Below are 288358 nucleotides of genomic sequence, written 5' to 3'. Positions count from 1 at the left end.
AATTTTTATTTTTAATATTAGTTACAGTCTATTAAGTTTGTATCACAGCTGTATCCCACTCCCTCATTCCCTCCCATTCCCACCCTCCCTCATCTTCTCCCTATCCCTTTCCAAGTCCACTAATAGCGGAGGACCTCCTCCCCTTTCATCTGACTCTAGCTTATCAGATCTCACCAGGACTGGCTGCAATGTCCTCCTCTGTGGCCTAGCAGGGCTGCTCCTCCCTTAGGTGTGTTTGGGCGGAGGTCAAAGAGCCAGCCATTGAGTTCATGTTAGAAATAGTCCCTGTTCCCCCTACTAGGGTACCCACTTGGATACTGAGCTACCATGGGCTACATCGGAGCAGGAGTTCTAAGTTATATCCATACATGGTCCTTAGTTGGAGATAGTCTCACAAAAGACCCCTGTGCCCAGATATATTTGTTCCTTGTGGAGCTCCTGTCCTCTCCAGGTCATACTAACTTCCCCTTCTTTCATATGATTCCCTGTACTCTGCTGAAGGTTTGGTTATGAGTCTCAGTATCTGCTTTGATACACTACTAGGTAGAGACTTTCAGAGGCCCTCTGTGGTAGGCTTCTGTCCTATTACTTGTTTTCTCCCACATCCAATGTCCATCCCATTTGTCTTTCTAAATGAGGGTTGATCATCTTACCCCTGGAACTTTTTCTTGTTTATTTTCTTTAGGTGTATTGATTTCATTATGTTTATCCTATCTTATAAGTCTATCTAAGTGAGTATATACCATGTGTGTCTTTATCCTTCTGGGATACCTCGCTCAGAATTATCTTTTCTAGATCCCACCATTTGCCTACAAATTTCATGATTTCCTTGTTTTTAATTGCTGAGTACTATTCCATTGTGTAAAAGTACCACAATTTCTGTATCCATTCCTCTGTTCATGGACATCTGGGTTGTTTCTAGGTTCTGGCTAATACAAATAAAGCTACTACAAACATGGTTGAGCAAATGGATGTCTACATGCAGAAAAATGAAAACAGACCCATATTTATCACCCTGCACAAAACTAAAGTCCAAGTGGATCAAAGACCTCATCATAAAACCAGATACACTAAATCAGTTAGAAGAAAAAGTAGGGAAGAGCCTAGAACTCATTGGCACAGAAGACAATTTCCTGAACAGAACACCAACAGCACAGGCTCTAAGAGCAACAATCAATAAATGGGACCTCATGAAACTGAAAAACATCCGTAAAGCAAAAGACACTGTTGTCAGAACAAAACGACAGCCTACAGACTGGCAAAGTCTGTATCACCAACCCTATATCTGACAGAGGGCTGATATCCAGAGTATATAAAGAACTAAAGAGGTTAAAAAGCAATAAATCAAGCAATCCAATTAAAAAATGGGGTATGGAGCTAAATAGAGAATTCTCTGTAAAGGAATACAGAATGGCAGAGAAACATTTAAAGAGATGCTCAACATCCTTAGCCATCAGAGAGATGCAACTCAAAACAACCCTGAGATTTCACCTTACACCTATCAGAATGGCTGGTGGGAATGTAAACTTGTACAACCATTTTGGAAATCAGTCTGGTGCTTTCTCAGACAATTAAGAATAGCGCTTCCTTAAGATCCAGCTATACCCCTCCTAGGCATATATCCAAAAGATGCTCAAGTACCCTATCCTTACTTTTAAGAAAAAAAAAATTACTCATGATTTTCACTCCCATGAACAGTTAAGAATAAAGCTCCCAGAAGGTTAAAAAAAATGGCAGCTGTTGTTTCTTACCAGCAGGTGCTCATGTGCTTTCTCTTAATTCTCAAGTACATATATATATATATATATATATATATATATATATATATATATGTTGTTCAATTTATTCCTGGGCAAGTGACTTTGTGCTTTTGAATTTGTTCCCTGAATGTGTTCTGGTAGACTAGGATCGCTGAGGAAGTAGTTAATTTTCCTAATAACTTTTACCACATTTGTGAGGCTTCTTCTGTGGCACGTATTGTGACATCCCAGAATGCCTCTATGTCTTACCACTTTGTTTTATGTTTTCAGCCGTGCTGTAGAACTTATCCGGCATTTTGACTGTGTAAATTGCACTTTAATTTCAGTTACTTATCTTTGGGAGTGCATGTGTGGAGGTCAGATGACAACTGTGGTTCTCTCATCCAGCCCAGTGGCTCCCCAAGAACAATCTCGAGTCCTCAAGCTTAGCAGCAGGAACCTCTACCTGCTGGGTCATTTCCAGCCCCTCACTGAGCATTTTTGGCTGGATAGTTCCATGGTTTCAATCTGAAGTTTCCAGCAAAGGCTTCCTTTTGGAGGCACCGCCCCTACTGGTAGAGTAATAGGAGGTGGTGAGAATTTTAAGGACAGGGTCTAGGAAATCCTCAGATCATGGTGCTGTGTCCTCTGTGAGGACAACGGAACCCCAATCCATTCTGCTTCCTCTTTTGCCTCCCTACTTTGATGAGTGATGTTTTTTTTTTTGGTACAAAATCTCACTGTGATGCTACCCCTGCCCAAAGCAGTGCCAAACGATCACGGAGTGAAGAGCAAAACTGTGAACCTAATGAAGCTCTTTTCTTTAAAAGTTGATATTTTAAGAGAGAAGGAGAGAGAGAGAGCATATGTGTGTGTTGAATATTCATTTTATAGACATTAATATCTAGAATATATAGGTTCTTTAAATTTGGTAGCTCTTAACACTATCTGTAGTATGCTTCATTAACCAAACCTACTAATTTTAATATAACCAAATTCATCAATTCATCACCTTACACTTCGTACTTTCAAATTTTTATTCAATAAATGCTTGCCCATTCTTAGGTCCTGCATGTTTTTCAGTTAGCAATATAATTTACCCTTTACATCTAGATGAAATGCTGTGTTAGCTAGCAATTCAAATTATTTTGCTTCTGCATTTGGTAAAACAAATCAAATTCAATCAGTTAGATGTGTGTGTGTGTGTGTGTGTGTGTGTGTGTGTGTATGTATGTGGGAGAAAACAAAAGAGAGAAAAAATGAAAGAGAGAACGGATGAAAAAAGTTAACCCAAGTGGTCTTAGCCAACAGGTTGGAAATAATACTCTAATCTACCTCTATTCTCTCTTATCACCTCTATTCCCACGTGTAGACTGCCTCTATAGCTCCTTGCCATCGCCTAAATTCAGAAACTATGAAGCTCAGATTTAGATATTGCCAGAGCCTCCTGCCAGTTTCTTTCACATTCTAATTTGTAGCTACAAGCATGATTTTTTTCTCTCAAATGCTATCATACCTTTTGCTTAGCATTAAAACACCCTTACCAAGATATAGAAACAAATGAACATCTAGAGGAAAAGCTTATGTCAGTAAATTTAAGTACATTCCAACTGTATATAGCAATATATACTATATTATATATACATCCCATTAGATTTAAATATATTTACATATACCTGTGTGTGTACGTAGACTTAAAGAACAATAAAATTGGCATGAAAAAGCAATGGGGCTAGTCAAATATTAAAGTATTTATTAAGGCAAAAATTATTACTGGTTTAAAATATATTATGTAATAATGATGTTCATTTGTTTCTATATCTTGGTCTTTTCCTGTGACATAATTTCTTTTTATAACTTTCATTACACTATTATAATGATAAAGTATTCTGAAAGTTTGCCTTTTTTGTTTAAAATACTATCTGATACTAATTTTGAAATATGTTTTTTTCTCTTAATAGAAAGTTGAACTTGTTTTCTTTCAGTACTATTAGGAATGATCCTAAGTATTGTGCTTATACTTATTTGTTTTGCAAATTTAGCAATTAGTCTAATATTTGCTGCTTTGAAGCTAACTTTTTCTATGTAAAGTTATAAATATTTTCTTTGTCATTTATTTGAAGCAACTTTAATATTATATATTTGAGAAGACCAAATGACATCTGCTCTAAAATTAATGTCTACTGTCAATGCAAAACTAGTGTAAATGGAATAAATTATATGAGTGACCATGGCCACAAGTATTTGAGTAACATGACCATGTATATGAGTGAATACAGATTTAGGTTACTAGATATTTTATTTTCCAGTGTAAAGAATTTTAATAGTAGTGTAATAAAGAATATGATAAATCAAAAAAAAAAAAACACCCTTACATGAAGAGCTTAAACTCCTGGCTATTTTCAGTTCCACCCCCTCAAATACAATATAGTGCATAATTATTTTGAAATGTTAAAGTCTTTTCCGTAGGTACTCCATCTTTTAATTTTGTGTATTGTTCTCTTGCACGAATGCATGTTGTTGAGTTTGTTGGTAATTGGACCCAGAACTTGATTTTCATATCCATCTGTCCACTATAGTATTTGCCAATTCTGACCTACTACTCATGTTTTATCCACCACTTTCCCAGGACAGACACGGAGGCCACTGACTAATCCCACTGCCACAAATGCACTATGCCGCATGATAGTTTCTTAGTATATATTTCATATGTGCTGTTACTATCAGTAGGTCATTGAAATAGATGTAATCATATTTGGAAAAATGACTGTCCAGACTGTCCGTTCTACTCCAGGTTCATCAGCAGGTGTAGCATTCCAATTCCCCTGCCCATATCCAGAACCACCCAGCTTTGAACATTTGCCAACATGATGATACCAGCTCTGTTGTTTTAGTTTGGAAGTTTAATGGTTATCAGTTAACTGATCATTTTATAATATGCTCAGGGGCTTTCAGAGTTTTCATTTGCTTATTGGCATCTCTATGTTCTATATTGCCTATTACATTCTTTGTCTATTTTGCTACTGTGATTGCTGATTTCCTTGTTAATCAAGGGGTATTTTTCATGTAGCTTGAATAGTCACTTTTTTCAGTTTTTCAAGACAGGGTTTCTCTGTGTAGCCTTGGCTGTTTTAGAACTCACTCTGTATACAGTGCTGGCCTTAAACTCAAAAGTCCACCTGCCTCTGCCTCCCAAATACTGGGCTCAAAGGCCAGCACTGCCCAGATGATAGTCACTGTTTTATACATTAATATCAAGAACATATATATTTTGATAGCTCTATCATTCTGATAGCTCTTATCATTGTCTACAATATCCTTCATTAGTTGAAACCTAATAGTATTAATTTAGTGTAAGTAGATTTATCAATATCCACCTTCAGTTTGTTCTTTTTAAATTGCATCTACTAACCATTCCCTAAACATAGGTGTAACACATTTTTCTATTCTATTAACATACATGTAATATAGGATAATCCTACTACAATCTGAACACCTAAAGAAACTAATCTAGAGGGAGGACTCTGGCTAAAATGCTCAAACCCCATTGTGAAAGGCAAATAGGATGGACATCTGAAGAAGAAGAAAACAGGAAACAAGTTAGGAGCCTCCCACAGAGGGCCTCTGAAAGGCTCTGCCCTTCAGACTATCAAAGCATATGCTGAGACTTATGGCCAAACTTTGAGCAGAATGCAGGGAATCTTATGAAAGAAATGGGAAATAGTAAGATCTGGAGAGGACAGGAGGTCCACAAGGAGAGCAACAGAACAAAAAAAAAATTTGAACACAGAGGTCTTTTCTGAGACTCATACTCCAACCAAATACCATGCATGGAGATAACCTAGAACCCCTGCACAGATGTAGCCCATGGCAGTTCAGTGCCCAAGTGGGTTCCATAGTAATGGGAACAGGGACTGCTTCTGACATGAACTGATTGGCCTGCTCTTTGATCACCTCCCCCTGAGGGGGGAGCAGCCTTACCAGGCCACAGAGGAAGACAATACAGCCACTCCTGATGAGACCTAACAGACTAGGATCAGAAGGAAGAAAAAGAAACACTCCCCTACCAGTGGACTTGGAGAGGGGCATGCGTGGAGAAGGGGGAGGAAGGGAAGGATTGGGAGGGGAGGTGGGAGGGAACTAGAGGGGGGGATACAAAGTAAAATAAAATATAATTAAAAATAAAATAAAAGAAAAAGAAAAAAAAAGCAATACAGTTTTCTCTTTACCACTAGATAAAATGCTGTGTCAGTTAGCAACTCAACTTATTGTTCTATGGTTGACAAACCAAATTTCCCAGCATCTTCAAAATAACCCACCTTTCCCCTTGACTCATGTTGTCTTTATTATAATTTATTGTCTATACACATCACACAAGGCTATTTCTGACCTTTCCATTCTGTTGATCAGTTTGTCTGTTCTGAAGCTAAAACTCAACGGCTAACACAAAAGCAAAGCTTATCCCCATATCGACTATTAAGCTGAAAAAACAATTGTCACTTTTGATTGAGATTCTATTTTGCTTACAGACTAATTCAAGAAGTATGGTGTTTTTACTCTGTTATGTCATCTTACAAAAAAAAAAAAATAGGAAATGCCTCCCTAATTAAGAAGATCATCATTTGTATCCTTTACCCCAGGCTTAATTTTTTTCCACATAAAATTGTGGTGTGTTCTTGATTAAGTTAATTTTAGATGTCTTGAGAGCCCTAGTGCTACTTTGAGTTACATTTTCTAGTTGACGGAAAGAATTCTATTTTTCCCTGACAACTCATTCGGAATTCTTAGGAAATAGACACAAGCGTGTATCACCTTCAGGTTAGAATACAGCAGAATATTGCCCAGAAGGAGTAGTTGAGGCTGGAAAAGATAGCAGGCTAGCAGATCAAAACTTGATGCGGGGGTTCTAGGTTGTCTCCAAGAATGGTCCTTCGTTGGAGTATCAGGCTCAGAAAAGACCCCTGGGTCCAGATATTTTGGTTCTGTTGTTCTTTGTGGAGCTCCTGTTGAACCCCTGCACAGATGTAGCCCATGGCAGCTCAGTCTCCAAGTGGGTTCCCTAGTAAGGGGAACAGGGACTGTCTCTGACATGAACTCAATGGCTGGCTCTTTGATCATCTCCCCCTGAAGGGTTGGGGCAGCCTTACTAGGCCACAGAGGAAGACAATGCAGCTAGTCCTGATGAGACCTGATAGGCTAGGGTCAGAGGGAAAGGGAAGAGGACCTCCCCTATCAGTGGATTGGGGAAGGGACATGGGAGAAGAAGAGGGAGGGAAGGTGTGATTGGGAGGGGCTGAGGGAGGGAGCTACATCTGGGATACAAAGTGAATAAATTGTAATAAGTAAAAAAATAATTTAAAAAGAGAAAGAAAAAGAAAAGAAAAACAATAACAACAAAAAAAGACTAATGAACTTGATGGTTACCTCTAGTGCTTTTTTGCCCTTAAACTAAACGCAAACATTTCCTCAGTATCAACAGTAGGGCAGTGTTTATTCTTTTTACTTCCTAAGGCCAATGTACAGCAGAGGAAACTGAGTGTCTTAGTACATTCAGGCTACTATAACAAAACTGAATAAACTGGGTAGTTTAGAACAAATTGAAATGCATTTCTTTCAGCTCTAGAATCTGGGAAGCCTAAGATCAAGGCATCTGCAAATTTGGTGTCTAATGAGGTCCCCCACTTCTTCCCATCGGTGGCTCCCTTTTGCTGTGTCCTTATATGATGGAAGGGTCAAGTGAGCTTTCTTGAACCTGCATTGTAGGCCACTAACACCAGAATGGTTACCACTATGAGATTAGTCACCACCACCATAAAAACTGCCATCACCTTGGGAATTAGGACTTCAACATTTGAACGTGAGAGACACAGAGTCAGACAATAACAAAGACCATTTTGAGTTCAGATTTTTAAAACAAAAAAGATGTGGGCACACATATACCTTAAGGGGAGGTAGTCTTTGGAAGAACAGAGCATAAAGAGGTATCAAGGTGGCTCACTGGAGTTTAAAAAGAAGAGAGGGGAAAAAAAAGAAGTGAAGTCGGTTCCTGGAAGCAGGAGAGTGGGTGCTGTCTCAAAGATCATTCTAAGCTGTTCCCCAAAGGTCCACCCCACACCAACCCTGCATGCCTCAACAAAGAGGCAGGGACTAAGAAGGTGTCCAGGAGTGTGTCCTGGAGCTGGAAAGAGAAGCAAAAACAACCACTGGAGAATAGATGTAAGGAGATACAATGGCAAAAACTGACAGCAGACAGCATCCTCTGTGAAAACAAGGATAAAGAGAAGGGGGTAATACAAGGATAGTGTGAGGGCAGAGGAAACGGCCATGTAAAGGGAGTATGGGTCCCAGCCTTCCACATCTCAAAAGCTGAGCAGCAAGCACGTCTGTTGGTGAAAGTGAAGGGCACTGGCTTGAAATATTACCATAAGACAAGAAGACAAACTGTAATTCCAACTCCAATGACAAAATATGGACAAGTTCTCACTGTCAGGAGCAGCAGAAGAATGAGTGTAACTATAGGTTACACTGGTTCAAACTGTCTGTGAAGCTTCTCAAATACAGTTTCCACAAAATCCTTACCAGAGCTAGCTGCATCTGTGTCCATGGCAGGAGCTACATTTTAGCAAATTATTTAGCAAACTGACAGTGTGTAATCTCAGCACTCCAAGAGGTAGAGGCAGATAGAGCTCTATGAGTTTGAGGCCACCCTGGTCTACATAGAGAGTTTCAGGCCCAGAACTACTCTGTGAGGCTGTGTCTCAAAGGAAAAGGAAAAGGGAAAAAAAAAAAAAAACTGTTCACCAAATTACACCACACCCTAGTTCAAGGAGCATGGATACAGTTGAAGTTAATCCTAGCTATGTGGATAGTTTCCCAATCAAGATTCACTATCAAATTTTATAATAATGTAATTGCTCACAAATTTAAATTTTCCTTGAATCTATAGACCCCTATCATTATAAGGTTTATACCCTCCCTCCTTCAACCCAACATATTTTTAATCATTGTATCTGCTACTTGTTCTCTATAAATTGTTGCAAACTAGAAGAAATAAAAACAAATAATAGAATGGCTTGAAGTGTCCAAAGTATTTTTCACAGTTCAAGAAAAAAAAATGCCTGCTTTATAATGATTAGAAAATATGTTTCAAGGATGAGCAGTGTTGAATTGCTCATTGTATTATACTGTATCAATAGAGGTTTTTTCCTAGTAGCCACCCTGGTTCCCAAATAACTGACACAGAGACCTATTAGATTTATTCAACAGGCTTTATGTGCTATAACTGAGTGTATACATTAATTCTAACTCAACTATGCTAGTCTGGCCACCTCCAAGCCACACGCCCTTTTATGTGGCATCTCAGTCTTGCCTTGGCTTTCTGCTGTCACTCTCTGTCCTCATGGTCCTCCTCACGGCAACTTCTTCTACCCTCTCCTTATCCTTACTTCTCTTTTTTCTTTTCTTTGCTTATGGACTTTATTTATTTATAATAAACTACATACAGTAAGAACAGTTATGAAACAATCAGGAAAGCCATATGTAAAAGTTACTTCAAAATGTTTAGCTCATTTATAGTTGGCCACCTTAAAAAAAATACTGTCTGTCCTATCTAGGTGAGTCTAAAGTTTTGTACCTAAATCATTCTCTGTCATATCTTCTATTTACCAACTTAAAAAACATCTTTCTTGACCTTAAAACAATTTCTTAAATCTTAAACAACTTAAGCCTAACTAAAACTATATAGTCTTCAACCTCATCAGAGACTTGTGAAGGAATAAAATTATTACTTATGTAGGAAGTGCAGGCAAGCATCTTTCAAAACTAAGAGATGACAGAGACAGTTTGGTGCCTGGTCAGTCGCCCATTCTCTATAATGCTAAAGACCTCCGTGAAGCCACTGGGAACGGAAGTCCCGCCTGCTCTTTTCTGCCCAGTCATTGGCTCATAGCCTTCTTTATTAACCAATCAGAGATAACTGGGGAACATTTTTACACAACATTGAGACCAGGTATTCTTCATAGAAATGACAATGTCCACATCCAGACTGCAACCTGATCTCGAGGGACGGAAATCAGCATCTGAATACACAGTGCACAAGACCATCTTCCAAAAAGCAGCGACTGATGCTGTGAAATGATGTAGTGGTTTAAGTGATGGCTAAATGCAGGATTACCAGGTTCTGGTTCTATGCACGACTCTCCCAATGTTTTCCTTTAAGTGAAATCAGGGGAATGTAAGCGTCTTAAATGTGGGTTTTCCTGAAAACCAGTGAGTATGGGAAGCACCGGTCAGAAAAGGCCAGCCAGCCGTCCATACCTATAGCTGCTGGCTGTCAGAAGTGTCAAATGCCAGACCAAACTGGCTAACATGACAATCCGTAGGGACCAGAACTGCTCTGACTGATACCCACTTCTTCCCAAAAGAATATCTGTCATAAGAAAGTAAAGAATCTCATATATAAGTACAAATATGTAAATATGTACTCCTAATGAAATACAAATTTTAGGGCGTTTTCAACTATGTCCAAAAAAGGACAATTTAGGTTGGATAAATTTACTAAAGTTTGCAGATGTGTTTATTCATTAAAATTCAATGTATCTCCTTTTCTTTGTTCTTTCACACTAAACTTTAATGACAATAGCTTCTTTAGAATACACTACCTGTTCAAAGCATATCATCATTAATTTTAAAACAATTATTTTTTGCTCTCCTTGTGGAGTGGGTACAGAGATCTTTTCTGAGACTGATACTCCAACCAAGGACCATTCATGAAGATAACCTAAAAGCCCTGCACAGGTGTAGCCCATAGCAGCTCAGTGTCCAAGTGGGTGTCCTAGTAAGAGGAACAGGGACTGTCTCTGACATGAACTTAGTGGCCTTCTCTTTGATCACCCTCGCCCTGAGGGGGGTGCATCCTCACCAGGCCACAGAGGAGGCCAATGCAGCCAGTCCTGATGAGACCTGACAGGCTAGGGTCAGATGGAAGGGGAGGAGGACCTCCTCTATCAGTGGACTGGGGGAGGGGCATGGGTAGAGAAGAGGAAGGGAGGGTGGGATTGGGAGGAGATGAAGGTGGGGGCTACAGTTAGGATACAAAGTAAATAAACTGTAATTGATAAAAAAATAAATTTTAAAAAAATTCACAATTTTTAGAATAAATGCTTTAACTTTTACCATTAGGACTTAATAAAGAGCATTTCTATAGATCAGGACAACAGAAGAAATGTTTTTTTAATATTATGTTGAGGAATATATTTTATGTGGTGAGCATATTTGTTTAATGTCCTAGAAATATAGTAGACTCTGACTTCCCCACCCACAGTTATACTTATTTCCTAAAACACTTACAACCATTTCAAAGTGGAGATGCTTAAGCATCCAAAATAAAATTTTAATCCTGAAGGTTCACAGGAGAAAGACCAGAGACGCAAGGAATTTTAACTCTTAAGTCAAGTCTCCATAGATTAGCATTTCATACATAAAAGATGTGTATAACAGATTCAAACATTTCTATGCATTCTCCCCAATAATGTCAGCTACTCTTCTACACTTGTCTATTCTTTTGCGCTACACCATCAGTCAAACATCGATGAAAATCCTCAGTAACTGTGCAATTAGTACTCACAGCCTGGACCCATGCCTTACATGGGCCGGGCATCGCAGCAGGAGCGGCTTCACGGAGGTCTGTGAGCCTGTGCCTCTGCCTCTGCCTCCTCGGGTCTAAGCTTGCTTCCCACTTTGCTTGGCTTCAAAATCAGCATCTTCACTCTGGCCTTCGAGCTTTCCCTCATTATCCTCGTTCCTGATAATCTCACACAGCAGCCTCCCACGTTTGTCCCACATGCCAATCATAATCTGCCTTAGGGTTTTTAAAGTTGCTGTTACCCCTGGTCAGAAATGTGCAGTAACCTCGTGGGCCGTTGCCTGTCATCCTCTGGGACTCCATTCCTACGTCATCTCGTCAGGAGTGCGTTCCCTATCAGCCATCTCTAAAAACCCCATAACTCCACCCATTCCCTCTCACTCCCTGGGCTGTTTACCTTTTCTCCTTGGCATTTCTTATTGAAATATATTTTTTCCCATTTATTTTCTATCACGTAACTAGAAAATAATTTCCAGAAGAGTAGAGAATTTTGTCTGCCATGCTCATTACCATTGCCTTAAACAGTACGTAGTATACAGTAGGAGCTCAGTAAATATGTTTTGAGTTACTGAAAGATGAAATTTATCTTCCTTAATTACAAAGAAAGGACAGGCTCATGCAATCACGAAGAACCAAAACTACAAAGCATTAAACATTAGCAGTAGCATAGACAGTAACAACACAAATAACAGCATGATCCGGAGTATTCTTCAGCAATTACTCCTTGCCAAAATGTAAATGCAAGAGTATCTCTCTCACGTCCGTCCTGACTCGCATCTGTGCAATTTGTTAATACTGGACCAATCTGCAACATCTGCTTTGTAACAGTGCTAGGTTTCGGCTTCGTTCTTTCACATTTTAGCATCCAGTCACTGGCAATTTTGATTTGAGTGTTCAGCTTTGAATAAATCTTGACTGGGATTATTTCTTGGCATTACAACGAATTTGGAAGGCACAAGAACTATATAAGCATGAGCCCAAACCGGCTATCACCAAGTGGCCTCACTGCTATGGCATCTAGAACATGCACTGGCTTAGGGTATTAATTTTCCTCAAAAAAGAGCACGAGTGTAGAATGCAGGCTGATGGCAATTAGCTCTCCATGACACTGAGATCTTCTGATTCCCATCACCCCCCTCCCCCAACCCCCAACCCACTGTGTTCTGCCGAACTTCCAGTTTGCCAGTGCTGGCTCCACTTACCTTCACAGCCACCTGTTCAGGCCCAGCTGTTTCCTGTGCCTAGTGACTACCACAGTAAGAGAACACTGATTACTAGCTTGCCAACGGTGGTGGAAAATTCAGTGCTACCAGGAGTAGACTCTTCATAAACCCACATTAACTTCTCTTTAAAGAGCATCCAGGCTGGTACGCTGCCAGCATTGTCTCAGTGATGTCTCAGCCTGGCTCCATGGAAAGTTCATGGACTTGAAGATTAGGCAGCCCTGGGTTCAAATTCCATTTGGAAGGTTTAAAAAAAATAGCTCATGTTTAATGAAGAACTCTTAGCATTACAGACTCTGATGTCTTTTCACACTCTTAATGGGATGACCCAAGTTCTATTATTCCCATTTTTACAGATGAGAACTGAAGCTCTAATCATGCCCTAAGCCACATGGCAAAGCAGGGACTTGACTGTGCTTTTTCAATTCCATAATCCTAGTCACTATTTTCTATTTTCTACGTGCATTTGAAAAGAATGTTCATTTTATTGACTCCTAAGGCATAAATGGAATATTATGCTCTGCTAACATAATGATGGCTCAATAAATGTGAGAGCCTGCCTCCTAACTTTGATGATATAGAATGATTGGGCCTGATTGTGATTCCAGCGAATTATTTTACCTACTGAAAAGACTCTTAACTTTTACACAGAAACATGCAGATGTTTACAGATAAAATTCTAGTAGTATTCCTTCCTTGAATTAAAAATAATCCAGTGGTATAGAGATTAAAGGTCAATGTGATGACTGCTGCAGTCATAAAGGCTCTGGCTGTTAACATGAGTCAGCTAGTTTTATTTTATTTTAAAATTAATAAGAAGGTTTTAACAAATCCCTCAAAATAACTTAAAGAAGAGGCGGTTCTAAAATTGGAGGGTCTTGTTTTTAAGGAAGACTTTCCACCACCTTGAAATAACTCTTTCCTATGAATGAATCTCTTTAGAGAGCAGTTTCTTCAAGTGAAAAGTTGTTACTGTGTGAGGAAATGGTTGATCTTGAGCCACAGGAAAAAGGAAAAAGTCACGCAGCCATGAGCTGCATTGAGATGGCCTCAACCCCACCACTTTGCCTTCCAGAATGCATCCCTGGATTTACATGGCGACTAAACAGAGGAATTAGGTGGGGTTTGCTTTGCACACAGAGCCTTAAAACTCGATCACCTGCAGTAAACAGAAGGCTTGACTTTCCTAGCCAATAAATTTTTAAATGTTTAAAACACACATAGTATTCTCCCTCTGGAAGGATACTGGATTCTAAAATTATCAAGAAAGTGTCAAGTAAATATTACAAGTGAATGATTAACACTTCCTATTTTTTTACTGCAATTTTAACAATATGAGTTTTTTAATTATCGGCCTTTTTTTTTCGAAATAATGAAGTAATAAAAACAATTAAGTCATAGAGAGCAGGAAGGCTCATTTAATGAATTCACTGGGGATGCACCCACTGCCTTCAATTCTACTATGCAAATATAGGCGCTAATTTGGATGGACTGAAAACACCTATTCTGACTAAAATGAAAGAGATTATCAGCTTTATGCATCGCAGTGGACACCAGGCTGAGTTTCAAGCTCCATCGGGCCACCACATTCTTCATGTGTTAAGAAAACATTTACGAACCTCTGCTGTATTCACCAGGAAGTATTCAAAATTTCTCCCATGTTCAAAGACCAGCTTGTGGCCCTAAGAGAAATAACCAACACTGACAATGCAAAGAAATGGGTTGTATACAATTAAGCGAATGTTTAGTGGTCTTTGAGTACAGGTTCATGGAGTTATAATCTAAACCATGGCCTCAGGCAGAGAGGGAGACATCTATTATATTCTCTTCAGTAATTTTCTGAATTATGGCTAGAGAGAATGATTTATCTTCTGTTCAACTAACTTACCAGATAGACAACACGTTCTTAAAAAGACACTTAGAGCTACAGAAAAATGAAAACCAATATCAAGTTACAATTAAACATAATAACATATAGGAGAAGCTGCAACCTTGAATGCAAACTATTGATTGTTTTCTCTCCCTCCATTGCAAAAATAAAGGGCAATGTGATCAGGAAAAGGCAACCACAGTACCCCAGAAAGAATCTTAAACTTTCAGATCAAAGCTGGGATTTTTGAGCCCAGTTTTGTTCCAGTCCTTAAGCCACTTCAAACTTATTTATCTACAAGTTGATGCTGATGACACGAATGTCACAGCTGACAACATTGGCTAGAAATGTAACTGAAAAGTATCTGTCTAGCACATGAAAGGCCCTGGGTTGCCTAGCATTGGAAAACAAAAAACTAAAAGAAAAATTTCTGAACAAAAAATATTGGGATTATTGAGAATTTTTACTAGGAATAGTTAGATTAAACTGCACATAGTTAAAAACCTTTAATGAAAAACAAACTGTACTTATTATTTATTCTTTATAGACAAAAAATTAATTTCAATGGAATACTAACATGTGAGCCAATGACAGGGGGATTGCCCATGTTCTAGTCATCGACTGGAATCACCTGCTCCCTCTGAAAGAAACACAGGAAAAATATCCTATGACACAAATGATGCTCCAATAGAGACAGTCACAAATAGAAATTTTGCTTCATTACACTGAACAAAATTCCACTTCTTGTTAGTACCACTTAGTGCTGTATGCTCAAATTTTTGCATGTCTATCAGATCAAACTATTTTCATTTGAGGATGTTCAAATCTCTTTCACTTTTCTTGCTCACAAAGGGTAAACAGCACCCATATCTTCATTATTTGATTTGTACATATACACCCTTAAGAATTAAACTTATTTTCTGACTCTGGCTTTTGTTTTAACAATAACTTCCTCAATTTCAGATAAGAGTTAAGTTCATGCTTTTTTCCTCCAACATATTCTTTTCTTATTATCAGTAATATAGCCTCAGAAAAAATAATTGGGACCAGAAAGTTTTCTAATAGATAAATAAATATATATATATATATATATATATATATATATATAACTTGGGAATAAAATATAGAAGAATAAAAATAGCAAAAAGAATTATTTTAAATTTATACTTGAGCTAAAATTGTGGGGTTTTTTTTAAGACTTTATTTGCCTATTGATTATTCTACAGAAGCCTGAACTTTTATTTAGAATTTAAGAACCCATGAGAATAAAATGGAAATATTTTACACAAAATTCCCTTGTAAGTAAGAGAGTTGAAAGCTTGTGCCTGATAGTGTTTTAGTGGCTTTTATTTTTTAATTCTTACAATGTATATCATATTTCACTTTGCCACTTTCTACAGAGGCATACCGTATAAAGTACTGACAGAAGAAGGTGAATTTTCATACAAATGCTCAGTCTTTGATGACATATTCCCACAACGCATTTACATCACCTTTCTGTCTGCCTGTTCGTGTGACAGAATGAGACTGGATCCTGGCAGTAAAGGAAAAGAAAGAGAGAAAAAGAAAGAAAGAGAGAGAGAGAGAGAGAGAGAAAGACAACTACAGAGCAGCCTACCACTGATATCTTCATTCAGTAAGCCCCCTCCCTCAGAAAGATGCTTTCTGGGACGCCTTGGCCAACTCAGGATTGTTCTCATGGCTCCCGACGCGTCAGAAGCATGACTTCTCTGAGGAAACACTAGATCTTGTAACAGAAATATCTTTAAATCTTTCAGATAGCCAGTCCACAGGGAAAGGTTTAAGAAAGGATCAAAGCTTGTCCTTTCAGCTTGAATTATTCCATTACAGCTGAATGTGACATAATCACAAAGGATGCTGCGTGGGGAATCTCATCAGGATTAGCCAACACTCATCTTTGTTGGCGAAGTCTCCCCAGCTGTTGCTCTGATCGCCCAAATGTGACCGGAGTACAGAGTCCAAAAGTCCTTGTAAGTGACCACTACGAGGGCAAGCTTACCATCCTTAGGCCATTTTGGGACTTTCTACAATTATCAATAGTATTAAAAAAAAAAAAAAAAAAAAAAAAAAAAACAAAAAAAACACCATTTTCATCTAAAGCAGTTTGAGAAGACTTTTTTCTTTTAAGCTGCAGCTAGGGGCTTATCTTTTGGCACATTTGTGTCCAATTCAGCCAAACTTATTTAGCTATAAACATTTCAATCAGAAATGATCATTTGTGTTCCTATGCAGGCCAGCCTCGTTCTTATTTGTTTATACAACCTCATCTTCATTTAGTGCGCTTCACTCTTGATGCCTGTTAATGGCTTTACGGGTAGAAATCCATGTTATGGGGAATGACTCAGAAAGAGCGTTTATGACCCTGAAAATGAAATAAGCTGAATAAATATTTAATTCCCTACTATGTTTAACAAGTTCTGCCCATCCGTAATGACGTTTAAAATTCTAAAAGGTGTTGTGTTTTGTTTTGTTTTTTTCAGACCATTTGCCAAAGTTTCTCTCGCCATGGAAGTTTAATTGTAAAATATAACATCAAACATAAAATGTTGAGTAATTACTCATTCCAAAGGATTTGAGGAAAGCAAAAGAAAAAAAAATACTTTTCTTTCCTTCCTTGCCGTGGATTACATTTTCTTCATACATTATTAATGAGGTTAAACTACTAGTGACATGCCAAATGTGCTGCACGGGAGATTTGTCTAATCCAGCACAAAACAGGCCCAGTCACATAATGATAGAAAGAAGAACAAATGTCAACAGTTTCACACTGGGACTAGATTAAGCAGATCGTACTTACTGATTCCTTACACAGGGATTAGCTCACTTTTAGTGCGATGAGAAGGAAGGCCACACTTCTCTTATATTAACACAAAACTGCACCTGAGGAAAAAAAAAAAAAAAAAAGATGGAGAAAAAGGCCCCAGCCCCACTCCCACCCGATCCCACGCCATGGAAACTTGATTTATTAAATACCACAGACTTAAACCATTGTTTGGATAATGGGCTACATAAAAATGTCTAATACTGATATAAACATATTAATACCTTGGAGATCAAATATAATATCGCTATTCATTGAACTTGATTAGATCCTGCTTAAAATAACTGGTGTTTACTGTTTACCCTTCTGCTTGCTAGGTTTGAAAAGCTCCGAGGCTTAGGTCATGGCTGGATTCCTCACAGGCAATATTAATGTTGAAAGACTTTAAGGATTTTTTTCCCTTTTAATCTCAGGCGGCTAAGGCCTGCAAGCCTTACGTAAGCGAGCTCCCTTGACTTCAGTGAAGACTTACCACTTGCATGAAACACTGAAGAAGCTGGCCGCATCCCTGTCATTAGCGTCTGCCACAGGGAGGGTGCTCATGGCTTTCAGAACTGCAGTTACCCGGGCACATCTCTTCTTCGTGTCTCAATTAAGTACCATGATGTATAAAATAACAACCTACTGGTTTGTTCATCTATCATTGATGCACACTTCAGAATACATTAATGTGACCTCAGAAACTACAAGCACTGACATCCATTCCCAAAGTTACATCTGTGAGAGCGGCATCTTCCCTGTCTCTTCACAGAAAGAGAAACCCTAAGACACTGTGTTAAAGATCTCCAGTGTGTCTGACACAATATAAATGAAAGAAAGAAAAAAAAACGTTTTCTTAAATTTTATATTTTATTTATTTACTTTACCTCCTGAGGGTGTCCTCCTCCCTACCCTCCCCCCTCCCCGTGTCCTTCACTTTTTCTCCTTCCCCTTCCCCTCTCCCTTTCCCCCCATATTAACCCTCCCCAGGACAACAATTCATATCAGAATGAGCAGAACTTCATCCCCTGAGGCCAGGCAAGGTAGCACTGCCAAGAGGAAGTGATCCAAAAGCAGGTAACAGGGTCCATGTTAGAAACAGGCTCCCCTCCCCCAAATTGTCAGGCACCCCATATGAAGACCAAGCAGTTCTTTGGATACATCTGTTTAGTGAGCCTAGATCCAGATCATGCATGCTCCTTAGCTGATGTCTCAGTCTCTGAGCCCCCCAGGGACTGGGTTAGTTGTGTCTGTTGGTCTTTTTTTACATTCCCTGTCCCTTCCAGATCCTTCCATCTTTCTCCCAACACTTCCACTACCCACCCTCCAGAGTTCTGCCCCACACTTGGCTGCAAGTCCCAGCATCTATCTGGATCTGCTGTTGGCTGGAGCCTCCCAGACTACAGTCAAGTTAGGCTCCTGTCTGAAAGCATAGCAGAGTATCATTATTAGTATCAAGGGCTGGCTCTCTACCATGCGGTGGGTCTCAGGTTGGACCAATTATTGCTTGGACTTTCCCTCAATCTTTGTTCCCTCATTATCCCTGTGGGCAGGGCAATTTTTGAATCACAGGTTTTGTCTGTTGTTGTTCCCCTCCTTCTACCAGTCCTGCCTGGTTAGAAGGTGGTCACCTCAGTCTTCCACTTCAGTCTTCATGCTCTCTCCAACCCTCCCCACCATTAGCAGTCTCAGCCAGAGTCACACCCATATCCTCCCAGGAGCTTACCCTGTTGCAGGCCTCCAGATTAACAAAGAGATTCACACACACACACACACACACACACACACACACACACACACCAGTCTCCCTCTCTCTCACCTCCTACCCCCTTCTCCCCACGTCTGATTCCCACCCTTGTTTTCCTCCCCATTCCATCTCCTGCTCAGTTCCTTCTCTTCATCCACTTCTGCTGTCTATTCTATTTCCCCTTCTGAGTAACATTCTAGCACCCTCCCTTGGGCCCTCCTCCTTAGCTTCTTTGGGTCTGTGGATTGTACTATGGTTGTCCTGGACTATAGGACTATAGGTCTAGTATCTCCTTATAAGTGAGTATATTCTGTGTATTTCTTTCTGCTTCTGGGATACCTCACTTGGGATGATCTTTTCTAGTTCCATCCATTTGCCTGCAAATTTCATGATTTCTTTATTTTTAATTGCTGGGTAGTATTCCATTGTGTAAATGTACCACAATTTCTGTACCCATTCTTTGGTTGATGGACATCTTAGTTGCTTCCAGTTTCTGGCTATTATGAATAAAGCCACTATGAGCATAGTTGAGCAAATGTCCATGTTGTATGGTACAGCATCTTTTGGCTATATCTCCAGAAGTGGTATAGCTGGGTCTTGAGGTAGAACTATTGCCAATTTTCTGAGAAAGTGCCAGATTGATTTCCAGAGAGGATGTACAAGTTTGCACTCCCTCTAGCAATGGAGGAGTGTTTCCCTTTCTTCACATCCTCTTCAGCGTGGGTTGTCACTTGAGTTTTTGATCTAAGCCATTCTGACTGGTGTAAAACGGAATCTTAGTTGCTTTGAATTGCCTCTCTCCATTGGTTGAGGATGTGGAACATTCCTTTAAGTGCTTCTCAGCCATTCGAGATTCTTCTGTTGTAAACTCTCCATTTAGCGCTGTACCCAATTTTTAATTAGAATATTTGATTTGACTGTGTTTAATTTCTTAAGTTCTTTGTATGGTTTAGATATTAGCCCTTTGTCTAATGTAAGGCTGGTGAAGATCTTTTCCCAAACTGTCAGTTGCTGTTTTGTTCTATTGATAGCATCTCAGTTTCATGAGGTCCCATTTACTAATTGTTGATCTCAGAGACTGTGCTGTTGGTGTTCTGTTCAGAAAGTTGTCTCCTATGCCAATGAGTTCTAGACTTTTCCCCAATTTGTCTTCTAATAGGTTTAGAGTCTCTGGTTTTTATGTCAATGTCTTCGATCCACTTGGACTTGAGCTTTGTGCATGGTGATAAGTACAGGTCTATTTGCATTTTTCTACATACAGACATCCTGTAAGACCAGCACCATTTTGTTGAAGATGCTTTATTTTTTCCATTGTATGGTTATGGCTTCTCTGTCCAAAATCAAGTGCCTGTAGCAGTGTGGGTTTATTTCTGGGTCTTCAATTCAGTTCCATTGATCCACCTGTTTCTATGCCAATACCATACAGTTTTTGTTACTATTGCTTTGTAGTATAGCTGGCTATCAGGAATGTTGATACCACCAGAAATTCTTTTATTGTACAGATTTGTTTTGGCTATCTTGGGTCTCTTTTTTCCATATGAAGTTAATGGTTGCTCTTTCTAGGTCTGTAAAGAATTGTGTTGGAATTTTGGTGGGAACTGCAGTGAATCTGTAGACGGCTTTTGGCAGGATGACCATTTTTATTATGTTAATACTACCAATCCACGAGCATAGGAGATCTTTCCATCTTCTAAAATCTTCCTTAAAATGTCCTTAAATAAGCATAAACTTGATACTGAAAAAAATTTTTTCAAGAAATTTTAATGACAAGGAATTTTGTCTTCAGACTCACTTCCACGTGTCTCCTAAACTGCATGACAGTTTACCGTAGCTGAGACAGCTTAGGATATTGACTCAGAAACCTGTCACTCACTTAATCAATAAGTGAAAGGTTTAATCAGTTCAGGATTTTTTATTTTAAGATACCAGCCTGGGTTCATTATACCACACATATAAAAATATAAAATGACTCCTTAAAAACTTTCAACAATAACAATAAAAACCTGGGTATACATCCACATAGGCCCATGTGTTGAAGGCTTGGTCCTCACTATTGGGAGAGAGTGAAATCTTTAAGAGGTGGGTCCAAGGGGAAGTTAAGTCCCCAAGGGTATGCTATTGATGAGACAGTGGGACATGCTCTCTGTCTCCCTCTCTGTCTCTGTCTCTCTGCCTGCCTCTTTCTCTACACACACACACACACACACACACACACACACACACACACGTGTCCTGTTACCTGGCTGATCAACTTCCTCTATTACTGGATCCTGTCATGGTGTGCTAACTCACCACTGACTCCAAAGCAATGGAACCTCCCATCCAAACACCGAAACTCCTTAGCCAAAATAAACCTTACATTGATTTACTTTAGGCATTTGTTACAGCAGCAGGAAGCTGACTAATACAGCCTTTATTCACACAAACACAAAAGCCACACAAATCTTATAATAAGAGCAAACTTTTTTAATGCTTTTGGCCTCCTGATGCAGACTCAAAGACCCCCCCCTAGTTACTTCCCTCAGCCCTGCTCAGTCTCTCCTTCTAGCTTGTCTCCATTCCTTTGATGACTAAACCCTACAGAATCACTGTCTAGCAGGGACCCACAGCCACCTCGATAGGCTTGAACTTGATCAGAGTATCATTCAAACCTCATCAGAAAACCTTCTTAACTCGGACAACCCACCGCTGGACAATATGCACAAACTAAGTGACTTTGAATGGCTCAGTCCTCAACGGGAGGTCTTCATCAAACCCCTCTCCTCGGGGCTCAGGGGTCCATGCAGAAGAGGCAGCAGAGAGATTGTAAGAGGCAGAGGAGGCAGATGACTCTAAGGAAACCATGCCATCCAGACACAGGACTGGTACACATATAAAATGACAGAGACTGTGACAACACACACAAGACCTGCACAGGTTCCAACCAGACAAAATCCCAGCACCGAGGAGCGGAAGTGGACACCAAAGCCCACCCCTAACCAAGAAACTATTTGCATTTTATATCTGCTGGCAAAGGGAAAAATCAGGTGTGTGTGTGTGTGTGTGTGTGTGTGTGTGTGTGTCACTGGGTATAGCATGTTCGCTCTAGGATAGGCCCCATGCTGAGGTACTAGTAGCTGGCCAACACAAAATAGACTCCATAGCTTTTTTTTTTTTTTTTTGTAAGCTTTTTGTTGTTGTTGTTTTATTTTGTTTGGGCTTCTTTTTTTTTTTTTTTTTTTTGTCTTTTTAGGTTTTTTTGGGGGGGGTTGTTTTGTTTTACGGCTTTGTTTTAATTTTTTTCTTTTGGATTTTTTTTTTTCTTTTGGAGAACAAGAGAACATGAAGTTAGGCAGGTATGTTGTTAGAGATAATCTGAAAGAAGGTGGGGGAAGGAAAAATATGGTCAAAATACAATGTGTGAAAAAACTTTAAGAAAAAAAATGATTCATTAGAATTGTTTAAATCATGAGGCAATGGTACCCACTGAACCCGTCATAAAAAGGGACATGTGTAGATGTATGTATTCAGAGTCATATCAGACACTTTTAAAATATAGCCATAATTTATCTTATATTTGACAGCATAATTGAGTGGCCAGCATTAATCCTTTCTGCCAACGAGGACTTTCTGTAGAAAATGAAAAAGCTTAAATTCCTATCTCCTAACTATAGCTTTAATTTTCTCTTTAAATCAAGAGAAGTCCTACGCTCGTATTTAACCTCAAGATAACAAAGTGACGTTTTCAACGGCAGATATACATTTTTCTGAACATGCACACCCATTCAGTGATGTTTGTTGAAATGACTTCAAACTGTGTTGTAAAGGAATTAAAAGTACTTGACACAACTGTGGACAGCAGCCAACAAAAATTTCCATTTCAATTGTTTGGTGCTCATTTTTACAAACTCCACATAGGAAGAAATCCAGTTTTCTCCCATAGTCACACTGAAGATCTCATTCCAAAATTATTAAATTTTTTTAAACAATAACATCCTAAAATATTAATATTACAAATGGCATAAGACTACGGAAAATGCAATGATGAAATGACAGTGACTAGGGTTGGAAAACACCAATTTATTGTGGCTGTTTTGTGGCCTGGGAAGATGAAATAAGGAGAAAAAGATCATAAGTGTTTGCTTTCGCCACCTCTGTTCAGGAGAGTTTTCACATATGTGATGGTAGAAACAAGCAGTGCTCTTAGAACAGAAAATCTAAAAGCTCAGGTTTCTAAGGATAAAAAAGGAAGAGGAAAGGGGAAATTAGGTCCAAAGTAAGCAGAAAAGGAGAAATAATGAAAATTAGGGTGGTAGAGTGGAATTCGATAAATCTAAAAACAAAAAAAAATAATAGAAAAATTTAATAAAATTAAAAGGCAGTTCTTTGAAATGATCAATAGCTCAGTCTCTAAGTGGGTTTCTTAGTATGGGGAACAGGGACTGTCTCTGACATGAACTGATTGGCCTGCTCTTTAATCACCTCTTCCTCATAGGGGAGCAGCCTTATCAGGCTACAGAGGGAGACAATGCAGCCACCCCTGATGAGACCTGATAGGCTAAGATCAGAAGGAAGGAGAAGACCTCCTCTATCAGTGGACTGGGAGAGGGGCATGGGAGGTAATGAGGGAGAGTGGGAGTGATTGGAAGGGAATGAGGGAGAGATTGGAAGGGGAAGAGAGAGGGGGCTACAGCTGGGATACAAAGTGAATAAACTGTAATAAATTTAAAAAGAAAATTTAAAAAGTTTAAAAAATTAATAAACATTTGCCAAGTTAAAAAAATATAAAGAGACTGAGCTGTGGTGGTGCACACTTGTAATCCCAGCACTCAGGAGGGCAGAGGCAGGTAGATCTCTCGGAGTTAAAGGACAATGGCCTACAGAGTGATTTCCAGGACAATCAAGGCTACACAAAGAAATCCTGTCTCAAAAAAACAAAATAATAATAATAATAAAGAGGGAAGACACAAATAACTAATATCAAAATGGAAGCAAAGATGTCACCACAGGCATCACAGACATGTGAAGACAATAAGCACTATAATATCATGCACAATGCTTGATCTGTAAGTTTGATGAACTTAGTTGGGAAACACAATCCTTGCAGATTTACACAAAGAGAAATTAGAGATCTGAATATGTCCATATCCATTTCAACAAGTTATAAATGACTTTCCAAAACAAAGTACTAGGCTCAGGTAGTCTTTCTGGTAAATATTACCAAATATTTATCCCTTACAATACAAAGAAAAGAGGCCACATTATCACTCCCTCTATGAAGCCAACACTAACTAACAAACATAGACAAAGACAATCCAATAAGGAAATTTAGAGACCAGTAACTCTCAAACATAGACATAAAAATTGCCAACAAACTATTTAACTTCTTAGTCTAACAACGTGTTAAAATAAATGTACACGATGAACATGTGGGATTTATTCTAGGTAGTGTAAGGTTGGTTCGACATTCAAAAATCAGTGTAACTCATAACATCAACAGAATAGGAAAAATCTCATAATAACAATAAATGCGGTAAAAAAAAAATGAGGAGCTGAATGGATGGCTCAGTGGTTAAAAGCACGGGCTGCTCTTCCAGAGGATCCAGGTTCTGTTCCCAGCACCCACATGGCAGCTCACAACCATCTGTAACTCTAGTTCCAGAGGACCTGATGCTCTCTTTTGGCCTCTATAGGCTCCGAGCATACACATGATGCACCAACATACATGCAAACAAAACCATACACATAAAAATTTAAAAAATACTTCAGGTAAAAGTGCTTTCTCTGTGAGCCTGGTGACTGAACTTGATTCCTGGAAACCACAATGAAAGGAAACAACAGATTACCAAAAGTTGTCCTCTGACACATGTGTGCCATGCTTCATGTGTGCATACTTGCACAAGCACGCACATGCACATGAATATTATTAGTAAGTAAAAGTTTTAAAATTTTAATGCTGAGGTAGGCACTGTGGCACACAACTTTAATCTCAGCACTTTGGAGGCACAGACAGATCTCTGTGCATTTGGGCCAGCCTGACCTGCATAATGAGTCCTAGGACAGCCAAGACTTACCAGCCCTCAACCTCTGCCAGCACTGTGGTCACAGACGCCTAGGTTCACACCCAGCTTTTACATGGGTGCTGGGTGTCTGAAGGCAGATCCTCATGCAAGCACAGCAGGCATGTTACTCACTGGTCAGTCTCTCCAACACCCCTACTACAAATTTTATCAAAATGCTAGCTAACGAAATAAGTCAATAGAAAGGAATAAAATATGTGCAGGTTGGAATGAGATAAATTAATATTGCCCACTATTACTTCTTGGTCTCTTTTCTGTCTAGTCAAGAGTTTACGCTTCCCTGTCTACTTAATATCAGTGAACGATGAAGCATCTCAATTCCAGGGAAAAGACTTGAAAACTGGCAGAGATTCCTTGTAATTTCTCCTCTCCTCCTCCTGAGGAAACTGAAAAAGCATGTGTGGAGATGGAGGTGTCAAAAGACAATCTGGAAAACAGAACTCCCATGAGGCACAGCAAGGACGTCTGGATTTTGTGAGTTTGTGTTGATGGCCACAGCATAACACGCCCTCGCTGGGCCAGTGCATGTTGGATTCCTGTAACTAACATAATAGAGCAGCTTTAGCTGTTCGGATAATTTATTAGATGACAGGAACAAGAAAAGAAAAATGTTTACTGGCTGGAGAATGGAAAAACATCCTCAAAAAATGGCTTTTATAAAGGATGGGCGAGGAGTTGGAAGACGGAACGGGATTGGGCGATACGATAGAAGATATCAGGCAAGTAAACGGCAAAGGGTGAAATAAAGGGAGTTGGCAGGCAGGAAAAGGAGAATGAGAACGGGAGCCCGTGGTGGAAGCTAACACTGGAGACATGTTGTGGTTTCGTTGGAGAAAGTGATAGATACAAACCCAGAATCCCAAATTGATCCTGAGCTCTTCACATGGAAGATACCCTGATTAAGGCAAAACTGTGAGCAAGCCAATGTCAAAAGTTCCACTGAAAGCAGAAGAACTTGGAGGGTCTGCGCTCTTCTACTTGGAAAGAAACAAGTATAGACCAGCAAGGTGGTTCATTGTGTAAAGGCACCTGCATGGAGTCTGATGACCTGAGATCAAGCTACAGAACCCATGAGGAAAAACCAAAGAACCAACTCCACATATTGTCCTCTAAACTCACAACATGTACCGTAGCAGAACACACACGTACATGCACACTGACACATGGAAGGAAGGAAGGAAGGAAGGAAGGAAGGAAGGAAGGAAGGAAGGAAGGAAGGAAGGAAGGAAGAGAAGGAAGGAGGGAGGAGGGAGGGAGGGAGGGAGAGAGGGAGGGAGGGAGGGAGGAAAAAGAAAGACAAAAAAATACAGAGCTAAAGCCAGGCAGTATATAGCAGGTAGTAGAAATGAGCTCAGGAACCTGAGAAACATTTGTGTGATATAATCAAGAACGTGAAAGTGACTGGTTAAACCTGGGGCGGGGGAGGAGGCAATGAGGTTGGGGAGACAGCTGCCTTGAATTGGATCCTGCTGCAGCTGAGCTTCCCCATGCCTACACCAGCAGCAAAAAAGCAAGGTTTCTTGCCCCTGAATTAAGGGGAAATGAGCAAGTCTACCAGTGGCATACATTATAGTATAAACTGTTCTAAGCTTCAAGATGATATAGTAGGATATGTCACTAAATTGATGTAACCTTAAAAAAACTAATGAACATGTAGCTTCAAACAACTGCGTTTTTATCAACTGAGCAAGTATCATCTTCTTATATCCAAGCATTCGATGACCCCAGGTCTGAAAACTCAACATGCAACGCATGGATCTCTTATGAGTTATTTGCACACTGGATAAAAAAAAAATAAGTATTTAAGGAGAGCACATTTCTTTCAGATCAAAAATGGTGAATAAGCTTAAAACATTATCCTCTCCCATCTTTCTTAGGACAAGATAACTTCATGTGGTTTTCGGAACAGGCATGAATGTGGAGTGCCTGGAACAGAGACTCAGTCTTGAAGTGAAGCTGTTCAAAAACGAGAAACAATGATGCTAGATGCTAAGCCAAATGACTCTGACCTTTCTGATGCCTGGACATTTAATCCGAACATCCTCCACAAAACAATTGCAAAAGAAAGGCAGGTAGGTGAGGATTCCACTTCCTCACCAGCAAAACAGCATTTCCTTCTATCCTGGGTTCATCCTCCCAAATGCCTCACCCAAACCGTTCCAAGAGTCTTCCTCTGGCTTGAAGTTATATCCCCTTCCTTTAGACAGTACAAACAGCTAAAGCACTGGCATTTGCTTCCAGGGGGATTTGCCGTAGAGTGGGATCTTGGGAGTCCAGAGGAAGACAGATCCTCTCTATTCTCCTTTGCTGAATCAACTGTCAGCGCCATGAAACGCACCAGACTTACTTTCCCCTCATATTTTGTCTTGATTAGCTATGACGGTGCATTGCCTGCAGAGCTGGTCAGTCATAAGAACTGAAGAGACAGTCGTTAACTTTAGGATAAAAGGAGGCACAGGCTGAGATGTTGCCTCTTGTTCCTTGAATCGTGCTGAATGGTACTGCCATAGGATGAATGTTGTGTCTCCCGAAGTTTTAACCCATTGGGACCTAACCTTATTTGTGATGGTGTTACACTTTATTCCCAACTGAACACTCCCTTCATGATGGGAGGCTAGAGAGACTCAAAAAGCAGCATACCTCATGAGTCTGAACCTTGAAAGATCTGTGAGGGCCCCTCTCCCCATGGCTAGAGAAGCAGAAACGAACCACTGAAGGAGAAAAGTCTGACCAGAGTTTCTGCTGAGAGATTCTTAGGCTTGTAACGCTGCCTACACGTTGTAGAGTGAGCTCCAGCATTGCAGCTTTCGTGAGTCAGTGCCCATACCAAAGTGGGCATTTTGTTGATGCTTTGAATCATCCCTGCTCCTATAAGTAAGTGCTCCACACTCCCATCACTTCCCACAGAAGTGCCCATTGGGTCAAGAAGTTAGGCTCTGGTGCAACTCTTTCTTTATCTGTTGTCGGTTTTCTTCCTGGGGTTAGTGTGTGTGTGTGTGTATGTGTGAGCGCGCCTATGTGTCTGTGTGTGTGCATTTTGTGTGTGTGAATGTGTGTGTATTGTGTCAGTGTGCCTGTGTGTGCATGTACGTGTGTGTGTCTGTCTGTGTCTGTGTGTGAAGTCTCTCACAAGCAGATGGCATCTAGAAACTGAGCTTTGGGAAGGCCAGAGCCTCCATGAATGAGATTATTGCCCTTACAAAAACAAATTATAGAAACCTCTTCCACAACGTACAGACACTGCGGCTACCCATGAACAAGGAAGTAGTCCTGGCCCCACACCACACATGGAATCCGAGCAGCTTCGCTTTGGACTTCTCAACAACAACAACAAAAAATGTTCGGCATTAGAGTCACTCAGGTACGATATTCCAGTATACATCCAGGACTGAGAGACACATATCTTACCAAAAGACCAGCCTAAAATATAAAGAGAGAACCCCTGGGACTTTAAACAAACTCTGGATGCTGGTCAACAGAGTTAAATGCTGTGAGAAGCTGGAAAAGAAACTCAAAAAAATAAATAAATAAATAAATTGTGGAAAACAGGTAAACCAAAGTGTCTTTAAGGAGGAAAAAAAAGAGGAACTAAAAAATACCAGAAAGAGGGAGGGAAGAAAAGAATTGTTCCTTCCTTAGTTTAAAAGGAGAAAAACATTCTACAGCTGTGGCTCACACACTTTAGAAACTGCCCTTTGATTACTGTGCATTTATTCTGTTCCTTGAGCTTGCAGACAGGCACACTTCATGGACAGCTGTACACTCGGATCTGACCCTGAATGATGACTACACCTGTGGCCTCAACAACCTACTGCTTTGGCAATGCAAACCCTAACCTTCTCACTTAACAGTCTCCTGCTCCAGTGAAGTGTCTGTGGCAAACAATAGCAAGAGTCTCCTATTACAGCACACATAAAAGTCCAGCTGTTAGTTAGTTCTATTCCGTAATGATATTGCGGCAATGTTTAGAAATTAAATGTGCCCCTCTGGGGTACTTGAACCTCCTCCACTTACAACTGGCCTTTACTGTGCTCTGAAAGTAGTTTCATTATGGTCCTGGCACAGGTGGAATTAGCATAGCTTCAGTGACACTTATAGAGTGACCATGTTCTCAGCCACAGTGTCACTCCGTCTGGCTGTGTCTGGTAATAGTACCAAGATGACTTAGCCCAGCTTCATGGGATTTTCCTACAACCGACTGCCAGTTAGAAAGAGTCAAACATACAGAAAGAAAAATTCTGCTCCATGATTGTTCTCTGGAATCTTCCCTTTGAAATCTTCAATAGACAAAGCTGAATGGCAAATTAGTCCTAACAACTTCCCTTAGAAAGCAGTTTTCCAGTGAGGGTTTTCATGAGTGTTGGCTCTGGTGACCTTGGCTGACTGTATCATTGTGCTAATGAGGTCAAGTTGACCTTCAATTCATGCAGCTCAATCAAGTTTGATCTATTCTGTTACCAACAAATTGAATTTCCTGAGTATCAAAAAGGTATAGTTCATTAGGCAATAATAGACCATTAGCTATGCGTAAAGCAACCTTAAAATCAACTTTAAGATTTTGTTTTTATGTAACAATTTATATATTTATATATTAATGTATGGGATAAAATGACTGTCGTATATGAAATTAAGGTCCATCTGTACATGAGTTGCATATCATAAACTCCAACATTTGTAAAGACTGAAGATAAACAGTCTCCGGGAAGAATAACATACAAAAAGGATTCATGCTAAATAGGGCTGAGCAGCCCTTTCCAGAAATGGGTATTCATAACTGTAAAATTGAAAACATTATGTATTGGCAAAATAATTATAAAAAGACAGAGACAACTTGGTAAACCACATCCCTTTTTTATTGATAGGTGTGTTTTTATCTTTTCTAGCATACAAGTCAAGATCTTAATTGAAAAACCAGCTATATGCTTCCAATAACATTTTTAACATCTTTAACTGCTTCAGGCTCAGGAAATAGAAATTTCTTTTAATCTTAGCTTGAAGAACTACAGACAACTAAGGAATGCTGAGACGGAGAGAACTCATCATCCCCTGGGAAGAGCACACTAACTGACTGGCTATCCCGTACCAAATGGTCAGCCCTGGAGACACACATACAAAAACATTACACAGACTGAGCGGTTTGTATTATGTAATTACAAGTGTGTGTGTGTCTGTGTGTCTGTGTGTCTGTGTGTGTGTGTGTGTGTAAAATAGTGACAGTCTCAGAAATGTAAGGTGTTTTTTTTTCAGCTACATTGATCCCCATAGTGACTTAGTAAATCAAAGCCTTTTTTTTTTTATTTTACTTCTTCATGTTGTGAATTTTGTAGTTAGTTGTGTTGTTAACTCATGTCTGGTTATAGAGAGATTCTATTCTCTACAGATAGTCATATAAAAGGCTTTACCAGGCCACAAATGGGAAGCTTTGTAAGCAGCATCAGTTCTTACTAAAAATGATGTCACACCCCAAATGTAAGACAAGAGTTCTTATTGAAAGCAAACATATCTGAAAGTCTTTTTAATTCAAGGATAACATCTACTCCTTCAGCTGCTTTTTCAAATTTCTGCTAGAAAGTGGCAAGGTATGTGTCAAAGAACACAGGCATTGTCTGGAAGAAACATATCCACCTCTCTCTCTTTCCCTCTCTCTCTCTCTCTCTCTCTCTCTGGTTTTGGTTTTTGGAGACAGGGTTTCTCTGTGTAGCTTTGGCTGGGCTGGACTTACTTTGTAGACCAGGCTGGCCTTGAATGCACTGAGATCCACCTGTGTCTGCCTCCCGACTGCTAGGATTACAGGCATGTGCCAACACTGGGCTTCTGCGTATCTTCTTGTCATTGTCATTTGGATTGTTGCTTCTTTGCTACTATGTGACACTGGCTTTGAGGCAGCAACCAAACCTTCTAATGTTTCAGGGATAATATTCTCCTCTCTAGAAACTGTTTACCAGATGCTGTTCAAAAATGTCTAAAATTTAGTTCTAGTTTTCAAACGTTCTTTAATTTCATCAATGAACATCAATTCTGTGTTATTGATCACATGATCAATCTGAAGCCACTTGAAAATGAACAATATTGTCTGCCATCTTACTAACCTAAAAGAACTAGAATACCAGGTACTTTTGGATTAATTGTGGAGCTTAGTGTTTGGGGGAATCTGGACCTTGGCATGGTAGAAATGTGTGTGTACATTTTAGAAATATGAGTGAGATACAAAATGGTTCTAAGCTTCATGGACTTCTCCTGATGTAGTGGAAAAAATACTAAAATTATAAAGATTATTATATTTTAGGGTCTGTGTGATATTTCATAAGTCACTTAATTCAACTGATGATTAATTTTTTAATCTTTAAGAAAAGTATACTACCCATTTTATGCATTAAAAGTGATGACAAATAAAAATTAATTCTTATAGATTTTTTTTCTTCAAGAACTACCCAACATGAAAATGAGATAACTTCGTATGGAATAACAAGAAACCCAGAAACAATCCTCTACAATAAAAGATCTTCTGGAGGTATCTCCATCTGTGATCTCAAGCTGTACTATAGAGCAACAGTAGTAAAAACTGCATGGTACTGGCATAGAATCAGAATGGTGGATCAATGGAATCGAATAAAAGACCCAAAAATAAACCCACACAATTATGGACACCTGATTTTGGACAAAGATGTCAAAACCATAAAATGGAAAAAAGATAGCATCTTCAACAACTGGGGCTGGTCTAACTGGATATCTACATGTAGAAAAATGCAAATAGATCCATACTTATCACCCTGCACAAAAATAAAGTCCAAGTGGATCAAAGACCTCGATATAAAACCAGACACACTAAACCTATTAGAAGAAAAAGTGGGGAAGAACCTTGAACTCATTGGCATAGGAGACAACTTCCTGAACAGAACACAAACAGCACAGGCTCTATGATCAATAATCAATAAATGGGACCTCATGAAACTGAAAAGCTTCTATAAAGCAAAGGTACTATCATCAGAACAAAATGACAGCCTACAGACTGGCAAAGAATCTTCACCAATCCTATATCTGACAGAGGGTTACAATCCAGAATATATAAAGAATTCAAGAAATTAAACAGCAAAAACAAATTAAAAATTAAGTAATCCAATTTAAAATGGGGTACAGAGAATTCTCAATAGAGTAATATTGAATGGCAAAGAAGCACTTAAAGAATGTTCAACATCCTTAGCTATCAGGGAAATGTAAATCAAAAGGACCCTGAGATTTTATCTTACAACCAAGAGAATGGCTAAGATCAAAACCTCAAGTAACAATACACGCTAGAGAGGAAGTGAAGAAAGGGGAACCCTCCTCCATTGCTGGTGGGAATATAAACTTGTACAACCACTTTGGAAATAAATCTGGTGCTTTCTCAGACAATTAGGGATAATACTACCTCAAGATCCAGCTATATCACTCCTAGGCATATATCCAAAAGATGCTCAAGTACACAACAAGGACATTTGCTCAACCATGTAAGCAGTAGTTTTATTTGTAATAGCCAGAAGCTGGAAACAACTGAGATGTCCCTCAGTTGAGGAATGGATACAGAAAGTGTGGTACATTTGCACAATGGAATACTACTCAGCAATAAAAAACAAGGGAATCATGAAATTTGCAGGCAAAGGGTGAGAACTAGAGAAGATCATCCTGAGTGAGGTATCCCAGAAGCAGAACAACACACATGGTATATACTCACTTATAAGTGTATATTAGCCATATAATATAGGATAATCATACTAAAATCTGTACACCTAAAGAAGCTAAGCAAGAAGGAGAACCCTGGGTAAGATGATCAATACTCATTCAGAAAGGCAAACAGGATGGACATCAGAAAAGGGGGAAAACAAGGAAAAGGACAGAAGCCTACCACAGAGGGCCTCTGAAAGACTCTACCCTGCAGAGTATCAAAGCAGAGGATAAGACTCAAAGCCAAACTTTGGGCAGAATGCAGGGAATCTTATGAAAGAAAGGGGAGATAAAAAAGACCTGGAGGGGACAGGAGCTCCAAAAGGAGAGACAAAAAAAACCTGGGCACAAGAGTCTTTTCTGAGACTGATACTCCAAGGACCATTCATGGAGATAACCTAGAACCCCTGCACAGATGTAGCCCATGGCAGCTCAGTCTCCAAGTGGGGGTCCTAGTAAGGGGAACAGGGACTGTCTCTTACATGAACTCAGTGACCTGCTCTTTGATCACCTCCCCCTGAGGGGGGTGCAGCCTTACCAGGCCACAGAGGAAGACAATGCAGCCACTCCTGATGAAACCTGATATGCTAGGATCTGATGAAAGGGGAGGAGGACCTTCCCTATCAGTGGACTGGGGGAGGGGCATGGATGGAGAAGAGGGAGGGATGGTGGGATTGGGAGGCAACAAGAGAAGGGGGCTACAGGGGCGATACAAAGTGAATAAATAAATAGATTTAAATATTTATATAGAAAGAATAAAATATTTGGATCTGAAAAAAAAGAACTGCACAATAAAAAAAAAGAATTGCATAATACAAATCATTTTAGGGTCAGGAGAGATGGCTCAGTGGTTAAGAACACTTACTACTTTTGCAGAAGACCCAGTTTCTATCCCAGCATCTACAGGGTGGTTCACAGTCATGCATAATTCCAGGTCCAGGGGATCCAACACACTCCTCCAACCTCCACTAGCAGCAAGCACACACATGATGAACATACATACATGCAGGCAAAACACTCGTGCACATAAAATAAATCTGAAAGGCAAAATTAAAGACTGTAGTTTAACTTTTTAATTCCATAGAAAGATGAAGCTTTGTTCTTACTACCAGTTTTAGAAATGGCCAGTAATGTTTCATGAGAAACTCTGAGCTGTACACCCTCTTCAGCCAGTGGAAACTCATGAACAGGCAACCTCGGTGGATCAGGCCATCTGCTTACTGTAGACCAGGCTGGAGATCACTGCATGGCACTAGGTCTACCCCATAAAAGAAATAACCTGCTTGGATGAAATGAGAATAACGAAAGACATGGTATAACTGAGCACTGACCTGGTTCTTTCATTTCTTTGGAGCTAGTCTTATTTTTGGCTTTGTCACTTACTGACTGTGGTCTCTGTTATCTCACCTTACTGAGCCTCAGCCTCCATACACATCAGGTGTCCTCCCCCTCAAAAATCTATATTTGCTACTCTGGTATTATTATTCTCTAAGTGTAGAGAGTTGCAGGCACACTTTCCCAAAGAAAGGGACTTATGCATTCCATTGTAAATAAATCAAGTCTTTCCATTTGCTCTGGCCTGTAGACATTACTGTTTAAGAATCTGTTTTACTAAGGATTACAGAAACCCAAAATATACAGCCTTAAAAGTTGAAATTTATTTTTATGATGTCAAAAGGTTAGTAGACAGTAGCATATGGCTCATGAGATCAGTCAGTTCCACACAGTCCTCCATGACCAGTTCCCTCTGTCTCTGTATTCTTCTGTGTTTGGCTCTATCATCACAGTCATGTTGCGACTCAAAAAAGCTGCTGCGGGTCCAGCTATTGTAGCCACATTCTGACCAGCAGGAAAGAGAAGAGTATAACAAAGAAGCTAGAGTCTGTGCATCATCTGCTGTGTAAAAATGTTCTCAAGTTAAGATGAAGCTGTCTCTTGGATGAAAATGTATCCACTTACCACACTTTGCCAACAAAGAGGGCTGTGACATGTGATCTTTGCATAGCCACAAAGATGAGAAGGAATTATTCAAGAGGGATATACAGCAATACAGTATAATAACAGCAATTATAGAAGCTCTTTATATCATGCCCAGAATATTAGGACAAACAGAAAGATAGAGGGAAAGAGAGAAAGGGGAGGGGAGATACATACTTAGATTAAGATGAGTTTGACAAATATCAGGCTACTTCTTGTCATTATAATTACCTATGACACTAAAGCCTTCATTGTGCTCTTGCGTTTTGGGTCTATCAGTTATAAAGAGAAAAACAATTCTCTAGGTACTTCTCTGAACCAAGAAGTACATATACCTAGTTATTAGGTCTACTTTGGCTCTGTGCAGTGTGCATTATCTTCACAACACACATTAATTGAATTCTGGAAGAGTATTTTTTTAGTTTTGATTTTGGTGTTTTATTATTGGAGAGTCTTTTTAAAAAGAGGGAGCAGGGGACCAAGGGTGTCAATCAATACAGCCCCAGAATCCGCAGGGCAACATGATCCCCCGACAGCCCAGGAGAAGTCATCCCAGAATGAGATCTGCCTCACCACAGCTGAGTGGCACCCTTCATCAACCACACAGACATCTAGCCAGAAAGACAATTCCCCGTGCTGGGGAATTACAACAAAGGCTAATACGCTTTTGAAGTGTGAAATGTCAGAAGAGTAAATCCTGAATGAAGAGGCTAGGTTGCAGTTTCAAAATGTGTGAATACGCAGTAGAAATAGTCAAGTCATCGTGAGTACTTTGTAGTGTTTTCTGTTTAAACATCAACGCATTTTCTCATTAACAGTCTTGTAGGTGAGAAATAAAATATCTAGCTAAGTGGAACCCTTGTCTGCAGGTCAGTGTTGCCTGCTGCTACAGGAGACAAGGAGAAGCTAATAGCCAGTGGTAGTCAGAGTGTGTTCCTTTTTTATACCTTTCAATCCCCGCAATTTTGCTCTTCCTTTTTATTCCTGAGAGTAACTTATTTTAGAGACTATTCTGGATATTTTGTGTTCTTGTGGTTTCCTTTAGATCTGCTTCAATTTGTAGTTCACAATATTATTCATACTGAATTTACTTGTTCTTGAAGCAAAAATTTGTAATTCTGTTTCTCCCTAACAAAATTATTTCACTACTTCCTCTAATGAAAGTATGAACAATCAAAGAGCTTAAATTTGTCCTCCCTGGGTGTGTGTGTGCGCGCGCGTGCGCGTGTGTGTATGTTTGACCCTTTTTTTTTTTTTTGAGATGCCTTTTCTACTCAAGAAATTGTGGTACCTGACAGTTCATTTCAACAGTTGCATACTGAAAGACTGCTTGATTGCATGCTATGGAAGATGAAAATATAAAGCTAATTGGAGCATCATTGTTGAACTTGAGAAATTCAGCATCTACTCATTTCAGTTGCCTTTAGAAATGTAAAACAGAATACCCCTCATTCTGAGAGACACAAATGACTGGTTCAAGATAAGAAACGAGTGACTCCATCATCGTGGGAAGCTCTGTGAACATGGGATTTTGCTTTAAGCACCTCCCTGTTTTTATATGGAACTTCCATGTGAAAATGCATGTCTGGTGACAGAGACCCTAAATATGCCCTAAAGACTGCTTTGTCTTTATAACTTGGAACCTGTGAAAATGTAGTCATATTTTCTCTCCCTAAAATCCTTTCCATTTCTCAGCATTTTGCCTATAAGAACAGTGTTAAAATAGAGGCATTATTCAAATCTCCTGACTTGAGCAAGGAGGCATTTTCAGACAGTTAAAAAGTAGTCAATGATCAAGGAGAGATCCTCAATTGATCCTGTATTCTTCAATTGCTATGACTCTATTAGGTCCCAAGATACAGTACAGTATTTCATTTGGATTATACAGAATATAAAATGCATAGTATATGAGGAAAAAGAAGCATAAACCTTAAGTATATCACACAGTTTAAATGAAATAAAATAATCAAATAGTGTTGATATAGTTCTTTGGTAGATTTGTAATGTAAATATGAACTTCTTATGCTACTGCAATGTAAGTTTGGGAAACTTCATGATAGAATGTGAGTTGTTAAAGGCAATTTGAAAGGAAATTTCATACCAAAATTAAAATCCCTGGCTAGCCTAGGAACTGAAGCAATAACCGTCCTGGCAAGATATGCCCCCTGGTGCAACCATGGTACACATACCATGGGAGTAGCCAGTGACTTTCCAACAGGATTTGAGGCATGCTCCATGAGATGGGACCCCCTACCTGTCACTGGTAAAGGGGCCAAGAACCTGTGGCTAGATAGGTCACAGACTGTAGGGGAGAACACACCATTGTTCTGCTAAATGGACATAGTGAATCCTGATAACAGCTAAGGCCCAGGCTTCAGTCCCAACTCAGGCTCCCAGAGGTGCTCAGGCCCCTGTGAAGGCCCCACAGGAAAGGCTTCTACCAATGCTAAGACACATAGACTGGTGTGACACACCTACCTACACACTATTTATAGATGACCAGTGTCCTATGCTGTTCTTACAAGTAAATGCGAGGCAAGATCTGTTAAAATATACATATGTGTGTGTAAATATATGTAAAATATTAAGCAAAGTCACACAAATCTCAGCAAAAAAGCTCCATATGCAGAACATAGCCAATAATATATGCATGTATGTAAACAAATACATATGTGGGTACATATAACATAGAAAAGAGACAATGAAAAGATAAAAATATTAGGGGATAAGGAAGGGCTGAATGCAGGCAGTGAATGTGAGTTATGAAAGAGGACATAAAGTTAATTTTTTTTATTTCTAACTCTGTCATGGAGTTTTAGCTTTTGGCGGTAGGTAAGTGCTTAAGAATGCCTGCAATACTGACAGTGTGACATCCATGGCATGCTTCCTATTCTGAGTATTCGGGTTTGTGGGTTGATTGGTTTCTGGTCTGAGAAACAAACCTGCTTCTGAATAAATGGCAATGAATAGCTTGATTCCTGTTAGTAGTTTGGGCCTATAAGTTCTTGCAGAATGGAACTATATCCCTGATTGTTCCTTCATGGCTCCGGAGATTTAAAAACACAAGAATAATCATCTCATAACCTGCACCCCACCACCCAGGTGATCATCTATAAATCCTTCAGTTATTCAGTGGTAGACTGTGAACTATGTGTCTAAGAAGACACCACCTTATTAGTTATTTTTTTATAAAACTGTGTTTCTCCGTTTCTCTCTTAACCCAGTTACCATATTAATAATTGAGACTATATACTATTTGTTTAATAACAAGCTTCACAGCCCAAGAACTGAGCAGTTGTTACTTTATTCTTAACCCTCTGGGGCAAATGCCAGCATGCATCCCACGGACACTTTTATTTTGTAGCTTTCCTCCTCCAGCTCCTCTCTGTCCACCTCTCTTGGGCATCGTCCCTGGCTGAATGCCCTACCTCCTTTCTTCCTTCTTACTTATTCCTCCTCCTCTGGCTGGTGGAAAGTCCAACCCTATTCTCTCCCCTTTTCAGGGATTAGCTATAAGCTGCTTTGTTGACATACCAAGGGACCGTTGGGAAGCAGAGTTTTTACAACATTAAGACTGGAGATTCTCAGAACACGGCTTGCAACCAGATATGGGAGATGTAGAAATCAGCATTTGAATTACACAATAACTTTGCTCCTGCACAACCTACTGATTCACCCTTCAGTAAACAAGGGCTTCACTTTCCAGCCTGTTTCACACTAATGCTCAAACTCGTTGCCATTTGGATTAAGCAAGTGCTTCGTGTTCTCATTAGTTGCTCGGTGAAGTGAAGTGGTATACTATGATTATGAATGTTTTCTTAAACAATATGCTTTCCCTTAGAACAAACATTTATGCAATGAAAAATGCGTTTTGCCTAGTCTATTCAGTTCTCTGTATACTTTCTGGGAGCTCTTTCCAAACGCAGAGACGTGTCAGTAAATGATGAGCACAGTTCTCTCTTCGCTTTTCATCAGCTCTTCTAAAACTCAGTGTTGACTCCTGTGGCCTGTTCCCGTCTTTCATTTTCATTCCTAACCCTTAAAACGTTCATTTACAGCTGGTGTTATTGTTATTATGAGTCACAGCATACACGTATAAGTCAAAAGACAACGTTGTGGACTCAGTTCTCTCTTCCACCTTTATGTGGGTTCCAGAGACTGAAATTCAGGTCACTAAGGGTGTGGCAAGCATTTTTACCCTGAACAGTCATGATGGTCCCAAAGTTAAAGGCTTTTGAGCCCCTCTTGGGTGAGAATGAACATGTGGCTGGACTGACCATATCCATTCCATGATTTTCACAGAGGACATTGTTGGCTAGTATTGATCTTGTCACCAGCTATAATCGCTTAAGCTTCTACATGCAAACTACTTATAAGTAAAGCGTTTTTTCATCATGTATTTCTGTGGAAGAAATACAAGACGTACTAAGGTCCTGTTAGGCATTAGAAACTGGACATTGCTTCAGTTTGGCAAATCATGTGTTAGCTGCTGCCTTGATGTCCCCAGTCCTCTAGCTCAGGTCGCCATCAAGATGCAGGGTTCCCCTCTGTTCTCCTTCCTGCAGGATCTCAGGACCAATCTCTCCTTCTTTATTTCCCATTGTTTAACCAGGTCCTGGTAGGAATTTTACCTTTCCTAAAGGAAATAAGGAGTTATTTCGCCAAACCAAAAATAGTTTAGAAATGACCAGTGGACAAAGATGCTTGCCACTAGGTCTGACAACCTGAATTGCATCTCTGGAACCCACATGATGGAAGGAGAGAATCAACCCCTACGAGTGGTCCTCTTACTTCTCCTGGGGCACCCCAGCACATGCATGCTGTGACCCCAAAAACATATATTCTAAAGAATGAAGGAAAGAAATGAAGTAAACAGAGAGTGAAGGAGAGAGAGTGAGAAAGAGAGAGAAGGAAGAAAGGAAGGAAAGAAGGAAGGAAGGAAGGAAGGAAGGAAGGAAGGAAGGAAGGAAGGAAGGAAGGAAGGAAGGAACAATAATAAAAACGTTTTAAAAAAAAGAAACTGTTAGGAAGTTTAGGATTAGAACTGAAAAGCAGCGGTTCTGATGTTTGCTCTAAGGCAGAAGCTAAAATGGCCCCAGGTCCTGGTGCGGTTTCTTATCATTCTTCACCTAAACAAATACGGACCTGAACCTGTACATAAGGACGTGGCTGAAACTCAGAGGAACCTGGACCCAGGATGGGGCCACCTTAGCTGACCAGCTCTGAGCCTCTGTCCATGAAAGTTTTGTTGACGCTCAATGGGGACCATCCATGATACTCCATTTTCCGGATCCTGCCTGCACCATACAGGAACTCTGCCTTCTCTCTCGGTAAAACTCCTTTCTCAACTCACCTTCTCTTGGTGAGTTTGCTACCCTTGGAATTCCTGAGATAAGACTGGAGCCACTGACTCAGAGGAAGCTCGGTGGTGAAACTGCGCATGTGTAGCTCTGGGCTAGGAAGCCTCGGCGTTACTCAGAGATCCCCTGGTACCATACCAGGATGATGGTGCACAGCCTATTAGTTCAAGATGTCTGGCCAGATTCAGAAAGACCTTGTCTCAAAAACGAAGAGAGTGATGGAGAAAGACCCTGACATCTATCACTGAACTTGAGCCTTCACATGCATGGACACACCTGAATGTGCACTTGACACACACAAGCACTTGCAAGAACATACATACACAAAGAAGTTAAGCCAGGAAGGGTGGCAGAAATTAAGCAAGAATTCAGGGTGGGAGACATGAGGTTAACGGGTCATTTCTCCTCAAGAAGACAAAGCGAGCAGCATCTTTTTGTACAGAGGCGAAGAGGGCTGCCGTACTTGTCTGCAGGCACAGTCCTAACATCATCAACCCCGCCCTCCTATCATAATAAAAGGAAAGAGGGCAGTGTTTAAAGTGACAGAAGAGAAGAAGAGAGTAGGGCACTAAGAAAAACTGCACTTACCAGCCTTTGACAAGATTAGCTCTTTTTCCGTAAAAAAAAAAAAAAAAAAAAAAAAGAGCAGCGGCAGGTTATTTATAGAGCAGCCAGTGAGGGCTCTCTGGCGACTGTCATTTTTCTCGGTGATCTATGAGATGGAGTCTTGAGCTGAGAACAGGGTAGGAAAGAGAGGGAAGAGTAATGTGAGCTTCAAGGAGCAAGCAGACAGGGCAAACGTCACCCAAAGAATAGAAAAATAAACTCAGCTGGGTAGCAACGGTGACAAGTTTTGATGTGTATTAATGTGATACTCTTTTCCACTTCGATGGATGTGATCTTCTTTCTAACTTGGAGGTATCCTTCTATAGAGGGGTTAGAGCAGAAATGTTAAAGAAGAGTGAGGGTTGGGAGGATGGGTACTGGGACCAGTACAGCAGTAACAGGAAGACCCGTCACGTGCAGCTGAGGCATGGCAATAACACAAATTTAGAAATGGGGTTTGTAAAACAAGAAAAACCGAAGGATTTTCTAAATTCCATAAGCTAAAAATCAATGTATCAAAAGCCAGTCTGAGGCAGATAAAATACTGTAATCTCAGCACTCAGGTAGTTGAGGCAGGAGGATCACAGGAGTTTGAGTCCAGTCTGGGTTATATAGTAAGTTCCAAACCATGCCTCTTCTATGCAGCGAGACTGTCCCAGAAAAGGAAGGGAAAAAAAAGTCAAGTTTGATTTATCAAGTTTATTGCTAAAAAAGAAATCTCAGGATACCGGACAGATTCTGTTTGGGAATGGAAGGATCACGGTACATGAACAATTACACAATTGCATCCCTAAAATGGAAGCTATTTTTGCAAAATTTTTATAATTGGGATTCCAGTTTTTTCAGAAACTAGTCAACAAGGTAATTCTGTCACTAGAAGTAGAAATACAACTTGGAGTCACTAAATCAGCCTTTCAGCAAAACTAATGGCAGAAATATATTCATAATAATTCAAGCTAAAAAGCTAATAATAACATTTGATTTTGAGGCATGTAGGCAGCTGAGGAGGGTGGCATCTTTTTAATTTTGTGTAAATGGATGACCACAACACTGAGGACAACAGCTGCTATGACCTTCTCGATTATGCTAAGCCACCAAAGTGCTCCAAAATGATTTGAATTTGAATGCTTTTGGGCACTGCAAGCCACTCTGAAGTTCCCACACTATTCACTCCTTTTTTTTTTTTTTTCCACTTAGTAACTCTAGCCCCTACCCATAAATCATCTCTAATATTTCACCATTTGTCACACACATTGTTTTCTGGTCTTGTAGGGTCTGTTTAAGTTATATTGTTCTTATTTCAATCTTTTTTAATTTGCCAAAGCAATTTTAGATTTTTAAATCCAAGTTTCTCTTTTTCATTTTAAAAAATGACTATGTTTTAATTTCTTCTAGCAGCTATTTGACCCGAATTCCTTGAGTAAACACTTTATTGTCAAAGAGTTGAAAGACAAGGTAATTCTGCAGTGCCTGCCAATTTCAACCACAAAGAAATTAACCCAGTTTCACTAACATTTGAATATATATATATATATATATTTCTTAGGTTCAGATTCCTTGGGGCATCATTCAAACTTCACATGAGGCTCAGAGTGTAATAATTAGCAGTAGGCTGCTTACATTCGCCAATGTATTTGTACAAACATATGTTGGCACTCAGTTCTATATCAGCTACACATCAAAGGAGGACGCTGAGGAGGAAGTATTCCACCCCAGGGCTGGATTAGTGTCCCTGCCTCAAACAGGCCTCATTGAAGGGTAGAGTTTGGGGAAAATTAAAGAACTTGTCTGACCTGGGTATTGGAGGGAATCCATTAACAAAAAGCCATGCTGAATACCTCTGCCTTGCCACTGTGGTCCTGCAGTCAGCTGTAAGCTCTTTTATCTGCCAAATAGGAACCTTGCGGTTCTTCCCCCTACCACCTTATGGGATCTGCATGCTGGGGTTTCTTTCTACCAACATTCATTTTCCAGTGCGCACAAACCATATTGCCCAGATCTGCACTGCCTCTCCGCTGCATAGAAAATGAAACCCAGAGTCTCCGCTATAGCCTGGCCAAAGGCCAAAGATTAAGAGACAGGTCCTGAATCTCACCTCCATGGGAAGCTAGCTCTTCCTTTGTTGCTGTAGCCACAGCGCTACCAAAATGAGCCTAGTTATCGTACACAGAAACCACACGATTTTAATAGCACAGCTGATATACACACACTTCTGCCCCTGCTTTACCTCACTCAGCCTCCACAACTTCTTAAGATAAATACAGTTATTCCTATTTTTCACATAAGGTAGCAGGATTTTATTTACATAAGGCCATACTGGCAAGTAATACATCAGAAATGCCAAATTCTTACCCAACTCTGACCTGAAAGCCAGGCAATTTAATTTCTCTGCTCATTCAGGCACTGAGGTAGAATTATCACACACTGATCAAGACATTGCTTTCAGAGATCCACTGTTCTGAAATGGTCTATGGTTAAGTTTTCAGAAACTTCGTAACAGGCATTATTAACACCAAATTACATAGATGCACAGTTGCATAAATTATACTAAGAATAAAGACAGGAAACCTTGAAAATACTTGTATAGTAGGCAGATGAGGGAATAAAATAAAATAAAAAGGACTACTTATGGTCTCTTTAAAGTTATACAACCAACAGGAATAACGATCCTTTTTGAGACGAGACCTTGCATGGGCCATGCTGGCCTGAAACTTTCAGTCCTCCTGCCTCATATCCTGGGTGCTGGAGAAAGTAGCACGTACTAGCACACTCACTAGAATAAAGATTTTTATAAGCTGTTTCAATTCTCCCTTGCTACAGAACAGACTGCTTCAAAATGCTGTAAATAAATCACTATTTTTTTTTCTAGCTCATTGGTTCTGAGGAGGGAATGTCTGCAGGGCTGGTCTGCACCACAAGTGTGCTCTCCATATTGCCTATCTGGAGCATGCAGGATAGCTAAACTCACACATCTGGTGCCTCCTCAGACATGGCTCGAAAGGTGAGCGTTAACACAACGAAAAAAAAAAAAAAAAAAAAAACAGCATGTGTCTCTCCACTGCTGTATTCAGGCACTTAGAGGGACAGAAACCCATGTCTTCTAGAATATTCAAAAAAAACCCAGAAAGTTCTAAGGAGGCCTGGGACCCAAAGCAGAATAGCATAACTTCTGCCATGTTGAAGACACAAGCCTGCCCAGATCAAGAGAGAGTGCACATCTCTTGACAGTAGAGGTTAAATAATATTTGCCACATGTTATCTATAACCAGCCAAATAATTCAGTTTATGACATGTTTAACCTAGTTGTGTATTAGAAGTTCAAGAAAGGATAAAGAAAATACAAAAGTACACTTCTCCAAAAACTAGTCCGATCAAAAAGATCTTTGGAGAAGTACCAGATTCTAATGCTGCAGCAGGGCCACCTGACTGGAAGGAGTCAAAATGGGCCTGGAGCTTCCTGAAGGGGCAGAACAACAAGAAAGTACTCAGCACAGCGATAGGAGTATTTCAAGGGGACATGAGAGATAACAACGGTCAAAGCAAAGGCCAAAACCAAAGGAGCAAATGATAACAATAATAACAATTAATAATGATAATAATATAACAGTGTTGATTTACAGCCTGAAGTCGAAAGGTAGCTCCAAGGAATTCACACTTAGAGAAGCAAACAAGCTCCCCGTGTAAAACTCTGAAGGATTGATGTGGTGTGGAGTTGGATATAATTCTCCCGTTCTGAAAGTGAGACATTTACCATGATTTCTGCACAGCGAGTACAGTGTGAGACAGAGAGGAAATGAGCAACTTTGCAGTTTAGAAAGTGCTGTTCTAATCAGGTGAGCAAGGTTGATAACCTCAGCAGTGATGTCGTACAGGAAAAACTTGTGTGCTTCAACAGAACATAACAGGAATTTGCAAAGAAAAAAATTAAATGTATTCTCTTACATTTCCGGAGGTCCCAGAGCAAGGTTTTTGAAGATTCAGTGTCTACTGGAGACTGGCTTTCTGCTGCAAACACAGTGCCTCCTGGTTGCGAATTCATGTGGCAGGAAAAGCCAACCAGAACTCCTCCTTTTTTTTAATTTTTTAATATTAGTTACAGTTTATTAACTCTGTATCCCAGCTGTATCCACTCGCTCATTCCTTCCCAATCCCTCCATCCCTCCCTCATCTCCTCCTTGCCCCTTTCCCAGTCCACTGATTGGGGAGGACCTCCTCCCCTTTCATCTGACCCTGTTTTATCGGATATCTTCAGGACTGGCTGCAAAGTCCCCCTCTGTGGCCTAGCAGGGCTGCTCCTCCCTTGGGGGGTGGGGCGGTCAAAGAGCTTGCCATTGAGTTCCTGTCAGAAATAGTCCCTCTTCCCCTTCCTAGGGTACCCACTTGGATACTGAGCTACCAAGGGATACATCCAAACAGGGGTTCTAGGTTATATCTATACATGGTCCTTGGTTGAAGAAAAAGTCTCATAAAAGACCCCCGTGCCCAGATATATTTGATCCTTGTGGAGCTGCTGTCCTCTCCAGGTCATGCTAACTCCCCCTTCTTTCATGATTCCCTGTGCCCTGCCGAAGACACACATGGTACATACTTACTTATACAGACCTATAAGATATGATAAACATACTGAAATCTATACACCTAAAGAAGATAAGCAAGAAAGAGGACCTGGGGTAAGATGATCAATCCTCATTTAGAAAGACAAATGAGATAGACATTGGATGTAGGAGAAAACAACTAATAGAACAGGAGCCTACCACAGAGGGCCTCTGAAAGACTCTACCTAGCAGTGTACCAAAGCAGATACCGAGAATCATAACCAATCCTATGCCTCCTTTTGCCAACACCAATCTTCTTGTGAGGGCTCTGCCCTCAGGACATAGTCTTTCACCCATATGTGAAACATTAGATTCTAACTTAAGATTTAAAATATATATATATATGTATGTATATGAATATTCAAATTATGCTATGCAAAAACTAGGAGAATATTAATAAAAGTAAATTTTTGTATCAATTCCATTTTGTTATTGTAACAAATTTACCACATTGTCAATAGATGTGATGTTAACAAAGGTGATGATAGTAGGATTACATGGGGACTCTTCATACTATGTTTATAACATTTTATAAGCCCAAAGCTGTGTTAATATTAAAGTTATATTTAATGACAAGCTGGTCCTGCAGACTCAACAGAAATCTGACAAGCATTGAAGAGCTTCCCCAGTTCTTCCAGAAGACACTAGGACTCAGCTGTAGAGGCCTACACTGAGCTCACTCTAGGCTACTGATGAATGCAAATGGATGAATGAGATAAAATCACATCAGAAGAGACACAGCTTCGTTGCATATCCCACACACTCCCTGTATGTATGCATTTCTGCCCTGCGGCCTAGAGAAAAACAGAGGCAGAGATGGTCTGGTACCAGCCAAAGAATACACAGGAGGCACAAAGAAATCCATCCATTTTCCACGATGTCACAAGGTCAGGAAGTTTTATAGACTCTGGGAGAATCTGTATCAACATGCGTCTTGGCATCTTGAAAAGAAATCATTCCTTTATAAGCATAATGATTCATTTTGAAGAGACTTCTAACAATGCCACAGATCCTCTCAAATAGGTGCACACAGGCATCTGTTCTGTTCCAGGGGAAAATGTTCTAAAGCTGGGGTAGTCCTCCTTTCAGTAACATTTCGGCATGCTGGCACAATGACATTCTTGTTTCTCAGCCTTGCCGTCATGGGTGAGACACACTAGGCAATCCAGGCATGCTCCCTCCTCGGGGTAGCTTGAGGAGCATCTTCAGGAGTCAATGCTGATGCCCCAGTTCCAGTCTTTGGACAAAGTAAACCCAGTCCAGGCAGTGAAATTATTGTTGACCACCACAGAGAAGAGACTCCCCATCTCTGAGCTTTCGAACTCCAGAACATTCTGCATCTAACTCTCAGTTTATTCTTCAATAACCATAACCTGGGGTTATTCTAACCATCTGCATAACCTATTGGTGTGTGACAGTTATGTTAGCTCCTTAAGAATACTGATACCCCAACCAAGGACTATGCGTAGAGATAACCTAGAACCCCTGCACAGATGTAGTCCATGGCAGCTCAGTCTCCAAGTGGGTTCCCTAGTAAGGGGAACAGGGACTGTCTCTGGCATGAACTCAGTGGCTGGCTCTTTGATCACCTCCCTATGGGAAGGGGAGCAGCCTTGTCAGGCCACAGAGGAAGACAATGCAGCCAGTCCTGATGAGACCTGATAGACTAGGATCAGATGGAAGGGGAGGAAGACCTCCCCTATCAGTGAACTGGGGGAGGGGCATGGGAGGAGATGAGGGAGGGAGGGTGGGATTGGGAGGGGATGGGGTAGGGGGGTTACAGCTGGGATACAAAGTGAATAAACTGTAATTTATAAAAATAATAAATAACCCTGCAGGGTATCAAGGCAGATGCTAAGACTTATGGCCAACCTTTGGGCAAAGTGCAGGGAACCTTATGAAAGAAGGAGAAATAGTAAGACCTGGAGAGGACAGGAGCTCCACAAGGAGAGCAACAGAACCAAAGAATCTGGGCACAGGGGTCTTTTCTCAGACTGATATTTCAACCAAGGACCATTCATGGAGATAACCGAGAACCTCTGCACAAATGGAGCCCATGGCAGTTCAGTGTCCAAGTGGATTCCACAGTAATGGGAACAGAGACTGTCTCTGACATGAACTGACTGGCCTACTCTTTGATCACCTCCCACTGAAGGGGGAGCAGCCTTAGCAGGCCACAGAGGAAGACAATGCAGCCACTCCTGATGAGACCTGACAGACTAAGATCAGAAGGAAGACCTCCCCTATCAGTGGACTGGGGGAGGAGCATGGGTAGAGAAGGGGGAGAGAGGATAGGATTGGGAGGGGAGGAGGGAGGGAGCTACATGGGGGATACAAAGTGAATAAATTGTAGTTAATAAAAATTAAAATTTTAAAAATTTTAAAAGTACATTTTCAGCACAAACTCAAAAAAATAATAAATAAATAAAATTTTAAAAAGAAAAAAAGTATCCTACTCCCAGTAACACTCCTCTACTGTGGAAGAAAACTGAGGCTCACCCATTGGTCCACCAGCACAGAGGCTTATAAAGTCACCAGACATGGAGGCCAGATTCTACCATCAACATTATACCATGGCATCAGTTAAGCTGTACAACCCCTCCTTAAACCGTATACTTTCACTTGGCTGGAGATGATAAACTCCCATTGACACAATAAACAAAAAAACATAATTAGGGTCAAGTGTGTAAAATTAAGTTAAAATTAAACTCGTTATAGAATGTATTTTCATTATCCATAGCAATGCAATAATGTAGTGGCATGTTGTAATGTTTTATCTGTAAGATTCTACAGATTTTGTGATGTGAGCATAATTGTGATAATCTTTTTTAACTTATATTTCTCTTTACAGTTTCATGTTGGAGTTGGTGCCATATATTCTGATGCTACTCACTCACCCCCAAGATCTGGTTGCTGCCCAGACTAGCACATTCTCATGTATGCCTGTCCTTGTTGAGTGAACCTTGCCTAAGCAATTATTCCAGTTTGACCAATAAAAAGACTATACCTGGGCAGGGATGAAGGAAAGTAGTCATGGCAAAGATTCACTGACTTTAGGGACAGAAGGATCATGGGGAAGCAGAGAGGTACCAGAGGAGGAAGGAAGCAGGGAGCCATGATGGGTTAGCATGGAAAGAAGCAGCCCAGATGGAAAACATAAACAAATATTTTGGGATGGATGGATGGGAGATAGCCCAGACAGAAATTAGAGCAGCTGGTGTGGGATGGGGGCTTGGGAGATAAAGATAGTTTAGAAGGGAATGTCAGCCATTCCCAAGTGAAATAAGGCTATTCTAAAATCTATCAGGTGTTTGTATCTTTTACTAATTGTGATAGCAGGTTAAGTAATACTGCCGTAATAATCATAGGGATAATAATAACATTGTCCTTGCATATTGTCCACTCCCTCTCCTCCATATCATTTTTATCCTCCCTCCCCACTTCCCACAAATCTCTTTCAAGTTCATATCTATTCATTTTGTTTTATGACTCACCAAGATTAGCCAGGGCCATCTGTAGAACTGTGGGTTGAGAGCTATTTGTTGAAGACTGTGAGCTCAGCAGAGGACACACAACTAAAGTCAGTGTGCCCCCCCCTTTCAGAACTATTAGCAATAGCCAATAGTTCAGGGTGAAGTGTAGGGCCCATGACCTGCTCCTCATTCCTTCACTAGTTGTTGATAGGACTGGTCTTATGTGAGCTCCGTGCAGGTAGATACAGCCAATGAGGGTAAATGGTTACAGTAGCTGTACCAAGTGTCTAGTCATCCTTCAACCTGTCTTCTGTCTCTTACATAGTTCCTTCCCTTACATCCATCTCAGCCCCTCTTTTGCAACATTTCCTGAGCCTTCAAGGATATAGTCTAAGTGACTTCTTTATGCTGGACACACATCCATTGCTTATTTTCTGTGTCTGAGGCAGGCATTCACCGCTGTTTATTACAGAGAGCTTTCTATGACTAATGCTGGGAGCTGCCTTGAGCATAAGCACGGGTATTTAGGAAGGAGTTTTCTGCTATGTCTAATTTACCATGTGATAGCTAATCTAGTCAAGTTGGTTGGATTTAATATCACCATGGGAACAAATTTCTGAGCATGCCCGTGAGGGACTTCCTATATTGGCTTAACTGAGGTGGGAAGACCCACTCTAAATGGAGACTATAAGCCCAAATTGTTCCTTCCTTAAATTCTTAAATTGCTTCTGTCGGGTATTCTCTAGTGCACACCTTTAATCCCAGCGTTCGGGAAGCAGAAGCAATCAGATCTCTGGACAGGCTGGTCTGCAGAGTTCCAAGACAACCAGGGCTACACGGGGAAACCCTGTCTTGAAATACCAAAATAAATAAATAGATAGGTGATAGGTAGGTAGGTATGTAGATAGATAGATTGATAGATAGATAGATAGATAGATAGATAGATAGATAGATAAAGAATTTCATATTCAAGTATTGTGATAACTAATCTTGTTTGTCATCTTAACACACCTGGGAAGGGGAAACTTCAACTGAAGAATTGCCTCCATCAGATTGCCCTCTGGGCATGTGTATGGAGCAATTACTTGATTGTGAATTGATGTAGGAGGACTCAGTCCACTATGGGCAGTATCAATCCTAGGCAATGAATCTGGGCTATGTAAGGAAGGTAGCTGACTAGGAGCTTGTGAGCAAACCAGTAAGAAGCATTCTACCACAGTTTCTGTTTCAAGTTCCTGACCTACTGAAGTTCTCACCTTGCTTGAATTATGTTTTTAATTTTAAATATAGTTTTAGGGAGGAGGGGGTATTTGGCTTGCATGGCCCAATCATAGTCCGTCATGAAGGGAAGTCAGACCTGCTTGAATTCTTGCTTTGATTTTCCTCGACAATGGACTACAAGCAGTAATATGAACTAACCTCTTTCCAATAATATGAACTAACCCTCCTCCCTGTCGAGCTTTGCAGTTGGTCATGTTGCCAATCATGGCACCAGAAAGCAAAATAGGAAAAGTATTAACAAACAGTACAGAAACAATCAAAGAATGTTAGGTTGACTGAAAGATAAGAATCTGAGGCAGACATCTAAACATGCTTTCAGCTGTGTTTAGAGACATTGGTAGAGTTAAGCCCAACTGATTCTAACTCATCAAAAAATAGCCAAGCAGTCAGGGGATGGGTAAATCCACCATTTAAAAAAAATCCATAAATTTCAAACCATTTAGGTGGTTTTATCACCTAAATTCAACTACTGTACTTTGGGTAGCATCAACAGTTTTATGGGTGAGATCTGCAGACTTCAAAAACCTCAGAGAGTAGTCCAGTAACCAAAGAAACTCTTATTACCAAATTGCACTTAATTGGGAGGCCCCAGGAAACACTCGAGAATATATTGTCCCAGGAGCCACTCACTGAGGCAGATGTGAAGTGAAATCTAAAGAATCGTCTCCCAAAGACATGATGTAACAAGAACCAGAATGAAAGCTGGCGGGCACAGGTACAGAGACTGTCAGTAGGCGCGTCTTCCATTTACCACTGTGATGGAATCTTAATTAGGCTTTACTAAAGAGCAGATCGACAGTACATTATATAGAGATATATCTAATTGACATTTTTAAAGTATTTGTTTTAGAATAACACAGAAAGGACCCATCTATCTGCCAGTTGAATCAGTAAAAGAAACTTTACTAACTCAAAATGAATGACTTTTTTTAAATGTAAACTTTCACGGGGGTGATAATTAATTTTTAACTGATCTCTCAGAACTGTTTGTGCGTTTGTTATTTTTTTTTTAATGAAAACCTTTAGAAACCTTTCAGGAATGCTTACTGAGAAAAAAAAAATTGTGTCCTGTCTTGGTCACAGCAAGGACATCAATTATTTGGAGCTAGTGGCTTTGTGGGGAATTATAACTGCCTCTGCTTCTCAGCATTTCATTTAGATAGTTCACAACCTAAAGGCAGCCAAAGACAGATAAAGGAAATAAAATTCATGTTAATACTTTTGTCTTAAAATATTTATACCATCCAACTTCTCTAAAAACTATCCCCCCCTTTTTTTTTTACTTAAATTAACCCATTTATTTCAGTCTAGGCAAGTCTCGAATGGTAGCGCTTCTACTCTCTTTCTAGTTCCTTGTGTCTTCTGATGTCAGATTTTACTGTGACAGCAGAAGTGGTATTGTAGTTCCAGGCCCCACCAGCCACTGTTTTCATGCAGGATCCACAGTGCCAGATGCCAACGGCTCGTCTCTTCATCTTGGTCTTGCCACAGAAGGAACAAGTGTACTTGGCATGCTGGCTGATTTCAATCTTCTTCACCATCTTCCACGGGGAGGCACCATAGCGGTTCCCGTATTTCCCAATAATTCCAGCCTTCTTGGTGCTTTTAGCCATGTCCATGTTGCTGGAAGCAATGCCCAAGCCTGAAGAGCCCAAAGTGCTTTTTTAAACCAGTGGCTGGGCAGAGGGACTTTCAATCTGTCCCTGTTATGTTCCCGTTGCATGGCACCTACTGCTAAGAAGCACTGAACCTGGCGCCTCCTATGGGCTTGACAGGTGCTCTGCCACTGAACTGTGCCCCCAGTCCATGCTTAGGATATTTTAAATAATGTCCTAATTGTTAGCTTTCTATGATTATGAATTCTACTTCTCGGTGCAAAATTCACCTCCTCTGTCAACAGACATGCTATGATGTTTCGTGATGGTGCGCCTTCTCCTGTTCTACATCTGGAAGCTAGAAATAATAAGATGATAATCTCATCTTCAAAAACTAAATAACCATATGCAAGTCAAACCCTAGGCTTAGATGCTAAGGCTACTAGATACATACTAGGACAGACCACATTCTCGAAATCCTTTCCTCCATAAGAAGTCAAATGTAAATCTTTGTGCCAGTGACTGGGACATGATGTCACTAGGGAGGTATAAAATCAAGGAATGATAGAACAGGTCAAGGGGTTACACATTCAAAACTTCAGGGTAGGATATGAGAAAGGATCTTGGAAGAAGCCTCTCTCTGCTTGATGCTTTTGCATAGCTCCAGGCTGTCTTCAAATACTTATCCAGCAATGCCAAGAAGTAGGAACTCCTCTTCTACCTTCTCTACTTCCCTAAGTCATACGTATAGTTCCTTCCCTTTGTTGTCATTATACAAATCATCACTCTCTCATCACTTTTCCATGCACTACCTGAGACTCTGATCGGTCTATGAAATGTTAGGCAGAAACCCAAGCCATACAGATTGGAGAAAGGCTTCTCCGAGACCCTGACTGTTCAGCCATGACACTTACCTTGTAGAAAGTGTTAGTGCCGTGTGATTGTAATTAACAGTAAACAGTCTGAGAATCTGATTATCCAAAGATCTGAATAGTGACAAGTATGCTTTTTGTCTGTTTCTATTACAAAATAACTGTCATATATTTTCAACTAAAGAAAAATCACATTGAAGCCAAGAGGTGGTGGCACACATTTTTGATCCCAGAAGTTGAGAGGCAGAGAGAATCAGATCTCTGAGTTGAAGGCCAACCTAGTCTACACAGTGAATTCCAGGACAGACCCTATCTCAAAAAAGAAAGAGAAAGAGATAGAGAAAGAAAAAATACATAAAGACAAAGTGGGGAGAGGGAGAGAGAAAAGGGAAAAAAAGAGAAAGAAAAAAGAAAGATGGAAAGAAAGAAACAGAAAGAAATGAGAAAAATACACATTTGATGTCAACATTTGTGCCTTAGTTTCTGTAGAGAGCAATTTGGAATAACAGGTAAGTTACAAAATCATCAAATACCAATTCACTGAAAGTCTATATGTCCCAGATAGTCAAGAATTTGAAAAAAAAATAACACCACTAAGTAAATGAAAGAAACTACCTTCTTATATTCTAGTTAGAGAAAACAGATTTTTTTAAAAAAGCAAGTGCAATGAAAATTAATGACATGCTACAATGGAAGATGATGATTTCTATAGGTAAGCATAATAAAACATAATAATAAAGCAGGAAGTAGAAGAGAAATTATGATGAAGATAGACAGTTTGCCACAGCAAATCTGGAAGGATAAAAATAAAGAAATCCATCATACTGTTATATTGTTGGGCAGTTACTATATTTGTAAAAACTTCCACTTATTCTTTTTGTATATTTTTTAATTGTGTTTGGTTGCTTGTTGTTTGTGGGAATATATACATGCCACAGAATGCCTGTTGAAGTCAGAGAAAACTTTCAAGAGTCAGCTCTCTCCTTCTACCACATAAATCCCAGGGATTGAATTCAAATCATCAGGCTTGGCAGCAAGCACCTTTACCCATTGAGCCATTCTTCTGTTCTCATTGTACTTGGTGCAAAAATCAAATATTTAGTTTTGCATCTCCATAAATAGATCTTGTGAACAAAGAGGAAAGCAGCTGAGCAGGGAATGAGATTTACCATACATGTATGGTGTCAAAGCCCTGGGAGTCTGAAAGGAATATCGTCACCTTGTCCGGAAGTCAGCAGTAGATAGATGAAGCCCTGTAAGTCATCTTTGTTTGGTAACTGAAAGCTACAATGTGCCACTAGCATGAATGTGCACAAGGGTCCATGAGAAGCTTTCCAAGCCCTGTTTAAACTCCTCACTCTTGCAAAGACTCTCTGACTATGTCTGATGAATCTCAAGCAAGCAAAATGTTTTTTTTCTTTCTTTTTTTTTTTTATGAAATGTAGTCCATAGAATCCAAGCTGACCATGAACTCCAAGTGATCCTCCTGCCTCAGCCACACATGTTTTTTTATTATATCATGAGCCTTCATTCTTGGATTCCTTTTTTGCTTTGTTACCAAAAAGGTAAAATAATTTAATGCAAAAAAAAAAATGAAAAGTGGCCATTGATTGTGTAGCTATTTATAACACTCCCTTCACCTGACATTTACCAAATGGCGTGTCTAATTATGAGATAAGGACAAGCTAAAACTCCCTCTGTCAGAACAAGTCTTCTATAAACGTGTTGATTTCCTCTGGTCACTGTGGGAAATGATTACAGTGAGAAAGCAAACGATATTTATTCTCTTGCAGTGGCACCTGAACCAGTTCTCCCCACCCTGGGATGTAGCTGGTTGTCAGCAGAGTTCACCCCATCCCTAAAGACCTCCTGGGACTCTATGACCTGCCTCTTCTGCATTCATTCTTCTGGAGAGTTGTGTTTCTCCAATGCATACCTAAGTCTTTTTTCCCCTATGTTTTTTAAATTGAGGTTCTTTTTTCCTCTTTTATTAAAAATAGATTCTTTTCTCATACAGTATATCCTGACTGCAGTTTTCCCTTCTTCTGCTTCTCTCAGTTCCTCCCACCTCCCCTCCCATCCTGATCCACTCCTTTTCTGTCCCTCATTAGAAAAGAGCAGGACTCTTAAGAGATGACAACAAAGCATAACAGAATAAAATATAAGATAGAACATAAACTATCACATTGGAGTTGCCCAAGGCAAACCAAGAGAAGGAAAAGAGTCCCAAGAGAAGGCACAAGAACCAGAGACACGCTCATTCACACACTCAGAAGTCCTATAAAAATATAAAACTGAAAGTCGTAATATATATGCAGAGGACCTGGAAGATTCTTCTTAATTTGTTCCTTTAACTTAATTATACAAGACAATGTTTTATTGTGATGTTTTCACACATGTAGATAATACACTTGAACCATATTTATTCTAATTACTCTTCTTTATAGCTCTGTTTACTTCTTCTCTAATAATCCCATTCTATTTTCATATCATCCTTTTTCCAGGCCACATATGAGGAGAATCATATAATCTTTGGTCAACTCTGTTTATTTTGTTTAATGTGATCATTTCCAGTTCCATCCATTTTCTTGCAAATGACATGGTTTCTCTTTCTTTGAAGTTAAATATTACTCCATAATCTATATGTACAATATTTCTTTATCAAGTCATCCATTAGTAAGTAGCTATGCTGATATCTTGATTCTTAACTTAAGCATGAGTGTGCAAGTATCCCCGTAGTATCTCTGTAGACTTAAAGCCTTTCAGATGTAACAGCAGAATGGATCTTGGGAAGGTCAGCTTTTGTATGTCCTTCTGCATATTTAAGCTATCTCTATCACACTTGTGAGAATACTTCTTAATTACCCATTCAAATAACATGATAATCTCTTCATTGAAAAACCAAAGACATTTTCCCAAAAAGTTAACATTTACAGGTTCCGGAGATAATGACCAAAAAAAAAAGAAAAGAAAAAGTCTCATTGTTCATGCTGCCACAGTGACCAAATAAAGAGGGACTCTAACTCCTGACTGGACCTCCCCATTCCAACAACCTGGCAAAATAAAAGAAATGCTCCCAGGAGTAAATCCTGTTTACTTTAATCTCTACTATTGTATTAGTTTTTAAATCAATAATTATTAATAGCAATAAAGCCAGTCATGATGCCACACGACTACAATCTTGGGCTCTGGAGGCTGAGGCGGAATTCTAGACTTCTGACCCATGACTCCATAATGACTCTGTGTCTTAAAAAAAACTAGACAAGTCTCAAAGTGGAAAGAAAATTGCTACTACAACAACACTAAGATGAGAGCAAAGCCAGGCATGAGGATTCACACAGGTGAAGCCAGCACTCAAAGAGGCTGAGGCAGGAGAAGCAATGACTGGAGGTTAGGGGCTGGAGAGCTAGCTCAGTGAGTAGGAGCACTTGCTGCCCTTGCTAGAGGACCCAGGTTCAGTTCCCAGCCCCCACATGGTGGTTTGCAACCATCCCTAACTCCAGTTCCAGAGATCTGTTCCCCCTTCTGGTCTCTTGAAGGCACCATGCATGCATGTGGTGCACATATATACACGCAAGCAAAACACCCACATGAAATAAAATGAATAAATCAAATACAATTTTTTTACAGAGTTGGAGGCTAACAGAGACTAGAAAGCATGACTTTGTCTCAAATCCCACTTAAGAAACAAAAACAAAACAAAGAACTATTGTCAAAAGATTAAACAATAGAATAATAACTGAAACCACTTAAGGGATTTATTTAAATAATGTAAAACACTTTAGAATCATAAACTCTATTAATATTCATGTAAATTCCCTTAGAAGTTTAGCAATTTGTATAAAGAGGTGGGCAATGATGCTTGTTTGTTTTTCTATGCTCTCTCAGCATTTCTGACCTTAAAATTTTTATGCAGTTTTCTGCCACGCTAAACCATCCTCCAGTCTTTGCAGACAAGTGGGTGTCCTACAGTTCCATTCGGTTCTGACAAGTAACGGGAGTCATCCAGGACTTGCAATGAAGGGCTCAGACACACAAGGTGGTCCCTTCCCTTTGTATGCCCATCACAAGTAATACGTTTTGTTCAGCGTTACCCACAGCTTCTGCCCAACTTTGATCTCCACTCAACAATGTATACATATTTAAAAATACCATAAATATTTATCCAGAATAAATTATGCATTTTGCTCTGGGTACTGGTGGCACACATCTTTAATCCCAGCACTGGGAGGCAGAAGAAAGAAGATCTCTGTGAGTTTCAAACCAACCTGGTCTATAGAGCAAGTTCCACGACAGCCAGGGTTACACAGTGAAACCCTGTCTCAAAACAAAACAAAAAAAAAAGAATTATAGATGTGTGTGTGCATTTTGTCAACTAAAAGCACTAGAAAACATATGTATTTATGCATAATAAATGTATTTTATCAGTTAAAAATAATTTAAGTAAACATACTTTTAAAAAAATGTATGTTTATATTTTTATAGAAACTATACTTGAGCCAGATATCTGATATGTAAAGAATTCATTTTTTTAAAGCAAGATTGGAACTTAGTAATTCCCTTTCCTACAAAAGGAAGATCCAAACTCGCCAAAATGTGCTAAAAGAATCCGAGCATTCGTATATGTTAAATTTTGAGCAGTGGGCTTCCTTTTCTGAGTCTAAAACATGTGAAAGAAAACAGACAAGAATTGCCGAGAATTAGAGATTTTGCATTAGATACAATATATACCTATTCCACCGCACACTGAAATGTTCGTGCTTCATCTATTGCTTGATACAAACAAAAACACTAATTCATTTTCCTGGTTGCTGCAGGATGTTTAAGGTGTTATCACATCCCATCGGCTCACAGCATACCAAATACATGGGTGGAATACATCGCACTTAAATTTTCCGACTGTTCTGTCTCGTACTGTCTTTACACAGAAGTTCAGTGGAGTGGTATTTTCTTTTAAATATCACTTAAGATCACTCAATTATCAGAGGAGAAGGAGAGAGCCCTTCAGTAATAGTATTGTTGAATATTGGAATGAAAGTCCTTGAGCCCCTTGTCTTATGAAATAAGTCTTTTTGTGTGCATAAAATATAGTTCACCATTAAGCATTTTCTACAAAATGGGGGACAAATCCCAGTGTAATCTTCATACAAAGTTATTTCACGAATCTAATGCCTGTAAAATTATGGTTGTGCCTTGTCCTAAATTTGAGGGTCTTTCCACATTTTCCTCATAAACCCCATTTTTCAGGGGCTTATGACTCAGCTATGGAAATTCGCTTCCGGATGAAGCTTGGAATACCCAATTCCCGCTGATCTGGTTATAACCGGGTGAAGCAAAGACAAAAGTTTACGTTATCTCTTTCTCTTTAGCTCTTTGAGTTTAAAAACAAAATACTTTAAGGTGTTGCTTCATTTTTCAAAAATCTTTACCTTTGGCCTTTTTTTTTAATATAAGAAAAAGGATAAAAAGAAAATGTGATGAGTAATTAGCGTCTCAAGAGAAGGCTAAGGAGGCCCTGAATAGCTCCCCGCCAACTCACCCTCCAAGATCCAGGCAAGGTCCAGTGGATACTGAAGCTCATTACCACAGAATAGCATCTATTTTGAGCCAAGAGCTTTTGTCGAATGAGATCAGAATTTCTAATGGAAGCCTATAGCATAGACGCTCATGGGGAATTTTAACCCTAAGTGTTCCCTGCACACTGAGGTGGTGTTCTAGATTTAAAACTCTAAAGAGGAGCCCAGTTACTTACTGTGAAAAAAATGTGGCAGTGTATACTACAGATATGTGTGCTCTTTCCCCAAAGAGAAGTTTTGTCTGACTAGACACAGAACCATACATGCTCACGGTCATACGAGCCGTGAAATGCCTTGTCTTACTAATTGTGGATGCACAATTAATTCACCTCTGGGGGCCAGAGGTGTCTGACTGCTGCAGGGTTGTACAGTCAAATGCACAGGAGGAAAGAAGAGCAGGGGGTCCTGCTGACTCAAAGTCGCTCGTAACTTTGAAGCTAACCTGTTGGAAAATCCAATGTTCCTTGTTGGGTAGCTTTCCATGTGAACTCCAAGCTTGTTCAGAAGAAAAACCACTACTCATACTCAGATGCAAACCACATTTCATATCCTTCTCATCCACCAACAAAATACATAGACAGGCCACAAAGCTGAGAAGGGAGGAAAATACATCCACGTAAATTTGAATTAATCTGAAGTTCTTATCTTTAAAAATGGATGACACCTAAATGAACATCTGTACAAAGTCCCAATTTATTTCTAATATCAGAGATCAGACCTCTACTCTTGCCTGATGCGTCTAAAACAAAAAGGGGGAACTGTAGAGAGCTGCGGAATGCTATGCCTTAAAGATGGAGCTGGTTTCTGCCTTCCACCTTCCCGATGGTGAGTGCTCTCTGTCACGAACAACTCCACATTTGGCTAAGGCCGAGGATCTGGCTTGCTTCTATGTATGTGGACCTATCTGCATTGCCCCCGTGGCACGCCTGGGTTGGCTACCCAGAGGCTATTTAAGCTGTGGGCTGGCTTTCCCCGGGGTCCGAGGATTGTTCAATGTTCCTGAATAAACTGCATTGAAAAAAAAAAAAAAAAATGGATTTTAAAGTGGTAGAATTGGGGGTGTTGTGTAACAGCATTTGACTAGTTTGCTGACCCCAGTAGCTATCCAAGTATAGTATGATAGAAATTAACCCAAAAACCATTTTTCCTAGCTTCAGAAAGTGGTCACACAGTAGTTTTGTCAGAATCTCCTATCTTTTCTCTGTCAGTGGGAGCTGCTATCAGCCGTGGTGGGAACCCATGGACATCCCCAGCAATACCAAAGGTTTGATTTCGGTGTGCTGCCACGATTCAAAGTAGGAGGACAGTTAGAATACCATGGTGACATGTAAGGATAGGGTATTTCCAGAAAGTAGAAGCAGAAAGAACCCCCCCCCCGGCAAAGAACTCTGCCCTTAGAGAGTCTACAATATGAGCAAAGACCCTTGCCTAGTCTATATGCTTCCAAAGTAAGGTAATTCCTCTTCCTTCCTTTCTTCCTTCTTTCCTTACTTCTTTTTTCCTTCTTTCCTTCCTTCCTTCCTTTCTTTCTCTTTTCTTCTTCCTGTCTTTTTTCTCTTTTTTCTTCTTCTGTCTTTTTCTTTCTGAGACAGGGTGATATTACATAGCCCAGACTGAGTTTAAGCTCACAATTTTTCTGCCCTCCCTCAGCCCCTCATGTTCTGGGATTTCAGACATACCCAGCCATGTCCTGCTACAATCCCCTTTCTGTTAAGCATCTTTAAGGGTTAAGAGGTGTAATCCCTACTTTGTGTCTTAACACCCTGTGAGTAATACAAACAAAACTTATGAAGAAGTTATATAGGTGATGCCGTTGCTGCTTTGTCCCTTTCTTCTACCCTGCAGTCTCCCCAAACTGTCTTCTGTTATCCAAACATAAGGGATATTGTCACACGGGAGCCAGAGAAACTCAGCCAACTGCAGTCAGCTGAGGAAGAGAGGGCAGTGACTCTCACAGCAAAGGAACCAAGGACCACGATGACATACATGTTCATCCACGCAGTAGCGAGCACAGGAACACCTGCTGTGGCCAGTCATCACTGGGCCACCAAGCGTTAGTGCTACAGGGCCACACACGATGAAGAAGGCATAGACAAACATGTAAGCACAAGTTACAGTCCTGCGCACGAAAAGGGAAAAATCTGTGTGACTGAGTAGGAGGAGGAGGTGAGTCCTTTCCGTACAGCAAATGTATCCCCTTCACTCCTTGGGAAAAAGGTTAGGATGCCGTGTTCCAGCATGGAAACAGAGACCTTATGCTTATCTCACAACTTCCTCTCTTGGAACTCCATAGAAAAAGGCAAAAAGAAATTCCTGTTTCTCTTTTTGCTTCTTGCCCCTCAAGATCAAATGACTTCTGTCATCATTTAGGGATTTTGACTGTCTCTGGAAAATGATGGCTGCAGTAACCCAACCAGAATGAACTGTGGTGTGGAGGCCTTTAGGCAGGAAAGACACACAGCCAAAAGTGCCTGCACAGAGCACAAGTCAAGTAGGGTGTGAGGAAATGAGCACACACTCGGGTCTTTGCAAATATAAGGGGATTTTCCAGTGAAGCGACAATAATTTAATTACAAAAATGCTTCTGATATTGCTAGCCATGAAATCTTTTTTGGCAAAAGGACTGACAGAAGATGTACAACAAGCTAAGTGACTACTGATAGGTCTGGATTAGAGCCAGATTAAAGGTACTAGATTAGCTTTCTGTGTCGAGTGCTCGAAGCAGCAGCCAGATGTTCAAGTCTGAAGCCCAGGGTACCGCCACCAGAACCTTAGGTGCTAGGGTACCGCCAAAAGCCACCAGGCTCTTTCAAGGCACATTAACAAGGTTTAAGTCAGTAAGCGAAATATCAACCTTTTTTTTCTGCAAATCTATGTATCTTCAGTCCAAAATATCAGCTAATCTGATTGATTTCCAGAGGAAAACCAGGCGCTCTTGCCACCGCTGAAACTGTAAAATGACCATCATTTTCGAGTTTATTTAAGGACAAATCACACTCATCAGGAAGAGGTACAGTAGTGTTTAGAGCCTTCATTGCCTACAGTGCAGTGTTTCATAGCCAAAGTCTTAACATCCTGGTGAAGGCTGATAAACACTCAGTGTTTAACAGCAGTCTATGGGTGCAGCCATCATTAAGGGACTTTCAAGTCAGGGCGGGGCTCCATTTGAACTCAGAGTCTTAAAAAAAAATGACGCTTTGTATTTTACTGGTAACTATCCAGGTTTTTATTTAAAACAGAAACTCAGAGGAAAAAAAAACACTGAAAAAAAGCTACACAGTTTCTGTTCTGAGCCATTAATTTTTCAGTCAGATCTAACTATCATTTAATTGGTTCCTGATGCTAAAACTTGGATTCCACTTTAAGCGCTTGAAACTAGAGCATATAGAATAATTTGTTATGCTGAGCTATCCATCCCAAACGTCCAGGGAAAATAAAACAATCTCAAAATAAAACTAGGCTACCTTCTGTGATGGCATGAAATTAATAACATAGCCTAAGAAATAAACCTGCATCTGTTTGCCAAAAAAATATCATTAGAGTTTTCCTGATGAAGTAATATTTAATTCATATTAATGGTCAATGTAAAAGGGAGCTCCTAAGCAACACAAAAATTCCATGAACATAAATTTTGGAAATTTGACCTCATTTCATAATATTCAAATCATAGTTCAAATAGATATGCTTTCCTTGGTTGTTTAGCTTCTTGCTAAAATGGCTAGTAATTCTTAATTCTGTGATTCATTTCCAGAAGATTTGAACCTTTCTAAGATTTTAATGCTGTCCATGCTACTATTATTAGTCAACACTTTGAAAATTAAAAAAAAAAGAAATATGTAGCCTATAGACACTTTTCTTTCATATGAATAAAAAAAAAATTGGGTGGAGATTTAGCAAAAAAAAAAAAAAAAAAAAAGTGGCTATGGAAAACTGCATTGTAAATATGGTCCTTTCCATACCAAACATAGTTCACCCTCTGGCTCCACTAACCAGCCTAGAGAAAGAGAAAACAAAAAACAAAAACAAAAACCTCTTAACAGGAATTCCACACATGCAGATAAGCTGGGGAAAGTGGGAGGCGGGGGGGGGGGGGGGGGGGGGGAATGCTGGAGCAGGTGTTAGCTCAGCATAAATCTAGAGCATTGGTAACCAGTGCTCTGGAAAGATGTCAGATGAATCAGGTAGTTGCTCCAGCCTGAATGTAGCCCCAGTGGTGGGGGGCCCTGATTCTCAGGCACTTGTCATGGGTAACTCACAGGTCTGCATGGACTGTCACAGTTACCAGCCAGGGTTCTGCAGCCTCAGTAGCCACATGTCATCTTGTAAAAGAAGACCCCTCCAACCACAGAATGGAACTAACGGGCAATATGATGGAGCTGTTTGCTGGCCATTGAAGCCGCACGAGGAAAGCAGGTATAAGGTGTTTCCTAGACTCCCAAAACTGAGGACAATACTGCTAAAGTTTATAATCTGTGTTATTTTAACTAGGCCAGTCAGTGTTTTTACAAAGCACTAGTGATGTATATATTTCTACAACAGTCCTTTTTTTTTTTTTTTTTTTTTTTTTTTTTTAATGAATCAGTTCTTTGATTTCTGGTCAGTTTCTTTTCCATGGGAGTTTTGAGACTTCTCTTTCACAGCAGAAGAGTTGTGTTAACTTCTTTCCTTAATTTTCTTAGGAAACAGCTTCCCTGGAGAGGTGGTTGGTGACTGCAATGATGTAGTCTGCCTAACTTAGTTCCAAAAAGTCACCATCTTCCCTCCCTGAAATCCCCACACTCCATCATTACCTGTCTCAATAGAGAATACCAGATCACACAACAGAAAACTTCCTAGCCTTGGAGACTTCTCCCATCTCTCTACTCTGCCTAAAACCATCCAAATGGTTCGGATTCCTTGCTTCATTTCATCTTTTGCCCTCTGCCTTCATCGCAGCCTTCTCCCTCTCTATTCCATCTCTTTCTGTGTTCCTTCCCTTTAACTCCAGCCAGCGAGATTCCTGTGCAAAGCTTTAGGGCCTCTGATCTAAAGACTTAATTTCATCTGCAGGCCCTATCTGGCCCCACCGGTTGCCAGCTTCCATATTTATTCCAGTTTGCATTTCCCAAGTCCAATGTCTTTTAATTTTTGAATCTCTTGCTTTTTCCACACAAATGTAACTCCAACCATACCTCATAAAATCTGCATCAAGATTCCTTATAAATTCAGCTTTCCCGGCTCCTCCTTCAGGAACACTAGCCAGAATTGTCTCTGAGGACACTGAAAAAACAACAGCAACAAAAACAAACAAACAAACAAAACCTCAGCAGCCTACAGGTAGATGAGAGGTCCTCAGAGCTGAGATTTCAGCTCATCACTTGTATTCCAAACTCTTAATCCAAGGAGTGTGACTCTGAAAGATGGGCAAAAGAGTTAAGAAAGGAAAGAAGAAATTGTTTTAAACATGGAAAAAAAGAATAAGGGCAGGGGGAAAACTCTGATGCCATTTTTAGAATAAAGGCTAAATTTTAACTAACTGAGATAACCAGCTGCTGGAAAAACCCACACAAGAAAGCCAGAAGGAACGCTTCCTTAGCCTACTCTTGGAGGCTTGTGTGTGAAGCCTCCTGAAAAATGCCTAAAAAGACAGGGTATAGACCTTGCCAACTAAGTTATTTGTTGAGATCGGTTTAAAACAAATACTATATAAAGAAAATAAATGCCCAAAGGGGTGGGGTGCTTATTCCTGAAAAAAAAAAAAAAATGCACCCTAAACACTGAAATGGGACAGGGAGAGAATAAAGGTTGACAATATGATGGGAGCATGTCAGCTCCCTCCCCTTCAAAGGGCACCAGAGAAAAGAAGGGGGACTGTGATACATTAAGGGGGGGAGGGACAAGAGCCTGAAATTAGTTAAATGGTATACACTTTGACTCAAATTTCTGGGAACAGGGTGATAGGCAGAAGCCATGTTTTCACTAAAGATTAACCTTTCTCCTGTTTTTCCCAATGTGACAACGTTGGAGTAGGGGGAGGGGAGATTGGAACGAAGGCAGCAAAACTGGGGTTTTCTCTGGCCCAGCAGACAGGAAAACTTCCTCTGACTGTTTACTTTGTGGTACCTAATGAGATCCCTGATTTGGAAGCATTTTCATTTGGGAACTTGGCATCTAAAAATACAAACATCTACTCATTTCTAAAAAAAAATAAAAAATAAAAACATCAAATAAGGAAGACTACTGAACAAGATATTACCCCATATTACTATCAAAAAGCAATGTGTCATAGATGAGGCATAGGTGAGGTTTTGTCTAGCTTAAGAAAGGAAAAACTAGTAATGCAATTCAGCTATGACTTATTAAAACATTTGGAAAATGAGAAAGTTACAAGCTCCCAGTTCTAAGGAAGGCACCCTTATGCGATGGGAGTGGGGGAGAAAAGAAGTCTAGAGAGCACAGCAGGAATAAATAATTCTCAGTGATTTATTTGGGGAGGCTGAAGTGTACAGTTCTGAACAAGATACTTTCCAGAGCCTTGAGATCTGACGGGACACAGCACCAGCCTTGCCTCCTGCCCTCACTTCCGGTTTCCAGGCTGCATTTCCAGAGCTAGTGGCCATTTCTTTGCTTTTTTCCTCAACCCCCTCATATCTGTTCGATAGCTTTAACCTTCTGGTAGATACTGACAAAAGGGCATTTAATTGCCAGTCAATGCAAACACTAATCTGAATTTTATCACCAACACACTGACTGTCTCAGATAAGCAGTTTACCTTCATTCTTTCATTCCCTCAGTCCTTCAACACAGTTCAAAGGTCACCAAGACTCCAGCCCCTTTTCTCCTTCAGTGTAAAATCAAGATGGCACCCCATATGAGAGCCTAGAGAAGAGGAAGCCTGATGAAAGGGAGTAAAGGAAAATGAGCTAACTCCTTTCTCCCAGAGTTTGTTTCTCTTCAAAGAAAAGTAACTATATTTACATACAGAATGGGTGAAATATTCTTACATGCTATTTGAGAAGCATTTGTGCTGCTTCTTAAATGACAGTAGCATCATCTTTCATAGAGAAAACTTGAAATTATCTGGATGAATAGATAACTAAAGGAAAAGACTGGAGGGCAGACCTAGGGAATAGGATAAACATGTGTAAATTATTGAGATTCCTGCTTAACAGACATGGGATTCAATTCCATATGTGTGACTGGGAATTAAAGGCCCATTTTCACTGGAAGAAACCTAGGATACACCCCTGCAGACACTTCCTAACTCAACACGATGCCAGCCTCAACGGTTACCAGTCTCAATAGATTTCAAGAGCTTCTCTTCTCGCTGAACTTGCAGAATGCACCTAGAAGGTCCCAGGAGATGGCTCAGTAGGTAAAGTGTCTGCTGTGAAAGCATGAGGACCTGAACTCAGATCCCAAGCATATCCCAAGCATCCACATGAAAAGCTGCATGTGGCATGCAAGAGATGCCCACAGTGCAATAGCGACTCCAGTGTAATGAGGGTAACTGACCACTGTCTGGTTGCATTTAAGGCTCTTTCCACAGAAGGAAGCACATGCCTGGTATTGTAGATCTGGCTCCAGATGAGTAAACTTATTACTATTACTTTGCTAAATGGACATACTATCAAGACGCAGTCTAAATTCATATCTTTCTGCCCACAGATCACGACAGTTCTCAGACCCCACGAGAGAAGTTTCTTTACACAATGGATAATAGTTATCACTGAAAACTCACAACTGGTCAGAGCCAAGAGAAAGTGTCTGCAGAGAGCTCAGCCAGGGATGAGCTGTCATCATCACACTCCTTAACCACAAAGCTCAAGAATTAACATGGAAACAGTAGAAAGACAGTAAGAGCCAGAGATTGGGAAGGACTGTATTGAGACAGTGTCTCCTGGACATGACAGGCATGCTGCAGTCATGAACCCAGAGCAGCTGTGGTTGCCTGCATAAGATTTAGCCATCCAACATTTGTGGTACGGATTTGGGGGAAGGTTCATGGAGGTTAGGAGGTGGGTCATTAGCTCCCACCACTAGTGGAGGAGCCATTGAAGTTGATGGCTTCTTGGAGAAGAAGCCTTCTTGGAGAAGTTTTCCGTAAAGGTTTGGCCTCTGGTAGACAACCATACTCCAAAATATATCCTCATACACACTAGTACATTGGCAGCACAAATTAGAATCAGTGGGTTATAGAAAATAAATGGTATCGGGCTAAATGATGTTTATTGTTAGCCCTAGGATTAATGCGGCAGTATTATCTAACCCGCTATCACAGTCAAAAGGTTTAGACCTTTCCATCAGCTAATCAGGGATTATTTCTTAGACAAGATTAAACAGCAAATAAAACAGAGTTAGATTTTTAGATTTGCCATATTTCACCTTGGGCATGGCAGATATTACTTCCCAAGCTACCTTCCATTATCTCCATCCCTTCCATCTGCCTTACACATTCCTATCTGGGATACTTTCCACCCATAATCTTATGGATACTTGCTTATACTTTTCCTCTTGATGTTTCTCTCCATGCCATTCTCAGAGTCCTTTCTGCCAGCCCACATGGTTCCTTCCATGCTAATCCATCGTGGTGTCTGCCATCTTCCCTCCTCTTCCTGTCTGTCTCCTTCCCGGAATGCTCCTGGATCAAAGCCCTCAAATTTTGGCCACACCTACTTCATTCTGCCCTGCCCAGGTTTAGACCTTCTCATCAGCCAATCAGGTATTATTTCTTAGGTGAGGTTAAACAGCAATACTTAGGCTACAGGACAGTTTGCTTATAAACAATAAGAATCCCAGGGAGCAAGAAATTAACAAATACAACACACTAGTCCATAATCCAACAATTTCCCCTCTTTGTTTAATTTAAAAACCTATTTTTAATTATGTATAATAAAAACAATTATGAAACAATTACAAAAGCCAATAGGTAAGACTCATATACATAATGTCTAGTTTAAATGTATTTGGCAATCTTGAAGAAAATATCTATCCTATTTGTGAGGGTCTAAAGTTTTGTACCTAAGTTACTTTTATTATAGTTTATATTTATCAACCTAAAAACAACTATTTAGACCTAAAATATTTTTTTAATTCTTATGCAACTAAGATTAATTATAAAACTATAACTATCTGGCCTTCAATCCCATCAGAGACTTAATAAAATCAATTACTTGAGTAAATAGAAAGTGCATACTAGCAGCTTCCAAAAAAATAAAAAATTGACAGAGACAGATTGCTGCCTGAACAGTCACCCAAAACTCTCTGGGAGATGGGCCAGATAGGAATAGTTAAGGAGGGAGGGCTGAGAAATATTGAGAAAGCATAGGTGGAATTATGTGCCCAGCCCAAGGGGTTACAAGGCCATTAGAAAATCTAACAAGTGTTTGTGTTTTATTTGGTTGTGATAGCAGGTTAAATAATACTGCCGTATGAACTATAGGGCTAATAATAAACATTATTAGACCAATACCATTTATTCCAGCAACAGTGGTTTATAAATAAAAGAAGACACAAAATTAGGAAGGAATGGAGAGTGAATCTTGGAGGAGTTAAGGGGAGAAATGGGATGGATATAATCAAAATGTATTGAATGCATGAACAAAATTCTCAAAAAGAGTTAATTTAAACAGTCTGTATATTTTTAAAGCCAGGTAGCTTTTAAAGCATGTAGAGACAGGAAGACCTCGAGAGGTCGGTGATCAGCCAATCTCACAAATCCATGAGCTCCAGATTCAGAGAGAGACCCTGTCTAAAAAAATAAATAAATAAGATGAAAAAAAGTGACAAAAAAAAGATACCTAACCTCTACATATGAGCATATCTGCATATACCATACACACACACACATGTGCACACATGCATCAAAGAGAGAGAAGAAGGAAAGGAAGGGGGGAGGGAGGGAGGGAGGGAGAAAGGAAAGAAGGAAGGAAGGAAGGAAGGAAGGAAGGAAGGAAGGAAGGAAGGAAGGAAGGAAGGAAGGACAGACTAGTTACTGGTTGGTTGGTTGGTTGGTTGGTTGGTTGGTTGGTTGGTTTAGTGTTTTATTTGGAGACACTGGGCAGGGAGCAGGGGAGGGAATATCCAAATCCCATTCTGACTAAGGAGTTGAGCCACGCTAGTAAATAGCATGCCCAGAATTATCAGCTCTGCAGTTCTGACAGTCCTAACCAGTACTCTTCGATCAAGACATGACCTCTGCATTAAAGCATAAACACCAAAACAGGCTTTTGGTTAGAGAGATCAGATATATTCAACTGCATCACCTGGACAGTGATGATGGGGTGAGGCCAGCTATCCCAAAGGCTAACCGCATCTGACACTGCACCAGAAGCTTTAGGAAGGTACCAACAAAGGGCTATGTCCATCCCCAACCCTAACCATAGAAACAGACTACAAATAACAACAACACATGTAAGTTTACTTTTTTCCTGTGGTAGTCTAAGCAGTCCCACAAGTATGAGAGTTCTAGAGTGCCAAGAGGCCAAGATCCTTCCAGCCTTTGCTCTGTCACAGATATTCTGTCCCTAGCCCTCCTTTGCATTCTAACCAGCAGAGAGAAGGGGAGAAAAATAACACTTCACTCTGAGGACACAAGCTTATAGGCTCCAGGTGAGTGAACCCATTGCTAAACCGGCGTAGTGTCAAACTGCCCTCTAAATTTGTATCTCTCTACCCGTAGGTTAGTATAGTTCTCAGATCCCCCTGACGGACGTTTCCTTCAACAGAAGTTGCCATCTCTGATTGGTTCATCTCCTCCACAGAAACACATCTCATTGTTCAACTGGTTCAGCTACAAATTCTGCCAGCATGGAATGAGAGGCAGAGCACAACCAGCTGCTGCTGCCACAGACCCCGGCAGTCAGGTGGGACAGAGCTCCCCTTCACCCTGACCCTCAGCTGGGAGTTTATTCTCATTTTGGGAATCCTGTTCAATCTACACTCCCACTAAGAGGCGCTGCCCCTGGCCACTCCTCAGAGAGGGAGAGCCTCAAGTTCACAAAGGCTGACAAACGGTCTGCTGTGAGGTGACCCACCTCTGAGTAAATATATGACTAGTATTTTTAAGTACTTGCTTTCGCCAGGGCAAGAACTGATTTGTGAACAAAAGAAACTTTGTTTTGCAGGGAAGACATCCGTCCAGGAGAAAAGAATGGTCCATGGTCCCTGACCCCTTCTAAGAATTCATGTAGCCTTTGGTACAGCGAGAATATTACGTCACTTTAACGCTTGAAGTAGGAGGAAATGAAAAGGATCCTTCTGAGTACATTTCTCAACTCCTGAGTTCTCTCTCATGTACCTGCCCACAGCAGCCACTACATTAATAAAGGAGAGGAGCATTAAATCCGGGGTTAAAATGAATTGTACCCGGCTCCAATTAAAATGACATTGAATGTATGCATGCAATTCATTTGGATTAATAAAACGCCCATCAAAGAGCACAAAAGGCATTCCATGCGACAAGAAATCTGTGGTCCTCATTGCTCTCCAGAGCCTGTACATACACCATCCAGTAGTTATATTACACTGAAGGCGCTGTCAAACATCTTGTGTAAGGCAACATTAAATATGGGCCTGGAAGCCATTCAGAAAATCCCTAAGCTGAGTTTACTTGAGGGTTTAACAATATAAATCGCCGCAGAAGAGAAGGTGTCCTGGAGAAACCGCCCCACACTGCAGCACCACAGGCAGCCGTGAGGAATCATATTTCATCAGCTGAGTGAGATCCCCTGGCAGGCCGTCTCCGGGAAGATGCGACATCTGTAACATCTCCAGCTCTGGAGAGAAGATGACATAGGATCCTGGGAGAAGCGCATTTCCCCTTAGGACAGAGCAGCATGTGAGAACACAGGCCTTAGCGGCTGTATCACAACCGCCAGGCCCTCCTGCGATCTTCTCACCAACGCACAGGCACGAGACGAGTGCGCACACACACACACACACACACACACACACACACACGGGTGGCATGGTGAAGGATGCAATTTGTAATAAGAAAGATGGCTGTATTCCTCATTAGTACATTTTATGGTCGGATGGTTAAGGCTCTCATTAGAAATGATTTACCTTTTGCCTCTTCATGAAGAAAAAAAAAACTTAAAAGACCATTTGTGATAGAGAGTCTGGGCACTGCTCACCTTTGGTAATATCCTTCTTGGGGAGCAGAATTCTAATTTTGGTGCTGAGTGTGTTGCTCCTCAAAATGAAGCAATGTGTGTCCCAGACTCTTTTCAGCTCGGTGTGGCCACGTGACAAAACCTGCACACAGAGAGGATAGGTGTACCTTTCCTGAGCTCACCCTGGGTTCTTGTACCTCCTTTCTCCTTGCTGACTGAAAGCACGGATATGACTGGGGCTGTGAGTCACAATGGCTCCAAGCATCCGGCTTGGACCCTGAGGTGACCAGGAGAATGTAAGCCATACCTTATCTAGGCAGGCTAGGTTGCTGCAACAAAGGGAATCTAGACTTTGTGGCTTGGAAAACATTGCCTCTCTGTTGTGTAACAGGTCACAGCAAGGGTTCTAGGCAATAGGTTAGTTTTGCTCCAGTCATTAGAAGAACTGGGGCTCTTGGGATTCTGCCATCTGTGTATGTGGCTTCCAAAGCCACTCAAGGCATCACTGTCTAAAATTCAAAGCAAACTACAACGCAAAGGAACAGAGAGTGGGCTCTGGAGAGCATCAAGGGATAGCTGCCCTCAGCATGTCTGCTCCCTTTGCTGGCAAAGCTTTCACATCCAGCTTCAGGGGAGGCGGGGAGAAAATCAGTATTTAACAGACAGCCACATTCACACACAATTCACTACTATAGCTAAGAAAAAGTGTGAGTCTCTGGATGGGTGGTTTGGCAGTAAGCTAGCAGTCTGAACCCCTGGTGGATGGAACCTTCTGTCTTTTTCTCTTCTACACTGCTTTTTTTTGCGAGGGGGAGACACACACACAAAAAAAAAAATTGTATTGTTGTCATTTTTATTTTAAAGGGTTGTGTTTCCCCTTTGCAAGTAAAATTAATTCTAAACAGTATACATTATTTGGTTTTACCTTTTTATTAATTAATTTGTTTATTCAATTTATATCTCAGTTGTAGGCCCCTCCCTCTTCTCCTCCCATTCCCAACCTCCCTCCAACATCCTCTTTTCCCTATTTTTCAGAATAAGGGAGCCCCCAGACACCCCAGCTCATCTATTCACATGAGGATTGAGTTCATCTTCCTCCCCTGCGGCCTAGAAGGGTAGTCCCATCAGGGGAAAGTTATCAGAAAGCAGGCAACATAGTACTTTCAATAGAGAACTATTCCAGCTTGAATTCAAAATACAAATGGTCATTTAAATTATGAAGATTTGTTTAGATAAGTTGTGGGAGGCCATGGCTGCAATTTGGAGTTAACTTTTAAAATACAGTGTTGATGAGATGCCGCTGTGGGTAAAGGTACTGGGCTACCAAGCCTGACTAGCTGAGTTCGGTCCCTGGGACTCACATGGCAGGAAGAGAGAACTGATTCCCACAGGCTGCCCTCTGACCTCAACACATGCACATGCACACGTGCACACACACCCACAGTAAATAAATGTAATAACAGGAGACTTTTCAAGCAGTGCGTGGTGACACAAGCCTGTAACCCCAGCAAGCAGGAGGAAGAGGCAGGCGGATCTCTGTGAGTTAGAGGCCAGTGTGGTCTACAAAGTGAGTCCAAGACAGCCAGGACTACAAGAGAAGAAAACCCATTAAGAAAAGAAAAAGAAAAAGAAAATTTTCCTTATTCTCCTCCCTGTTTCTGGCCCTTTTACTGTACAATATCTCATGTGATTCTTTGGGGCCTAGCTATAATAGCATTGATATAAATCCTAGCTTCTTTCCCAGTCTGGAGGCTGTCGTTTTGTTCTGATGACAGTGCCCTTTGCTTTCACCAACCCTATATCTGACAGATGGCTGATATACAGAATATATAAAGAACTCAAGAAGGTAAACACCAACAAACCAAGTAATCCAGTTAAAAAATGGGGAACAGAGCTAAACAGAGAATTCTCAATAGAGGAACATCGAATGGCAGAGAAACACTTAAAAAATTGTACAACTTCTGTAGTCATCAGGGAAATGCAAATCAAAACGACCCTGAGATTTCACCTTACACCCATCAGAATGGCTAAGATCAAAAACTCAAGTGACAACACATGCTGGAGAGAATGTGGAGAAAGGGGAACGCTCCTCCATTGCTGGTGGGAATGTAAACTTGTACAACCACTTCGGAAATCAATTTGGTGCTTTCTCAGACAAATAGGAGTAGTGCTACCTCAAGATCCAGCTATACCACTCCTAGGTATATACCCAAAATTTGCTCAAGTACACAACAAGGACATTTGTTCAACCATGTTCATAGCACCTTTATCATAATAGCCAGAAGCTAGAAACAACCCAGTGTCCCTCAGTGAAAGAATGGATACAGAAATCATGATACATTTACACAATGGAAACTACTCAGCAACTAAAAACAAGGAAATCATGAAATTTGCAGGCAAGTGGTATATTATCACATGATATCAGATAAACATACTAAAATCTGTACACCTAAGGAAACTTGGCAAGAAAGAGGACCTTGGGTAAGATGATCAATCCTCACTCAGATAGGCAAATGGGATGGACAGCTTAGGAGCCTACCACAGAGGCCCTCTGAAAGACTTTACTCAGCAGAGTATCAAAAAAGATGCTGAGACTCATAACCAAACTTTGGGCAGAGTGCAGGGAATCTTATGAAAGAAGGGAGAGATAGAAAGGCCAGTCAGGGACAGGAGCTCCACAAGTAGAACAACAGAACCAAAAAATCTGGGCCCAGGGATCTTTTCTGAGTCTGATACTCCAACCCAGGACCATGCATGGAGATAACCTAAAACCCCTGCTCAGATAGGCTAGGGTCAGAGGGAAGGGGAAGAGGACCTCCTCTATCAGTGGACTTGGAGAAGGGTATGGGAGAAGGTGAGGGAAGGAGGATGGGATTCTGAGAGAATGAGGGAGGGGGCTATACCTGGGATACAAACTGAATAAACTGTAATTAATAAAATAACTTTAAAAAATTTAAATCCTAGATTCATTTGATAGAATGGTATAACTTCTAGACTTTTCAGCCATCTGATAGATGACAGCAATTTTAATCTAGATTAATAATCCATCCAGTCAGGCCTCCATTTTTGAACTGAGATTTTTAAACTAAGGATTACTCATTTTCTAATGAGTAAAATTTTTATGAATCACATATTAAAAAGCAAGATGTAGCTCTCTTGCAGAGAAGTATTTTTAAGTGATTTGAAGCAATATATTCTGTTTCATGTGATGAGACAAAACATTTTCTTGAGACTGGTAAAAGGCTATAATGGCAGAATGTTTATTTTGTTTTTGCTGTGTTGTGTTTAGCTTTTGCTTGTTTGTTTGTTGGATTTGGTTTTGGTTTTGCAATTCTATCTCCTACGTGTCTCTAATGAGCTATTTACGCTTGATCTAACAGTATCTTATGGGTGTACAAAATTTTTAATTAATTTATTTTTTTATTAATTTCCATTTATTCACTTGGTATCCCAGCTGTAGCACCCTCCCTCAATCCCTCCCAATACCATCCTTCCTCCCAAGCCCCTCCCCAAGTTCACTGATAGGGGAGGTCCTCCTCCCCTTCCTCTGACCCTACCCTTCCCTCTAACCCTAGCCTATCAGGTCTCATCAGGACTGGCAGCATTTTCTTCCTCTGTGGCCTGGTAAGGTTGCTCCCCTCTCAGGGGTAGGTGATCAAAGAGCCCGCCACTGAGATCATGTCAGAGACAGTCCCTGTTCCCCTTACTAAGGAAACCACTTGGATACTGAGCTGCCATGGGCTACATATGTTCAGGGGTTCTAGGTTATCTCCATGCATGGTCCTGGGTTGGATTATCCGACTCAGAAAAGACCCCTGGGTCCAGATTTTTTGTTCTGTTGCTCTCCTTGTGGAGCTCCTGTCCCCGCCTGGCCTTGCTATCTCCCTCTTCTTTCATAAGATTCCCTGCACTCTGCCCAAAGTTTGGCTATGCTCAGCATCTGCTTTGATACTCTGCTGAGTAGTCTTTCAGAGGACCTCTGTGGTAGGCTCCTGTCCTATTCCCTTGTTTTCTCTTTCTTCCGATGTCCACCCTGTTTGCCTATCTGAGTGAGGATTGATCATCTTACCCAAGGTCCTCCTTCTTGCCCAGCTTCCTTAAGTGCACAGATTTTAGTATGTTTGTCCTATATTATATGTCTTATAAGTGAGTATATACCATGTCTGTCTTTCTGCTTCTGGGATACCTCACTCAGGATGATCTTCTCTAGTTCCCACCCTTTGCCTGCAAATTTCATGATTCCCTTGTTTTTGATTGATGACTAGTATTCCATTGTGTAAATGTACCACAATTTCTGTATCCATTCTTCAGCTGAAAGGACATCTGGGTTTAACCATATCTTTTTAAAGAACTCACATACACAGATACATATTCTACAAGGAAGGGAACAATCATTAGATTTTATAACTAAAAACTGCCTAAATCAGATTCAGCCAGCATCAGCACAGTGCCCAGTGCTAGGGCTGTACTCAGCACCACCTGCTGCAAAAATACTATTTAATACAGAAATGTACTCTAATTTTGTGGAGAGTTCTGAGTTTAAGAACAAGACAGGACTTCTGTTCTTTCTAACCACATCTGAGCTTCCAACCTTCACCAGGCCCTAAAATACTTTCAATCTAATTTTCTTATTCATTAAAAAAAAAAAAAAGCTTGAACAATCTCAAAAATTTGATTCCACTCTGCCAGTTACTCCCGTAAAGTTCCCTAAAGTTCCCCTGTCCTGTTACTACAAGGCCCTTCTCGTAGCAAGGACAGCAAACTGCCCAACCTCAACAGTAAATGTGCTAAGGAACATGGGAGTAGCCTTTGAATTACTCAGAAATGGCTATTGCGTAAGTCTTGGGGCTGTGTTTTGCGCCATCCATGACAACTTTTAGAAACTGCTAGTTACCTTTTTACTGGGAGCTGGTTATTTGCCAGGCACAGTGCCAAGTGAATTACACACAATATCTCCGTTAATCCTCTTGACAACTCCATGAGGGCGGGGATAGTATCCCCATTGCACAGATGAGGAATCTGAGGCTTAGGGTGATTAAATAATTTGCCTGGGCCATGAAGAGTATCAGGTAGAACCCATGTCTGCGCGGCTCCAAGCGCAGGCTCTGCAGCCCTGGAGACATGCCTGCAAGAGGTCAGTTCGTCCTAGCCAGCTCTCTTGCTCCCACTCTTGGCCATGCCCTCTGAGTCACTCATATTTAATTACACCATGAAGTCTCCATAGTAAACATTCTTTGTGTCCCTCCCAACTCCATTCCCTTACTTCTCCTAATAATAGATGCAAACATTAATTGAGCATTTGCCATGGTTCTCAGCTCTTTAAATAGATCATCTCTCTTGGCCTTCACAGCAGTTCTCTGAAGTTGATACCACTAATATTTTCTCCATTTTCCAAGAATTCTGAGGCACAGGAAAACTCCCCAACTCCTAAGTTAAAAACAAATATTTGCAGATAGCTCTAATTCCAAAGTAAATGAAAACTGATAAATACTGGTAAGATTCTAAATTAGCATTTATCGAACCTTTTACAACATGCTGGGCCCTCTGCTAAATGTTTCATATCAATGTCACGTGAAGCCCTCTGGACAATCCTCCAAGATTGGTATTATTGTGATTAATGCCATGCTTCAAATGAATGCCCAACCCTGGATGTCTTGGTTAAGTCCCAAGAAAAAGTCACCCAGAGGCTCTCCAGTGTCAAACCTTTATAAGATGGTGATGAGACACCAGGCAGGTTTCTTACTAGACATACTCATGTGTTTTCTTGACAAGTTACACAATCCAGCTTTGCCTCATTTGTTCCAGAGTGGAAGCTAGTAGGTTTTGAAGACTTCATTATTGCTATAGGAAAAAAACATGTAGAACCATCTCCAGCACTGAGTAACACCATAGAGCTGTCAAGACAAAGTAGATGGGAACCCAGAATTGTCCTTTAGTTAGCAAAGCTGCCCTTTCATCTCTCTGTGCCTGTGCCTCCATTTTATCATTTATAGAATATGTTCTTTAAAAATATGGCTGGGGAGACAGCTCAGTCAGCAAAGTGTTTGATTCCCCAGAGAGTACATAAAAATGCTGGGAGCAGCAGCATACATTTACAATCCCAGCCCTGGAGAATCAGAGACAGGAGGCTCCCTGAGGCTCCCTGGCCAGACAGCCTACCCTGGCTGGTGAGCTCCAGAGCAAAGAAGATGGGAGGTATTCCTGAAGTTGACACACAAACATACATGCACACATGCAGAGAGAGAGAGGAGGAGGAAAGGAGGAAGAGAGAGAGAATGAATTGTAACTACCTTATATTGTTAGTGTGAGAACATTTGGTAAATATGTACTCAGAGCCAACAGAAGTTGTAGGTTTTCCACAGTGCTGTGCTGTGTAAGTGTTCAACAAGTGTTAACTTTTATTGTGATTATTATGTATAAGCCGTTCTTACCATCTTGATCCTTTTCTTGGTCACACAAAAAATCTCTGCTCTTCCTCAAAAGTGATCAAGCTGGCCCTTCTTGAACACTTTGTCCTAAAAACAGTATCAGAGGCTGTTGGCAACTAGCAACATCTCAGCTGAGACATACAACAGTCAACAAACATCGTTTTTCCTCAAACTCGCCACAAAGAGGGCAGGACTGCTCAGAATCTAGGCAGAAATGATACTCCCATGCTAAGCAAGCAAGCCCATACAGCCTGTCTTCAGGCATTTTCTAAGACTGTTCCTGTCTTGCATGACTGACAGATTCACCGGGCACAGCCTTGACATCCACTATTTTGATGATCCAACAGCACAAAGCTGTACCTCAAAGATGGGTTGCTGGCTGAATGATTGAGCTAACAACTGGTTTTCCCAGATGCCTCTCTAAGAGCACAGGAAGCTCTGGTTCTCAAAGGCAGATCATGCATGGGTCCATATTGCAAGAAGACTCTAACCACAAGGACTTGAAATTTGCTTCTTCCATTTTCTGACTATGTCAACTTGGGCAATTCATCACGTTTCCTTATGCCTTACAAATCTCTAAAATGAGTCTCATGGCTATCTCTACTCTGAGTAAACTATCTAAGTGCTTAGAAAGATGCTAGATACAGTGAGAACATACTAGCTGTTAGTATGAATGATTGAGTGGCTAGCCTCTGGTGGTTTAAAGTCTTCTAGAGTGTCCTGGCATGTCATCCTACGCGATGTGTCCTTAGCTGAATGTAGAATAGAGGAGAGCCTCCCTCTTTTGTGGGTCTAGGCAGGCCAATAGTGTCTAGGACAGCTGTGCCCTGCCTGTCACACCAGCAGAGAATGTTTTCCAAGCGTGCATACCTCCATGAATCATTTTGGCTGTTAAAGAATCATTCACCAACATGACCTTCTCTCTTCTTTCTGGGTCATGCTAATAAGGCTGTATCACTCACCACACATGCACACACATGCAAAAATAATAATAACCATGCAACAATTACATCTGTAAACTTGTATTCAATGACCAAGAACAGTTTCTATCCTTTCATTCCCTTTCACAAAGCTCTTACTGAGTACCTATATCTAGATACAAGGTTAAGCTCTGCAACTCACTGCAATGTAATGCAGTTTGAAGTAGAATTTATAAGCTAGGAGAAAGGGAGACAGAGGCAAAACAGAAAGAGAATAAATCAGAAAACCGTGCGGTAAGTTAGCACAGAGTTTCAGGCAAGGGGTAGAGGTAGGCAAGTCAGCAAAAGAGCATGAGTTCTTAAAAAGTTAAACACCAAACCAAACCAAACAGAAAGAAAAAAAATCAGATGTTCCATGAAAATTTCCCAGAAGGAAGTAAGTCGTCATCTGAGACCTTAAATGAAGATATGTCGATTCCACAATTATTGCACCCTGTAGACAGAGGAACTGGGGCCAGAAGACCCTGATCTGCAATTGTGGAGACTCATGGGCAACAGAGGGCAGAGCTCTGCACTTCCAAATCATCCTATGCTCCTCTCTCCCAAAGACCTAAACATTAGAAGTTTATGAGTCTGACAACTTCAATGGCATTCCTTACCCAGGCTATAAAATTCCAGCCCTGCCACCACAGATCTGCTCTTTCTGAATTTCACAAACTTAGAGATAACACTGACTAGTTTTCTGGCCAGCAACAGTAATGGAGCCCAGGACTTTAGTTTATATTTGAAGATCAGCTTTACAGCTCAGTTGCTTGTTGTCTGGGAAATCCAGACCACTAGTGTGGGTGGAGAGGGAGAAAACAGCTTTTTAATATTTTAATATTTCCTATTTGGGGAGAGTCAAAACATTCTAACCCTTTAATTAGTCTTAGGTTTCCCTTCCAAGTACGCTTTTGGAGGTCTTTGTTTATTTCAAAACACTACGTTATAGTAATATGTATTAGATAGAAATGTCTCATCGATTCAAAAGTAAATTCTCTGTGAAAATCTGATGTAATTATTTGTCTCTTGATATTGACTATTTAGCAAAAACAAAGGTTGGATCAACAAGCTGGCTTGGCACAATGGCATCAACACCAAGCAATCACTCATCAAATTGAGTACAAAGATTAAAAATGAGCACTACCCCTATTTCAAATAGATGCCCATGTCCATTGCCTTGGCTCTGCCAACACTGAACAAGCATTCATTAACCAAGAAACTGTGTGTGCCGTGGTAAAACTGCTTCTACCAAAATGTTCCGTGAAGATCCTTTGCCAAGCATGTGAAGGCTACGCTCTGCCGCCAAACCTGGCTTACTTCCACTCCCACTGTCTTCTAACCTGACAAAACATCACCTCCTTACCCGACTTCATTCAGTCCAACTGACTCTACTCAACTGTCTCAGTGCACATTTATAACAAATGGGGAGGTTTAATTGCAAGGGACAAGATAGTACTTGGCATAATTATAATCGGTAACCTGAGGCACGTCCAAAGTTAAGTTAATAAAGGTTATTTATAAAGCATGAGGTACCACAGTCCTGTCAGGAATAAATAGAACCCAAGACTCCAATTCCTAACTGCAGCTACCACCTCTCTCTCAACTGACATATGACCTCTGCAGTTCTGAGAGAGGGACCTTGAAAATACTGTCCCCGTGAAGAGGGTCTTCTGAATCCTTATTTGAAGAATATTGTAGAAATGAGCTGTGATCACCAGGTGTTTACTCCTACAGAGAATGAAATCCTATCAGCTTTTGCTCTCATCCTGTGGTTTTATGCTCTCTGCGCCCATGGACCTGTGCCCGGAAAAGGGCACGGAAGGCGGGGAATGAGCTTGAGGCTGGAAAGTGTGTTCACTCAGGGCCACTCCCTTCACTTGCTATTCTATGAGCTTACAGAGCTTGTTTTAATTTGGCCTTCTACAAGCTGGCACTGTCCCAGGCACTCTGGCGTTAGTAAGGGCAAGACCATCAAAGCCCCATCTGTGCTCTGCGGTTTAATCCTCGAAATAAACTCACAGGAGGTAGGTGTGATCCTTTTCGTAAATTAAGAAGAAAAAAAAACCCTGAAGTTTAGCAGGTTTGAGTGATTTTTCTCAAGACCTTGAAACCACACAAGCTGAGAAAGTTGCAAGGATCCAAATTGTAAATTGACTCCCAGATCAGTGCTCCTCTGTAAAATGTCTCCACCTCCAGGGGGTGCCCTCAACCCTTTTTGTGGCCATTCTCAGACCTTTCTCTGTATCAGTCACCTATTATCTGAAGATCTGAAGGATAGCACCAGCAGTCAGCCAACTGACCTTTGAACAAAAAGACCAAACAAAGAAGACACTCAGAAACTGGAGGTAAAGGGGCAGCAGAGAGAAAAATCACTTAAACCTGCCAGGGAATAGGGAAAGCCAGAATCTTTTCTCATACAGGAAAGAGTGGGAAGTTGAGTTCCGCACCATTTTAAAGGGCTTGAATTGTGGTTCAGGTGCTAACACCTGTGTGTGTGTGTGTGTGTGTGTGTGTGTGTGTGTGTGTGTGCATAAAAGGTATACATTTTTTAACCTTTTCCTTCCATGTCAAACCAACAACATGAGTATCTGCAAAATCTTTTCCCAAATTGTAGTAAGAAAAACATAAATACTACAAAGAACACTTCAGGTACTATACACCCTGTGATCACAAAACTGGTACAACCCATACGAAACAAAGCAACAAGCCCACCCTCTCACAGTGGGAGGAGAGGGAAGGCAGCTCTCCTACACCGATGGAGAGATTTGCTTGCTAGTATTGTTTCAAGGATGTAAAATAATTCACATTTTAAAATTTTCAATGATGGAAGAATCTGTTAAGCGGGTAGTCTGGGGGTGCTTTATACATGCGGGAGGCCTCGTGTGATATAGGTGACACTCATTTTAAAAAAGCTATTTGGCTTCTAAAAGTTTCTGTGGCTATGTGCCAATGCCAGCAATGTCCCTGTATTCAACTTCATTCCCTATTTAGTCAAATACTAGCCAATGACAAATCCTATCCCAGCAATCAATCTTTGCCCTGTACTTCTCACCACTGGCTGATGGACATTTAGGGCTACCGGAAGACAATTTTTAGCACATTTTTAGACATTCCCTAGCACTCATCACAGGCAATGAAGTAAGAATCTCTAAACCTGCATCTCACAGAAAGGCTCTCTCCAGGTGTTCTGCTCCAGGAGTCTGTAGTTTTTGCCTTTCAGGGATGTGGGTGTGGAAGGCAGCAGCAGAGGCATGCTTTAGGGACTTGTTGGAAATTCAGAATCTAGAATTGTTAGAAACCCAGAGACCTAGAATTTAAAAAGCTGTCTTTTGATCTTCTCCCAGGAGATTCTGTGTGTGTTCAGGAGCTGTTGGCTACCTAAGGTGCTCCTGGCCATCTTATTCTCCCACATTAGAAAAACAACCAACAGCTGGGCGTGGTGACACAGGATTAGTGCAATCCCAGCACTCTGGGAAGCAGAGGCAGGAGGATGGATCTCTGTGAGTTCAAGGCCAGCTTGGTCAACAAAGCAAGCCCAGGACAGCCTAGGCTACACAGAGAAACCCTGTCTTAAAACAAACAAACAAACAAACAAACAAACTTTACACTTGAAAAAATTGAGGATCTCGGTAAATAAATCCACAGATGTAGGAGAAAGGCCAGGTTTGTAACTCATTGATAGAGCACCCTCCTGGTGAGTGCTGAGCACTCTCCTAGTCAGCCTCTTAGTGTGTGCCAGTCTCTGGGCTCTTTCCCCAGTTCCACAAAAGGAAGAGAGCACCGGTTCCTTTCTGTTCTCAGTTCACTTCCCCAATTTGCATTGAATTATCTTCCTTCCATTTTTATTGATCAGATGTTGAAATTTTCCAACTGCTAGCCTGATGTAAATGAGTTCCTTTCTCTTTAATTGCATGAGACACGCGTGAGCACAGAAATATGAGTTGCAGATTTTCGTGTATTAATCTTTGTGAAAGAAGCATTCCCTGAGGACCATGCAAGCTCCTCGCGACAGCCTTGGGTGCCACAGGCAGGCATAAGTTGTTTACATTAGCAAATACATTTCAACAAAAACACATGTTGGCAGTTAGCTCTCCCTCGGCTCCTCAGACAGGCCCATTCTGTGGAGAGCTAGACTCCGATAAAAGGATTTGAATTTGAAAATTGCTTTTTTTTTTTTTCATTTGGTTTCCAAAAACCATGTGACTATCTCAAAACATTTCAGACGTGATTGGTTTTCAATTCTCCACAGAACACGGGGAGTTTACCTGACTGTCCCAAAGTTGTCACCTCATAAATGGAGAACTCTCCAGGCCATGCTTTAAATGAACATCTTAATATCAATACTTGGGGGAAGGCACGTGGAGGGAACCAGATGCTCAGAAACCAGCAAACAAGCTGGGCTATAGCAGCACACACCTGTAATCCCAGCACTCGGGAGGCTGAGGCAGGAGGATTCTCGGTGCGATGCCAACCTAGGCACAAGACTGAGGCTCTGTGTGCCAAAGGGTGGGGGAGCTATCAAAGTGAGGCCTACTTAGAAAAAGGAGACCTCAACAGCACATCTCTGTGCAGTTCTAAAGTGCTGAGGGAATCTTTAAAGAGGCAAAGGCCGAGGACAAGCCTGCTCTTTCTATACTAGTACTCAGCTAGTGGACTGCTAAATTGGTACACAATGGAAATACTTCAGCAGGGATGGGCAAACAGTTGATGCTTTGAACTCTCACAATGTCACCTCGCTGCCCGATCACCCCATGTGCTTTCCCGACACGTCTGCTTCCCCTAACACTGTTGCCACAAATGCAACAGGGCCAGGCATAGCAGGAGACTCCCAACAGCTGACGTCTCTTCAGACAACCACAGCTTTGTTCATTGTTTTGAATACCATCCCATGTCCAGCAAGGAATTAAAAAAAAAAAAAAATATTTTCTAGGAGCTGAAGAGATAGCTTGATGAGTAACATGCCTGCTATGCAATCATGGGAACTTGAATTCAATCCCAAGTACCCACATGAAAAGCCAGGCGTATTGTCCTTCTGTAATCCCAAATCTGTGAGGGCAGAGGCACAAGCATCCAGGAGATCACCGGCCAGCCAGACTAGCCAAATTGGTGACGATTCGGTACAATACCCTTTCTCAAATGCAAAATGGAAAACAACTGAGGAAAACACCTCTGCACCCAAGTGAGCAGGTACAGACACACAGTTTTTAAATAACTTTAAGAAAATAAAACAACTGACGTGTCGATTTCATCCCGGAGTTGGGATTATAGAAATGTGCCACCTAAGTGGGTGCTGGAGATCAAAGTCGGTTTCTCCTGCTTCCACAGAAAGCATTTTACTCAATGGTCATCTCACCAGCCCCTTAAAATGTTCTGTCATAGCTGCACACCGTTACGTTTTTATTCTTCAGGGAGACGTTGACCCTTTAAAACACTGGCCGGCATCCTCTCGCTGGAGCCACTATTCCTGACCGTAGCACTAGGACTGTCAGCCTTCATCACCACCGTGGTCACAGAGTGCTAACAGTTCTGTCCTCCCTGCTTCTCTCATTGCACACGTCTCTTCCAAAATGCAGGTGCTTAAGGCAGCCTTGGAGAAATGCATAAAAATCGTAAGCCTTACAAGTTTGAGTGAGGAGACTTGGCACACTTTTACCTCAAAGCATGTCGGGATGTCCATGAACAGCGTCACGGGATTTGCCTTTGTGCACAAACCAGGGAGGAAGGAGTAAAGCGACAGGACACCAAGCGCACCGGAAGTCCTACTTGATGGGGGAGCCTAGCCCTGAAGCAGCTTCCGCTCTAGTTGTGTGGCTTCTAATAGCCCACAAAACGAGCCTCCGCCTCTCAAACCCGCTCCTTCGGTTTGGCCAGCTGTCTAGTCCACACCCACCAGTTCCCTCCAGTCCTGCCAGCTTCCTAGGCTGGCGCCTCCAGCAGTTGCTGTCTCCCTGTGCCATCCCAGTGTCCCATGCCCTATAGCCTCAGAACAGTAGCTTCCCACACAGGCAGCCCGGGCTCTTGGGAACCCAGCCTGAACATCTATCTCTAACCCCAGATTGGCAGGAGAAAGGCCAAGGCAAGTTTTGTCTCATCGCTGGGGCATTTTCACCTGGGCATTGCTGACCTTGGGGGCATTCGTGCCCTCCATCATGTTTGTCCATTAGTCAGCGGCTTGGAAGCAGCAGGTCTCTACAGATCACTTTCTCCAAGTGTTGCAAGCTGTGCCTTACTGGGGCTTAATTGCTAATGGAATGAGAGGTTAATCAGAACAAACCTAAAACCAAAACTTGTTTAAGACTTGGGCAAATAAAGATTCAAATAAACATAATTTTCTGCACGAGAGGGTATGCCTTTGAGCCTCCTGCGGAGCTGCTAATAAGTAATGTGTACACCAAACGAGCCCCTAAGGTATGTACCCTGTAGGAAACTGAATGCCCTTCTTTTTTCAGGCTGCTTTCAGAAAGTTTGGGGAGGGGGGAGACAGTATTACTTTAGTGTCCTTGACTTTCCTTTAGCCTTGAGTCTTCTCATCCAAATTCTGAGGAGACCCAGTTCGTGAATAAAATTAACTTTAACGCTTAGTACAAGCACTCTAAGGATTATATTAACTGTGAATGTCAGTAACTAAGTATAATCTTTATCTTTCAATGTATGAGATGTTGCACTGAACTTTTTTTTTCCAGTGACAGTTGACAAGTTAGGTGTAATATACAGCTTTTTAGAATCTTACGTATGTATGCTATTCGATTGGATTTGAATCCCACTCCACTGGCTGGTGTGGCCAAAATGAGAAGCCACACAGGTCACAGGCCCTAGGGGAAAACTACTGTTACTATTTTGCTAAAAGGAACATAGCAATATAATGACTCCTGCTGACAGATCGCTGTACGTATTGCTATGCCCATAGCTAAGCACATTGCTCAACTCTCATCAGAGAAGCTTCTTCTTGCAATAGATGGTGATTAACACAGAGACCCACAACTAGACTGAGTGACAGACTTTGGAGCGCTCAGTCCTGAATGGGATGTCTTTATCACATTCCCTCCCCCAAGGGATCTTTGGAGAGGCAGAAAGATTATAAGAGCTGGAGGCGGTAGATGACTCCAAGGAAACAGCAGCAACTAGACACAAATTCAAGCCACGGGAAAACAGCACCAGCTAGACGTAACAGAACTGACACGCGCATGAACTCACAGAGACTGTGACAATGCATTAGACCTGAATAAGCTCAAGCTATGAAATCCCAGCTCTGAGAAGGGAAGGGGTCTGAAGCCCCACTCCTATCCAAGACACTGTTTGCACACGGTATCTGCTGAGAGATAAAATCTGTTTTCTACAGTGAAATAATGCTGGGTATATCACCCACACTCCAGGGCAGGCCCCATGCTCAGTAGTAGTTGGCCAACAAAAAACAGACTAAGTTTTTTTTTGTGTGCTTTTGGGAGTTTTGTTTTGTTTTGGTTTGGTTTGTCTGTTTGTCTGTTTTGATTTGGAGTTTTACCAGACAAACAATAGGCTGAGCTCCAAGAGTTTAGCGGAAGAATTGGGGGAAGGATTGAGGGAGCCAGAGTGTCAAGGACACCCACAAAAAGGCCTACAAAGTAAACTAACCTGGGCCCATGGGGGCTCACATAGACTGAACCACCAACCAAAGAGGCTTCTCAGGCTGGACCTAGGCCCCCTACAGGTATGTAGCGGAAGTGCAGGTTGGTCTACCTGTGAGTCCGCCAGCAACTGGAGCGGGGGAGGGGAGTCCCCTCTCTGACTCTGTTGCCTGCTTTTGGATCCCTTCCCCCTAGCTGGGCTACTTTGTCTACCTTTTGTTTGTTGTTGTCGTCTTGTTTTGGGGGTTTTGTTGCTATTGTTTTCTGTTTGTTTTGCATTTGTTTGTTTGCTTGTCTGTTTGTTTTGTTTCATGGTGACCAAAAGCCAATGACTGAATCCAGGGCCTGGTCCATGCTAGGCCGATGCTCCACCAGTCATGCTATGTTTCCAGTCCCTGAAGAGACTTTATTTTTCTCCAGGCTTCTGCAGGTTCTGGCTTTCAGCTAAGCAGCCTGACAGCAGCCCCAGAAGATGACCTTGTCCCTTACCTGAATATGAATCCCTACTGCAATAAAAGAAACATGAATGAGACTTACCTCAGTGATCAGTGTAGGAAGCTCTCTTCCCTTTTTAACTCGGCTTGTTCTTTATACCTCACGTTTTCTTTTTGCTTCCTTCTAATCATGTCATCACATTCCTTGATGCTATCATGACTCAGTTAACAAGGCTGTTTATACATAGGCATCAAGACTTTCCAATTTCACCATAAAATCCATCCCCCCTTCCAGCAGCCATGTGTTACCAACAGCTCTTCATGTAGGGGCAGAGCCTTGTGAGATTTCCTCTGTCTATATCATGTCCTTTGTCCTGGTCAACTGGTGTTGTCTTTGGGCAGCCATGTTGTTGAGATTCATTAGGCTTCCCCAAGAATAATCTCCCTAATCAGTTATCCAACCAACTGGTCAACCCATACACACACACGCATATGAACAACATATGTATATGGACTCAGGAGGTTGTATTTATAAATTTATATGTAATGTATATGTGTAATATTAATAATTTAGAAAAAGAGAGAAAAGCTATGCTTTATAATAAATGGCTCCATATTAAAAAAAATGGTTCATCATCTCAGGCCATTATTCCTATGACTCACTTCTACTAAAATCACAGACTTAATAAGGAAACATGAGGCTGCCAATTTCACCCAAGGATCTTACCATCTTGATCAATTATTTCATTTTACAGTTATAGTACAAAACAGGCATGCTTCAGGTGGGGCCGAGGTTACCCAGAGAGCTATCTTCATCAAGTGTCATGTGGAGAGTCATGTGCCACACTCTTAAGTAGATGAAGAAGCTGTTGAAATCTAGAAGTAAAAAGAGGAGGTGAGGGGGGGTGGACAGATGGTTCAGAGATTAAGAGCACTGGCTGTTCTTCCAGAGGTCCTGAGTTCAATTCCCAACAACCACATGTTGGCTCACAACCTTCTAGAATGAGATCTGTATACATACTAAATAAATAAATCTTTAAAAAAAAATTGGAGGTCAGGTAGGGGCATCACAATCTAAGTTCTTCCAGTTGGTATGTGAATGAGGGCTGCTTCTTAACCCTTCAGAATACTTATAAGCCAGGGGCTCTCAAAAGCAATGAAATAAGCTAATGAAAGTTGAAGAAAATGAATATACTTTAAAATCAAGCTCCCTTTCTCTTGCTCTCTCTCACACACACACACTCACACACTCACACATACACTGCATTGTCACCTGACTAAAGCTTATTCGTACTGGTTGATGGGTAGGAAATCAGTTCAGGATGCTCCTGTTAGCAAGTCAATAGTCAGATTACTGTTTATTTAGTGGCTGTTTTTGATGCAGTGTTTGCCATTCTGCAAAATAATGGATGGTGCTCCTCATTATTACAGAGACCGAGCTCTCTCCAAGAATGGGGCACCTCATCCATCTGCCCAGGAAAACAACCACTGTAAACTACAACTGGTAATTCGATTTGAATTCATGAGCATCATTTGATCAATTTCCAAAGAAAAATTTCACCTATGTATGAAGAGCATGAGTTCCAGATATGATAATAGGCTTGGTTCTTTGAATAGGTTAGTGATTTTTGTCCCAATTAAACAAATATGCTCTGGGGGAAAATGAGATTTTTCTAGATGATAATAATTTTGAAATGTTCTTTTCATGGTCAGCATAACTATGGTGCCCAAGGAAAGTTTACTAGGCTGTACTGAAATTATCAGCTTTATGATTTACGTTGCCAATAAAAGAAGACTCAAAGAACATCTATTTCATTTGCATCCAGATGACCTCTATTTCTTTACCTTAAAGTTAAAAAGATTTAAAAAAATACTTTTTTTTTTCCTTTAAGAAAACTTCATGGAAATTTTCTCATCATCTCATCATCTCATCTACTGGAATTTCGTTATATGGCAAGCCCAACTGCAAAGGAAGCTAGGAGCTATAGACCTAATCATAGGAAGACATTTGCCCATCTAAAACCCAAGAATTTTATTATTAACAAAGAACTGGAAGATACTATAAAGAAGTCCAAAAGATCTCTGACCTAATAATAAAAACATATATTAGCATTGTATAAAAGAATTGAAATCTTTCATTGTTTAGAAAAGACTCAAAGCCTGCAGAAAACCTGGATTTACTCTAATTTAAAATGAACTTTGCAATAACTGCTCTATAATCATCTTATTCTACCCTCAGTGCTGTTTATTTGGTTTCCGTAGACTTCTGTGACATCTCCACCGATTTAAATGTTACTACAATTATTGGCTGCCTCGACAGTCTTTCTAGTTCCTTCCATTGCTACTCTTTTACTGAGACAACATTCAATTATTTTATAGGGGTTTCTCCCAAGACTATGCGAATAAAGGTGCCACACCAGCAAGGGAACAAGATCCAAACGAGGGGTCAAATCCAGAAGAAGGAAAAGCACAGGCTGGGGAGAAATGGCAGTGCAGCAGCTTCCTATTCACCAGAAGTGGAGCAGCCCCTCATTAGCCCAGACAGTGAAAAAGGAACAACCACTAATCAACGTATGACCGATGTAGGTAGTAATCAGGGACAACCAACGTGAGCTGATGGGACAGAGAAAAGCTTCAAGGGCTCCTTAAGAGCTCATAGTCCATTCCATACCAGAACATTGTCCAGAAATGTTTAACATAAGGAGGTAACTTCAGTCTAGGAAATGAACTGTATGGGAACAAGGCCAGAGAGCAGCCCCGTTAAGATGGCCTAAGAGTGGGCTGGAGAGAGGGTCCCGTGGTTAAGAGCACGGGGTTCAAGTCTCAGAGCCTACATAGCAGCTCACAGCCATCTCTAAGTCTAATTCCAGAAGATCCAGTGCCTTCCTCTGGCTTCACAGTGCATCAGGCTTGCACATGGTGTGTAGACACAGAAGCAAGCAAAATATCCATAGGCATAAAATAATAATTTTTTTTAAAAAGTTTTAAGGCAGCTTGAGCAGCAAACAGAAAGCTAAGCCAAATTAAAAATAAACAAAACAAAGAAAAAAAAAAAAAGGCCTGTGTGCCAGGTAAACTCCTTGTCAATAACAAGAGCAGATTCAAAAGGCCCTTGGCAGGTACTGAGAGGCACAAACACTGCGGACCAACTTCACCCTCAGAAGAAGACATAAGTTAATAAAATGTAAGTGGGAAAAACACATACTCCACTGAGCCCCACAGTGGACAGCCGTTGAAGGGAAGGGCGTGTTTCAGTGGGTCAGAACTGGCCACAGCTTTCTAAACTGCTTTTGAGGACGCACAAGTGTAAGTGTCTGTGCAAGTGGGAAGGGTGAATGTATACGTGTGTGTGTGTGTGTGTGTGTGTGTGTGTGTGTGTGTGGTGAATTGTGTATGTGTGTAGTGAATGTGTGTGGTGGGGGAGAATGCACACAGATTTTACAGGACAACTTTATGGAGTCCATTTTCTTGTTCCACTTTTATGTGGACTCCAGGAATCTAACGTCCATCATCAAGCTTGCAGAGTTAGTCCCTTTACCCTGGAAACTATCTTGCCAGCCCTGCATGTTCACCTTTTATCTTTTTATCAACCCAGACTCCAAGATTATTTTTGTGCTAATACATAAGGTAATGAGCTCCTTTTTGGCCTTAGTTTGTTCTGGTCCTAACCATCTCTCTTCCATCTTTATCAATGAAATCAAAGAAGGCACCCTTGGCCTTCTTTTGAGATGCTTCCTCTTATTCTGAATCACAGATTCGATTCAGCAATCCCCACCTTCCATCCACCACCCTGGAAAGGGAAATCCCCTGGGTCCAGGCAGTGATGGAAGAACCTGTATGCTTCCGAAATGGCAGTCCATGAATTTTTTTTTCTGTCATAATTTAGAAGTCAGATTCGTTGCACACAAAACATTAACAACAACAAAAGAAGAGCCACTCAAGTGTCACACCCTAAGTGATCAAAGACATTGTTCGCTAAATGGAACTGTCCACTGTTGGTGGATCCAACCCTAGGCTAATCCTTTTCCCCAAGTCGGTAATCAGGGAGGCGGTATCAAGCACCACATGGTTCATAAGAGAACATATTAGAAAACATGCCGGAGCACGTGCATAGCACACGTGGTGAATGTCAGTGTCTCTATGGTTCCAGAAATGCTGCCCGACTGTCTCTAGGAGTATTTTGTCACTCTGACTCACCCACTGGGCCAATATAATTGCCAGGTGTTGAGAGGATTGGTTTTATGTTCATTGTTATATAGTTCAAGTTCCTGTTTCGTCTTTTGGGTCTTTATCTTGATTCTTCAATTTGTTTGCTGAATTTTCATTTTGCTTGCTCAGGAATAAAACTCTTGTGTTTATGATCCCTGTACTGTGCAGCTTTGCTCATTTCCACAGCATGGCATTCTTGGTACATCTGTGAAGGATCCTTTCAGGGGAGCGTGCGAGCTGGAGGAAGAAGGACCTGTGGGTGTTTTCTCGTCGCCAGCTGACTTAAAGAGATATTTGAACAGGGTATCTTAAGTGGCACATTAGAGAAGAGGGGAGCCTGGATCCTCAACACTCATTCCATAGGGAATGCATCTGAACACCCACTTAAACATGGAGTCTTCTCTTCAATCAAGAACTCCCTCTGCCATGGCTGTAACAACTATGGTGATGTTTCTCAGAGTACCAGGTGAGAGCAGAGTCAACAAGAAGATGAAAGAAAGGGCTAGCAAAGGAGTAAAACCAGAAACTTAATAATAGTGGTTCCCAGGATCTGGTATGAGGAAGGAGACCTAGAGAACGGTTGGGTGAAGGCCCAGAAAGCAGCTTTAGTAGGAACTAAAGAGTGACTGTGGGTCTCCCCGCAGATGATTCACTTCAAAAGAAATACGATAAAAAGTGTGTCCACCTGCTTCATCAGAGGTAAGGGGGAGTCAGATTCTTAAGCCAACAACGAAGTGAGGATTTCAAAACAACTAGTAGGAGAGATTTTTGAATGCTCCCAACACAAAGTATCTACCTCTGTGATGGCAAGTTTTATGTCAACTTGAGTCATCTGAGAGGAAGGAATTGAGAAAATGCATCCATAAAATGGAGCTGTGGCCAAGCAAGCCTGTAGGGCATTTTCTTAATTAGTGAGTGATGGGAAAAGCCCAGCCCATTGTGGGCGGTACCATCCCAGGGCTAGTGATCCTGGATTTTTTTTTTAAAAAAAAAAAAAAAAAATGCTGAGCCAGCCATGGGGAGCAAGCCAGTAAGTAGCATCCCTCTGTGGCCTCTGCATTAGCTTCTGCCTCCAGGTTCCTGCCCTGTTTGATTTCCTGCCCTGACTTCCTCTCATGATGAGTAGTGATGTGGAAATGTAAGCAAAATAAACCTTTTCCTCCCCAAGTTGCTTTCCGCCGTGGTCTTTCATCACAGCACTAGTATTCCTAGTTAAGACAACATCTAAGCTAATGGATTTGTTAATTACTCTTCCATGATCATTTACTCTATGTGTATACACGCACATTCAGATTTACAGTCACACACACACAGTCATAACCCGCCTCTTCCATATGCACAATGGCTGCGCAGTTTTTTCACAAATTACTTTTGTTTTATCTGTATGGAGGTTTTGCCCGCGTGTAAATCTGTGCACCATGCACATGCCTGGTGCCTGCAAAAGCCGAAAGGGGACATTGAGTCATGTGAAGCTGGAGTTACAGATGATTGCAAGCTGCCGTTCGGTTGCTGGGAATCGAACCTGGATCTCCTGGAAGAACAGCCAGTGCTCTTAACCTCTGAGGGAAACTAACAACTTTATTCTATCCAGACTAGACTGAAGCACTTTCAAAAAGCTCCCCAATCATCTAAGTCAGGAGGTTGGCTGTCCCTACCAAGCAAGTCAGTGAAGGCTAGGGAATGCGTCAAAAGGTTTGGCAGCCCTAGGAAGGGCCTCTCCTCAAGAAGCCAGAGCAAGAAAAGGGGTTTCACTCTAATAAACAGCAGTGGCTAACATTTATAGGAGTCTCAGTGTACTCTGGGCACTGCCCTGAAAGTTTATTCAGATTCACCCACTTAGGCTCACAGCAAGGTCATGATGGAAGCACCATCATTGTGCCTATTGTATATCTGAGGCACAGAAAAGTGAAGTATTTGAATGAAGGAAAGAAAGCCATATCCAAGCGGGAGGCTCATTAGGAAGCAAGTAGGATTTTCTCACTGGCAGAAATTCAGGAGAAAGCCACACCTGAGGAAACGAGCTCATTTTTTTTTTCCTATACTTGGGGTCTCTACTCATCATGCATCTAGGGCTATGGGAAAACATTTGCACATGCAGCTGCTCACAAACTAGGCTGGCCTTGACCCGGCACAGCAAGAAGAGCAGGACTGCTTCTCCGTCATCTCCAACATTTCTGTCCTTTTAACTCGTGTAGAATCCCCGCACAAACCCTCCCAACTGGCTTCCCTTCCCACCTCAGCTGAAAGATCTGAGTCTGGCTAAGGCAGGGTGACAATGAGTTACAGTCGGCACTCACCTCTTTGCTATATATTAATTTGGAGGTGGGGGTGAGCATTCAGAAGAGGCTGGGGGAATGAGTCAGAGGTTAGAGGAGGTTAGAAGAAAGACCGGAGTGTTCTGTGGTGTGCAGCTGGCTGAGACAGCTCAGAGAGGAGGAGGAGGCAGCCAGCAGGAGAGTGTGGGCAAGAACAGGAATGGTCTGCCTCTCTGTTCTCCTTCATTTTAGCTGATTTTAGCCTTTCTTTAGGAGATTTAGCCTTCCTTTAGGAGATTCTTGTTGTTGTGATTGTGATTTGCTAAAAGGCCTTTTTTCTAATGATTATAACCAAAACCTTTGCATGTCCCTGAAACTCTTCAACCACAGAAGCGCACTCTCTCTAAAGACTGTGAAATTAGAAATGGCCAAAACTTGCAGAGTCTGTGCTCTCCCTTCCCCATCAGAGGCCAGTTTCCTGTGGCTGCTGTAAGAAGTGATCTCGAGTCTGGATATTTAAACAATAGAAATGTATTCTCTCAAATATTGGGAGGCCAGAGGTCACAGATCCAGATGTTATCAGGCCCCACTCCTAGGGGCTTCAAGTGGGGGGCTCTTTTCCTTCCAGCCTCTGGAATCATTACTTTGAGGCTCTGGAATCACTACCTCGAGGCTCGTGGCTAGCACATCCTCTAAGCTCTGCCTCTGTCTTCCCATCACCTTCTCAAGGAAGTCTCATGTCTCCTCTTGCCTTTTGGCTCTGAGGCCATTTTTCTCTGGAGTCAGGGCTCATCCAAGTAACGCAAGATGCTATTTTTACTTTGAAAACCTTGACTTCATTACATCTATAAAGATTCTCCTTCATGGAAGTTGACATTCACGGGTTCTAGAGAATTGGGGAGGGTACCGGGCATCCCCGCACATCTCATTTGAAGCAGAAGCCAGGGAAGAGGCCACATGTAAGGAAGCAGTACTGTTTCAGAGCCCTGACCCATTGAACTCGGGAGGGAAAAATGCTGAGACAGACTGCACTGGGATCCCTCAAAAGTAGCCCACAAAGCGCAGCAGGCGCCTTCTGATGCTGGTTGACTCACTGAGCCCTTCAAGGCCTCTTATCTACAAACACGAGCTTCTCGGATGTTTCTTCAGCACCCTTCCAACATAGGCATCATGAGTCTCCAGAAAATTCCAAGCATATTTTAAAGACCAGCATCTGCACAGTTAGAAAACAGACAGAAATAATGTTATCACAGCCAGTCTTTCTTCCCGCAAACACTGCTGAATGCGCTCTTTTTTCCTTCCAAAGTAGAAGACCTCAGTATGTCCATGAGTAAACCATTGCATGAACTAAAACATTCCTCCTCAAAACCTTGCGTGCTGCTAAGAGCAACAACACTGAGCAAATTTTATATGTACAAAGTAGTCTATCAAAAAGGGAGAGCGAGAAAAGGAAGGACAGACCACAGCATAACTAACGTGAAGCAGGGGTGTCTGCTATAGCTCATGTTGGCTTGATGCATTTTGGGTTCTGAACTCTGCTACGGGAACAGCATGACAAAATAAATTCTGGTTTCAGTTCGAGCTGAGATCAACGCTAACTCTATGAGATCATGGCTGAAGAGGTAACTTTGTGGTGCAGTCCTTACCTTGCACGCTGACATCCCAAGGCTTTTACTTCCTGTTCCATCCCCAGCAGCCACATAAACAGGCAGGAATGAAGGTGCACAGGGAAGGACGAGACAGGAAGATCCATGAAACCTAACTACCAGCTAGCTAGTCTTGCAGAAGCAGGAAGCTCCAGGTTCATTGAAAGACTTTCTTTAAATATATATATAATTCATAATAATAATAATAATAATAATAATAAAAGCTGGAAAATGATGGAGAAAGACACCCAATATCAACCTTGGCCCTTCACATGCACACCTGTGAGTGCATGTATACACACAAACACGTATGCACTCAGACAGTACGCACATGAGCGCACACACATAACCCTTTTAGAACCTATATACTCATCAGGAAAGTGGGAAAACCACCAGACTGGAAAATTCCATAGGGAACAATGAAGACGACAGGCAGGCGCCCATTGAGCAGCAGCAGCCCGCCACGTGCTCATTCCTCCTGTTTGCCCTGCCCAGCGGAAGGTAAACAGACCTGACCTTAAGCCAAGTTACAAAATGTTGAAGTTCACTTTTCACCTGCTTTCCTGCTCTCTTCTTTTCCCTCTCGAACCCAACCCTTCCAGGCAGAGAACTTGTCACTTACAGGTGTTTCTTGGTCAAACGCAAACTATTCATAGCAAGATGTTGCCTAAACTAGCCTTCCAGTTATGTGATCTCTAACATAAAGTGCTTAATTAAGTGTATGAGCACAAAGACAAGAGAGGCTGGGAGTGGGGGTTCAGAAGTTTACTCTGAAGTCTATGGAAATGAAATAATGTCCCTCATTTGACTCAAGAGGAATGGAAGCCAGACAACTTCGAGAGGAAGTAGCAAAAGGAATGCCAAAAAAAAAAAAAAATCTCTAACAGAAGACAGACTCAGGGCTAGTAGCTCACTTAAACTCACAGGTGATTTAAATAAAATGACGGGAAAGGTCATGCCCTTGAGAAGGAGGAGTCATTTCCACAATCACTTGTTTACGATCACTTCTTATGCCCCCCAAAATATAAAAATGAATGATGGACAATTTCTGAAATGAATTTCTGTTTTAATATTTGAGGGTTTTTTTTTTCTTATCCAAAATTTTCGGTCACTATTATGTGTGAAACTACTTGTATGGATCATTCCTGGCTCTATAGTGAGTTTGAAGCCAGGTTCAGATGCATGAAAGCCTAGCAAGATGAAGGGAAGGGAGGAGGCAAAGAAGGAGAAAGGGAGGAAAGAAGGGAGGGAGAGAGGCAGAGAGGGAGAAGGGGTGGCAGAGAGGAATGGAGGGAGGGAGGAAAGGAGGGAAGGAAGGAGAGAGGAAAAGAGAGAGGGAAAGGAGGGGGATAGGGGAGGAAGAGATGACAAAATTAAAGAACTTATTGAACAGTATTTTTAAAGTTTGGCTAAATAGCATATGGAAATACATGCCATAAGTTGTTGTTATACAGTGGTGCTACATTAATGATACAGCTATTTTTGAGAACCTTTAAAACATAGACAATTAGACATTTTTCATTTTATTCTTATTATCTCATTTTCTGTATAGGAGTGTTTTGCCCGCATTTACCTATGTGCACTGCATGTGTTCCTGGTACCCTTGGAGTTCAGAAGAGGGCATAGAACTGTTTGTGACAAGTGTTGCAGATAGATGTGAACCACCATGCGGGTGTTGGGAACCTGATCTTGACTAGGGGCCAGTGAAATGGTACATGAAAAAGTACTTGCTTCCAAACCAGACAACATGAGTTCCATTCCCAGAACCTACACAGTGGAAGCAGAGAATAACCCTGATGGTTGACTCTGACCTCCGCATGAATTCTGTTGCACACACACACACACACACACACACACACACACACAAACACGGGGGGGGGGGGGGTATTTTTACTTTTCCAGGCCAAAACACCAAAACAATCTAGTGATCCAGTGATTGCAGGAAAAAAAATACTTCAATCTATCATTTTATTAACCATTCAGCCTTGGTGGAGTTTTTTTTGTCTTTTTTTTTTTAATTGGCCTGAGACAGGAGGTTTCATTAACTCTTACCAACATTACTCCAAAGAAGAGCCAGCTTTGGAGAATGCAGTATACTTTATTAATTATGTGTAACTATGCCAAGGTATTCTTAGGGAGGAAAACCGGAAGGCTCCCTCGTAACTCGTACTAGAAACCTTACCATGGGGACTTTACTCTTATTTAAATTGAGAGTCAATCCTTTATTAAATATATTCTAACTAGCTACCACAATTATAGGGAAATCACCTCTATGAATGAAAAGATTAGGGACAGGAGATGATGGCAGGACTGGAACTGGTTCGCTGGACTCCTCCAAAACTCAAAGCCACTGAGTGCTTTGTAAAAATGTTAAGTGTCTTTATCACATTTCAGCCTTCCTCTACATGGCGTCCTCTGCAGGTAAATGCTGCCCTAAACTTTAAACCAGATTTACACAAACTTATTAAGGAATGAGACAAGATCTTTACTTTTTAAAATATTAGAATTTTAAAAGAATTTGTATGAGTTCTCTATATGAGTTGGAGGGCTGTCCCTTCTAGATTATTAAGTAATAATTCAATTTCTATTCTTGGCTTTTATTGCTAAAATTATAAACAGGTAGAACGTAAGGGAAATGTTGATTATAATGTAGGTGTATAGACATAAATATTGATACACACATTTTACGGGCGTCCTATTTAAAATCATAACGCTTCACCTGGACCTCCTATTGTGAGGACTGCACAAATAGAGAGAGAGAGGAGACAGCGAGACATGTTAATAACACTTTAAGCTGTCTTTTTTGTTTTTTTGAAATGAGTGAAAATATAAAATGAAACAAACCCCTGCTGTGGAACAAAACGAGATCTAATCACTTCACTTCCGTGTCTGATAGACAGACTTGATTTAACTCCCTTCAATAGCTCAACTCGGCATGCATGTGTTTATGCGTATATTAGTTCTCCGTCTCGCAGGGCTGGGGATCAGACCCATGGCACCAGGTAAACACTCCACGACAAGGCTGCAATTTGTTTCTATTTTGTGTATATATGAATTAAAATATTTTCCAGATATGATAAAAATGGTAGCCTCAAAAAAATTTTCCAAATGGTGGTGACAACCACAACCATCTCAGGAACACTGAGGCATCCTTCAAATCAATGGCAATATTTGCTGACGAAAGCCTAATGTTAGGAGAGGACACACAGCTCTCATGTCTCAGTCCCCTCTGGCATCTGGGTCTGTGTCCTCTAACATTTAAAAGTTTAGGCTGGGCTCATTGCCTTGCACCTACATGGTGGCTCCTATCATCTGAAGCTCCAGTTCTGGGACCCTGACACCCTCTTCTGATGTCCACGGCACCAGCTACACTGGTGGTGCCCACCCATACATTCAAGCAAAATACCCATCCACTTAGATCAAAAGGAAGTAAATAAAATAAAAACTTTGATTCATATCCATTTTCAGGTATTTGCTTATGTCCTGATACAGGAAATCAGAGACGAGTTAATTCAAATTAAGGAATGTTAACCAGATCAGGAAGTCTTCGCCTCTTGTCAAAGTTAAGATATTGTTAGTCACACATATAAAAGAGGAGGGAGTGGCTTTTATTTTCTCCTTGCCCTTCAGTTCCACTCTGGTCTTTTTATCTCTCAGGCAGACACCGAACACTGCCCTACCAACAAGCAATATCCATAAACCGGTTGTTGATGTTGAGCGAGCCTCTTGTCCATGGTTGACAGTGGGGGGGGTATAATTAGAAGGTTCCATGGCATCTACCTCAGCCTCCAGATAGTGACCTTGAAGTCCCTCTATCCTGGCCAGGCTCTCATCCTTTGTGTTTTATATGATTGCTAAAGTTCTGTGACAAGCCCCTTTTGGGGTAATCCTCATAACCACACACACACACACACACACACACACACACACACACACACCCTTTGGAGATCCCGACTGTTGCTTTGGTAATTAAAAACAAAACAAACAAGCAAACAAACCAGGCAGGGTGGGCTCTAAGCTGTTCTTCATCCTTACCAGTTTGACTACCTCACTGACTGCCTTGCAGCTTTTCAGTGAAATAATCTTAGGATGGGTATGAAAATGATGCGCTTGACCAGTTTTTCCAACTTCCTGAAAGGAGCACAAAGAAAAAGCTAGGCCAGAAGAAGCACTTAAGCTAAGTCACGATATTTATCACAGTATGAAAGGTTGCTTGTAACAAATTGATGGGGAGGTAAGAAGTTAGCATCGCTTGTAATTCAGAGCGATTGTCTGGTTTGAAAGCGTGACTCTAAGGTCAGTCGAGGAAACTGAAGATTCAAAAGGGTCTAAAGTCATGGTAAACCCATTCTCGTCTTTCTGCTATCCTGAATTCCAGGATATCAGGTGAATAATCTGCTTCTCTTTTGCTTTCTGTGACCATTTGCATATGATTAAAAATATCTTTTAGCTACTCTCTCTGTTGGGTAATAAAGATAATACAAGATGTTGGTGAATATATCTATGAGACAAACAGGTGATATTTCTGGAAGACTACAGAAGAAAGTACCAGAGCAAAACATGACTAAAAGGTACATTATTTTTAATTGACAAGAAAAGGATAGACAGACAGATAGATATAAATATATATTGACCATATGCAATACCATGTTTTGAAGTATACACACATTGTGGAATGGTTATATGCAGGAGATTACAAATGCAATAGCATGTAGTAATCAGGTTTGGTGGTTAGAAATTTTAAATATCCATTCTCATTTATTATTTTTTCAAGAATAAAATGTGTTGCTGGCAAGGGTAGTGCATGCCTTTAATCCCAGGATTTGGGAGGCAGAGGCAGGCAGATCTCTGAGTTTAGAGCCAGCCTGGTCTACAAATCGAGATCCAGGACAGCCAGGGCTACACATGGAAAAACCCTTTCTCAAATCCTCCCACTCTCCCCCCCCCAAAAAAAAAAGAAAAATAGAATAGAACAATAGAACAGAACAAAACAGAACAGAATAGAATAGAATAGAATAGAATAGAATAGAATAGAATAGAATAGAATAGAATAGAATAGAATAGAATAGAATACAGTGTGCTGTCATTACCGCTGCTCACCATGCCATACACTTAAGTCTGTTGAAGTTACTTGTTCCATCTAATTAATATCCTTCAACTAACATGCTCCTTTCCTCCATACTCCTAATCATCTTGTCTACCCTCCATTCTCACGTCATGGTTTGTTTCTATGACATCAACTCTGTTTAGAATCCACATAAGAGTGAAATAATGTTCTCAAACATGCTATTATGAGGGCTTGTGAGGTAACTCAGCAAATAAGGGAGGCTATCACCAAGCCGGATTGCTTGAGTCTGATTTCTAGGACAGACTCGATAGAAGTGACTATTGCAAGTTGTCCTCTGGCCTCCCAACACTCCAACATTCCCTGTGTCATGTGTGCATGTGCACACTAAGTAAATAGATGATAGATAGATAGATAGATAGATAGATAGATAGATAGATAGATAGATCTAACTGAGGTGGAAGGGCACACCCTAAAGGATGATGGGCTGAACAGAAAGGAGGATGCCAGCTGAGCCTGAGTACCCAGCATTCACTGCTTCCTGGAGGTAGACACAATGTGGCTGCAGCCACCAGAACCTCCCTGACGTAATGGACAGCATTCTTATACCGTGAGCTGAAATAAACCCTTTCTTCCTTGAATCTTTTGACAAGGTATTTTATCACAATAGAAAGAAATGTAACTAGTTGCAATGGCCCAGGCTGTCCTTGAATTCACAACTTCCCAAATGCTGAGAATAGGTATGTGAGCTTGCATTTCTGATGTCAATTCTATTGCTTTTGCTTATAAATCATATTCAATGTGTGTGTGTGTGTGTGTATATATATATGTTAACTTTAACTCAAGGCCACTATAGTTTACATAGTGAGTTCTAGGACAGCTATGTAGAAGACCCTGTATCAACACAAACAAACAAAACCCAACAAAGTTTCGGGAATAGATATATTTGAAAGAAAGAGAAAAGTGAGAGACAGAACACAGGAAATCACACCTGTTCCATGATTACTCCTAGATTTTCTCTTGAGAAACATAAATACTTTTCAGTGAATTATGAGTTTCTTGAAGTTAAGAGTACAAAACACCCCAAAGACACCTTTGCAAGAGGCACAACTTAACAGATAGGAGGTGGCATAAGCTCATTGTGAGGCCAGCAGGGAATCCAGCTTCCTTCCAACACTGAACAAGCACCCAAAGTCCTAATGAGTGAGAGGTCCCCACGTGTGCACGGCTCCCGGCCAAGAACAAACCTGCGACAGCTCAATAGTAGTGGCGGTGTCAGCGGCAGCATTTCTCACTTGTGATACCTGAAAATATGAAAAACCCCTCAATCTACTCAAGTAGCACTCATGGTAAGAGTGAAATTTTATCAACAGTAGCTAACGTACGGTGCATTAGGACACTGGCCAGGAGATGAAGTGAAGGATTAAAAGATAAATGAATGACTCACTGGCAAACAGGAGGACAAATAGAGTCACAACCAAAAGGTGTGCGTGCACCTGAGGCAAGAAGTGATGTGTCAGTGAGGATAGACCTGAATCTGGAATGTTTTGGGGTTTTTTGTTTGTTTTTTTTTTTTTTTTTTAATTTAGTTCTTCTAGTATCTTACTGTGTAAGTGGGGGGGGAGCTCTCTTTAAATCTCTGTGACATAGCTTTCCGTCTCTTAAATGAGGTTAATAATGTTTTCATAGAGCTTTGAAGGAAATGGCAAAGGATGCTTAAAGTATTTGAGGTCCTTAGGAAGTGTGCCCACTGTCCATTAGAACTATTTGATGTGAGGCCATTTATTTTGTAATTGGAGTTCAGTGGCTGGATGGAGTGTATCCGTCAAATTAGGAAGCATCAGAATATATATTAACAAAGGGCCTTAGGAAGCTGAAGTTCTCCCAGAAATAATTGAAATGGAGGCTGAGGAAGAGGGGCTTGTCTGTCCTGTCCAGGCCTTGATTTCTGCGGCCACTAATTTTCCCATTTGAAAACTACCATGAAAGTCCCAATGTAGGAAATAAGGAAGGAGGTGCCTTCAAACCTTAGTTTTAAAAATACCTTAGCAGTTTGGGGCTGTTAGCCTCAGGCTCCTGGAATATCACACACTGAGATCCCCCTTGAATTCATTAACCCTTTTCCATGATATGAGCCGAGGGCCTGTTTGCCAAAGGTGAGACAAGTGATTCCTCCTTCTACTCTCTTTAGCCTGCACTTCTCTTTAGCCTACGCTGGAGCAAAAAGGATCCAGTTTGGGGTCATTTTCAATAATTGGATAAATTTAAATGGGGATTAACCTTGTGGCTCATTCAATGGCTTCTTGTAATGACATGACCCTCGTAGAAGACTACTTGCCTGTCAGTAAACCAGCTTTCGGTGACAATGACTGGTAACTCAGTGGCCCAGCAGCTCCCCTAAGACTGTATCCTTGGGAACATTGTCTTCCTTCTACGTGTGTCTCCTGACAACACTCACCCAAGATTTCTTCTTGAACACACAAAGTCATTCCATTTATCCTGCCATATGACCAACAGTAATAAACATTCAAACTAGGCAGGGAAGTTAATATCTCACTTCTTCTTTCAGCTTGGCATCATCCTACACGGTAGGTAGCCAGATTCCTAACAGGTTTTTCTAGATTTCACTCCCCATTCACCTACGCGTTCCAGCAAATATACAAGCCCTTGTTACCCAGTTCTGCCCCCTCCCTTCAGTCCCAACATAAAACCATTGAAACCCAGTTCAGAGACTTTTCTCTCCCTTGAATCCTATGGGACACAGTCACTTATAAAGCAGATTACTAAAATTTTATACTACTCTCATGGTGACCTGAAAATCTGTGTATTAGTTTTCCTACGGCTCAGAAATAGCCCTGAAATTACACTTCTCAGAATAAACAATGGAGGAACAAATAAATGAAGCCTGGCTTTCTTTCTCCACTTTTGGATGCTCACTTCTCCTTTTTTCCTTTCTAACATTTACAGTTCTCATTTTACCCATTCCAAGGGGCTTGTTTGTTTGTTCAGTTGCTGATTTAGTCTGTGGTTTTAGAGGGGACTGGCTTTGTTTGCTTAATAGGTTGAGTTTTTGTTTTGTTTCATTTTGTTTTTACTTTCTCTTGTCTGCACTTTTCTTTCCTTCTTTTTTTTTTCCTTGAAATGTTCCAAATTAATTTTCTAAGTTTCTTAACCCTAGTGGACTCTGTTTTTCCACGTCTGACTACTTTAAGTTCAGCACGGACATAAGTAAGCCTATATTCAAATATCCACTGTGCCACTTACCAACTTTGTGGCCTAAGTAATTTCTTACTGTTCCAAGTTCCAGTGGTTACAAGTTTGTGATTTTTAACCAGCTGGACAATCATGGGTGGGAGGCATAATCACTGCAGACCTCATTGTCCACATTTAAAATCATGCTCTCCACTATGTAGTGTTGATGTAAGGAGGAAACGTGGTCAACAATTAGCTGTTTATCACAATGGCTAAATAACTAAGTACTTTACCACCAACTGCAGTTACTGGACACACACATATGTAAATGTGTGTATGTGTATACATACATACATATATACATGTATGTATATAAGGCTGGCTGATTTCACATTGTTCTCAACAGATGTTATGCTTAATATAGTTACCTTACTTTTTCTAGGAGTCTGTTTCTTGTCACTCTAGGTAGTAGGAGTTACCTCACACCAAAAAAAAACAATTCCATTCAATTCCAGCTTAGTGGATCAATGAGCTTAATGGGATGGTTGATAGGAGCCTCAATATCTCACCAAGCTCCCCCACTAACACGGATTACAGCTCCTGAAGCACATCACAGAGACCCCCTGTGCCTCTTGCTCTACACCGCAAAAGAGGCCTCTTCCCTCTGGTCAAATGTTACTGTCCCTATAGCCTCATGGAGGGGTGTTGTTTTTCTAAATTTCTAAGTTTCATGAGTCTCCCCTTTCCCTCTAAGAAGGTCTCTTTCAAGCCTGTGGAACAGCTGCACAAAAAGAGTCAGGTGATGTATCTTCTTAGCTTTCCCCATGGTCTGAATGAAACTCAGCAGAGAAGGCTTGAAGAAATGGTGCCACATTTGACAAGCAGTGTAAATATGTCTTAGGGTGGGTGCTGTTGAGTCCGGAGGGGTCCGCATCTCTCCTGCATATCCAGCTTCCTTTCAAAAGCTTTCACCTAAATGCTAACCACGGAAAAGTATAAGTATGAAAACAATGTCACAGGAAGGAATCACCTACCCAGGCCTTCAAAATCTTGGGGGTGGGTGGTGGAAGGGACCTCACAGTGTGAGGTCTGCCACAGTATCAGTCACCTCCCTGAACCTAGGTTTGTTCTAGCTGAAGTGCCTGCCAATTTTTCATGTCCCTTCTCTCTCTTTAGTCCATCCTAAGAAACTAAGAACCCATCAGAGAGATGTCTATGTAGAAAAGAATTGCTGCCAAGCCTTGCTTGGCATTCCAAGAAAGTTTGCAAGGAATATTTGTAGGGTGATTTGAAGAAACCAGAAGCATCCTGAGATCTATGTATTATCTGAAAAACAGCATAGGCTTTAGAATTTGTTTTTGATGGCTCAGTGGTTAAGAGCACTGCCTTATCCAAGGGACCCGGGTTCAACTCCCAATATGGCAGCTCCCACATGGCAGCTCACAACTGTCTATAACTGCAGTTCTGACACCTTCATACCAATGCACAAAGAATAAAATGAAATAAATTATTTTAAAAAAGAATTTGTTTTTGGAGATGATGATGTTGCAATAGTGACATCTGGTTCTCTAGAATCCAAGTCTTTCTCTGAAAGTATAAAAAGAATATGCTACTTGTAAGGACTAAAATAAAAATTGCAAAGGAGGTAAAAACTGATATTTTACATTAAACTAAGAGCTCTTGGTATTTGAAAGTCAACATAATGATAACAGAACTGTCTATTTTAAAATCAGCATAGGGGGCTGGAGGGAATGGATTAGTTGGTACAATGCTTACACTTACAAGCAAGTTAAAGGACCTAAATATGATCCACAGAACCCAAGTAAAAAGGCCCACAGCGCAGGAAAGCTGGGCACAGAGTATCCCCGGAGTTCACACTCCACCCTAACTGTGAGCTTCAGGCCAATGAAAGATTATGTCTCATAGGAGGTGGGACAGTGTTCCTGGGGAATACATCGGAGGCATCTTCTGGCCCTCACACATACTCACACTCACACCAGAGTGTTCATACACACACATAAGAGTGAGCATAGCAGTAGAATTTTCACATAATGAATATGAAATGAAATGATGATGCCAGACCTAATAAAGACTTCTGAGACTTTAGAGATAGTCTACAAAGACCAACCAAAAAGAGTATTACATTCCTGAGTTTGCAGACATCAGGTTTACCAGTTCAGATCATCTCCTTGATTTTATTTTATGATCCTGCTATCAAAGCTTAAAAAATGTTATGTATCTATTTCTGATACAAGCTCAATCTAGCAGTTATATAAAAATATAAACAGCATTTCATGTCTAATTCATCCCCACAGTTATTAACTAACACAGGCGCTAGAGAGATGGCTCTTCTGTTTAGAGTACATATCAATCCTCCAGAGGACCCATGCTTAGTTCCCATCACCCAAGTCCAGCAGCAGCTCACAACTGAGCTGTCTGCTAACTCCAGCTCCAGGGATTCCAATATCTGTGGCCTTCAACGGCTCTCTCTCTCTCTCTCTCTCCCCTCTCCTCTCCTCAAATAATAAAGATAAAAATTTTAAATAAAAAGTAAGTTAAAACACCAAGTTATGGACTCCAAGGTCTCTCTCTCTCTCTCTCTCTCTCTCTCTCTCTCTCTCTCTCTTGTCCTCCCTAACATCAGTAATTGTGTTTACATCCCCCCCACCCACCTAGCTCTACGTATACTAAAAACCCAGTGGTGGTAAAAACCCTGAAATATAATTTTCATTCTAGTAAACCGATCCTGACATTATCTGCATTTGACTGCAGCTTCACCTGCTGTCCCACAGCGCAGGTTCCCGTGGGCTCCTGCTGAGAATTCTCTCTTAGTGTGGACGGTAGCCAGGGTTGGTTGAAGACCCCCAACATGAGGACAGGTTCTCGGCTCCACCTAAATGCCAGCACGCTGCATCCACCCCTCCTTATTTACAGCCCGGTAGAGACTGTGGATGGCCGGGGACACCCCGCTTTGAGAAAGAAAAACCAGGAGAGCCGCACTCAACGTTGAAATTAGGCAGACATTTCAGATTTCCATAGACAACCGAAAAAGCTAACATCTGTTAGATTTCCCCCCTCGGGTTTGAGGGCAGCCTGTGTGTAAGTCTTCATATCTCTGAGTGTGTGCACACGGGCGGAGAGGGTGTAGCCTTCCATCCTCAAATCTGAAAAGATGGAGAGATTTCAGAGGGCCCAGATGTGCCAAAGGTCAGGGAGATCAATAGACAGGCCCTACCGCGGGAAGAGGGGGGTCGGATGGAAAACACTGCCGCGGTACTGAAGCCACCGAGAGGTAAGGGAGTTTCTGAATAATTAAAAAGTTAAGAATGAACAAACTCGGTTGCCATGGGGGAAGGAGGAAGGGTGGGGGGGAAGGGGGAAAAAAGCAGTTGATGTGGTAATTAACAATTTGGTGGGAGCCTAGGCGGGTCACCTACTTTCTCAGATCAGAGCCCCATCAGAAATTCTTTTAAGTGTCCTTCTGCGTCGCCAAAGATGACAACAGCAAATCAATAAGTGCTTGAAATGAAAGGGGATGCAGGCTGGCGAGCCCCCGGGCTACAGATTTCCCAGCGGCAGCCTTTTCTGAACTCCTGGAGCGCGCCTCGCACCGCCCCCTCTTCAGATGAGTTACCTTTCATTCCCCGTCTCAGGACGAAGGTGAATGCTCAGTTAGTTTATCTATTAAATGTCCGCGCTGGCTCCAAGCTCTCGGACCGCGCGGAGAGCAGCGCTCCGACTCTCTTCGGCCTGCCGCGGAGACCCCAATGCCGGGAAAGTTTGGCCCGCGGACCCGAGGAGCCCCGCACCTCGGGGCAGGCCCCAGTCTCCGCCGCAGTAGCTCTCCTGGGTTGGGACTGAAGGGTTCCAGGCAGAGCAAAGGGCCGGGGACGTTGCGGCCAATGGCGTTCTCTTTTCCACTTCATTAATTTACAAACAAATACAAAACCACTAACCGCAGAGCAAGACCTGTACTGCAAAATTAAGGCTCGGACTGCACGACTCAGAATACTAGGTGCTGATCTGTTATCTTCCAAAAACCCACCCTTCTCCTAATCTGTCTAGATTTAACACAGCGTTCCCCGGACGTTTTAATTAGGTAATTCATTAGTGAGTCAATACAGACGTTTATATATTCTTTTAGCTCAAGTGGTTAAGTACTAATTTCACAATGATTATAAAAAAAACAGGAATAGACAATGCATAATAATTTTAATTTATATGCAAATCAATCAGTTCATCTTAAATGCCTTTTTACAAACAATAATTAACTATACTGTAGCATCAAAAACCCTGATCGAACCTCTCAGATAGATAATTCGGAAACAAGATCTGGACTGGGGGGAAAAAATTCAGAAGCACCAACAAATCAATCATTTGTGGAAGCAGTTAAACATCACTAGCCACAGATATTTACATACTTGCTTGTTGTCAGATAAAGGAACCAGGGCAATTGCTCGCCAGTGCTGAAGACTGGGGGAAGTAAATGGCAGCCAGCAGCCCATCACAGCGGGCTTGAGAAGAATAGGGTGCCTTTTCTAAATCCGGATTGGGATGAGTGAGTTGCCAGGGGTCACCCCGTATCTATCCTTGGTTTTTGCCCTCTGTGATCACAACACGTTCGTCTTCAGTAAGCTCCCCGTTTTTTAATTCCCTGCTCTGACAACCACGTGTGCTGGTTCAAAACATCGTTCGGGATGAAGAAAATGCAAAATCTCCCTAAAAAAAAAAAAACCATCCGAATCTGTGGAGCCAGCACCCTGCTGCTCTCTTCTAAGGCTGTGTGTTCCCCTTGGTCTCCCTTCCCCTCCCTAAATAAGACCACGGACGGACGCGTCACCACAAACGATTAAAGGGAATGTTCCAATGCTTTGCTTTCCTGGAAGGCTGTATCTGTAGATACAGTCCAAATTTTTGGAAAAAGCAGAAAGGATGTAAACTTGAGGGTGTCGGGTACTGCTGAGACATTCTATAGTGTGTGTGTGTGTGTGTGTGTGTGTGTGTGTGTGTGTGTGTGTGTGTTTTAACCAGGGATTACCAGGCTCTCGCACTGGAGTTGTTTATGTAAAAGCGTAACATCCTTGAAATTCACTGATACACAGGTCAGTGTCTCCCAAGCCCAGGCTCCCAGTCCAGACGACCTGGCCCTTAAGGAGCTAGTACCTTTGATGCTACAATCTTGTTTACATCTGCAGAGCAGAGAATTGCTTGCTTGGCTTGGACTCTCCCCCTACTAACCCTTTCTACTTCGAAAAATACAATCTCTGTGGCCCACACTGGCGTTGCTGCATTGACGAAGGGAAAGAAGAAGAAGGAGAAAAAAAAAAAAAAACTGAAATCCACGTCTTAAATCAGCTCAGAGGTTCGTTACCCACCCCTGCCCACCCCCAGCACCCTGCCTCCCTGCTGCATGCTTAATGTATTCCCTGGTGATTCTGAGCATTAATTAGTTGTTTAATGGGGGTATGACTAAAAATGTAAAAGAAGGATTAGGAGCGTGAAACGTATGTCCAGCTCCTTCCCCACACTCGAGGAGGGAATGAGAATCATTCTGGATCTTCTATTTCTCCAGGAGCCATTTGCATTTCCCACCAGCTGCTCACTTCAGCTGCACTGGGGCTGGGCGAAGCTGAGAGGACCCAGCTCAGCACAGAGGGACTGCAGCCGCCCTGGCTGGGGTTAACCAGGCCGGGTGGGGTTGATTCCCGGTGGAGAGGGCAGAGTGGAGCCGCCGCCTCGCCTCCCGGAGCCCCTTCCCCCAGCCCTGCCAGCAAACCTCCGAAGCCTTCAAGTGGGGAAAGAGTTGCCTGCGCAGCTCTGCGGGGCTCTCTAGCGCAGCTCCTTTCTCTTTCTCTGGTCTCAAGCCGGGCTTGGTTTTCACATTCTTCCCACTTTTCTGTGTCTCCAGACTTGCCACGAGCTCCTGGCCAGGCTGGTCTACTGTGAGCACCTCTTACTGTCTCATTTTAACGCAAAGGGAGAAAAGGCAGAAGTGGGGCATTCGCCTATTATTTTGGAGGGTGAGGAGCCAGCAGAAATAGTGGATGGGCAGGTCCTTCCACTGTGGACAATGCTGTTGCCCAGGACATGTTCCAGAGAGGTGAGACCAGAGTCCAGTTGAAGGATTTGTTGAAGACATTTGATTTTTTTTTCCTCCAAAAGGCTCAGAAACAATGAGGAAATAAAAAATAAAAATAAAACAGTGTGTGGCTGTTTTTCTCCTGTTTCTCTTCCTTTGAATGGCACTGCTCTGAGTTTCCATTGGGTAAGAAGAGAAAGCTTGGAGTTTTCGTTGATGTTACAAGGTTAGAGAATGGCTGAAAACGCAGTTCTCTCATCAGTTTCCTCCCAGGCAGAAGAGGCAAACTCTTTCCATAAAATGAGTCCATCTGTCGACTGTTAGCTGTTTCAAAGTGAAGGGATTTGGCACTCAAAACAAATTGAGCAAGTTTGTTTGCCTGTTTTTACTGCTAACACCAATGAATTGAAAACACCGATTCATTCAAGAAAACATAGAACACAAGCAGCCCCCACCCACCCACCCCCAAATTCAGAGAAAGCTCAGCATGTGCAGGGTGGTCCTTGGGTTAGCTCTCCTCGCATACACACCCCACCGACATTCTTCGGAGGAGCCAGTGTATTTTTTCCTCAAATTACACGAATTGGTTTGCTGACTTAGGAAGAAGAACAGTAGGAATTTGAGAGGGAACTTTGTTTTCTACCAGGGACCAAGGAGAAATGAGTTTTAATGGCAGGTCTGATTGGGTTGTGTTCCAAAGCAAGGATTAACACTGGTGAGAAAACACCAACCCACGACGGTCGGCTGTTTTCTGATATTTGTTTCTAAAACGTATATTGACAGGATGTCGTGAAGATCCGAAGAACTTTGTCTCCCATGTGCCTAGAGGACGCCTTCACACCTGATCCTCCAGGCGAATCGTATTTATATATAGTCCTTGTAAATAGTCCTTCCACCCAAAGGCAAGACTCGGCCAAAATATCCCGTTCATTACCAAAACACAGACTCAGTAAGGAAATCGGGAACTGAGGAATTAGATGGAGGAGACAGTTTCAGAGTGCAAATGGCCCCTCCGACCTTCCAGGCTCTAGACTTTTAAGGGCAAACGCTCACGTGGGGGAAACTTTCTCCTCCTTTCCCACCCCCAGTCCCGTGCAATTTAATACCACTCTCAGTCAGGAACCTTAACCTCGTCATTTTAAAAAATGAGATATCCGTGACCCGGGGTGACCTTGTTGAGTTGTAGGTACAGCAGAGGAAATTCTAGACTCTGAGAGTGCGCCAGACTTGAGCAGGAGAGCCCCATCTCTGCACACAAACTGGTCGGTGTGTGGCCCTGTGTACCTGCGCTTTTTACTCGCCAAACGCTGGGATCCGCCCGCCTTGACCTCAAGACACTGGGTCCTAGTCTGCCCGAGCTATAGTCTAGGCCTTCCTCTGGTTCTCTCTCTCTCTCTCTCTCTCTCTCTCTCTCTCTCTCTCTCTCTCTCTCTCTCTCTCTCCATCCTCCCCTCCCCCGTGGCCCTCCCACTCTCTGCTACTAGATCACCCTGCTTTTGTAACTTCTCCACAGTCATCATCTCCCTCGACACCCCATCCATCCGCCCACTTCCAGTCTGCCCTCCGTGGACCTCTCTCCTGGAGTCAGTCGCGCTCTAAGCAGGTTTCCTCTGCTCCGAAAGGCCTGAAAGGAGGTCGGGCACGCACGCCACTCACACCCACCCTCCAGAAGCCTCACCGGTGTCAAACCAAGGCACACTGCCCTTTGTTTCCTTCCGTGGACCACTTTCCGTGCCCCCTCCTCGTGATTTTGCTCCTCGAGAATCGGTTTCTGTCTCCCCGGGCTCCGGCCCTCCCACTTAGATTTAGAAGGGCCCTGGGGTTTGACGCACCATTCTTCTTTTTTTTTTTTTTTTTTTTTTTCCTTGCCCTCCATCCCGCCCTCATCCCCCACCCGACTCCCTCCCCGGTTAGAGTGCTGGTCCCGGCCACAGGGCCAGCTCCCGTGGAAGCCTCCCGCCGGCTCCCTCCGGGGTTCTGTCCCGGGCCTCAGCCCCACCCCCACCCCCCCACCCCCTCCAAGGGCTTCACTTGCCAGCCCTCGTCATCCCGCGTCCCCTCGGTCGCCCCCGTACGCTCCCCCACCCCACCCCACCCCACCCCCCGCAGTGGCCCAAGCGTCGTGCTCGCTCCGTGATCGCCCAGCGTTACAGCAGGCTCGGCCGCCCGCCCGCCCGCCCGCCCGCCCGCGCGCCACTGTGCTCTGGAGTTTGGTGGAATCTCTGCTGACGTCACGTCACTCCGCACACGGAGTCGGAGCGGAGGGAAGAGAGAGGGATGAGAGCGAGGGAGGGGAGAGAGCGCGCGAGACCCGCAGAGAAAGCCGGAGAGCAGCCGACGGAGACGGCCGCCGGCGCCCGCTAGCTCTCGCGGCTCCCCGCGGAGACCCTCTCGGAACTTGGCACCCTGAGGATCCCCGAGGTCCCCCTCCACCTCCCCAGGGCCCGCTCCCCGGAGCCGGCTGTGCGGCCCGAGCCCTCCGCCGCCTGGCAGTCACCCTGGGAAGCGGCGGGACGCGGAGACAGCCGCTCGCTCCGGTAGCCGGTAAGTGGAGGCCCTGTCTCCCCCACGGAGCTGTGAGATAATGCGAGTCTGGAAATTTGTTCCACTTCGGAGGACCTCCGCCCGCTGTGATTTGTGGCTCTCCCGACTGCTTTCTCCCCGAGGTTAGCGCAGTTGCCCCAACAGATCCTGCAGAGCCCCTGATCCTCTGGTCCTCAACCGCAGACGCCAGGACAATCCTGCCGGGCGCTGGAGTCGAGTGGAAGCCAGACATGGCTGGCATTTAGAGCGAGGCATCTTCCCTGAAATTACGATGCCAACGGGATAGGGAGAAAGCCTCCGGCCGAGGATTAGCCGACCCAAGATAAAGGGCCCCCTCGCTACGAAGTTTCTGCTACTGGAATCGATTAGCCCCTTCCCATCATTACCCACTGGAAAGAAGAGAGAGAGAGAGAGAGAGAGAGAGAGAGAGAGAGAGAGAGAGAGAGAGAGAAGATTCCATCTTAACTGGCAGTCAGTGACCTCTCAGGCCCAAGCGAATTACCTGGGAGCCAGGCCTGGATGCCAAGCCCACACAATTACTTCGGATTATAAATCCTTTAAATTGATCAGCAGTCAGCTCCAATCTTGTACTGCAAAAGATGCATTTTAAACGGAGGCAGGGGGGCAACTGTTTTGCAACTGGTAACTAAGTCAAAACATGCGACTCCAAGCCGGGGGAAATACGGTCCTTTTACTCCAATTGAATGACCGTTCCTAAACAATTTAGAAATCAAACTCTCCCAGGAAGCTGGGACTTTTTTGTTTTTATTCTCTTGTGGTTTTTTTTTTATTCTGTATTTTATTGAGGCAAATTAAAACGAAGGAGGAGGAACTTTTGCTAATCTGAATTACATTAATAGGTACTCTTACATTCTAAACTAGCTAACAAGCAAATAATCTGATTTTAAGAGATCTCTGCATCCTTTTTAGACCATTAATCACAACTAAAGATGTTTTGACCACCTAAAAAGCACATACCAATAATTTCAGAGAAACAAAGCTCATCACCAAAATGAATTGAGCCTTTACTTTAGGTTGGTGGGGTTGACAATGAGCACAGTACTCCAATAATCAAAGTTTAGGTTGTTGTTGTTTTTTTTTTTTTAAAGTAGCCACTTCACTTATGGAATGTTTCGCTTTGCCTCAGCAAAACTAGGCTTAAGTTATCGCTCTGCTTTGTCCTGTAAGTTGAGCAGGGTTGCCTTCTAACGCTCCAGAAGCACACATTCCACGGAGCTTTAAAGAAAGCTTGCTCGTGGTAAAACACGGAGCTTCGTTAAAGTGGTATCTTAATTTCCTTAAATGATTGCCCACTGCAAATTAATTACTGCCTAATCACCCCAATTTAGTTCATTTAAAACATATGTCCCAGTCCTTTTTTTTTTTTTCAGCTTTCCATGAATGGTTCTGTTATTGGATGAGGAGGTAGATGGAAAGGGGTGAAATAGGAAAGATTTTGGGTTTTTTTTTTCGTGTGTGTGTGTGTGTTTGTTTTGTTTTGTTTTGGAATGATTAGAACCATGGTTTCTTCTACGACTCCATTCTTGTGTTGCTTGTGTCAGAAATTATTTCTTTAAGCAAGCTGTTCTATTTCTTAGGGCTTGCCTGCCTGCCTGGCCAGGGTGCTATCATGCATGCTAATTGCTGCGTGGTGCTTTATTAACACAATCACAATATGGAATGGAAGCTGGCCCTAGCCGGATTGCTTGGCATATATATTCCAACCAGCGTGTGAACTTTTGGCGTGAGAATAACTTCAAATCAGGAAACATCTACTATCTAAAATGTGGAGATTAGCCACCCAAACCAGTGTTGTAATCTAGCAGTGAAATTTGTCACCTATTAGCTGCCTTGATGGGGCACTTTTAAGCATCAGCAGATAAGACTTGAAGATCTCTCTTTAAAGGGGGAAAAAAATCTCAGTTAGGTAGACAGAACTCACTTATTAGGCCTGGTCATTATATGGAGCATGGAATCAAAGTCTCCGGATTCATATCGCTGAAAAACGCGCCTCAGAGCCACAAGGACATGTAGCAAGGAGCGAAGGGCCATATCTTGAGCTTCTTTTCATTCCTTGGGCTGGAGTCCATCCATTCTTGAAGGTTTTCTGGCTTCCTATTGCTTTGTTTGGTGCTCAGCACCAAAGCTTGGGGGGTGGGGGAAAATGTGCAGTAACTGACTTTACAGCCCGTGAGAAGGTCTTTCTCTTATATATATTTCAGTCCTTTAAAATAAATAAATAAAACTATTTGCAGTTGCCATCTGCGACGCTGTGGCTACTGGCTAATAATGCAGCCAGTTCAGACATATAAAAAAAAAAAGATTATCGAAATGATGATGACATGCAAATTTCCCCCGAAATTATCATAAGTAAACATTTGAAGTCTGGACTAATAAAATCCCATCTGTGTTACTTCATATCGAGTTAGTAGAAAGCTGTGATAATGAATTTTGTAATATCTCCCGAACAGACATCTCAATCAGGGACTAATCCTGTGATTTTACTGCAGAATCGCTAAATCTGGAGCCGCCAAACTGCTACTTCTGGGCCCACGGGCCCACGAGGATCCGCAGAGTCCCCACCGGGTGCTCACTAGTTGGTGGGGGAACCGCGTACGGGCCCCCCAATCTCGGATTCCCCAGGCGTCCACACCGGGAGGCCCCTCCTCCAGGCAGCGCGTCCTTGGCTAGAATGCCCCTGGAGCTTGGGTAGCTCCAGGAGAGGCTGAGGAGCTTGGAAATGCACCTCAGGCCAAACTGCGGCCCACCAGCCTGGCAAAGCCGGCTCCCACCTCCAGCCCTAGGCTCTAAGGGAAAGGGACTCTCCGGGTATCAGGCGCAGCACAGTTAGCAAGACCCAAGATTCAAGGGCCTGAGAAACCCACCGCCTTCTTCCCTTTCTTGTCTTGAAAGCAACCACTCCATCTAGCCCTCCGCCACCCACCTCTCTTTGCCTGTGGCAAAGAAAAGGGGCCCCGTCAAAAGCTTGGCCGTCTGAGCTGCGGTTGGAAATTTGAAAAGGATCTAGCTTGCCTCGGACGAGAAAGGCAGGAACTGGAGGCGCAGCCTCCCCACTGCTGTTTCTTTGGGCTTGGCGGCCCCTCCAGCAAGGCTTGCCCGGGTCTCCTGTCTCGCTCAGCCCGTTGCGCGTTCTCAGCTCTACGATCTTAAATCATACTTTAGGGTAAATACATTGCCGGGTGAGCATCTCCAGGGAAAAGAGTGGCTAAATATGGAAACGCCGCTCCTGGTGGAGGAGAGGCCCTAATTCAGCTCGCTCTCGGGGCACCTTGTCTTTTCCTTTCAGAATCACAGAAAACGGAGGGGAAAAGTGGCTTTGTGGAGCCGGGCAAGCTGTTTCTGGCCTTCTGCAAATGTTTACTGAGCTCAGATTGACTGACACCGTATTGAATGGTGATCTTTCTGAGGAGAAGTCCCACTTCTATCCATCCCCAAATTGTCTACAAGCTTAAGGTTGCTCCCTGGCCTAGTCGCCCTTGAACGTAGCTCCTCCAGAAGCCCGCGGTTTTATTGGCCTCCTAACCCCTGGGCCTTTTCCCCCTTTCAACTGGGGACGTAAAATCCCTCCAGGTAAACATCGGCGGGAGTCCTGGATCCGAGGCTGGAAGGATGCTGCTCCCTCCGCTCCAGGAGAGAAGCCTGCCCAAACGCCAGCCCCTAGCAGGCGGCTAACCGCCCGGAGCTGATCCTCCTGCTCCGGCCGCAGCACCTCCTCAAAGCCGCGCCTCTGTTCTGTTTTGCAGATAACGGGGGATGGAGACCAACTGTCGCAAACTGGTTTCGGCGTGCGTACAACTAGGTAAGAGCCCACTCCTCGCACCCGGGTCCCTGGAAGGGAGACCGCGCTAAGCGAGAGAGGAGAGGAGGAGGCGCCGGCTCGCCCAGCGAGGCTCGCAGAAGCTGGAGCTTCCTCCGGGAGGCCTCAGCAAAAAAAAAAAAAAAAAAAAAGAAAAGAAAAGAAATCAGAGTAGGGCAGCCGCGGCCTTGCCCTTTACGGGAGATTTGGGCTCAGGTGGACCAGTGTGGCCCGCCCTGACCCTCTTCCAGGCTGCCCGTCCGGTGGCACGGGGACAGATCACCGGCTGCACTGGGTGGCCAGGGGGCCCGGGGGCTGGGCACGCGGCCCGTCCTTCCTCTAACGGGGTCTCTGCTCTCTGTCCCCTTTTTCTCCTCCGTCCCGCCTCGCCCCCCTAACCCTGGCCCTGTCCCGGGGGCGCCTTTCCGCCGCCCTTTGGCACCCCCTGCCAACCGCGCGTGGGGCGGGGCGCGCTCGCGGCCCAGGCGTGCAGCCGGCGGCCGTTGAATGTCTCTTCTCCAAAGACACCGAAATCAGAAAGGTCGAGTTCACAGACTCTCCGGAGAGCCGGAAAGAGGCAGCCAGCAGCAAGCCGTTCCCGCGGCAGCATCCCGGCGCCAATGGTAAGGGGGGGGAGGGAGGCGCAGGCCGCGCGCCGGGCTCCCGCCTCCGGGACTGGGGGCCTCCGGCCAAGCCCGGGCGGGCGGAGCCGCCGGAGCCGCCGGAGCCGGGGTCCCCGCTGCAGGACCCAGACGGCTGGCCGCCGGGGAGAACGCGGAGCAGCCGTCCCGGGGACTTTAATTCCTTTCCACAAATTATACTGCACTCCTGAGACCCAACACCTCTCCCTTTCCTCTCCCCCTGTGGTCTGATCCCCTGCGCACGCCCGGGCCTACCGCCGCCGCGCCGTCTGGCCCTGCAAAGTGGTCCAACAGCGACCTCTGTCGCTCAGCAGCTCCCATTGCACGCGGCCCCGCCAGGGCCCACCGGGTCCCTGAGGCTTGCAGCCACTGCCCCACCGGGGCTGGTAGGTGCGGAGTTGAACGCTCCTGACAAACGCTGGAAAGTTGCGTCGGAGGCTCTGTTCGGAGGGTCTGGGTTCGGGCAACATCCCCGAAGAGCCGGAGACGGCAGCTGCGCGCAGCGCACCAGGTCCGCAGGGCTCTCGCTCCTGTCCGCCAGCCCTTGCTGCCGGGCCTGGCTGCTAGGCCTCGGGCTGGGATAACGCGGTTCCTCGATTGGCTGGTTTCGTCCCAGAACCGTCGGTCCGTTGGCATGGGCGAAAGGTTAAAAAGTCTTCCACGCACAGCCAAGGCCTTGAGGAAATTGCAACTTGTCCTTAAATAATGTGTGTGTGTGTGTGTGTGTGTGTACACACGAGAGATGGAGAGGCCTTTCTTTGGAATACATGTAATGTAAAATCCTTATTTACGTTTTGGTTTTCTTTGTTGTTTTGTTTTGTTTTACTATCCTCCGGGTTTTCCAGGCTCCAGAACGAGTAAGTGTCCAACCTTAGGGGGTTGTTGACCTTTGATTGTGTGAGGAGATAAAACTCCCCACCACCCGCGGCCCCTAGCCCCACACACAAATGTAACGCGTGCCAAAGTGAGTAATTCGGAACCCCTGTCGAGCAAACAAAAAAATATTACTAAGGGGGAAAAAAAACCACCAACAACAAAGGTTTTCTGCGTGCATCCGAGCGAAAAGCATCGTTTGTTGAAACAAAGCCCCTAGAATAGAACGAGCTGCGGCTTTCCCCGCCGGGCACTGAACACTTCCTTAGTCGTCCTGCTGGGCCGGTTAAACGCTCACTTGTCCGGGATTAACCCCAAGGGGTTAAATGGGGGCAATGCAGAGATAATGTCTGGTGATTTCTGTCATTAAGATTGTGTTAAATTCTTCTTCTGTTTGATAATCGGTCGTAAAAATAAATTATTAGACCGGAGAATGTTTGGGATATGGTTAAAAATCAAGAGCAGCGACGACTCCCTGGGAGAAAGCTTTGTGCAGGCTGGGCCTCGGCCCTGACCAGACCTGAAAAGCCCAAATCTGGCTTCGCAGGGGGCGGGCCGGCAGCCGCCCAGCGGAGGGCTCGGTACGTCTTGTAGCCTGTGACCCGAGGTCTTGACCCCTCCCCTTATTTCGTTGACCCAAAGAATTGTTTCTGAGGCTAGGTGGCCTGTTTTGTTGTTGTTGTTGTTGTTTGTTTTTGTTTTGTTTTTTGAGCTAATAGATGCAGGACCCAGTCGAGGAGTCGGCGACGGGATAAGGTCTTTCCTTGTAGGTAGGCAGGAAGTGTCTAAGAGCCTGTGGAGTTGAGTTCCCTCGCCAAGTGCCCTGGCATTAGCTTTTGATAATAGGAGAAAGAAAGGAAAAAGAAAATGTGTGTGTGTGTGTGTGTATGTGCGCGCGCGCAGAGACAGAGACAGAGGGATTGTAGCGTTTACCTGCAGGACGAATTGTTTTAGAGCACCTACGAAAGGGTCTCCCCCAACATTGACAAAAGGTCTGTTTTTCTGTCTTTTGGACCGAAGGGAAAAAAATGTTGTCCAAACGTGTTTAATGGCATTAATTTAAAAGAGGCATGTGATGAGCAGAGATACTGAAAACCTTGATTTTACTGTTTTATTTTTCAGTGGATTGATAAATTTTAAAAAATGTCATAGACGAGTGAGCAAAAGCCCTTAATCACTGCAGGAAGGTCACCAGAGTTAAGTACCTTTTAGGGATTATTAAAAAAATAATAATTTACGGAATACACAAACTTCTGACTGGGATTTACTTTCTGCCCTTTTAAGGTTTCTTACATATTTTTTAAGTGCCATGCGGTGACAAAGGGGGAGCCGTAGGACTCAGTGATGGCGCCTAGCTTTTCTGTCTCAAATACCTGCGGCTGCGCGCTCCTCCAGGGGTACCCTAGCTCGGCATAAGAGCTAAGCCAGGCTCCTTACACCCTCCACCAGGACTCAAATCTTGAAACTGAAGGCAGTGTAGGGGCTGAGAGAGTTAATGGAACCGCGGCCCAGCACCAGGAGAGGGGGCATTTGGGCCGGTCCTTTAGAAAGGAGCAAAGGCCAGCTGAAGACTTCTCAGAGCTACGGTTTTTAGGAACTCTTAAAATGGTCTTGACCTTCAGGAAGGGAAGAGCGTGCAGAAAGGCCGCTTCGCTGCCCGCCGGGCCTCAAAGCCCTGTGACAGGCGGCCAGTACTTCGCCCGCTTTCCACGCCATTAATTTTTAAATAGCTTCGACAGAATGGCTGGGCTGAGAGTATTCCGATCACACCACGGCCCAGATTTTTTTTTCCTACCTCGGAAGGAAACTCCAAGGTCCCTCCAGACATCCTGGGACACCCCACACACACACACACACACCCCTTCTGCCTCAGTGGCAGCTCAGTCCCCTTTGGAGGGTGCGGGTAAACTGTGGCCCTCCAGGGGTTCAGTTTCCTTCTTGGGTTCCCATTCACTTAACCAGCAAATGTTGGCATAGCTCGACCTACGTGGACTCCTAAGTCACCCACAAAAGCTAATGATCCGGTTTCCCTTAAGTGAGAGACCTTCTAACAAGAGCCACTCAAACCTTCTGGAGCAAAATGCAAAGTGGGGGTGTCTGGGGCAGGGATCTGAGCCCCGAGGAGGGTGGAGGGGAAGGTTGTGTGGGAAACTGGAGAGATCCTGTCCGTGACGAGGAGGCAAGGTGCAGGTGCTAGCTGAAGGAGATTTGAAGCTTGAAAAAGCAAAGAGATCTGGGCGGTGACAGTTATCTTTTTTTCTTTCCCTGGCTGACACCACCTCTACCACCACTAAACCTGCAGTTGACTGGCAGAAGCTGCCTCCCTGCCTATGGCTTCCAACCCCCAATCCCAGTGGGAAATTGTACCAGATGTCCAGGTAGCCAGTCCCTGTGGCAAGTCTTGTTTGCAGGTGGCGTCCCTCCCAACCGCCTCCACTCTCCCTCAAAGTTTCTTTAGGTCGCCTAGGCTGCTCCTCCTCGCAGACTGCTGTTAATATATGCAGCGGTTGTTAGAGCGACTCCGGGGAAAAGGAAATGTATAACGAAAGCTTATTCGTGAGCAGGAATATACTAATGGAACAATCTGATGTCTTCTTAATCCTATGTAAAAAGCTTTGTCGTCTTCCTAATATTGACTGAATGGGTAATTAATGGCTCTTCATCTAGGCGAACGCCCTGTAATCCAAGATAGGCAAAAGACAACAGCCCAAGTTAGAAGACAAAAGGCCCCGACAGCAACCACAGGCCCCTCCCTAGGGACTCCCAGTGGGAAACTTTCTTCCCAGGGGAAAGGAGGCCGGGGTAGAAGGTGAGACCCACCCTTCCTGGGCTTCACTAACCGCAGCACTTGACCGACGCTCAGCTCTCCAGAAGGCAGCTCTTCTCGCTCCAGCCCTCCTCTCTCTCTTCTTAACTTCTTTAGGACGTCCCCATCTAAGTAGCCATCCAAAGATCACCCACCCACAAGAGGTCCTTTAAAATCCTCGCCCCTGGACCTTTGAGACCCAGGATACCCCTTTTACAAACCAGCGCTTACGGTCCGTCTCCCCACCCCCACCTCAACTGCTAAAGTTGAATAAAATCCCGGGGCAAACACAGGCACAGAGAGTGCAGGTGTGTCGAAGAGCCATCAGGAGCAGTGGTTGAGGCAATGCCTTTGTGAGGGTCTGACATGAAGAGTGCCCGAGATTTTCCCAGTGTGTTTTGAACATGCTGACATTTTAATTTAAACCTTTAGAGTAATACATTACTAAGGTTACTACAATGGAGTGGGTTCTTCTTTTTATATATATATATATTTTTTATTTTGTGTGTGTGTGTGTGTGTGTGTGTGTGTGTGTCAGCTGACAGCTTTTAAAATATTATTTCGCTAGGGAAATAAAAGCTTCATCTCAGATTATAGGTGGGTATTTTTGGATTTATGTGATTTATGGTCACCATGGCAACTAATGCCGAATGTTAGCTACCAGCATGTCTGGGAGAGAAAAAACAGAAAGAAGGGAGAGTGAGAGAAATAGGAAAAGGAGGTGAACATGAGCTGGAGAGAGAGGATTGACTTAATCCAATTATTTTTTAAGTGACTTCAGTTAGCCCCTTGCACCTTCTTTTCTCCAAACCCGGATATCTATATTTATTTTCATTTTTCATTCTCTTCCTGCCCTTGCCTTTTTCTCAGCTTTCCGCTCCTCTCCTGTCTCACCGCCCCTCTTTTCCTTTCTTTTTCCTGTCTTCTCCACACCACGAAGTCACATTTAACTAAACCGATCTCCTGGTTCAGTAAATTAATGCTTTCCTGAAATCAAATGAATGAGCGTCCGGTGAACCTGCCGTGCTCAGGTGCAAATATGTGAGGGGGACATTAGCTGCTTTTGGGTTACTAGTGTCAGCACCTTCCTTCTGCACCCCCAGCCCTTCCCTCTTTCCTCCCTGGGCAGAGGCAGATGCCTCTCACTGGTACCCTAATATTTCCTAGGTTGTCCCCCAAATCTCCTTCAAAAGGTTGAGCAATTACACTAGAGCTGGTAGGGCAGAAACAGGGGCGTGTTTCTATGGGCTGCAGGGGCTGAGTGTTAGCTATTCTCTGGCCTTCTGATACAGAACAGAATCCGACCCTTTAACAAACCCCCAATGTTTTGTTACATTTAGGGAACAACAAGAAAAATCATCTACAGTGAAGCTTTTGGTTTGGGAGGAGTGGTCCCTTTCATGAGTGTGTGTGCAGGGGAGGTGTTTTCAAGCCTGGTTTGTGCCCAGACAGTAGAAAGTGGGGATAAGAGGCCACTTCTCTGGATGTGGTGCCAGGTCTCCCCTGACCTCTTTGCCTCACAACACCCACACACATAGTACCCATCACATGTCCAAATAAGTCCTGGCCAGGCCTCAGCCTTGAGCCACTGGGGCCTATGCAACACACACACACACACACACACACACACACATACACACACACACACACACACACCTTTATGGCCTGACAGCTCAGGGAGACCTCCCCTTGTGCCATCTTCTAGGTGAGTTCTGAGGGCAGAATCTTTACAAAATTTGAGGAGTGATTGATTGATTGGGTCCTAGCCCAGACTCTGCCCCTACCAAAAGGCATGGCCCGGACCTACTGTTCACTGGGATGGCTGGAGGGGGTTTGCTCAACTAACACTAAAGAGTGTGAAATTAAATAAGACTTTAAGACCTGTAATCAGTGGCAAATACCAGCTCAAAACACGCCTGACCCTATGTCACGTATTTCCCTTCCAGAGGGTCTTTCTTTGAAGGAATAAGGGGGAAAAATCCAATTGAGGTGGCCAGGCCTCCCCTCACTTAACCTTGAACAGAAGACTTCTCTGATGGTGGCTGAAGTCACTATCATTTCTAGAGTCAAACAAGAAGAAGCCGCTTGGCTTTGCAGTGGTAATGAACTCTCTGTTTTGATTTAGAACCCCTTCGTCGTCTGTCACCCCTGACTCTCCACAAATCTTAAATAGTTGATTAGAACTCTAAACCTGGTCTCTACCGTTTAGTCTTCATTATAAAGTATTTCTTGGTCCCTATCACACACCTCTGCACCCTGCTCTGGCATGAACCCTTTTGGTCCTTAAAGGCTGACGTCCATCAGGACACAGCTCGGCATGTGTAAAGCAAGCAGGAGAGGGTCAGTTGACTGTGAAAAATATTTTAGAAGACATTTTTGACTCAGTTGCGTGTGTGTGTGTGTGTGTGTGTGTGTGTATGCGCGCGCGTGCACGCGCGCTCGAGTTCGATGAAATGCGTATATGCACACACATCAATGATAAGCAATTCTGTTTTTATGATAGTCAGCATTCCCTGCATTTTGCATCGATGTCTTTATTCTCTTGACCTCAGTGGTTCTACACAGTCTAAGTTTTTATCTGTTCAGACTTGGCAGTCTGTGGATCGGTGGGTGTCTTTCCAAAATCTCCCATAGTTCGGCACTATAGGAGCCACCACTTAGCCTTGGGTTTTCCATCCACGCAGGGGTCTGTTTGAGGCCCTCCCTGTGTGTGTTTTTACATATGGAATGTTCTACCACAAGAGTGGAACCACCAGCGCTTACGCTGAGAGTCTCTGGGGTGAATGGGAGGTGACCTTGAAAATCTTTATGACTCCTTGCAACTTCTTAGTTTTGCAGAGAAATAAGTTTTGAAAAAGGCCTCTAGCCTCAAAACAAACAAATAAATTATCACCATCATCGTCAACAACAACAACTGTTTTGACACTCCAGGATTCAAATCTTGAGGCAAAGAAGAGCATGCCTGCAAGAGTAGAGAATCTTTCATTCTTTGTTGCAATGGAGTCTACCATGAAATGAAGCCTTATGTGCTGTGCTGTGCTATTGTGATGCCCACATTGTGCTGGGGTTTAGGAGAAGAAACTAGACTATGATTAGTAAATGCAGTGGGCAGAAAAGATCTGGATTCGTATTGACTTAGTTATAGGTCATTGGCTGGCAAGTGCACGGGAGAAAATATTTACTTTACACATATACTTTATGATCTTGAGGGAATTAGAGAAAATTCAATAAGAAAATGGCTAGAAACATTTAAAACCCTTATTTAAGAGACTTAAGCAAATTAGAGTCTTATCAGATTAAAAACCACTACAAATGTAAGGACGTTGTCTTCAGTGAAACACTGTGGGGTCTGAGAAGGAGATTCGCCCGCCAAATCTCAGGGATAAAACGAGCCATTTAAGCACCAGATAATGAGTAGAATGTAAATTAATTTAACCTTCTTTACCAATAGCCTGCTGGTGTAATGTGTATAATTTAGTGATAAGGTTGCAGGACCTAATAGAGCTGGATCTATGATTCTCAGTTAAGGCTGTGAGCAGGTGTGTGCGTGTTTATGTGTGTAGAACAGGATGAGGTGGAATGAAAGGTTAAAACCAAGAGCCCTGACCTAAAACTTATGAAGAAATGTCTAAATTCTGAATGTCTAAATATCTAATTTTTTGAAGTGGAATGACAGTGACGTGAAGAGATTGGAAATAATTTTCATTTGGGTCCTTTGTATATTCAAGATGGAAGGAATTGTTGATGGCACTGGCGGGGGGGGGTAAGGGTAAAAAGACAGACAGATGTTATAACTGCATCTGTAGCCAGCCTCAGTTGCTCAGTGCCAGGTTAAGTTCCCCAGTCCTGTGAATAAGAGCTAGGAGGTAGTTTGCTGAAGATTCCTTATACTGCAAATCATTGACTATAACGTCAAACAAATTACATTCGGGGAAGATGACACTAAATCCACAGTGAAACAATCGCAAATGCAGAAAACCAGGGAAGGGAGGAGATTACTTTGTGCTCTTCAGCTAACCTAGGGGGGGGGGGGGGTTTGAGGGAGAGTGGGCCACAAAAGGAGTGTGTGTGTGTGTGTGTGTGTGTGTGTGTGTGTTGCCAGATCTCAAACCCAGAACCCCCTGAGTGCTAGGTAAGAGCTTTAACAATGAGTGGAATCCTCCTCTCCAGGCCCACAAAGGACTTAGAAAAATTATTTTAAATGTGTTTGAATTTACATCTTTGGAACTTAAATTTCCTTTGAAATAATGCTGCACGGTGCCGCTGCCTCCACTGGAGATCTGTTCTGTTTCCTACAAATGAAAAAGACTTTGCTTTTTCTAGTTGGGCAGACCTCTAGGCTCCACTCACACACACACTCCCCTTAGTGCAAACCTACTGTTTCTGTCTACTTGTGCTTTAATGATTCAAGACAGCCTTGAGCTCCCTAGGAAAAGAAAATGACTGTTAAAAATCATCCTTGAAATTGGTCATTTGGCAACGTTCTTAATTGTATGGAAATTCATTAAGGCATATTTTCTATATAATTAGCTCAAGGTTGTTGATTCTACCGGCTAAAGCCCGGATTTGAATCTGATTGATAATAAAGTAAACAAGAGAGTCGAATTTAAAGCATAGCTCTCTCTGGCTAGAACGAGCTTAATACAGTGAACAAGGAATTTGAAAGATCTAGGATGTGTCTTAATCAACGTTAAGTAGAATGGATAAGCTTTCGGCATTTCGAAAACGCTGGGTTAGGGTTTCTACTCTATTGTGAGTTTTCTGTCTGGGGACTAATAAGCATTACAGAGGACGTGATTTGAGGCGACTTTTTTATTCATGTATAAATCCAGAGCGAACCACCAAGCAGTTGTTCGACTAAAGTCAAGGTAATTTTCTTTTGACGGGTCCATTTTCTTCTCGATTTCTAATTTATTAGCCTGCCTTTTCAAGACTCTGTCTCCTTTGCAATTAAAGTAAAGCTTCCTCAGATTAGCGCGACGTTCACCTGACAGGCGAAAGGGGAGAGGGCGGCGGAGTTAAGACGAGAAAGGCGATTTGCTGCTGTTTTCTAACTTCACAGCCTTGGGCAGCAGATCCCCTTTCTGTCTGGGCCCCGAGCGTGGGGAAACTCGGCTCTTAGAAAGGACCGCAGTGAGGCACAGAAGGAGGGGAGCGGGGTGCTTGCTGAACCGTACGCGCTTCGGACCTGGACTCTCCTTCTTCTCTCCCCGAACCCTCCGACCCCAAGCCTCCTGACCCTCCACCTTCCAGCCCTAACCCAAAAGGCGGATCGCCTTTGGCTGGGCGGGAGCTGAATTCCCAGGAGCGCGCCCGTGTAGACCGGGTGGGCACCGCTGGGCCTCACACCGCTGATAGGTGCAGACAGAACCAGCCCTCCGGCGCGGGCTCGGGGCCTCGCGATTGGTGTGGAGCCACGTCACTCCGAGCCCCGGGAAGGGTCTGGGAGGAGGCGGAGGGCGGGGAGAGCTGGGGAAGGGCCGCCGCCGAGTGACGTCTCGCCACCAGGAAGCCCGCCTCTGGTTTTAAGATGTTAGGCCAACAGGGAAGCGCCGAGCCGCAGAGCTAGCCTGTCGCTCGCTCGCTCGCTCGCCCGGGGCCGTCCGGAGCCGAGCGGCGGCGGGGCCCGGCTCCAGCTCCGCGGGGCCCCAGGGGGGTGTGTGCGCTCCGCCGAGGGTGCGCCCGGCGAGGCCCGCGCCCGTGGCCGTGGCGGCCGCAGCCGCCGCGCGGGAGGGGGGGATCCGATATCAGCTACCTGTCCCTGTCACTCTTGACACTTCGCTGTCAAGGGCTGCGGCGCGGGGGGCGGGCAGAGCGCGCCCGGTGCCGTCCTTATTGGAGGGGGATCCGGGGGAGGGAGGGAGGGAGGGAGGCAGGAGAAGGGTCTTTGCCCATTCTTGTTTCGCTTCGGATCCTGGAAGTCGGCTCCCCGCAGAGGCCCGCGGCGGCTCGGTCCCGCCCGCGTCCCCAAGTCTCCGTCGACCGCGGGACTCTTTTTTTTTTTTTTTGGCCGGAGCCTGCAGCTTAGAGGAGCCGGGGGGCGGCTCGGACTCGAGGACCCGGCCGGAGTCAGCGTCCCCTGGCTGTGCGCTGTCGGCTGACACGGGGACGCTCGGCGCCTAGGGCGCTCCCCGGAACCGGCGGCCTCCGGGGCTCGGCTGGCAGCGGCGGTAGCCCTGGGACTCGTGGGGCGCCGCGCTCCCCCCCGTCCATGAACTGCATGAAAGGGCCGCTGCCCCTGGAGCACCGAGCAGCCGGGACCAAGCTGTCGGCCGCCTCGTCGCCCTTCTGTCACCATCCCCAGGCGTTAGCCATGGCTTCGGTGCTGGCTCCCGGGCAGCCCCGCTCCCTGGACTCGTCCAAACACAGGCTGGAGGTGCACACCATCTCCGACACCTCCAGCCCCGAGGCCGCAGGTAAGGCGCCGTGCTGTCCCCCACCACCGCCACCACGGACGTCTGAGCGCAGCCCCCTGGCGCCCCCCGGCCCGCTGGACCCCCCCCCCCAGGAGGTCGCCCCCTCCTGGGGGAGGCGTGGTGGGAGTGGTCGCTCGAGCAGCCCAGGCGCTGAACTTCCTGGAGCCTGGATTCTCGAGACCCCGTCCCTCCCCTTCGGTCCCCCACGGTCTCGGCTCCGGCGGCCCTAGTCACCCCCTCACCAGCCACCGACCCGAGTTTCTTGGGGCACAGACGCCTCGGATGTTCGGAGGCCGCCCCGACTCGGCCCCCAACCCCCGGTCCTCTCGTCGACCTCCCGGGGGGGGGGGGGAGATTCGATCCTTTCAAGCTGTATTTTCAGAAACACTTTAGAGAGACCCCTGGCAGCGAGGTACACCTCCCCGCCCCGGGGAGAAGAACTCCCTATCCTGGATCCTGACATCCACTCACTTTGGCCTTCCAAACGCGCGTGGAAACCTGAGGTTTTGGGGGGAGGGGGAGCTGTCTTCCAAAAACATGTGTTTCTCGAGGATGTTTCTGTACTTGCGAACGGAGGTTATAAAAAAAAAAAAATCGAGTGCGCCGCCTGGGCGAGATAAACGTGTAAATAAAGCGTGCGGCGCCGGGGGAGGGGAGGAAGTGGGGCGCGCACACCCACACTTTGGCCGCTCCCGGAGGGACGCGGGCGCCGCGCGCAGCCGGGTCCCCAGCCAGCCCCGGCCTCTCCCCGGCCTCGGCCACTCGGTCGGGTTGAGAGGTGGCGTTTGTTTTTTGTTTTGTTGTTTTGTTTTGTTTTTGTTTTCGCGGATTTGAATCTGACCGAAACTGTGCGTTTCTTTTTGTTTTTGCCCTTTTTTTTTTTTTAATTTTTTTCAGAGAAAGATAAGGGCCAGCAGGGAAAGAATGAGGACGTGGGCGCCGAGGACCCGTCCAAGAAGAAGCGGCAGCGGCGGCAACGGACTCATTTCACCAGCCAGCAGCTGCAGGAGCTGGAGGCCACTTTCCAGAGGAACCGCTACCCGGACATGTCCACTCGCGAGGAAATCGCCGTGTGGACCAACCTCACGGAAGCCCGAGTCCGGGTAGGAGCCTGCACCCAGTCTGGGCAAACCAGGGGCTCGGGAGGGGGAGGCCTTGCCAAGCTTCAGACGCTTCAGGTCGGGGCTGGGGGTGGGGGTGGGGGGCAGCGAGAAGTGATGGGTGGGGAGGAGGCAGCGTCGCCCCTGAAGGGCGCGGGTGGGAAGCTGCGTGCGCGAGGAAGAAGCCTGAGGCTGCCAGGCGGCCAGTGTGCCCGAGGTTGCACGCCCCGGGTCCCCAGGCGGAGCTGGCCGCCTGGCGCAGGCGCGTAGAGCCTCACCAGCCCTCTGCCCGGCCACCCGGCGCCCTCCCAAGCTGAGTTGCGCGGGCATTCCTCAGCAAAGGGCATTGTGTTCCCGGCTTGCCGTCGCCAGACGAGCGCCAATAAAATCCCTCACCGCCAGGAGCTGTGAACAGGCTCCAACCTGTGCTCCTAGAACAAGAAAACCCTCCAGACACACGCAAGGGTTTGGCCTCACTGGGGAACCTTCGCGCCCAGCCCGGCCCAGCCTTTTTCTCCCCTTAAGTTGCTCACGGGTCTTTTGCCTGGCGAGTTTTTCAGCCATTCTGATCTCTCTCTCTCTCTCTCTCTCTCACACACACACACACACTCCACTGCCTAGTTTTGGAAGCCCTGGAGGAAACGACTATTCTGCTGGAGCTTTTAGTAAGAAAGGAGAAAAGAAAGACGTTTCAATTTGGTTTATTTATCTTCTCGAGGAAGTTCAGCTCTTTGAAGGCTGTACTCACACCCCTCGCTTAATTATAGCCAAAGATTTATAAAGAGAGCTTACCTTTACTTTGTAGCAAATCTGCCCCTTTATGGACCGGCAAAAAAGAAAAAGAAAAAAAGAAAATGAGCTTAAATAAATTACCCAGTGGAAGGATCCTGGTTTAACGCCGTTCGGTTGGAATGTCCAAGGTTGTTAAGACTCTGAGAGAGGAGAGCCGAACCCAGCAGACTCCAGAGAAGGCTGTTTTAGAAAACAACGTTCTCTGCAGAAGAAAGAAAGCGAGGGGGAGGAGAAGCCAAAATAAAAACAAGGAAACCGGCAGACAGCAACGAAAATAAAAACCAAAGTGTGTTCCCAAAGCCAAAAGAAGGAGGACGCAGTCGGGGTGGCAGTGCGGCCGCTGGCCGGGCAGCGCCGGTTGATAAAGGAGCTGGGAGGACGCACGGAGTGTGGTTTTACTTTAACTGCCCAGGAGCCAGCTCTCGTGCAGGGGGCCGCGTGCTTTTGAGCAAAGTCAGTCTTTCTTTCGCTGTCTTTACCATCAGGGAACGACGGGCCTCGGGCCTCGCACGTACTCTCCTCGCCCGGGCAAAGTTTAGAAGGCCTGCAGTAGAAAGGACAAGTGATTAAAATAAAGACACAATTTGTCTTTCACTGAAATCCCCGGGGAGAGCCCTCCCACCCTACCCGCCTCCCTGCGGCCCTGTCCCTCCGCAGAGGGCACTCGCTCCAGCTGCCTCCTTCCAGGCGCTTACTTTTCCAGCCCAGAGCGGGAGGGTTGCTTTTTATAGCAATCGGATGCAAAGAGGAAGGGGGGGGGGGCAGGAAAAAAAAGTGGAAATCAAGAATGAAAGGAAAAAGAAAAAAAAAGCGGATTAGACGGCTGGGCGCGACGGAGAAACATCGCGGGTGTCAGTTCTGGGCTGTTGGACCAGGCCTCGCTCCAATACACAAAAGCCGCTGTCTCGGGCGGGCCCGGGTGTGGATTGGAAGAGGGGTTGTGGCGGGGCCACCGGACGCGGGTGGCGGCGGTGTGGGGGCTGGGGGGGTTGTCGCTGACCAGCTCGAGTAGCCAGCAAAGCTAAGGGACAGCACTGGTCCAGTCCTAAACTGAGGCCAGAGGCTGGTTAGGCTTGGGTGGGAGGAGAGTGATATAGATAAAAAAAAAAAAAAAAAAAAGAGGGAGGTGGGGCGGGGGCGGGGGAGGTTGCTAGGGACGAGCTGGTTCAGGATTCCCAGTTTAGGCGCCTAGCTCCTGAGTTTAACGAGCAGACGAAGAGGTGGTCTTTTGCCTTTTATTTGGTAGTTTTTTGTTTTATATTTTCCCTAGGGGAGGAAGGGTGTCGCTTTAGGGTCCTAGCGCGTTCTGGGAGGGTTGGGATGGGGTGGGGGCTAGGAGATGCTGGAGGAAAGGGAGGGGCTGTGTGGGAGGAGAGTGGGTGCTCCCCAGCCCCTGGTCCTCGCCACTGGACCTATGGCCTCCGAACGGAAGCAAGTTTGCAAGGTCCGGGACGGGTCCGTGTATTTTACAGTGCTTTTGGACCCAGGGAGGAGGGCCTGGAGGAGGATCAGGAGGTCCCAGGGCCGCCGGGCGCTCGTTGGAGCTTCTGTGGCTCAGGTCACAGCGCAGGCCCCAAGGTTGGAGAGAGCTAGGCCTCCCGGAACTTGACGAAAGGCCTCTGACAGGCCCCAGGGCCGGTTGGCTGTTCTCAGAGGCTCGGTGTAGACCCCGGGGCCGTCAGAGTGTGTGCGGCGATTGCTCGCGCCGGTGCCACCCGGGTGGGCTGTTTCTAAAACGCAGTTCTGCGACTTGTTCAACTAACTGTTCCCGTGTGCCCTGTCTGATCCCTTCTCCCCCACCCCCCCCCCCCACCTACCCCCCAGGTCTGGTTCAAGAACCGCCGGGCCAAGTGGAGAAAGCGAGAACGCAACCAGCAGGCCGAGCTGTGCAAGAACGGCTTCGGCCCGCAGTTCAACGGGCTCATGCAGCCTTACGACGACATGTACCCCGGCTACTCCTACAACAACTGGGCGGCCAAGGGCCTCACCTCGGCGTCCCTGTCCACCAAGAGCTTCCCCTTCTTCAACTCCATGAACGTCAACCCCCTGTCCTCCCAGAGCATGTTCTCCCCGCCCAACTCCATCTCGTCTATGAGCATGACATCCAGCATGGTGCCCTCCGCGGTGGCCGGCGTCCCGGGCTCCAGCCTCAACAGCCTGAACAACTTGAACAACCTGAGCAGCCCGTCGCTGAATTCCGCGGTGCCCACGCCCGCCTGTCCCTACGCGCCGCCGACCCCCCCGTACGTTTACAGGGACACGTGTAACTCGAGCCTGGCCAGCCTGAGACTGAAAGCGAAGCAGCACTCCAGCTTCGGCTACGCCAGCGTGCAGAACCCGGCCTCCAACCTGAGCGCTTGCCAGTACGCCGTCGACCGGCCGGTGTGAGCTGCGCCCGCCGCGCGCGGGATCCGAGGACTGTCGGCGGTGGGCCGCTCCGCCCCGGAGAGACTGAGAGTTTGTGCGCACTACCGGGAAGGAAGGAAGGAAGGAAGGAAGGGAAGAGGAGGCCGGAGGAAAAGAAACCACTGAATTCGAACGGGGCGCGCCTCTGGTTTCAAGGGAACGCCCCTGGGTGTCTGACCTCTTTCGCTTAGAAGTGTTTCCAACCGTTGGAGGACTCGTGCACCAACCAATGTTTGGCTGGATGTGACATTTTAACATTACTATAAGCTTGTTATTTTTTAAGTTTAGCATTGTTAACATTAAAAATGACTGAAAGGATGTATATATATCGAAATGTCAAATTAATTTTATAAAAGCGGTGGTTAGTACTATCACGACAGTGTTTTTAAAGGCTAGGCTTTAAAATAAAGCATGTTATGCAGAATCGGTTAGGATTTTCCGCTTGCGAGCAGAAGAATGTACATACTAAATGCCACACTGTATGTTTCTAACATATTATTATTATAAAAAATGTGTGAATATAAGTTTTAGAGTAGTTTCTCTGGTGGATGCCTTGTTTCTGAAACTGCTATGTACAACCTACCCTGTGTATAACATTTCGTACGATATTATTGTTTTACTTTTCAGCAAATATGAAAAAAATATGTGTTTTATTTCTTGGGAGTAAAATATACTGCATACAGACGGGTCTGGATTCTTTCTCTTTTTCTCTGTCACCTGGCCAGGGTGTCTCAGTCACTGCCTCCTAAACAAACCAGTTTCCTCTGCCTGCCTAGTCAAATAGAAGAAGGCACTATTTAAACTCAGTAGAAATATATTCTAGCCATTCGTCAGAAACTAAAAGGGAAAAGGAAGGGCGCTGGGGTGGTGGGGAGGCTGCAAATTGTTATAGGCCTGTTTTGGCCTAAATCTGTAAGATGCCATTGTTGTTAGCGAATGATACCAGAGAAAGAAGAAAGGTGAAAGAAAATTTGCAGTATGCCAAGCGGCTTGGAATGATTCCGAAGCTTACTCAGTCGGGGGGGGGGGGGGAACACACACACACACCTCCAGCGAAAAGTTCTGCAGAAAGATGGGAATGTGTTACACGTGTGCAGTTTATACACATAAACTTCTTGGAAAGGACACGTCATAATAAATTTACAAGGAAACACCTTCAGTTCAAAATATTTAGGCCTCCACGTTTATCTTTGAGGCTTAAGTAGAGAGATCCTTCATTTATATTGTATTACTATTTCCAAGTCCTTTTGGAGACATTAGAAGAAACAGACCGTTTCTAATAACTACAGCCGGCTCAGCGTGTCAAGGAGCCCAGGGGTTGAGGGGTTAGAGTGGAGTTTCCTGAGTCTTGTAGAGCAATATGTAGTTGAGGCCAAGGTCACGCTCCCTGTGTTTTGCTTTAAATAATATTGACCCATTAATTCTAAACCTGCTTGTTCCTGAAATTATACAGGATTATAGTTTGCAAACTGCAGGACAATGAAGCAAATCAAGATGAATTACAGCCCGGGCCCTCCCTCCCATCCTCTGACATCCAAACAGGGAATGAGGTCCATGTGAGTGTTTGAAAGAACTTCTTTAAGCCCCGGCTCCTCCTTCCAGCCCAGCGTTTCTGCTCCTTTTTGTGAAATGTGAAATTTGATTTCGTAACCAATAGTAGCAAATAAGGCTTTACTCCCTAAGACTCCGCGGCCTCGGTGCCTGGAGGGTCACGGGAGGGTGTGCTGAGGTCTTTTGTTATTCTTGTCCCCCCTCCCCCCTCCCGAGCCCCCCACAGTGTGCTAGGACAAACAGCAGCCAGGGAACTGCTAGTGAAAAGCGGCCTCTGGTTCTTCTGGAGCCGAGAAAAACCGGTGTTTTTACGCTCTAAGTTGCCCTTTATCTCACCGAAACTTTACCTAGGAGCTCTGGGAGCTCAGACACCGCGGTCTTTGTTCGGCGAGGATCTGCCGCCGCCGCTTAGGTCGCAGATAATATGCCCGATTTAAAGATCGAGCGCTCGGCGGCGGCGCACATTAACTTCCCTTTCCTTTCCAAGCTCTGCCCCCCGTCCTGGGGCGGGATCACGCGGCGGTGGGGGTTAGACGGCAGGCCTTTGAACGGGGGTCACCTCCGTCCCCCTTCCCTCGAGAGAGCAATGGAGAGGAAAGCCGTCACCCAGCGCGGACTTTGCCTCCTGGAACCCGGGAGGGGGACGGGAGGGAGCCGGTCAGTGTCTCGCCACGCTGCGGCGTGGTAGGGGAGGGCTAGGAGGGTGCAAACCGGGTGAAAGATTTGGGGACCCTGCCTAGAAGCGCGGAGGAGAGTGGCCGGCCTGTTCTGCTTCTCCTGCCGCTCTGACCCAGGGCGCCATGGGAGCGCTTGTTTGGGGAGGCGAAGCTCGGCCTAGTTTGTTGGCTCAGCTAGGACTCTGTTAGAGGAAATCAATCTGCAAAAAAACAGAACAACAAATGGAAGTCGAGGTTTCGGAAGAGTTATCACTTCCCCGACTTGAAAGGTTCAGACGGGGGGCGGGGACTTGGGACAGAGGCCTTGTCTCAGCGACCTCAGCCACGTTCTCTGGACTTCCAGTCCGGGGCTCCGTCCAGGATTCACAGCCAACTCATCCTCCAGGCAGCACGTCTCTTCCCCCTTGGAGCAGGACAAGCCCAGTCCCCTAGAGGGTGGAGCCCGCCCCCTCACCCCTCCCGCTCCTACCTGGGTCCCCCCTCCTCCAGCCATCGCCACCTCCATCACCTCGGTTCCACTCAATCGATTTTTTGCTGCATGTCAACACTTATTACTGGTGAGTGTGAGGGTATTTTTTTTTTCTCCTTCTCTAGGTCTCTTAATGATTTCTGAGCTAGTTGTGTATTAAAGTGCTTAAAGGAAACTTTAAGGTAAATCTATAGCATGAAGATCAACCTCCCCCGGCGGTGGCTTCAAACATGGCGAGCGCTAGGCGAGGGAGCCGGGGTTTCAGTGGCCTAGGCGCCCAGCCACGCGCCTCAGGGAGAGCCAGAGCAAACCCGGCTTAAAGCGAAGGAGGCCTTTCTCAGACCCGCAGTGGGGTAGGTAGGTCCAGGTGCTGCTCACCCGCTTGCTACCCACTCGAACTTCCATCCACCTTGATGCCTACGGTATAATTGAGTTTTTATTTTATTAAAAAAAAATATTCTAAATGTCCCAACTCACCCTTCTTCTGATACGGGATTCAGGTTGGTAGACGCTGGGAGATGGGTGAATATATCCTATGTTCGTCTTTGTCGCCTCCTAGTTCCTAAGTCTCAGATTCGATGCCCTCAGCCTACTAATAAATCTAATTGTAAGGGGAATATGGTGGCGAGCCCCAGCCCCACAGGCAACCTGATTAGAAGAGAAGTCCGCTTCTCCCTGACCTGGTTTTTCCCCGCCCCAGACCTCCCTGGGAGATGCTGAAACCAGGAGTCTCTGAGGAGTGCAACAATTCCAACAACACATTAACGGGAGGGGGAAAAATACTATTTCTAAAGTCCCACTATTCCTCGAAAGCCCTATAAATTAACCCGTGGAGAGCAGCAAACCTTTTAAGGAGAGTCTATAAAACTCCTGCGCGTTCTGGGAAGAGGACAACCTCCCCCACCCGCTGTCACGGCGGCGACCAAAACAAAGGTCTGTTCTGCAATCCACATCCAAATCCACGAGTCTCCGACACCCGTCCGTCGGCTCCCCAAGGCCCAACAGAGATCTGAGCTAGCTGGGCAGTCCCGCCTGGGAGGTTTAACTTTTTTCTTTCTTTCTTTCTTTCTTTTAGAGCTAAGTAGAAAGAGAAGGGTGTAACCAGATCAGAGTCTTTATGAATATAGACTCCCCATTGATTGATTTATAAACCCCCAGCGAACTGCAGTTAATGTAAGCAAGCACGCTGACACGCAAGAGACAGGGTAGACGCAGTGAAGCAGGTCTGGAAAGAAATGGATTCTCTGGTAGCTGATTTTTTTCAGAAGGAATTTAAAAAGACAATCTCCTTCCTCCTCCGTCCTCCCAAGCCATTGTATTTTAATTTCATCCGAAAAACAACAGTTGTAGAGGGGATTTTTTTTTTAAGTGGACTGTTAGAAATAATCGCTGTGAACATAACTGATTTACCTGTTCAGATCTTAGTAAATGAAACTGGGGGAGATTTTTCTGTTAATCTCCAAAGTTGTCCCCTCTTCCTTTCTCCTGCCTCCACCCCCCAAAAGGGAGACCTTTGGTTGCTGATTTCTCCTGTCTGAGAAGACGGAAAGTAGAATTCATTGTGTTCAGGACACACACCTTCATTTCTGTACTGAATCGTTTATGTTTTACTTGAATGTTGGTTTTGGATTTTGTTTGTGGACTAAGGAAGTCCTGCAAGAAGTAAAATACTCCCTCCATTAAAGTAGTTAATTCTACTTAATTGCTCTTAAAAAAAAAAGCAAAAAAAAAAAAAAAAGCCAAAAAAAACACAAAACACAGCTACTGCTTTTGGGGAGATGCACTGTAGCAGTTGTCTGAAAAGGGGAGATAGCTTGAAGTTTAGGCTACTTCTTTGAAGAACGCCTAAGAGAACCATCTAGCTTCCTTTTAATTTAAATGCGCTTTTAGGAAACATCCTGTGGCTGTATTTACTTTGAGGTGACTGTTGCTGGGTTGCCTTTCTGCCCCTTTCTTTGTAAAAGGGAGCTAAATGAAGCTGAGACTGGGCTCTCCCCAAGCAGGGTGTGTGTCTGTGTGTGGGGGAGAGCTTGTGATTTTGATGAATCTCTCCCTATCCAGCCCTCCTAATCCTCTGGTTACAATGTTTAAGGTCTCGTTCAGTTTTCTCTTCTGGTTCTTCCCTCCCCCCCCCCCCCCGCCGCGCCCCCTTATCATCTTCTTTGCACCCAGCCAAGCTTTTGCTTTATTTTGCTTTGCTGTTTTCTTCCTCCCATTCTTCATTCTATCAGTTTAGAAGCCGGTCCACAATGCTGAGGGCTGCCGCGCCAAGGTGGAGTCTTAGGGTTGTTTTCTTTAGACACTTGGCCAAAGCTTTCTTGTTCCAGAAGTAGAAAAGCTTCCTTTGCTTCCTTCAGCCAGAGGTGGGTCTCAGCCTCAGTCAGCCCCAGTGGCCTCCAACTGGAACCCCCCTGCGAGTCGCTTTGAGATGGTCATGCCTAGAACTGCCCGAGACAGAACAGTAGGGCAGTATTTCGATTTTAACTCGGAACTCGGTCAGGTGGCAGTCCAGTTCCCCTGCTCTGCCTCTGTCAATAGCCCCGCCAACTGTCTCTAGGTAGGTATCACCGTTGATACTGCACGGAAGGCGGGGGAACCCCACTTTGATGGCATCCTCCCTTGTTCTTCCTAACGGAAAGGCAGGGCTTTCCCGGGCGTCTCTTCAGGCTGATGCCCCCTTTTGCTTGACCGCCTGCCTTCCTGACAAACTTTGCCTCCCTGTGTGAGGGCGCGGGGGAGGGGGAAGGGAAGTCTTCGGACAGAGGTGGAGACCCTGCAGGCCATCCCCAGGACAGGGCTTTGCCTGCCAGAGCCCAAGGCTACAGATTTCTTTGAAAATAAAGTAATATCAAACAAAAGAAAGATAAATTAAAAAAAAAAAAAAAGCCTTCTGCAGGCTCTGGGCCTGAGGCGAATGTTCATTCCCAGGACTTCACCCACCGCAGCGCCTCCGGGTCCCTGCTGAAATCCAGAAAAGAAGGGAGTCGATCTTATCTGATGAGGTTTGTCTTATCTGTTTCAATGACAAAGGGGTGGATCCCGTCAGCCACTGCCGAGCTGCCCTTCCAGGCTCCAGCTTCCCCCGCACGGAGCTTCCCAAGTTTCAGTCTCCTTCTGCCTAGCTGGGCTGGTTTGCCAATTACCAAACACCAAGCCCTGGGCAGCCGGGCAGGACCTTTTGGATCCTTGAGTTCCGTTCCGCCCGGCCCACAGAGCTTGGCTCTTCGGATCCTCCGCGGCTCCACCTGAGCCTGCCCTCAAGGCCGGCAGCTCCTCCGAGGGACCCTAGCCCCGGTGGCGAGCTCTGAGGTTGTCCACAGATTCCGACAACTGCTTTATCTTCACATCCTGGTTCATTTGGGTCCCCCCCTCACCCCTTGTTTTTGTTTTTGTGTTTTGGCCGGACGTAAGAGCAAGGGGCAGTGGGTACGACGGAGGACCTCTCTTTAATCTAAACGTATTTTCTGATACAGTAGGAGAACATAGAACCCGAGGACCACATACACGCACGCCCAAGTTCGCTCTGCTGGATCTCAGCATGGTTTCCTTGCCCCCCGCCCCCCCCCCCCAACATAACCTAATCTGACCTAACCGGCAGCTAGACCCACTCCCCTGCCACGGCCGGCCTGCGCCCGCCCGCAGCCTGTAGTCCCGGATCCGGGGTCCAGCATTTGGCTGGGGCATTTCAGATGGACGAAGGGTCCAGCTGTGGAAGTGGGCGGGCCCTGTGGAGGTGGCCTTGTGCCCCTGGGTGGCCCTGCAGAGGCTGAAAGCCCCCTTCCCTCCCCCGCCCCCAACACCACCGTCAGCAGCCTTGGCCCGACCGCTCAGGGCAACCCTGTAGCAGCTATCCCAGAATCTGCAGTCCCGGGCAGGAGGGGCCCTCTTCCCCTTCACGGCCCTTCTCACCCTCTCCTGGCCTCTGCGTCTTCGCTCCTGAGCGGCCATATACCTTGAGTGGGTCACTCCTGCCTGCCTCCTTCAAGATGCCTCAAGCTCAGGGGTTGAATATTAACCGGCCAGAGCTATAGAGTGAGGTAAAACATTACATATAAAAATGAATCATCTATCCGATCCCAAGAGGGACGACCTATAGCCAGCTCTGCCTCCCGGGAAGATCTGGCCTGTCCCCTGTACCCACTCCACTCGCGGCTTCTCCTCGCAGACCCTTCTGCTGCAAGTGGCCAGGGACAGATACTGGACAGCCAGTCGTTCCCCTTTGGGGTTAACTGGGGACGGGGGTTAACTGAGGGTTTCCTACACAAGCAAAAGGTCTGGGAGAGCATTTCACCTCTCTTAAGAATTAGTGGAAACAGCCTTTAACCCAAGGGGACCCACTGGCCTCAGGGTGAATGAGGAAAGCCCGGGGGTCGCCTCCGGCATAGCTGGGAGGCTGGGCGGGTGGCAGGCAGAGTCGGGAGCCTGAGCCTAGAGAGCAGAGGTCAGCCGCGGTGGGTAGCCGGCTACAACCTGAAAGGGCGGGCCTGGACTGAGTTCCCTGGCCTTAGGAACTCAAGGAACCACCCCTACTCGCCTCCACTCCTCGCCCCCTGCCTCAGGCTTCTTCTTTTCTCACTCTGAGCTATTATTTCTTTTAACTAAAAAGTAACAATGTTCTACAAGGGCTTAGGAGGTAGGCACACGGAATTCACTTCCCTAAAACAGCAACTGAAAGACTAAGTTACTCCGTGCTTTCTAACTTCTGTGCCCTTACCTGGGAAACACTAGCGGCAGGCGCTGGCTTGGCAAATTCCTGAGTAGGACGGTGACTTTGGTTTCTTTCTCCGGTTCTCCCTCAGCCTGATCCTCTCTTATCCTCCCACTCAAAGAGGGAAAAGGTGGAGGCACACTAGAGAAAGACGTAAAGCATCATGAAGCTTGCAGGCATTGCGAACAGCTGCAGGAAAATGTCCCGGCTTCTGAAGAAAATTGAATCATCCCTCCTATAAAATACTGGTTTGATTTAAAATGCAGTGCCTGACTTGGAGTAATTAATTGTTCAGCACCTTGGCCCTGGCAGGTGGCCACCACCATTCTCCTCAACTTGGACCCTGACTCTGACCAGTTCACTAAAGCAGCCTCGTTCTCACTGAGAGTATTTACCTAAGTCTTTGTACTTAGAGGGTCCAAAATAAAAGTGGCTTCGGAGGTGTGCCTGTCTGGTTTGAACACTGCACCACTGCATATCCTCAGAGCCCCTCTTAACTTCCTCAAAGGCAGCTACTTCTTCACTGTGTTCACAGCCTGTACAGTTACTGACTCTAAGTATTTCTGGAAAGGTTTAGAGGCTGGCAACAGAGACGACCAGTGAACAGGGCTTTTCAAAGACTCAGCAGGTGTCCTCATGAAGCCTGTGATGAGTTCTGTGTACAAGCATTAATCGGATGTCACCATTCAGTTGGTTCTTAGGGAACATGGCTTGAGTTTAAGATGTGGTTACGCACTTAATCTCGACCTTTCATGGCCTGTCACTGCTCTTACCTCATTGCACACGGTGTTCTGTGTCACTCCAGTACAGCAGTGACAGCCCAACTTTGTCGCCATCCAATTTGTGTTACACCACTTCCCCAAGAAAAATAGAATCGACTCAAATGTTCCACCCGGTTTGCTCCAGAGAGACAATGAACACTTCAAAGCAAATACATTAAAAGAGGCATGAATCATGCACTCGGTTGCTTGCCCTTCTCAGAGTGAATCCCAGACTCAGAAGCAGGTTGGGAAGGGCATTTACTCTTAAAGGTACCCGGTGACTAGAGAAGGGGAATTATGAAGCGTATAATAGCCTCAAACTATCTTCTTCCTTACCAAACTACCATGTTATCTGACACTCTCGATCTATTTGTGTCCCGGGTAACAGAGGGTTTGACTGATAGGTCACAGACTAGAGGGCTTGGGTGACAGAAAACAAGTTTGACAAGAAAGGAATCTGGGTGGGGTGCCACCATGGAGGTACAGAGAAGACCTGGCCACAGTTCCAGGAGCAGCCTGGCAGCCCCAGGCTCTGCTGGATCTTCATCTACACAAAACTCTCCCCCAGAGAATAGTTACTGATACAATATCATGGAGAAGAAGAAAAAAAAAAAAATCAGTCTCCATCTGCACATTTACCTTTGCTTTATTTCCAAGTTCCTTCACTTCTTTCTTCCCTATTTGAGCCCAGTGGGATCTCCTCAGAACCTTGGTTTATCCACTGTTTGTGCCCTCTTTTAAATTAGGCATTGGCTTCGTTTCAGTTCTTCATTTTTCTTCTATATGAAAACCTTTTTCATGCAAATAAAAGCCAACCTGTAAGACCATGGGGTGCTCATGGGAACCACAGACATTTCTGGGCGGGGAGGCACTGCACACGCTCCCCTTACCTTTTAAGAGCTCAAGAGGGACCATGGATGTTCTTCAGTGAAGCTCCCTTGCTTGCTGGATCTCCTGAGATGCCACGGCTACAGTCCTTTCAGGGGACAGTGAGACCTTTGGAAGGACTATCAAAGTGGGACATCTGTCTTTATTTACCTTTTTACTTAAATCAGCAACAACAACAAAGAATGTGTTTGTGTGTATCATTGCACATATGTGCACATTTGTGTGGGGGCCAGAGGACAACTTAAGATGGGTCATTTAAGAAAACCACCCAACTTATTTTTTTTTTAATTTTTTAATTAAATTTTTATTTTTATATTAATTACAGTGTATTCACATTGTATCCCAGCTGTAGCCCCCTCACTCATTCCTTCCCAATCCCATCCTCCCTCCCTCATCTTCTCCCATGCCCCTCTCCAAGTCCACTGACAGGGGAGGTCCTCCTCCCCTTCCATCTGACCCTAGCTTATCAGGTCTCATCAGGACTGGCTGCATTGTCTTCTTCTTATGGCCTGGCAAGGCTGCTCCCCCCTCAGGGGTGGAGGGTCAAAGAGCCAGCCACTGAGTTCATGTCAGAGACAGTCCCTGTTCCCCTTACTAGGGAACCCACTTGGGGACTGAGCTGCCATGGGCTACACTGAGCAGAGGTTCTTGGTTATATCCATGAATGGTCCTTGGTTGGATTATCAGTCTCAAAAAAAGACCCCTGTGCCCAGATAATTTAGTTCTGTATGTGAGCAGTCTATAAGAGTCTCTGTTGGTAATACTAAGATGTGCTTCCTCTATCTGCATTCTGGGTAAAATTATTTGGTCTCCATAATCAGCAGTGGTCTTAAGTAGAATGTGCCAAACTGGGACATCCTTTACAGTCAAAAAGGAGAGGCTCAGTCACAGTGCATGGAAATCTACGGGCTCTCCTATCTCTCTGCATGTCCCTCATAGACATGGCCAGGGCACACACAGCAGGAAGAATGTTAGGGAAATCCTCTGGAAACTGTCCCAGCATCCTCACATTAAACCTTGCTTATCTGACTTATTTAAATATATATATATATATATATATATATATATATATATATATATACATATATATATATATATTATTAGGATGTCCGCAACCATGCATGTCATGTCTTGTATGTGGAGAAAGAGAACAACTTTTTGGACTCAGTTCTCTCCTTTTCTCTTTTTCCCTTTTGGTGGGTTCCAAGAATCAACCCAAGGTGGTCAGGCTTCATTATTGGGCCTCAAGCGCCTTAACATTGAGCCATCTCTTCTGTTCCAGCTAGGTTAATTTCTAGACAGAGTCTTCCATTAGCTTGAAACTCCCAGTAAGCGAGGCCAGGTAGATAGCCCCCGGTACTCACCTGTCTCCACCTCCCTAGTGCTGCACCCCTGCATTTTACCTGCATTTTACCCAGGTTCCGGGTGTGCAGCCCAGGTTCTCCCGCTTGCAAGAAGAGCACTTTTGTTGACTGAACCATCTGCCATCCTCAGTTTCCTGTCTTACCTTGGAGGTTTCCTCCTTGGAAACTACCGCCTGTGGGCTTGGATCATCTGAGTGTCTTTCAGGAAAACACACAGCAGACCTTTATTGAGCTGGTGTGCTAATCAGTTCCTCTCTCCTCGTTCTTGGAGGAAGGCCCTTGGTTTGTGGTAGTGTATGCTTATCGGATAAGCAGCGTTTACTTCGTGGCGATTTTTCTTCCTTTTGTGATTGGCAAATCCTTTCATTTTCATGCTGTAGCCCCTTAGACTAGAACTGCTCTGGAAGATACCCTTCTGCCACACACGAGCTGTCCCATCACCCTCTCTTCTGACCTCCTTTTTGCTCTTTTAGCTCCTTCCAAAGTCTCAGCTGATGTCAGTTTAAATCGGTCCCACCATCCTTTTTTTTTTTTCTTCTTCTTAGTTTCTGGACTGTTACTGTTCTCATGCCTCAAAACCAACTTTTACCAGAGTAACTCCTTTGGTGATTCCTATGTAGGGCATTGTATTACGAGCTAAGACTTTAGAGGTCATTTTTTAGCTGTTTGTTGGAACTTGACACAATACTTGATAAGATAGTAGATGTTCAATAAATACCTATTGATCAAATGGTATAATTAAAACCTTTGTGTACAGAATAAAACATCAAAGACATTGAAATCTATTTGGTTGACATGAATTAAATCTCAGATTAGTTCTAATTAATTTTTAAGCTTTTTCTCAGCAAACCAGACATTGTAAGAGCATCCTGTGGAAGTTTCACCTTAATATTTTCATCATCCTCATGACGTCAGATCGTCTCTAAGATGATGAGTCATGGTCTAGGTTCATAAGATGCCAGAAAAATGACAGCATGTTGACTTTGTCTATAAAGACATTTCTTGAAAAGTTACCTTGGACCTGGAGAGGACAGGAGCTCTGAAAGAACTAAATATATCAGGGTACAGAGGTCTTTTATGAGACTGTTTCTCTAACCAAGGACCATGTATGGATATAACCTAGAACCCCTGCTTGGATGTAGCCCATGGTAGCTCAGTATCCAAGTGGGTATCCTAGTAAGGGGAACAAGGACTATTTCTAACATGAACTCAATGGCTGGCTCTTTGACCTCCCCCCACCCCCCACACACACATTAAGAGAGGAGCAGCCTTGCTAGGCCACAGAGTAGGACATTGCAGCCAGTCCTGAAGATACCTGATAAGCGAGGGTCAGATGGAAGGGGAGGAAGACCTCCCCTATCAGTGGATTTGGAAAGGGGAAGGGAGGAGATGGGGGAGGGAATGATGGAGAGGGCTACAGCTGGGATACAAAGTAAATAACCTGTGATTAATATTAAAATATAAAAATTATTAAAAAAGAAAAGAAAAGTTACCTTGGGAAGTAGGTACAGCAAGTAAGTGGAGATAAAAGTTACAGCTGGGCATGGGGGCTCGTGTCTGTAATCACAGGACTTGGGAGGCTGAGGCAGGAGTGTTGCTACAAAGTCAAACCCAGCATTGGCTATAAAATCAGACCATGCCTCAAAACGAGAGGGAAGGGAGATATTGGAGTGGGAGAGACAGAGACAAAGAAACTGATACTGTGTGTATATAAAGTGAGGAGAAGATGAGACAGACGTTCCCAGCCTGTCTTCGACAGCTTGTCTAGCTAAAGCGTAATAATATACAATCTTTGAAATTATTTTACTGTTTACAATAGTATCAACACACTGATCAATATGATGATTGTCAAGAGTATAAAGATAATACCATCAACAAAATTGGTCTTTCTTTTCGTAGTTCGTTTTTGTCCTCAGTGCTTTGAATGAACCTTGTTTTCTCTCTCTCTCTCTCTCTCTCTCTCTTTTTAAGATTCATTTATTTATTTTATGTATATGAGTGCCCTGTCTTCATGCACACTAGAAGAGGGAATCAGATTCTATTACAGATGGTTTCGAGCCACTGTGGGGTTGCTGGGAACTTAGCTCAGGACCTTATCTAGAAGAGAAGCCAGTTCTCTTAAATTGAGCTGAGCCATCTCTCCATCCCCTAAGCCTTGGTTCCTTTTATGTGTTAGGTGAAGGCTCTTTCACTGAGCTATGTTCCCAGACCTTCATTTTTAATTTTTATGATTAGAGACAAGGAAATCTGTGTGGTTAAAAATACTTGCAAAAATGAAAAGAACAGCAAAGCTGTTTTACTCAAGCAGGCTTTGATTAAAGTTGCAGACTAAACAAATAATATTTTAATTTTTGCTGATATAAATATGTATTCTGTTGTTCTTTGTTTGACCTACAGTCTCTCTCTGTAAGCACCGGCTGTCCTGGAACTTGCTGTATAGAACAGCTGACCTTGAGTTCACAGAGACCAGCCTGCCTCTGACTCCTGAGCAAGATTAAAGAAGTACACCACCACGCCCTGCTCCCTCACTTATTTTTGTTTTTCTTACTGGTGGAAAGATGCTCCTTGGACCAATTATCATATGCATTTCACTTTCCAGAAGTTAGCATGAACAATGAACAGCTCACCTCTCCAGAGGCAATAGAAACTTTGCTGAAATATATATGAAACTTTACTAACTCTTGATACTTATTTGGAAAAAAAAAAAAACACATTTTCACTAAATAAGTGAACAAAATACACATGTAAACAAAGAAGTAAATGATGGGGTCCAGACTTGCAGAGAATTACAGTGAAGTGCCTCAGACCTAACAATGGCTCTCTTGGTCATGAGGTTTCTTACAGGACTCTGAGAGGAGTCAGTGGCTAGAGAGTCAAAAACCAAGAAGAAAGTCATTAGAAAAACAAAAAAGTAATCTTGTGAAGCTCATACCATTATTTTCTTATTGGATGGACTGGTGCTGAAGAGTAATTTGCCTCAGATTGCTTGGTTAATCAATGGTAGATTCATGCCTAGAATAGAACTTAGTGATGGCCAACATGATTGAACAAAGAAATTCCCAGTGCATGAATAAAATACATGTACAAAAGGGTGTTTCTGGAGAAGATTAACTAGAGAGAAAGGCCTATCATTCTTGATGGCCCCACTCAATATATTGAAGACCCAGATGAAATAAAAGGGAGTTAAAAAAGGATGGACATTCTTTCTCTCTTTCTCTGTGTGTATGTCTCTCTCATCTCTGTCTACCTACATCTATCTATCTATCTATCTATCTATCTATCTATCTATCTATCTATCTATCTGTCTGTCTGTCTGTCTGTCATTTATATATCATCTATTTATCTGTCTGCCTATCCGCCATTCATCCATTTGTCTCTCTCTCTCTCTCTCTCTCTCTCTCTCTCTCTCTCTCTCAGGAAGTGGTCTACCTCCCCATGGCTTAGCACTGCAACCAGCTGACCTCCAAAGCCATGAGCTAATTAATACATATTTTCTCTTTAAACTTTCTCTCTTAATACTTGTCAAGTTCAGGACTAAAGTCAGGCACTAAGCAGTCTTCATGGCCTGAAAATGTTACTGTTCCTCTGCATTACCTTTTGATTATATGACTGGAAAATGCCACTTATTAATTAAAAGAAAAATGATGCTAAAAGTGACATGAAAATAATAGCACCTACCTGTCTTCTGAGATGAACAGTGATGAAATGACTGAGTCAAATATGAAATGTTACTTTTTCTTGTGTATTTCAACACACATTTCTTAGAGTAAGGCAGTGCACACAGATTCTCAAGACATTATAACATGTAATAATTCAGATATAATTGGAAAATCAGTACACTTTCCCTGACATTATTACAAAAGAGCTATCTATCTATCATCTATTTATCTATGTATATCCATGAATACATATAATTATCTATACACACAAATGCATAACAATCAGTTATCTAGCATATAATCAAGTTATTTTTCACCTTGATTTTGCATATCACAGCTGCCCTGCTTTCTTGCTCCTCCTCCCCTATCTACACTGTCCATACTTAAGGCTATCTGAAGATCTTAGCTTGCTTATCCCAACTCCAGGAAAAGCCTCCCTAACACCCTAGCAGTAGGTTGAACCACACCACCTCTCCTTTGTGCTTTCATGGTGTTGTTGCTATGGCAAAGTAACTGACAAAACCAAGTTAGAGGAGAAGGGATTTATTTTGTCTTACAGCTTTCTAGGTTAGAGACCATCATAGTAGAGAAGTCACAGTGCTGAGTCCTTGAGAGAACCGGCCACACGGTCAAGAGCAGGGAGCAATGAATTCATGCATGCACACTTGCACTCGGTTGCCTTTCTTCATGTCTACACAACTTGAGGTACCCTGCCTAGGGAATTCTGCTGCCTACAGTGGAGGAGTCCTCTCATCCAGTTAACATAATCAAGACCATCCCACACTCATGTCCCCAGACCACCCTCACTTAACTCCCTTCCCAGGTGATTCCAGATTGTGTCACCTTTACCAGTAAAATACGATACGATCATATCAAAGCAATTTCACGAAGTTAGAACCTTTGAAGAGTATAAACTGAATGATTAAGTTTAGAATGTCTCTGTTGGGATCCTCCACTACCCCCACATATTCAGCTTATACCTTTTTCTGTGATGTTCAGAATATCAAAACCACAGTGCACAGACAGAAAGGCTATTATAAATAACCCTTCACCCAAGTAACCTGTTACCCATGTTCCTGTCTTTCCAGGAAAACTCATGCAACAAACTACCTGACTGAGCTTGAGACCAGAGTCTGCATGCAGCTCCTTGAATATTTGTTGCCATCGTCAACAGCTTGACTCGACTCTCCTCAGAAACCCAGCTCAAGCAACTCCCCGATTCCTGGCTATAACACAATGGATCATGTAAATGAGAGTAAGCATCCACTTTCTATCTGGATTCAAGGCCTAGAGAAGGAAATTGTTGTTTGGCACGGTAAAGTTTGTGAAAAGCCCATGACCGGGGAGGTCACAGGCCCTGGTGAGAAAGCTATTGCTGTTGTTTTGCTAAATGGACATGATACGCTAGCCAAATTGTCCTCTAAATATTTGTGTTTATGCATGTAGATTAGTACTGATGTCAGCTTTGGACAGAGAAACTTCTTTTTGGAGTGAGTGATGGCTACTGCAGAGACATATAACTAGTCTAAGGCTGTTGAATGCTTAGTCCTAAAGCACATGTCTGTATTGCTCCCTCTAAGGCCCAGAGAACATTGTGGAAGGGGGAGAGGGGCCTTGAAAGAATGTAAGAGCCGGAGGAAGCAATAGAGTGTTGTAGAATACTCCAGAACATGCCAGGACCTTTGTACTCATGAGCTAACGGAGGCTACGCTTACCCTCAACAAAGAGTTGGCCCTTCACCCTGAGGCAGGACTCATGAGACCACGTGCTTTCTGAGGACTTATAGAGTAACAGTTATTGGGGGATGGAGAGACACATTCTTCAGTAGTGTAGCGGCCAGTTGCCCAGGCTACTATAAATAGCCTCTCTTTGAGGCCCCCTGAAGCAACATTAGCTAACATCACTGAGTCCCCATCTCAAAGCTCCAAGAAAAGAAGAAATTAAAGCAGAAAGAGGACTAATTAAAAAGAGGAATGGCATCATTAGGAGTGGAAGGTGATAAAAGGGGCCATGGGGACTATTATAATAAAAAATATTATATACATATGTGAAGATGTCATAATGAAACCCTTTATTATGTGTGATTTATGTATGCTATTAAAAAAAAAGGCAAAACAGGATTAAGAACTAGATTAGGCAAACCTGATAGGATAGGCTTGTAACCCCAGCTAATCAAGACATTAAGGTAGGGGTATTGCAAACTCAAGGTCTGCTGGGATACGGAGCAAGTTCACACACATGCACATATACAAACACACACAAGCACACACACACACACACACACACTGGGTGAGATAACAACTTTGTTTTAGAATGTATTTTGAAGTAACTTGTTATGTTGTAATAGTATATTACACTGTATATCTACCTTTTGTAGTAAAATTGCCATTACTTTTAATCTATTACAATCTCTTTTACACATGGTAGGGTTTTTTTTAAAATGTTACTTTAAAAGCATTTTAGGGAAATTAGAAATAAGTCAATGTACTCAAGTAACCACATGTAAAAATATGTCAAGGAAGCATATCAAAACATGTCAAAAACATATCAAATGGAATTGAAATGGAGGAGGACTTAGTGATATTGTGCAGGAAAAGTGCATGACACAGAACAAATATAAAATCAATGTCAGGAGGCAGAGAACAGTAGCTTTTTTTAACAGTGACATTTTATAGAAAACAAAAACAAGCCTTAAGAAGGTGTCTTTATTTCATAGTTGATAAGACTATCTCTTACATTATCCAGACTGACCTTAAACTCCTACTCCCAAGCAATTCTTGTGTCCTCCAGGGCTCAGAGGACATTGCAGAAGAAGGAGCTGACAGAATGCAGCAGTAGCTGGAACTATGGAATGCCTTACCATGCTGGCAAAATCAGGGAAGAAGACTGGAGGATCTTGTAGGACAGAGAGCTGAGCTAGAGAGAAGCATAAATGAGCAACTGAGGAAGAGAGGATGCTGGGAGTTGGGGAATGGTGCCAATAGGATGTGTGCAGTCCCTCAAAGATGTGCTCTTCCTGAGATCCTTCTACTTAGGCTCATATACATTTGCCTGAGGTAGGACACAATGAGTTTCTCCCTCTTGGAACCACAGAGTCCCTGTTTCAGTTGACACAGAGGCTTTACCTATCCTCATGGAGCTCTCTCTTAGAGAGAAGACACTTTTGGAATCGAAATTCGACACTATCTGCTTAGATTCTCATAGGTTCAATGGTAGGTAGATGAACTATCTCCTAGTGGCCCTCAGCTGACACTGCCTGGGTGGTGTTAAGCGGATGAAAAGGAAGGGCTCTACCCACACAAACATCCTCCCAGACTCCTCCAAACAGACACACACAAGACAAACACATGCAAACACATACAAACATACATACATATACACATACACCCCCCCACAAATGTCCACACACATACACATACAAACACACACACACACATATATATACATACATATACACACATATACAAACACGTGTTAAGCTATTTTTGTTTGTTTTTGTGATTTTTTTTCTGCCTTTGCTGTAACATTTATTGAAGGTCTATTATATTTCCAGCACTTCCAAAACCATCTGTTCTGCATTAGTTCAAGACACTAGATTTTCAAACTGTATCTAATTATAGATAAGATAGTGTCTTTAAAATGAAACAAACTGAATATTATCCTTTACAAAAATGGAAAAATCATAGGTGAAGGTCCTCTGCATGTTTCCACACCTTTTCTGGGTTCATCCCACTGCTTAAGTGTCTTTTCTGGTGTTTTATGAAAAATTTACCCCAAGGAACTTGAAATATGATTTCAAATGCAAATGCTGTACAAAGCTGCAGCTCGGAGAACTTGGTTCTAAAGACATTTTGGGGAAAGGTTATTAAAAAAAAAAAAATGAACCCAAACCCTGAATTAACTATAACTAATTAGCATGACATGCACTGAAACTCTAGCTTTCCTCATGGGAAATTTTCATCCTCTGAAGAAGCAGACGGATGTACAAATCTGTACATCCAGGCCTATGTTTAGAAGCACAGCCATGTTGTAGTATTAATTCCAGCTTTGGTGTGGCCTTGAAACAAACAAATAGCATTTGTCCAGTAATTCCTCGGGTGTCTTTCTCCCCTGAATCTTCCTAAAGGCAAATAGTTTCAGCCACTGAGAGTCCTCCTCGAAGAGAAAATATCAATACTGGCAAGGAGGGACATAAAGGCCCACTTCGGATGTGGGTGGTCCGGCACACACCTTTGTCCTGTGGCTGAGCTCTAGAGCTGCCTAGACATCCCACAACCTTTAGTACTTAAACACCTTTATTTTGAATTTAAGATGCAGACTCTTAGAAAAAATAATAGCTAAATTGGATGGTTGGAATTGGAAAAATGTAAGGAATTCTCGTCATGCTCTGTAGCTAAGACTATGCTAAAGGTTTATATAAGAAATTGGAAGTTGGGGTGGTAAGATGGCTCTGAGGATGAAGGTATTGTGATCAAGCCTGAGCCCAGGGACCTACCTGGTAAAGGAAAGAACGGACTCCTGCAAATGCTCCTGGTCTCCACCAGGTCCCCATGGCAATCTAGTCCCCATAGGGTCTCACGTTTAGCCTTGAACCCACTACGTAGCTGCAGCTGGTCTTAAGTTCCTGATTGTCCTGCCTGAACCTCCTGTAGGGCTAGGATTATGAGCATGTACCACCAAACACAGCTCAAAAAAAAAAAAAAAAAAAAAAAAAAAAAAAAAGACAAAAAACAAACAAACAAAAAATTAAATTTCTTCATGCTTATTTAAAGAAAAACCTTGGGGCTTGGGCTCAGCAGCTAAGGGCTCTGTTTGCAGAGGGTCTGCATTTGGTTCCCAGCACCTACATCTGGCTCACAAAAATCTATAACTCCAGTGTCAGAGGATCCGATACCCCTTCTGACCTCTGAAGGCTCCAGGCGTAGATGGCACACAAATATGCATGTAGGTAAAGTACTCAACACATAAAAAGAAACTAAATAAATATTAAAAAAATTAAATATTAAATATTGATTCTCTGCTTTGCTCTGCCATCTTTAACTTTCCCCATATATTCGAAATATATTTTTAGTTGTTTCTTAGTTGCTTTGCAGTTCAGGATTCATAATTTGGTCTTATTTTTAAATAATTCATTTTTTTTATTTTTTGCTCTTTCTTTCTTCCTTCCTTTCTTTATTTTTTCTTTCTTTCTTTCTTTCTTTTTTTTTTTTTTTTTTTGATATAGGGTTTCTCTGCGTAGCCCTGATTGTCTCAGAACTCACTTTATAGAACAGGCTGGACTCGAACTCAGAGATTTTCTCCTCCCTTTGCCTGCTGAATGGTGGAATAAAAGAGATAAATTTTATTTTTACCTAATTGTTATTTTAAAGATATATTGAAAGCCACTACATGATTCTTCTAGTAGCATAAGAGATGAAAGAGAGATAATCCTTCAATTAAACTAGTAAAGTTTGATTTAACTCTGGAGCTTTTTTGGACTCCAAAGATCTTTCTCATAACCACACACAGTCCTCCACGGCTACCCACCACGCAAAACCAACAGGTGAGGCTCGGTGAGGTTCATTCTACAACTCAGGAAGAACCTCTGTATGGGGCTAATTCATGTACATGGACTGGGACGACCCAAGTCCTGAGATACTTAAAATATACCAGAGGAACTGTGCAGTTCAAGTGACTGTAGCTCAGTCATGACATGGTACATAACAACATGGACTTTCAAGGGGCTTAAAAAATAATAATACTTTTAGCCTAAAAGATTGTTCTCAAGTCCTTCTAATTTTTTCATGAAAAGTCCGGTAGAAATTTAATGAAAGTGGAGGGAGGATATTTGAGGCAGAGGAGAAAAATGTGAGACAGAGACTTGGTGGTGTGTGGGATGAATTTGGTGAACCAAAAATAATATGGTGTGGGGAGGTGGTGGAAGATAACTTTGGAAAGCTAAACTGTGGCTAAAATGTGGCGGGCACTGAAACCTAACCTCCTCTGGCAGTCCATCACAGACCTGGTGAGGAGTGGGGACTGAGGTTTCGGGGAAGCATGGCGAGTGTTGATTTTGTGTGTTAATGTGGGGAGGCTGTGTGGCTGGATGACCTGCCTTGAGAGGTGAGCTGAGTCATTTAAACCGGGGTCACAGTAGAAAACAAACAAACAAACAAACAAACAAAAAAAGAACTAAAAGAAATACCATCAGGAGAGTTAGGTAAGCAGTAATGCGGAGATGGCACACCGGTGCTTTTCCGCTTTCTTAGCTTATGTGAGTGGCTGGCTGGATGATGAGGTCATGAACAGAGACTCATTTGAAGAGTAGGTTTGCAGTTGGGTGCTCAAGAAAGAGAATCTTGCATGGCAAAGAAAGTCCACCCCTTTTCATACTCTAACCTGAACCCAGGTGTGAATGACAAAATATTTTTTAAAGTTTTCTTACCCTATCTAACATATACCCTATCAAAATAGTTAATTATTGTATCACACACACACACACACACACACACACATACACACACACACAGAACATGTCTGTGGCTTATTCATGTGTGTAAGGCAGTACCTGTGCATGGGCATGCAGAAGCCAGAGGTCAACTTTTTCTGTCTTCCTCTATTGCTTTCTGTCTGTCTTTAAGTTTATTAGTTCAAATTTTCATAATGTATGTATGGAACATACTTTAATCTGTCTGCCCTCCCATACTCATGTCTTATTGTCTCCTCCCACCAAATCCTCATCACGGGAACTCCCTTCCTACTTTGATAACCCCACAGCTTTTACTTACGGTGGTTTGCACGAGTAGGGGTTATTTACTCCACCAAGACTTTTGCACCACTGTGGACTATGACTCCCTCTCCCCTAACCACCATCTACCCTGCTCCCCCACTCCCTGCCCCGAACAGAGTCTCTTAGTGAATGTGGTCTCATTGTTTCAACTATCAAACAATGGCCACCGATCACCATGATCCGCACATCTCCTCCATCCCTCTCCCAGCACTGGGGCTACACATCTGACCTTTCTGTGTGCTAGAGACTCGAACTCAGGCCCTTATCCTTAAGCAGAAAGTATATACCCACAGAGCCATCCCTCCAGCTCCAGACAGTTAAATTTTAACTGAGTAGAGCATTTTAAAAATTTTATTATTTTCATGTGTATTTTTCTCATGTGTGTCTACATGAGTTTATGCATGTCATGTTTATGACCCGCAGAGACCTAAGCGTGGCGTCCCCTGGAACTAGAGTTACAGCCATGAGGGCTCAGGGAGCAGAACTGGGGTCTTACAGAAGGGCAGTAAGTGGTCTTAAGCACTAAGCCATCTCTCCAGCCCCAGAGTCAGGTTTTAGATTAGCAGGCATTGGGAACAAACAGGCTTTGGGTAGGGAGTGTCCCTCGTGATAGGAGAAATTGGGTAACAAAAGAGACTAAAGAGGAATATTTATCATTTATTAATAGTTTTTGACCAACTGGGCACTTAAGAAGCATTGGTCAGGAATAGCTGTAGCTTCATGGTAGAGTACTTGCCTAGTCTGTGTAGGGTCGCAGGTTCAATCCCAGGAGGTCTAGGAGTGGGAGTTAAGATCTGTGATATGTCAGTCAGAAGGTACAGGTCAATGGGGACAAAACAAGAATAACAACAAAAGCACTGTCTCTGCTCGTAAGAAGTTCAGTGAGCAAAGGCTAACGAATTTATCACACCTTACAATTTTGCCAGAGACTAATAACTTGCTGTATAACTCTAGCGAGTCAATCACGATTTTATTTTCCAAATCAGAACTCTAAACTTGTAATCTTCAATACTCACTTCTTGAGGGCTTTGTCAGCCTGATCCAGTCTTTCAAAAATGTGAAAACATTCTTAACAAAGTTGGAGCTCTGGCAAAAATGACACTCTATAATGTAGAGTCACATGGCATACATGACACATTAGAATGCAGGTTCACATGGCATACATGACACATTAGAATGCAGCACACATGACACAGTAGAATGTAAGCGCACTCCCATAAATGTTTTCTGACTTGCACACATATGCTGTGGCAAGTGTGTGCCCACACACAGATACCCCTACGCATACAATAATTAAATAACTAACTAAATAAATAAATATAATGAATAAATAAATAAATAAGCAAGCAATTAAGCTCCATTACTTACCATACTAACCAATCGTTCAAAGCTCAAGAACATTGTTTACATAGCAGAAATACAATTCAAAAATAGTCTGGCCGGGTTGGAATATAAAACTAAGTTGGATGGGAATTTAGTGATTGACAGCTGAGAAGGTGTCAGTGACTGAGCACCAGCCCCACATGCATGAGGTCTGGGGTTCATTTCACAGACTTGCACACAGTGAAAGTAATTAAGTGGTAAATAAGGGTAAATTTAAACAGTAAAAATAAGTACCAAAAGGGGAAAAGCTAGATTGATTAAAAAAAAAAAAAAAGCACCTAAAAATCAAATTATCAGTGGTTTTACTAAGCCTGCCCACTCATTTCCTCGATTGTGCCAACGATCCCTGGCTCCTGTGATTGACAGTCTTCTGCCCTCCCTCACAGTGATTACGAGTTGATTGCATGCCTAGAAGACATTGAGGGTGGCATAGACTCATATTTTAGGGTAGAATACACGTTTAGTATGTACAAGGTCCTCAGTTCAATTTCTAACATGTTAACGGAAATGGTGATACTGAAGAAACGTGTGTCTAGGACACACACGCAGTCACTTTTTAGATGGTTACAGTAGTCGTCAACATTCATCTAACCTCATGAAAGACCCTGCAGCTGAACCACTTGGGTAAACTTCTGACTCGCTTAGGACTCACAGAAGCTGAGATGGCAACTTCTTTTTATTATCTTGTGGAATTTGGTAATTTGCTCTATATTAATAGTTAACTAGTATATCTGGAAGTGGGTTGCTGTCATTTGAGCAAACCATAAGAGGATGGGAGACGTGCTAGATTTACCCAGATGGGAAAAACCGAGTATTGAAGGGATTACTAATTCAACCTGAGAACCCCTTGAGTAGATCTAATGGCCACTGAAGATGCTGGTAAAAGAACAGCCATGGAGACTGGAGGAAATGGTTGTAGAACCCTGTTACCTGTAGTATTATGGAGCGGGAAACTATATCCAATAAAATAGATGTGTTAGCCCAGTACCATGGAGCATGCTCAGCATCCCATAATTTGAAAGCAGGTGGATTGAAAATTTGAGACCAGTCTGGGCAATATAGTGAGACACTGTCTCAAAAACCCAAACCAAACCAAACAATAAGTACAAACAATAAGAACAAAACAAAAAGTACACCAGAAGTCAAAGCAAGACTGACAGGGAGCTCAGTGGTAGAGGACCTGTCCCGCACACATAAGGTCCCGGATTCCATCCCCAGCACTACAAGAAGAAAAAGTGAAAAGAGGGAAAAAAAAGTTGTTTAGGTAAAATATTCCCAGTTAGAGTTTTGAAGACGTTTGTTGGTTTATTTTGCAGCTCATAGTGAAAAGTGAGAAGAGGAAGATAAACGAATGGAAGAATTGTCAAACCAACAGAACCCGAAATTGTTGACTTTCAGAATTACCAGGCTTTCCAAGATGGGATACAATGCCAAAACAAAGAAGAGGCTTCTAGACCAAAGAGCCAATGCAGGACTGCCCAACAGTCTTGGTCTGAAAATGAAGCTGAGGATATGACCGTGAAACTCTTCATTAAAACCTTAGAGAGGTCCAAGGTAATGCCTCAGAGAACCACTCAGTAAAACATTGGGTTCTTTCATTGGCTCCGTGATTTCAGTAGGAGCCATGATTGGAGGAGAAGTAATGTTGAAAGATTTTAGTGTGTGTGTGAATGAATGAATGAAATCTGCCCTAGTAAAACTCACAAGATACCCATCGTGTTTCTGTGAGTACGCAATTGTCAGGAATGTTGATAGGCTGTATGGAAAGGAACAGTCATGGGGCAGAAAGGAAGGCTTCTGGACTGTCAGAGTTCTTATAGGTAGGAGCCAGACTTGGAAAATAAGCTGTATGTCATGGAAAAGATGTTCCTTCCAAAGGGGAAGCAGAAGTCTAAAGAGCCAAGAGTCACAGAGAGATCGTCATTTCCAGGCAGCAGGAATGAGCACGCATGAAGAACTTCCAGTATCTGCCCAGCTAGATTCCAGAATTTCTGTGAACCAGTGACTCTAGCATGCCCTGTGTTCACTGTGCTTTGAATGAGAATGTGTATACTGGTTACTGCAATTCTAGCCTATTGTTGTGTGTTATATATGTGGAGCAGGGTTGTGTGTGTGTAAGGGGGGATCTTATCTCTTCAGTTCTCAGGTCTTCAAGTCAAGAAGCCACACTGACAAAGTTTCCTCTGCATTTAGACCTGGTTGGTATGCAAGATTCTAGACTTTAGGATGCTCTTGCTAATGGGATGAGGCATTTGGGTGCCTTGAGAGGATGTAGATATTTCCCACATGGGTGGTGGTGGTGATAGAGGGGATATAGGCTTAACGCTTATGTGAGTGAGCAAGATGGCCCCCGAATACTTTTCCCTCCTCATGCTCCTGTGTAGCCTTCTCCCACAGTAGATAAAACTGACCTGTACCACCCATAATATGGAAAATGGAAAGGACATTTCCATTTTGTGGCTTCCGGTGTTAGAGCATAAAAGATGCTGTAGCTTCTTCGTTTTCTTCTGTTGGATCACCTCCTCTGAAGAAAGCCAGTTGTCACGCCATGTCCTAAGGATCCGTCAACCGACCTTCAGTCCTGTGAACTCTGTTTGGTAAGGCTCTAAACTAGCATGAATCAGAAAGTCATGTGAGCAAGCTATCTTAGAAGAAAGCCTCCAGCCCCACACCAGCTCTTGGATTTTAACTGCAGCTGAGGATTTTAACTTAGATTTTATGAGAGACATGGATCCAGAATCACTCAGCTAAGCTGGGTCCAAATTCCTAAGCCACAGAAATCATGTAAGGTAATAAATGTTTGTTGTCATTTTTAGCTATTGAGTGTTGAGGTAATTTGTTATACAGCAATAGGTAACTAATGCAATGAACTGCACCCTCAGTATGTGGCTGGAGTATGACATAATTGCTTAAAAATGTGAAATGTGTTTTGCCTTCATCAGTTGAAGACTTCCCAAGTTATCTATGGTAACAGTCCATTTCTAGACCCAAACATATGAGATGTCATGGAAACGTTGATTCTTACACTCTGGAAGATACTGTTCAAAAACACGGAAAGCACCAAGGGACTATCAGAATGGTGAATCCTCAAAATACAGACTATACCAACCCCGTAGTCAGTATGGGGCAGCTGCTGCTACTCCCTTGTGTGTGGTGTGGTTGAGTTTTCACGGCTGGGGAGCTGGCTGCACTAAATGCATGGGTGACTCATATTGTCAGCGTGCAGTATGCTCAGTGATACGCAACCCTGTGGGAGGCTGAGGATCACGTGTGTAACACGTGGAATGCTCATTACAGCCGCTCGTGTTTGCCTCTGAGTAGATTTAACAGCGGCATGACCACCTGTGCGTGTTTAAGCCAGCAGTTCAAGTTAGGTGGCATAGATGATTCCCATGCATCCCACATCCTAAAGAACCAAAGGCTGAAAGCGATAAGGTGGTAGATTTCAACCAGGCATGTGGAATCATTTTTTTGATACTTCAGATCATCTAGCAAAATAACGGCTTCCTCACTGAAAGAGTTACAACACGGGCTGAGTTACCACCTGTAAAATATGTACACCAAGTAATCCTCGACTGGAAGTTAAAAAAACTGCCATAAAGTTGCTTTCTAATCCAGCCCATTTGTTTAGTGAATACAACAACCAGATTTATAGGACCTCTTTCACATCAGGGAAGTGCCACCTTGTGTGACACTGTGGACTTTCGTTAGATAATTGGTATACCTTCGTGTTTCCTAGATACACGGATATCTAGACACACAACAAAGGATGCTCCCATTTACCTTGTTATGTAGAAAAACCTGAAAAGGTGGCTTCTCTATGAGAGGCGTACTTTCTGAAGCTGAGACTCATGTTCATCTTTGTCTTCATATTACAGCACAAACCTGTGGTTTAGAAGAACTTATAAGATTGAAGATTAACGTGCATATTGGCAAGTCCAAAGAAGGTAGATGTAGGCCGCTTGGCTCCTCTTGTTTCCCACTGTTGGAGGGCTGTGCAGAGAGTCTTTCATGTACCAAAGATGTAAGTGATAAACTGTCAGTCAGCTAGCCAATGTCTCCTCATTACTGATGACACAGTTGGGAAAAGAAATGAATATTCTCCATTCTCAAGGTAACATTCACAGTTCGGGTGTGTGGGGGCCTCATATTCTACAGTTTATTTCTAGTAAAAAAAAAAAAAAAGTAATTGAAAGGATGAATTAACATCCTTCATCTTAGAACCAAGCTAGAAATTATTGTAAAATGATATTTACAGTTATAAGACAAGGGTTTATCTGAAGTACTTGACTGGATTTGGCTTGATGTGATAGTCCTTTAAAGAGAAATATAGAAAGAAAACCATAAGCTTTTTTTTTAATTTTTTGGCTAATTGTCTCTGAAGTTAAGAACCTTTTCTATTTTGCAGTCCATTAGTTGGAATTAATATTGATGAAAATCTATGACTATTATAAAAATCTTGATTTGTTATTGTTATATATTGTTATTTGAAGATAAAGAGTCTGATTGTTGCAAAATGGTTTTAAAGTTTCATATCTAAATTTCACTGAGATGTCAGCCACATTTTTCTAGAAAATATGTATTCAAATACCAGTCAAAAATGTGAATTGTGAAGTAGCTTTTTTTGTTCCGTTGACATCACTGTTCTGAGCTCTTGCCAAAAGAAGCTGGCCTGTGTAAAAAGCCCAGTTGATTTCTTGGAGAAAATCTTATGTTCAAATTTCCCCTTTTCCTTCCTTCCCTAGCCCCTTCTCTCTCTTTATACTTTTTACAATTCTCTCCTTCAACATAGGTTTCAGAGATGGAGCACAGGTCCTGTGGGTTAATGGCAAGCACTTTAAGCCCCTGAGCCATCTCACTGCCTCTCAAATCTTTTCTTACTGCTCTCCCAGGTGAGGTCCTTGGAGTTATTTTTGGATCATCACTACAGATTATAGACTAAAATTTTTAAAATGTTTAAAAAATTGTGCATAAATGCATCAGTGTTCTGAAGTGGATAGTTGCCTTTCAAATTTGTAGTTACTATTTGTCAATATTGATGATGGTTGTTCGAAGTTCTTTTTTGTTTGTTTTTTAGTTGTTTTGGGGGGGCGGTTCAAGACAACAGGGTTTCTTTGGGATAGACTTGACTGCCCTGAAACTAGCTCTGTAGACCAGGCTGGCCTTGAACTTACAGAGATCTGTCTGCCTCTGCCTCTGCCTCTGCCTCTGCCTCTGCCTCTGCCTCTGCCTCTGCCTCTGCCTCTGCCTCTGCCTCTGCCTCTGCCTCTGCCTCTGCCTCTGCCTCTGCCTCTGCCTCTGCCTCCTTGAGTGCTGGAATTACAGGCATGCGCCACTGTGCCTGGCACCCCTCATTTTCAATGTGCCTTACAAATAAATTCAGTGTTTCTACAAAATAAATTGGTCTGGATTTAGAACCTGGAAAACTTACAATAAAATAATTAAAATAAGAACAAGAGTATTCACATCAGGCGGTTATGTATGCCTACTTCGGAGCATTAAACCCAACAAAATATTAATATATTTTAATTCTTGTCTTAGAAGATTAATGTCCTTTCTTTCTAAAGGCGCTGCTGTTAAATATGTCTGAATGTTTTGTTTTAAGGACACTCTTGTATAAATTAAGCACAATATTGCCAGAACAGCTTTGAACAGGAGTGTAGATTTCATTGCTTTGTACTTATTTTCAGTCATAAACACTTGTCCCCATAATATTTAAAGAGAATGAAGTTTAAAATGTAAAGTAAATGGCTTTTATTTCTCCTACTGTGTCAGAAAGTTATTTGCATTAGGAGAATATCTTATTGTTAGTGGCTTGTAGAACCGTTTTAAACATCACTGTAAGTAAAATTTTAGGGTCTGATAGAAGAAAATTAACTAATCTGTAATATGTATAATCCTCAGACCCAAAATGTTTTAATCATGATTTTTTCCTTTAAGGTTCTATTTATACTTTTAATCATGGAATGAAAAGTTGGAAATCTTACAATCAGTGCAATAAAGAGTATACATCTCCATAGGCTGGAATATCATTCCAGAGACTTTGCTATATTATTAAATTTCATAAAAGTCTGTGCTTTACTCAGTGTGCAGAACTACAGGATTAAATAGTATTTTACAAGTAGTGATGTTGCTGTAAATAAAATGGGTGTTGGTCTATTTATTATTATTTGCCCAATGCAGTATTATTTAATAGGCTGTCACAATTAAAAAGACACAGACACCTTTTAAATTTTATAATTACCTTATTTACCTTGGGCTGGCCATATATTTTACCTACATTGTCTCAATAACCTCATTATTCACCTCCTTGCCCCCATCCAATGCCATCTGCCTTAACCATTCCTATCTGGGCTCCCTTCCATCCATAATCTTACAAATACCTACTCATATTCTTCATAGGGGCCTTTCCATGCCATTATTAGAGTCCTTCCTCCCAGCCCACATGGTTCCTTCTCTACACTAACCCGTCATGGAGTCCTCTTTCTTCCTCTCTTCTTGCCCATCCATCTGTCTCATGATTCTCCTGTTCCCAAAGCCCAGGAACCTTAGCCATGCCCACCGAATTCTGCCCTGCCCAGATTTCAGACCTTTTAATCAACCAATGAGGAATAATGTCTTAGGCAGGTTTACACAACAAAGATAGGTGTATCCACGCAGTAACCAGATCGTGAGGGTCAGCAATTAGCATCAAAATACAAGCATCAGACTGACCCCCCAACATAAGGAGAAAAAAGAGATTTCACATGGGCGAGCTGGTGCCAAAGACTTGCCTGTTAGCAGCAGTCTCTCTCTCCATTCAGAAGAACAGACTCAAAACCATCAATGCATTCAGATTGTTTTATTATCCCCCCTCACCTGGGGTGTGTGTGTGTGTGTGTGTGTGTGTGTGTGTGTGTGTGTGTGTGTATGTTTAAATGTTTGGTGACTTGTAGCCCATCCACATATAAATAAAGAGTTAAAAAAAAAGATCTGATAGATTTGGCAACTCAGATCTAAAGAATGCTGCACGGGTCACAAGACTCTGAGATGTTCCTTAAACTCTCAGTCCTTATTAAGATTTCCCAGGGACCAAGAAGAATAAGAAACGCCACCCCTTTCAGTAAGAGACCTGAAAAAGCTCCTAAAATCACTGCTATTTTTTCACATAAACATGATTAATTACTAGAAAATAATTTTACTTTAAAAGAGTCATTAAATCGCAAAGAACCATTAAATCATGGGTCTACTGAAGGAGTCCCTATTACTTCCTTAGATCCTAGTGGAACTCTGTGTTGGGTGTACATTCACTGCATATGTTTTGGGTGAATCAGTTCAAGAATAAAACTAGATTCTGAGGATGGACATGGTGGCATTTCACCTTAATCTGAGTACTTGGGAGACAGAGGCAGGTGGATCTCTGAATCTGAGGCCAGCCTGGGCTACAGAGTGATTACAAGGACAGCCAGGGCTACACTGAGAAACCTTGTCTGAGAGGGAAAAAGACAAAAACTATAATTTTGGAAAATGGAACATCCTTTATGAAATTTGGCATTCGTCCCATGGTAGCTCAAATTTCATTTCACAGGGCAAAATCTATACTTTTAAGTGTTAACAGTGAATAAGTAATCACAGCTTAACACAGGTAGGCACAGCTGTCGGAAGGCCATTTATCAATCCCATATTAACTTTTGCTTAAAACATACTTTCACGGCTCAAACCCAGGGCAATGAAGTCTATCAAACAGTGCACAAACCAAATGAATTGTTGAGATTTAAGTCCCAAACAGCTAAGGATAAGAGTATGCAGCAGAGACGGGCAGAGGTCTGAGCACAGGCTGCTCTCATTGCCTTATTCAAGTACATCTGCGTTTGTTCTCATTTATAGCAGACACCTGGAAACTAGCCATGGCTAGCACGATCGTCGTGGTAGGGCTTTTCCTGGGTTAGATGCTCCACCGGTTTTAATTGGCAGCCATGTCTTACCTAAAAAGTACAGATGTGTGAACAAGTCAGACACAATGGCAATGGGGTTGGGGGTGGGGGGTCCAATAGATGGACCTTGGACCTGCTTCTGAATTGTTTCCAAGCTCTTTTCTCTTCAGGCCTCCAAGGAAAACCTCATTGCACGTTTCACTCACAAACCCTGCATATTTGTTTTCTCAAATTATCTTAAATGTCTAGTAGGTCTACCTTAGGGTTAATGAGCATAAGAATGGCCACCTTCAGGGAGCTCCGGCACTACTCCGCTTGCTGGACTTCTGCGCTGAGCCATTTAATATGTTACATAAATGATGAGGATGATTTTGTTGATGATAGTGGTCTGGCCTGCTTCTGCAATATTAAGTTTTAATGTTTTCTGTGCTTGAACATTGAAAAGTTTCTCATGATTGATTAGAGCTGCTTGCTGGCTATTTCAGAACATTACTTTTAAAAGCCCTGTGTTGACAAAATAATTTATTACTAAAACTCTCGAGATTACTCTTGAAACACAATCAGTACCATGTGATTCTGAGAGCTGTGTTCAGTGGACAGTAGGGAAGTAAAGAGGGGAATTAAGGCAGTTGTCTTAATATTTAAAGCCTGTCCCTGTCCATGAGCCAGAAAGGCTGTGTAACCAACAGCCAGGGTAAAAATACTTGAAATTCTCTGGAGCTTTATTTTCATTTCTATTACAATACCTGAGCAGTAGGGCTTCTACAAAGGGAAGAAAATGGTTTAACCCTCAATTTCTGAGTGCAGGCTTGAAAACAATTTATTTTAAATCAATGGGAAGACAACATGGAAATACAAATATGTCCATTTATGTGATTAGATGTGATGATTGTAATAATAATAATAGTGAAAAGAAAGACTAAATCAATCATGAGACTTTCCTTCAAATTATACCATTTGGACAAAGTAGGCAAAGCCAGTTGCCAAGAATAAATTCAGTTAAAGCAGCAGATGGCACAGGGTTACCATTCCCTGAATGTTTTCCTGCATCAATAGTAATAGACTAATTCCATCATTTCTCACGTTGTTTTTACACCCAGGTGCTCAGCAAATATGAATTCATCATTGCAGCACTCCTGACGAAGGAAAAAAATTAATAAACAAATTACAGCAAAAACTAAAGTGAAAGTTAATCTGGAAGCACCTGTGTAAGACACGCGGAGAAATTAAATTGCATGTTTATATTAATTATGCAGAGAAAGGTAGCAGCGTTCTATTCTTCACCCAGAACAAAAGAATTTGTTAGGAGAAGGGTTTCAGTGGGAGAGGACTGGGTGGCAGAGGGCCATGGGGGATTGCCAAATAATAACCAAGGCTCATTCTTTAGGTGTGTGAAGTTGTCAAACAAAGAGTAGAGATCATCAGGGAACTTCCCTGAGGGTCATCCTTTCAAAACAGTGTCAGTATGTCAGAAAGGTATTTTTCTCAATCCATATGCCTGCATTTCTCTTCCCTCGAGTGTGTCACCCCAAACCATGGCTTCTCGCCGGTTCTAAAATTGAAAATGAAGGAACAAATAAAATGCTCTTCCTCATCGCTCAACAAGGGCTGCCCGAGCTTCCTCAGGAAGCTGGAAGAGGGTCCAGCGACATTTGTTTCCATAGAGGACGGTACCAGGAAACTGAAACCACGTTAGGAGACAGGAAAGTGTCCCACCTCCTCTGGCCTCTGGATTCCTCCGAACCGCTTCCTTAGGGAAGGGATGCGCAGCCGCAGTCCTCCATCTCCTTGCAATGGTCCATTTCGCCCCTAGTCTTGCTCCCTGGACCGTGGGGGTGCCGGCGCAGCGCCATCCCGGGTGCATTTTAGCTTTGCCCCGCGCTTTTCCCGGCCTTGTGCCTGTGCAGTGTCCTCCCTGAGAGAGGGATGGGACGGAGCCCGGAGGGGAGACCCCTTCTGACACCCCCCCCCACACACACACCCTAGAGCCCTCGTGAACATCCGACCAGAAGAAGCTCTCTTTACTACGGGTTTCTTCAGTAGAGAAGGAGACAGTAAACACTAGGCTGGCCCCTTCCTCCCTGAGTTTCTCCTACAAAAACTTCAAGGAGACAGAAAGGCACTGGAGGAGAGGGCTTCGTGTTAAAGACGGTCAAGTCCGTCTGTCTTCGTGCAGTCTTTGTTCCTTAAAGTAAAACAGTCGTTCACCACGCTTCAGCTTAGAGACCACAGGGTCCGCCTCCATCTGTAACGCATTGGGAGCTTTGGCACTGCGCGCACAAATCCAAACAGAAGTAAGTATTAAGGACAGTCGAATGTGTAGCTGCCAAGACTGCTGAGCTGTTTTGGCTCAGCGCTTGCTCAGTAGTAAAAGAAGTAGACTGCTTTTGGGTTTGGCAAGGTCACTGTAAAGTCCTTAATCTGCCACTAGAGGCTGCTCTGAAGTCTTAATACAAGGGCTAACGTAGGAGGAAGAGACCCTCCCTCCCCCAGCTAGGACCTGAAAGAGTCTGGAAGTGGTGCTAGTTTGCAGTTCACACGGCAATGTTTCGCCCCCGCAGACAGCCTTCCGTTTTTCCTTTCTTTCTTCCCCTTCCTCCCTCCCTCCCTCCCTCCCTCCCTACCCCTCTCCCCTCCCCTGCTGTCTTTCTTCCTCCTTTCTTTAGTTCGTACCAGCGATTAATTCTTACTTTTGCTTTAGTGCGTCTGTATTCCAAAGTAGTGTAGTATATGTACCTGGAATGTCTGTGTCCTCTATTGCTAAGTTTTCATTGTGCTGTTAGAAAGAAACCCTCTTGCGTAAGAGGCAGAGTTCACGATCGAGACGCACCGTGTCTGTAGCTTTTCTTACAAACCATTCCCGTGGATTAAATGGCGGCTCTTTACCGCAGTCCCCTTTTAGTAATATAAGGAGTATTGAGAAAGGATTTCTTTTTTTTCGAAAGCCATGATATAATTAGATCTCAAACAAGCAAACGCCAGATGACACAAGGTCAAGATTTATGAAGAGTTTCGGGAGCTGATGGCGACGTCCGCCTCTTATTAAAAGCATATTGCGTTCTGACAAGTGAGACCCACCCCTCCGTGTCAGATGGCAAACTGCTAACCGAGCACGTGAGACTTACACGTGCACCGTTTTCAGATGTGTCTGTTTTATGTGTGTGAGCGTTTGCTTTGCCTGTGTATGACTGTGCATCGTTTGTGTGTCTAATGCCTGCAGAGGCTGGGAGAGAGTGTCAGATCCCCTGTAACTGGCGAGAAAGAGGATTGTGAGACGCCAAGTGGGTGCTGGGAACCAAGTTTAGGTAGGTCCTCTGCAAGCTGCCTGGCTCTTAACCACTGAGCTGCCTCTGAAGCCCTGTGCTAGATGTTTTCTGTGCCTGGATTTAATGTTTATGACAGTCTAATAAAACATATCATAATCTGTTTGGTAAAAATCATTTGCATGTGTGTGTATGGGGTGTTAAAGAGCTGTGTACTTTAGTTAGGTGTGATGGTGCATTTCTTTAATCCTGCCATGCATTTGGGAGGCAGAGGCAGGCAGATGTTTTTGAGGCTAGCCTGATCTACATAGCAAGTTCCAGGACACCCAGGACTGTAGAGAGATACCCTGTTATAAGAAAGAAAGAAAAAGAAAGGAAGAAATGAAGGAAGGAAGGAAGGAGAAGGAAGGAAGGAAGGAAGGAAGGAAGGAAGGAAGGAAGGAAGGAAGGAAGGAAGGAAGGAAAAAGAAAACTACACACTTGCATAGATCACTTACAGCCTCCTTAGTGCCCATCCTTCTGGGCTTGGATCCTGAAATACTGATTAGGGGAACTGAGAGAAAGAAGGAAGGACAGAAACACAGATACCTATACAATGAACCTAGGATCGGATGGGATTCTCCAAATGTTACCCCTGCAACCTGGAACTTCAGCATATTTATTATTTTCAGCGTGGGGGAAGAGCTAGCCAGTCTTGGTAGGAGGCGTCCATAGGCAATCGTTTGAAGCTGCGAACATCTGGGAGGAGGGTGTGTTTTTCTGTTTACATCTGTGTGTGCAGAGGCCAGAAGAGGGCATTGGATGTGCTCTCCTATTACTCTCCGCCTATTTCTTTGAGGCACGATCTCTCCTTAAGTCTGAGGCTCATGTTTTCTTGGCCAAGCTGGAAGCCAGCAAGTCACAACAATCCTCCTGTCCCTGAATCTCTCAGAGCTGGGATTGTCGGTGTGGATGGAGTGCCCTGTTTGTTACATGGGTACTTGTACTTGAACTCCTGTCCTCGTGGCTTCACAGAAAGCACTGCTATCCACTGAGTTAACTCTCCAGATCCAGGTGCCCTATGTTTAAGGACACCATAGGAACTAGGAATTAACTCACTACTAATACTTGTGGAGAAATTTTTAAAAGGAGAAATTTTCCCAGAGAGTTTCCTAGGGACTCACAGCATTTGTACCAATAGTCTAGAAAACTTGAAAAAAGAAAACAAACAAAGAAACAAACAAAAATCCAATTTACTGTCTATAAAAAGCCTGAATACCACTCTAGTTGTTGAGTTTTCTTTATGGATAGCTATACCCTTGCACTAATACTTTATAATGTCTTTGTCCTGTTACTGTCAGGTTTGTAAAGGACTAGAAGCTACCAAAACAAAGGCTGTCATTTAGATATGAAGAGTTTTCCCACAAAGGCCCAAATATAAATGCTTGACAGGCAGAGAGTAAATGCTAGGAATTCCTGAGGGCTTTATCTTCACTTGTGGATTCATCCATTAACTGATTCAGTATTTGATTGCTTTCCTGGGAGATGAATCCTACTCAGAAGAAACAGGTCACAGTGGGGCAGGCCTTTCAAGAATATCTTGCCCCTTCTCCCACACCCTCCTCCTGTCCACTCTGCAGTAAGCCACTTCATATTTTATAGCACATAACATTCTATTTCACCATGCATGGAAACATGGTCTGAAACCATAAATCAAAATAAGTATTTCCGAGTCCAGGACAGGCAAGCTACACAGAGAAACCCTGTCTCAAAAACACACATACACAAAAAGTACTTCTTCCTTTTAAATTATTTCATTTGCGGATTTTGTCATAGCAATAAAAGTCTGAGTAGCCTAGAAATTTGGCATGGTCAAGTGGGGACACTGCTGAGACTACAAGATCATCAAGGGTTCAAAGTCTTTGCTAATGGTTTGTGGGAGGAATTTGGAAAACGTTGGAGGTGTGGACTAGTGGAGCCCTAGAATGCTGTAATCAGAGCTAAGAAGACAGTTCTGATGGATTTTTCAGAAGACCAGAAGGCCAACAGGAATAGAGACAGTGAAAACGGTACTCATGAAGTTTTGATGAGGATAAAGACTGTTGGGAGCTAAGTTAGGAGCCATGCATGTTGTGTTGTGTCAAATAATTTGTCTAAATTGTCTTGGTGCTCTAAGACTGTTTGGGAGACTGAGCTTCAAGATGTGATCATCAGCTGGGTTTGGCGGCACATGCCTTTAATCCCAACACTTTCGTAAAAGGCAGAGGGAGAGCTCTGACTCCGAGACCCAGTCTGGTTCACATACCAAGTTCCAGGACCACTGGTGTTACACAGAGCCCTTCCCTCGAAGGAAAAAAAGGAGAGGGAGGGGGAAGGGGCACTACGGTCATCTGTGGAATGTATTCGGAGATAGCCCAGCATTCGGGATGTTGCATGATTATACTTAGTTGTTCTACCCAGGTTTAAAATGAGAACTGGGAGCAAAAATTAAAGCAGAAAAGTCTGAAGAATATGTCCATCTCAAGGATATTAAAGAATAAAGTCACTGAAAGACTTTCCCTTGAGAATAGAATGTCTCTTGGGTACCCAGCTTGAATGGTCATGCCTAAGAAGTTGTTTCCTCAGGATTCATTTCACCATGTTCAGCTGCCTGGGTATTCAGAGGTCATGAAAGCCATGATTCAAGTAAAGCTATTTATTGCTGGAGCTGATGATAGATCTTGTCATTATTCATGCGATACTAACTTTGTTGATATGAAGAACTCAAAAGTTGTGGGGTCATGCGGACTTCCACCTAGTTTTCAAAGGAAGGACAGGCAGTGTATGTCAAGGCCAGGATTCCTTTGAGTAGCCCAAAAAGGGTGACCCAGGAAATGATTAGAATTAAGACAAAGATAGAATGGAGACCTTAGGAAATAGAAATGCCAGGGATGTGGACTGTCTGCCAAGGAAAACATAGCCAGGGAGAAGAAAAGTGTAAGAGAAAACCTGGAGTGGTAGAGCTGTCAAGTCCTTTGAAGCAAACATCATGCTACTGTGTGCTCCAGGTACTAGACTGTAGGATTTAATGTTTGTCCCTTTGTGTTTTAGCCTGGCTTTGATCTCATCTTTCTTTTTCATAATCTAGTAGTTCCCTTTTGGAATGAGAACACTTTCTCTTTGACAGCATACTTTGGGTGTATATAATTTTTTTAATTTTACAGAGACTCACAGCTTAGAACCTCACTTGAGTCTTGACAGAGACCTTGTATTTGGATGTTAAAACAATATTGGAATCGTTTACGTTTGGGGTCTCTTGGAGAAATAATAGACACATTTCTGCATTGAGATGGACATACATGAACCTTGGGAGAAATTTTACAATTTGGATATGAAATGGTCCCCAACGGGCCAAGTGCTCAAGGCTTGGATGCTAGCTGGTGGGATTTGGCAAGTATTCAGACCACATAGGCACCACCCATCATCAGTATCCATCACAAAGAGATTGACTTTATGCTATCAGCTCTGACATTCTGCCTTGCCATGCTTGGAACCAGAAGCAATGGAGCCAAGTGGTTGGACACTGAGACCTCTGTAATCATGAGCCAAAATAAACCTTTCTTCCTGTTAAATTAGTCCCCTCAGGTATTTTGTTACAGCTCTTTAATCTTTGGTTAACATAAAAGATGTAACTCAAACATGTCTAAAGACATGACTTGTAAAAGCATACACATTAGGTGGTGTAAAGCGTACATATTGGTCATATTTAAGCAGTGCTCCTTTGTGGCACCCAAATAAAGTACCTCTTCCCTTTAATACCAAGATGAAAAATAAAAAATATCCATGTAAAAATCTTAGCTTAGAAATCAAGACCAAGATGGAGGACAGGGGCTGGAGAGATGGTTCAGCAGTTAAAAGTGCTGAAAGCTCTTCCACAGGACCTGGGTTCAATTCACAGCACCCACATGGTGGTAGGTAACTGTCTGTCTGTAACTCCAAGATCTGAAACATACAGACATACAGGCAGGCAAAACACCAATGCCCATAAAACTAAAATAAATAAATTATTATTAAAAGAAGTAGGATATTTCCTGGGGTGCAGTAATTTGAAGCATGAAGTTAGTGTGTTAAGTTTAAAGATCAGATTCTAGTTGAACACTAGGTCTCAGCCATATAAACCCAGGCTAACTGTTCTAAATGATGTAGATCTCATGATATTCTGTTCCGCTTTAATTTTGTGAGTGCACATTTGGTTTCAAAGTTTAAGCTAAACTTTGATATTTTATGTGCAATTATTGACTAACTGTGGTTAGATTTAGAGTATAGTTTATCATTTACATTTAAAAGAAAGACGAAAATCACAGCCTTTTAATTATCTCAAATTATGGCCCTGTCAGTCTATTAGATGCTTTGTCTAAACTTTTATGGTTTCCTTCTCGATAAACCTCAAGTTGGAATGTTTTGAAAAGTTGGAACATTATTTCTCATTATAATTTGAGTAGATATTTTACAAAACCATACATTTATTTGAGCCTTTATTGATCCCTAGATCTGGACCTTTAACTCCTTGGGTGAGAATCAGTCACGCTGTTCAGGCATAATCATTGTTACTATTTTAACACAAGATCCTCCAATTAGAGTACATATTCAATTGATTTGGAAGTGTTAATTGCAAAGATTATTGACTAAAATTATAGATTACATATTGCTTTATCGAGAGTTGTTTATCAAGTTATTTAGTTTCTTTATTCTAAGGGGAAATGGCCAAGGAGGAAGCTTAACCATGTTTGTGCAAAGCTTTTTACAAAATTGAAGTCCTCTTCTGTGTCCTATAATTTGGGGGAATTTACTAATTGTTCTGTGCATTAGAGCAAATGGATGCAGAATTATTTATGTGGGACTTCCTTATCTTTGCACAACTTTTAGACTGATTTCTATCTAGTCAGCTGCCTTTGAACTTTCATAAGTATTTGCCAACATGGCTTCTATTTCATCAAGTTATTAAAGTAACAGAGGAAAATATCTGTATTCAAAGTCACTCTGGTTTCATAAAACTGGCAAAACTACCACTAAAATAACATTATAGCAAGACTTTTCTGAAGAATATATTTTGTTCATTTTGATATTTTGAATTTGGCTTTACATTAGTCAGTTATCAGTTAACTCTGTATTTGCATACTGTAACTTTGACTTTCTGTACAATAATTGTTTCAATAATTCACCACTGACTTTAGATCACTTACCTCAGGAAATGTAGTTTTAGCAGACCAGTGAGATCAAAGCCCTATTAGGATGGGATCAGAGTGAGATTTTTAGGTGAGTGTCAACAACTCATTAGAGAAAATGTTTGGTAAAGATACAGCAAGACCTGGAAAGGATCTTCAAGAAAACACTGCTGTTTTATTTTTCATTTTGGAAGAAAAATGATACATTTCTCTACCGATACAAAGGGAAGAAAAAAATCAAACACTGATGATTTAAGAGAGAGAATGCCTTGTAGAGTGGAATAATGATGGCGTCCAGCACACATTGCCCGTGCACTTGAAAAGGCACTGGCCTGTCACTAGTGTAAGCCTGTCACTCTGCCACTGTCCTCCTTCACTAACTTTCCTTTTGACACAGTAAATATAGTGGTCGCCAGGCACAGTGGCACACGCCTGTAATCCCAGCTCTCCGAAAGGCAGAGGTAGAGGTGGGCAGATATCTGTGATTTTGAGTCCAACCTGGTACAAAGCGAGTCCAGGACAGCCAAGGCTACACGGAGAAACCCTGTCTTGAAAAACCAAAAACCAAAATAAAAAAAAAAAGAAAGAGAAAGGAAGAAAGAGAGAAAAAGAAAGAAAGAAAGAAAGAAAGAAAGAAAGAAAGAAAGAAAGAAAGAAAGAAAGAAAGAAAGAAAGAAAGAAAGAAAGAAAGAAATTGGTCAAATGAGAAAACTGAAAGAGGACATTCTAACTGAAGGTTAGCCAAGACATTCTGGGAAAATAAGAAAAGAGTTATTATTTCACCACCACCCCCCACCCCACTCCTGCTAAAAAAACTATATTGCACACATCTTTATCCCTAGACTTGATGCCAGATAAGAACAGTAGAAGATCATGTTCGTTTACTTGGATAACTGTGTACATTCCAGAAGACTGTGGATTCGGGGAAATACAACCTGGCTTTGCAACTGACAACCTTTCTCTTTCTCACTGAAAAGTTAACATTGTAGAATTAAAAAAAAAAAAATGGTACCTGTCATTAAAATAAAAATTCTCCCTGGGCATTTCAAAATACTTGATTTAATATGACACATGGCTAAATGAATGAATCAGCTAGTCCTTTAGGCTATGTGCTGTCTTGCTTCACTGTGTTTTCCTTCTGCCTTCCTGTGCTCTGTTTACTAGTTCAGAGGAGGAAAGTTCCTTCTTTTGTTTTTCCAAGGAATTTCAATGATCGACAGACTCTGCTTTAGTGATAACATTGCTCTCAGCTGTCGGTCCCCGCCCCCTCTGTTATGGCTGGGACCTTGAAATGCTCCCCACAGACTCATGTGCTGAAAGCTTGGTCCTATGCTATTGAGAGGACGCAGAAACTTCTCGAAGTGGGACTCAGTTGGAGGAGGTAGCCCCCTGGGACATGCCCTTGAAGAGGATCTTGGGACCCTGGCCATCTTCCCCGAACTTTGCTAACCTGACCACAATGAGGTAAGCAGCCTCCTCTGCCATGCCTTTCTGCCTTGCTGTTATGCCTTCCACTGGCTCCCAAACAACCAGGCCAGATGGACAGAAACAGGGAGTCGAGATAAATCACCTTTTAAGTAGATTTTTTTTAAAAACTTTACTGTCAAAGCAGTGGAAGGCAAATCAACAAACTAGCTCTCTTGGTTTTCAAATAGAAGGGGGAAAATGGCTGTGTTTTTCCTAATAGGAAACAAATTATTGGAAAATAAAATGATTCATCATATTCACATACTGATATATGGTGATAATTATAAGTGTTCTTAGCTTCCTTTTATTCTCTCCTGTCCCCCCCCTTCCATTCTTCCTCCCTTCAATGCTTATTGTCCCTTTCTTTTAGCCTCCAGATTTTTTCTATAGTATTTGTCATGTGTGTGTGTGTGTGCATGTGTGTGTATGCTTTTTACCCCTGATGGGAAAATAATAGTCTTGCTTTTCACTGAAATTTATGTAGAGATTTACAGGTTTACATACAGAATAATGTGACCAGGCTCTGGCTAAATTATAGTCTACTTCATGCCTGTGTTATCTTTTGTTTATTAATTAATGAGCATTTGGGATAATATCCACTTTTTGGCTATTTTGAGTAATGCTTCAATGAATACTGATGTATAAGAGTTTGGCCAGGTAGTGGTAGCACACATTTTTAATCACAGCATTCAGGAGGCAGAGGCAAAGGCAGGCAAACCTATGTGAGTTCAAGGACAGCCTGCTCTACAGAGGGAGTTCCAGGACAGCCAAGGCTACACAAGAAAACTTTGACTTGAAAACCAAAAAAACAACAAAAAAAGGAGTTTTTGCCTGAGTATGAACACTTTTTCCTGGAGCTATTCCTAGGAATAAAATTCCTGTCATTTGGTGACTTTACAGTTACATTTGCAGAGTTGGAAAGTCAGTGTTGAAGCCTTCTCAGGGATGACGATCAATAAATAGACGTATCATGGTACAGAAGTCAAACATTGCTCTGGTTCTTTTTCCCTTTACACAGGGAGAAATCGTTGTTCCACAGTTTTCAAATGCTCCTGTGTTCATTACTTTCTTATTGCTGTTATCAAACACCATGACCAAGGAAGGTAACTTGTAGAAGAAAACGTTTATTTGGGTTTACTGTTCCAGGGGGTTAGAGTCCGAGATGGTTGTGAAGGCAGCAGGCCACAGCCGTGACGGCTGGAGCAGCAGCTGAGGGCTCACATCTCGAACCACAAGCATAAGGCAGAAAGAGGAAACTGAAAATGGCCTGAGTCTCTAAACTCTCAAAGCCTGCCTCCAATGACACCCCAGCTCCAACAAGACCACACCTTCTAAGCTTTCCCAGATGGTACCAACAACTGAAGACCAAGTCTCCAAACGCCTGAGAAGATGTGACGTTTTTCATTCAAACCACCATGGCTCCCTCATTCTAAAACTTATTAGAACTGAAGTAGAATATTTGTGTGTGTGTGTGGGGGGGGGTGTTCCCCCTGGTCATCAGTTTATACCAGACAAGGGATCTACTTGCAACCTTTATGTGCCAAGAACAATGAGCAGCAAGCACCAAGTCAGTATAAATACAAAATAAAATAAAATTTCATGATTTTAATTTGTGTCTTTCAGGATCAGAAATACTCTACGTTATCCAAGCAGAAAAGAATTTAATAGGGCTGGAGAGATGTCTCAGAGATCAAGAGCACTGGCTGCTCTTCCAGAGGTTCTGAGTTCAATTCCTAGGAGCCACACGGTGGCTCATGACCATCGATAAGGAGATCTGGTACTGTCTTCTGGCCTGCAAGCCTCCCTGCAGGCAGAACAGTGTATACATAATAAATAAATAAATCTTTAAAAAAAATTAATAAAGAAAATGAAGATGTTGTCTGTTGTTAAAGGGACTTGGACAGAACGCAGAGGTGAGTGCTAGGCCCCTTGTTTTAAGAAGGCACATCCATGTCTTTTTGATCTAGAAATAAAAACAACCAATATTACCCTCAAGTGGGGCGGTGAGAGTTCAGAGGTCACCAGATCATATCTGTCCTTGACAATCCCTTCTCCTCACTCCCTTGGAAAGAGTGGCTCGTTCACTGATTGTCTTCCAAGCTTCACACAAGTGCACATCAAACCATGGAGCCCAACCTGTGTGAAGACTCAGAAGTGTGAGGCCGTGGTGCCAGCCCTGCAGAGCAGGTTAGGATATTGTGGTGTTTGAAAGGGTGACCCAGTGATAACGGACAATATCTAACCAAATCTTGAAAGGACACACTCTCAGTTGCCATGAGGGCATAAGTATTTTACATGTATCTGTGGCAATTTAATATCTAGGCATGTTCCAAAGGAGCGCAAGGACAGAACAGCGGGTTCTGAAGCCAGTCAGCGTCTTTTCTGACACATTTGCCTCATCCTCTCCCCCACCAAGGCATTCCCCCTGTTAGTCTTCTAATGCTACTGGTTGACTGCAGGCAACTCTAAGTACAGGCTTGGGGCATATTGTGTAAGTGAAGTGGAAGACATTTTTTTATTGTGTACATATGCCTGCAACTCTTATCAAACCAATCCTGAATTTTCCAAGTTAATTTAGATTTTTCCTAAGTGGCACAGATGGGAAGTGAGGAATTCTGTCTGTTCTGCCTGTTGGACTGTTGTTTTGATTGATTGGGCATCAAGTGTCACAATCAACATCCCCTGGCCACCAGCATCTAGGAAACTGATGTCTTTCATTCAGTCATACACATAAAATTTTTATGATTAATTTTGTATGTGTGCCATGCTCACGGGCACACAATCATTCCTCGAACACACAACACACAGCAGCAGCACATGTGTGAAGGTCAGAGGACAACCAGCAGGCGTCAGTTCTTTCCCTCTACCTTGCTGAGCCTGGGGACAGGTTGTCAGGCTAAGCCATCTCATTGGCTGTGGTATTCTGTATAGGTTTATAAGACCATGCATGGAGACAACCTAGAATCCCTGCACAGATGTAGCACATGGCAGCTCAGTCTCCAAGTGGGTCCCCTAGTAAGGGGAACAGGGGCTGTCTCTGACATGAACTCAGTGGTTGATTCTTTGACAACCCCCCCAAAAAAAGGGGAGCAGCCTTACCAGACAACAGAGGAAGACAATGCAGCCAGTCCTGATGAGACCTGGTAGGCTAGGGTCAGATGGAAAGGGAGGAGGACCTCCCCTATCAGTGGACTGGGGGAGGGGCATGGGAGGAGATGAGGGAGGGAGGGTGGGATTGGGAGGGGAGGAAGGAGGGGGATACAGCTGGGATACAAAGTGAATAAATTGTAATAAATAAAAAAATAATTAAATTTAAAAATCATCTATAAGAAGACACACCCTTACATATGCAGCTATGCAGAAGACAACCTTGGGTTTCTTCATTTGTTGCTAGGGAGGGCAAAGCTAAATTTTAAGTCCTTCTGCTTTTATAGAATAATCCATCTTCTCTCCTTCCAGAACAGTTCCCAATTACTTTCACTCTTCCCTATAAAACCCAGGGAGCACAGTTAAGCTCTCCAAGCCCACTAATTTCATAGAGCATTTGAGGGAACTTTGTATGCATCAGGAGAGACGAAAGAGCACCATGCCGTGACCAAGGCCAGGTTCTTGAAGCATACTTGTAATGTGCTAAGTTATTTAGGGAATGCTGCCATCATGTTCACTCAAGAGTAAGATGACTCTGGGAAACAATGTTTTTTTTTCCAAGGTAATAATTTACATTTATTATTATTAAAAAAAAAAAGAATACAGCATTGTCTGATTGGTTTCGTAAGAGCAAAGGCAACAGTCAGTCGTTTCTTCAGCTCATTCATTCAGTCCTTGAGCAAAACTTAAGCCAAGGTTACTTTGGTAGGATTTAAATCAGTGAGGCATATGTGAATAAAATGATATTAGGTCTATGTAATTCTGAATAATAAAATAAAGATTAAGATGGCAATGTGTCCCGCAAGTACTGGTATTTAAACTTTAAAAATCAATCAAGAGAGAAGATTAAGTGGTGTTTCTTTGGTACTAAAAATGTAAAGCTGGGACCAAATTGTTCTATTTTCACAGATTTAAGATACAAGGAATGATATTTAAAGACATTAATGTGGCTATTAAACCCTTCAGTTTGTAAAGGCATTCCTGGGAAGCACACTTAGCAGAAATCCCTGAGTATATTCAATCCTCTATTAGTATCTTCCTTCAAAAACAAAGAGGAATAATTTAAAAGCTTTGTAAGACATAAACACAGCACTTAGCGAAAGCAGAGCTGGTTTTGAAGGCTCCCTCTGCAGCCTGTAACACAGGGCACCTCAGGCTCCACGGCGCAGCAGAGTCTAAGATGAAGCGCCTCAGTCGTCCTTCGGCAAGCTAACAAACCACTCGCTTATGGACTTTCTGTTTAGTTTCAGCCAGTCAATATTGTTCTTCACTGTTTCCAACACTTGTTCTCTGGGTCTCTCTCCCGCTCCAGCATTTGGATACCTTGCAAAAAAGCTCTGCATCTAGAAAGGAGAGGAGGAGTACTTAGGAAAACCATTTGCAGCCCACTTTCCTCAGGAATTCCATTTGGAAACCGGCTTTGTGTTTCCTGATGGGAAATGTGTTATGATGACATCTCCTGGTGTGGCACTCAGAGAGCCTGCCAGGCACATGAGCAGTCACTTGTCTTGGCTGTGGGCCCCTACAACCACAAGAGGCTGTATGGTAGGGGAGGAGGGCACCGTGCCATGGTTAGCATGCTCACGTCTGTGGATTTCTCTATTGTCTGTGCATTTCCCAAAGTGCCCGTGGGCATTGTGGCCTGCGCCATGATAGTTTTGCTCCAGTCTTTCACTCTAGGGGTGTGAAGAATCTCAGATACTTACAGTTTGTTTCCTAAAGACACGTAAGAAGAATCTGTCTTCAGCAGAGTTCTCTACCCTTCCCCACCCCTAACTCCCCCTCAACTCAGCAAGAGTATTAGCTGCCTTTTTTTCTAATGAAAATTATTTTCTTCTAAACATACGCAAGAATCTAAACATTTCAATATCTAATACACAGATAGGGAAACTTCATGACATCTCCTTGGCCTATGTTAATGGACATTTCTGTATCCTTCCCTGGGATTTCAGAGATTTGGGGTTAGTTTCAAAAGTCCCAGACTCCCAATTCTGAATGGACTCAAATCTCAACCAACCTACCCCAGAGTCACAAACACCTGGACAGGGGAAATGCACACTGCACACACTTTTGAGAACCAGTCCCAGCCTTCCCGGGCCTTACATTTTTTTCAGTTTTTTTAAACCTCATTATTTCTTCGTCATTTGAATCCTTTTTTTCAGGTCAGGGGAAAAAGGCAGTGTATAACCGGTTAGAGAAGGGGTTTTCCTTTTCTTCTTGTGTCTGGGATTTGATTGGAGAAGAGCTTAAGCTTGCTCTTTCCTAGACAAGTAGAAAGAAATTTGCCTCCATACCTGCCAGAGCTGCACCTCAGTGTTGAAGGGTTCAGCTATGGTGACAATCCGGCCAAGGTTTCTGTCATTGATTGTGTACCTGCACAGGTGTGGAGGAGAGTAAAACAGAGTATTAGTGTTCATGCATGAAATCTTTTACTAGATGAAAAAGGCATGTGTATGTCTGTGCGTGCGTGTGCATGTGTGTATGTGTGTGCGTGAAGTAGTTTTCAAAGGAAGTTACGCACAGTAGGGAAATATAAGATGTCTCAGAGAATAAAAAGTACCTGCCATGCAAGCCTGGTGCCCTAAGATACCAGGGTGGAATGAAAGAACTGATTCCTGAGAGTTACCCTTTGACCTCCACACATGGCCTGGACACACATACACAACCAATAAACTTTTGAAAACACACACTTTTGTAATCATATTCAGCACTAGTATCTATAAAGTCCAGACTTCCTTTCGCATATAGATTTCATGCCACTTCTCAGAGATGGTAGACTGCTTGTTGTATCCCTCAAACACTTTCTTTTCTCCTGGGTGAAGGGCATACAGATAATGACTGAGTTTCTCAGCCTTCCTCAGTACTAGGTACAGATGGGCAACCTAATTCTTATCAATAAAACACAAACCAAGTCATGCATCAAACTAGATCATGAAGGGAAATGGCCTGTCTGTTTTAGCCTAGTGGTTGTTGCTGCTGCCACTGTAATGGAACACCCGTGACTAAGTAGTATGTAAAGAAAGATTTATTTAAGTTCCTGGTTGTAGGGAGTCCAAGAATGAAGCCGTAGCCTATGCTTAGCTTTTGATACGGGCGTCACTGCTTCACCTCACGCTGGAGAGCAGGCAAGTCCTCAATAGGCTTCTGTGTGAGAAGCCAGGCAGAGCTAGCGGTGGACACAACCTCTAGGCATATCTAACCCTCGCAAGAACACAGAGTCACTCATGACTTCACCCCCACGGGGCTTCCTTCTTTCCCTACAGACGGATATACAAAACTCATTGCAACTAATCATAGTAAAAAGAAGGAAAGAAAGAAAGGAAGGAAGGAAGGAAGGAAGGAAGGAAGGAAGGAAGGAAGGAAGGAAAAAGTCCACAAAGTTATGTATTAACACTTGACCACTGAAATATTGGGAGACGGATATGGGAAAATATACCATCAGATAAATCAATAGGAGAAATTTTATGCCCTAGAATTATTATATTCCAAAACCAAACACAGTGGAAGGTAGAAGCAGATAGTTTTCTTTATGCTAGTTTTTAAAGTTCTATGCTATAAAGAAGAGCTGTTTACAAACAAAAGCAAAAGAAATTGGGGCAAATCAGTTGTAGTACACCTACAGGAAACCATTACAAAGTGCCAAGAGGGAGCAGTATGCTGAGACTGACTTATGCAGAGGGATGAAAGGTGTGAGCCTCTGCACACTCACCCAAACCCTGTCTTCACCGCGGACACAGCTGGATTTCTATCCACCCCCTCAGCAGCCCCAACTCCTCAGTCATTACCCAGAGGTGACCACTAGGTACCAACACCGCCTCTCAATCAGGAAAATGCTGCCTCTCATTTACAGAGTTCCTGCTTTCCACATCCCCTTTCTGCCCTCACACTATACACCCGTCCCTTCCATTCTCTCGCTTCCACGGAGGATACACTTGCATTGCCCCAACTGCTAGTCTTTCTCTCTACTCCAAGCTGTGCCTCCACCCTGGCTCACTTCCACATGATCCCTGCAATTTATTATCGCCTTTGTTTCTTAGGCCTGTTTTCAGTGACGTTTTCTTGTGCTCCACTTTAGCTACCCAACTCCCATGATGCCTTGGGCTCATTTTAAACCTGCATCCAAAATTACGCGTTTGTGTGGTGTCTACAAAATATGCCTTTCAGTTTTCACCCTGCCCAATCTTAGCTTAACCTGAATTTCTGGTCCATTGACTCTCCATTGGCAGCTACTACTGGACCATAGGTCTCCCTTTTATGCTCCACTTCTTTATTTATGTAGTTGAGACGTGATGGCTTAACACGCTCAGACTTTGAATTAAACCCTAAGCTCCCTTGTATTGTACTAATTCATGTCTAGCAAAACCCTAACTTGGGATGAAATCATTTGGTCTCAGGTTGTTTCAGGCTGTCGGGTTCTGGTTTGAGAAGTCATCACACTCTCCCATATTGCCTCACTGTAAACTCACAGATTTAAATATCAGCTGATAGCCCCCACTTTAATAGTCCTCCTCCATTTCCCTGGCCAACTCCTTTATTTTCCTTCAACGCACCTCTTACAAATGTTTTCTCTCGCTTTCAACCTCTAAACACTAGCCCTCCCTTTTCCCCTCCTCTTAAAGATGTCTTTTCCTTCCACTGTACAGAGAGATACAAAATAACTCCCCCTCACACCTGTCTCCCTCTAACACCTGCACTTTGACTGTTGGATTTTTTTTTTTTACTTATAAAACAACTACTTTAAAAAAAAAAAAATCTCCAGTTGGTTTCACATACCGGAACTTTCTCATCAGCATTTAAATGCGTTAGGTACATTAAAATATGTTCAATATAAGAAAGGAAAGAGAGGGGCTAGAGAGATGGCTCAGTGGTTACGAGTACTGGATGCTCTTCCAGAGGCCCTGGTTCAATTCCCAGCACCCACCTGGTAGCTCAAAACTGCCTGTAACCCAAGTTTCAGGGGTTCTACACCCTCACACAGACATACATGTAGGTAAAAATACCAATGTAAATAATAATAATAATAATAGTAATTTAAAAAAAATTTAATCAGACTTTTTAAAAAAAATTGTCTCTCCCTCCCATACTTGGTCAAACTTTCAGGAGATTTTGCTACAGACTCTTGTTGGCTGTTTTCATTTGGAGTCATTTCCTGTCACTGCTCTTTAAAACTCTTTTTAATAAAAGTTTTATTTTTGCAGTTGTTAATTATGTGTATGTGGTGGTATGTGCCCATGAGTGCAAGTGCCTGGGATGGCAGGCATGAGTTCCTCTGGAGCTGGAATTATGGGTGGTTATGAGGGTCTTGACATGAGTTCTCAGAACTGAACTCAGGTCCTTGGCAAGGGTAGCAAGCACCTTCAACTGCCTGACAGTCTCTCTAGCCATGAATATCTATTTCCACAATTATTAATGGCTTTTATATCAATAAGTCTAACTGACTTTTCTTTTTTTGATCTTCAATTTACTCAAATTTTCAGTGACATCCAACATGAGAACATGTTTCCTTTGGAAAAAAAAACAAAAACAAAACAAAACTCCCCTCTTACTCTTAAAAGAAAAGCATACACCAGGCAGTGGTGGTGCATGCCTTTAATCCCACCATCCTGGAGGAACAGGCAGGCAGATCTCTGTGAGTTCAAGGACAGCTTGGTCTACAGAGTGAGTCCTCTATAGAGATCAGCCAAGGGTACACAGAGAAGCCCTGTCTTAAAAAATAATAATAATAAAAGAAAAAAAAGATATGAACACTACATGTAGCAAGCTGAACACTGCTAGAAACTCAAGCATTGTGCTGGTCACCTCACTTTCTTCTCCTGCCATATCTCCTCCATGTTCTGCGAGTCCTTCAACTTCACTATCACTACATGGTCCAGTTTTCCCTGTTTTTCCCCTGCCAGTTGACCATTGTATTTTGCTGGGACTATGGCAGAAGTTAATTGTGTTTCCCAAATCTGTTCTGGTCTCCACGGTGCCCATGCTTCCTCATTACCGATGGAAGCAGTCATTTTCAAAATACAACCATCATTTCACTTCATCCAACACCTCTAGGGACTGACTTATCATTGCTCTTAGAAGAAAAGTCAAATTTTAACATGACTCTAACCGTTTTGACCTTTATTCTTTTCATTCCTGGTAACCTCAGCCAAGATAGCTCAGCTCTTGTTTACCTAGTTCATTCCTGTCCTTCCTTTGGTTCAGCAAGCACTTCCTTGCGGAGACCTTGTCTCCAACCTCTCTCAAGTTGCTTGCTTTCCCCTTTGCATTAATTTGGTGTGCCCGAGCCTCTCTTCTAGGTAGTTACTACCTAGAGTGCATGCATGCATTTGAAAAATTCCTGAGATATATTGCTCTTGCCAAAGTCTTAAGTTCTGTGAAAACAGAGAGCTGTGCCTGTCTTTCCTACTGAAGCCTCAAATATCAAGCCTAGCTCGAGGAAAGGATTCTAGTTTAAAGTGAGGTATTAGGGCTTAGAGAGATGGCTCAGCAGTTAAGAGCACTTGTTGCTCTTCTAGAAGACCAGGGTGCGATGCCTAGCACACTCATGGTGGCTCACAAGTATCTGTAACTCCAGTTCTGGAGGATCTGACACCCTCTCCTGGCCTCCCCAAGCACCATACATGCATGTGGTGCATACATATACACAGGAAAAACACTCATACCCATCAGATAAGAAAAAAATTACGTCAAAAATAAATAAAATTAAATATTAGCAAGTCTATGTAAGAACAGCACTAAGTAGAGGAACATCCTGGGAAGAGGATCAGTTACAATAAAAAAAAATTGCTTACCAGAAATCCTAAAATCCTTTCATTTAGTAGCAATATGATATGAAAAGAGTAAATCATAAAAACATGTGGTTAACATGACTCCATGTGTAGCAAATAAACATTCAGAGAGAAATGACTCAAGAACAAAGACTGATGTGACAGCAGAAATTATTTCTGACTAATTCTATTATAGATTACTTAAACATTTCTTATTGCCTGCAGCTTCTGCAGAACACACATATCAGTATTGTAAGAGGAAGATGGGAATTTGTAAAAGAAAAATATGTTGGTTGCTGCAGCGAGAGTCTTTGAGTCCCAAGAACAGCTGCTAATTGCAATCATAGTTATCTGAATGGCCTATAGTTTGTGCATTATTATTGTTTCACTCTTAGTGACTAAAAATTAAAAAGAAATTGAGAGCTAGCAACAAATACATCAAATAAAAACTGCAAATACTTGTGTAAACACTACCTACACTTGAGCAAACTATGTTTATCTCAAGGTCCCAAGATCATATGAGGTGCAGAAACATTCTGTGTCTTCTTCGCAATGCCTAAAAGTACAATAAGAATTCAAGTGTATCTTAAATAGCTTGAAAAAGGTAGGTGAGGCCATCTTCTTGAACTTAATATTCAATACCTAATATCACATCATATAGGAATTATTTTGATGTATCCAAAACTTAGGATTAGCTTGAGATAATGTTTACATGTTGAGGTCATGTTCCTTATGTCAAAATTACTGAATTTTTTCATCTGTAACTAACTAAAAATCAAGTTTGATCAAACTTGTCACCTACTTAGGTCACTGAGCTTCACAGTTTCACCTAAGGGCTGAGGAGACTCAAGGGTAAAGAGTCGTTTCCTGCCTGTACTGGGGCTTTGTGGTTAAGGCTCAAACTGGAAATGACAGCAGTGTCCTGGCAAGCAGAAGTCACAGAGCCCGATAGAAAAGCAGATTATTTATCTGAGGCTCACAATAAATTGTTCAGAAATAGAGGGAGCAACATCACTCAATCCAAAATTTGGAAAACCTTCAAGAGTTTGGAAATATTTGAACAAAGCTTGGCTCATTTCTGTTTAACTTGTCTTTTATTATAATTGTTTTTTTTTTTTGCAGGGAAATTGTATTTCTTCAAACCAAACATAATTAATAATGCCTTTTGTGTAACAGACATGTGGCTATTGTATGATTTGGTGTTTGGGCCATCTGCAATAGTATCTCACGAAAGTTAAAGCATCCAGAGATGAAATGTTAAAGGCCTTGGGCTGTGACAATGGCTAATCAACTCACTGCCCTTGGAAAACAGTTTAGTTTATTAGATCTAACATGTTTACTTTAAAGCCGCATGTTTATGGCTCTGTAACAAGGTAAAACCCACTTTTCTACTTAGTCATTGTTAAGGTATATAATAAACACAATATTTTTTTATCTTTTCACAATAATTTAAAAGTAAACTTTGTGCTTCATTTATATAAATTTCTTGCAGCATATGTAGACCTGGGGTCTTTCAGCTAACACCAAACACAGTAGGAATCATTAAGCATTCATCTCATAAAAGAAAGTGCTCCTCATACAGTATTAACTGTATGTATCTGACATTTTGCTATATATCAGTATAGGGCAGACTTACATTAACTCATTTATTATTATTATTATTATTATTATTTGCACTGGTATTTTGCTTTCATGTATGTCTGTGTGAGGGTGCCCCTGGAACTGAAGTTACAGACAGTTGTGAGCTGCCATGTGTGTGCTGGAAATTGAACCTGGGTCTCCTGGAAGAGCAGCCAGTGCTCTTGACCACTGAGCCATCTCTCCAGGCCCCATATTAACTCATTTTAATTAAACAAACAAACAAAAAGATAGTGCAAATTGGTTCTCTCTCCAGATTTCAGAATCCTGTGGATCAACTGGAAACAGTAACTCTAAGAAAAAAGAATTATGCCTAAAATGAATGGACCTGGAAGAACAGTCCGTTACCTCTGGAAATATGCCACTTCAGAATGATACAGAGGTCAGAGAATGCACACCAAGGTGAAAAAGGAGGCTCCTGAAGAGAGTGTCAAACAAAGAGAACAAGAGGCCGGTCTCTGTCCATCTTACCTGCTGACCAGATAGTCCCAGTTCAGTTGAATCCAGTTCCATGCCATGCTCTTCCCGTAGCTGTTGTATGAGATGTAGCGGATGACTGTAAATACGTCCTGAGTTTTAATAATATTGGGGTCTTTGAGCATTTCTAGAAACCTAAGGAAGGGCAAGAAGAAAACTGCTTCAAAATGAACTTTGAATGTCAACTGTTACCTAAATTTCAAGGTCACACAACTTTCATTCCAGCAACTCAGTTCCCGAGGTATCAACTGCATGAGTTAAATATCACAAATGAGGAAAGATGTTTTTTTAAAAATTAATGTGTTCAACTGTTTTTAAAGAATAATCTCAAATTTTGATGAGTACTGAAATATAAACATCTAAATCTAATAATTTAAAATTAGTTAATATTGACTATTAAAATGATTATTAAAAATTAAACTAATTTAAATTTTAAATCATTTTAAAAATGCCAAAAAATTAAAACTAAACTTTAAGAGTTACTCTGATAAAAGACTAATTATTGAATATAAGCACTAACTTGTCTATTATCCCACTGAATTAAAGAAAAAAGTATGTTAAAGAAAAACTTTAGGTCTTATTCTATAAGATAAAGCTTAAACTTCACATGCTAATATAAGCTATTTAGCAATAAGTATAGTTTAATATGAATAAGTCCAGGATGAACTAAAGAACAAATGGGTAAATGTTCATCAATTGTTATGATGTGGTGTTAACTAGAGTTGACCTTCTAAGCCCATATTGCTATTAGAATTGTTCTATCTGAAGTCATCACATGCTTTGTTTACTATGAGAAAGGCACCTCAAAAATATCTACTAATGATAATCAGATATATTTTCATAATCTTCTTGCCCTATTCCACAGTTTCCTACATGTTGGCTTGGACCATTCCTCTTTTTAGGGGAGATATGGATTAAGAACCACATTTAAAGATCACTGTTTAACTTGAGGCGTTGAGATATGAGGTATATTAGAGAAACGGTCTTCATCAGAGACTGGCATGCTTAGTCGAAGGAGATGGATTACTTTGAGAGGTGACCGTTGTCTCTGTTTCCTGGCTGCCATGTGGTGAGCAGCCTTCCTTCTCCTGAGATGTTCCAGCCTTCTGTCAGGCCGAAGAGCATTGAAACATGAACTCAACTCTCTGAGCCATGAGCCATAATGAATCTTTCCTCACTTTAAGTTGATTTCTTGGGTGTTCTGGCACAGTAATCAAAAAGAAGACATTTGACCCCAGAAATTTACCATGAGTGAAACTGAAGAAAACTCAAGTTTTCAGGTAAGTTCATGTGCTGTGGGACATTGGAATATACCACCCTGTCCTTTCATTCTTCAGAGGAAGGTCCTGTAGATCAATACCTAACTTTGGGCAATGCCAGTGTATAATGGGAGCACAGATGTATGTCATCAGCAAGATGAGATGACTATATCAATTGGTTTAAGGCACACCCATGATGCTTTGGCTTGTCGGCTGCGTAGTGGAACCCTTAACTTATCTTCAGTTTCAAAATAAGATGTGCAGGGGTGCTGAAAAAGCCTCTGGGCAAACCAAAGTGCTGCACAGCACAGCAGTTCATGAGCAGGAGAAATGGCAGTGACAACGGTGTTCATCTCTAGAAGCCAGGTAGTTCTCCATCAGGTAAAATGGGACCAGTTCACACCCAATGGACTGGGTCCAGGACCAAAATACCTGAAGGAAGACCAGCAGGACACAGAGAATCCCTTTCTCCAGCACTACAAAAGGATGTGTGTGTCTCCTTTATGTAAAAGGAAAATGTGGAAGGGAGGAAAGGACAGGACACTTACTTTATTTTACATAAGCTTATTGTTCCTTGAGATTCTCTTGTTAAAATTGCTCTTTGCCAATTTCCTAAATGTTTGCAGTACACCCCCCAAGGGAGGAGCAGTCCTGCTAGGCCACAGAGGAGGACTTTGCAGCCAGTCCTGAAGACACCTGATAAAACAGGGTCAGATGAAAGGGGACGAGGTCCTCCCCAATCCATGGACTCTTAACTTTAATAGACCACACAGAGTAGGGTTTGAGTTTAACAGCTCATTTACAAAAACAGGCTTGCAGACAAAACAACCAACACCAGTGGTTCCTTATTGTATGGGCTCTAAGAACCAATCAGATAGCAAAGATGGCTGCCTTTTTAGGCACTTGCAGTCATACAGATAAACCTAGTTTTGTGTGTAGTATGGCACATTCATCTTATGTGCAGATAAGCAAGGAATTCCAGGAAACTCCCTCACCTCACTCCAAAGCCAAACCTCCTTTGTTATGGCCATCACTTCAAGGTCTGGGAGACTTTGCAGACACTTGGAACAACAATCTGAAATGTGGATGTTGCTTCAAATTCACAAGTAGATTATAAAGACCACTAACCACTGAAACCACTTTCTGTGGTAGGCAGCATAGCGTGCAGCAACCTGTCTCTCACAAGGAGTGTCTTAGGGAAACATTTTGGCACACTAGGCCATTGACATTCTAGAAACTGTACTGGTGTGGTGGGCTCTGAAGAGTTTGTTTGGGTTTTGAGTGTGTGAATGTGCAATTTTTTTTTCTACACCTAAATCCACTACAGTCTTGCTAAAACATCTACAATCGTTGCTAACTTCTTTAACGAATATAATTAGCACCATGCCACCTAGCATAATGTTTTGACAGATGTCGAGATGGTCATGTTCTTTATTTATTCTAAACCAATTTTATTTTAATTATTATTTTTTTATTGTTTGATGTGTATGGATCTGTGTACCACTTGAGAGCCTGATGCCCACAGATGCCAGAAATGGGCAATAGTTCCTCCGGGACTGGAGTCACAGGCAGTTGTGGGTCACCATGGGAATAGAAGTAAGCTCCTCTGCAAGAGCAGCTGGTGCTCTTAACTGCTGGACCGTCCATTCAGTCCCTCCAGTTTATTTTAAATTGCACACTTAAAAATGTCAGGCCTGGTGGAAAGCAGAAGCAGAAAGACTGCCTTAATGGTAATCTATAGGGTCACGTAGTGAGATCCCTGTCTAAAAAAACAAACAGAAAGAAAGTGAAAACTAAATTAAACATAAGTGTACATGCTGATGTTTGAGGACTTGCTGGCATGGGAAGAGCATTGGTTGAATTTAACCCCAGGACCACAAAGCAAACAGCAAGCAGTTTACCTTGCCAGAAGGGAAACATCCCTTACTGAGGCTAAGCTGTAGAGCAGCTTTTCCTTTTCTTGTGCTAGGGATGTTTTCTGGTACTGCGCTAGAGTATAGTTCCATGAAGACTCATTGCCAGAATTCTGCATTCCGTAGCGGTACACCAGAAGCCTGAGATTTACAGGAATGCTGCAAGAAGAAATGGTGTCTCAGGCATTTCATGTGTTCACTCACAACTCTGTTTAAAAATCTTCTCGACGTGCAAATGACAGGAGAACTCACCTTTCATCTCCTTTTAGCCAGGCCTCAAATAAGTGGGAAGCGTTGACCAAGGCTTCTCTGTCCCCCATCTTGCATGCAAATCCTAGTACAGAAGCACGGAGCAACCTTAAAATACAAAAGAGCACAGAGCCAGGGCCTTAACAAACTTCCATTATACCTCAAAACACAAACACATAAATGCTTAAGTGAATATTAGTTTTAAAAGGTAAGAAATAACTTTGTGATGTGGCTTCCGGTATCCTCCCATTTCAGAGAATCCGCAATGGGCTTTACTTGTCTTTGGAAGTACGTCTGAAATAGAAGCAGAGTGTACCATGAGTCAGAGCTTGCTACTTATCGAGGGTGCACACCTTTAATCCCAGCAGTCAGGAGGCAGAAGCAGGCAGATGGCCAGCCTGGTCTACAAAGAGAGTCCAGGCCAGAAACCCTGTCTCAAAAACCCAAAAATAATTTTAGCAGATAAATTCACTTTAAATTAGGGTCTAGTCTATAGCTTAAAATGTTAAAAAAAAAAACTTAGATAAAGTAGTCTTATATTCATTTTGATACTAAAATGGATACCTTTTTGAGGTATACTGAAACACAAAAACAAAACACTTCCAAGTGAAAAAGATGAGACAGCCTGTCTGCTTTGATTTGTCCAGTCCTAGCACATCTCTTAATTTCCTGTGGTAGACAACTCTCTCCCAAGAAGTCCTTTCCTTAAGAGTCATCCTAGCTCCACTGACCATTTACATTTGTGGTATATTCAGAATGTTAACGTCACCTCTATCATTGGGTATAGCTCTCTGTCATCTTCAAACATGCTGATGATATAGGTCACAGCTGAAATGGCTCTCTGCCATGGCAAGAAATCCTCTTCTGCTTTGAGATACATTGTCAAGTTCAGAGCTATCTTATAATCCAGAAGTTGAGCTCTGAGAGAGAAAATAAATAGGACAATGAATTGAAAACCAGACTTTCAATTGAAAAGACCAGTATGGTGACCCCAGCATTTCATGTTAGTGAGAATTCCTCTGCTTAACAACTTAAAAACTGCACATAGGAGATGGAGAGATGGCTTAGTGGGTAAGGGCACTTGCTGTTCTTGCAGAGGACCAGAGTTCTGAGCACCCCTTGTCAGGAGCTTGTAACTCTAGCTCTAGGGGATCCAATGCCCTCTTCTGACCACTGTGCCCCCCCACATATGTGCATGCATACACACATGAAATATAAATCTTTTTTTTTAATTGTGTTTATAGTTGAGACTCAACTGAAAAAGTTTTACGCAGCGTTGGGGCCAAAGCTTAGTGATGGATGCTTGCCTGGTACCATGGTAGTCAGCGCCACAAAAATATATGGGAAAGTATTTGTAAAAGTTTGGTTCAGATGTATTTGAGGGGAGTGAGTGTTAGATAGGAATGTTGTCTTTAAAAATTGTGTTTTCAATATTGATACACTGACCCTGGAGAAAATGCTGACCTCGGAGCATTCTGTGAGAAGTCTGTGTGGTAAACAGTGGTGAATGAAAAGACATATGGCCTCTCAGGGTCCTGATGATTGGATGCTTAGCCATAATTAGACATATACACCTCTCCCTGTAACGTTTAGGGAGCACTGGAGAAAAAGCCCAACTCAGAAGCACTTTGGGAAAAATACATCTTTGCAGTTAAGGATCCAAGGTGGGTGCATTTTGATCAAGTAACAGAATTTGAGGAGAACTTGAAAGGAAGATTATCCTTTGGGCTCCATGTGCCTCTTTTTTGATTTAGCCCTTACCATAGTCTTCTGTAGTCGTCTCCAGATTTTTGTTGATCCTGACAGAGTTTGACTTACTCCAGTTTCTACAGAACCAGGATTTCAGTCAGGCTCAAAAGCCTATTGTTTAGCCCTTTAAAAACTTTTCTTTTGGCCTTTGTTAAGTTATCTAAGGAGTCCATGGCAAATGTTTCTGCTTGTTACCTTGCCCAATTAGCCATTGATCTGCTTGGCTAGTAGTTACCGAACAACTCTAACAGCTCACGTTGTCATGAGCTGGGTTTGGGTACCCATCCTCATAAGATGGATACCCGTTTCTTGGGCAGTATGGACACCAATAAGCAATGATGATGCAGTACTATTGGAAATGATGAAGCACCTAAGAATGATGCCCAATCCTGGAAGAGGCTTCCTAAGGAATCAGTATCTACTCTCATATTTATACAAAGCTGCTGAAAAACAGAAATCAAACCAGCTGTGTATCTAGTTCCTGCAGAGGGGCAGAAACTTCATAAATAATTGTTAGAGTCAGGTGATCTGAAAAGGTCAAGAGATGCCATAGTCACTGTTTCTCTGCTCTCCAATCTAGGGCAGGTGCCTTTCTGTACTTTTTGGGCCATCTCACTATCCAGAGTAAATCATATTCCATAACAACAGGGAAAGGGTGGGGTAGGGAGCTTATCTATGAATAATATCAGTATTTGCTATAAGGCTCATATAACTTTGTTTTGTTGTTGTTTTCTTTTTGAGAAAACACAGGTTTTCTCTGTGTAGCCTTGGCTGTCCTGGACTCCCTCCGTAAACCAGGCTGGCCTCAAACTCACAGAGATCTGCCTCTGCCTCCTAGGGTGCTGTGATTACAGGTGTGTGCCACCATAACCAGCTCATATAGAAATTTTTAAAGGAGCAAAAAAATTACAATAATGATTAAAATACAGACTTTTGGACATTTTCAATTTAAAAAAATTATAATACTTCAACATAATTGTAAATAATTTTAAAGATACATGGGAAAACTCAGGTTATTTTAAATAACTTACTCTCGTTTTGAAACATACCTTGCTAAAGCAAAAGCATCATCAATAAAACTTGTCCGGTCAGCAGAGGAGAAGACCTGGAAGAAGAAGAAAAATGCAAAAGCCATGATTCTCAAGGCGAAGAGCACTGTAACAAAAATTAGTATCATTGAAATGCAGTTCTTGGAACAAAACTACGATAGTTCATAACCACACTGTCTCTTACCATGTGGTTTGAGGAGAGAGTCTCAGCTATCCATTCCCAAGTTTGTGCTTCGTAATTTACACGATAAAACCCAATGTGATCTGGGTTTATTTTGAGAAAAACATCTCCACTAAGATTAGCATTCAAAGTGATTCCTGTGGTAGTAAATAAACACTAATGAGAAACATGTTTGCATATACTGTAAACACAGAGAAATTAGACCCAGAGGGCAAAAAAGAAAAAAGAAAAAGGAAAGAAAAGCAATATTAGTTCAAGGAGTCGAGTTTGATTTGGACCCAAAGCCCCTAAGCCTAATTCTTATTTAGTTGCCTAACTTTAGCACGTCACTGGAGTGAGCAAGATGAACAAGAAATAAGTAATGTCAATAAACATCCTGCCATTTGTAACTTACAGTCCTCCCTGGCAGAGCGCAATAACCCTAAGCTGGCCAGTCCTGCAGGGAAAGACAGGGATGCCTAAAGACAAAGAAATCCATGCCTCCTGAGGGGAATCCATACACCCCAAGCATGGACAGCCCCAAGAGGGGCTGAGATGCACAGATTAAAAAACGCCTTCTCAAAATCATCATGGAAGGCTGGACCTGCTGCTCTCTGTCCATAATTCCAGCTACTGAGGTAGACTGTGGTCTTACCTGGACTTCAGGGAGTTCAAAGCCAGTCTAGGCAACTTAGTAAGACCTTGCCTCAAAATAAAATTGAAACAGGTCTGGAGATTTGGACCAGTGATAGTCAGCATTTGCCTAGCAGAAGGGAACCGGCTGGGTCTAATCCCCAGAACAAAACACATCAACACTGTTGCTAGTGGAAATAACTATTGCTAAGCAGAATAATAACATGAGATTCATGACTCATTTGAGGCGTTAGGACAAGCAGCAATTGACTTGGAACGCAAATGCAAATGCTCTTACTTGGTAATTCATGTCCTCCTTGTGCTTTCAATTGCATTTGTCTTTGCAAAGTCATCTACAGCCTTATTTCAACGGACTACAGTAGTGCTTTTTTCACCAGTGGAGTTAGCAAGTTAACTTTCTAGCAAATTGACAAGAAGCCCAGTGCTGAAGGGACAGAGGCTTAAATTTTAGGTCAAACATACACCTTAAAAATGATAACGGCGCACTGGCACCACAAGTATTTGTCATTATTACTTCATACCTTTCTGTTACTATGTATTTTGCTTGCATGGAAAATATTCTATTCGAAGAATGGAATGAGAACTTAGAATATGTGAGAGATTTCAAGGAACTTAATATACTGACGATGTAGGGAATAGTACTGGAAAATAGCCGATGAAGCTGGCAATGAAAGCCAGGGCTTCAGTGTTAATGCCACATACCATGCAAAAGAATTCATTCTTGGAGGGGAGGAAAGAACAGGGGAAGATTGTCAAACAAGGAAATTACATGCTTAAGTCTGTTTTCTAGAAAAAAAAGAATTTGACAGTGACATAGGAGATACTTTCGTTTAGATTCTAAAAGCAAGACCAATTCGGAAGCCAACTGTAAATAATTTAGGACAAGGAAGCGTGAGAAGTTGGACTGAGGAGCCCACAATGAGAACAAGGTAGAGGTAAAGCTGGCCCAGTCCTCCTTCTGCCTAGAGGAGGGGCAGAGGCTCTCACAGTGGGATGAATGATGGTGTTGCCAGCAGAGAATAGAGGAAGGCAAGTTTGGGAGGAAAGGTGATTTAAATTTTGGAAGCCTTTGCAAGGTCTGGAAGATATCCAGGATCCAGTAGTTTTTCATAATATATAAGTATATTCTTCAACAAGACAATAAGTTTCCTCAGGAACCTTCGGAGCAGGTACTTGACAAATTATAAACCCTTACCTCACTCGTGCGGCATTAATCTTTTCTTTGTCTTTTGGCCATGGAGAAGTTGTTGAAAGGAAGCTAATCTTTTGGCAACCTCACTCTTTGAATGTTTGTATTGGGAGGAGAGCTTCTCGCTAAGGGTAAAGCCATATGTTACTGAAGATAGAACAGGAGCTTCTGAGTTGGACAGACCTGGGATAAAATCCTTTCCGTGAGAATGGCAAGCTGTGTAACTCTGGCCAAATCACTTGACCTCTCTGTGTCCCAGTTTACCAGGAGGGAAACGGGGATAAAAAAGTCCCTCTCGGGGCTGCTGCGAAGATTAAGTAAGATAAGGCAGATAAAGCGGGGTCATATCGTTCGGTGTTATGTGACCAACAGATGCTAGCCATCCCCGTTATTATGAAATGGGATAGGCCTGCCAGTTCTACAAATAGCCAAGCAAATATAAATAACATTGAGAAGTTCCTGGCAATCCATCTAAACACTGCAGTAACTTACTGTGCTTTATATGTACCCAGTTAAGCCTGTCTAACGTTACTGTGATTTTTCTCACTTTATAGATGAGGAAGCTGAGGCCCCGGAAGTCAGTAGTTAAGGACTTGCCAAGTCCGTGCTACTTTGAGAACAGTTGACAACAACAAAAACTGTTGGGTTGTTCCACGATGTAATGAAACAGGAAGAAGTGAACAACCCCGGCTTGTTTACAGGTATAAAACGGTGATTTGCTTCTATTGATTTTATTTTACTTTATGACCGTAATGCCAACATGTGCTCTTTATGGGATACTTAGGAAATAAAGTACAAAGAATGCCAGGCAGGATGGGACACGCCTGTACTGTAATTCTAGCACTCAGGAGGCTGCGGCAGGAGCATAGCTACAAGTCTGAGGTTAATCTGCACTACAGAATTGACCTGGTTTCAAACCAAATCAAACCCAACATTGTACAGAATAATTTTTAAATTTTCTTTGTGCGCGTGTGTGTCTGTGAGAGGCCCCACATGCGTACATGAGCAAGCTAAAGCACACACAAGGGAGCCCTACCTACTCTAAGATTAGTGCCCTCTTGTCATTTGAGAATGTATGTACAATGACCACAAAGGACTCTATCATACACCTTATAAATGATTTTGTTCTATTTTTTTTTTCTCATTTGGTGCAGAAAATAGGGGCTCTAAGAAATGTCACTGTCAGGACTGGCAAGAGGGTCTCGTGAGTAAAATACTGGCCACACAAATGGAAGACTCAAACTAGGATCCCCCACACCCCGTAGGAGACACACACCTGTAACCCCAAAGTCAAGAGGACAAAAAGAGGTGAATCCCCAGGGCTTGTGGCCAGCTAGTCTACATAAAGTTGTGAGCTCCAGGTCCCATAAGAGATTTTGTCTCAGATAAGGTAGAGAGTGCCTGAGCTCGGGCCTCCACATCCATGAACATGTGGTTGAATGCACACACACAATCAAAAGTTTTTAATTAAAGCTGGACGAAGTAGAACACACTTATAATTCCAGCACTCAAGGAGGCAGAGGCAGGCAGATCTCTGTGAGCTCAAGGCCAGCCTGGTCTACAAAACGAGTCCAGGACAGCCAAGGCTACACAGAGAAACCCCGTCTTGAAAAACAAACCAAAACAAACAGACAGACAGACAAACAAACAAAAATAGCTAGTTTACATATACTAATCTCCCTCACTGCTAAGTAGCATCATAGAGTTGAGAACTGGATGCAAAATAGAGACAAAAGTAATAGATGCTCTTATAGTCCTGGTCCCCCTGGACTTGCTCTGTGGACCATGAAAAGATTCCAACATGCAGGTTGTACTGAAACTACAAGAAGTAAAACAAACAAACAAACAAAAACAAGAAACTCAACAACAACAAAAAATCCAACAGAATTTCTAAGTCATTATTTGCTGACAGTCACCCGCGAGGCAAGGCACATCAGAAACACTTCCTTTGACTGAACAAACAAGAAACTTTCATAGCATCAAAGCACTATTGACAGTTTGTAAATGCAATGCGTTGTGTCAGTACCCCAGTTGGATGACATCTTTAAAATGATGGCTGGATCCCATGATCCCCTAATCCTTACTCAGTATATTCTCACGGGGGGAAACATGTCATAAGCCTACACAGGTGCGGTGGTTCAGCAGGCCAGTTTACCTGATTAGCGTCTTTTTCTTACTCTCTGGTATGTTTGGTTTAGGGGACTAAATCTTCCAAGACTTGATTGACCAGGCCTGAGCTGACAAACTAGGGTTCTGAACCAATTTAACTGATTCCAGGTTTGTAATTACACAGACTCTTGAAAACACAAAGAAAGTCCTTCCTTCCTTGACACGTACAAAGATATGTTCTCGGCAACTGTTTGGTAAAAAATATTTAAACATTCCCATTTGAAATATTTTGGTAAACTCTTCCCCCCTCCCCCTTGTAGCCTTGGCTGTCCTGGAACTCTCTGTGTAAACCAGGCTGGCCTCAAACTTACAGGCTTGCCTCCACCTCCCAAGTAGTAAACTCTGCTTCTATAATATCAGGATTTGCTCATTCATAGAGCCCTGACATGAAAGTTATAAAAATCATCATCCCCATGTCTGTACCTGTCCTAGGTCTTTGGTTCTTTTAGACCCCACCCCTGGAATAAAATTTTAGGTCCTCTCCAAAACATCACTCCTGCAACAATGTCATAGGTAGGCCTTCTACAGTAACATCTTAGGCCATGCTCCAGCTCTACACCTGAAACAATGTTTTACTCCCTCCCGTCAGTCCTGGAGCAAGGCTTACAGAACACTGTGTTTAGACAAGCTTTGTCCTGTGACAAAGTCCTTCTGAACCGTCAGAATGGAACAAACCCAAGCATGTGGGTGGTAGCCTATTAGATGTAGGTACACTGTTACAAAGACAGAGGTGTAACTATAACCTAACACAAGCAAAATCTCCGAAGAACAGACTAGGCAAACAGCCCTCCACTAAGTACATGCTTACCAAATTCTTACCTTGCTGATAATAGATGGGGGACAAGAGATACCCTAAGTATTTTTTTTTATCTTCAAGGGGCTTATAATGTAGTTTAAAAAGAAAAGAGAGCAAACGGAGTTTCAATAACAATGATTTCTGTTTAAATACCAACCACTAACACTAAGAGGACTGAAAAAGCTGCCAGCATCAGCTATCTAAGGAAAGTATTTAGAATGAGTACCCTCCAAGAAAATCCCAGTGACCACAAATAGCAGCGGCAAAGATAAGGAAATACATTTTGATAATAATAAGTTCACTTAAGAGAGTCAGACAACTTAAATAAGGGTGATTTGGGGGGGGGGGCTGTTGTGGGAGGGGTAGGTTAAAACAGCCAGAAAACACTTCGTGTGAGATTTACTTCTTTTGTTACAAACAACATATTTTTTTTTTTTACTACTGCTTAAAATATCATGTACAATACTCGCATAAATAAAAGATCCCAGGAGTCCTAGTATTGCTCGGGGCATTTCTAACTGACAAGTCATCAGAGTGGCCAAGGGACGTGAGGCAGGTAACATGAGCTGGGTGCCCCTCCAATTACACTCAGGACATAGTCGTCATCTGTGCCCTGAGCTAACAATGTCCTCAAACAGGAAACAGGAACTCATGACATAGCCTAAAAATGGAGCAGGCACTTTGAAGTAGGAAGAGACGTCTAGTCTTTTTTCTGCTGAAGAGACCAGTCTGATTCTGAGGTTTCAGATAAAGGTAAGGTTTGGTATCAGAGCTCCTTGAACACCCGAGCCTTTTATTCATTCGTTTACTCACTCCTGAGTAAAATAAACACTCTCTAGCTGTCTGCTGAGGAAACAGAGCAGCAGCAGCAACCAGAAAGTGGCTCATTTCCTCAAAAGAACATTTTATTATGAAGAGAGACACAGATGGGCCAAGAGTGACACAGATGCCATGTTAGACATGCCTGAGAGCTGGAAGGAAGCAAGGAGATGATTCTCACCTTCATAATAGTGAAGATGGGGGTTTGGCAATAGAACTAAAAATGTAAGAGGGCTTATAACAAAAGTGAAAAAGAAAAAAGAAGCAGCGAAGATGAAAAACACCTGAGGCAGAAAAACTGCCATACTAACAGTATTCTGTAGGATTAAAAAGGTCCAAAGATGGACAGATAAAGATGAGGAGATATATCCATATGAATAGAGAATGATATATGTCCATTATGAAAGGGAATGAAGGATGGATCCTTGCCGTAACATGGATGAACCCTGGAATACCCATGTTAATTGAAATGAGATAGTAGAAAAACACTATTATATCATTTCACAAAACTAGTTTCCAGAGTAAGTTAAGGCCTCATTGGCAGAAGTTCAGCAAGGGCTTGGGGCCTGGGCATGTGGAGGACAGAGGGGCAATCAGTAAAGGTATGGGGGTTTCTGAGGTGATGGTAACCTGTAGCTATAAACTTATTCGAAAAGACTGGACGATACACTTTACTTTAAATTTTGTTTTATTTATTTATTTATTTATTTATTTGAGCCAGAGCTTCATGTAGTTCAAGCTGACCCTGATGGCAGGCTAACCTTGAACTCACTATGCAGCTGATGACACCCCTGAGTTTGTGATCCTCTTGCTTCTAGATCCTGAATGCTAGGATTACAGCTGTTTACCATCATGTCTGGTCATATATGATGTTGGCATCTGAACCCAGGGCTTCTTGCATGATGGGTAAGCATTCTAACTGAGCTCTAACCCCAGCTCAGGTAATCTGCTTTTAATGGGTAATTTGAGGACAAGTAACCAGGACCAGATAAAGGAATGTAGGGTGCTTTTAGCTTCAAGAAACCGTGGGACCAAATACGCTGTTCTGAGACCACGTTCTCATGGGACAGAATAAAGAAATCCAGTCTGTCTTAGTTGAGATACGTTTTGCATCACAAAACAAACTACAATGGTCAAAGGATAAAAGGCAAGATTCTCCATGACTTAGTTCCTGTGATACAAGATGAATTAGGATGGTATCTGCTCTCAAGTGACTTGAAATCTAGCTAGGAGGGCAAAGTACACAAATAATATATCTCCCCTCCCCCCCCAAAAAAAAGCAATCCTTGCATTGAAGATGCAAAAATCTCTCTTATGTATTGTTTCATTTTCCTGAGTTTTGTCATAATAACTCCTTGTTTGTAAAGAACCCTAATTTTTTTTCAAATAAGGAAAAGAAAATCAATGAAGAGAGAACAAAACACACATATGCAGCTGATATCCTAATTCAAAGAGAACATTTAAAAAGCAGGCCAGCTAGGTGGTGGTGGCACACACCTTTAAACCCAACACTTTGGGAGGAAGAGGCAGGCAGATCCCTGTGAGTTCAAAGCCAGCCTGGTCTACAGAGTGAGTTCCAGTACAGCCAGGGCTGTTACACAGAGAAACCCTGCCTTAGAAAAATCGATCAATCAATCAATCAATCACTAACAGACCATTCACATAATACTTTAAGAAATTCAGTGTCTTACTTATTTGATATACAGAGCAGAAGAAGAAAGAGGGAGAAAGAAAGAGAGGAGAGTGGGTTGAAGGGAGAGAAAGAGGAAGCTGGCGAAGTCAGGAATCTTACAGCTTGATTTTCCAATGATTGGCAGATAAGTAAAATTGTTCTGGCTTTTGGACATTTATTTCTGCCTGCCATGATAAATCACTAAAAAGAGCATGTCAAGGTGGGAAAGTTCTCATTGTAGACAAAATTTTAGAATTGTTGATAAGTTTGAGAGATGACTTTTAGCTGAAATTTACAGGTTTGCCTTCATTGCTGCTTCACTGTATTTATATTTTGTTTACTGAAATGCATCAATTCAAAGGAGAGATGAATGTGTTAAATAATATTTACCTTCTTTTTCTGACCTGTTGTAGACCGTGACCCTTGAAACATCATTTTCGGTCCATTTAACTGGAATATTCCATGTGTAACTAAAATTTTTAAGAAAGAAACATTTAACTTAATCACAAAAAGGTTATATATCAAGATCAACAGATGATCACATCTCTCTTTATAAATCATTGGCAAATGTAGGCAGTGTAGTAGCCACTGCATACAATTTGTAAACTGTGTGTTAGGGATGAAGAGGGATCATGCCATTGACAATTTTCAGGTTCTATAAAACTTTTATATCATAATGCAGAGCCTCTGCATGCCTGCATAGGTTCTAGCATGGTGTGTTCTCTGTCAAATTGAATTGAAATCCTACCCTCTTACCTAGAGAAGAGCACTTGGTGCTCCTAACCACTTAATAATCCCAACCATGAGAATCAGTGCTGCAAAGGAAAATCGCCAGGTAAAGGTATTTCTGGGCTTCCCACTCTTCTCTTTGGCTACTTAGTATTTCAGTCATAGCAGGGGAGGAAAAAAGGGTGCTGGCTGTTTTATTGTTTGTATCCGTTTTGTGGAATTGGAGGGTGATTCTAGGGCCTCCAGCATGCCTGTGTTGCTTTTTCACAACAGGTTGCTTGGCTGGTGTCACATGCCTTTAATTCCAGCACTCCCCTAACCCTAACCCTAACCCTAACCCTAACCCTAACCCTAACCCTCAAAGGAGGCAGAGGCAGGGGAATCTCTGAGTTCAAGACTAGCATGGTCTACAGAGTGAGTTCCAAGACTACACAGAGTCTACACAGAGTAACATTGTCTCAAAAAACAAAAACAAAAACAAAAAACAAAAACAAAAACAAACAAAAAAAACAAGCTAAAAATAAAAGCATTGAGCTACTTCTTATTCTGAGACAAAGCCCCTGTAAACTTCACAGGCTGGCTTTGAACTCACTCTGCAGCCCAGGCAAGTCCTGAACTTCCTGTCTCCAGTAGAATGTCTGGCTATGTTTCAGGAGACCAGTGTGTAAATTATTCCTTGAGTTCTACAGTGAATGCTGTGGGTGCTTCCGGCTTATCCAATGCCATCTCCTTGCAGTTTTTCCCCCTTCCCTATCTGGGAATGTTTTCCCACCTGGCTAACTGGGGGCTGCCTTCAGGCCCCTGGAGACTGAAAGCCCTAAGTTCCAGACAATTCATACCTCTGAATGTGGCCCTTCTCCATGGTGGATGGGAGCGTCTAAGAGTTTCACAGGTCAAAATGACACTACTGCCTTCTAATTTTAGCGTCATTTTATTGTACCTAATCTTAGTTGAGCAAGGAAAAAGATTTGGGAACATAAAATGTCCAAGAGTAGAAATCACGTAAATGATGTGATAAAGGGTATTTGCATGCTATCTAAAGTCAGAGGTGCCAGGAATCATTCCTGAGTGAGTTTCTTTCTGGTTCCATCAATGCTAAACATGGCCACTCTAATTTTCTCCACTGACACTGACTTAATCATCCAAGATGGCCCACCTCCTCCCATTCTTCTCTCTCTTAATGTGGAATGGGCACCCAGGGTCCTGATAGGAAGAAATCCCACTGACAGAGATGAGAAATGGTCCATTTGAGGAGATGGGAAAGGCCACCTCATGACCCACATCGTGCTCATCTAAATGTCAAAACTTTCTGTTCTAAGCCTACCTTAATCTTGGATTAGGCAGAGAAAGGTGCTCGGAAGAGGTCACCCAGTCACAGTTTAGCTGACAGTACATCGTCTACCAAACAAGGACAACGCTGAACAGAGGGAGGCTGAGCCTTAGCCTAGGGAAAGGACTCTCCCCACCTCTCCTCCCACCCTGAGGATGGAGGTGCTGCTTAGACATTTTAATTCATGTATCCTAATTATACGAGATAATGGGCTGCCTGAAATTATTTATTACAATCTAATATTTTAATACAGTGAAACACAAGGAAGGGAAGGCTTGCTTCTGTCTTAAAGTCTCCTGCTTCCTTGTTCAGCTGCTGTTGATTATTTTAAAAATGTTCTCAATGGGGAAGAGCCTATTTTCTCTCCTGTGGATATATAATTGTGTATTATAAACATGGAACATATAAACCCACTTTATGATAAGTGAGCCCAAAAAATCATGCCTCTAGGATTCAAAATAAAATGTGTATGGTATCTGGCTAAAAAAAAAAATTACGAAAAATATTAACAAATAGATGTTACTACTGTACTATTTTGCTGAATAAAATTTTAAATTTTATTGTAACAAAAAAAGGATTTTTTTGCCTGATGATATGTTTGGTTCACTTGGCTGCAATTTGGGAGGAAGGGTCTTCATTAAGTGAAGTTGATGGCCAATGAGGGTTTGTTTGGTTTGGTTTGGTTTTTGGTTTTTATTTTTTATTTTTTACTATAAACTCTCCTGCTCAAACAAAGCCAGGGCTGTCTTCAGTGTAATAAATCCATGGCTACATATGACAGGAGGAAACAATTACTGGAAAACCTGCCTAGCGGAAACTTGTTTTGCAAGACAGAAGGATGTTGTTGTTTAGCACATTTTAATATCCAAGTTCAGGCAAAATTATACATGGCCAATGTAATTTGCTGAAACAAACAAACAAATTCAGCAACTATAATGAAACAGTTTAAAACTGTTAACAGAACCAAGCCAGAAACAATTAAGTTGATTTGTATAGCTGAATTATCACCTGAAAACAAGGTGACCTACGCCTCGATCCAGGTGTAAGGAGAGTGAGAAGCAGCTGGCTTTCTCCATCATAGCCTCTTCGAAAGGACGGAGAGAGAACACATCCCCTGCTGACCCACTGGCATAGCTGCCCAGAAATACACGCCACAATGACCCACACTGGCACAGGTATCCAGTTGAAGTGAGCTATGAGTCTTCGGAAGTTTTCAGAAGTGTCTCTGGACTGTGCTCCCTGGGGGAGAGCTGAGTGTCTAAGGCTTTCAGGACAAGCTGACAGCGGGCCTCAGTACGGTAAGCACAACAGGCGTTCTGAATCCTTCTCCAGTTCAAGTAAGTAGCAACCAGCATCTTAGAAAAATCTAATTTAATCATTCTCAGTGCTCTTTAGTCTCTGATGCCTTCCACAATTATAATGCCTTGGTGATTTTAATTTCTGAAATGCCCAAGTGTGTTGTTAGTGTGGCTAAATCCCCAGAGCCAGGTTTTATACAGAAAGTAAAATCTTTCACCAAATCCATGCTGTATGTATCGTGTCATATGTCTGCAAAGATCTTTCAGCTCTCTAGAAACCGACAGGATGTCCTGTCGGTTGAGAAGAATGTTCTAAAGGGAAGGTGTTTTCTGCAGATCCGCTGATTGAACTCTTAGCATGTTAAAACTCAGTTAAAAATGTTAGCTCAATACAAAACTTTGGCATATCCGCCACACCCATCAGCCCAATGTCCCAGTCTGGGCCTTCAATCTCCATCACCTATCACATGACTTGCTGGATGCTTTCTAACTCTGAGGTCTACAGACATGCTATCGTCACTCCTTTTGCACCAATTTTCTCACCTTAAATATTAAAGTCCGGGAAACAAAGTCTCCTATCACATCTGTAAACTTCCCATGCCCCGGCCTCAGTTTACCGAGGCTGTCAATCAGTGCATAAGTAGGACAGGAGGGAATAATCACTGTGAAACTTCCCAGCGGATACTTGTCTCACGTGTGAGAAATGCTTTGGCAATTTAGCATTGACAAGGTCTGGTAGTATTGAAGTTGGCCAATCTAATTCACCGAGGCAAAACGGTAACCTCAAAGAAACAAGTTTATAGTTATTAAAACTTTCCAAAGTATCTTCTTAATACCATGTGATTTTCCTCCCTGGTGTTGTAGTAACTACTCCCAAATAATTGACCTTGTGATAGTTTACGTGTGACATGCCGTAATATAAAAACTACATAAAACAACATCAAAATCATCACAAAAGAGATGCGAGGGTCTCTCCGGTAAGAATCAAGTAGTGGTGGAGACCGCAAGAAGTGGGTAGGTGTGAAATTCTCTCCACTCAAACGAGGTGTTCAGGGTAGAGAGGAGAGCTGTAAAAAGTCAGGTACGTCCGGGGATGGAGCACTGCCCAGGGACTGATGTAGTTCTAAGAGACTCTAATCTACCCAGGATTCATGCTGGCAGGCCTCAGCTGGACCATCTTAGGATGACTGATGCAGCTAGTGTCCTGGGGCTGGTCCCAAGGCTTGATGTTCCCTTTGCCAAAGCGGTGAGCATGGATTGGTACCTCAGAAATGCATGCGATACAGCTCCATAACCATGCACACGTTTCTACCGCACTCGACAAGGGTTGATGACTAAAACTCTTCACTGGGGGAAGTTTTGAGATCATCCCATTTGCTGGATTTATATTATTTCAGGCGTTTTCACCTCCAAATTTGCCAAATTAAAGAGAATAACTTATTGTCTGGTCATTTTAGCTGAAACTCTTAAAACATCGTAACTCAGTAACCATGCTTCAATCTTGTTTGATAAAACTGTGGCTCGTATTTTTAACATGCTAAAAGGTTTTTTTTTTTTTTTTAATATACTCCCATGTGGATTTAATGTTTTGTACACTTATTTACTTATTTTATTCAGTCTGGAGAAGGCACATGTGGAGATCAGAGGACAGCTTGTTGGCCAGGCCTCTCCTCTCACTGTGTGGCTTCCAGCGAGTGAACTCAGGTTATCCATTTTGACTGCAAGTGCCCTCCCCAGCTAAGCCATCTCTCTGGCCCTACATTTGTGCTTTAATTAGATTTATAAAAACACATAGGAAATAAAAATGTAGCTGATGCAGATTTATACATCTTATTTGAATCTTCATACTTTGAAAGTATTGGGTTTTAGGTTTTTGACACAAAGATTTCTCTGTAGCCCCGGTGTCCTAGAACTCAATCTGTAGACCAGAGAGTCCCAAACTAAGAGATCTTTCTGCCTCTGCCTCCTGGGTGCTGGGATTAAAGGAGGTGCTAGCACTGCCTGGCTTAGAACTGAATTTAATAAAGTTTTAATTAGTAGTGTTTAGATGAACTTGATTACATTTATATGTGTCTATGCTATGTACAAGAGATTTTGATTAAATTTCTAAGTGAAGTGCTTCTTGGATGGTCAGGGGAATTTAACTTGTACAATTTGTACATAAATTCATCATTAATCAAAAATTTGAAAAGCTGGTGCTGAAAACCCTCAGCCTTCACATCCTGCCCTCGGGCTAAGGTTTCTGGCTTTGCTCTGCAATTTAACTTTACTAAGTTATTTAGCCAGTAGGTTCTAATTTATTCATGAGGGGCATGGTCTAGTTCCCTTCTATGACTTGTCCTTCTATTTCCATTTAAGAATAAAATTTTGTAAAATTAAATCATTTTCAGGCTTCTATATGGGTGTCAAGTAGAGCTGGAGCAAGCGGCTGACTCCATCTTTCTTGGTGTCACTGTTCTGTGAAAGGACACGAGCTACCGGATGCTAATTGATACTTCACAACCAGCTCTCCAAGGACAATTCATAGCCTTTGCTCATCTCCATGTGGTAACACCCACAGGGCCCAAGGACAAGCCACAGACAGTATCCCTGCCAGCTGGAAAGAGACACAGCTCCCGCCACACCTGGGTCAGGCCCTAACACTTTCTTACAGATTATGCCACTGTGCCTAGCTGTTTTCTTCTGAGGGACACCTCTTTCTTGGGCACTAGGCTTTCATGTTTATCTTCTTCGTATCATGTTGGTTTTATATTTTTGGAGAATTTCTCCCAAATTTACTTCAACCAAAATTTTAGGCTTCCTTCTGTGTTCTCAGTTTGCCTTTCTAAGACACACTGTCTTGGATGATAAACAGATAAACACAATAGCTTAAAAAAAATCTTTGAAAATATCTTATAATTTTCTTTCCTTTTTTTTTTTGTGTGTGTGTGTATGTGTGGTTGTTGTTGTTTCTAAATTATGTCCATAGAGTCAGGACCTTTTTTTTCATCTGCTTGTACACATGGGAGTTAAGCTTTTGTGCTTATGGATCTGTCACGTGTCTCCACTGTCTATTCACATGTAAGAAAGGAGAGTTGAGCTGACTATTGTTCTGTGTCATCAGTATGATGTGTGTATCTGTTTGTGTGGGGGTGTACACATGCCATTGCAGTTGTGCAGAGGGTAGAGGATAAGCTGGGGTGCTGGTCCTCACCAGTCACCTCACTTGAGATAAGGCCTCTCTAGTATCTTATGCATGCTGCTCTATCTGTCCCATGTGGGTTCTAGGGATGCAAACTTCCCAGTGCTTACATGGTAAGTCCATCACCCTCTGAATCACGGCTCAAGCCCAAGCTGATTATTCTTGGGGGCTGGGCTGCCATGTCTACTGTAGAGGGAAAAGATAGGCTCTAGAAATAAGCTTCTCCTGTAAGCAGGCGTTAGGGGAGGCCCAACCCAGCCGCCTTGCAAGGAAGGCTTTGCTCTGGAGCCTCTGCTGCGGAAGTCTTTGGCTGTCCTCTACTGTTTTCATCTATTTTGTTGGGAAACAAGCCATCTGGATTTCTGCCTGCTGCCACTGCCAGACTTCTGAGAGTCCTCTACAGTGAGGGCAACAGTGATGAGCAGGAACAAAGTGGAGGGGGTAGGTCCAGATGACACAATCTGGACTCGGTTACTCGACCTATTTTCAGCTTCATTTCTCACGGCTCCTCTGCACTCTTCAAGTACATCATGAGTACAGAGCCTGTCTAGGACAGGGAGGCCCCTGTCCTTCTCTGTTAGCATCTTTCCCTGTTCCTTTTGGGCCACAATTTCTCCTTTAGCCTTTCTCCCAGCATTCCACACTGTCAACATCACCACCCACTCATCTTTTACTGCTTCCATTCTTCTATTCTTTGGTGTCTACGTAGAAGAGGGATGTGTGTGTGTGTGTGTGTGTGTGTGTGAGCATGCGCATGCTTACTCCTTCATTTAGCTAGCTTTGACTGCTCTTACCTTTAGGCTATGCCTTCATACTGTCACATACCAATCACACAAAAATAGCAGGACCTAAGCATTTCTGCTGAATCATTTCTACTCTTCCTTTAAGCGTGTTTTCATAAAGCCTTACCCAAGTGCTGATGGTGGCTGAGAAGGATCAGCTTTGGAGTCCAACAAAAAGCGTTTCTGGCTGATGTTCTTCTTTTCCGTCACAGTAACCACAGGATAGCCCATCTGGCTAGTCCAGGTGTCCATTATTTCTTTCACAGGCAGATTACTTGCCTGGTATTGGGGGACAATGGAGTGCCATTTGTTTATAAATAAGGGGAAATGAAAGATCAGTGCTATTAAAATGTAAATCACTTTTAAGTTGGACAAAGAAATGTTTGAGAATATTGTCTTCCTTACCTCTTCCAGGGATTCCCAAAAGTCTGAAGTTTTTGCATTCTTGAACTCAAATTTCTTCAAGTATATCTGGAAAAGGTAAATGCTTTAAAGCTTAGCCTTGGCTTTTCTTGTACCTCACTAGTATCACCTAGATCGCCCATAGCTGCCCATGATGTTTCCATAACATGAGATGAGACACAGAAAAAACATACAAGGAACAGCCATGGCTTTTTTAGAGTAAAACATCATTAATGGACACTGATATTTCAATGCCGTGTGAGTTTCATATTATTAACTATTTTTTTCCATTTTTCAACCATTTTAAAAGTGAACATTTCTTTAGTATTTGAATTTTAAAAACAGTAGTGGGTTGTGCTAAGGAAATGAATGTGCATGTCTTCTGAATAATGATAAAGATGGTTATGAGTGAGTGGGAGAAATTACTCACTTAGGAGTGCAAGTCTTTCCTCTTCAAATGCTTCTAAAACGTAAATATTTTAAATAGAGCTGTCACAAGACCTCTCTGCACGGGAATTTCAGAAGCACTGGGCTGTGCCCCCAGAAAACATTCCCAGTCTTTTCCTAACCCCCTAACTGGGCATTGCTGGGGGATGGTCTTCCAGAGATTGGCTAGTGTTCCTGCTGTCTCCCCCTCCTGTGGCTTTGTAGACCCGTGCTATTTAATATGTGGGAATCTTACCTAGAAACCAAACTTTGACAAGTGTTTCCCGGCGCTAAACTTTCTGTGTAACATTTAGTCTCTACGTTGCTCTAATATCTCGGGAGGTACAGTCTCTAGACTGCATTAATCTTCTAGACTCTTCTTTGTTTCAGGCACTTAGAGCTAAAACAAACTTAGAATCCCGGAACACTTCCCTTGGGGCAGAGGCTGGCTTGGAATACTGGTCCCAAGTTAATTCTCTTGGTTAATTCACTTCTCAACACTACCGCCAGAGGGCAGGCGAAGGAAGGCAGAAGCGTGTCTGTTTCTGGTCTTCATTCCAGACTTGACACGTAGTATTACTAACAACTGTGACTGTAGCTGTGGGTTAATGCGATCTTTTTCAGAGCAGTGCCTTCCTAAAATCATCTTGGGGGAGTTCATTTCTTCAGTGGGTGTTGTTGTGTGTGTGGTTTTGTTGTTGTTGTTGTTTGCTTTCTGTTTCTTGTTTATTTTTGAGATAGAATTCTATTCCTGTGTAGTCTAGGCTGCCCTTTACCTTGTGTCTATCCTCCTGCTAAGTGGGTGTTTTTTTTCGTACACTTACAAAATCTTGAGCAGAGAAATAGGCAAGCCATCTTGGCACTGGATAGGACCTTAAATATTATTGAATACAATGCTCTCATTTTTGAGGTGAAAGAAATGACCCTGGCCAGATGCCTGTGTCCTTGGAGGAAGAGAGGTGTGTCTGAGACATCTTGGCAAGACTCTGAATGCTGGATCAATGTGTGGGCATTGGTTGGTTTGTTTGTTTGTTTTCTTCATTGCAGTTTATTGTTTCTCATGATCTAGAAGCCAAGGTGAAGTTTTCATAAAAGTACTAAAAAGCACCACTTTTTTTTTCTAGATCACTGCTTCCTAATATTCTATACTAAGAAATTCTCTTCTCCTTATCACAGACACATCATCTTCCAAGTCTAAGTTCCCTGACAACCTAGGCCATAGCTCCCTTGTTAGTTGGTACTGGTGAGCACAAAAGGAGAATGGACGGTGTGTGCTGTTGGTGTTCCCAGCTCAGCCATTCCTCCTTTTTCCCAGGTAGCACCAATACTAGAACAAGAAAAGATGGATAGATACCTTTCTCATAATGCTATATTGTAGCTAATGCCTCACCATCTCTTACAGTGCATAGCTGTGGCCCAGGAGTCTTCTGGTTAACATCAGCACCATTTTGCTATGTGATGCTGTGCTTGGTGGGATGAGCACAAAAAAGGAGGCAACTGGTTTACCCGAATTCGGCACTGGCCATTTTTCTAATGGAGATCGAGTCTGGGTAGGAAGCTAGAATTTGTAAAGGATAGTCCTTGAATCCTGGTTTTCTATACCCTGGGACTTTGGGGCAACAGCCGTGGTGTGAGGACAGCATGAGGGTGACTGGAGTCAGAGGCTAAATGTCCCAGGTGATCTGAGACTTACACTGATACCTGAAAATATCAGTTCAGGTTTGAAAATTGAAAGAAAAACAAAAGTGCTTTGGCATTTCTTTTTCCTATAAATTTACTCTAGAGCACTATGATTGTAGGGAGTGTATTACCTGTTATCCATTGATCCAGGTTTAGTTTGTGGGATCATTTGTGGTCATGATGAAAGACTGTTATAACGTGAGAACTATTAGTCTCAGGTGAGACTTTTAAAATTAATGACAACACATTAGGTTAAAGAGGAGAGAGCTCAGCTGTTTGCTTCTAAGGACTTTTTGATAGTTCTCAACAAAGTTAAAAGGAAGGGGCATTTAATTTAAAGTCAGCTCTTAAGATACTGAGCCTCTGTTGTCTTAAGTGGTAGTTTAAAATGAAAACTGTGCAAATAGAAAAAGCAAGTTTCCCTTTTTCTTTCTTAATAGTATTATTTTTAAATATTTTGTTTGTTTTGAGGTAGGGCCTCACTGTGTAGCTCTAGCTAGCCTGGAACTCACTACATAGATCAGGCTGGCCTTGAACTCAGAGATACACCTGCCTTTGCTTCCCAAATGCTGGGATTAAAGGTGTGCCCCACCATTCCCTGCTTGTTTTATTTCTGTCTTCAATGCTGTACATTATAGACATTCACTCAACAACAAACACCTTCTCGATGACCTACTCTGTGAAGGATTGTATAGGCGCTGAGGCACACCTGAGGACATGGGAGGCGGCCCCCATGGATATGCACACAAGAGAGATGCGGTGAACACTGAGCTTGAAGCTCACGGAACCTTAGACACGCTCATAGCTCCTGCATCACATATCCTCACAGGACATTTGTTTGTTTGTTTGTTTTCTTTTCAAGACAGAGTTTCTCTGTGTGTAGCCCTGGCTGTCCTGGAACTCATTTTGTAGACCAGGCTGGACATGAACTCATAGAGATCCACCTGCTTCTGCCTCCATGGTGCTGGGATTTAAAGGCCTCTGTCACCACACCTGGCTCAGTACATTTTATTAATGAGCAAAAATCCTTGTATGTACCCTAAATATTTCCTAAATTCTACACCTACTTGAATAGGCACAGAGGTACTTTACTATTGGCCCCCAAAAGGGACCGTTTCCTTTTAGGATATAGAAGAGAGGGATAAATGCCACCCACGAAGATGTGGCAAAGGTGAGGGCTATAGAGGGGGTGGTGGCATTGTCCTGCCATGGGATGGTCCTGGGAAACAGCACGACAAGAAGCTGATCATCAGTGTGAACTTTTTCTCCGCTGTGCTAATACGGGTTGGAAGCCATTAGAAACGGCTGTTCCAAGTCCCTGGGTTGGCGCAGCTGCAGTCTGGAGGGGAAGGGAAGCAGCCGGTATGTGAATCCATTTCTAGGTGGAAACGGGCTCAGTCAGAAGATGGGGCAGCTATAAGAATGCATTGTGGTGACTTCAATAAAGACCAGGAGTCACGAACCTTGAGCTAATCGGCGTGGGGTGTTCTACGCCCCACAAAATGAACTGGAATGCCCAGCGGAGTGACATGTTAACACAGGATGCGCGCAGAACATCACAAGATGTTGTTCTGCCTTCGCTCCCAAAGGGAGCAGCACCTCCTTATTCCCTGACTTCATAAGAATATGAATATTTATATCAATGCTTTTCCAAATCAATAATAAGGGGGGGAAGCCTTGTACTTTCTGTATGGGAAGACCAGTAGAGAGAGATTTAAATATCCATTCAATGCTGCAATGAAGCAAACTCTGTGCCCCCAAATTCATACATGCTGGCCTTGCAGCCCCCAGAGGGCATTCCAGTTGGCTTGAGGTTATGAGGTGACCTCATGGTGAGAGCCATGCTCCTGCAAAAGATACAGGAGTAGTTCTTCCCCGTGCCACATGAGGGCCCAGGGGGCTGTCCACGGGACAAATAGACCCTCACCAGCAAGTGAAATGTGGCACCACGACCCTGGGCTTCACCACACCCCGTGTTGTGGGAAAATGAAATCCTGTTGTTTCGGCCATCTGGTCTTTGCTATCTTCTCATGGCCATCCAGCTGCATACCACGCATGTAAAGAGTATCCAGGATCACTAAGCAGTCCACTTGAATGACCACCACCCCCCCATGACATAAATAATCATGACAGATGCAATGCAGAGCCTTAACTTGGTATAAAGTCACCCTTCACCTTTTGTCATACCTTCAGCTCTTGTTTGTGTGTCCATGTCCAGGGAAATGAAAAAAGCAATCATCCTTAATCAATCGCAATTGTCAGCGGCATATCTAGTAGCGCTTACTTGTGCTACCACCAACTAAGAGATCGTACCTGACACCCCTTTTGAAAATTCTCTGGTGTTATCCAGTCTTGGAGCATTCTCAGAATAGAGGCGCCCTAGGATAAGAGAAAGAGATCGATTAAATTAATGAAACTGCCAGGAACAGTGGTCAGCAGTATGCAACATTTCGTGATTATATTTGAGTATTTCTTGAAGATCGTTCTGATGAATTACATAGTTATTGTGTTATGATTTAGGGTAAAATACACACACACATGCATGAATACACATGCAAACACGCCACCCTTCTGTGTATGAGCTTTTAAAATAAATATCTGAGTGGTAAAGAGAAATTGCTCAAAGTGCCATTATGTTGGTGTCCCGAGACCTGAACGGTGGTTATTGCACTTCCTGAATGGAGCCGGCAGATGGCGCCCTATGAAAGAAGGAAAGAAAGAAAGAAAGAAAGAAAGGAAGGAAGGAAGGAAGGAAGGAAGGAAGGAAGGGAAAGAAAAGAAAGAAAAGAAAGAGAAAGGAAGAAAAAGGTCCCTACCTCACATTATTGACAAAGAACGATTGCAAAGCAAAATTCTGGCAAATTACTAAGTATAGCTCCACATAGGAAACTAACTATAGTTAATAGAAGAAAATAGAAAACAGCTTACCAGCCTGCCAAATAGTTTAGTATGGATATATATATATATATATATATATATATATTATTATATGTACATTATATATATAATGTATCCATATACATGTAATGGAAGCATAAAGCCTTTCTCGTCAAAAGTGGTTTGTTTCATTTGGTTTTATAAATCTCAATATTATGAGGAACACCCTGATTCCCAGTTTCTTCCATGTTAATACTAAGAAACTTCTTGTGAGATTTTCAATTCAGCTTTCAATTCTTGTACACACACAAAAAAAATATTGCCTTTCCACTTAACTTCATGGTTTTTACTACAGTTCCCCAAGTATTTTAAGTTGTACTTGCACACAGTAGTAAGACTTAGAAACATTTATTTCTGACGTTATTTTAAAACTCTGGAGTACCCAGGACTTAAGAGAATTGAGTCTGAGGTTTCCTTTGTGAGTTACTATAATCAGACATTTAAAAGGAGCCTGAAAAGAAGCCAAGGGAACGATACGAGAGGGAAAGCTGAAAATTATAGTATCCACTTCAAGTATTTTTCACTTATGCTGCTTTTTTTAAAATAAATATCATTTTAATAGTTATAAATAAAGAGAACCATGTCAGGGTTCATCCAAGATTATCAGTAGCTTTGGGGTAACTTAATATAAAGGCTGATCCATAAGGAACCAAGATAAGAAGTTACACAAATAAAGATTTAAATTGTATTACTGCCCGTGTGTAATATGTGTGGGGGAGATGTAGGAGGTGAGAGAGAAGGTCACGGAGAGTGGGCAGCACATTCTCAGCAGCATCTTCTTTAACTCTCTCTCTCTCTCTCTCTCTCTCACACACACACACCCACAAATGGATAAAAGTTTCCCCTCCAATTAAGCTGCATTTGAATATTTATTTTCAACATTAAAGAGTTTTCCTGTTAAAAATACTCATATAAATGGATTTCCTCGCTGACCACACAGCAGAAAAGTAAGGCACAGAAATATCAGAAATGTCAGAAATATCAAGACAAGGGCTGCTGGGATGCTCTAGTGGGCAAAGAGGCTCACTGCCAAGCCTCACAGCCTGGTTCAATCCCCCATTTCTACATGATGGAAGGACAGCAGGCTCACTGTCTCCACCTGCACATGTGGACCCTCCCCCGAAGAATACATTTTAAAAATTAAAGAAAAGGTTAAGTAGTATGTTTAAGGTATAATTGCCGAATAATCAGAAGAAAAGTTGCTTTAAGCGAAAGAGGAAGGAAGGAAGGAAGGAAGGAAGGAAGGAAGGAAGGAAGGAAGGAAGGAAGGAAAAGGAAAAAGAAAAAAGAAAAATCAGTTCCAAAATCCTGTGGCAGTAAGCAGCATCAAGTCTTCACCTACAAAATACCAACTATTTAATATTCAGCCCTCATGCTGTCTCTCCTATTTTCCAGAGCTCACAGCAGCATCAAACCACTTTAAAAAAAATTTTTTTTTAAGTCAGTAAGCACAAGGACCAAATATATCTGGTCACAGAGGTCTTATACGAGACTGTTTCTCCAACCAAGGACCATGTATGGATATAACCTAGAACCTCTGCTCAGATGAAGCCCATGGTAGCTCAGTAACCAAGTGGGTTTTCCTAGTAAGGGGAACAGGGACTATTTTTGACATGAGCTCAATGGCTGGCTCTTTGAATTCCCTATCCTCCAAGGGAGGAGCAGCCCTGCTAGGCCACAGAGGAGGACTTTGCAGCCAGTCCTGAAGATACCTGATAAAACAGGGTCAGATGAATCCCCTATCAGTGGACTTGGAAAGGGGCAGGGAGGAGGGGTTGGGAGGGAATGAGGGAGCAGGATACAGCTGGGATACAGAGTTAATAAAATGTAACTAATAATAAAAATAAATTAAAAAAATAAAATATAAAACAAAAAAAAAAGTCAGTAAGCAGAAAGATGTTCCGAAACACTGTTGGGTATCTCCTACCTTGCTGTATGATATCCCATCGAACACGGAAGTTATTTCAGCGGGAGTGGACACCGTGACAACAACTGGATGCGAAGACATCAGGGAGTCGTCCTCTTGCACAGGTAACACATCTTCCAGCAGCACCTGGCTGAGCTGAAAAGGCAGAAAGCAAAGAAAGGTAGCACTTCCCTCCGACCGCCCTCTGTCTTACAACATACGTCATCAAAATCATGGGAAAAGAAATGCAAACGCCTCAAATCATTTCATGCTGTCTCTAAGTCTTCAGCTGAATCCCGTTACACCAGCGGCTCCACAGATTTCCGTCTTCTCTCTGTGAGTCATTTGGCTTCTGTATGACAGGCCCAGCAGTATCTGTGCATTCTGCTTCTCCCCTGCGCTTTCAACTGAACCAAACCTTTCAAGCGTCCCTGTCTGTGTAATGAGAATGATGTCACCCTACAAGGCTGTCATGAACTGAAGTAGAATGAACTGGCCAAAGTTGTTAATTAGAATGTGGACATTTGCTAGTTAATCAGAGGAAACACCAAATCATCCTTTAGTTCCATCCTTAGGCATTCTTGGACAAGTAGAGCGACTTTGACCCCGGAGTTGATCAGCTTTCCTCGGCTGAGAGCACAATCCCTCCCATTTTCTTGATATGTAGCTTTTATTTCTTCTGCTAGCAAAATATTTCTGAGAGGGGAGCTTGTTTGTATTTTCACTTGTAGTTTTCAGTGTCATGGTTGCCATTCATAAGGAACTGTGGTTGAGTGAAGTCTGCAATCATGATGGTTTGACTTGGATTTTTTGTTTGCTTGCTTGGTTAGCTGGTTTGGTTTATATATCAAGAGGTTTAGGTGAGAAGAAAGAGCCGGGTTCTTGACATCAGAGAATCTGAGGGTAGTCTCAATTTCATACCAATGTTTTCACATAGTAAGTTACAGTGGTGGTCATGGAACTTTCTAACTTATTTATCTGACATCTTCCCACACAAGACCTTAAGCTGGGAACTCTGTGAGAACAAAAATCATGTTTTTTAACAAATGGCTTGATCTTCGGCTCTTAGCGAAATGCAAAAATTCATAAATGGGAAGAAAAACGAGCAAATTACAGCTGTATTATGTGATTACATTCCACCAAAATCTCAAGAAGCGAATAATGAATTCTTCTAGAATACACAGGATTGAACCTGGGACTTTGCACATGCTAGCAAAATACAGTCACTGAATTACATCCACAGCCCTTGGTTTTCCAAGTCAGGAGACCACTAAGTACTTTAGGCTGCCCTCGAACTCTTGACCCTGATGCGTCAGTCTTCCAAGTACAGGGATCACTGGCTTTTGCAACCAAGCTGGACTTAATCGGTGTTATATTAATAAACACTCAAATGTTACAATTGCATGTAAGAGTTTGATATAGGAAGGACACTAAGGTACTTTTGTAGAAAAAAAAAGGACAAAGTAATTTGTCATTTGTCTAATTTAGTTTCATAATTTATAAATTATGAAGTTACAAATTTTTCCTGTAGGTGATGGTTGGCAGCTGGAGATTTTTACTTACTTAGTCTTGCCTCCATTCCCAGGCTTTGTCACAGCTGGGGTAGGGTGTCAGCAGTAGTTAGTGGGAATGTTCTACAGCCCACAAAACAAAGCATTGCCCCAAATGTTAATAGTTCAAGGGTGGGAAAACCCCTGAGGTAGATTAAATGTTTAAAGAGGCCACTTTTTAGAGTAGCTTCCTTACCTTTCAAAGACGGTTAGGGAAAGTGCAAGCAATTAATTTAAAAGATAGGTTTTCCAAGAACCAGGCATGGTGGCACAGGCCTTTAGACCCCGAGCTCACAATGCAGAGACAAGTGGATCTTTATGAGTTCAATGACAGCCTGGTCTACACAGCTGGTTCCAAGACAGTCAAGGCACCATGAGAGAAGACGGGAGGGGTGGGGGAGCAGAGATAACATTTCTAGACCAGAAATGCCTAAAGCACCTTCTTTATTTGAAAAATAGGAAAGCTGATTTGCAACAATTGCTTCTCAAAAAAAATTTAACCTATATCAGCAGTTGTCACTGCCTGCACAAGATCAAGTCATCCAAACTCCCAGCGTGGACGGGGGGGGGGGGGGCAGGGTTGTGATATCCTGCCCCTTGCTGAGGAGCTATTGGTAACTTCTTCAGGATTGTGGCCACGAAAAGGCTACCCACGCTGGAGCAGCTGATCCTATAGCTGAGTGGTTTTTGTTTGTTTGTTTGTTTGTTTGTTTGTTTTGTTATGTTCTGTTTCTTCTTCTTTGAAGAGCATTAAATTGTGCAGGGAATGTGGGGGCAGGGAGTAGAGGAAGAGATGGAGGGAACAGAAGGGGGGATAGGAAAAAAAAAAAACTTTTTTAAAGATGAAGTAAAAGAAACAGACCTTTGAGCCCCAATGAAGTTAAACTTCTGTTGGATGGTGTTTCCTGAACTTTTAAATGTGCCTTTTCGTAGACTTTCCACAATACTTAGGAGACATTAAAGTGAAGGGGTCATTTAAAAATACTTTTAGAAGTCTGAGAAAGATAAAAATAACTCCAAGCTGAGCAGTCTTGTTTTTTCTTTATCAGATTCACGTGGAGGCCAATCCCTTTGAATCCGCCTTATTGTTCGCCTTTACAACAACCAGATGAGGCCTTTCTTATTATGTCCATCTCTTTAAAAGGATGCAGACAAGGTAAATAAGGTGCGCAATGTCGAAAATAGTTGTTCCAGGAGAGGGCAGTATTCTACATGCTTCACAGCAATCAACATCAATACAGAGATAGGTCACGTCTCTGCGTGTACACACATGCGTATGTACAGCCAAAGACAAATGCTTACATCATCTACATAGAAACAAAAAGTTTAAGGTTCCTAAAGAAAGTTCTGTAGCATTCTTGGACATTTTTATTCCAGGTACCTCCGGGGCACACTGTGTATACATTCTGCATACAGTTCATGTGCTTGGATGTTAACTTGGTACAGAACAGTGCTCTCCTTGGACCTTAAGGGAGACCTGACTCAGAAAGGATCGGGCATCTTGCTCAAGGCCTCATTTCTCGTTGTGCGTCTAAGAGGCGATGTGTTTAGGATCTGAGCTTGCACCTGACGCAAAACTTGCAACCTGCCCAGGTGAAATGGCTTCTAAAATAAGACTTAGGAGGGGCTCACACGATACTGAATGCAAGGTGGGCGTTTTCTGCACTTCCTTCCCCTACCCTTTCCCATCCCGACGGGGGCTCGTCTATGACTCCCAACTACCTCGGCCACTGTGTAAAAGGCTCTTGGCAAAGATCAGCTCAGGGGAAGCGGCTGGCTCTGCCGGACCTTCTCAACGGACGTCTGAGACCACTGTTGTTCTTGACCCTGACCCTAGACCATTGTCAAAGGCTTCAGTCCAGTCTCCAGAAAAGACTGAAAAATCGATTCAGAGAGTATGTGTTTCTGACTCACCATTTGCCAATCCTTTTCAGCATGGTTTACTCCCAAGAACTCGAAGAAAGAAGCAAATCCTTCGTTTAGCCACAGATCGTCCCACCAGTCCATGGTTACTATATTTCCAAACCACTGGAATGAGAAGCAGCCGGGCAGGAGCTGGAGATTTATTCTCTGGGTAGGGAGCTGAGTAGGAAATTTCACAGCAGGGACACACACACGGCCAATACTGTACCTAACATTTATTTCCCATTTATCTCGATTTGAGAATGTTAAATTCCCTAGTTTGTTCCCATATTTTAAGGAATGTATAATTTTATACGGAGGTCTCATATGAGTTTATTACAGGCAGCTAATCTAGAGCAGTGCTCTTGAACCTTCCTAATGCTACAACCCTTTTATCCAGTTCCTCGTGTTATAGTGACCCCCAACCATAAGTTATTTTTGTTGTTACTTCATAAACTGTAGGTTTGCTACTGTTATGGACCATAATGTGAATACCTGTGTTTCCTGATGGTCTTAGGTGACCCTGTGAAGGGGCCATTTGACACGGGACAGGGTCGTGACCCACAGGTAGAGAAGCACTGGCAAGTTTCTGTGCGGTTAAATGCTAAGGGGTGCCCTGGGTTGGTCTTTTTCACCTCCTTACTCGTTACACTCTGTGCTACTGCTGTGAAACGGGCCAGTTTTTAAAAAGCAAGTAGTGCTGCTTCAGGACCCTTCTCTACCTGATGTACAAGTTCGTGGGCCACCACACTGGCCACTCTCTGTCTGTTGGATGAGCTTGATATCAGTGGGTCAAAAAGCAGGTTTGTTTCGCGGTAAGTGACAAGTCCCCAGTTTTCCATGGCGCCGGTGCCAAAATCGGGAATAGCGATTTTATCTGCGGAAAAGGACAGTCCAGTGAGAAATGCATTCTTTCCATTTGTTCATAGCGTTTCTTACCAAATTAAGGTCTTCGGATGACTTTTTTTAAGGCTAAAAATAATTTTTTCAGAGTGAGAAACAGGAATCATTTGTGAAACATTTTGGTCCTAATGGACTCAACATTCCCACGGAGCAGTTCCTGTAGGCTCCAGACTTCAGTGTGTTTACCCACCCCCTTTTTTTTTCTCAACAGTTACATGACTGTTTCTGTATTCAAAACCTGTCTAATTTTATGTCTTTTCTCTTCTGTACAGTAAGCACTTCATTCTTTATTAGCTTTCCCCATCCCTCGCTTAGGATCTTGGTTATAAACAGCATCCGTTTGGGAGATACATCGCTAGGAAGAAGAGAAGGAAGTCTTTAAATAATGAGGACTAAGGAGGACAGAGCTTGTAAGTTATATAAACAGCTCAAATGTCAAGGACACAGACTGAGAAAACCCACCAGCTCCAATTCTGTACAATTTGAAGACAGTCCGATTGTCCACCAGTCTAACATCTCTTCCCTCTTTTCCTGTCCCTTCCCTTGCCATCTTCATCCATATATTAAATAAGTTAGAGGGACGTAGAATTGAATGATTTCTCCCTAAAATTTTTTTTCCAAGTCTAAAATGTTGTATGCCATGGGGATCTCTATCTTTATTTTCTTGGGATTTTCAACATAACACCCAACAAGAGGAGGCAGTGTTGAGCAAATTCTCCATGAAATCTGCAACTAGAAAAACATTGGTAAGTGGGAAATACAGCTTCCCTAACTAGTGAACTATAACCCAAATATAATTTTTCTTACTACTATAATTTAATTGAGGCACAAAATTTAAATAAGTTAAATTTCCTTCTAACGTGCAAGAAAGGGGCCATTCTCATTAAGATAAAAGTTCTTAAAGATTTGTATGAAAGAATAAAAAGTATGTATCTTCAGTAAAAAAAAAAAAAAAAGGTAACAGTAGCGGTTTTCTTGTCATGTTACTATCATTCTAGGGTTTGGTCATCATGGAGTAAGAATATCCTTAAAGAATGGGGAAGTCTTTCCCTCCTAACCAACATTTTTCACAATGTTGGAAAGTATAATTTGCACAAATCCTTGAGCAAATGAAAGTAATCTCTTCTTCAGAGAATGCAGACATTATAATTAATTAGCATCAATTCAATTACCTTTTGATATAAATGAGGACATCATTTCCAAAGACTCTATTATACAGCTAATTCAAAAGTGTTGAAGATGCACAGAAAAGCATGTGGTGAGGGAAGAGAAGAGCAGGAGAAAGAGAAATTTGTCCTGCATCTCAGGTCATCCTGATCACTACGAGTGAGACAAAGACAAAGAGATTTGTGGGTTCGGATTCTTGACCTTTCATAATTTCCCTTCTGACTCTAGTAAAAAGTTACTTGTCTTTCTGTCTCCTCTAACAATTGGTAAAAGGTAAAAAAAGGACCATTGAAGAGAAATGAGGTACATATGTACACTGAGCCACATGGTTTTTGCCTTCCATGGGATTTGTTAAGGCAAAGGGTACTGGATAGGGAAATGAGTTCTTGGTTAGTTCTCTTTCTCTCTCTTCTCTCTGTTTCTCTTTGTGTGTCTGGCTGGCTGGCTGGTTGCCTGTCTGTCTGTCTCTTTCGTTGATAGCCCTGGCTATCCTGGGACTCGACCTGTAGACTAGGCTGGCCTCAAACTCAGATCCACTTGCCTCTGCCTCCCAGGTTCTGGAATTAAAGGCATGTGCCAACACCAGCCAGCCACTTGGTTGGTTCTCTTAATGCCTTCCTTATAAATATTGCCCAGGGTCTTACGGTTACAGGCTTGTTCAAACCAACCACTCAAGCTTTTCAATAAAGTGTTTCTGCTGTTGATGGAGACTGCATATCCACACATTTGGACTCTGGTTCTCCTCACAGTTTAAAACAAAACAAAAACAAAACAAAACAAAACAAAAAAAAAACATGTTTCTCTCTATACTAGAGAAAAGAAAAATGTGGAAGGACCTTTATTGTTTCATTCCCAGGGCTGGAGAATCTTGCACAACAAGGGGCAGATTGGAAGCACATGGGTGTCTTACGACATCACCGACCCTTACAATTTTCTAGCTTCCTTAGGAGGGCCGTGCATGTAAACCATTGGATGAGGACTGACTTTTTTTTAAATCAAATGATATAGATAACCTCACTGTGAGCGAGCACAGCAATACTGTAACACACTGTCCTCTCTCTTTGCAAATCAAAGATTGTATCTTCTTCAGATGAGAGTAGAGGATGTCTATTATTTTTGAAGGATCCCAGAACAGATTGTTGAGCTTGTGGTAAACACCAGAAATATAGTGCAGACACATACCAAAAAGACTCGGGGATAATCAGCGATGAGTGGCAACATAATTAGACACACTAGGTTAGAAGAAGAAGAAGAAGAAGAAGAAGAAGAAGAAGAAGAAGAAGAAGAAGAAGAAGAAGAAGAAGAAGAAGCAACTTGCAACGAGGAAATAAAAACATTTTCTTACCCAGTTTTGGAAGAGAATAGTTCATAGCAAAGTATTCTTCAAAATAATCAAACACAGCTTTCGTTATATCTGCTGCGTACTCCGCTGTTTGAGCTTGCTCAGGCTGGACGTAAACAGTAAGCTGGTAACAAAACACAAACATTCAGAGACATGAGTCTTCATTTGATAATGCGCGTGTACACACACACACACACACACTGTGAAGTATGACATAATTGAAAGAAGAAGGCTTTTGGAGTCAGGGTATCCAGTTTGAATTCCCCAATGTGCTTCCTAGTATGTTTGTCTCCAGCTGCTATGTGTAGCCTTGGACAATTCATTTCATGGCTCCAAGACTTGAGTAAAAGATTGTTACATTGTAACTGTGTGACAGTGATTATAAACAGCGTAAGGCATGATGATTGGCACAGCATCCCAGATATTAGAAGATATTATCACTTTTTTTCTATTTAAAATTTGTATTGTCTGGGGCTGGAGAGATAGCTTAGGAGTTATGAGCACAGACTGCTCTTTCAGAGGACCTGGGTTCAATTCCCAGCACCCATATGGCAGTTCACAACTGTCTGTAACTCCAGTACAAAGGGATCTGACACCGTCACACAGACATATATGCAGGCCAATGCACATAAAATAAAAATAAATAGATCATTTTAAAAAAACTAAAAAAAAAAAAAAAACACTTGCATTATCTTTTTGGTATCTATGGATCTATATGTCTATTTATCTTCCCTTGTACCCACTGATTTGTCTTGTGTCTGCAGTTCCTTCCGAGGAGACGAATTCATTTTATTTTTCTCATTTAAGGTGCTTTTGACCATGCTTCTTCTTTGTGATATTCCACTCTGTTTTTTTCTAAGTGTCTCTAGCCATGTTTCTATTTTACTCCCAAAGCCTAAAATATAATGACACGAACTTTTCCCAAGAGGGGGTGAGTAAGCTACCTCAGTTCTCTGAGTGGCCAGGGTGTTATTTTATGTCCCTATGACCCAATTCACAAACCAAACTTGGTGTGGATTTTTTTTTCCAACTCTATTTAAAAAAATTAAAAAGAATCCTTCTAAGCAGAAGAATATTGTCCATGGATGGTAGGATTTATGCTCAGGAACCTTCAGGTTGTTCGGTAATTTTCAGTGTGTGAAAAGAGGGAAAAGCATTTCAGGCTACAGCCTGCTAAATCTGTGAGAAAGTCACATGCAGTATGGATGCTAGCACCAAGACCTGATCCAAAACCCTCCAGCAGACACGATTCAGTCACTTCAGTAAGTTCAAGACTATTGACCCAACTAGACCAGATGATTCAAGATTAGAGAGTCGACAGAAGACAGATAGACACAGACACACACACACAAAGAGAGAGAGATGACACTCATTTCCTGTTCCATGCTGCATTGCTATTGGTGATGTTTATTTGGGCATACTCCAAGCCCTGTTTCTTAAGAGAGAGAGAGCTCTGGAGAGCTCCTACAATATAAAGAACAGATACTGAAAGAATGCCCCTTAAGTGACCAGTGCTGTTTCACTGCTCCCAGTCCTAGTGACATTCTCCCCTCTTTTGCACAAATACAAATGATTTCCCACCTCAGTCAGTGACACCCCTCCCATGTTCCTTGAGGTTTTTAGTTTTTGCTTGCCAGAAGAGATGAGCTGATCTGTTTCTACTACCCTCTCAAATCTTCTTGGTGAGCAATGACACACCTTCTCCAAGCAATTGCTGAGCCTAAGGATCCCGGGGGCGCCCACTGAACAGAGCAACGGTGGTAAGCAGTCATGGAAGACCAAACCCAGCGTGGTTCTGTGGCATCACCTTATTATCGGTAGACAGGCTCAGAGCCTTTCACCCACAGACAAGGTAGTGCAAAAGGACCCTCTCAGATTTTCTGCCACACTCACTCTCCAACAGACATTTCAGGGAGACATCTGCACTGCTCTCTTTGTGTCCATTGCTTCATTCTGTCTGTTCAGAGGGGGGATGGCAAGTTGAGAAAAGGGAAAGCCAGAAGAAAGTGAACCCTTTGCTTTAGGTGAAGCCAAGGGGGAAGAGAAAGCTGTTCTTTCTGCTCTGCTTTCCTATTGCCCACAGGAGGTAGGCTCTATTTGCTGAATCAGTGGTTCAGCAGTATACTGTCCTACCATTGAGCCATGTCCCCGGCTCATACAGACTTCCTTCTAGCATGCTTCTGAAGCAGTATCAGTTACTTTTTCTCTTCCTCCACGTTTCTCTTGGTGACAGCAACAGAAAGGATGGCAATTGGTGTTTATTCACTTGGAATGAGATCAGCAACTTTCTCACTTGTTTCTAAGGGAACGTTGTCCATCCCCACCCCCACACAGAACTGTTCACTGTCTCCACCTGGCCAGCTGCTGATTACCTGTCTCCTAGATCCCTTCCAGGCAACCCCATAAGTCATACTTTTCTGTCACAGATTTGATCAGTGAGCTAAGGAATCATAGAACACCATCCTTGAACTGGTTCCACAATCCCTCACCTACAGTTATAAAATCCAAAGGGTTCTGACGACTTTGCAATTGGTCAAAGCACATCTATGAGTGTATCCTGTGTGTCACATGTTAGGAATGTATTTGACATGGAAGACTCCACCAGCATGCCAACACTGTCATTTTGTCATTTGAAACCTCTGTAGAGTGTATAGCACATCATTTCAACTACAGATCACCTGTGACATCCGGACTGAAGGGCTTAGAAAGACATTGCTGCCTCTTCAAGTACCCTCACTCCTGCTCTGTTGCCCATTTCCAGCTCTCTGATGGTGGCGTCATTATGTCTCTCCCACCCACCCATTCCTGCACCCCTCTCCTTCCTTGAGGCTTCAGCAGAGGTCAACCTTTCTCTGGATTCTGCTGAGCCTCAGCACTTCTGCTTAAAAAAAAAAAAAAGTACCCCCCGAATCGACATCACTTTAATTAATGATTATTCTCTTTCTAGTTCACACTCTTGATTTACTGAAATGATCGTTCTTTGTTCTTAAGTTCATGTCTAGCATGTCTAGCTGCTCAGAAATAACACACAGTGAGGATGCATCCATGCCTTTCTTTTCATATCTTCAAGATGTATCTGCCTTCATTATAAGAGGAACTTATTAATGATGAACTATGAAGTTTATAAACTTCATATGTAAATGAAAGTGTTTGAGAACCTGTTATGTATTCATTTTCTGAAGTAGGATATCTTCCCTGAGGAAATTAAGTTTCCTGGTACACACCACAACTATAGAGAACAAGTCCTGCCTCGAAACACTAAGTCTAGGGGCTGGAGAGATGGCTCAGGGGTTAAGAGCACTGGCTGGGCTTCCAAATGGTCCTGAGTTCAATTCCCAGCAACCATATGGTGGCTCATAACATCTGTAACGAGATGTAGTGCCCTCTTATGGCTTGAGGGACACATGGAGGCAGAATACTGAATGAATAATATATAAATACATCTACTGAGTCTCTTCCAGTTCCAGATGCTGTGGGAGCCTCGGGTTACTGTGCAAACATGGCCAAGTCCAAGAACCACACCATACACAACCAGTCTCGCAAATGGCACAGAAATGGCATCAAGAAACCCCGGTCACAAAGATACGAATCTCTTAATGGGGGGGGAGGAAGGGAGGCAGACCCCAAGTTCTTGAGGAACATGAGTTTTGCCAAGAAGCACAACAAGAAAGTCCTGAAGAATATGCAGGCAAACAACGCAAAGGCAATGAGTGCATGAGCAGAGACCACCAAGGCCTTGTGAAGCCTGTGGCCATTAAACCCAAGATGCCAAAGGGCCCCAGCCGCAAATTCAGCCATCTGGCTTTCATCGTTCACCCCAAGCTTGGGAAGCAGATTCGAAGCTACATGGCTAAGGGTCATAGGCTCTGCCAACCAAAGCCCACAGTTCAAACCAAGGCAGAGGCCACAGCTCCAGCTAAGGCCAAGGATTCAGCTCCAGCTCAGGCTCCCAAAGGTTCCTAGGCCCCTGTGAAGGTCCCGTGGGAAAGGCTTCTGTTAATGTGAAGACAGACAGACTGGTGTGACACGCCTACCTACACACGATTTACAGATGACCAATGTCCTATGCTGTTCTTACAAATAAACCTGAGGCAAGATCTATTAAAAAAAAAAATACTGAGTCTACTACACAGTCTGGACTTTATAAACTCCACTTTATATCCATTCTTCTTTTGAGATCATGACACATCTGCACTGTCATTATTTCAGTCCCTTTTCTCTTATCATACTGGAGCCTATTCTAAAGCGGGCTTAATTTTAAAAGAAGATTTATTTATTATTTATACAGCATTTATATACATTCTGCCTGAATGTGTGCCTGCACACCAGAAGAGGGCACCAGATCTCCCTGTAGATGGTCATGAGCCGTGTGGTTGCTGGGAATTGAACTCAGGACCTTTGGAAGAACAACCATTGTTCTTAACCTCTGAGCCACCTCTCCAGCTCCAGGCTTAATTTTTTAAAGACTAATTTATTGTACTTTATGTGTATGAGTGTTTTGACTGCATGCATCGCTATGTATCATGTGTGTGCCTGGCAGCTGTGGAGGTCAGAAGGGAGTGTTAGAGTTCCTGACTATTTATTTCTCTCCTGAAAATCTGACCATCCATCCTGGTTCGACCAGGAATCTCCCAGAAATGTAAACCTGTAGCCGACCTCTTGTCCCAGCATAATTCACATGGGTTCCTGTGTTACTTATATAAAAATCTACGGCCATTGTCACTACTCACAAGCAATAGCCCCATTTTCCAGTGCCATTCACCTCTTGGAAGTTTGCAGGGTCTCATCTGAGCTGTGCCAGGGAGACAGGGAGAGCTCCAGGGCTCTCACAAAGATGACATCATCAGGTCATATAGGAGAGCACGCTTGGCCGGCACAGGGTGGTGATGGCTGCCTCTGACTCACCCCTCAGCCCAGAGACAGATAGTTTGGCATACCCCCCCCTTCTTCTGTTTCATTGTCAATGCCAAAATGATCAGAATGAGAAAGGCACATCTACATGGCTTTCCCTCTATATTTGCATATATGTTAGATGATACTATCGAAGATATCACCGTGCTTAGTTTTATGTCTGTATTTTAAATATCGTAGCAGGGCAGAAAGCTAGGAGAGAGGAGTATTCAGTTAAAAAAAATCAAAACAAAGAAACAAACAAAAAACCAGCGACACATTGGTATTCTTCATATGCTTCCAAATTTGCCTTTCATATGCTTCCAAATTTGCCTTTCATATACTTCCAAATTTGCCTTTCAATGCGTTCCTCATAGATTTCGGGTTGGTATGTGTTTTCTGTCATGTTCTCTATAGGTTGAGACAGGGTCTCATGTAGTCCACATTGACTTTTAACTCAGCATGAAGCCAAGATTGGTCTTGAACTCCTAATCCCCTGGCTTCTATTTCCTGAGTACTAAGATTACAGGGGGGCCACCAAGGCTCTGCTATCATCTTAAAAAAATTTTTTTATTTTTTGCAACAGTAACAATAACCAGATAACTTGCTTTGACTTAAGTGAGCTGCCAGTAAAAGTTCATAAGCAGCTGCATGTTGACTCCGGAGTTCTGAACACATTCTGAAGCTGTAGAGTTACAATAATAACAACTACTACAGTGCTGCAGTGCTAAGGTATATATATAAATATATACATATATATATATAAATATATATATATTATATATGTAATATATTATATATATTATATATATAAATATATTTATATATATTATATAAATATATACATATATATATTTACTTCTATATTTATCTTATCAAGAGATAAATATACATGTATATAAACATACATATATATATTTATCTCTAGATAAGATGCAAACCTACCTGTAAAAGGAATATAACACATCAGAAAGCAAACTTGGAAACACACAAACAAAACTGATGTGTCAATGTTGTTTTCTACCAAATATCCTCAGCTAGGTGTTCTGCGAGCTCCTGGGATGCACCTGACTTTGCCTCCCACGCTCAGGGATGATAAATGTGTGACACCTTGCCCAGCTCTTTATGTGGGTGCTAGCAAACCAAATGCAGGTCCCCGTGTGTATGCAACACACATTTTACTGACTGAACCATCCTCTGGGCACGCCACCCCCCATAGAACTTTTAAAAATAAAATGAGCTCATGTCCAAAATAACTGCATAGGAGATCTTGAAAAATCACCCTTTGTGTGCCGCAATAATAATTGCTGTCAACAAGAGCAGCCGCTTAAATGAGAAGCCAAAACTGTTATGATAAAGAGGGTACGTACAGAGCCTTGAAATACTGCCAAATATGTATTGCTCACTGTGGTGATTATGAGGAAGCCTGCACTCTATTTCCTTCCCTGGGATGTGGGCTGCATGTAGTGTCTGCTTTTAAGAAAAGAACGTAGAAATGTGAAAGGAGGAGTTACAGCGGAAAAACTAGTTCACCCCATGGTAACAATGACCACCCGGAATACCATGTTCCCTCTGACATGATGGAACAAAATGGTTTCCTAATCTCCGTGGTACCCTTCAACACACACAAACACACACACACACACACACACACACACACACACACACACACAAACCCCAAATGACTCAGCCTCCAAGATACCTGAGCAGTGCACTTCAAAGGCATGGAGATTGCTTTTTGTGCCCAAACTGTCTCCATAAACATAGAGATGTACCTAACCTCTGCCTGTGAGAAACATGACAAGCATCAACCCATGAGATGACAAAACAAAAGAAGGGCAAGAACTGTGTGTGTGCCCAGGGAAGGTGTCAGAATAGGAAGAAGAGTGGCCATTATGCATGGGTTAGGCTGCTTAAAACAAAACAGAAATGCTCAAACCTACAGAGAAGGTTTGTACTGAGCAGGCACCTCAACGTCAATCTAAGAAGATGATGGCCATTGGTGATATGAGATCCGGGAGGAAGTGTGAAGAGAACGGGCCAAGTGACCTGCTCCCATTCTCAGCTTCATTATGAAGACAATAAAATGATGAGGCTATGCTCATTGAACAAGCACACACACACACACACACACACACACACACACACACACAACAGGTCATAAGACAGGAGACAGAAAATGTCCCAGACTGGCAGAAGCAAGGCCAGACTAAGCCCTGTGCAGACAAACTGTCTGCTGGATACAAAATAAGCACAATGGCAGAAAAGCTGCTAAGATCCAAGTAAAGGGCTGTTGATTAGTCAACGGTGCTGTATAGACATTAATTTCCTAGTCTTAATGAATGTATGATAGTTATTCATGGTGTCAACACAGCACGGCAAACAAAATCTTTGTAAATTGTTTCAAAATATGATGCTAAAATACACCCAACTACTTAAACAGCATTTTCGAGTGAGAGAATGCCTACGAAGGAAAGTGCAAAAATTAAAATCCGTGACATAAAACTTAAAACCTGGGCCTAGAGAGATGGCTCTGCGGTTAAGAGCACTGGCTTCTCCTCCAGATGACTTCATTTCAATTCCTAGCACCAACATGGTGGCTCACAACCACCTGTCATTCAAGTCCTGAGGGATCCAAAGTCCTCTTCTGAACTCCATGGGGACCAGGCCCCCACATGGTGACAGACAAAACACTCGTTCATATAAAATAAAGCAATAATTAAAAAAAAATCTTAAAACCTTCCTAATATAGTCTATCTCTTAAAACAAATAAAACAAGGCATGCATAGTTTTTGACAAAGCATGTTCATTTAGGCAAGCAATGAATTAAGATGAGAGTGAGTGAAAAAGCAAGTGTTAAGTGGCAAGGCCTCGTCCCCAGGTGGAACTCTGGATGCAGTGACTCTGGAATCGTCCCTCCACACTTTGGAGAAGAAAGCTCAGTAGAGTTTCTTTCTGAGTTACTGGATCTGACACGGCTGCCGTGTCTCTCTGGCTGAGTGAACACTGCCTTCTACCAGCATTCTCTCTCCAAGTTTCCCTTCTGCTAGGAAGGCCCAGGAAGCTCTCCAACAAGGCCATCATTCCTTTTTCCACAAACTTCTTTACGACAAGGCCAACTGCCTCACAGAACTTTAACTTGGCCTGGATTTGATTCCGTGGAGCTGGACGCAAAGCAAACCCATGCTGAAGAAGCTACTGTAGGTCAAACACATCTGAAAAGGCATCACAAATCTGTTAACAGGAAATGATTTTACATGTCACGATTTGCAAATTTTTATTCTTGTTTTCTTCCAAACTTTCTATAATATAGACCTTTAAGGGGGGAAAAAAACCCATAAATCCAAATTGTTCTGGATTTGAAAGTGAACTGCAATGTATTCCAGGATCTTGGAGCAAAAATAGTGTTAATAGTATTTTAATAATACAGCTATTGTATGAAATGATGAGGTGGTTCCTGCAAATATAATGGAATGGCAATTTTTACACCCATAGCTGAACAGTTATTTCACACGGCTGAAGCGTTCACACATACTGGGTAGGTGGGTAGGTGGATAGATGAGTTGGTTGCTTGGTTGGTTTTTCTGAGGTGGAATTTAGTGTTATCGTTTGCTACAAAACCTCAGTCAATGCACTGAACCTCAAAGAGCCTCCAGGAGGAGGTTGCTTGCTGAGAGAGAGAGAGAGAGAATATTTTTCTATTAATGCCTGCTCTTAATGCAAAACTACCATAAATCATTCTTCAAATTTGTCCTTTTTTTCCAGAATTGAATAAAAACATAACACTACTACTCTTCCAATATATATGTATGTATACATACATATATATACAAAATCAAAAGTTTTCTGAGCTATTCTAAAGCTCTATATAATTTTTCTCATGCACACTTTTCTTGCAAACGAAGGCTCCACTCCTCACACCTTCAATGACCTCTCTTACGGTTACAGTAAATAATAGGCCTTGAGCTGCTGAGAACAGTGGGAAGGAACTCCCGACACATGATGGAGTATCTACACCTCACCAAGTCTGATGAGAGCATCACAGGTTCCCGCCTTATATATCACAACACAAATCGATGCAATGGGAGACAGGGGATTAGTGTACCGGAACTGTATTGTCAGAAACAATGTGGATAAGAACGGTCTCTGGCTCTACTCAGTCTCTATGAAGAATGCTGTGTGTACAGTAAGGATCTAGCTCTGTCCTTAAAGTATTTTACTGAAAAAGTTACAGGCCTTCGGGTCCAGATGATGCAGTAAATGTCATTCTGCACCTTCATGGCTCCCAGCATGCAGCAGTAGTGGATAAAATGCAAAATGGGACACCCAGAAGACACAGCAGGGCTTTAACAGATGCGTCTCTGTGGAGCTTGTGATAAGCAGTGGCTGGAGTTGGAGCGGTCAGCACGCCAAGTGGGTACAGGGAGCCACTCCTAACCGAGAAGCTCGCTGCAGATGAGTGCCTGCTGGCGAGAGGAAAGTCAGTTTTCTCCAGTGGATTGTAACTGGGTGTATCAACCACACTCCAGGGGTTTTTGTTTTTATTTGTTTTGTTTTTGGGGTGTGTGTGTGTGTACTTTTTGTTTCCTTTTTCAGGCTTGGCTTTGTTATTTTGTCTTATTGGTCTTTGGCTAGTTTGTTTTGACTTTCATTTGTGTGTTTTGTTTTTGAAATAGAAAGAGATAGTAGTGAGATAGATAGATAGATAGATAGATAGATGACAGAATAAAGTTGGGTGGGGAGGTAGGGAAGACATTGGAGAGGTTGGGGGAGAGGGGAATATAATAGTAAAAATATATTGTATCAAAAAGAATTTTGAAAAGTTATTAACCTTGAATTTGGGAGGAAGTAAGGGGAACTTTGAGGGGACTGAAAGGAGGGGAAATGGTCAGGGTCAGAGAGAGGAATGGAAAGGGGTAAATGATGTAATTATATTTTAATTAAAAATTTAAATTATTTTTAAAAATCGAAGAATGGATGAGTCATGTTGTAGATGAGTAACAATTTGTAATAGAAAATAGTAGGTCTTGAGGGACAACTGGAGGCTTTAGGTGAAGAATTGTTCTTCTCTTCCTTTTTTTTAACTTTTATTAATTACACTTTATGCATTTTTGTATCCCCCCATAAGCCCCTCCCTCCTCCCCTCCGAATCCCCCTCCCCCCCTTTCTGCATGCATGCCCCTCCCCAAGTCCACTGATAGGGGAGGTCCTCCTCTCCTTCTTTCTGATCTTAGTCTATCAGTTCCTTCTCTTCCTTTTTAAAAATGTATTTTAGATAAAAATATTTTAGAGAAATTCCAAGTGATAAATATCTGTGGCTATGATCCAGGAGAACATGCTTGTGGGAGAGCCCATCAATGTGATACAGGAAAACCAATATACGGGAGAATCTACCAATGGGCGTGAAAGGGTCGCGCTGACCTTCATTCAACAGAGCAAGGTATCCTTCATGAGGCTGTACTGACTGACTGCCTAACTTTCATGTTAAAAATTCCGGGGGAATTTTTGCAACTAACTGATTCTAACTTGCACATTTCTGTAGGTCTAAGAAGGCTGATCTGTGTGTTTGTTTTGTTTTGCATTTCTCTCTGGAGTATCACCCTGGGTCTATTTACTTCCACGGTGCTAATATTAGCCTTCAACGCAGAGCGAGCCTATGGCGAGCAGGAGGGGCCAAAAGGAAGTCTTTGAGCGGCATCAGCAAGCACATATGGTGTTTCATGTAAAGTTCTGTTCAACTTTTAGGGGATATTAACCCACAGTGTAGCGGGAGAGGAGGGGGGCAGAGCGCCCCCTGGCTTCAGCTCCGCTGTTACTTTGTTGTAGAGTAAATAGAGCATCCGAAAACTGTCAGAAGGCAGTTGAGTTCTATTCATGTCTTATGAAATAAGAGATCAGAAAGGAATAGTCACGACAGGATATCCTTCCTTCCCTTCCAAAGAATGGAAAAAAAAAAAAACGCTGCTGGTTTAAGACAGAGCATTCTGTTGCCAGCTTTCAGGGGAGAGCCATTTAGGAAGCGTTTACTGCTGTTGGGTTCTTTTGCAAAACTGGGTTTTCCACTATGCTGCCCCATTCATTTACATGAAATCCATCCTTACAGTGTAAGCAGCGGCTGATGCAAGCTGCCAGGACTCACACAGCCAGCAGAGCTTCCCAGGGGACTCAGCGAGGGAGTCATCGGAAACTCAAGCTCACAGCTGCTGTCAGAAAGTTACTAAGAGTATAATGTCCTTGGCTGCTTGCGTGGATACATTCTGACTCATAAAACTATACGAGCAGAGGGGAATTTCTCAGCCTTTCTGTCTTGATGTGCTACTCAAAATAGAAAAAAAAAAAATTGCCCAGAATGTAATCATATCGTAAAACCTTAATAATGTGAGAAACACCTGTACATGACAAACACAGTTTATTGTGAGTTCGAAAACCCTCAATAAATATTTCACATTTGCTATGACAGTGGAAGAAAAACATGAAATCGACTAATGGACCCAACTTTGCATCAAGCCAGAGGTATTTGCACCGACCGCACAAACTAGTGTAGAAAAGCAGTTTCCTCCCTTGGTGCCATTTCCCCCAATACTCAGGATGATCCCTGGGAACTGGTGGCGCCCTTGACCACACTGACGGTCACATAAGAGCAACCTATGAGGCACGAGAAAGAGTTGAGCTGCATCAGTCCTCCCGAGCCCTAAGGGAAAGGTCACTGTGTGTTCCCCACTCGCTATAGCTTCAATATTGGAAACCCACTTTTAGCATGTCTCAAAGTCAGTCCCATCACTACCTAAATGAAGGCCAGTTTTCTGGTTTCTAGGAGCAAGCTTCCTGGGAAGTAGAAGCATCTGGCTCCTGCCTGACAATGCTTGGTGATATGGTAATGCTATTTTCAGAACGTTGCATTTCCCAGAAAACTTAGCAGAGCATCTGCGTCCCTTCCGTTCCCCAGATGGCGCTTTGGCAAAGCATTTGAACCCCTTTGACGTCAACTTCCTCATCTGTAAAATGGGGTAGTGACTTCTTCTTGATAAACGCATACTGTGTGAAGGGCCATATGCATATGTTTATATTACATATATGCATGCACATATATGTTATAGAGGTGAACTGACTTCCTTTCTAAGCAAAACAAGAATTCAGAGAAGAGCAAAAGGAGGGCTTCCAAAACAAGCTATTTCTTTTGTTTTAAAAACATGTATTTTTTTAATTATTTTATATGTCTGGGTGTTTTGCCTGCATGATGTCTGTGCATCGTGTGTGTACCCGGTACCTGAGGTAGCCAGAAATGGGTATCATGGTCCTAGAACTAGAGCTATAGAAGCTTGTGGGCCAACATGTGGCTCACATGTTCTCTAGAATAGCAGCCAGTGCTTTTAACCTCTGAGCCACCTCTCCAGCCCCCAGCCTCCCCCTAAAAAAAAATATAGGTAAAAACGTTTTTGGCTTTTCAAAAGGAAGTCATTGGGACAGCAAGATAAAGCATCAGGCAAAGGGGCTTGGAGCCATGGTGAAGACCTGAGTTCAATCCCCAGAACTTACTGGTAGACAGAGAGAATAAACTCCCACAAGGTCCCCTGACCTCCACACCATGCCTGTAGCACACACCCACACCCACACCCACACATACTAAATAAATAAATGTAAAAAAAGATTGAAGGGAGTTATTATTGAAGCTGTTATTTAAAAAGCATGTTTTCATACTTTCAAACTGCTTCTGATAGGTTGTTGCCTTTTCTTTTAGTGTTCTGTGACAGTTTGTTGATTTAAAACTTACATATATATATTTGAGCCAGAGTCTCAGGACATGTCTGCCTAACTTTAATTACATATAGAAATGACATCATAAACTGCTCAGCTCCTGGTTTTTTGGCAGAATATTCTCTTCCCTACCCAATATCTCCCCAGGAGAGCCTTCTAACACATATGGTTAGCTTTGTAATGAAGTCAGGTAGGGCCACACAGTATGACATATTTGTGCGGGTCTATACGAGAGCTAGCTTTGGATTTCCAGTGACTTTTCCCTTTAAATTAATTCAAGGCTGTGCATATTTATAGCTGTCACGTTTGTTTATTGATCACCTGTGTCCTTGCAGCTTGTGCTTTTTAAAAAATATATATATATTGTTTAGTATATCTTGGAGCTCCCAGAACCTGGTGGCTAATGAGGTCTCTTGCCTGTTGTGTGGAACACGAATAAGCACTTATTTTTAAAAGTCAGAAAGTTAACCACAGATACCTTGGTGGTGAGTTTTTGAAATCTAGTAAGACTCACCGGTTTGCCGCTCTTGGATATTCTCGCTATAGAAGTGAATTGATGTACGGCAAAGCACACCAGGTAAGTGCTCATGGGGGCAGACTTCATAAAAGTCGACTTTGTCCAGTTGTCATCCACTGTCTCATTTTTCTACGGGAAACAAGAGATCATCTTTTATTCATCATAAGAGCAACCATGAATAAGACGAACGAAAGGATACACCAAGCCCCACTCGTGTACCCAGAAGTTCATTTTCAAAGTTCAGGGGTCTAATGATAAGTGGTGATTCTAAAAATGTTGTAGGAAAAGTCACTTTATTTTATTTTTTTCAACACTCTGGAAATGACTGAATTATACATTGTGTCAGATTTCTCAGGGAAAATTAAGTTTAACTTGCATATCAACTGGGCAGAGTTCATTCTTTCAAAAAAAAAAAAAACCCACAATGCGAACCATATTTTAAGGGAAACTTGATCCCTTAATAAAGAATAGGCTGAGTCTTGCAGAAAGAAGACTCTAGCAAGCAGCAGCTTAACAGGGGTGGAGGTGGGGGGGGGGGGTGAGGTGGGAAGAAAGGTAACAGTAACATCCCTGTGAGTAACTAGCATTGCCTTCTCTTTTCAAACTCCAGCTGTCTACATTGAAGACCCAAGGAATGGGCACTAAAGCCAATGCCCTGGTCACTGCTGTCAGAGAGAGTTGCATTGCTTGACACAAGTTCTAAACCACCTGGCTTTCTTCATTTAAACCCAGTTCTGTCAGCCTCCTGTCGATCAGTCCCAAGCCCCTGTCAAATTTTCCCTCCTGTAACTTGTATCTGTACTTCTGTATATAACCACTCTCTAAATGGGAACCTTCTTGCCATTTGTAGGTATGTGCAGGCTCTAGGGAGAAAAGTTACCTCACAATAAAAGCCTAGTTGTATCAGTTTAGGCCCAGGGAATCAACCTTCTCTGAGCCAGTTTCTGAATCTAGTACAATTAAGGATACATAGTCTTTTTTGTTTGTTGGTCTCGATTGGTTTTGGTTTTTGCAAGATAGGGTTTCTCTGTGTAGCCTTGACTGTCCTGGACTCCCTTTGTAGACCAGGCTCACCTCGAACTCAGTGATCCACCTACCTCTGCCTCCCCCAATGCTGGGATTAAAGGAGTGTACCACCACACCCAGCTAAGGATATACAGTCTTTTGGGATGAACAGGTCATGGGGACAGAGAGATCAGTTTGCCTTCTTTACCCTCCCGCTTTCATTTCCACATCATCTACTCCAAGGCATTCTGACGCCACCTGTACTCTGATCACATATTTTCTATTGATGTGTCAAACTTGATTTTTTTCCTTTACTCCTTTCTTCTCCAATCCAAACTTTATTTCTCAGGTCCTCAAAGAAAACAGTCTGATAAAAGGATTCATTCTGAGGCTTTTGATCTTTATATATTTGTTCTCTTTGTTTGGGTGGTACTTTTCAAGAATCAGTTTATTGCTAGAAGGATGGGTTCACTTATATTTCATATAGTGAATCAGAAAGATGGGTAATATTTTCAATAGAGAACAGTTGTGCTGTAGTGTGAACCTGATTCTTTTACACATCAACTGTATGAGATTCGTATAATAAATGTTAACTTCAAGATAATGGTCTTTAGTTAACTCTGCCACCTGTTATGGTTTGTATAGTGAAATAGATCTCCCAGCCAATCTTTACATATTTTTCTTCCTTAAAAAGTTCAAGATGAACAGTGACATTATAAGTTGACAATTTCTTAGCGTCAAAGAAAAAAGATTGCTAAGATGTATTCTTAATCTTTTAAATAGACGGATATAGCACATTTAGTTTTAGAATTCAGGGTTCCCGTCCATGGTAAACCAGGTTGTTCTAGTAATATTGCAAACAGAGTGTGTACAGAAACAAAATTTAATAATGCTTACCTCTACCGGCATATTTAACAATGCTTACCTCTAATGGCATGTTAGACAGTGCTGAGTATTCTTTGGGGTGAATGATGGAGATACTGTAAGTTGCCTTCTTGTTGGGTTCATCAAAACAAGGGAAGGACTTTCTGGCATCCGTTGGTTCATGGTCAGTGGCTGCTATGCTCCTTAAGAATAAACATAGACACATAGACACGATGCATGCTGCCCCTTCTGACCATCCCTAAGTTTCTATGCCTATAGAAAATATGGGCTACATTATTACAGCTATTAACACTTTTTCTCATGGGCTTCATCTAAAAGACTATCAAATATCTGTCACTGGCTTTTAGACTTCTGAAGGGTTCTACCTAGAACCACTACCAAACAGGGAAATATGCATGTGCAGACCCAAGTGCCTGTTTTTAACTGAGCCGGGAGCTGCGAGCAGGTGTGTCCTGTCACAGAGCAGAGGAGTATCTTCTCACTCCCTTTGGTCCCAGCGGCACATTCTTCCTTGCCTATGCTACACCAAGAACAGAACTCCCATTCATTTTCAGGCAATCGGTGCTGAGCCATTGCCCTGGCAAAGTCAATATTAACCTGCTCTAAAATCTCCTTTTGAGGGCTGAGGATATAGTTCAGTAGTAGATCCCCTCTGATATGTGCAAGTTCCTGGGTGCAGACTCCAGCATAGGTTTTTAAATTTAAACACTCACTTTTGAGAAGACAGCAGCATTACTGATGACTGTTACTAGGCATGTGCTTATAGTCACTAAATGGTTACTGCTTCACATTTCTAGAATTTAAAAATGAAAATACTGGTTTTCAAAATTTTTATATATATATATATATACATATATATGGTTATATATATATTGCAGTAAGATAATATGATTATATATTTGCTCATTGGGAAGAACAGCAAATATACAAAGAACAGGAGACATTGATTGATGTCGTCAATAATCTATGCAAAGATAACATTGGTTCTCATGAACTAAAGAATCAGCATCACAGAGAATATTAAACTAAAGAGCCACGAGGGGTGTTTCATCCTGTAATCTCAACACTTGGGAGGCTCAACAAAGAAGATTACTTTTAGTTTCAAGCCAGCCTGGGGTATACACAGCCATATCCTGTTTCAACAACAACAACCCCCCCACACACACACACAACAGCACCACCACCACAACCAAAAGCTAAATTATTAGATCTCTTCATTTATTCTGAAAATACTATTAAGACCCATCCTTACACACACAGATACACACACATACACACACACAGCATACTTCTGCTAATGCACATTGCAGACATTATTCTGCTCCCAAGTGATGAGTTTCAAATGCCATTCTCAACAAAAAGGAGCCAGGATCCCTTTAAAATGGGGGCTGCTTCTAGGGCTCAGTAGCCAAGCTTTGGCACATGCCTTTAATCTCAGAACTTGGGAGGCAGGGATAGGCAGATTTCTGAGTTCAAGGCCATCCTGGTCTACATAGTGAGTTCCAGGACAGCCAGGGATGTTACACAGAGAAACCCTGTCTCAAAAGAAAAGAAAAAGAAGAGGAGAGGAGGAGGAGGAAGTCCATAATGACTCAGACCATCTTGTCATACCAAGAAAGTAAGAAGTACTCAGAGAATCATGGGAACAAGACACAAGCATTGCTTGACAGGATTACTACTTGCCAAACCTGTGGGAAGTAGAACATCAAAATCAACGGAATAGGATCACAACTCATTGAATAAACTAAGAACCCATGAATCCTTTCTTCTTCTTTTTTTTTTTAAACTATTTTTTACATTTTATTTATAGTGTGTGCATGGGCTGGGCGCACACTGTGGCACAGTGAAGATCAGAGGACATTTTTCAGGAGTTGGTTCTCTCCTACCATGTAAGTTCTAAGAATCAAGGCATCAGGTTTGGTGGCAAGGGCCTCTGGGTAAACTGAATCATTGTTCTAGTTAGGTTTTGCCAACAGAACAAAATGGAGTCATCTGGGAAGAGGGAACCACAATTGAGGAATGACCTCTACCAAACTAGCCAGTACGTGTGTCTGCGGGGCATTTTCTTGATTCATGGTTGTTGTGGGAGGGCCCAGCCCATTGTGGGGGTGCTGCCCATCAGCAGGGCGTCTGTGGTTCCATAAGAAAGCTGATTGAGCAAGCGAAGGAGATCAAGTCACTAAGCAGCATTGCTACACGGTCTTTGTCTCACTTTTGGTGTCACATTCCTGCCTTGAGCCATTTCCTTGATGTCCCTCATTGACAGCCTGTGACATGGAAGTATAAATCCTTCCTCATGTTGGTTTTGGTTAGTGTTTTATTACAGCAGAGATGCTAATTAGACAGCCCATGAAGTCTCACTCCGATTTCAAGTTTGATTTAAATTCTTCTTTAAATAAATTATAGAGATTTTATTTTGCAAAGCTAGAGAAAGGGCTTTACACATGCTAAATACACATTCTACCAATGAGACACACCCCCAAACTTTTAGAGACCAAGAATTTTAGAAGACATACCAGATTCAGAAAATCTTCAGTAGATGCCAAGAAAATTGGGTAAAGGTATATTTGCATGTTTCAAATAGTGTCTAGGAAAAAAAATTAAAAAAAAAAAACATTGGAAACTACCTGAACCAAAAGGTCTAAAAAGTAACATCAAAAAGCTGAGCAATGGTGGCACACACCTTTAATCCCAGAAGGATGTAGATCTCTATGAGTTCAAGGACAGGTTGGTCTATAGAGCTAGTTCTAGGACAGTCAGGGCCATACAGAGAAACCCTGTTTTGAAAAACAAACAAACAAACAAACAAACAAAAAGTAACATCACCAACAGTAAGTGACTTATAACAGTATAAAAATGGGCTGTGGCTCCTGGTGATATCATGTCCTAAGAACCAAACAGCCTCACTTCCCTGATACTCCTAATAGAAACGCTCCTCTGGCATTTTAAAAAGATCACAGAAGGGCCACACAGATGAAAAATGAGGGACATTCTCAAAATAACTGGCCTATCCATTTCAGAACTACTGACACCAAGGAAAATGAAGAAAGGCTGGGGAACCACTTGGGTTTGAAGGAGGTACTGGACATACTTCCAAGCTGGCGTGGTGTGAAGAGGGAAAAAAATGACAGGCCATTATTGAGTTAACTGAGTATGAACTCTGGGTTGTGTAATTGTTTTGATGATAATCAAATCTTTGGTTTTGTTTAAATTGCTGTATTAGGCAATGCCTTGTACTTAAATATACCCTGAAGTTAAGACAAAAATGAGCTCTTCAAAGAGAGAGAAAAGAGGGGCAAAAAAAAGGAGCAAAATGTAAAAAATTGATGAATCTGGGTACATTAGTTTTAGAAGTTCCAAATACCATGCCTGTAATGTTTCTGTGAGTTTGAAGTGAGTTTTTTTTTTAATCAAGTTAGCTAAGAAAAGCCTTAGCCAAGCAATTTTCTGCAAGAGAATATTTATTGATTAGCATGATGTTAACGGTTCAGTAAACTGAAATTTTATTGTTTTGTTTTGTTGTTGAGATGGGGTCTCAATGTATAGCTCTGGCTGTCAGGAACTCACTATGTAGACCAGGTTGTCCTTGAACTCACAGAGATCCACCTGCTTCTGCCTCTGAAGGGATTAAAGGCATATGCCACAAAGTCCTGCAATAAACCTTAATTTTAAAAGATCAGGAACCACAAAGGTAAGCATCACCAACAGAATACAAGAGATGGAAGAGAGAGTCTCAGGCACTGAAGATACATTTGCAGAAATTGATACATCACTCAAAGAAAAAAATAAAACAAAACAAAAACTGAAAAGTTCCAAACAGAAAATATCCAGGAAATCAAGGACTCCATGAAAAGACCAAATTTAGAATAGTAGGAATTGATGAAAAAGAAGATTCCAGGCTCCAAGGTCCAGAAAATATTTTCAAGAAAATCATAGAAGAAAAATTTCCTCACTTAAAGAAAGAGATGTCCTTAAACATACAAGAGGCTTACAGAATACCAACTAGACTAGACCAGGAAAAAAAAAAAAAAAAAAAAACACCTCACGTCACGTAAGAGTCAAAACACTAAATCTACAGAACAAAGAAAACATATTAAAAGCAGCAAGGCAAAAAGGCCAAGTAACATACAAAGGTAGACCTATCAGAATCACACCAGACTTCTCAACAGAAACCATGAAAGCCAGAAGGGCCTGGACAGATGTCAAGCCAGACTACTATACCCAGCACAACTTTAAATCACATAGATGGAGAAAACAAAATATTCCATGTCAAAACTACTCTTAAACAATATCTACACAGCAACCCAGCCCTACAGAAGATACTAAAAGGAAAACTCCAATCTAATAAAATCAACTACAGCCAAGAAAACACAGGACATAGACAACCTTACAACAGAAAATCAAAAGAAAACAAGCACACAAACACACTAGTATTACAAACTCCACGATAAAAGAAACTAACATTCATTGGTCACTATTATCTATCAACATCAATGGACTCAACTCTCCAAATAAAAAGACACAGACTAATAGAATGGTTGCAGAAACAGGATCCAAAATCCTGCTACAAGAAACACACCTTCGCAACAATACAGACACTACCTCAGAGTAAAGGGCTGGAAAAAGGTTTTTCAATCAAACAGACCCAGGAAATAAGCTGGAGTAGCCATCCTACTATCTAATTTCAACCAAAATTAATCAAAAAAGATGAAGAGGGGCACTTCATTATCGTCAAAAGAAAAATCCATCATGAGGACATCACAATACTGAACATCTATGCCCCAAAATACAAGGGCACCTGCATTCATAAATGAAACATTATTAAAGTTCAAATCACACATTGATCCTAACACCTTAATAGTGGGAGACTTCTACACTCCACTCTCACCAAGGGACATATCATCTAGACAAAAGCTAAACAGGGAAATAATTACACTTATAGAGGTCCTAAATCAAATGGACTTAATAGTTGTCTTCAGAACCTTTCAACCAAACTCAAAAGAGTAATACCTTCTTCTCGGAACCCCATGGAACCTTCTCCAAAATCAACCACGTAGTTGGACACAAAGCAAGCCTCAACAGACACAAGAAGACTGAAATAATCCCTTGTATCCTATCAGATCACCATAGCCTAAAACTAGACCTCAACAACAGTAGAAGCAATAAAAAGCCTACACATGCATGGATACTAAACAACTCTCTGCTCAAGGACAGCTGGATCAGGTAAGAAATAAAAAGAGAAGTCAGAGACTTCCTAAAACTCAACGAAAATGAAGGCACAACTTGCCCAAATTTATGGGACACAATGAAAGCAGTGCTAAGAGGAAAGTTTGTAGCACTGAGTGCTTTCAGAAAGAAGTTTGAGACATCTCATATAAGCAACTTAATGGCACACCTGAAAGCACTAGAATAAAAAAGAAGCAGACACACCCAAGAGGAGTAGACGGTTAGAAATAATCAAACTCAGGGCTGAAATCAATGAATTAGAAACAAAGAAAACAATTCAAAGAATCACTGAAACCAAGACCTGGTTCTTTGAGAAAATCAACAAGAGAGACAAACCTTTAGCCAAACTAACTAAAAGGCAGAGAGAAACTATCCAAATCAGCAAAATCAGAAATGAAAAGGGGGATATAACAACAGACACTGAGGAAATTCAAAGAATCATTAGGTCTTACTTCAAAAGCTTATTTGCCACAAAATTTGAAAATCTAAATGAAATGGGCAATTTTCTTGATAGATTCCATATACCAAAGCTAAAACAAGATCAGGTAAATAGATTAAACAGTTCTATATCCCCCAAGGAAATAGAAACAGTCATCAAAAGTCTCCCTGCCAAAAAAAGCCCAGGGCCTGATGGTTTCATTGAAGAATTCTACCAGACCTTCAAGGAAGAGCTGACACCAATATTCTTCAAACTATTCCACAAAATAGAAACAGAAGAAACATTACCAAACTCATTTTATGAGATCACAGTCACCTTGATATCTAAACCACACAAAGACCAAACAAAAAAGGAGAATTTCAGACCTATTTCTCCTATGAACATTGACTCAAAAATACTCAATAAAATACTTTTAAACTGAATCCAAGAACAATAAAAGATATCATCCACCATGACCAAGTAGGCTTCATCCCAGGCATGCAGGGGTGGTTCAATATATGGAAATCCATCAATGTAATCCACTACATAAACAGAAGGAAAAAAAAAAAAACATGATCATTTCCTTAGGTGCTTTTTCGGCATTTGTCAAAATCCAACACCCATTCATGTTTAAAGTTTTGGAGAGATCAGGGATACAAGGCACATACCTAAACATAGTAAAGATTAAACATAATAAAGGCAATATACAGCAAGCCTATAGCCAACATCAAACTAAACTAAGAGAAACTTAAATCAATCCCACTGAAATAAGGGACAAGGCAAGTCTGCCCACTCTCTTCATATCTCTTCAACATAGTTCTGAAAGTCCTTGATAGAGCAATAAGACAACTAAAGGAGATAAAGTGGATACAAATTGGAAAGGAAGAAATCAAAGCATCACTATTTGCAGATGATATGACATGGGATACTTCTTTCTGAAAGCACTCAGTGCTACAAACTCCTTCAGCTGATAAACACTTTCAGCAAAGTGGCTAGATACAAAATTAACTAAAAAAAAAAAATCAGTAGCTCTCCTGTATATCAAAGACAAAAGGGCTGAGAATGAAAGAAATTAGGGAAACAACACCCTTTACAATAACCACAAATAACATAAAGTACCTTGGTGCGACTCTAACCAAGTGTGTGAAAAACCTGTACCTTTAACAAAACTTTAAGTCTCTGAAGAGAGAAATTAAAGATCTCAGAAGATGGAAAGATCTCCGTGCTCATGGATCAGTAGGATTAACATAGTGAAAATGGCCATCCTGCTAAAAGCAATCTACAGATTCAATGCAATTCCCATCAAAATACCAACACATTCTTTACAGAACATGAAAGAAAAATTCTCAATTTCATACGGAAAAACAAAACAAACAAACAAACAAAAGCCCAGAATTACTAAAACAATCCTGTACAATAACAGATCTTCTGGAGGTATTTCCATCCCTGATCTTAAGCAGTACTACAGAACTACAGTAATAAAAACTGCATGGTACTGTCAGAGAAAAGTCTGGAGGATCAATGGAATTGAATAGAAGACCCAGAAATAAACCCATGTACCTATGAATACTCTATTTTTGACAAAGCAGCCAAAACCATTCAATGGAAAAAAAGATAGCATCTTCAACAGATGGTGCTGCTCTAACTGGAAGTCTATACATAGAAATTTCTCACCCGGCACAAAACTAAAGTCCAAGTGGATCAAAGACCTTAACATAAAACCAGACACACTAAACTTGTTAGAAGAAAAAGTGGGGAAAAGCCTTGAACTCATTGGCACAGGAGAGAACTTCCTGAACAGAACAGCAACAGCACAGGCTCTAAGGCCCACAATCAATAAATGGAACCTCATGAAACTGAAAAGCTTCTGTAAAGCCAAGGATACTGTCATCAGAACAAAACGACAGCCTACAGATTGGGAAAGGATCTTCACCAACCCTTTATATGACAGAGGGCTAATATCCAGAATATATAAAGAACTCAAGAAGTTAAAAACAACAAATAAAGTAACCCAATTAAAAAATGGAGTACAGAGCTAAACAGAAAATTCTCAATAGAGGAATATCAAATGGCAGAGAAACACTTAAACAAATGTTCAACGTCCTCAGTCATCAGGGAAATGCAAATCAAAACGACCCTGAGATTTCACCTTACACCCATCTGAATGGCTAAGATCAAAAACTCAAGTGACAACACATGCTGGAGAGATTGTGGAGAAAGGGGAACCCTCCTCCACTGCTGGTGGGAATGTAAACTTGTACAACCACTTTGGAAATCAATCTGGCACTTTCTCAGACAATTAGGAATAGTGCTACCTCAAGATGCAGCTACTCCACTTCTAGACATATACCCAAAGTATGCTCAACTATACAACAAGAACATTTGCTCAACCATGTTTGTAACAGCTCTATTCCTAATAACCAGAAGCTGGAAACAACCTAGATGTCCCTCAAGGGAGGAATGGATAAAAAATTGTGATACATTTACCCAATGGACTATTACTCAGTAATTAAAAACAGGGAAATTTTGAAATTTGCAGGCAAATGGTGGGAACTAGAAAAGATCATCTTGAGTGTGGTAACCCAGAAGCAAAAAGACACACATGGTATATACTCACTTATAAGTGGATATTACCCATATAATATCGGATAAACATACTAAAATCTATAGTCCTAAAGAAGCTGAACAACAAGGAAACCCTAGGGAAGATTCTCAGTCCTCATTCAGAAGGGCAAATGTGATAGACATTGGAAGCAGGAGAAGACAGGGAATAGAGGAGCCTACCACAGAGGGCCTCTGAAAGATGCTGATCCAGGTATCAAAACAGAGGCTGAGGCTCATAGCCAGACTTTGGACAGGGGGCATGGAATTTTATGAAAGAAGGGGGAAATAAAAGACCTGGAGGGGACAGGAGTTCCATAAGGAGAGCAACAGAGACAAAAAAAAAAAAAAAAAAAAAAAAAACTGAGCCCTGGGAGCCCTGCAGAGACTGATACCCCAACCAAGGACCACCATGCATGGAGAAGACCTAAAACCCCTGCTCAGATGTAGCCCATAAACTCAGTATCCAAGTGGGTTCCTTAGTAAGGGGAACAAGGACTGTCTCTGGCATGAACTCAATGGCTGGCTCTTTAATTACCTCCCTCTGGGGGGGGGGGTGTGCAGCCTTGCCAGGTCACAGAGGAAGACAATGCAACCAGTCTTGAAGAGACCTGATAGGCTAGAGTCAGATAGAAGGGGAGAAGGACCTCCCCTATCAGTGGACCTAACCTATCAGGGGTATAGGAGAAGAAGAGGGAGAGAGGGTGGGATTGGGAATAGATGAGGAAGGAGGCCATAGCCATGATACAAATGGAACAAATTGGAACAAACAATAATTAAAAACCTTAATTTTAAACATTTTGTAGACTATAGTGAATTGTAAATACATCAGACTCTAAAGAATTCCTCTCCCTTTCCCAGAGTAGGAAGGCCTTATGACAAGATGCAGCAAAGGACCACCCATGCATGCTCTCGGCTGACTTTTTCTTGTTTTGAGTTCTAATTTTTTTTTATTTTTATACTTTCAGAGACAAAGGAAAAGGAACAATCATGTTTAATCTACCTCAGAAATAAGCCAGCAAAGTGGTGAGAAAGAGAGAGAGAAGGAAGGAGGGAGGGAGGGAAGGAGGAAGGGAGGAAGAGAGGGGAAAAGGGATCTGGATCAGTCAAGAGCACCACAAAAGCCCAGAATTATGAGGAAGTTGTCCTTCTACACAACAGTCATTCATTGTGTAGGTTTTTCAAGCTTCAGCTCTCTGGGAGATGCTATTGTATAAACTCCTGAGAACCCAGGTGAGAGAAGAATGTTTAATCCTCCTACAGTCGCTCCTTAAAAAAAGGGCTCTGACCAATTGTTCTAAATTAGAGAGGTCTTGCTTTTGCTGGTAGACAGAGAGCAGAGAGGGTCTCAGTGACATGGGTCTGCTTTGCTCTCGTAGCCTTCTCAGCTGTCACACCAGGTCCAACACAATTACTGTGACCTGGTTGCGTAGGGGAAGCCAATGACATTAATCACCAGCAGGCAGGCAAAATGTGCATTGGTTTGCAGGTTTTGGAGGTTTTGTTTTCTCTTGTCAAAGCGCAGAGTCCTGGGATTTCAAGGGAAAAACTGTTCCTAGAGGAAAACTTCCGAGATTCTAATCTTCTTTTGTCTTCGCACATAGGACCTTCTGCAAGTCACAAAACCTGGTTTAGTGTCTTCAGGCTGTGCAGAGCTCGATCAGCAGAGTAAACCTTGCCTGTCACACCTCAGGAATCACCACATGCGGTAGCTCCTTTGAAATGTGTGTAACAGTGCCAACTATTCCCTGGAAATCTAGAAGACAAACTGCATTCTTTGCCTTTCTAACAAAGGGCCATGCTGCGTGGTCCAGGTAGGTCTTGAACTCCTCGTCCTCCTGCCTCAGCCACCCCATTGCTGGGATTATAAGCATGAGATGAACATTTAGCCCACCTCCATTTGAGGCTTAAAAGCCATCTTACAGTAAAGACAAACTACGTTCATTCTCAAGGACTGGGCTATGCCTCACTAGAAATGGAAACCTTAACTAGAAATGGTTTCTAGTAACCATAACTAGAAATGGTTTCTGTTCCATGAAATGGTGTCATACCTTTGTTTCAACAGGTTATTGTAACCACCTATGAATACCTGTTGTTACAACTCCCTTGCTATGACCTTGCTATCGAGGCTTTGTTTCAGGTTTCTTTTTTTTTTTACTAACTTGTTATGCTTATCTTTCCCTCCTGTAACCCTGCCTATTCTGCCTGCCAAATCCCCCATTTGAAGACCCCCTACCCTGCAGCTACCTTGCCTTCCTCACACCCAATGCTGATCTCTTGAACCCAGCCTTTAAAGGGAGATAGGCCGTGAACATGAGTTTAAAAAAAAACAAAAACAAAAAAAAAAAAAAACTTGCTTTAATTAATTTGGCCATGATGGTTTGTGTTGAAGGTCTATTCTCCTCCAATCTTTGGGATTAACACATGTACTGCCACACCAGGCCCAGACTTTCTGACAATCTGAGGGCTTTAAAGTCCATTTATTTGGCTGGACTATGCACTGGAAAAAAAGCAAATGTTGTGTGTAAGTCCTGTAGGTTATACAAACATATTTTAACATGGTAACACGCCAGGCGGTGATGTATACTTTTAATCCCAGAATTTGAGAGGCAGAGGCAGGCAGATCTTGATGAGTCGGAAGCCAGCCTCATTCTACAGAGTGAGATCCAGAACAGCCAGAGCTACATAGTGAGACCCTGTCTCAAAAAAAACCAACCAAATAAACAAAACAACCACACACACACACACAAAAACCCAGTAACTTGTGTCTCTCCTGGTCTACTGAAAAGCTCATTTAAAAACACTGTTGATATATGGCCAACTGTTTTAATTGTCACCAGACTTTCCTAAATGCTAAGCAAATTTGAAAATAAGGTGGGTGTGGGTGTGTTTGTGTGTGGGTGTGATTTTTTGTCACAATCTTTACTGCACAATTAAAAGTGCTTTTTGAAATCTGAGTTGGGCTGCAAATGAATGAGAAAAGCCCAGGAACAGCAGGAGACACTCAGAAGTGACCCTGCAATGTTCACAATAATTAATTACACCAGGCAAATGTGCTGAGCAGACCATTTCTCAAAGGGGCCTCGCTGGGCCATGTTAATAAGTCACTCTCTGGATTTAACACTTTACAGTCTTATTACTCCTTGTAGCTTATTAACTCACCGTCGGGAAGAACCTCTGTCTGTCGGCCTTGGCTGCTTTTGACAAAGCTGAGGCAGGAGGGGCAATGGTGTAACTCACAGCCCTGGCCGCTCTGTGCCAAGTTTAGAAAACAAAACCCCAGACGACTGGGCTAGCTCATAAGCCACTGGCACTGTGCTCCCAATAATGACTCCCAGGCTGTGTCCAGCAACCTGATAACGTGAGCCAGCAAGACAAACAGCAAAACCTCGATTAAATCCTTAAGCAGAAAGGCTTTTCTGATGTAGGGGTAGCAGTCTGTTGAGGGTTCCTGAGGCATGCCCGAGAGCAGCTCAGTTGGTATGGGGTGGTCACTCACATCCCAAGGGAGCTGTGTGGCGGACTGAACGAGCCAGTTCATCATTTAGTTCCAAGTCACATTGCTTCTTACGCAGAAGAGGCCAAGTAAAATTTTTCTTGCTTCCAAAATAAAGAAAAATCACTAGCCCTGCAACAAACACGCAAGGCCTTCTCACAAATCTCACTCTACATCAATAATTCTCAATGTTTGGGGAAACATCCACACTAACAGCTAAAACTTCAAGACCAAAACTTCATGACTGAGTAGGCACATTTGTGTGAGTGATGAGATGTTTTCCCATAGACACACCGTCTTCACACAGCTATCAAATCTTATCATAAGCTTTGGCGTTTTTGCTTCAGAAGTATTGACCCAAATTCCTACGTGCTCTGACTAACAGGTTTCGACAGGTTTAAAACTGAACTTTCCTTGGACACCAGCTCCTCCTCCTGTTAACGGCATCAGCTGAAGTTACGGCCATCACTCAGATGCTAGCTCTTGGCACATTAGCCCCTCCTCACCATCAGCCAACCAGCAGACTTGGGTTATTTTTGCGCCACACTTCTCCCCGTGTCTCCTTCGATCTCCGTCTTTGACATCACCTGGTTGCCCTCCTCTCCACCCTGATCACTGCGGTATCTCCTCTCTACTGGGACGCAGGTTTCAGTCTTTTGCCATCCATGACCCCTGTGTCACTCTCTCTAATTCTTCCTTATCCCCACAGCGACTGCCTCCTTTCTCCCAGTCTCTCCCCACAGTTGTCTCTAAGCTAGCCTCCGTACAAATCTCAGCAACAAACTCACTCCCTTGTCCCCACCACAATTTTTCTGGCTTTTTAACCTCATTTGCCTCTATGTAAACCCTACCATGATATAAAAAATTTGGCTTAAACCCTACCAATGCTATGAAAAACACTAGAAAACTCAAACTGAAGACAGTCAAGAAGTGACTGTCTATAAAGTTGTTCTTATTAAACTCTTGTTGTGTAGGAGCAACTTAATACCAGCATCTAATGGAAGAGCTGAGGGAATGGCACTGTGGCTGTGCGGAGGTGTGTGACCAGCATGTCACTGAGTAGAAGAACACTAAATCACAAGTCAACTCATTGGTGGATGTTTATTTATTTTTGTAACCTTTCACTGTTTTGGGGTTCTTTGTGATGACTGTGTATTATTAGAGTATAAATAAAGTTGAGTGCTAAAAGATTTGTTATACTGGTACCCTGTGACCTGGTAATTCAACATCTAGGATAATAACCAACCTAGAGAAATAAGCAAATGTACACATAAAGGTGTATTTACAATGATGTTCTTCTCTGATGTGTTTATAATAATCATAGACTAGAAGCAGCGCGGATGTTCAGCAACAGGATCTGGGAGAATTCAGTGCATTTATGAGATGAGATAGCACACGATTTTTAATATCAGATTCTTGTAAATCTCTAAGACAAAAGGAAAGGGTTACGATATGTTAAAATGTAAAGTCCTCATAGATAGATAGAGGTATATGAAGGTAACTCAGCTTCGGTTTTGATTGTCTAGGAAAGTATGCACAGATTAACAGATTAATGGGCAATATTGCTGAGCTGTGAAACTTTCTAGATCTTGCTAGGTTGTCATTTTTAAAAATGGAAAAAAAAATCAGTGGATTTGATTGTGAACATGATAGATCTACGTGATCCCTTAATGTTTTCTTTCCATTATCCTTTCTACTCAGTTTAGCCACATACCACACAGCAATGTAAGCCTGATTCAACATTTCTTACTCCTGGGCCTCTCTGATAAATAGGAAGAAATTTGGGCCAGAGACTTTTCCTTTGCTCTGTAGGGTGCTTCAGACAACAGAGGCAAGAGATTCACAGAGGGATGACCCAGGGTCTTATTTTAAATGGTGACACGCAGTTTTTTTCAGTCATTTAACAGAATCTGTATAGGCAATTGTCTAAGCAGATTCAAATCTGATGACCACTCAGGTCCAGTGTAGCCTGGGTCCCTGGTCACCACTCACATTGTGATGGTTTTGTGAATTCAGGAAAGGAGCTTATGCCTTTAACCAAGGCAGGATAAAAGCCACTGATTCATGTGAATATCAGATAGGAAGAAAATAGATTAGTTAGAATATACAGTAGTTTTATAATTATAGTTATGTTTAATGTATATTTTAAACACTTCTTCTTGGAACACTCGCGGGAAGAAAAATACTTATGGATACTGCCTTTTTTGTCGTAAAGACTTAGCGTTACTATTACGAGCTTAGTGATGATTGGCGGTTCCAAGACTTATCCCTATGCCATCATTGATACAGGTATCAAACATTCCCTGAAAGCCTAGGTAGAAACACAGTTCTGACCACAGGAGAACAGAGTTTCTTCTTCGATGAAAGCCTAGAGACCGATCAAATCTTTGGTAATCTTTCATTAAGATTTTTCTCCAGTAAACTGCACAAAATAGCACTTGGTATTTAATATAATTGCCATTTCAAATAAAATTGTCACTCCTTGCAAAATTGCTGCAATATATCTCCAAAACACAAGTAGTGAAACTTAACAAATACACATATTCATAAAAATTTGAGGTCGTTTGTGTGGGTGTTCAGGGCAGGATGCAGCGCGTTTTGATTTACGCTGGCGTCATTAATAAAAGACTTACTGTTTTCTCGACACCAGGTATTCCGTTTACGATTTTTCAAACGTGGTGATGAATTTTGAAAGCACAATAAGGCAAGACATTTCCCTTCTCAGATGAATAAGCAGAATTGAAAGCAAGGGCAGATAGGGATCAGAACAACAAAATAAAAGACGGAAAGGAAAATAAACATTGCAGAAGCTGAGCTCAGGGGAAGAACAGCACAGAACATACTTGACTTGCCCGTTCTCCGTGTAGGTGGTTCTGTAAAAACCCACGAGGGAGCCGTTCAGCCAGCCAGCGAACTCCAAGGTCAGCAGGTAGACACTGTCCCCACTCGTGGGGGCGAGCGCTTCCTCAGCCTGCACCACCACATACTCCTGCTTCTTGTATTCAAAACAGCGTCGAATTGGTACCTGCTCCCCAGAGGGCCTCCTTAGCTGCGGCAGCTTGGTGATCCTGTTTTCCCTGATGTGCAGCCATAAGTGAGACGTGGACTTGGTCAGTTTGACAGAGATGGTCACTGTGCCAGTGTACCTGTCATCGTCCATCAGGGTCTTCACCTCCAGGTCGTAGTGAACTGGTTCGATGAAGTCTGGTAGCCTGAAATTGACCCATTCTCCACTTTCATCTTCACTGTCAGGGCAAACGTTCTGGTCCTGGGGAGGCAGGGCTGAAGTGCTGCCTGTGGGAGGAGGCTGAGAAGGAGCCGGGGTTGTATCCTGTCCGGCGTCTCCAGAGCAGTCACACGACCTGGTCAAGCCCACAGAAAGTCCCACTATCAATCCAACCGCCACCACCACTGCGCAGATGATGGCCGCATGTTTGCCTTTAATGCAGTACCTCTTAGAGGACTCTTCCTCTGCAAAGTTCATTTTTGCCCCCAAAGTCAGAAGTCACACATGAAAGGATGTTAAATTTAACTAACTACATCAGCTGACTTCCCTTTTCAATCGGAAGAAGTCCTCTGGTTTGGCAGCCCGGCTTCCCTTTCCCACACCTCTCCCTCCGGCGTCCGGTGTCTCTTTCCAATCCTGCTCGCCCTCACCGGCCACTCCAGAATGAATGCGGAAACCAAGGAGTGGGGGATAAGGACTCGGAGAGAAGCTGAGTCGGAAGGAGGAGGACTGATGAGAATGTTGGCCCAGCTCTGTATAAACAGCGTCTCCCGGGCCTGCCCCTCCTGAACTGGAGCGAGTTAAATATAAAACAGGGCTGGAGCCTGTCGGCCAACGGGGGAGGAGATTTTGCCAAACCTCTGTCAGCAGCCTTGAGGGAGAAAGCTTTTGGCTAAGAGGTGTGCTTACGATAGAAAACACACAACCTTTGCCACCAGATCCAGGGCTTCTTCCTGCTGTGCGAGCAGTCGGGCTCTCCCGGCCAAAGGACTTCTTGAATTTCACTATTTCATTAGGTCACTTGCCAAAGAAGCTAAGTGGGTGTTTTTACCCCCCCTCCCAAATTACGTAGACGTTCATATACTGCCCTCTGCAGAAATCACATCTTGCAGTTGGATGCTCGGAAGGATTCCTGAATTTCAGGATCACTTAGCTACTCAGTGACACATTGGTTACAGGACCAGGTAGCCCAAAGCAGGTGGATGGAAAACAGAGGGGAAACACAAAGAAAGTGGCCGATCAAGAAAGCTGCAGAAGGTGAAAGAGAGTGATGGAGAGGATGGAAGGCTAGAAGTGATGAGAAGTCAAAGAAGACACACCGCTTGTCTCAGAGTTTGTCTCTAAGTGAGAGCATGTTCTAGAGACTTTGAAACAGTGAGGCAGGTTTTGTAGAGGAATTTTAATCCAGCAACATGGCTCTTCTAGAAAGCGATCACATCCAAAGACCTAGGTGTGTAATCCAGCTGGAATACAGACACACCTTTAGTACACACCTTTAATCCCAAACAATGATGTCTAATTGAGAGACAGACAAAGTGACAAACCAGAGAAAGATTTAACAGAATGAGTCAGAGATAGGCTACACCCACCTCTGAGAACTACGGGGAAGAGGCTACTTAAGAGAAGGGAATACAATACAGTACAGGAATACAGTAGAGTTTGTGCAATCAGTGCAGCAAAGTTTGCTTCAGTTCAGTTTAGTTTGGTGCATTTCAGTTCGTGGACTTCAGAGTCAGCTTTTCCAAGTAGAGCAATTCAGTGAGAAGCCAAGAGAAGCCAATTTGAATCAGTCAGCTTGGAGAGGAGTTTTGAGCCAGAACAGCTCAGTTGAAACAACCAGCCAGAGAGAACTAGAAAGGGTGAGCTTACTCAACAGTAAGTCTTGGAGCCTGAAACATTCTAGGCCTAAGTTAGCAGACAGGGGTTGGAAGCTGAACTCTTCAAGTCCAGGCTTGCAGGAGATTAGACTGTACAGAGGCTAGAAGCTTCCAGGCCTAGAAATAGTTAAATAAAAATGCTCTGGGCTCAGCCCAAGCCGTGTATTCATAAAGCTTGGGTACAGCCCTCATCACATCCCCTCTTCGGAGGAAATAAAAAAGACATTTACAAGGTTTGGATCAGATAACAGGCGCAAAGGCTGGCCTACACAGAGAGCCATTAGCAATGATGCTATTGGCAGAGTGTGAGTGGAGGCTTACAGCTTCTTTACTTATAAGTAGCTTAGCTGCAGACAGCAGCCATCTCTGACAATGGCAATGCAAACAAAACTACAGAGGTTTCAAGAATTGTTTACATGTTGTGTACTGTGTAAGGCACTTGTATAGAAACTGGCATTGAAATTTTTCCCATAGCCCTCTGCCATTGATTCTGCTCCGATGCCTGCTTTAGGGAAGGTGTGGCTGACAGGAAGAGCCTGTGAATGCTGAGGGGCACACAGCTGGCACCAGCAGAATCGGCGGCTGAAGCCAGGCTGCTGTGTGAGTAGAAGGTCCATGTATTTACTGCACTGCACAGCTTTTCTTATCTGAAGAGGGGAAAAATTCGAGGTCAGATGATGATTAGAAGCTTAGCATTTTCCAAAGATTCCCGTGGTCTAGGACAGATAACATGAACATCTCCGGCTGGGGAGGTGACTTAGTAAGCATTTGCCTTGCAAGCAAGAAGGCCTGAGCTGGGTTACTAGAACCCGCGTTGGAGAGGTATAAACAAGCAGATTATCGCTAAGGCTTACTTCTTATCCCTGGGGCTTAGTGCTTACCCAGCCTAGCCTACTTGGTGAGTTAAGGCCAGTGAGAGACCCTGTATCAAAGACAAGGTGACTGGCTGCCTGAGAAATGGCAGCCAAATTTGCCCAGCCTCTGGCCTACACACATACACACACACACACACACACACACACACACACACACACACTCACGTAGAATCTTCTCTACTGTCCTTTTTGTTTTGTTTTGTTTTTTGTTTGTGTGTTTTGTTTCATTTCTTTTCTTTCCACAGTCTTCAAATCCTGACACTGTGAGCTTCCAAGAGAGAACACGCTATGGAATAATTTCCTAGTGTAGCTGATATGACAGTTTGCTCCCCACCCCCATCTTGATTTCTAGTTTTGGGTGTGTTTTCCGTTCTTATTTACTTATGTGTGAATGAGTGGTTTTTCTCTTTCTTTTTTTTTTTTTTCTGCATGCATGTCTGTGCTCCACGTGTATACATCGTGCCCAAAGAAGCAGAGAGGGAGTTGGATCCCCTGAGATTAGAGGTATGGACAGTTGTGCCTGCCGTGTGGTTGCCAGGAATTGAAGGGTCCTCTGGTAGAGCAGCCAGTGCTCCTAGCTGCTGAGCCATGTCTCCAGCCCCTGGCACGGTGTTCTTTAAGGAACTTGTGTTCTTCCATGGAACACATTCTGAGAAATGCTACTTTAAGCCATTCTGAATTTCAAACTAAACAAACACTAGAAGGAAAAGAAACCCTTTAACGTCAAAAGGGCCCATTAATCTCTAACATTTGTGGGATTTTCTCATGAAATCATGCTGAGGCAAAGAATGGGAGAGTTATGTTTTCTAAATTATAGGTCCATCTTGTAACTATAATTTTCATATCCTGAAACATCCTAAATTTCTCAGGATCTTTTTTTGTTTTGTTTTGCTTTTCCTTTGGTAAATCAACTCTCTATATTTTAGCTCCTAAATTTCCCCTCCTCCGTTTTATTGAAAAAATTATCTGAGATTTCACTAAATGTTTGATGGTCGAACATTTCGGAATGTGTCACCTTAAAACAGGCAAAATGAGTATCAAATTTTCTTCAACATAATAAAAAAATTTTAAAAACTTATGTACGTACAATTATGTTAAACTAGAAGCTTTTTTTTTTTTTTAATTTCAGGACAGCAGCCGTACATATTTCTTCAAACCCTGCCCTGTCTGGGTACATAGTCATGTGAGGCCTGTGCTCTGACTTGTCAGACATTATAGACCTGGAAGAGGAACTGCACTGTAGGACTTAGAATGGCCAGTCTGCTTGAAATGCCAAAAGGAACTCATTATGTGAATGTATTGTTGTTGTTTTTTTTCCCTAGAAGAAATGAAACATGCTTAAATATATGGTATGTGTGTGTATGTGTGTGTGTTGTGTAAATTTCATGCCTAAGGTCCAGTTCTAGCCCAAATATCTTCCTTCATTCAGGATCAGCATATCAGGGTCGCCCTATTGACTGAGGTAAAACGCAGCCCCTCTGAGGGACCAGCAGAGAAAGCAAGTACATTAGATACAGACAGGGTTGGCCTGGCAGGGTGGCGCCCTTAAGTCCACCCTAGTTCCCAGGACAGCAATGCCTGTCCTCTCCTGCACTGACAATGGAGGACTGGGTCTGCAGCAACAGGCTCTTGACCATGAAAACCCTCCCCCCACAGCCCATTCACAGTGAGGATCGAGACAGCCACTGGTTGGAGGATCTGCTCTCCCCGCAAGGAGACTAGTGAATCTTCACCCACCTACATTAAACCGTATTTGATAACCTTGTGACGAGTGATGTGTCTAACACGGAAGGGCTGCCCAGACCGGTTCCCATTCATCAGGCTCTGGCCAGTGGAACAAATAAACAGCCATTCCCTGTGTGTCCTTGACCAAGACCTCAGTAGTTTTTAACAATAGAGATGATCTTGTGTTCTGAGTACAAAGTCTCAGATCTGTTCTCCAGTTTACAATAAACGCTTGCATATTGCTTAATGAATCAATAAACTAAAAACAGAAAGAAGACATTGAGAATTCACACCAGGAAAAGTTCATAGATGCAACATGCCAGAAGTATTGAGATAAGATAAGATTTAAAAAAAAATACATCAGTTCAAATTCCAGACTGGAAAGACTACCCCGGAGCTGGGAGTGTTGTCTGGTCTTGAGCAAGCTTCACTCACCCAAGGCCAGGCTCTCACATTATGCTTTCAGTTGGTGATGCTTCTCCCTCAGGACCAGGGCTTTCCTATTCCACAGAAGCTCTCGTGATGTTTTCTAAGTGGGTGCCACCAGCTCACCCAACACTAGGACCACACCAAGAATCCTTGCCAACAGGGATCAACACTGCAGCTAATCTCAGACTAACCCATGAGCCCAGAAAGGGAAGACAGGAAAACACAAGATGGCTTCACTGTGGACGAAACAGACTCTGCACACTACGTCGTGTTTCCTTACAAATACTTTCCCACTGAATGACCAAGAGTGTCACGATTATCAAGCATGTAGATCTTGGGAGCCTCACGATCAACTTTAAACTTCCCGGTTAGAGTTAGGCAGGCATTTGATGTGCCTGTGAGCTCTCCATCCACACTGCAGTGCTCATGGGGGCTCGGCAGTCACCTGCCTTCCCTGTCTGCTCTACTCTGCATCTTTAAAATTAATTTATTTAAGAATTTTGAGTAATTTCCGCCTTCCCCTTTCTTCCTCAACTCTTCTCACATCCACCCCTTGAATTCATGACCTCTTCTTTAAATACTGTTTACACACACACACACACACACACACACACACACGTAACAACAACTAAAGAGAAAAAAAGGCCATGGATTTGAGAGAGCAAAGGGTGTACATACAAAGGGCTGGAGGGAAGGAAGGAAAATGATTAATAATGCAATTACATTACATTTAAGTGGAGGAAGTCCCACAAGTTTACCTACAGGCCAGTCTGATTAGAGCTTTTCCTCAATTGAGGTTCCTCTTCTCAAATGGCTCCAGTTCATGCTTGTTAAGGTCCTGTTGAGGCAGACATGTTGTTGAGACTTCATGAGTGTGAAAAAAACACAACCTCACAGCAGACTTTCTGCCCCTCTGGCTTTTTCACTCTCTCTGCTCCCTTTTCCTCTCTGTTCCCTGAGTTTCAGGAGCAGGAGTTGTATTGTACGTGTATCAGTTAGGACTGAGTACCACCCAATCACTTGTTTTCTGCGTTTGGACTAGTTGTGGTTTCTTTCATTGTCTCTGCTGCAAAGAGAAGTTTCTTTGATAAGGGGTGAAATCTCCACTTATATATGGGCACAAAATAAGTCTTTAGGATGCCGTCAGGATTTATAGTGTCTTAGGCACTGGGAAATGGTAGATTTTCCTCCAAAATTCATGATCTCACCAGCCCGGTGTAGATGGCAAGGTTTCCAGTACCAGGCCTGATTCCCCTCTGCTGAACAGGCCTGTGTCCGCCTAGACAGCTGGTGGTTACCGTTGATATGTGAGTGCCACTGTTGCATAGAATACCTTGCCATAGTGATCATTACTGTGGTTCATAGATATCCATCCGTTGAAATGGAAGCCAGTGTAGAAAACTCTCCAAAAGCTAAAAATAAATCTGCCATATTGTCCCGCTATACGACCCCATGGCAGATGCCCAAAGGACTTGACATCCTAGTCCACAGATTTTCTTTTGTTGTTTGTTTTTGAGATGACAGGGTTTCTTTGTATAGCCTTGGCTGTCCTGGACTCACTCTGTAGACCAGGCTGGCCTCAAAATCCACCTGTGCCTGCCTCCCTGAATGCTGGGATTACAGGATTACAGGTACCACACCTGGCTTTCCACAGATAATTTGCTCAGTCATATTCATTACTAGTCTAGTCACAATAGCTACGAAGTGAAAACAATCCACATGTCCTTCAATAAGCAAATGTGGGGGATTTTCTTGATTGATGACTGAAGTGAAAGGGTCCACCAAGCCAGGAGCAAGCAAACCGTTAAACAAAGCTCCTCCATGACTTGATTCGGTTCCTACCTCTGGGTTCATGCCTTGACTTCCTACCTGGTTTCCCTCAGTGGATTGTGACTCTGAATAAGCAAGCCAAATAAAACCCTTTACTCCCAAGGTGCTTTTGGTCATGGTCTTTATCACAGCAATAGAAACCTAGCCCCCCTCCCCACATACACACAGTTTTAATGCATTTACCCCCAATAATGTAATAATCTCCCCCACAAGAGCCATAGTCTATCTAACAGAAACCCCCAATTCCAAGCAAAGGCTATTTCCCTTTGAGTTTCTGGTTAGGGAGGCCTAAGCAATTCCCCAAACACTAGGCTATTGCCATTGACCTTGATTGCCTGCCGCAACAGCAAGGTAAGTCCCAACTAGTGAAGATATTAGTCCTAAGACAGAGAAATCAGGCTAGTGTTGACCTGGAAGCTCCTCCCTGAAGGTTAGCTCCCATAATGTCAGAAGGTGCAATGCAAGCTGCCAATGGGGAAAAGCTATCAGCAGGCCTACTCAGCTTTAAAGCGTGCGAACCACGACAATGACCAGAAAGCCAAAGTATCGCCAGAGGCAACGCTGGCACGTGAACTTGGAGTAACCAATGGCTTTCTAATTGTACCTAAAGTCCATTCAACTGGAGGGAACTCATACCTGGAACGGTAGGCCTATCCAAGCACCCATGGCTGGAAAGGTCATAAACTCTAGAGAAGGGGCTGGAGAGATAGCTCAGCAGTTAAGAGCACCAGTTGTTCTTCCAGAGGTCCTGAGTTCAGTTTCCAGCACCCACATGGTGGCTCACAACCATCTATAATGGGATCTGATGCTCTGTTCTGTCATGCACGTGTACATGCAGATAAAGCTCTCATATACATAAATAAATAAATATATTAAAATAAGCTCAAGAGAAGAACCTACTGCTACTTAATATAGTTTTCAACTGCTTTCTAAATACTTATCTTATACCCATAGATAGGTATAGACAGCTATACCTATCTATGGCTATAAGATAAATTGTTTTTTTGGGGTTTTTTTTTGTTTTTTTTTTAAGCTTCTTCTAGCAACAGATGGGAGAAATTACAGAGATCCACAACTATTCAAAACATAAGAATGTGCGAGTATGGGGCGTTTGGCCCCAATGGGGCGTTTGGCCCCAATGGGGCAGCTATGATACCCTGCAGCTTTTACTTGCCTTCAACAGCTCTTGGAAAGGCTTGATCCACGTTAAGACTAAACGCACCAGTTAAATGTTTCCTAAGACCTAAAACCACTGCATGTCTTTCCCATCAAGTCTAATTTTTGCAGGTTGGTAAACGATGAATCTGTCTAATCACCAATACAGTATGGGGAGACATGGGATGGGGATTGTGACAAAAAGAATGAGAAGGTTGGCTATGGAGAAAAGAAAGGGGAAAGAACAGGAAAGATTATTTCCGGGGACAAGAAGGAAGTAAATGCTTAAATTCTCTACTGGACAGTGGACATCACTGAAACGGTAGCTTTCTGACACCTCTGTTCCATGCTGTGGGGCACGGATTCTCTGGCAAGATCTTCTAGGATGCACAGTCAGTCACGTACCAGCATGCCCACAGCCCAGAGCTTTCACTTCTACAGGCTCCTGTTCCTTTCTCAGGTCGTTCCAAAGACACCACTTCACTACCCTCTGAGGGTGTTTGGGTTATTGGTCATCTATTGATTCAGTCCCTCTACAAATACTTTTTGCCACAATAAATACATGCATTCCAATGAATATTTATTAGTCAAAGTAACCTAGGATTCCCTTTGAAATAAAGACGTTACAGGATAGAGGGATCATTCGGCAGCTAAGGGTACCTCACCTCGCAGCCTGAAGGCTGGCATGAGGGTATCACTGCCTGCCCATTGCACTCTACCCTCCGTGAACTCTATGGTATGTAACTCATCACCCCATTCACACAAAAACAAACTTTTTAAGAAGTCTTCAAGAATAAAGACATTAAAAGAAATAGGAACTTGTGAGATGGATGGTGGGGCAGAGATATGTGAAGAAGAAGCCTGATGACCTGAGTTTGATTCCCAGAACATGGGTAAAGATGAAAAGAGAGAATTCAACTTTGCAAAGTTGCCCTCTGACCTCATCACCCCCACTCCCACAAATGATTAAAATAAACATTAAAAAAGAAGACGGGGTAAGCAAGATATGCACCTGAATTTCATCCTGAGGCAGAAGGCTTCAAAAGTCCGAGGCTAACCTGGACTACTCTGAGATTCTGCCTCTAAAAAAAGAAGCCCAATAAATGAAAACAAACAAGATTGGGCTTGTGATGTGCACCTGTAATCACAGCACTCAGGAGGCTGAGGTGGGAGGACTGACTTTCTTCAAGCCTGCCTGGCTACAGAGTGAGTTCCAGTCATTGGAGATACCGTGGAAGGCCCTGTTACAAAAACAGCAATCATACACTCCCCAGAACACTCAGAGTAACTACCTAACACTGTGAGAGTAAATTACAAAAGTAGATACTTCTAGAATATGTGTGCAAAACCCTGCCTTATTCTCAGCATGTAGAGGCTTTGAGAACATTCAGAAAATCAAACAAAATAAAACAGAAAAATTTACTATTCATATAATTCTAACGCTTTTATATTGGATTACCTAAGATATATGAATACACTGGGTAGAACACAGCTGGGTATGAAGAACAGCAGGAGAAAAGGAATAAATATAATACAGTGCCTATTTCTATTGTTCCAAGAATTGCAGAATTATCTTTATTTTCTCAGTGAGTTAAATGGCTCTTGCACTCTTGAGTTTTCAAATTTCCTGAAATACTTCATCCACTTCGCATTTCCTCTCAGCCTTTGTAGTGCCAGAGTTCTTGGCAAGGATTTCCCCTCTCTCTGTTCTGTATCTTCAGAAGCCTGTAAAAATAGTTCTGGCAATTCTAAAGCCTCTCAGAGAAGCCAAGTGTACTGCAGCAGCCATGATGGTTTTGGGTGAAGTTTTCCCCACAAATGCTAATGGACTCAACCTCCAAGGCAGGTAAAATTCATGAGCCCTTCCTGAGAAAAGACCTGAATTTTTCCAATTGCTGTTCATCAAGGTTAGTTATTTGGTTTTAGATCTTTTATTATCACACTAACTTTATCAAATAAATTTGTCTTCAGCCTTTGTTTTCCTTGGTTGTAAAGACTTGACAGGCACTCAGAAGATCAAAGTCACCCAGTTAGGTAACAGGACATTCTTTTCCCAGCAGGATCTCTTTTTGGCATCCCCTCTGTTTTCAGTTTGTTATTTGTGTGGTGTGAAAATGGAATGACTCCCCCCACAGGTTCACACGTGACTGCATTCTCTCCAGCTGGAGGCATTATCTGGGAAGCTTGGGGAAATTTTAGGTAGTGGGGCCTCTCCAGGGATACCTTGGAAGTTTATGCGCGGCCTCTGGGTGTGTCTTTCTTCTGCCTCCTGTCAGTCATGAGGCCAGCAGCCTCCTCCTCTACATGTTCCTGACAACGTGATATTCAGCTCAAGTGCACAGCGTGAGGGACGATGGATTGACCCCCTCTGAAAGTGACCCAAAACAAATACATAAGTCCATATACATTCATATACATTCTGTTCCTATCACAGGTGTAGAAAAGCAAGTAAGACCCTTATCAAAATGCTTTTGTTTTAACTCCTCCTGCCCTACACCCTGGGCCTTGTTGATGAAATTTTTCAGACTTTACAAACAGTGTGGAATAGATAGGATTTGCCTAAGGATATTGAGATGGGAGTTGATCCTGGATTACTGGCATGGACACTGAATAAAACCTCACATTTCCTTCCAAGGGGGAGACAGAGATAATTTGTACACAGAGAGAGTCAGGGTGAAGACAGCAGAGAAGGGTCTGAAGGTGCATGCCTTACAGATGGGAGTGATGCAGATGCAAGCCAAAAACTGCTAGCAGTCACAGAAGCTGGAAGGAGCTAAGAATGGATTCTCCTCTATGGCCTCCATGGGAAGTATGACCCTGCTGATTTATTGATTTAGGCATTCATTTCGGGGCTCTGTTCTTCCTCAAACATAGAGTAAGTCTCTGTTTTTATTTTTTATTTTAAGATTTATTTTTATCTTCTGTGTATGAGTGTGTGCCTGCCTGTATGTATACATACTATGTTCATGACTAGAGCCCATGCAGGCCAGAGGAAGGAGCTGGATCCCTTAGAAGTAGAGTTAAAACCACTTGTGAGCTGCCATATGGGTGCTGGGAACTGAGCCTGGGTCTTCTGAAAGAGGAGCAGGGTACTCTTAGCCACAGAGTCAATGCTTCGACCCCAAATTTTGGTTATTTTCACCCACTATATTATTAGGAATCTGTTCTAGCAGTTTTATTAGCTACTTTTAAAAATTGCTGTTATAAAACAACATGATCAAGATGACTTTTAAAAGAAAGAATTTACTTTGGCTTACAGTCTAGGGGATCAGAGTCCCCCAGCTGAGAGTTCACATCTTGATCCACAACCACAAGGCAGAAAGAATGAGAGATAGAGATGATAGATAGATAGATAGATAGATAGATAGATAGATAGATAGATAGATAGAATGCGTCTGTACTGAAAATCACATAAGTCTTTTGAAACTTCAAAGCTAGCTCCCAGTAACACACCTCCTCCAACAAGGACACATTTCCTTTTTCTTCCACCTACTAGGGACCAAGAATTCAAACATATGAGTCCATGGGGGTCAGTCTCATTCAAACCACCATACCCAATAAGAAAAGTAATATAACAGAATTTATACATTTGTCCAATATACTAAGAACAATAATCTGAGCCGGGCAGCGGTGCAGGTCTTTAATCCCAGCATTCAGGAGGCAGAGGCAGGGGTATCTCTGAGTTCTAGGTCAGCCTAGTCTACAGAGTGAGTTCCAAGACAGCCAAGGCCACACAGAGAAAACTGTCTCAAAAATTCAAAAACAAAAACAAAACAAACAAACAAATAAAAAAAGAACAACAATGCACTAGGTATTTAAATTGACATAGCACAAAATATAAACACTAGTGAAACTCTCAAGACAAGAGATTTTCTTAAATTAAAAATACAGTCAGGATGGACCTTGTCTTACTGCTGAAGAAACATGCCTCTTCTTTTATTAACTTCAGATTTTCTGAAGCTCTATTTCAGAATCTTGTTTTGTTCTTAGGGATGTGTCACAGGTTGGGGAGGACTCTCAGATAATAGCTTCCTAATCGTTTTTCATCGTGCTGATGATCCTATGGTTTTCTATAAACACCAAGGCTCGCACTGATTTAATCTGAACCCTTCACTAAACTGGTACATACTGAAAGTTTCACCATTTCTGATTTTGAAACTTTAATCCTTGTTAAAAAAAAAATCAATAAACTTGTTATTTTGGGGGGAATGACACTGTTCCTTGTATATTATGTAATTTCCTTCTATCTTCTGAATTCAGGTCTTGTTTGCTTCCAAGTCTTGTCACTGGTGGCTGAGCTATGAATGAATTGACTTCTGCATTTTAGAAAATGTCCTTTATTGTCATTCTTTCCACGTTGCATTTAAGAAGGCTTTAGATGACTCATTTTGGTTCATCTGTCTCTTTTATATCTGGGCCCAAGATATTTATGTGTATGTGTGACAGGGTCTTGGCTTGACTGCTTGAAATCTCTTTGCTGGGCATGCAGATACATTTCTGTGTGTGACATCATCAGATACAGCCAAACATGCATTGGAATGTATGAAACATTTTGCTGACTTTTGAGAAAGAATTTATTCTGGAGTTCATAAGTCATGTGTACTTTTAGTACACATAGCAAAACAAAACAAACAACAACAACAACAAAACACCCTGATCTATAAAGATATCCAGTTATCTTCTTTTGTCAAAACTGTGAAAGTAGATGGAAGTCTCAATGTACTTTTGAACCCCATCATGTCAGCAAACATACTCTCTGACTATTTCCCTACTCTGTCCTGCTTTTAGGGTCTTATCTTAGTCACTGTTCTATTGCTGTGGAGAGACACCATGAAAAAAAAACAATTTTTATAAAAGGCAGCATTTAATTGGGACTTACTTACTGTTTCAGAGGGTTAGTCCATGTTCATCAATAGCAGAAAGCATGGCAGCACACAGTGCTGGAGAAGTAGCTGAGAGCTACAACCTGGTCTGCACAAGGGAGGCAGAGAGAGAGAGAGAGAAGGAGAGCTAATCCTGGGTGTAGTATGGGCTTTTAAAACCTCAAAACCCAGTCCCAGTGACTCTGGTAAACTAACAAGACCACACCCACTTCAACAAAAGCCATACCTCCTAAGCCTTCTAATCTTTCAAACAGTTTCACTCCCTGGAGGCTAAGCATTCAAATACATGAGCTTGCGGGGGGTCATTCATATTCAGACCACCACAGCTCTCAAGCTGTTTCAGGTATCACAGTCATACTCAGAAGAAAAGAGACTGAGAAGAAGAGTAAAACGTGGCTTTCTTAAGCATGTCTTTCATTTAATTGGTGAACAGAAACTTTCCCAGAAGTTTCCAGAACACATCTCCTAACAAGTCCTGGGCCAGGTCTGACCTATCTGTCCACTCTGTAGCTTTGGCTGGCAAAGGGGGATATTATGGGAAAGGCCAGCTTCAATGACCTTCAGCTCATCTTCAGAACAGCTCGCACTGCTACCAGAGTCAGAAAGTTCATTGGCAAAGCGGGGGAGGAGGAACTGTTAATTGGGGCATATCACGAAGACTGCTGCGATGAGTTCCCAGCCGTGCACACATAGCCTGAATGTGTCTTGTCTGGGGGAGAGGACAGAAAGATCTGGATTCATGCTTCCTGCTACTCACGACACGTTCTACAAGCAGCCTCCCTGGCACCTTAACTCTCTCTCCACTTCTTCCTCAGGCTGTCAGCCTTCATGGGTCCCCTACTCCAGCCACCCTGGCTGCCATTCAGACTTTGCCTTCCTGCCGCTGCCCCAGCGCAACCTGCTGGCAACCACTACCCGAGAGGGGGAGGAAAGGGGGTAGAAGAGACCTCAGGTGGCTGCGAGCACAAGTATAGACTCTTCTGAGGCAGCTCAGAAGAGACAGTTGCTTAAAGGGGAGAACAAAAGCCATTTAAACCTTTGGGAAACAGCTTTCAGGGTGAAGGCACATCATTGGATGGGGTCAGAGAGGGGGGTTGGGGATTTGCCTAATGAGGAATTCGGGACATGACCATATAAGGGGAGAGAAAGTTTTGCACGGATACCAGGCTACAGGACCTCTTCTGGAGGGCAAAGGTGGGGTCACAGGGCTACTCGCACTCGCACACGCAAGCTCAGATCAGCAATGGTAACAATCCTCCTACTCCCGCCAATCGCAGGATGAGATTTCCAGGGTTTGGACAGGCCTTGACTCCATTCTGTTTCTGGGTTGGTATCCCCAAGTCCCATGACTCCCCAAATTCACGCCTTGCTTATTTATGCATTTATTCATTATGCATGGCTCCCGGCCACTGCGCAAGCACATTCCATCATAGGTTTGCTTCCATTTGGTCTCTATCTAAGTTTCTCAGCAACACAGTGTGATGGCTATTCTTGGTTGTCAACTTGACTACATCTGGAATTAACTAAAACCCAAGCAGCTGGGTACACCTGTGAGGGATTTTTTTTTTTTTATTAAATCCTTTGAAGTAGGAAAACTGACTTTTAATCTGGATCTTTTGAAACAGGAAGATCCACCTTTCATCTAAACCACTGCTACCTTCTGGTAGCAGTCTATATCAAGGATATAGAAGAAGGAAGCTTTCCTTCTGCCTGCTTGTTGTTACTCTTGCTGGCAAGTACATTCCTTCACTGGCATTAGAGTCTACTTTGGGGTTCTGGCATATACTGAACACCAGCGAAGATATCCAGCCTCACGAACTCAACAACTACTGGATTCTTGGACCTTCCATTGGTAGATCTTGATCAGAGCCTTTAAGCCATATGACTATATCTAATTATATGTGCATATATGTATATATGTACATATGTCTTATTCTGTATGTATATAGTATATATGTATATTTTCTATATATCTGTGTGTATATATATATATATATATATATAAAACATGTCTTATTCTATAAGTTCTCTTCCTCTAGAAAACCCTGACTAATACCTACAGCTTTCTTCTCAAGCAAACCTTCACTGATCAAGACATGCTCCACACTTCAGCATTTGTGTACCATTCATTTATCTTCAGACTGACTTCAATCTGGTCAGTTACACTGCACATTACTAACAGTGGACCAAGCAAGAAGTACCAACCTAGACAGTACAGGCAGCAATAAGAACTGACTTCTCACCCAGACCCTGCTCAAAGTGGATGTTCTTAGGAAATGCTATTTGACAAAACTCCTCTAGGTAGTGACGGAGGGATCCAGGCTCTGTTGGGCTCATTTTAAAACTCTATTTTATTTGGAGTATTTAAGCCTCCACTACCCTTCCACCAGCCCTTTAACCCTAGGTAAGAGAGAGAAGGTTGGTGGTGAGAGGGGGCACAGCCCCTTTACTTCTCCCAGCTGTTTAGGGTCAATGGGTTCTTTGGGGGGCTATACCAAACTTCGTCAATAGCAAACGCAGCAGGCAGTCTCCTCATCTGTCTCCTCCAAGCCTCCACACCATCGGTCTCTGGTCTCTCCAAGCTGCCACACTTCTCTTTCTGGGCTCCCTTATTTCTGTCTCTCAGAGTCCTAGACCATGCTCTTCTCCATGCTTCACGAGGCAGGCCTTTACCAGCCGGCAAAGACCACACCCCATAGGAGGCAGTTATCAGCTGTGGATAATGTAAAGCCCAAACTAAGATCTTTGTGTGTAACCAATCCCATGATAGCTGTGACTAGCAAGGAGGCTGGGTCACAGAGGCACCAGCAGCTCTCCCTGCTAGAGAGAAGATTTTGACCATCTCTGCTCCACATTCATTGTAGGGTTTATTTTTCTGGTCTACTGCTATGGCAGGTCCAAAGAGAAGAATACTGTTGCTATAAAAAATTTATACAACAGTCCAAGATCACCCCTGTGGTGGTTTGAATAAGAATGGCTCCCATAGGCTCATTTATCTGAATGCCCAATGATCAGGAGTGGCACTTTTTGGGGTAGGTGTGGCCTCGTTGAAGGAAGTTTGTCACTCGGGGTGGACTATGAGGTTTTCAATGCCTAAGCCAGGCCCATTGTCTCTCTCTCTTCCTGCTGCCTGCTGACCCAGATGCGGAACTCTCAGCTTCTCTAATACCATGTCTGCCTGCATGCCCCCCTGCTTCCTGCCATGACAATAATGGACTAAACCTTTGAACCTGTAAGCCAACCCCAATTAAATGTTTTCCTCTAAAAGAGTTGTCATGGTCATGGGTGTCTCTCCTTAGCAATAGAAACCATAAAACAATCTCCAAGGCAAGGTTCTACACATGTGCTGAGACATGTTTATCATATATATTTTTCCATCAAGGATGCACACACTGAATGTTTACTTGAACTTTCTGGTGCTGTCCTGAAGGGGATTTATAAATAGCAACTTACCCTGAGCATCACACCTTTTCCAAAGATGACTCAGGCACAGAAACTGCACATGTTAGTCTCAAAATATATATATTTTATTCATTAAAACTCCATAGAAACAAATGTGGGCAAAAGTAATTGGGCAAAATCAAGCAGCCTTCCTGGTATACAGATGGTGCTAAGGGTCTTTTTTTTGCCCTTTTTAGTGTATCCAGAAGCACTCTTAGTGGCTGTTATGAATTCCAGCTGCCACTTACCGAACCATGCCATCTCCAAATCTAATAGCAGGAAGTTGGTACTCTGCAGCCCTTTCAATGAATGGTTCTGTGATTTTGCTACAGCATGACCCAGGTAAACCCTCATAGATAATCCAAGCCCCAAATCACATTTATAAGATTGTTTCTAAAGAAGAAGGCATTGTAAGTCCCAATATATAAGAAGAATGCATCTGAGTATCAGGGTCTTGCAGAATACCTGGAGAACCCTCTCCCAGCACACACTGGGCTGGATGTTATATTTCTGTTGGCTCTGCAATGCACTAGGGGTGTTCCTCTCTGCTCAGGGTGGTCAGAAAGTAGCACTGTAATCTAGATAGTGTAGTGCTGCCCGGCATATAAGTGACATGATGACAAAGTATAGAAAAGTCAAGGGTAAAAGGCTAAAAAGTGGCTCACACCGATGTATAATACAAAGCGATTTTTTCCTCTCTGTGCTGTGTATGTGGTTCCTGTGCATGAGTGTGTGCATACCCGTGTGTTCCTATGGTGATTTGAAAGAGACTGCCCCCACCCCCACCCCAGGCTCTGGCATTTGAACACTTGCTCATTTTGCTCTGTATTACCCAACGCTGGAATTGCTGAATTCCTCAGTTGCTTCTGAGATGCTTTGCATCCCGAGTGTGTGTCATCAATATTAAAATTTCTGGTTATTTTGTGTTTTAGTTTAGCAACGGAGGCTCAGGATTGTGGACAATTTGATTGATTAATGATTTGCTTCATTACACAGAGACAGTTGAACTTGATAATTAATAAAAGGTTAAACTGCATTTGAAGCCCGAAGTGGCTTTTGACTTTTTTGATGGCCCAGAGGATGCATTGTCCCTTCTCTGCTCTACAGCCATGCAGTTCGCACCTTCTTTGCTGTAAAAACTCTGACGTTGTTGTGGCCAGTGGCGTGGAGTGAGCAGTGGTTTTGCTCTTCCAGACCTGGCCCATGAAAGCCACTGGTGTCATCTTGGGCTCTTTCCAGTGCTGTCAGCCATAGATTGACACCCAGGGGAACCTCAAAAGCCACATATTGAAGACCAAAGAATCGCTGTCACAAGAGTCTGAATTTATGAATGAACACAGCCCCATTCTCAGTCCCACACCCCTAACACAACTGGATGTGAGCAGTTAAGGAAAACTACCACATCAACACCCTGAGAGATGAAAGCTGTCTGCCAGCATGGCCTTATATCTTCTACTATGAATACTGGCTTCCTTCAGTCATTCATGTCTTAGGTATAAAGGCCATTCTTTGTCGATAAGGAGCTTACCACATCCTTCGGGAACATCTGCCAACTGCCACCACTGAGGTAGGGGGTGGGTTACTCTAAGCCCTGAGGTGGTAAAGGCTGGGATAGAGCTAAACATCCATCCCACAATGCGTGAGACAGCATCCCTCTGCATGTCAGTTGTAGTATGTTGAAATGTAGAGTTAACAATGGCATGCTGGGTTTAGGCTTTTCTTTTGGTTCTGCAAGTCACCCACTGTCATTTGGCAAAGGTCCATGAGCTCTGGAGTTTTGTTTGTACATCCACAGCCATCCCAATATGCTCTTCCCTTCATTCATCTTCTAACGCATACATTTATAGCTGTAGCATCAGAAGGCAGAAGACTTGAAGATAGATATTTATAAACATTTACTGAATGAAGACAGAGCACAAATATGAAAAGAAAAGGAAGGTGAAAAGCTGTACTCTGTTGTCAGCTCCCCTGTCTTTCTGTTTCGTCCACACTAACTTGCTCTGGTTTTGCCGAAATTTTGACTGCATTCTGTCTCCTGTGCTTTGTCCTCTTGCCTAAACTGCTTCCACAGGTCAAACTTTTTTTCTTCCCTCTCACTCACCTTCGGTTAACTCAGTTTCATGACTCTAGCCATCTGTTTAAAGGATACCTGAAATTTATCAGGAACTTGTTTTTCTCTTGAGATTTCAGTTCAAAACCATGATTGCTTGCAGGCGTTATTTGGTTCACCCTCACTTGCAATTAATTCAGTTGATCCAAACCTAGGGAGGCCCTAGTAGGGAGTTACTGCTGTTGTTTTGCTAAATATACTTGATATGCCTGTCAAGTTGCCTTCTAAATAATTATGTTTACACCCATACAAGGATGCTGCTTTGCTGTCAACTTTAGAGACACAATGAAGACATTGTATCTTTCCATACTTGCTGAATTTCCTTTCTCCGGTGTTAAAGTCATCACTAACATTGTAACATTGGCGTTGACACATTTTAACAGTGGGTTTTACACATTGTGACATGGGCTTCAACCAAAACTCTTCCTCCAAACTGCTAGGTCACATTGCGGGTACTCAGGACACTTTGATATCTCTTGCTCTTGGTACATTATTTAAGCGATCTTGAGTAGCTTTTTCTTAACTTTATTTTAAAAACACAGAGCAATATTAGTAGCCAAAATAAACTATGATCCATATGTGTAGCTTTGAACCTTCTAGAAGCCACATTTTTTAAAAAAAAAAATGAAAATAGGTGAAAGTAATTTTAATGATAGTTTATTTAAAATGGTAAGTCCAAATATTGTCATTGTATATACCAAAACCACAAAGCAAAAGGTTGTGTTTATTACATATAAACTAGATTTTACTTTATATACTGTCAAAAATCTAGTGTGACCTATCTCAGTTTAGACTGTGCACTCCATGTGCTCAACACTCACTTAACTGTGTGGATTAACAACATTGCTCTGAGAAGCCATGGTTATTAAACAAAAATCCCAGTGCCCAGAGTGAGTGGCCTCTACAAATCATTGGCCAGGGAGCCTCCTGAGGTCCCTCAAAAACAATACAAGAACATTGGCACTGCCGTTGATTGCCCACCAGAGCTAAAAGAGCCTCTTGCTGAAGATAAACCATGCATCTTGATCAAAGAATGAAGAAATGAAGTAGGGAACTTCCTCCCTGGCGGCTGGCCCTCTGTGCCAGAGCATGCCATGCAGGCTGCTGGGGGAAAACTGTTCTCAACAGTCTTAGTACTGCTGTTCCCCTGGGTACAGCACACCTACAGGTAACATGAACCCACTTGTGCAGTAGTGGCAGATGTGTTGTGGAAGTACCAAACGTTCTGATTGGATTTGATGCCTGCTTTACAGGGGGAGAATTTACATCTGGCCCTATGAAACCAATGAAAAGTCTGTGGCTCTGGAGGTCCTAAGTCCTAGTAGGAAGGTTATTGCTGTTGTTTTGCTAGATGGACATGATGTGCTGGCAAAGCGCTTTACAAGTAACTACGTTTATGCCCATAGAAGTATGCTGCAGTCAGCTTTAGTTAGACAAGCTTCCTTTTGCAGGGCTCAGCAGTGACTGCAGAGGCTCATAACTGGTCAATGTACAGAGAATTAATGACTGTTGAGGTTCCTGCTATACACGGACTATCTCTGTCACCTTCTCAAAGGCCCAGAGAAAGTTATAGGAGAGAAAATAGAGAGCACAGGAGCTGGAGAAAGTGAAGGGTGGTGAGAGACACTGACTGAGGGCACGCGGCTGTTGTGCGCTTGAAGGCACAGCAGCTGTGATCTGCACAAGATCGTCCCAGGATTGGGACTATCAGCACCCTGCCATACAAGGGGAAAGGACTTATGGACTGCACCTCTCCCTGAGGGTCTGTATGCAGTTAACTTTATTTATTGAAAAAGCAGATTATATACAGGTATGTCTCTGTGTGGTGATAGCTGCTCCTTGCTGTAATGTGATCATAAACCCCCTCCAAACCTTGGACCATTAAATATACCCACAAGGGAAGTGTGTGATGTTTCCAAATGAAATGAAAAATGTGTCTTTTTTCCATTACTCCTCACTTACAGGTTATTAAAGGAAGTTTCATTATTTTGTACCTCAACTCCCTTATTTTTACTACTTTCCATGAACCATGCTTTTTGATTGCTGATCTTTTGTTTGTAATGAGCTTTCTGTCCCATTTTCACACTCACCACCCACCTGTTCTGTCTCTGTGCACGAGTCTCTTCTCAGAGACTGTTTTTCTCCTTGAATGACAGGACATCAGATAAGAGCAGACCTTATCAAGCCTTTATTAAAGCTATCTCATGCTCTGATCCACATTCAGGTAAAGCTGCTGTTCTGCTTTCATTAATCTGATTTTAGTTTATATTAATATACACAGAAGCCCTGGTGACATAACCAGGTCAATTAGGGCCAATGTTGTTTTTATGGAAACTGCCACTTCCCCTAAATTCTCAATGGTTTGCTTCCTAGTTCAACTGGAACAAGCCGAACCCTTTCTGTGGCCTCAAAGTGCTTGCTGCCCACACATCTTTTCTTCCCGTCCCGAGCTCCATTCACTCCAACATTCTTTCTGGTTTTGTTTTGTTCTGTTTTCTTTTTCAACACTCTAGAGCTTCTTCTCTGTGTTCTTCAAGCTTTCTCAAAACACATTTCCAAGCCACCTTCCCAAGGTGTGTGTGTGAATACCTACTTCATCCTCATTCTCACACTTTATTTCAGACAGAGAGGACCTTGTGACCCTCTTTATTTGACCACTCTCCTTCCCCTGACTCCAGCACTTTCTTTCCATTGAAAGAACTTGTATTTTTCAGAGCCTTCTCATCTCAAGTTATTTCACATCTTCCTTCATGTGTGCTGTCTTTCCCTGAAGCTAGACTGTCAGCTCAGTCAAGCAAGGACTTTGCTTTTATCCCAGTTGTCTGGGACTATGCCAAGTATATAATACACACATAAAAAAAGATGGAAATTAAGGTGCACATCGCCTTGTTGGCTCTCACAAAGGCCTCACGGCGTCAGAATCCTAGAGAAACGCCCTCCTCATCACAGCAGAGAAATCTCCCAGCACCCCCACCCCCACCCCCACCTCCCACCTCCCACCCCGGTCCTTCACTATCTCTTTGTCACCATACTCCAGTCTTCATTGCTTTGTCCTTCAGACTGTCCTAGCTTGGACTCCACTCACACTCTCCCACATTTGCCCAATTCCTGGAGTGACTCTCACAGTTCCCGGCACAGAAAATTGGCTTAGTCCCCTCAACTTTGTGACCTTTGGTTCACAGATATAAAACTGTGCTGTTATCGGTGCTCTTCATTGAACTCATCTCTTATCTAGCCAAATTCTTCCCACACCCAGGCTGAATCTTGAATCAGCACTCAGCGTTCAAGGGCAAGGCTGTTCAGTAGGGTCAGGTGAACTCGGTAAAGAGGAACACTCTGAGCATAGCTTCCTTAGCATCCTGTGAGAACCGATTTTGCTAATTCATCTTTAGCAGCTTCTTCCTGCATGAAATCCCTACCAAAAAATATAGATTTGCCTTTTATGAGAACACCAGGATTGTAGTGCTGTGCTGCAATTTTAATATAATCTAATTAATGATAAGACAACTAAAATCTCTCTCAGGTAAGGACAATCCAAAGTTACTGCTCCAGCACCATAACTGCCTGCCTACTGCCGTGCTCTCTGGCATGGTGGTCATGGACTCCGCCACTGAAACGCTGAGCCTTCGAGAAATTCTTTCTTCTATTGCCCTGGTCATGGTGTCTCTTCACAGCAATAGAAAAGTGGTAAGACAAACTGTCCCCCCGTATGTGTGGCACCAGCTATAAGGGCTCTGAGGGCCTTTGCCTTTGTCCCTCCGCTGCCTGCTGCAGAGTACATGCATTCTGTTGCTGCATCCATCCTTTCGCTGACATTGGAATCCAGCCCCTGCAGTCTTCCCCAGGGACTGAAGACTCACAGCGCAGCCTCAGGAATTCTCCAGGTCTTCAGTGACAGACTGAGGCTGCTGAGGCAGCCAGCCTCGTGGAATGAGCTACTCCAGGGTTCTCAGCCTCTTCAGCATGTAAATGGTCACCACCTAGCCTGTGCCAAGGAAGCCAACTGAGCAAATCTCCTTTTTAATATTGGTTCTTTTCCTCTAGAGAACCCTGACTAATATATAAGGTTCTTTTCCCGTAAGAGTGAGAGAGACTCAGGGTCTATGGCCAAGAGAACCATGAATTTGGACTGATGAGACAGCAGAAAGATGCTAGAATCCTCCCAAATTAGTTCTTTATGGGAGTGGGGATAGGGCACTCTGAGGGTAAGAAGTGCTGTTTCGGTGACAGCACGACTGTCACTGGACTCTCAGTCCCATTTTAATTCTGACATTCTCGTCTGTGGTAACAACTTTCCGTTCTTCACCCTGAAGCACGGGTCTGGTGTCTGCCGTAGCCAGTGCCAGCTGTGGTAAAGGCAGCTTCCTCAGGCGGCGTGGGGCTCAGCTATAAGAGCAGGCAGAGGTATCACAGCTTGTCCTGTGCGGCTAGTTTTTGGAAAGTTCTCATGGATTGATGGAGTTCATCCCTCTCAGGGAAGGGCAAGTTTTGGCTCCTGCTGCAAAACCAAAGCAAAAACAGATAGTCCTCCACAACAAACATTCTGGAAGATTCTGGACAATTTCAGACTTATAGAAGGGAAAGAAAGCTAGTGGGGTAGGGAGTTCTCTCTTTCTGTCATGGGCATGGCCGTGAAACTTGATTCCTCCCAAGGGACAGTGACCACAGGCCACAATAGAGGGAGGTTACAGTCAGGCTTCTTGTCTTCTTTTTTTTTTTTCCTGCTCAAACGTTCCTAGAGGCAAACATGAAAACAGGAATAGTCCTGAAGTAGTGTTGTTGGAAACTGTTGCCAACTTAAACTTCCACATCAAATCCCATGAAACTTCTTGATATTTTGCTTCACCGTTCTCCACATGACTATGTAAATATTGCTCAATTCTACAACCTCTTTTTTTCTGTGATTGCCTTTTCTTTTCTTTTCTTTTTTTCTTTTTTTTTTTTTCTGAACAGTGTCTCACCACATAACCCTGGCTAGCCTGAATGAAACTTGTTCTGTAGACCAGGCTGGCTACAAAGTCTCACAGATAACCACCTGCTCTCCACCTCTGCCGGGATTAAAGCTGTACACTACTATGCTCAACTTGCAATTGAATTTTTAAATTTTTATTCATTTATTTATGTATGTATTGCCTGTCACTCAGGTATTCTAGCTGGTCAGAGTTGACCAGATTTGATGTGTGGTTAGTACTGTTGTATGCATTGATTGATCTGACACTTCCATACTTGGAAGAAGCTCTTTATCAGACAGAAAGAACAAAAACAATTGGGTTGTGAAACATTTCTTGTGGGGACGTGTAAAGATGTGACAGGAATACTGTCTTCACAAAACTCAAGTTGATGGGGAATTAAAAGGACTTACTTGCAGATTCCAAGCAGAGATACTAGATTTGGGTTATTCTTTGCAAAACCTTACTACTCAGTCACTCAGACATGTTTACACTTGAATGCTAGATTTAGAGCCTGTTACACCAAGACAGTTGTACCAAAGCATGAAGCCGTGTGCGGCACAATGGGGTTTAGTATAAAATTATTTTCCCCTAAAGTGCACAATGAAAGGAACAAGACTAGGAGGATAGGAGGAGCTAGCTCCACTGTTTTGAACATAAGCACTTACACAAGAGAATCACGGGCAGAATCCCAACAGCTTGTCACTTCCCAGTAAATCTCTTTCTTACCTGAAGTCCTACAATCTCTTCTGCCTCATTACAACACAACTGGTTTCTTGCCACGTCATAGGTCAAGGAAACATTACCATACTCCCTAATGATGGTTTACACAAGACAATTTATATTCCAGGAAGGAACAGTCTTATTGTCCCTAAGCAAAAATGTCAAATATTAGACATGAAAAAAATGATGAGCCAGCAAGAGGGAACTCCCACCAGCCCTGCTGTGGACCTAACAACCTGAGCTCTAGCCCAGGGACCCACAGAGTGGGAGAGAGAACCAACTCACACAGGTTTTCCATTGCTCTCTATTTGTGTGCACACACGATAAATGAACAAAATGTAGAAAAGAATTAAAATATACATTGAGCTAGGCAGTGATGGCACATGCCTCTAATCCCAGAGCTTGGGAGGCAAAGGCAAGAAGATCTCTGAGCTTGAGACCAGTCTGGTCTACAAAGTGAGTTCCAGAACAGCCAGGGCTGTGACACAGAAACCCTGTGTCAAAAAAAAAAAAAAAAAAAAAAAAGTCACATGTGTGTACACCCACACACAGTGAGTCCTATAATCCCAATACTTGGGAAGTTGAGGTAGGAAAGTCATGAGTTCAAAACTGTTGTAGGCTATATGATAAAATACCCTGTCTACAGAGCAAGCAATAAAACATCATTCTCAATTTCCTTTGTACTCAAAGACTAGATTCCTGTTGAAATAATCCCAAAAGCATGAGAACCAATGACACAATAATTTTGAAGATATCCTGCTGTTTGGGAAGTAGTATGTTCTGATTCTTTAGGAGTTATGACCTTAACAAAATGCCTTTCTCGAATTATTTTACTTAAAAACTGAGTTTCAAATCACAAAACACTGAAGAGATGAAAGTAAAAGTTTATAAGAATACAGTTAAAAATAAAATTCTCAAGAAATTATATATCCGTGGTTAGTCTTTCCACACACAGATTGGTTTTACAAAGTCATCATTATGATATTTCGGATTTCAATATTGAGTTCTGTGTTTTTTCTCACAGTGCCCAAAATAGCCAAAAGCTAGTACTTATATAAATGGCTTAGTGAATAAAAATTAACCATAATAAGGCCATACTTTCAGGCCACTTATTAAAATTCATCCATAATTTACTAAGTGGATTTTTCTTTGCCTGAAAAGCAAATGTAAGAATAGGAGAGATAAAAATAAAAGCTAATGCTGACTGTGAAATTGTTTATTCACCCATGGAAATATGAGCAGCAAGAGAAAACAGCTTCCTTACAACACAGCTATGCTCATTAATTATCACTTTTACGGTGTTAACACAATAAAAGAGCTAATAAAAGGGCTTACATTTGACCATCAGGCAAACAAACACCAAAAAATCACGTGGAAGCAGAAAATAGTTTCAACAAGTGGTTTCCCCAAAATAAATAATTCCAAGTATCAGTACCAAAAAAGAAAAAAAAATTCTGTATTTGTGGCTGGTCTAGAACTCACTATGTAGACCAGGCTGGCCTTGAACTCAGAGAGATTCACCTGCCTCTGCTCCCCAAGTGCTGGCATTAAAGGTGTGTACCACCACACCTGGCCAAAACCCATTCTCAATGCATCAAAATAACAGCCTTCACATTTCCCAAAACGTACTCTTTGTTCTCTGCATGAAAATACTATCGACTCCACAGAGCAACCCAAAAGCCCTTTTCCCGCTATTTGTGTGATGGGAAAACATAGCTTCAGGGACACAGGAATTCGATGGCAAGGTCTTGCGTAAACGTGGAGCTGACCCGTGGCTGACATAGCCAGTTCTGAACTCTGTCCTGCTGTGAGGATCCCCCGATCAGCTTCATGGGATTGAACAGTGTCACCAGGAAGTGTCCAGGTTCCTCTGCTCTTCCCCTCGGCAGCAGCCTGGGGTCTACTAAAGCGAAAAAATTCAGGTAAGGCTCAGTGGCAGGGCGAGCCATCCAGAGTTTAACTAGAACAATCCAAGCAGCAAGAGTCCACTCTGTGGGGCCAGGGGAAGGTTTAATACATAAAGTGTCTGCTGCTGAAGCCTGAGGATTTGAGTATCGACTCCCAGCACCTATGTAGAAAGCCAGGCAACGTGGTGGGCACTTGTAACGCAGTGCTAGATGGTGAAGACAAGTGGATCTGGTCCCCTGAGGCTTGATGTTCAGCCCGTCGAGCTGGCTGGCAAGGATCAGTTTCAGCACCTATCAAAAAATAAGGTGGTGAGTAATTAAAGAAGATACTAAGTTGAATTCTGGCATTTAAATGTGCAAGCACATGCTCTCTCTCTTTCTCACTCTGTCTGTCTCTCTTGCTGTCTCTGTCTCTCTCTCTCTCTTGTTCTGTCTTTCTGTCCTTCTCTTCCTCTCCGTTTCTCTGTGTCTCTGTCTCTCTCTTCAGAAAAAACAGTAGAGTACTCAGAGGAGCAAATTTCAGCAGGCACAGGCTCTACACCTCTTCCATGCTATCATCTTCCTGGAGTGCTCCTTGAATAGGTACTTCCGGGAATCAGGCATGCTGTTTTGGGACTCCCGTTTTACCCCAAATTCAGCCTGTTCTCAGGAGATGCAGAAGATGAAAGCTGATGAGCAGAAGTTGAAAAGTTTACTAGGGGAAAAGGTGACAGCTGATGGGGAGGTCCTGAAGCCAGTTTAAGTTGGCCCAGCGAGCTGACCCCTCCCACCTGTTATTTTTCACATCCTGTTTGGGGGGAATCTGAGTGGGTCCATATGGAGCCCAGCATCACCACTGTCTTCATATCCTGACCACCCAATCAACCACCACTCTTATCTCTGCATCCTGCTTCAAGGTCCTGAGCTGACCCAGCTGGAGAGACCACCATCATATTTTGTTATGTCCCGATTTGGAGGCCCCAGAGCTAACCTCCTGCCCAATAACTGAGCTTTTCAAATTTATCCTAGTTCTCCCAGAAGAGTGGGAGTGCAGATTCCAGATGTCTGCTTACATCAAGGCGATGAGACAGCTCCTTTGTTTATTTGGGGGTTTTGTTTTGTTTCACTTGAAACTATGTAACCAGCGCACTCTCCAAACTCAAGAAGTAGCCTAGGCTAGCCTTGAACTTAAGACAACAAAATCATGAAACAGGGACAGTCTGAGGTCCCACGCTGAACTCAACATCAACGAGATCAGGAAGCGTGAATCTCAAGACGTTGTGGCCTTCACTCAAGCTGCCCACAGACGTCGGCCGGAGCCTCTGGGCCAGGTGGGGAGGCCAGGCAGCCAGGTTTTTAGATTTTTTGGTTTGTTTGTTGTTTTGTTTTGTTTTGTTTTTTAAAGCACTCTTGCTGGGAGACGCTGACAGACATTGTCAGTGAATGAAACGTCGCACCCACCCAGCGCTGGTGACCTCATCTAGCTGGGGGCACAGCCTGAGGGTTGGGGAGGCAGATCTGAAATGCTCCAGGAACCCAGCTGCAGAACAAGCCAAGAGGGGGGGCAGCCCTAGCAGGGCCACGAGCCCACAAAGCACAACAAAAATAGACTGTAATTTGGAGAGTAACAGTCAACGTGAAGTCCTTACAAGGAATGTTTATGTGTATATTGTGTTACTTAAACATAATTTGAGTATTGCAACAGCTCTGTGTGCTAGATCAGCTCCTTTTATTTCTGACTTCTTTTTTTTTTTTTTTTTTTTTCCAGTCGAGAAAGGGTCTTACTATACAGACCAGGCTTGGCCCAAACTCACTCACAGAGATTCTCCCGCCTCTGCCTCATGAGTGCTGTGGCTAAAGGTGTTATGTGTAACAGACTTTTCCTGGACAGATGAAGCACATCTGTATTTCATCCCAGAAGGTCAGAAACCGGACGAGTGCAGCATCTGTGAGGTAACTTCTGTTTTTAAGGTTTGTTGGTACCCGAAGAGCTCTTTCAAGCAAGTGCACGAATGACGAGCATAAAGTTTTTCCCAGTGAAGGGGTGTGTGTGTGTGTGTGTGTGTGTGTGTGTGTGTGTGTGTATGCTCCGTGTGTTTGTGTTCATGTGTGTGTTTGTGTCTATGTGTGTGTGTGGTTTTTCTCAGCTGACACTTTTTAATTTCTAATTTTCAATTCATGTTGTTCATTGTTCAAGTTGGCTTTGGAAATTTATGTGAAATGTGCTGAGGGTTCAGGTTCTCATGTGCCTGTCGGGATTCACTGTCTGAGTGCATGCTTCTCCTTGAACACGTGCTTCTCCCTTCTCTGTAGAGCACAGAGATCACTCAGCAGCCCCCACCCTTACCCCAGGAAGGATTCCATCTCTGTAGCTTCTGCCTTGGACTTCAGGCAGATCTGGATTTTGATGACTGCAACTTGGAATGCATTTCTGAGTCCTGGCACCCTTAGTTGTACCGTTGGACATGACCCCTACTTTCTGAAGAGAAAGTCCCTACGAAGTCCTGTAAAATGAGTTTTAAGAACATTTTACCATCCACTACAGCAACACCTGAAAACAGTTCTTTCATTGCTGTGCATTCTTATTGTTGTTGCATAGGTGTGTATACATGGGTGTACAGCGTATCAGATATATTTAATAGTAGGCTGTCATTATTCTGCAGCTTTAATGTCATAAAAATGTTGGTGAGGCTAGGTGTAGTGGTGCATGCCTGGAATCCCAGCTACTCAGGAGACAGAAGCGGGAGGATCTTAAGTTCAAGGCCTTCCTGAGCTACAAAATGGATATGAGGCTAGCTTGGCTTACTGAAGGCTCTATCTCCAAATAAAAATATTTAAAAGGGGCCAAGGATATAGCTAAGTGGTAAAGTATTTTCCTAGTGTGCATTAAGTGACCCTGGCTTCAATTCTCAATACCTTAAAAAAAAGTTAGTGGAAAGTGCAGAGTTTCTATATACACTTTATCCTCCCCACCCCCCAATCATGCTCCCTTATTATCACACAGAATTTTATGGTACATTTGTAATAAACGATAAGCCAGGGTTGGCATATCATTACCTGAAGTTCAAAGTTTGCATCAGGGTTCAAGTTTGGTGAGCTCTCTGCTTGGATGAGTCTATAACATAAAACAGAACAGGATTATTTAACTTCCTAGACAATCCACATTCCACAATTGGGCCCTCTTGCCCCTCCCTTGAATTCCTGGAAACAACCCATCTTTCTACTGACTGTCTCCATAGTTTTTCCCCCAGTGTCATGTAGGTGGAAGTACTTGGTAGTTCACCTTTTCAGAACACCTTACTTCCTTATCACTATATCTTAGTTACTTTTCTATTGCCAACAAAACACTGTGACCAACGCAACTCACGAAGGAAAGCATTTCACTTGGGACTCAAAAATGGAGGGGGTTAGAGTCTGTGACCATCATGTTGAGGAACATGGCAGCAGGCAAGCAGGCCTGGTAGTGGAGCAGTAGCTGAGAACTTACATCCAGATCCATAAGTGCGAGGTAGAGAGAGCTAATAGAGAAAGGTATGGCTAAAGCCCAACCCCAACAACACACCTCCTCCACCAAGGCCACACCTCCTAATCTTTCCTAAACAGTTCCACCATCTGCTGACCAAGTGTTTAAAATATGTGAGTGTGGCGGCCATTCTCATTCAAACCGGCACAGTATGCACGTGATTAGTAGAATTTTAAACGATATTCTGCAAGTATAGAACAAATGAGTTTTATAAACGAATAGAATGAAATGCCGCTAAAGGTAGTTTTCATTCTGAGGCATCAAAATAATGACCACCCCCCAAACACACACACACACACACACACACACACACACACACACTCAGCTGTGCACTGTAAATGTTGACCTGAAGGTCCCTGGGAGTTGTCATTTATTATGTAACTAACCCTATACACCTTTTCCTAAGGAAGTTACACAGCTCAGATAAATACCAATACAGAATTTTACACAGATGGTGGTTTGCAGATCACATGGGAAAGGCTTGAAAGTCCTGGAAGCTATGCAAAAAAAAATGGTCAAAATACCACTCAGGTGCTCTTGGCAAAACGTCCAATTTGAGCCAAAGTCTCTTGGTGGAGAAGCATGGGTTTGCCTGTGACTATTTATTACCTGGAGGATCCTTCTGTAGGACAGATGTTTTCCTGGGTAAATGAGGAGCCTATCTTCCTGGTTCTTCCTTGTCAAGCCCTAACTCTGTCAAGCTCTGTACCGTAGCAATGATCACACTCCATTGAGAACCCCGAGTCCTCACTCTATGCTTTCTGGGTGAGTCCCAGCACCTTTGGTATCCAGAAGTTTGATGGGAGTAGTTATTTTACTATTTGTGTCTCAGTTTCCCCTTTGCAAAAATGAGATCCACATACTATGGCTTAAATAGTCAAGGAAAAAGGGAAGGAATATACAAGAAAGTAACATTTTTTTTGGAAAAGAGCCAGACATTTTAGGACAGAAACAAGTGTTTGAAACATTTTCATATTTCTGTTTCTATAAACCTTTGTCTGCTCCACTGTAATTTCTCTACAAGCTCCACTGCAATTTCTTAGGTAGCAACTGCAGGGCTGTCCACTGTCACCAGACATGAAACCAGACCATGGGAGCAAGCCCCCCCTCAGTTGTCTGTGTGAAAACTCAATAAATGGCGTGTGCTCTACTGACCTCTCAGGAGCCTGGCTAGGTGATGTGCACCATGAACTCTGTAGTAACTCAGTCCCCACTAACCGTCATGCCCGGGCGTGTGGTTATTGGTCTCCTTTGCTCTCTGCTGCTGTGCTAAATGCAGTGACCCAAAGCAACTTAGGAAGGACGCGGTTCATTTGGCTGTTATTTCCAGATCACGGCCCCTCGCTGAAGGAAATCACGGTAGAAGCACAAACAGGAACTGAAGCAGAAACCACGGAGGAATACTGCTTATTGGCTGGACTTCCCGCCTATGCTCCATGAGCTTTCCTGTACAGCCCAGGCCTAGGGATGGTTCCGCCCGAAGTGGGCTGGACTCTCCTGCATCAACTGACAGTCAACAAAATGCATCCCAGACATGCCCACAGAGTAATCTAATGAAGGTTCCCTCTTCCAAGTGAGCTCTGCTTCTATAAAATTGGCAAAAACAAACGACAAAAAACAAAACACAAAACAAAAACAAAAAACTAACCAGGAAATATGTGAAGAGCAGTAAGACCAGCTTCCTATCGTTCCTGGGCTGTCAGGAAGGAAGCAGAGTACATAATTCTGTGCACTAAAGTGTCAGTTTGTACAGGTTATACCCTGGGCACAGATGAGGACTTTGCTTGGAGACAAAGAAAAAGGGTTCTTTCAGGATGGTGGCACTCAAATCATTGTGTGAAAGTGGTTGTCTTAAGTGACTGACCCCCCAGTGTTAGGTCACAAATCTTGATGCACTAGCCCACTCCCAGGCTGCTTAGGCGCCTGTGATGTCATCATTGGCCAAAGCCGCCAGGGGTCCAGGATAAAAGGACCTTTGCCTCTTACTTCTCCTGCTGCTCTCTCCTCTCTTGCACTCTCTCTGCCTCTGTTTCTCCTCCCACCATGTCTTTCTCTCTCTCTCTACCTCCATCCAATAAATCTCTTTCATATCAGATCTGTTGTATGTGGTGTTGGTATAATATTCTTGTGGAATATATACAATTTACCCTTGTTCATTCAAATGCCCCACTATCTGGCTTCAATCCTCCAGACATTGCATTGTACTGTTTAATCTAAGCACCACCTGTCTCAAGTTTGTGCAAACATGCCACCATTTGTTCTCTATATTTTCAATAAAACAACCAGCCAATGCTGAGCAATGGAGAGAATGGGGTGGGACATCCTGGTCCAGAGGGGAGGAAAAGGAAGCAAGTAGGAGCTGGAGAGGAGAGATTGGCAGGACAAGACTTGTAAACATGAGGAAAATGGACTGGACCTAAGATGTGACTAAAAGCAAGTATAATGTGGGAAATCCGCCTGGCAGGAAGCTATGCAGGCTTGGAGGTTTAGGATGAAGTAACTATTGCCCAGCATTGTGCAATAGGTTAACTAAATACATCCTAGTCTCTGTGTGGTGATTTGGGAATACAGCTGGTTTAGGAATAACCACTGTTTAACTAAAAGATAAATCAATATTAAACATTAATATTCAACAACAATGTGGAATCATTTTTTAAAAAAATATCATAACACTAAGGCATCACGAGCTTTGAATACCATAATCTACCTTTAAAACTGTAGAAGTCAGCTGAACAGGGAGTCAGAGGTCCAGAAGTACTAAGATGGTGCATGTATTTCCATCATTCTGTTCTTCAATGTTGAGCAAAGCAAACTCTACTGATAATCTACGCAGAGGGTTGATAGGATGAGTGCAACCTATTTTTAACACTCCCCCCCCCAACTTTTCTCAGTTGGGTCAACTCATTAAGAAAGGATACACAAACCACCAAGTGAAAAGCTCTGTGGTGGAAGAATGCTCTTGTGATGGTAAAGGGTCTGCCCCAGAGGACTGTGTAATTACAGAAACATAATATGCTTTTTCAGCCGGGGCTGCCACATCCTGCAGGCAGAGCTTGTCTAGGGGGATGGCCTGCAGTACTGTCTTGGAAGCTTTGCAATAAATGGTAAAAAGACCACTCAGGGGCTCTTGGCAAAGGTCTGATTTGAGCCTAACCACTGAACAGGCAGATCCAGACTGGGATGTTCTGAAAGGTCTTCAGAGCTTGTATTATGAAGTAAATATGAAGATTAATTTCGAGGAAGTCCATACAGGAATAACAGCCAAATGTATCATAGCAACAATGGCTGGGAATTGGACTGAAACTGGTCTAGAAATTAAAAACAAAAAAAATGTGATAGAGCAGTTGTGAACATTTGGTAAGTGCTTCATGCTGGATGCTCTCTGTGAGATAGTGATATCTTAGGGGGGACAGTCTGTCCTTCAGACATGAAATAATAACAAGTGATATGTCCTGATATCGGAAGCTTTTTTTGGATGGCTGAAAAAAGGAAAATTCAGATGGGCAGTGGCATGCCTGTAATCCCAGCAGTGGGGAAAGCAGAAGCAGGTAGATCTCTGTGAGTTCAAGGCCAGCCTGGTTTACAAAGTGAGTCCAAGACGGCCAAGACTATACAGAGAAACACTGTCTCAAATAAAAATAACAAAACAAAACAAAAAAAGGAGGGGGAGAAATAGCAGATATGGCATCCTTGTTACTTTTCTGTTTCTTTTCTGAGACAGCATTTTTTTAAATGAATTATTTACATAGTAAACCATAATGGCTGTCACTACAGCATCTGTTTTAGTGTTCTACTGATTTGAAGAGATAACGTGACCAAGGCAACTCTTGTAAAAGAAAGCAATTAATTGGGGGCTTGCTTACATTTTCAGAGGCTTACAGTTGGTTATCATCATGGAGGAGAGCACGATGGCATGCAGGCAGACATGGCTCAGGAGAAGTAGCTGAGAGTTCTAAATCCTGACCCTCAGATAGACAAGTGTGTGTGTGTGTGTGTGTGTGTGTGTGTGTGTGTGTGTGTATGCATGTGTGTGTGTGTGCCTGCCATGGGATTTTGAAACCTCAGTGCCCATTCCCATTGTTACACTTCCTACAACAGAGCCATACCTTCCAATCCTTCTGATCCTTTCAAACCCTTCTACTCCCTGCTGACTAAGCATTCTAATATGAGACTGGGGGGGCGGGCGTTCTTATGCAAACCACCACAGTAACTTGTTGCATGTGTGCCTCTACACAACCCTGCCTACCTCTGGCTGATTCCTTTCCTACTGCCAAGTAGTCTCCCCTCTGCTTTCCTATCACACACATTCCATTATCTATTCTTTTCCCTGCCTTCCTTAAGATCTCTTCTCCCCTCCTTTCCTATTTTGATAACCCACAATGACATATATAAAGATGCACAAATGCATAATTTTAAATCTAGGTTCTGATATTACAGGCATGAACCACTATGCCGAATTCATGCAGTAACAGACATTGACCCTCTAAGGTATGATCAGCAAGCGCCCTACCATCTGAGCGATGTCTCCACCCCCAAGGTGTAACTTCTGAAGCGAAACTGCAAACAGCCCGTGAGGAAAAGGCAGAGTCAAACAGGGGCAGGTTCTATGAAGAATGACTAAAGAAAAAAAAACAGTTCATGAAGAAATCGACTGTGGGCACACAGCTGATATCACAGTTTCACTCATGCACCTGCACAATCGTCAGGAACATTTGAACATGAAACATGACCTCCCTCAGTGGAAGAAACCACAAACCAAAATCAACACAGTATCTGTGAAACCCACTTTGACAGAAGTTCATCTTTGCATTGAATCTGTGCAGTGAAGCAATGTTATGAAAATATCTCTTACATTCTAGGAGACTGGAGCGTCTTATGGGGACATTGTCTCAACTCTTCTCAGATGACTCCAGCATATGTCACGTCAACATGAAAACTAGCCGGGACACAGCAGATATCTGAACTGTTTCCCTTTTTTTGTTTTCAGTTCATCTTGTGTTCCTCTGAGTCTTTAATTCACATGCTCCCAAAAGCTAGCTCAAGATGTATTACCTGGCTTTGCATTCTGCCTTTGTTAAGAATTAGCTATGTGGATTCCGGCAAGTTAGTTAACCTCCCAGGGCCTTGGTTCCCATTATAAAATGGCTGTGTTTAGTGCTTGCCTTCTGGAGTTACTGTGGATATCAGAGTTCAGGAAAATGATCAAATGAGAGCCTGGTACATAATGTGTATTAAATGTTCGCTATTTCTTATATATGTTCATTACAATTATAGGCAAGTCCAGGCTGACACGTAGACACAAAGGGACTCAGAATTACAGAACAGTGTTTAAAATGCAAGCACAGTTTTATTCTTTCCAAGAACTCTTAGTGTACTGCTGACTAAATGGTAGGAGCCGCTTCAACAATGGTTTCAGGCAGCAAACTTAGAACATATGTTGTGACTGCTCTAGGGAATTTGGACCAACTTATATGAAATGAGAAAACCAGCAGTCTATTTCTGTCCTACAAAAATTTGTTTCAATCTCCTTCAATACCTCTGTATGAAGCCTCCATTTCTATCTGCACCAGAGGTATGAGCTGGGATGGGAAAAGCATCAGTGGAGCTGCTCAGGGCTATCAAGATGGGCAGCTCCCTCCATCTCTCTCCTTAAAATTGCTGCCGCTGGCAAGATGGGGAAGTGATACCGGACAAGCGCAGCTGCCTTTGACAAAAGGAAGGACTGACTTCTGGTGGCTGTGTGGGAGAAAGATGGGCGATAAATATCCTAAGTTCACCTCTGTCCACCATCCTTTCCATGGGCTGGACCCAACTGGTCAGCTTCCTGGTACACAGAACAAGAGGGGAGTGGCACAGAGGGGGGTCAAGAGGAGCAAAGTAAAGCCACCAAGCGCAATTCACTCTCACTGACTGTCTGCAACTTTAGGACATTCACCGAAAGAGGGACAGCATTATTTCCTATTCAAAGATAAATTCAGCACAGACCCCGCCCTCCTGGCCCTTGTGGACCAATGAATACAACGAACTATATATTCATAACCAAAAGGTGAACAAACACTGTTATGATCTGAATGTAAAATGCACCCCACATACTCACGTATTTTAATACATGGATCTCAGCTGATGTCACTGTTATAGGAAACTGGGCTTTGGGGGCCAAGAGGCATGATTGACAGAGATGTCATTGGAAGCAGAACATCGAGGTAAGAGCCTGATCCGCTTCCAGCCCTACTCTCCTCATTCCTGAACGCTGCCAGGAAGAGACCACCCGCCTCACATCTGGCCACCATGGATAGAAACCAGTTCCACCACTGCCTTCCTTCCAGCCTGTGATGCCTTCCTCTACCCCTGCACCCCAAAACCAGGAGACGAAATAACTCTTCCCTCTGTGAAGTTGCTTTATTAGGTACTGGGTCCCAGTAACTAATACTGTGGTGCAGTCACGACCACCTCGACCAGCAAGGAAGGCACGGCACACGAACTCTTCTCCAAGCAGTTTATTCAGGAAGGTTGAGCAATCTTCTGACCCCAGGGAGAGCCCTCCCCAGTAATAAGTACCCTGGAGCCAACCAATCCCAAGAAGCTACGTGGGAAGTGCGGATAGGTAGATGGCATCAGACACACCACAGCCAATAAGAAGTTGTTTATCCCGAGAGCACTTGCTGTAGGGATGTCGGAAGGCGGAAACCGGCGCCATCTTTAGGGCGCGCACATGCAGCTCTCCACAGTGCACATTATGGGATTCTGAACAGTAGAGTGGGCCAGAGGATACTGAGGCCTCCTCAAAGTGTGCACGCAGACTCTAGGAGGAGCTATTGTTCGTAAAGAAACTCAATCAAGAACACGGTCAAGCGTGCCTTTTTTATATGACTTCTGTTTGTCTCCCACATTCGGTAACTTATAATTTTATGGGTTATTTTAAAACCTTAAGGTGGGAGGACTAGAAAGATGGCTCAGAGGTTAAGAGCACTGGCTGTTCTTCCAAAGGGCCTGAGTTCAATTCCCAGCAACCACATGGTGGCTCATAACCATCTATAATGAGATCTGATGCCCTCTTCTGGCCTGCAGGCAGAATACTGAATAAATAAATTAATTAATAAATAGATCTTCAAGGTGGGGGGATTTAAAGGATGGCCTGGATGTGGAGAAAGGAAGAGTGAGTCAAGGATATAATAACATCTCATGCAAGCATCTGGGCAGAGTCTAGACTGTGTTTCCTTCAAGGTCTCTGAGAAGGCTTACAGGAGTTGCAGGAGAAATGCGGTAAAGAATACCAAGGGCATTGCTCAGTCAGTGTGGCTGTTTTCTGCCTTTCTTTTCCCTGACAACAGCACTCACAAAGCAGAGGCAGGTAGATCTTTGTGACTTCAAGGCCAGCATCGTCTTCAAAGCTAGTTCCAGGCCAATTAGGACAAAACAAAATGAAACCAATACAGACACATCTAGGGTCGACTCAGACAAAGGGTCCTGGAATAGTGAGAGAACAGGGAGATGGTTGACCATAGATATGAATAAACTTCGCTGGGAAAATAGAACTTACACTGGTATTTAAAAGATAGGTGGGAACAGAAAAGGGTTTTGGAGATGGGCTAGTCAGCTGCCCCAAACAGAAAAGGCTCGTCTGTCAATTTATATATACTCCCATTAGGCCAGCAGCTGGTCACATCCTCAGAGCTCGCTACAGAGCTCACAGCTCTGTGCAGTCTTCACTCGACAAATGTGTCACACTTTTACATAGTATGCCAAAACACAAAAGACAGCAAGACAAAACCAATTTTCAGTGCAAGCTAAAAAGCCAGAGCAGTCTTGAGCAGCTGGGCAGGCCCACACATTCTGTTCCGGTGGTGTCAGCGTTTGGGGCCGGGTGTGGACTCTTCTGCTGTTTTCTTAGTGACCAGTCTAATTAGTTTGTTAGTCTGCTCTCTCCTGAAGGCTGGGTGCAGAGGTTGGGAGGTCATCGTGGGCTTGCAGGAGAGGTGGCTGTGGAGCAAAGATGAGCTGGCTAAGACGGAAAAAACTTGGAAATACCTATGCATCCAAATTTACAAGATGACCTTTTAACATCAACACTTTAGTAGGTTCATTGAGTTCGGATCTACTTTGATTTAAAACACGTTTTTTGTTGTTGTTGTTGTTGTTGTTTTTACCTCTGTAGGATTTTTTGTTTTGTTTTGTCTTGTTTCAAAAAAATTTTTTTCCAGTATGCCGAGGCTGGCACTGAACCTGAGAATCTCCCACCCCATCCTCTCAGGAACCGTTTTAAAATGTGTATGCCACCCCAGCTAGTTTTTACAGTTTGCTTCTAAATCATTTCCCAAATGAGTAAACATTTAAAGCGGAGGTTCTACTAGGACTGGAGAGACGGCTCAGCAGGCAACAGTGCTGCCTGCTCTCCCGGGGGGCCTGAATCTGGTTCCAGCACCCACAGCAGGCAGCTCACACTGCCAATAGCTCCAGCTCCAGGGATCCAGTGCCCTCTTTTGACCTCTGAGTGGGTATATGCATGTATACACATGTGCACACTTACACGCAATTCTTTTTTTTTTTTTTTTTCTAATTAAGGAGTAGTTAACTATTTTGGTCTAACATTTCAAAATTTAACTTCATTAGATTACGTGGGTATCCCTCACTTCAGTCATTCCCCAAGCCTGCTCTCTTCTCTGTCTCTATTGATTGCTTCTCTCCCCTTCTTTCTTGTCCATTTTGGCTACCAACTAGTATTTCCTTCTAGTATTGTCTTTCTTCCGTACTAACTTTCTCACTGATTCACTGTAACCAGTCTGCCCTATGGTTAAGCTAGCACAGCGGAAGGACACATAACACATGAGGGTGACATTCTATGGCATACAGTCTCCAACTGCATTCCATGATTTTCCTGATATAACTGACATCTTGTTTATAGAGTTTCCCCAACATTCTTTCCCTCCGTGTCTTGATTTTCCTTTTCTTTTGCCAGCACATTAATTTACAAAGGTTCTGGCCCTCCGGAGTTTCCATGGTCCTCCCCTGAAGTTTCACTCAGGACGGCATCAATGCAAAGACAAGTGCGTCTACCTTTGGGACCCTCCTTTCTCTTCTCCTCTCACTCCCTTTCCCCACAGATAACTTGCTAGCCAGGCAATTCTTTGCACAGCAGCGTATCTCTCATCGAAGCTATCACTTGCTCAAATAATGTTCAGAATTCTTATCAAATGACTGTGGCAACATTGATATTTTCTCTCTTCCCAAAACATCACCAGCCAAAGTAGATGGAAGACTCAAACACATAAGCCTGGACAACATTTCACAGTCAAACCATAGAGTTGCTACTGCTGGTTCACTTGTGACCAATTAGTTACTAAATTTGATGAATAGGAAAACATAGCCTTAAGAGACCAGGTTAGGGTGAAGACATTCCCCGACTCCTAAGCCCTAACACCCAAAACTCCTGCCCCACAGGCTAGTAGGGACAAGGTCACTGAATAAATTTAGTTTTCTGTATGATTTGAGTTAACCTTCTTTTTACTGAGTCAGCTTGCCTGCAGCCAAGAATATTTATTATTCATAGAAAAAAAAACAACCTCTAAACGAGGAAAGTTAAGTAAATAATATTTTTTTTCTGAATACACACATAATCTTAAGATGCCATAAAAGCAAACCCAGCTGATCGAAACGCTGCTCACTGAACCAAAAAATCACTACTGCACATACGAAGAAAAGAGATTTTGTTTTAAAGTGTGCTCCCCCAATGGTCCTCTGCCTGAAACGCTTTAAAAGCGCAGCTCTGAGAAGGACAATGGGCTGAGCTAGCAAATACTGACTTGGATATTATTTAGTCTTCCTAGTATCCCCTTCAGGTACCTGTGCATTCTTATCTCTGACCTACCCATGGAGAAGTAGAGGTTTACAGATGGTAAGTGCTGTGTACAGGAGCTAAAACCAAAGCCCATTCCCTGGCCTGTTTGTCTGATTCCAGAACAATGTTCTCTACTGTGAGGTCACAATCCTGGCTCTGCGAGAACATGAATCTTGTCTCTTTGCTAACACTGTGATTCCTAACACATCCTTTCGTTTTCATTGCTGGCACAGCTTTTGTTTTTTATGTTAAATATTTACTTATTGCAATTTATTCACTTTGTATCCCTGTTGTAGCCCCCTCCATTTTCTCCCAGTCCCCCACCCTCCCTCTTCTCCCCCTTTTCCCCTTCCCTAGTCCACTAACAAGGGAAGACATCCTCCCTTTCCATCTGACCCTAGCCTATCAGGTCTCATCAGGTCAGGGCTGGCTGCATCATCTTCCTCTGTGGCCTGGCAAGGCGGCAACCCCCAGGGGGAGGTGATCAAAGAGCAGGCCACTGAATTCATGTCAGCCCCAGTACCCCGTACTAGGGAACCCACTTGGAAGCTGAGCAGCCAATGCGCTACATCTGAGCAGGGGTTCTAGGTCTTCTCCATGCATGGTCCTTGGTTAGAGTATCAGTCTCTGCAGCCCGCCCCCTACCAAGGTCTAGGTTTTTTGGCTCTGTTGGTCTCCTTGTGGAGTTCCCGGTCCCTCCAGGGCTGGCACAGCTTTTCTTTTTCTTTTTCTTTCTTTCTTTTTTTTTTTTTTTAAGGATCTGGAAGCAGCATGAACTAATGGGGTGTTCCTCCCTTTGATGCAGATAGGAGGGGACCCCTGAAAAGCAAAACCTCAAGGCCGTAGAGAAAGCTACTTCCCTGCCTTATGAGGAGCCGAGAGTGGTGCTTGAGAAGGGGTCCTGGGTAAGGAAGGTGGCTGTGGACACCCATACCTCCCCTTTCCCTTGTCTTTCCCCTTTTCCGAGTTTAGTTGTTAGTTATTGGTGGGCTCAGAAGGCATACTCTTGAGCGGTGGTAGTGGCTTGCTGATCACTTTTGGGAGCTCATTTTCCTTCTTAGTTTTCACCCATAACCCCCCTGGCTTCCTCCCTATGAGTTCCTATTGTCACCTCCTAGAGACTGACATGGGAAAAAGAAGCCTTGTTTCCCGGTGCATAGAAGCAGTTCTGAATGACTCCCAACCCCAAATTATTACTATCACCCTTAATTCAACTCTTTACAATTATTACTTTGGTTTTTCAAGGCAGGTTTTGTTACGGGTTCAGGAGTAGCCACACACTGACAGTAAAGATACCAGACTCAGGTTGATGGAAGTTTATTGAACAAAAACTGACCAGTCAGGACCATAATCTGAACTCAGAAGCCAGATTATGACACCGGTCTGTTTCTAAGACAGGTTGTTCTTTTATATGAAAAACTGAAACTAGGCAACCAGGTGTAGGAAGCGAGGGGAGGGCAGCATTACATCATTTTGACAAGCTAAACATAATTGATTTTGTTCCAAATGTATTGTGTTGTATGTAGGTAGCTAGACAAAGCACTTCAAGCTGATTGGCTGGAACTTAGGGTAGGGGAGCTCCTGTGAGCTTTCCAGCTTTCTGGGAGTAAGGAACATAGCAGGATGCTGCAATCTATAACTCAAGCAGAACACTCATTTATCATCTATTGTTTTATTCTAAGCAGCAAGTATTGAACTATTGAATTGTATCCTGGTCTCAGGCACACAGGCCTAAGAACTTGAACTTAATTTCACTTTATGATCAAAATGGAGACTTGGAGGCAAAATGGCTTCTGATATGCTAAAGGCTACAGCAGGTGTATACAGAAGAACTACAGTTATGCTAAGAACTAAAGTGGGTCTCAAAACAGAGAGGCTATAGAGTTTAAGCATGTTAAGCAAGTTACAACAGGTTTCTCTGTGTAACCTTGGTTGTCCTGGACTTGCTTTATAGAACAGGCTGGGCTTAAACTCACGGTGATCTGCCTGCCTCTGGCTCCCTGAACGCTGAATTAACAGCATGTGCCACCACACCCTGCTCTTTTTTGAGAAAGGGTCTCTCTATGGAACTCTGGCTGTCCTGGAACTCACTCTGTAGAACCAAGCTGGCCTTGAACTCCCAGCAATCCACCTGCCATCTTGAGTGCTGGTATTAAACACACGTACTACCACACCCTCATTCAACATTTTTATATTTGGATGGGGGTGTTGATGGCCACATGGTATGGAGGTCGAATTAACCAGGAAATAGAAGTTGATGGGGAGGGGTTAGTTTTATTCAAGTCTGGACTTGGAAAAATTAGGTGGAGACTCTTCCAGAGAGAAGTGTCCTCTCTTTTTAAAAGAAGAAACATGGAGGACTTTTTAATGGGGTAAAAGATTCCTGCACCTGAGAGAAGCATTTATCCCGAGAACACAATGCCATCTTTGAAAGATTTGCATAGTGAAGATTGTGTTGATCTTTTCTTTTGAAAACCAGTTTCAGGCCTGACCTTCTCAGTCGATGTTGGTACACTGGTCT

General features: G+C 42.7%; 4 protein-coding genes across 15 annotated transcripts; 2 read left to right on the top strand and 2 right to left on the bottom strand.

Moving 5' to 3' along the window:
- Window positions 1-51429: 51429 nt before the first annotated feature.
- LOC110553150 (large ribosomal subunit protein eL43-like) lies at window positions 51430-51725 on the bottom strand. Its single transcript, XM_021644901.2, has one exon. It carries the CDS (start codon window positions 51712-51714, stop codon window positions 51430-51432), a length of 285 nt encoding a protein of 94 aa, XP_021500576.2. The 5' UTR covers window positions 51715-51725.
- Window positions 51726-105553: 53828 nt separating this feature from the next.
- On the top strand, window positions 105554-113364 carry LOC132657112 (uncharacterized). Its single transcript, XM_060393333.1, has 3 exons — window positions 105554-105878; window positions 110022-110651; window positions 113162-113364. The coding sequence occupies exons 1-3, from the start codon at window positions 105554-105556 to the stop codon at window positions 113362-113364; spliced, it is 1158 nt and encodes a 385-aa protein (XP_060249316.1).
- Pitx2 (paired like homeodomain 2) lies at window positions 110355-171962 on the top strand. 12 transcript variants are annotated; one of them, XM_021644937.2, is made up of 7 exons: window positions 110355-110651; window positions 114416-114471; window positions 114954-115091; window positions 126102-126307; window positions 128921-132287; window positions 144668-144834; window positions 153048-171962. In XM_021644937.2, exons 2-5 carry the CDS (start codon window positions 114426-114428, stop codon window positions 129482-129484), a joined length of 954 nt encoding a protein of 317 aa, XP_021500612.1. In that variant the 5' UTR covers window positions 110355-110651; window positions 114416-114425; the 3' UTR covers window positions 129485-132287; window positions 144668-144834; window positions 153048-171962. The 12 variants fall into 12 exon arrangements, with proteins under 12 accessions (XP_021500612.1, XP_060248698.1, XP_060248697.1 ...); XM_060392712.1 differs by lacking the exons at window positions 110355-110651; window positions 114416-114471; window positions 114954-115091 and adding an exon at window positions 124670-125204 and having other exon boundaries at window positions 153048-154328; window positions 155610-155678; window positions 156524-171962; XM_060392711.1 differs by lacking the exons at window positions 110355-110651; window positions 114416-114471; window positions 114954-115091 and adding an exon at window positions 124670-125204 and having other exon boundaries at window positions 153048-155678; window positions 156524-156623; window positions 160745-171962.
- Window positions 171963-173252: 1290 nt separating this feature from the next.
- On the bottom strand, window positions 173253-247370 carry Enpep (glutamyl aminopeptidase). The gene is made up of 20 exons (XM_021644966.2): window positions 246433-247370; window positions 231889-232030; window positions 229956-230087; window positions 216800-216920; window positions 214107-214261; window positions 213397-213510; window positions 209954-210088; window positions 207403-207468; window positions 202987-203052; window positions 202709-202860; window positions 195652-195731; window positions 187987-188120; window positions 187803-187858; window positions 185774-185924; window positions 185225-185298; window positions 185008-185112; window positions 184744-184914; window positions 181578-181718; window positions 174999-175077; window positions 173253-174047 (listed from the first exon to the last, which is right to left on the bottom strand). Exons 1-20 carry the CDS (start codon window positions 247071-247073, stop codon window positions 173895-173897), a joined length of 2868 nt encoding a protein of 955 aa, XP_021500641.1. The 5' UTR covers window positions 247074-247370; the 3' UTR covers window positions 173253-173894.
- Between the last annotated feature and the right edge of the window lie 40988 nt (window positions 247371-288358).

The sequence above is a fragment of the Meriones unguiculatus genome, chromosome 10 (genome assembly GCF_030254825.1).
Source record: "Meriones unguiculatus strain TT.TT164.6M chromosome 10, Bangor_MerUng_6.1, whole genome shotgun sequence".
Lineage (NCBI taxonomy): Eukaryota > Metazoa > Chordata > Mammalia > Rodentia > Muridae > Meriones > Meriones unguiculatus.
The sequence above is the reverse complement of the archived record's forward strand: the minus strand, read 5'-3'. Positions and strand labels throughout refer to the sequence as shown.

Excerpts from the sequence above, each read along its gene's own strand:
- LOC110553150 (XM_021644901.2), bottom strand. The coding sequence starts at position 51,714 with ATGGACATGGCTAAAAGCACCAAGAAGGCTGGAATTATTGGGAAATAC.
- LOC132657112 (XM_060393333.1), top strand. The coding sequence starts at position 105,554 with ATGAAAGGGGATGCAGGCTGGCGAGCCCCCGGGCTACAGATTTCCCAG. Across the intron at positions 105,879-110,021 it reads CGCCGCAGTAGCTCTCCTGG|AGTGCTGGTCCCGGCCACAG; the intron begins GTTGGGACTGAA and ends CTCCCCGGTTAG. Across the intron at positions 110,652-113,161 it reads GCCGCTCGCTCCGGTAGCCG|AATCGCTAAATCTGGAGCCG; the intron begins GTAAGTGGAGGC and ends ATTTTACTGCAG.
- Pitx2 (XM_060392710.1), top strand. The coding sequence starts at position 125,000 with ATGAACTGCATGAAAGGGCCGCTGCCCCTGGAGCACCGAGCAGCCGGG. Across the intron at positions 125,205-126,101 it reads CTCCAGCCCCGAGGCCGCAG|AGAAAGATAAGGGCCAGCAG; the intron begins GTAAGGCGCCGT and ends AATTTTTTTCAG. Across the intron at positions 126,308-128,920 it reads TCACGGAAGCCCGAGTCCGG|GTCTGGTTCAAGAACCGCCG; the intron begins GTAGGAGCCTGC and ends CCTACCCCCCAG.
- Enpep (XM_021644966.2), bottom strand. The coding sequence starts at position 247,073 with ATGAACTTTGCAGAGGAAGAGTCCTCTAAGAGGTACTGCATTAAAGGC. Across the intron at positions 185,925-187,802 it reads GATGCTTTTGCTTTAGCAAG|AGCTCAACTTCTGGATTATA; the intron begins GTATGTTTCAAA and ends TTTCTCTCTCAG. Across the intron at positions 184,915-185,007 it reads TGGCTAAAAGGAGATGAAAG|CATTCCTGTAAATCTCAGGC; the intron begins GTGAGTTCTCCT and ends TTCTTCTTGCAG.